Raw genomic sequence first — 264,074 nt, 5'->3', positions numbered from 1 at the left:
TCTTACAATTTATGTGTATGTTAAGTAAAGGGGGACAGTGTGTGTGTTCACAATTTTTAAGTAAACATGTATAATAATATGTCTATTATTAATTACGATTATCACATTTTACATTGAATATTCAATGTAAATTGCGATAATCGTAATTAATAATCGCAATTACAATTTCAAGGGAATAATCGGCAATTATGATTTTTGTCATAATCGTGCAGCCCTAATGGCAAATACCTCACACAGTACTGAGCCAAATGTCACGTTTGCAGCCTTCTCCATAACAGAATGTACTTCTTGATTATTGTCAACAATGCCATGCGCAATGCAAGCTGCCAGATAGGTGTCCATGACCACATCTCCAACTCGTCGGAGGTCTTTGAAGCATGTTGGCCCTGGCACGCGGTACAAAAGGATGCGGAGATAGAATAGTTCAGCAGTGTGAGGGTTGAAGGCAATCATTGGAATTCGTCCAACGGTGTCAGCCGTACGGTCATTGTGAGAACTCAGTCTTTTTTTCTGCAATTTAAATTTCTTCCGTGTGTATGTGAAGAGTTGAAACACATCTGGGTACAACCAGACAACCATATGTCGCATGTGTGGATGAAGTGACATTGCTTCAAAAAAGGCGGTCAGTGTGGTGGCAGGTGGCCCTGAGTCCAACAGGTTCTGGGCAGCCGCAGCGCCTTCATCGTTGAACATGATGACCTGTTCATCCTCTAGATGAATTGCAAGCATCTTTACTGGTGGCTGTTTCTGCTGAATGGGGAAGTCGTATATGCGCCAGTATCCCTCAAATGTAGTGATGTAACGCCCTAACTCATAACGTGTCACCTCATCACGTCATGGTATCTCACGGGTCTCATCATCAGGCACATCCAGTGTCACCATGCACTGATCAGGTCCCTTCTCCAAATATTTATACAGATATTTGACACTGGAGACAGCACACACAATTTCAACGTTAATATGCACATTGTATCGGAGCAGGATGTACGGGTTGTATGGCACAACCCATGTATTATTGACAGGTACATTGACTCCACCTCTGATGGTCTTAATGATGGGAGAACCAGGTGCTCCTTCTGTTCGTCTTCGGTACAGTGGGTAGGAGTTGTCTGAAAAGCTTGTGTTCTGTCTCAATTGTTTGGGATAGTCTTTGGTGCACTTTTTGTCTACCATGCAAGGGCTGGCACTGTTCCATTGTTCACATGGACCATGAATCATGTGTGATGTTACAATGCAATGTAGTTCCATATTTGTGTTTTTGTCAGGAATCTCTGCAGACACCACACAGTCAATATCGCTGGCAGTCCTGGGTTTGTCGCGGGCTACCATGGTCATGAGCATGTGTATATTTGAAAGATGCCTCTTTTGTGTTTCCTTCACCATCACAAATGCATCAATGTGTCCCAAGATGTCACGCTTGAGGTGGTCTGTGAGGAGTGCTTCCACCTTCATATGAAATACTCGAGCAATGATGTCTGGTCTCTGATTGGTCTGTTGACCCTCAAAAAGTGATCCTGTGATTTCAGGCCAGTTTGGGTTGCAAGTGAAGGTGAGGAAGAAGTCAGGTTTTCCTTTGATTCGTACCAAGGCCATGGCATCTTGGAACTCCTTGGCGTACCATCGGGGTGATCCGTAAATTGTGGGTGGCAGGATGGTTAGGCGTGCAGGAATGATCTCAGTGTGACTCAGGGTATCAACAATTATTGTATACTTTTCAGCCTTGATAGACTTCTGGTTGTGGCGGATCCAGTTGAGGTGGTGTGACTCAATTTTTGCCATCAGTCACATACGTATTGCTGTGTCAGTCTCCCAACACGAAGCATTAAATTGAAGTGTTGAGCAATTTCACGCACTTGAAGATGGTAACGGTAGAAGCATGTTGGTGTGATACCTGCTAGCCCAGTGTGGTATCCTTGGGAACCCTGAGGCAGAAGAAGCACGTATGACAATGGGTCATATGCTGGATGCATGGCGTCGATTGTCTGAAGCCTTCCTCCTCTGAGATGAAGAGTGACAGCCAGTTTCCCAAACTGCTGTGTAGTTGTTACTCCTGGAGCAATGACAGCCACGTCACTATTCAGTGATGGAAGATTCACAGTGCCACGATGAAGGTCATGATGTCGTGTGCGAGCTGTTAGGACAATTTTCAGTTCATTGGCATTGTCATTTTGGGTCACATACTCAAGGGCTGACTTAAACTGTTGCACGTATGGATTGGACATGTGAATGGCCTCTTGCGTCCTCAGTAAAAAATCTTCATTCAGATCACTGCTTGAGGCATGGGCTCTACGGTTTTCCAGCTCATGAGCAGGATCGTTGAAATAGATCTGAGCAAAGAGTGATGTGCGACCTTGTTCAGGAAGGGGGCCGGCAATTTAATGATAAACTTTGCCTTGTATACGCACACCTGGGTTGAAGCCAGGCATAGCTACCTCTTTAATACCAATACTTGCCATTGCCAGCACATTTTTGTATTATTTTGCTTGCTTCACAAAACTTTGATCAAGGAAAAGGTCCTTAATAGCATCTGGAGGCTGTGGTGGGATTGAGCCAGGCTTGGGATTTGTGGCGTTATATGTAAGGTTAATCTTGCCGGAGTTGCAGCAGAATCCTTTTCTCTCCTCTCTCCATACTATAGGCACCACAATGTGAGCATGTAGGACATTCAAACAGTGAGGTTTTGCTCAGCATGTGCCTATAATCACCATGAAGTTCCTCTTGGAAGAAGTCTGTATCGTCACACCGAGCAAGGTTGCGATTGTCTTTTCGTGCCTTTTCCAGACGGGCGAGACGCATCTTCTGATGGCACGTGGTATCCCTTGCTCGTCGTTCCTCTTGCTGCTGAGGGGTCTCCTCCTCTCTCAGAAGGTTGTGTCGTTGACAGTCATGCAACAAATTTGCAATAAAATTGTAAAGTTTTGAACAGATGCTGTTATGTAAAATAATAGTTGTACGGGAAACGCACCCCTGTTTAGCGCCCCAAGCTGCGCGTGCCCGCACTCATGCGCGCCTATCTCTATCAGACAGCGGTCTATCGGCCTGGGGTGCGTTTCCCGTACAACTATATAGCTCGCTGCTTAACTACCATCGTACGATGCATCGTTGGAGAAATCAACTAGCTAGTCACGACTGTTTCCCGAAACCGTATGTCGCAAAGTATCGTTCAACCACGCTGGTTTATGACGTCTCGCACGTGGTGGACTAATAACTTATTTTAATTAATCTGTTTGAGATCGAATTAACGCTAGATTTTGTCATATAAGTTACGGACATGGCATCTGAATACCATTTCAAATTTTTCTCAGTTATTTTGCTTTATTACCAGACTCAATATTTGGCTCGTTCTTACATAGTCTTCAAAAACGGTGCTTTAAATCTCTTGACAAACTAAAAGACGTAAATTACATTTGTATGTATTCTAAATAAATAACACGGGTTGTACTGAATGTCATCTTGCTTATTTTGCTCCAACCACACAAGTTCCAACCACACAAGTTTGCGATGCTGTTTGCGAACGTTCGTTGGAATGATGGTTTCGGGAAACACCAAATCGTTGAACTATGCTGATAACGACGGAACTTGCGACGATGCTTTTGGGAAACGCACCCCTGGCTAGCTGGATGCGTCATGCTAATGCCTTGTTTTGCTTTCTGTGATTACATTTTAAAACAACGGTGACAGATCCGGTGTGGTGAATTATCCGGTCACTTCGGTGTGAATAGTCCGGGCGTAGGACCCAAGCAATCCGATTGGTTCAAAGCACGTTTTATGGGTAATCGCTTTAGTGCCTGGTTACAAATCATACAAAATCACTTTATTATAGAAGACGTTTGTACTACGTTATAACGAGTCATTAATGTATTTAATGTATTTTTAATTATACTTTTCATATACTAGTATTTAACCGAAGCTATAGATTGTGAAATTAAACATTTCTCGTTGTTAGTGTTTTTTAGTTAGCTTAGATAGTAGCATAGCATACAGCTAACGTTATCCGATGATCGTGCTATGACCTTTACCTGAGCTTATACTGCCGTACCGTATTCACAGCAATTCGTATTGCAATTATAATTATGTCATTATTTTTATCGCAATAATCAGCGCAATATGTTACAGGTACACTTTTATTTATTAAAAGAGCCATAACATGTTTATTTGTGTATATTACTATTTTTCTTATTAACAGTTTAGACATTTAAATAAATTACAGAATGCTAGCTATGTTTTGTGGGTATATATATTAATTGGTTGTCAAGCCTTGACTAAAGAACAGTATAATAAAATTATAGAATCACAAATCTTAATGTAATCAAACTACTTAATTCATATAATAATCTTTTATTTGAAAGAAATACCATTTTTAAGTATGTATAGGGCATAATATGGGCATAATATGGGCAATAGGGCATAATATGCTTTTTTTTATTACAAGCATGTCATTTGTGTACTAATGCATATGATTTATAGCATAATTAATTCTTAATACAGAACATCATACAACACAATAACATTTAATGTAATAAAATTAGTGAACCAAAACGTGTATACATTTTTTATTAAATTACACAATACAATACATAATGAATTCAACTGAATTATGAGATGTAATATATTACATTTTTATTAACACAAAACTACAAGCAAAATGCACATCGTTTTAGGACATTTATAGAGCTTTTAAAAATACACAACAATACAAAGCAGCTTTAAACAGACATACTTTTGTATGTCTTTACTTTCCTAAATACTTTTGTGATAGGTCTCTGGCTATACATTGTGAAGATTTAAAAACAATTAATGTTGAGTTAGCTGTGTTAAAATATGTAATGAACTGTAAGGTTAAAGTTTTTTGAGAACTAATGAGACACAAATAGATGCAGTGTCTTTTGCTGTATGAAAAGTCAAATCTTTAGTTTGAAGTAAATTCATGTTGTATATGCAGTCAATTCTTTGTGGAACCATCCTAAGGCCTAGATGATGCAGTCAGTCAATTTCCCCTTTAGATGGTGGGGTCGTGACCTGGTAGGCGAGGAAGCTGGACTAGGTGTCATGGACTGGCTTGAGGGAACTCTGCAAAAAACACACAAACATGCTGCAACACGTCATGTGCAACTGTACATTTGCACAGTCTTTAGTGCTATGGAACATCACTCACTGTTTTTACTTTGATAGGCAAGCTACAAGGTGCAACGCAGCAGACGTAGTTAGCTCGTTGAACCTGGGATGTTGTGACATTAAAAGGCTATTTTAATGACACACTCCACAAGATAAGATATATCAGCCCAAAAGTGACTGAAACCTTCCGTTCGTCTCAGTATTATAAGGCTGATCTGTACAACAAAAGATTTTAAAAAAAAGTAATTACTTAATGAGTTAGTTTAATGAGTTAGTTCACCAAAACATAAAAATCAGCCATCAATTTCTCCCAACATATTATCAAATGATACCAGGGTGAGAAAATGATGTGTTTTTTTTTTTTTGGTGATATAAAAAATTCAAGTACATATTTGTACCAACACGATCCCATAAAATGCGTACCTCAGGAATCAATTCACACATTAAAAGGTCGATATGTTCAAGCTTTGTGTCCTCCTTTTGCTCAAACACAATGTTGTCCTCAACATGTGCTGACAAGGCTGGATGAAAGCTCTTAGGTTTTGTCATTTTCCCAGTCTTCATTTGCCACCATTTGTTCCACGTGGGTTTCAGTGAGCCTCTCACAATTCCTTGAAACAACTCCTGAAAAAAATATTTAGTATAGCAAACAATATCTAGACATTTAAAATTTTGTGTAAAGTCTTATATGTACCTGAATTTCAGTGTGGCTGACGAGATCAAATTCCTTTTTTTCTCCACCTCCTCAACTGTCCTATATTTTAAAAATCATCGATCTACTTGAATTATTAAACTTTTAAATTGATTTATATGAATGAGGACACACATTTTACACATACCTTTTATACGTCATATGCTGAACAGCATATGCTGCCATTGATGATGCGTGATATCTTTGCCACAGATCGTCTCCCTGTATCACCTCGTTTTTAATAGAGGTCCATTTGTCCCTCACCTCCATTTCTGCCATCTAATGCAATAAACACAGTTGTTAAAGTAATGTAGATAAAAATAAAATAAAATAAATAAAAGCATTTATTTAACTTACTGTACAAACCAAAACCCCACAGTTGTTAGAGTCAGCCAGCCTCCACTGTTCTGGGTACTCAGTCCATTTTCCCAAGTCCCAAGTATTTCGGAAGGCATTGCTTTTGTACAAAAGAAAAAAGAAATGAAGAAATGTACATTAGTAAATAAAGATAACAATTTAGTCATTTACAAAGCACAAAATACTGTAGTATAGCCAGGTCCATTGCAGAAATTGACTTGTAGTTGCCAGTGGGGTCGTAAACTCGAATATGATTCAGCAAACCATCCAAGACCTTTACAACATAAACAGAAACTGCTGTAACCAGAGTAACAACTGTTGAGCAAAAATGTATTTTTTTTTATCCACACATACCCACAAAATGAAGTGGTTTCCCTTTTCAGGGCTCTGTCCACCAACAATTCTTGGAATAAGGACTGTGTCATTCTCATCAAAGTCCTTTAAAATATTTTTAAGTAAATAAGTAATTAAATGTGTCCCCTGCCCCTGAAATTTATTTCATCGATTTTCATTTGCCTTCAGACAAGAAATGTGACTGTCATCCACATGTTTCTTGATAGTGAAGGATCGCCACCAGAGAACGAACGTGTGCACCTGTAAAGCAGTTCCACCATGTGCTTTACAGAGCTGTGCAATCCTTGTGTCAAGAATCTAAAAGAAATAGTAGATTTCAATAAAATGTTGTTGTATGATATAAGAAGTACATATAGGAGGTTCATGCACCAACGGCCATACAAATAAGCTTCCATTGGACGCATATAGAGGGCTCGCCTGAGTCCGTAGCACTAAGTTTCATCCCAAAATTTCTCCAATCATGCATTCATGTCTATGTCTCAGCACCCTCTTACAGAATCCAAGGTTTCGAGAATATCCGAGAAACTATTTTTTCGACCAAAAAATCTATAAGGTGTACGTACCCCTTATAGATATTTTGGGTCGAAAAATAAAGTAAGGTAAAATGGAAATAAATTAATATTCCCATTCAATGCAATGCATCTATACACTGTATCTAATGTGCACAATAATGTGTTCTTGGAGCAAAAAAGAAGTGTAATAATCTGAGTAATAATTAGCAACATTTTAATAATAATATCTAATATTTCATAGGAATATTAATGTATAACTTATTTCCATATTCACTTGTTGTGTCTCCCAGAATGCCTGATAAACATGATTTAAGTCCTGGTGTCCTATACAGTGGACATGTATGAAATCAACGTCCTGTTCTGTAAAAGAACGTTTTTGTTTTTTTATTTGAAACCCCATAACGTTTTCCTGAGATGTTGGTTCATGAAATACAATTTGAAAAGTAGTCCGATTTAAATTATAATTACAATATATTATCATATTTCCATAAGAGTGCTACATTTGATCACTAAATTAATGTCGGACATTTTTAAAGACCAAGGATAAGTTGTTGTCATGGTGAAACCTCCAAACATTTGGTATCTCTGAAAAGTCCTGAATGTGCTCTTTACAGGACAACCAGGTTGTGACATGTGACATGTATGCTGTCAGAGAAATTCACTAAAATATAATAGACAAAGTCTATTCCTGGGTCCCAGGAGGATATTAAAATATTCTTACATAGGCTATATAAAAAAATTTGACACAACCCTGTCTCTTTTTGTTAAATTTCAGTTTTATTGATCAATAATAGCCATAATAAAAGTATAAGTAGCCTAAAAGGTATAATAAGATATACAAGTCAAGCAATAAAGTAAGTAAAACGATTCAGTCAAACATAAGTCAGCAGGCTACAACGTTAAAGATAAATAGCCTAAATAATTTAATGTTATATAAAGTTATGAAACTTAACTTTGCCCTCAGCCAAAACGATTTGCCAGGGAACAAATGATAGATTAATGAGATCAAAGATAGTCCGTTAGATATAGCCTACACAAGACGAATTATATCTCATGTTTAACCTAGACTAGAGACATAAGCCAGCGGCAGACGTCAGCGGCACTAGCCGAGGTAAGGGGGGAGGTCCAGGCGGGATACATGAGCGCTGAGCGCCCAGTGATCGCTTGGATCTCACATCTCCGAAAACGTCAGATCAAAATTTTAAATAGGCGCTATCTGTATTTAAACAAACAACATATTTGAGATTGAAACAACTACATTCTCGACTGAAAAACTCTTAAAACTACATTTCATACACAATAACAGTAGTATTTTTAAATTTCGCGGTCTTTCTCCTCTGCTATTGACGCAACTTGAGATTTTAAATATTAGCTATAGAATATACACAATTTACATATACAATATACAATTTAATTTAATCTTACCTTCCATATAGCAGCGGGAGTAAGCATTCTACATAAAGCTACCACATAATAACACTAAAACAGCTCACGTTAGCTACAAGTTATCGCGAGAACAGATTTAGATCAGGCATACTAATTGGGTCCTCAGCCCGGACCCATCACTTCAGAGTGACCGGATAATTCACCACACCTGTTGGTCGGATCTGTGGAAGTTCTGAACACCATCCTTGCCATTCTTGTGCAAGATCTGTGGGCAGCTCCTCATCCCAGCCGAGGCCTCGTATCCACAATTCTTGGAAAAGGCATTTCACTCGCACAGTGAATGGGGTAAGAAAGCCTATTGGGTCGAATATACGAGCAGAGAGCTTTAGAACACTTCTTTTAGTATTCTCTCTTTTAGCTACAGCATCCAGCAATGCAGTCAGGTCAAAGACGAATTCATCTGTTTTAGTTCTCCATACCAAGCCTAGTACCTTCAGCACTGATCCATGCATTTCTGTCTCCTCTGCAGGTTCACTCATTGTTGTCTTCCATTTCTCCTTCAATGCAGCACAGTTGGTTGTCCACTTGCAAAGGTCCATGCCAGCTGCATACATAATCTCCTTTGCACCAGTAGTTATGGAGAAGGCATTTTCGACATCACTTGCACTTGAGATTAAGTCATCAACATAAAGTGATTCTTTTATTATCTTTACTACCTCAGGAAGTTGGTCTTCGTATTCCTTCAGATGCTTTCTCACTGTAGCTGCCAGGAGGAATGGGCTGGGGGACACTCCAAACACCACTCTCATCATCCGGAGCACACGCAGCTTCTCACCTGCGTCTTCATGGGGTGGTGCAGTGAGCCAGAGGAACCGCACTGCATCTCTGTCCTTCTCAGGAAGAGAAATCTGCAAGAAAGCCTTCTTGATGTCTGCGGTAAATGCAATCTCATTCAGTCTGAATTTTATTAGTATGCTGAGCAGATCTGGATTCAGGTTAGGACCAGTAAGTAGACAGTCATTTAGTGATGGAAAGCCAATGTCATGTGATGAAGCATCAAACACTACTCTGAGCTTTGTTGTTACCTTGTCTTCTCGAAGAACAGCATGATGAGGCATGTAGTACTTTACAGCGTTTGGAGATGATCCATCCTCCATCACGTCTTCGACGATGCCTTGCTCAAGGTAATCATTCACAACTTCATTATATCTGTGATACAGCACTACATCTGACTGCAACTTTCTTTTAAGCCCTTCAAATCTTTTCCTTGCGATTCTGTAGTTATCTGGGAGTTCTGGTTTGTCAGGTCGCCATGGCAGCTCAACTTCATATCGCCCGTTTTTGTACTGAGTTGTTTTTTCAAACATGTGAAGAGTCTCCTCTTCTTCAGGGCGGTCTGCCTGCTGCATGGTAATGCCAAGGGACTCTATTTCCCAGAAGGCTTTCAGACGTTCTGAGACCAGCGTGTCTTCATTAATTTGTATGTGCATGCATGCTGTGTCAGAAAGACTAGACATTGTGACTGGGCCCTGCACTGACCATCCAAAAATGCTCTCAATGGCCACAAGAGCATCTGTGATTCTTTCCACTTGGCCTGACACTATATGCCAATAATAGTCTGCACCAATCAGCATAGACAACTCTGTATCACAAGTGCTGGGGTCTGTATAGTCTGCCAACTGCAAGCCTTTTCGTTTCAACTCTGCTTGGATGTGCTCACCTGGAATCTTCATCACAGCACTGCACACTTGAGGGGTCTCGAGTGCTTCTACTTCCACCTTCTGCTCTTTATTCCAGATGCTTTGCAGAATGACTTTAACTGTGTTGCGCCTTGATGTTACTGGTGCTGCAGAGCCAAAAGTATGAAGAGTGAACGTTTCTTGCTTTGTCACAGGCAATTTTAAAGCTCTTACTGTGTTCTCACTGATGAAGCTTCTCTGACTGCCCCCATCTAGTAAGCAGCGAATGCTTTTACGTCTACCAGGTCCTTCTGCCCATGCTCTTACAGTCTGAAGAAGCACAGTGTTCTGTTTATTGGGCTGGATCTTAACAGAATGTGAAGCAAATGAAGAAACTACATCATCTTTGTAGTCAGTGTCTGAAGTGTTTGTTTCTCCTTTCTCACACACAGCACTATGATGTCTGCCTCCACACACATTACAGCACACCTTGGCTTTACAGAATCTTGCAATGTGCTTTGGCCCAAGACAAACAAAGCATCGTCCCAGTTTCATCAATTTTACCTTTCGTGCAGCAATATCAGTTCCTGGACACAGTTCTGTTTTATGTGCTGCACTGTCACAGAAAAGACAGTTCTGTATTCTTTGACTGGTGGTTTGCAGTACTGCAGCTGACGGCATGTGATGCTTTTTCTGCTTAATTTCAATTGATGTGTCTGGTCTTTTAAATGGTTTATGATAGCTCTGGCTGTCTTTGGAATTACCTGGCTTAATCAGCTGCATGGCTCTTTCTCTGCTCAGAATCTCTTTCTGTAGAAATTCCATAACTTCTGAGACCTTCCATTCATCACTGGTTCCTCTTTGGCGACTGTACTGAAGAGCAATGTCGTCTGGAATCATCTGTAGCAGAACAGGGCATAGCAGGCTGCCGTATGCCTCTGATGCAACACCCAGCGAGTCTAAGCTACGGATCTGTACTTCACATTCATTGTAAAGTTGTCTCAGAGCACTGACATCGTGTGATTTCTTTACTGGGCAGAGATTCAACAACTTGGTCATATGCGCATTAATGAGCAGATCCTTTCTTCCGAACCGGTTCTGAAGCAGATCAATCGCGTGATCGTAATTGCCGTCTGTCAACATCAGTCCCGCTATTGCCTTTGAAGCAGCGCCGGTTACATATGTCTTTAAATAATTAAACTTCTCTGTTTTGCTCAGCGCGTCGTTTCTGTGAATAGCGGTTTCAAACTGATTCCAAAAGTCTTGCCACAAGCTAATTTCGCCGCTGAACTTGCTGATAATTAACTTGGGTAACTTAACTGTTTGTCCTCGCTGCAATGGCACTGCGTCACACGGCCTGCTGTTGGTGCTTTCCCGGATTCTCTGCATCACGCGCCGCACGCGAGCTTTCGTGCTGATGACTCGCTCTCCATACTCCTCCGCATCAACAACTTCATTTTCCAAATCATCCATTTCTGTACACTCCTCTATTTCGCGATCTAACTCCAGCAGCGTTTCCTCTTTTGCAGATAACAGGGCTAACAGTTCACATAATCTGTCAACAATCGGATCATCTTTGCCAACCTCTGTTTCTATGTCTTGCAAAAGTCTCGTCGTGGAACCGCTTACAGCTCTCCGTTTTCTGTGTAGTCTTTCAAGTCGCTCCGCCATTTCGGATGTTGTCTGCAAGTTATCCCGGGTTTCGGCACCAAAGATTGTCGTGTCTTTTCTTCCTTAACAAGCAGTAATGACCACTGACGACTTGAATTAAAATAAACGAACTCTTTACTGAAGTTTGAACAGGAGTATACATATACAGCGAACACACATGGAGTCAATCTCACTTCTTTTTTTTTCTATCTGCGCGCTCTCGCCCACTATGCATTATGGGTAGACTTTTCTTAAAGCTGAACAACCTTATAAATGACTAAACTGTTTCTGTTATTATTAAAGATGATTATTAAACATTTCTATTCTAATTAATTCACAACACAGGTCACCGTTATTTATAGGTGTCATATAATGTGCACATGTAAATGTGACTTTATAGCTTTAAGGGCATTCTGTTACGTACGCACGCGGGGGCGTTGCCCTAGGAGACTGGGGCGGTTGCGGGGAGTTTTGAGTTTGAACACTTGCCTGTATGTTAGCTGCTGCACGATTGTAACAATACAAAGTATTCCTTGAACCCTGAGACTCGTGTGGACATTTGAATTATTTACATGGTGTCAGAAGCGTTTGACGGACACATTGCTTCACTGAAAAGATGGCCAAGTTTCATCCTCCGGAAAGTTTCGCTTTTGATCATCCAAATGAATGGGCAGACTGGAAGCAACGTTTCCTGCGATTTCGGCTGGCCACTAAACTGAGTAAAGAGGATGGCGAAGTGCAGGTCAGTTCGCTGATTTATGCCATGGGGCCTGAGGCTGAAAACATTTTCAAGTCTTTCACATTTGAGACGGAGGGGGATGAGAAGAAGATTGACGTTGTGTTGGGAAAATACGACGCATACTTCTATCCTAAACGCAACGTGATTCACGAGCGCGCCTGTTTTCACCAGAGATCGCAGCGGCCTGGTGAGAAAGCTGAAATGTTTATCAGAGCCCTTTATGAGCTATCAGAACACTGCGACTTTGGTGTAAATAGAGACAAACACATCCGCGACCGCATTGTTGTGGGCATTTTGGACAAGGATTTGTCACGTAAATTGCAGCTAATGGCTGATCTTACACTTGCCCAAACGATTACAACTGTTCGCCAGTCTGAGGAGGTTGCACTCCAAGTTCACCTGCAGGGGGAGTCACATGCAGCAGTACAGGAAATCCGCGGGAGAGGATTAGACAGAGGAAAGCCCAAGTGGAAACCTAAAAAGAGAGAAAATGATCAAGGATACTCAAACTGTGGAAAATGTGGAAAATTGAAACATAGAGATCCGGAAAGGTGCCCAGCCAAGAACTCCACATGCAACAAGTGTAAGAAGGTGGGTCACTGGGAAAAGAAATGTTATAGTAAATCAGTCAGAGAAGTGACAGAGACTGTTTCACAGACACCATACTTCCTGGGTGCAGTCACAAATGAAAACAGAAGTGATGAACGATGGACAATACAGTTTACAATTGGAACAACACCGGTCAAATTCAAAATTGACACAGGTGCAGATGTAAACATTATGGGAGCAGAGCTGTTCAACAAACTAGTTCCCGATAAGAAATTGGAGCCATCTAATATCACACTGTGCAGTCCAGGTGGTCAGTTGGACTGTTTAGGAAAGTTCCAAGCCAGCACAGAATATAAGGGAAAGCCATACTGTTTTCCAGTATACGTCGTCGGTGGCCGCAACGTGAACAATCTGCTAGGCAGAGCCACTGCAATGACCATGGGGCTTGTGAAACGTGTCGAGGAAGTCCACACAGCATTCGGTGAGCACGGAACACTCAAAACCGAACCTGTTAAAATCCTGTTAAGAGATAATGCTGAGCCATACACAGTGCACACTGCTCGTCGTGTCCCGTTGCCTCTACTGCAAAAAGTAAAAGAGGAATTAAAACGCATGGAGGAAAATGAGGTGATTGAGCCTGTGACTGAGCCCACTGACTGGTGTGCGCCTATGGTGCCAGTTCCAAGGAAAAATGGGAAGGTGCGCATCTGTGTTGATTTGAAGAGGTTAAACGAGGCTGTAAGGAGAGAGAGGTACGTCCTTCCAACTGCTGAGGAAATTACTGCTAAACTCAGTGGCACAACCATGTTCACGTCACTGGATGCCGCCTCCGGGTTTTGGCAGATACCTCTGCACCCTGAAAGCACCAAATTAACCACCTTCATAACACCCTTTGGGAGATATGCGTTTAAAAGACTCCCATTCGGAATCACAAGTGCTCCGGAAATCTTCCAACGCAAAATGACAGAGACCCTCAATGGCCTGGTAGGCGTGGCTATCTTCATGGATGATGTCCTCGTGTATGGAGATACTCCAGAACAGCACGACCAACGTCTCAGCAAGGTGCTGGAAAGGATCGAGTCAGCCGGCCTGAAGCTAAACAAAGAAAAATGTAAGTTTAGGCAGGACCAGCTTCACTTCTTGGGTCATGTCATTGACAAATCAGGTGTGAGGCCCGACCCTGAAAAAGTCAAGGCAATCCGCGAGCTCCCACCACCACAGAACGTGCCAGACCTAAAGCGTATTTTGGGCATGTTCAATTACTTGGGGAGATACATTCCAAATTTGTCTACTGTGTGTCAGCCACTTTATGACCTGTTAAAGTCCAAGTCAGTATGGACATGGGACCATTCTCAGCAGGAGGCATTCCAGCGGATTAAAGACATCCTGTCCACTTCTCCAGTCCTGAAGTTCTATGATGTGAACCGGCCTACTGCTGTCTCAGCTGACGCCAGCAGTTATGGCATAGGCGGAGTACTGTTGCAGCTACATGAAGGGGAATGGAAACCTGTGGCATACTGCTCACGTCGCCTGTCTGATGCCGAGACCAGATATGCACAGATTGAGAAGGAGTGTTTGGCGAGCGTCTGGGCCTGTGAGAAATTTGGAAAGTATCTGTGTGGCCTTGAGAGCTTCAAATTGGTCACCGACCACAAACCTCTGGTGCCCCTCATGAATCAGAAAGACCTGGACAACGTGCCAATACGGTGCCAAAGACTACTCATGAGACTTATGAGATTTAAACCGATGGCCGAATATGCAACAGGGAAGACCTTAACAGTGGCCGACACACTCTCACGGAGTCCACTACAGTGCCTGGAAACGGAGACTGACACTCACTCAGACGTAGCGTGCTATATAGCAGCCGTTGTAGACGCCCTGCCTGCAACCCCACGTAAGCTTGAGGCCATAAAGACAGCTACGGCAGCCGACTGTAACCTTCAACTGGTGTTGCAGTACATAAAGTCAGGGTGGCCAGATTACATAGGCCACGTCCCAGCAGCAATCAGAGAGTATTTTCCCATGAAAGCTGAATTATCTGAATGCAATGGGATCGTCATCAGAGGCAGCCGTATGGTGATTCCTGATGTGCTGAGAAATGACATCCTGAACCGAATACATGACGGACACCAAGGTTTGACAAAGTGTAGAGAGCGAGCCCATGCGTCTGTATGGTGGCCCAGCATCTCATCAGCAATCCAACAAAAGGTCCAGTCCTGTCAGGTATGCCGTGAGATGAAACCCAGCCAGCGGAAAGAACCTCTCATCTCTACCCCCCTTCCTGACCGGCCTTGGAAGAGACTTGCTATGGACCTGTGTGATCATAACAAACACACTTACCTTGTCGTGTCTGACTATTTTTCCCGGTTCCTGGAAATACTTCACCTGCCGACAACCACTGCCTCGCAGGTAATCTTGAAGTTGAAGACAGTGTTTGCAAGATTTGGCTGTCCAGATGAGGTCGTGTCTGACAATGGGCCTCAGTTTTCATGTCATGAATTTAAAGACTTTGCAAGAGAGTTTGACTTTATACACATCACTTCTAGTCCACACAACCCTCAAGGGAACGGACATGCAGAGAGAGGGGTTCAGACCGCTAAAAAAAATCTTGACGCAGAAAGACCCTCTGCTTGCCCTTATGTGCTTTCGGTCAACGCCTTGCACCACCACAGGCGTGAGCCCGGCAGAGCTACTCATGGGCCGGAAGATAAAGACAACCCTTCCAACACTGGAGGCAAATCTACAGCCCCGATGGCCTGATCTGGAAACGGTCAGGACTAAGGATGCATGAGAAAAGGGGAAACAAGCATTCTACTTTAATCAGCGCCATGGAGCTAGGCCCTTGCCTTCTTTAAAGCCAGGTGATCCCGTCCTCATGAAGCTGGATCATCAGAAAGCCTGGAGAACACCTGCCGTTGTCACGGGAGACAGCATCACACCACGCTCCTTTGTTATTGAAACACCTCAGGGAGCAACTTTGAGACGCAACCGGCGTCACTTGCAGCATATTCCTCCGGCAGCTGGAGACACTCACCCTTTAGCTCCAGATGGACTACAGCAAGGTGCTGCCACACAGCAGCCTGACCCCGCAGTCTTCGCTGACACCGCATCACCAACCCCCAGTCTCAAACCGCCAGAGACTCAGACTGGACTTGTCCATACCCGGTCTGGTAGACTGAGTAAACCCGTTGAAAGGTTGAATCTGTGAAGGTGTGGCTATTTTGTTCACCTTTGGAGCCATGCACTGTGGGGAGGGGAAAAGATGACAAAGGAAATGTTTGTTGATTTTGTGGACTGAAAAGTTTACACTCCGAAGAGAGCTTATGTTCTAATGCTCGTTTATATATGGCACAGAGTTATGTTTGATGAGTTAAGCCTACTGATACTAGTGCCTTACTGTTTAATCAAGTGCAGTACTGTTCAAATGTTCAGTTATAGGAACAGTCAGGATATCTTCGGTATCTTGTGTATCCTCAGAGAAAGAAACAAAACTTAAAAGGGGAGATGTCATATAATGTGCACATGTAAATGTGACTTTATAGCTTTAAGGGCATTCTGTTACGTACGCACGCGGGGGCGTTGCCCTAGGAGACTGGGGCGGTTGCGGGGAGTTTTGAGTTTGAACACTTGCCTGTATGTTAGCTGCTGCACGATTGTAACAATACAAAGTATTCCTTGAACCCTGAGACTCGTGTGGACATTTGAATTATTTACAATAGGAAGTGGACATAATAACCAATAAATCATAAATTTATTTCATAAATGTATTCCATACTGGTAGGACAATCTGACGAGGTATTTTGCACTGTAAAATCATCCTACCCGTTTATTTCATACTGGTAGGACAATCTGATGAGGTATTTTGCACTGTAAAATCACCCTACCATAGCCTAATAAGAATCTTCGGCAAAGTTACACTGAATTATTTTATGTATACATAAAATAATTCAGTGTAACTTTGCCGAAGATTCTTATTAGGCTATGGTAGGGTGATTTTACAGTGCAAAATACCTCATCAGATTGTTAGCTTGCTTGAGCAGCTAATACCAGCTCAAGCTGGTAGCTGGTCCAAGCTGGTCATTAGCTGGTCCATGCTGGTCCAAGCTGGTCATTAGCTGGTCCAAGCTGGTCATTAGCTGGTCATTAGCTGGTCCAAGCTGGTCATTAGCTGGTCCATGCTGGTCATTAGCTGGTCCAAGCTGGTCATTAGCTGGTCCAAGCTGGTGGGGACCTGGATGAGCTGGTGGACCAGCTTGGACCAGCTGGTGGGGACCTAGATGAGCTGGTGGACCAGCTTGGACCAGCTGGTGGGGACCTGGATGAGCTGGTGGACCAGCTTGGACCAGCTGGTGGGGACCATATGAGCTGGTGGACCAGTTTGGCTAACCTGGTGGGGACCTGGATGAGCTGGTGGAACCATTTCTGATAGCACACGTACATCTCTGTGATGTCTATTTGATGTGCGTGTTACATCTGGGACTATTTTTTAGTTAGTGTTTGCTCATCTGCAATACGTCTATGAATTGTGAGTATTTGCAGTGTGTTGTCAAACTGATGAAGTTTTCTTAATTTGCTGGTGTTTTTCTAATTTGCATGTGTTTTCTTCAGTTGCAGCGCGTTGAGCTCTCGCCACCGTACATTTAATGTAAAATATGCTTTGAGTAATTTGTGAAATTGCTATATTAAAGACAATTAAACAGTTGAATGATGAAAAATGATCATACTTCATACACAAGTAAGATGAAAATAAATACAGATCAAATGCCTAGTGAATATGCAATTTTTAATACTAAGTTAAATATGTAAACAGATATTAAAAAAATTAAACATAAAATGAATCAAATGTAAAAAATAATTACAATTCATAGGTAAGAATACAAAGCAAAGCAATACAGCGTAAATATGCCATTTTAAATATTAAGTTAAATAGGCAAACAGATATTCAAAAAATATAATTCATACATAGTTAAGACAAAAAATACAGAGTATATATGCACCTTTAAATGCTAAATACCATAGGTAAAATGCAATAAAATACTGTAGTTGAAATAAAATGCTAACATACTGTAATTATTTAAAATAATTGTTTTTGCACCTAGCTACTGTTTAGTAAAGTAGAGCGTCTTGTTTATATTTTCAATTAGATTAAATGTCCCTTTCAATAGTGTTAGGAAACATGCAGATGTATTTTTCGTTGGTGAAGTTAATGTGCAAGCATTTGTTCACTATTTCGGTTGGTGAAACTGCCTGTAACTGACCAAAATTAGAAGAGCATACTAAAATGTGAGGAAGAAAAACCCTTGATCTTCCATTCTGCAAAAGGGGCACATCAACAGGACATATTTCTTTTATCAGCACAATGCATCTCTCTGACTCTTCAATTCTCAAAGTTAAGATCTTGCTGACAATGCCAAATGTTCCATCCTTCAAGACAACTACATTGTCATTTGACCTGACTGGTTTAAGGTAATCTGTGGAGTGAATGACCTCAGTGTTCACTATTAGTCGGCAGTAAACGTTACACTCTATACCGATAGGCATGTTTTGAACAATTTGCCTCACAGCAACTTCCTCCTCAAAACTGAGTGTCAAAACTGCAGCAGAGCCAAGTAAACAGACATCACCAACTGAGTCAGAATGCTCAAGTCTGTTTGTTTCAGTCACATCTTTACAAAACTCGAGTACGCTCTCGCTGATTGTGTCTGTGCTAGCTAAAATGGGAAGAGTTTTACTCATTATAAACTTGTTAACAATTTGAAGTGGTGCTCCCCTGGCATTTTTAACAAGTCTTACAAGCTTTCCATTGCCATTTTCAAAATGAAAGGCTGAATGCGCCCAAAGAGGTCCCCAATTTTTCACACTCGCTGACAAATGATGTAGTAAGTGGACATTAATAAACACCCTGACACTTCCGAGCTTTATAATGGCAGTGCATTGTAACCATTAGTTTGAAGCTAAAAGAAAGTGCATCCATCCATCCATCATAAAAGAACTCCACACAGCTCCAGCGGTTAATAAAGGCCCTCCGAAGCAAAACGATGAGTTTGTGTAAGAAAAATATTCATATTCATATATTCATATATATATATATATGAAACATATTAAGGGTTTGGTTTGGTCAACTTATTATCCCCAAGGGGCAATTTGTTTCACAGCCAGCAGTAATCCATACAATCAATAAAAACAAGGGTGTAACGATACACGTATTCAGGGACGGATTGACAATCTGTGCGTTCTGGAAAAGTCCAGAACGGCCGTCCAACCAAGGGCCGTCGGCAGAAAAAAAAAAAAGTCTAATAAAGCAATATTAACAGCCAACAGCAGGGGCACTAATATGATCACTTATGCTACGTGTAAAAAACAACAACTGAGGAAGAAGAGTCGGCCTATTTCCACTGACATAACGTTAGTTTTATAAGGCTGCACTTTTAAATTTGCTTACATTATATTTGAATAGCAGTGGTCTCCAGCGTGGTGCCTGTGAGTTGCCTGCTAAACACATTTTATAAATAGCCCCAACTTGTCGTCGGGGTTCCAGACTTCGAATAAATGGTATAATTTTGCGACCTTTTCAACTAAACGTTTCAATTTGAATTTTTGCCAAAATTACCCAACTCTCTTTGATTATACGCTGTCATTCGCGTTTCGTATGAGAAACATCAAATGGCACACGCTTAAAAAGCGGAACAAAACTTGTTTGATCTGAGCAGTGCATTATCAGCTCGGCCTAAAAAACAGCGATCGCGGACAAAACAGCTGTGCGGGCTGATCTCGATCACGCGAACATTATTACACAGAGCTGCGCGATCCACTGAGAAGCATTTCAATTCAGCGCAGAATTCTCTCTCTATTATAAACCCACAGATGACTATGTGATTTAAGCTTGTAAAAAGCCAGATGAAACAGCGCTGATATTCTCAACATATTGACAAAAAAACAAAAACAAAAAAACAGGGGAAACATTGTTCCAAGAACAAACCATTTCACACCACAACTTATGAATTAACTTTAGTAAAACAAACTTTTTTGGCAGAAATGTGCCTGTGTTCATATTAAAAATGCTGTTATATTAATATAGTCATGTATAAATGTATTAAATGTAATGCAGTAGGCTAATGTTTTTGTTTAGAAGTTATGGCAGTTTATTTATTTATTTTTTCATTTATATTTATACTAAATGTTTGGGCTAATGTTTTTGATAACACATACAATAGGTTTATAGAAAATCAACAAAAAAATCTATAAATTTTCATAATTTTTGTCTGAACCAGAATATCAAGATATTTTATTATTTCCCATATGATGGTGAAAAGTAAAAAAGCTTCACCATGTTATGTATAATAAATATTGGAGTATAACAAATAAAAATTCCTTCTAGATTATTTTATCCCTTGAGGTAGCCCTCGCACACAAAAAGGTTGGAGACCCCTGGTATATAGTAACTATATGTTTTATAATTACAAGTTTGTGTAATTTGGGGTTACTGTAGCCAGTAACATTTCATTATTTGTATTTTATGGCATTGTACATTTTTTGTTTTTATTTGAAGGCTGAGGCTTCATTAATAAACACAACCCCAATTATCATCATTGGTTTTGAGATGTTACTTGCTGTGAATACCTTGTCTGATAGGCTACAGTATTGTGGCATAGTATCAGGACATCCTGGCTAGTGTCTGTCGCACACGGCTAGAGGCGAATGGCCGGATGATGGGCCTATTTGGGAGAAAGTCCAGGGCTGTTTTTTAGCCCCAGTCCGTCCCTGCACGTATTCATATTGAATGATTCAATAGGAGGCTTTTGGTTCAGTATGCATTACAAACCGAACGATTCGTTGGACCATTTTTCCTGCCGGTGCGACGAAAATTTTGTTATCAGTCACGCTGGCGCGACCACCACAACGTTGCCCAAAATCAATTGGTAAACGTAATGAAAGCAGCACGAAACTGTTTATTAGTTTGGACCATCAATGTCAGTGCAGAGCGAGCCGATCTTGGTCAAGCAACACTGTTACTACACAGCGCTAAGAGATCCAGTAAAGAAAGCATTTGAATTCGCCACAGAAGTAATCGCTGCGAGATCTGTTGTATCGAACCGAACGAAATTTGTGAGCTGTTACATTACATCCCTAATATATACACACATATATATATATATATATATATATATACATATATATATATATATACATATATATATATATATACATATATATATATATATATATATATATATATATATATATATATATATATATATATAGCATTATCATGAAATAAAATAACTCATATTGTCACAAACTGACAAGTCTTTGGTCGTACTAATTAAACTCATACATCATTTTTTGTTGAATAATTCATTAGGAGTCTAATAATTTTTAATTTGCCTGTACAAGTTTTTACATGTTGTGCATATGTAGTAATCTGAACTTTCAAAGTGTAAACTGTACATTTTATTTTTAGACTTTACTGTACTGTAAAAGCATCTTTAAAGACTAAAAAAGAAAGTTACTTATTTGGCTCACTTATTTGGGACTAATAATTGAATGTTTTTTTCTCTGTTGATGTATAGCTATTTAAAAAGAAAGATCACAATATTTGACCTAGATTCTAGATTGCTATAACTCCAACGTTTCTCGGATGGGAAAAAAAAAATTAAACCAGGGGAGCAAGAAGAGAAATTTGAGAGCTTATACAATTTAAAGTAATTCACAATAGAAAGATCTGACATAATTGAACAGAACATAATGTTAGTATTTGTAACCTAAAGGTGTTTGTTTAATAACTAAAATGCAAAGGAGGATGTCCACCGCTACACTGTGCAATTCAGTGGTAAGAAATAATTCAAGGTTTTTTTTTTTTTTTACATGCCTAGGTTGTGTTATTGAGAATAATTTACTTCAGTATTTAATTAGTGGAAGTTGATTTGTTGTAATTAGTAGTTATACTGGTTAAAAGCTCATTGTTATATAAAAAAATTTTTGTTGAAGCTATAATTAGGTCTCATTTGAGGAGATTGCTGTATATGAATATAAATGTAATACACATGAAAAAAATCCATCAGGATGTATGGAGAAGAGAATGAAAAAAAAGCAATGGAAATAAAAGAGAGCTTGATGAATATAATGTTTTATTGAGCAATTGCACCTTTTCAGAGACAAATGGGAGCTTGTGACAGTGAATGTGAAGATTTTCACTCTGCTGCCTCTTTGCTCTGAAAAAAAAGGTACACAAATAAAAATATCTGTACGAATATAAAATGGAACAATTTATGGTCAAATAAAAGCTTTAAAATGTAAGCATATCTGAAAAATCATTTGAGAAAAATTACCTTCCCAGCATCACGGCTCTTGACTCTGAGCTTGTTGACCTGAGACTCAGCAATGTCAGCACGCTCCTCAGCCTCCTCAAGCTCATGCTGCACCTTTCTCAACTTGGACAGGTGAGTGTTTGCTTGTTCATCCTGCAAAGTCACATCCGTTTAGATCAGGAACTTAATATGTTCACAGGGTGTTTACAGTTCTCAAATGAGATACTCACAGCTTCTTCAGCCTGTCTCTTATAAGCCTTGACCTTCAGCTGAAGCTTGTCAACCAGATCCTGCAGTCTGTTGAGGTTCTTCTTATCCTCCTCAGTCTGCAGATAATGAACAAGGATCAGACTAGAACATAATCATAATTATAGTGACCTGAATTTTATAACACTTTTTTTTTTTTGTACCTGGTAGGTGAGCTCCTTGACTCTCCTCTCATATTTGCGGACACCTTTAACAGCATCAGCTCCACGTCTCTGCTCTGCCTCAACTTCAGCCTCAAGCTCACGGACCTATAGAGAGTGGGAGATATTATTAAACTCATTTCACTCCAAAAGTTGTTTAAAGATGTTTAGAGACTTCACACTGTCCACATCAAGACTGTGAACATTAGAATACAGGCGAACATCAGAATAAAGGCAATCTTACTCTTGACTCCAGTTTCTGGAGTTGTTTCTTTCCTCCCTTCATGGCCAGATTCTCAGCCTCATCCAGACGGTGCTGCAGGTCCTTCACTGTGACCTCCAGATTCTTCTTCATCCTCTCAAGGTGAGAACTGGTGTCCTGCTCCTTCTTCAGCTCTTCTGCCATCATTGCAGCCTTTTGCATTAATACAGAAAGTCATTAGATCCACATTTTTTTAGTACACAAGTGTCTTTTGAAACATTTGGCAGCTACTGTTGCTCACATCAGTGATGGCCTTCTTAGCTTTATCCTCTGCATTTCTGGCTTCCTGTACAGTGTCATCAACTTCACTCTGGATCTGAACAAGGTCAGCCTCAAGCTTCTTCTTGGTGTTCAGAAGACTTGTGTTCTACAAAATTGAAAGCAACAGTTTGGACAATTTAAATGGTGCTCTCAATTTCCTTAATTTCATTGTAAAACAAAAAATGCCCTTACCTGAGAGTGCAGCAGCCCAACACGCTCACTGGCGTCCACCAGCTCTTGTTCAGCCACTTTGCGGCCTCTCTCTGTCTGCTCCAGAGCAGCTCTCAGCTCCTCAATCTCAGACTGCATCAGAGTGTTTCTGCGCTCCACCATGGCCACCTGCTCCTTCATGTCGTCCTGTCCTCTCTGGGCATCATCAAGGTGCAGTTGGGCATCCTGAACATAACAATAGCTTTAGAATGAGCTTTCAATGTGCTTTCTGGTGACCTTAACCTAACAAAAGTTAGATTATACAAACATATTAATACATCACAAAGTCGAACAGAAATCAAATACCTTGAGTTGTCCCTGAACGTTCCTGAGCTGTTTCTGGGCCTCAGCAGCCTGGCGATTGGCGTGACTCAGCTGAATCTCCATCTCATTAAGGTCTCCCTCCATCTTCTTCTTGATTCTCAGGGCATCATTCCTGCTTCTGACTTCAGAGTCCAGAGTGCCCTGCATGGATTCAATGACTCTCTGGCTGTTCCTCTTGATCTGCTCCATCTCCTCATCCTTCTCTGCAAGCTTCCTGTCAATCTCTCCCTTGATCTGGTTTAGCTCAAGCTGGACTCGAAGAATCTTGGACTCCTCATGCTCCAGTGTACCCTATGACAAATAAAGCAACATTTAAATATCAAAATAAATTTATTCATTAACAACATAGTGTGATGGTTCTAGCAAGAATTCCATATTGATCTTCAGATACTCACTTCGGCTTCTTCCAGGGCGGTCTGAATCTCTGACTTCTCAGTCTCCACTGTCTTCTTGGCCTTTTCCAGCTCATGGATGCTCTTACCAGTCTCACCTATCTGCTCTGTCAGATCTGAAATCTCCTCTATAGAAAGAAAAAATATGATCTGTAATCATAATCACATGTGTTTACTTTGTAAATCTCATTTAGAATTAGAACATTGAAGTCTTTTCATTCTTCGTTTCTCAGTCGGTTTCATTCTTACGCTGCAGATTCTTGTTCTCTCTCTTTAGGGTCTCCAGCTGATCCAGACTCTCCTCATAGGAGTTCTTCATCTTGAACAGTTCAGTGCTGAGTGAACGAGCCTCTTTCTGGGCACCTTCCAGCTCTGCCTGACCTTCCTCATATTTCTGCTTCCATTCTGCCAGGACCTTTGGTGGAGATATTTCAGGATCAGGTTCATTTAACTTGTAGCATGCTGAAAAAGCCCAGACTACTTTTTGAAGTTAATATCACAGAAAGACTTTTTTTTTTTTTTACCTTGTCAAAGTTCCTCTGTTTCTTGTCAAGGTTAGCAGCTAAACCATTGGCCCTCTCCACATCAATCATGAGGTCTTCCACCTCACCCTGGAGTCTCTGTTTGGTCTTCTCCAGAGATGCACATTTGGAGTTAACGGCCTCAATTTGTTCCTCTGCCTCTTGCAGACGCTGAGCCAGCTTCTTCCTGTTAAGTAATACATATTATTTTGAATTCTAATCTATAAAATAGCTGTGAAAATGTAAAATTGTATACAATAATATACATACTTGGACTCTTCAAGCTCCTCAGTGCGCTGGATGGCATCAGTTTCATATTTGGTTCTCCACTGAGCAACCTCACTGTTGGCCTTTGACATTCCCCGCTGCAGCTCAGCCTTTGCCTCTTGCTCTTCCTCAAACTGCTCACGGAGCAGGTCACAGTCATGACGGGCTGATTGCACAGCATGGGCCAGTGCGTTCTTAGCCTAGGAGACAAAGTCACATAATATTAGCTTTTCTCTACAGTAAAGTAATTGACAAGTATGTGCATGTATTGATTATGCTGTCTTACCTTAACCTCCTCTTCAATATGCCTCTTAAGCTCCTCAATTTGCTGAGTGAAAGCTTGTTTGCCTCTGGTGAGTTGAGAAACCAGAGCCTCCTTCTCCTCCAGCTGACGGCCAAACTCACCTGTTAAAATTTTCACTATGTCAGCTCTATTCAAAATAAACCATTTAATAATATGAGAAAAGCATTTGCTACACAATTAGGCTGGGGACATTGATTACATCATCATATGATGCAGTTGTGACCTAATAGTCAGAGATTCGGACTTTTAACCCAAAGGTCACAGGTTTGATTCTCAATACCAGCAGGAAATTACTGAGGTGTCCTTGAGCAAGGCACCTAACTAAGGCCTCTAGTCAATTGCTCCCTGGGCGCCGCAGTGAATGGCGGCCCACTGCTCCGTGTATGTGTGTTGCTGATGTGTTCACTACTCATAGCTCCTAATGTGCTAGCACTAACTTGGATGGGTTAAATGCAGAGGACAAATTCTGAGAACGAGTTACCATACTTGGCCTTCATGTCACTTCACTTCATTTATTTTATAAAAACATAATAAATGAGCATTGAGAATGAGGTCAAAGGATCATGTGAATATGTTACATGGAGGATGATTTACTTACACTAATTGTTTATCTGCATTTGTTAGTGGAGAAAATAAAATGCTGTATTATTTTGTTTGATATTTTTGAGATATTGTGCCATAATTTACCATTTTCAGTTTGAAGTCTTGCTCTTTGAGCACTGAGGTCATTTATCTGGCGAATGTTCTCATCATTCTTGGACTTAATTTCACTAAGTTGGTCCTCAAGTGTGCGGCACATCTTCTCAAGATTAGCCTGTAAACACAATCGATTTGATTCTTAAGAATCTTAACCACATTTGTTATATTTCCAATTTTTAAAAAACAACATTCTCAAACCTTTGCTTTGGCAACAGCCTCCATGTTGCTGGAAAGATCATCGATCTCCATTTTGAATTCACTCTTCTCTTTCTCAAGCTTCTGCTTGACACGCTGCAGGTTGTCGATTTGCTCTCCCAGCTCGGCCACACTGTCTGCCTGCTTCTTGCGGAGGGCAGCGGCAGTAGCTTCATGCTGGAGGGTGGACTCTTCAAGATCACGACGCAGCTTCTGGAATTCAGCTTCACGCTTCTTATTCATCTCAATCTGAGCAGCAGTAGCTCCTCCAGCCTCCTCAAGCCTCTCACTGATCTCCTCAAGTTCCCTGGAGAGATCAGCTCTCTGCTTCTCAACCTTGGCACGAGCAGCGCGCTCAGCCTCGATCTCTTCCTCCAGTTCCTCAATGCGAGCCTATGGTGGAAAGTAATTCATGAAATCTTATTAGTCTATATTTTACCTTTACCTTTAACAGCATTCAAAAAAAAAAAAAAAAAAAAAAAAATACCTGAAGCTCCTTGATCTTCTTTTGGAGTTGAGCACCCAAAGATTGTTCATCTTCTATCTTGCTAAGCAGCTGGCTTGTTTCAAAATCTTTCCTGGGGTTGTTCAACAATAAGTAGTTTGTAAAAAACAATAACACATCAAATAATGTTTTTAAATGTTTTTAAAAGATTTCATGCTTTAATTACTTTTTTATTTTCTCCTCAGATTGCTGCTTGTCATTCTCCAGGTCCATGATGGATTCTTGGGCTAATTTCAGGTCTCCTTCAAGCTTTCTCTTGGCTCTTTCCAGGTCCATGCGGAGCTTCTTCTCTTGTTCAAGGGAACCCTCAAGCTACAGGACAATGTTATATAAAATATATCATTTTTGATCAAAGCAAAAAAGATAGTTGATTTAATGAATTAATGACATGTTTAAATAGAAACTCACATCATCAACTTGCTGCTCAAGCTTTGTCTTGGATTTGGTCAGGGTGTTGACTTTGTCCTCCTCGGCCTGAAGATCATCCAGTGTCTGCTGATGTGCCTCTTGGAGGGCTTTCTTCTCCTTCGTAAGCTTGGCAATGCTCTCATCTTGAGCTGCCATTTCCTCAGTCAAGTTCTTAACCTGTATGATTTTTTCCAAATAAGCTTATATTTTATTTGAACTATTTTATATAGCTTATATATTAACAGAGATTAAATCTAATCTTAGACCAACTCAATCTCCAACCTTATTCTCAGTGGCATGTTTCTCCTTCTCCACTTTAGCCAAGGTGAGCTCCAGGTCATCAATGTCTTTCTTCAGCTCAGAGCACTCATCCTCCAGTTTTCTCTTCTTGGCTGTCAGTTCAGCATTGATTTCTTCCTCATCTTCCAGTCTCTCAGTTGTCTCTTTGAGTTTAGCTTCAAGCTGGATTTTGCTTTTGATCAGACCCTCACACCTCTCCTCAGCATCTGAGAGATTCTCAGATTCCTGTTAATAACAGATTGCTATATCATTGGAAACAACATTGCTCAATTTAATGGAGCCTAAATTCAATTCAAGAATACTCACAGATGCTACTTGCAGCTGCAGATCATTTTTCTCTTGCAGCAGTGCTACCATCTTCTCTTCAAGCTCCTTCTTTTTGGCTTCAGCCTTGGCAAGATCTACTTTACATTTTGCAAAGTCCTCTTTCATGTTTGCCAGCTCTTTCTCAGTTTCGGCACTCTTCAGCAGAGGCTTAATCTTGTAGTAAACCTTCATCCATGGCCAGTGTTTGACATTCATGAATGAGCGGATGTTGTATTGGATGGTGTAAATGGACTCCCTGTGAATAATTCATCATTAAATGACATAACCAGTGTCACTGTTTACCGTTTGTACAGTTACTATTGATATCACCTTTATTCATGCAATACTCACCTCCTTTCCATCATCTTTACAAACTCCCTCCTCATCAGGTAACCACGGCAGAGAGCCTGAGTCATTGTGACCAGAGTAGCCAGTTTCTCATCACGCATCTCCTCAAGAGTTCCCAGAAGACCAGCTTTGAAGAACACCTGAATTCATGTAAAACAGCCAATCAAAATATATTGATTTACCTGTATAGGTTAAATGATCATGATCACTGAATCTTTGAAAGTTGTAAAGCTGAATATTAACCTTTGTGGTTCCAAATCTGTACTCATCATGATCAACGTCGATGGATCCCAGGAGTTTCTCACTGGCCTTCTTGTTATCAATAAACTGTCCCTCTGGGATAACACTGGCATTCAGCACCTTGTATCTATGGAAGATGGGAAGATTTATCAAAATGTTTTATATCTTCAAATAAAAAGTCTGCAACAGGAAATTGTATTTTCATGTGGTGTCATTTATACCTCTGCTTGAAGTCACCGTAGAGGATTCTGCTGGGGAAGCCCTTTCTGCAGATTCTGATACCCTCTAATACACCGTTACACCTCAGCTGGTGGATAACCAGGAAGTTCTCCATGAGACCTATAACGAACAATTTACGTAATAAACTTGGTAAATTAACGTTGTTATTATTATTATTACATACATACATTAACATTAAATATTGTCTTAATGTGAGAATATCTGTAAGCCCTTTATTACTTTACCTGGAGTCTTGGATTCATTGGGAATCAGACAACGCACAAAGTGAGGGTGGGTGCTCCTTAAGTTTGTCATGAGCTTGCCCAAGTTCTCCTGTTTAATCGTGAAAAGATTTAGCATTCTTACTCACATTCTCTCAGTTGTTGATGTATTATTTTTCTGACCTATAGTCAAGAAGCTCATGTACAGTCACTGCTTTCAATTGCATAATTATTCACATTTGGTCTTTAACAAACACATACTCTGAACTGTGAAGACACGGTCTGCATGGAGCCACCCTTCTTCTTGCCTCCCTTCTTGCCGCCACCAGTCTCTATTCAGATAAAGAGACAAAATAACACATATAAAGTAATCGAATCAAAGTTTGGTTAAAATTATGTACATAATACATACCCTCAACAACAGGTGGGTAGAGAGTAGCCAGCAGTTTGACAGGAGACTTCTGGTACAGCTGCAGAACAGAATCATTCAGTGGATCCTTGTTCTTGTCCAACCAGCCAGAAATGTTGTAGTCCACAGTTCCAGCGTAGTGAACCAGGGAGAAGTGGGCTTCAGCCTTGCCTTTGGCAGGCTTTGGTTTCTGGAAAGCATTATTCTTGCCAAGATGCTGATCATATAGCTTGTTCTTGAAGGAAGTGTCTGTAGCCTTGGGGAACATGCACTCCTCTTCAAGGATGGAGAAGATACCCATGGGCTGTTTATAAAAGAATGTTGTTTAATTATTACAATTTTAAGATTTCAAGCATAGAAATTGGAAATGAATAAGTTCATAAACTAGTAAAAACCTTCTCAATGAGCTCAATGCAAGCAGCCAAGTCCATGCCGAAGTCAATGAACTCCCAAATAATGCCCTCCTTCTTGTACTCCTCTTGCTCCAGCACAAACATGTGGTGGTTGAAAAACTGTTGCAGTTTCTCATTGGTGAAGTTGATACACAGCTGTTCCATGCTGTTGAACTGGATGAAGAAACAGAACCATTTACTGACTTCTGAATATCACTCAATGTGCCATTAAAAAGAGAGAAAAGAATCATTCTTACATCAAAGATCTCAAAGCCAGCAATATCCAGCACACCAATGAAGAAGTTTCTTTGTTGTTTTGTGTCCAACATCTGGTTGATACGAATGACCATCCACAAGAACATCCTCTCATAGATAGATTTGGCCAAGGCGCTAACAGAGTTGTACACCTGTAAGTAGAATAGAGTGGATATTTTATTCTGCTTCTGCAATAATTAGCCAGAACTTTAGGTTAAACACATGGCATGCTGGAAATGTTACTATACCTGTGGCACGGTTTGGCCTTTGGTCACAAACTCATTTCCGACCTTGACTCTGGGGTAGCACAAAGCCTTCAGCATATCAGCAGAGTTCAAACCCAGAAGGTAGGCGATTTTGTCAGCCTCTGCAATTAAAAAAGTTGCCTTGAAAACTAAAACCACCCCTTTCTTTGTGAAAATAGAAATAAGGATCTCTCCATTCAAAGCAATGCATGTTATGACACACATTAGTACAATTTAGTCTCACCCTCTGTGCCATCAGGCTCAGCCTGCTCCTCACGCTGCTTCTGCTTGAACTTCATGTTACCATGATGAAGCACAGCTCCAGTGAACTTGTAGATGCCCATTTTCTCCTCATTAGTAAAGCCCAGAATGTCAATAGCACTCTGTAAATCACAGAGAAGAATAAAATCTATGATTTGCCATATTTATATAGAATATGTCAATATTCAAATAGCAATGACTCACATCAGTAGCATCCAGCTCCTCTTTATCATCAATGCTGGCCACTGTGATCTGACCCTGACTGCACATGGGGAAGTCATAGGGGTTGGTGGTGATGAGCGTCATTTCTGTAAAATACACAGCATTTATGAAAAAGCATCTTACAATATTATCTGAAACATTTAATGAAATATGTGCACCTACCAATCAGCTCAGGCTTATGGTTGGTCATCATCTGGTAGAAGATGTGGTAGCCTCTCTCATCTGGAAGCTGGAATGACACTCTAGACTTCTCCAGCAGATCTGTTGAGAGAATGTACTTGAGTCACATTCATCTGAAGAGTGACAGATAAAGACAAATGTTCAGGATGGATCAATGAAATCGTGTCCACATACATGTCTCAATGTCAGCACTAGCCAGTTTTCCAGATGTACCGAAGTGAATTCTGATGAATTTACCCTGTTTAAAACCAAATAACAAATTATTATTATTATTATTATTATTATTAATGATGATAATATTAAAACAAAATCTTTTGATAGAAAAATCCAACACAACTGACTAATTGAACTACATGTAAATAAAAAGTGGTTAACTTACAAAACGAGAGGAGTTGTCATTTCTCACAGTCTTGGCATTACCATAAGCCTCAAGCAGAGGGTTGGCAGCAATGATCTGGTCCTCAAGAGAGCCCTGTGATGTTTGAAGGGTTTTCAGTTATTTTCATTTATTTTCTATTTAATGACTAAACACTATTTATAGGCATTTCACAAATTCACATATCATGTGAGATGAGTTTAAATCACCATCATTCAAAATAAAATGTATGTAGTTTTATATCTCATACCTGCATTTTGCCAGAACTCTCTTTCTTCTTGTCGCCACCTGACACTGCAACTGTGGCAAAGTACTGGATGACACGTTTGGTGTTCACAGTCTTTCCAGCACCAGATTCTCCACTGGTTTATGAGAGAACAGAAGACAAAAGATGATAAGACATGTGGAAGTTCCACAAGTGGAAAATGTAACTGTTCTCAACAACTCTAATTGAAGGCTTGATACATACGTAATCAGGACAGACTGGTTCTCTCTGTCTGTTAATTCAAAGAAAATAATGTTTAAGCAATTGTTTTATAAAAATATGTGAATGTGAATTTCAACTTTTAAATCAGCAATTTCAGCAATTTAATTCAGATCTCCTAAATCAGATCTTACCAGTCAGCATGAACTGATATGCGTTGTCAGAGACAGAGAAGATGTGGGGTGGGGCCTCCATACGCTTTTTGCCTCTGTAGGCAGACACCACTTCTGCATCATACACTGGGAGCCATTTGTAGGGGTTCACAGTTGCGCAGAAGAGTCCAGAGTAGGTCTGAAATGAGCAGAGATGTGGTCAGATTGCAACAACACAGACAAAATTCACTTAAATGCTTTTTTATTTTGTTTCAGAACTTACATAGATCATCCATGCAGCATAACGCTCTTTGAGGTTATACAGCACAGAGGCTTCATTGAGATGGGTCATCATGGCCATGTCCTCAATCTTGTCATACTTGGGAGGGTTCATTGGGTAGACGTCATCCTCCTTTACTGTTTTCTCCTATAAATGTGATCAATCAGATAATAGATAGACAATATATAAATATATATATATATATATATATATATATATATATATATGTAGGACATTGTGCAATATGAGCATCTTTTAAAATATACCTCCTTAGTGTCAAGCAAAATAACTGTGGCTTTGCCACCCTCTTTGCTCTTGATTGTTCCCTTGAGGTACAACTCTTTTGCATCAGCCACATAGCAGGCAGACTTGGCATCAAATGGTTTGCTCTGAGCCTCGATTCTCTCTTTCTCAGGCTTACGAAGGTAAATGGCAGCCTTGCCATAAATGGCCATCTCCGCGTCCGTACTCATGGTGGCGGTTTACTTCTGGAATTTAAAGATCAGAAGAAAAAATTACTCTTATAACATTAATGTGGCTTTTTTTCCCCTATAATCCTTAGAATTACGGTTACCTACAGTCAATCCAAAAACAATATCCTTTTTTATCCTTGATTTCTGAACAGATATTTTTTTTTTTTGCTAGTCTTGTATTTACAGACATTAACATCAATTACCTTTCCAATCTTCCACAAGTACTGATGAAATCCCTGCACCCTGTAATATGAAGATATTGAAAATGAAAGCTGTGAGTAAAGATTTATTATAAACTATTAGCAACGTATATCTTCAATATTTTCATTTTAATTACGTTCAACTTGAAAATCTAAATTCCACTTAATTTCTTTGTCTGAATAGTTTTCTATGCAAAATGTCAACAGTAATATTCTACAGAAAGACATGCTATGGTTCTCTAACCTAATCTAATCACTGCATACTCCCTGCAAAGAAATGAATGACCATCTCACCACAAACGCAAACTTGGCTGGTCTTCTGAATGCAAAGGTCTCCCCTCCTGCCCCTGGTTTTTATACTGCATTTGCTGTGCCAGCAATGCAAAAGTTAAATATGGCTAATGCCAAATATGGCTATTTGAGTCAGTCTAAGTTAAGGAATCGATCTGATAAACCATTTGGTGTTTGCGAAAATGGAAACAGTAAAGGTGTAAATAAATAACTACCACTTTAGGATATATTGCCAATTTTTTTTTAGAATTCTTTAAAGAAAATTATTTTACTAACCTCTAGCAGAATATGTACCAACAGCTGTTGTGTACAAGTGTACACATTTTTGTCTTCAACTAAAACAATTTATGAAACAATACATAGGCTACATATTGTATTTAGAGATTGTACACTGAGGCCTTAAACATTTTTAAAAAAATGTATAGAACATGTTTGGCACATATGACACATGAAGCAGAGGTAATACGTTGAGTCTTTTTTTAGGCTTGCTGGACCATAAATTTTTTGGCATGTATTCAAGTTATGTGTTGCTTCATCGACATTGGTCTATGTGTGAAGATCCTTATGTATGGTGTAAAATGCTTTTTTAAATTATTATTATTAATAAAAACACTTGATTTTTCAACTATTTCAAGAGCTAAAAAGTTAAATATATTATGTATATGTATTTAACAATGGAATGCAAAACAATAAAAAAGCAAAAAACAATACAAGGTTATTAAACCACTATCAATTTTACTAGCTATTAGTATTAAACATTATTATATTAAATTATTTGCAATATTATGTGATACCAATTATGATAGATGTATTAAATTTATTAAACTAAACAGTCATTTATGTGTTTTTTTTAGCTATGTTTCTTAGATCTAATATCTTTAAGGGGCACACTTTCTATTTATGTATAATATTTTATTTATGTTTATATTGTATTGCTTTATTTGGATGGTTTGCATTCCACTGATAAGATAATTCAGCTCTCCTGGTCTGGTTTATACAAAAATTAATTTGATGAATAATAATGTATATATATTATATATAATATATATATATATATATATATATATATATATATATTATTATTTTTTTTTTATTTTTTTATTTTTTTTTTATGATCTTGACATAAGTTATTTTCTCGTGATCTTAGTTGCGATTACGAGAAAACAATAAAATTAAATAATTAATGGCCTTTTAGGCTTCTGTACCTTTGGATAGTTAAAAACACCCCAAAATTTGGAAACGCCCCCCTTTTTGTTTCGTAGAGACTTGTACTTGGGCTTTCACTACTGATGCTGAAGTATGCCAAAAACTCTCTTGTCGTGCCAGATTTCGCAGTCGGGCACAGTTGCTTTCCCCGTCTAAAGGTCATGACTCCTGACTAACGGTATGGGAAAGAACTTTATGACGACAATGCTCATTGGTTTAAGCAGTGAGTTATGAGTTATTGTTGACATCTAAAATAATATCATTTAAATTACCGATACTTTAGGTGTCTTGTTCATATTGATATAAAAGTAACAGTTTAAATTACATTCAATTTATTTGCGACAAGCACATAGAGTCACGTGATATCCGCCTTTGATCTCGTAGGTGTCTGAAGTGAGAACTGTACGTCTTGACTGCATAAAGTGACTGCCTACTCTCGTTTACGTTTAATGTTTTGTTTTGTTCACTGTCCAACCAATGGTTGATCCTTCACAGCCTGCTAGCTCTATAGTCTTTGAAGATAGGAAAGTCACACGCTTCAGTAAAGTTGAAAAGTGAGAGAGATCGATTTGCTCACCTAAACTTAAAAGGTTAGGCCATAATATTAAACCTGCCAGTTCATTCGTCTATAATATAATTTTGTTCTTGGGTTTATCTAGGCTAATTGCCTCCTCTTTTTTATTACTTTTTTTATTAGACTTACCATATACAGTAAAAGAGCTTGTGCTGACATCAACAGATGCCGTTGGTGCTTGTCCCTGTAAGGAACTATTTATGGCACCAATGGAGTTCACTGTCTGGCTACTTTGGGGGAGCTCACATGAGTGCAACTAATTTTAAAATCTTAAGTATTTTGATGATACCAAAAAATAGCCTATTAATTTGTGTGCATTTCTTACATCAATGTCTGTAATCTGAGCCTTACCAAAGTCCCTCATAATTATATTAATACATATTTTTTTTTAGTTTAATGAAGTCTAATAACTTTTAATTTAGTTTTTACATGTTGTGCATATGCAGTAATCTGAACTTTCAATGTGTAAACTGTACATTTGATAATTAGAATTACTGTACCTTAAACAGCATCTTTAAATACTTTTAAAAAGTTAACTTACTTATTTGGCTCAAATAACGTGGACTAGTAATTGAAATTTTCTCTGTTGACGTACCTAAAAATGAAGATCACAATATATTATGATTTGAGCTTAATGTTATAATTCCAATGTTTCACAGATGGAAAAGCACTTACACGGCTACTCGTTTACTGTCTCACTCAAATTAATTTATCGTCGTCTTCAAGGTATAATTACTCATAGATGTGAGATTAATTATATCTGTTGGCGTGGGGTGGGATAAATTTGAAAGATTTTGACATTATTGAACAGATGTTCGTACATGTACCGGAAAGGTGTTTGTTTTCTAACTAAAATGCAAAGAAGGATGTGTCCACTACTTTATACTGTGAAATAATTCTAAAATAATTAATAATTGTTTATTTTAATTATTTGTAATAATAAAAAATAAAATAAAAAAATAATTAATTAATTAAATAAAAAAAATTTAAAAATCACAAAAAGTTGTGTGATAAAAGGTTTTTGTTCTTGTCAATTTCGAAATGATTGAGATGGCCAATCAAATCAAAGTCTGGCCTTACTGTTCACAGAAAACGTACTCGGTTACTATCGTAACCTCGGTTCCCTGAGAGTTAGGGAACAAGTATTGTGTAGCTATAGGCAGTGGGGAAACGTCTCTGGTTACTTACGTAACCTATGTTCTCTGAATAGGGAACGAGACGCTGCGGATAGCGCAGTGGGATATTCTCTGAATGTGCCGATTGTCTGAAGCCCTATAGAATCACGCCAATTCATTGGCTGATGGCGCCCGCGCAATCTGGCTCCGCCCCGACGCTCTTACGTCGCATCATTACATATTCGCGCGCGCCATCTGCTCCTCAGATTTCTCTGCCGAAAAGAAAAACTGTCAGCAGCGCGAGGAGCTTGGCAGCTAACGCAGCATCTCGTTCCCTATTCAGAGAACATAGGTTACGTAAGTAACCAGAGACGTTCTCTTTCATAGGTTCACTCAACGCTGCGGATAGCGCAGTGGGAACAGACTACCAAACTCGCCAAGCTAGAGCGCTTTCAATGACTGGTACATAAAGAGACAACGACCAAGATGAGTTCAAACAGAAAGAACCTGGGAACCCGGGGTCATGTCAAGATCCAAATTATAGAACCTTACAAAAGTGTGCGGAGAGGACCAGCCTGCCGCAACACAAAAGTGCTCCTCTAAAAAGAGCTTGAGAAGATGCCACACTTCTGGTGGAATGTGCTCTAATGCTAAGAGGTGAAGGTAAGCCACGCACCTCGTAAGCCAACGAGATAGCTTCTGTGACCCAGTGAGAAATCCTCTGCTTTGATGCAGCAAGCCCACGGCGGCCAGCACCGAAGCAAACCAGAAGCTGGTTAGATTTTCTCCAACCGCCTGAGCGGTCTACATATATCTTAAGAGAACGAACTGGGCAGAGCAAGTTAAGCTTCCTATCTTCCTCAGAAGAAAATGGAGGAGGGTGGAAAGCGTTAAGGTTAACCACCTGCGAGCGGAAAGTTGTGGAAAGAACTTTGGGGACATACCCTGGTCTCGGCCTCAAGGAAACCTTGACCAAGCCAGGAGCAAAGTCCAAGCAAGACTCGCTAACAGAAAGAGCTTGTAAGTCTCCTACCCGCTTTAATGAGGACAAAGCCAACAAAAGAGAAACCTTGAGAGTCAGAATCCGCTCCGGAGCTGACTCCAAGGGCTCAAAGGGAGCCTTCGTCAAACCCTCTAGGACAACAGAAAGGTCCCATGAGGGAACTCTAGGGGAGCGAGCCGGTTTCAGGCGCTTAACCCCACGCATGAAGGCCGAAACTAACCTTAGTTTCCCCAGGGGAATCTCGTCCGATTCCCTATGTGCTGCAATAGCTGCGACATAAACTCTGAGAGTGGTAGCAGCTGCTCCAGAAGCAAACTTCTCCTGCAGGAATTCTAGTACTGAACCAACAGGGCAGTTAACTGGACTCCTATCATGTGCTAAGCACCATGCCTCAAAAACCTCCCATTTGGAAGAATATAGCCTCCTTGTAGAAGGGGCTCTAGCACTCGCAATGGTCTCCTGAACGTCAGTTGGGAGATCAGCACTTAATGCTAATGGCCTCTGATCGGCCAAACATACAGCTTCCACATGTCTGGGCGAGGATGCCATATCCTGCCCTGCAGCTGGGACAGCAGGTCCTCCCTGACCGGGATCTTCCAGGGGGAAGATTCCAGCAGAGGAATTAGCTCCGAAAACCATGGCTGAGACGGCCAGAACGGAGCTACCAGGAGGAGGCTGACTCCGCTCTCTCTCACTCTGGCCAAGACCGCCTGGATCAGTTTGATGGGCGGGAAGGCATAGAGTTTCTGCGTTGGCCAAGGGTGAGCGAACGCATCTATCCCTAATGGAGCCGGGGGACCAGCATTGGGACGACTCTTGAGATGCAAAGAGGTCCACTTCCGCCTCTCCGAAAACCTCCCAGATCAGGGCCACTGTCTGGCGGTTCAACATCCATTCTCCCGATCTGAGTTTCTGCCTCGACAGAAAGTCTGCTGCGAGGTTCAGAACCCCTGGAACATGAACTGCTCTCAGAGATAGGAATCTGCTCTGAGACCACAGGAGAAGGTGACGCGCATGCCTGTCCAGGGTGCGCGACCGAGAACCCCCCTGCCGGTTCACATGAGACACCACTGCCATGTTGTCTGTTCTGACAATTACATGGTGTCCCTCCAGAAGAGGGAGAAAATGATGCAGAGCCAGAAAAACAGCTCTTAACTCCAGGCAGTTTATGTGCCAAGAGAGAGTCTCGCCAGTCCAGACCCCACACGCTGGTCTGCCCTCGAAAACTGCTCCCCAGCCGGTGAGAGAGGCATCCGTCGTAATCATCTGGCGACGAAATACCGCACCCATGCTGACCCCTTTCCGAAGAAAAAGAGGGTCCCGCCAAACTGACAGGGCTCGAAAGCAACTGCGCGATACCTTCAGTAGGCGAAGGGTTGGCCCGGAGGGCCGAACCCCTGAGAGCTTCATCCACCACATGAAGGGTCTCATGTGGAGCAGGCCCAGCGGTAGCACGGAGGAGGCCGCGGCCATCAGGCCCAGCATCCTGCGGCAAGTGCCCACAGACACATGATGGCCTAGCGAAAAACGGGCCAAACATGACGTCAGACTGGAAATCCGTGCAGGAGCCAAGCGGGCCTGCATGAGAACGGAATCCATGTTCACCCCCAAGAAAACGGTGCTTTGAGCCGGAGCAAGAACACTCTTCTCCGAGTTCAACCTCAAACCGAGAGACTGGATATGACTCAGGACGATGTCTCTGTGGTGGGTCACTAGCTCCCTGGACTGGGCTAAAATGAGCCAATCGTCCAGGTAATTTAGAATACGGATGCCCTGGAGCCGCAAAGGGGCCAGAGCTGCATCCATACACTTCGTGAATGTCCTCGGGGCCAGAGCGAGGCCAAAGGGAAGGACCCTGTACTGGAACGCTCTTTCTCCAAAGGCGAACCTGAGGAACTGCCTGTGTCGCCGTACAACCTGGATGTGAAAGTAAGCATCCTTTAGGTCTACTGTCACGAACCAATCCCCTGGCCGAATCTGAGATATGATAGCTTTCAGCGTCAACATCTTGAATTTCCCTTTGTAAAGGGCGAAGTTCAGTCGGCGGAGGTCCAGTATGGGACGCAAACCGCCACCCTTCTTCGGGACCAGGAAATAACGGCTGTAAAAGCCCCGTTCGGTTAAATCTAAAGTGTGGATGTACACCATCAGAAAGGATATTCTCCAAGGCTGGATTTAGCATCAGGAAAACCATGATCGCACTTCTGCCGGCCAACGTTAACAAGTAGGTTTTCCACAGGACATTCTAAAATGCTTAACGTGAAAAAAGCTTTTAAAACGCTTAAAATGCACTTTTAGGGGCCGATCACACCTGACGTGTTTTTTTGCTGTGAGAGGCGCCTATTTTCAATTGGTTTCCTATGGCAGCGAGCGTTCTGCGCGCCTGCTGCGCCTCGCGTTTTCGAACCTGAAAAACGCGTTTTTAGAATGTATTTTATCCGCGCGCACAAAAGACTCCAACGGACACAGACAGAGTGAAAGACTGGATTTGTTCTCTCGATCAGGTAGGGTAGAAGTGATTTCAAAACTTTTCAGCCAGTTCTAATTAGATTTTTGGATGCTGTGAAGTGTGAACATGTTTAGCTAAAAAGACTGCCACTCCAGTTTAGCATTTATTGTTGTTTCTGCAGTTAAAAATACAAAGTTGAAAATTCTGACTAACTCTAGTTATTTTAATCATTTCTTTTTTTTTTTTTTTATTGATCTGTCAGGGTTATCTAATCTAACTATTTGTGGCTTGTGTTTTGAATATATGTTCCCCTGCACTTTAGGCATTTTGCACACATTTGCTCCTCATCTTGTGACTTGATTCTGATTTATTTCGTTTTGTATTTTTATTTATTAGAAAGGTATATTCTGTTCTAATTTAACTTAGTAAATTATTTGTTTATTTTTTCGGTGCATCGATGTTGTGCTGTAGCCTACTTAGAGCCTGCTCGCACAGCCGGTAATTTAGCCGATTTAATTTGATTTGCATGTGAAATATAAATCCTGTCTGCAGTGAGGCCTTTCTGGAGTTATTTATGTTATTTCTTAGTTTTATTGATGCAAAATGTATTTATACATTTTCTTCTATATCTTTGTGTGATTTTCTGTACATCGCGGCTTTGAAATGTTAAAGTCCCGCCCCCATACACACTATTCGACTATCAGTCGACTATAGGCAAGACATGACGATTCTGATTCGACTATGAAAATCCATAGTCGGGGACAGCCCTAATATATATATATATATATATATATATATATAAAATGCCCATACATCCATATTCAACCTAATATACTAATAAGACCAGACACCGTCGGGTCTTTTATGTATAAGGGATATCATAACCGGCCAGAGGCGGGTTTTATTAATGAAATGAATGTGTGCTTATGACATTGACATAATATGTAGATAAGACCGGACACCTGTCGGGTCTAAATCATACAGAAAGGACCTTTGCCTGCAGGGAAGGTACCTCCATATTATAGAATTTCACAAACGTAGAAGGCGAGGACCAGCCGGCCGCCGCACAAATATCCTGAATAGGAAACCCAGAAGACCAAGCCCAAGACATAAGGCCATACCTCTAGTCGAATGAGCTCTAGTACCAATAGGGCAAACCTGACCCACTGAGGTATATGCCAGAGAAATGGCATCTACTATCCATCTGGATAGTCTTTGCTTTGTGACAGGAGACCCCTTGGACCGACCACCAAAGCAGACAAAGAGCTGTTCTGAATGTCTAAAAGACACAGAACGCTCCAGATATATTCTCAGTGCTCTGACAGTAGATTAGCCTCCCCATCCTCCGTGGAAGGGGGAAGAGCTAATAAAGTAATAACCTGTGCTCTAAACGGTGTTGAAAGCACTTTAGGCACATAACCGTGTCTGGGTTTGAGGATGACCTTCGAGTCACTGACGCCAAACTCCAAACAGGAGGGGCTCACAGAGAGCGCCTCCAAATCTCCCACTCGCTTGATAGATGCCAGTGCCAGCAGGAGAGTAGTTTGAGATCAACCGACTGGAGCGGTTCAAATGGTGGACCCTTCAGGGCCCGAAGGACCGTGGAGAGGTCCCATGACGGCACAGATGGAGGTCTGGAGGGGTTCATCCTCCTGGCTCTTTTCAAAAACCGTACCACCAAGTCATTTCTTCCAAACGATTGGCCAGTATCGGAGCATGATAAGCTGCGATGGCTGCCACATACACTTTGAGCGTAGACGGGATCCTACCCGCGTCTAGCAGCTCCTGTAGGAAGGAGAGCACCACTGGTACCTCGCATGACATGGGTTAAACTCTTATCAGACGAACCATCTGAGGATTCAGGAACCACTCGCCTAGGGGAGTGTTGCCCCGTGACAGCATATCCGCACCCATGTTCAGGATGCCAGGGATATGTGCTGCTCTCAGAGATTTCAGATTGACTTGCGCCCAAATATGGAGGTCTCTTGCCAGGGCGTACAGGCTACCCGACCTGACACCGCCCTGGCGGTTTATGTATGACACCACGGATGTGTTGTCCGTCCGGACTAACACCTGGTGTCCCCTGATGTTTGGCAGAAACGCTTTGAGGGCCAAACACACTGCCTTCATTTCCAGGCAGTTGATATGTAAGCTCTGCTCCGTGGTCGACCAGAGGCCGGAGACAGGCTTGCCCTTGTGCAACGCTCCCCAACCTCGGTTGGATGCGTCTGTGAAAACCACTTTCCAAGTGGAAATCACCCCCAAGCTCACACCCTCGAGGTACCAGTCTTGAGCCCACCAGGGAATCAGGGTCCGTAGACAACCGTGATTCACCGTGACATACATGCTGCCTGACCGCCATGCACGGGCTGGCACACGGCTCTTGAGCCAGTGCTGCAGTTGGGCGCATACGCAGTAATCCCATACGGAGTACTGATGATGCAGCTGCCATGAGACCAAGAAGTTTCTGAAACTTTTTCAGGCGTGAGCACTCGCCTGCCTTGAAGGAGGCTGCGAGTTGTTGAATAGAGAGTGTGCGCTTTGTTGTGAGCCGCGCTCTCATAGTTATAGAGTCGATAACTGTGCCCAGAAAGATCACACTCTGGCTGGGACTCAGTTTGCTCTTGGATACATTGATTTTGAGACCCAGACATTGCAAATGGCTGAGAATCAGAGCTCTGTGTTGTAACAGTTCGGTTCTCCACTGAGCTAGAATCAGCCAATCGTCTAGATAATTCAGCACACACACCCTCGAAGCCTCAGGGGAGAAAGCGTCCATGCGTCCATGCACTAATGTACGTGGTGCTAGAGACAGGCCGAACGGCAGAACTGTGTACTGATATGCCTGCCCCTCGAAGGCGAATCTCAAGAATGGCCTGTGACGAGGGGCTATTTGAATGTGAAAGTAAGCGTCTTTCAGATCCACAGTAAAAAAACAATCCCCCGGGCGAACTTGCGTGAGGATTTGTTTGATAGTCAACATTTTGAATGGCCGTTTCATGAGAGCTTTGTTCAAATGTCTCAGATCTAAGATGGGTCTGATACCGCTGTCTTTTTTTCGTAACTAGAAAATAGCGGCTGTAAAACCCAGAGTGCTGTAGCGCGGGGGGGGACAGACTCTATCGTCCCTTTTGCTAACAGATTCTGTATTTCGGAACGAAGCACGTGACACACGCTGCTTCTCACCGAAGTCTCTACAACCGGCTGAAACTTTGGGGGTCTGCGAGCGAATTGGAGCGAGTAGCCTCGCTTTATTGTATTTATAACCCAACTCGACACACCGGGAATGGCTTGCCAGGCCAGGGCTCGTGTGGCTAGGGTTTGACACATGTTTTGGGACAGGCCGCCTAACACAGGGGGACCTGATACCCACGTATTGTGATTTGTGCACATACTGAGTGTTGGGCTGACTATACAGGCTTTCGCCTGGGGTAAAGTCAGGGAAGCAACTGGGAGGGGTCGCCTAATGAAGGGGGACCGTGAACCCGTGTGTTGTGTGCTTGAAACACACTCTTCTTGTGCTTTATTTGGGTCGCCGTGAAAACGGCGTTTGTTTGCAAAGGCGCGCACAGTGTAGCGGGCCTGTTTACAGTAATAAAATCTCCAGCCGCCCGAACTAAACAGGGAGCTATGAGAAGTGTCCTGGGCTTTTTTGAGGGTGGTCCGGCTAGAGCGAGACACGATCCCTCCCTTTTTTTCCCCCGATGCTAGGAGGTAGCCGGAGGCCTGGGATCCGACGTGCCGATGGGATGAGGGCCCTGGCGTCGAGGCAGCGGGTAGTGTTTAGCATCAGCCGCAGGGCGGGGCTGAGAGGCCTGCTTGGCTGGTTTCGCTGGCTGAGGAGAGGGCGTGGTCTTGGGCCTGCTCGAGGCTGAGCTGGAGCGCTTAGGCAGGAAGTGTCGCATTGCCTGGGACGACTTCTGTGCCTCAGTGAACCTTTCAGAAAAGCCTTTCACCACCGGGCCGAAGAGGCCGGAACTGGAGACAGGGGCATCGAGGAATGCTGAAGAAGAGCATCGAGCATCGTTCTATCCGCGTCCTTGATCTCAGTCAGCGTTAGCCAAAGATGGCGCTCGAGCACGACCAGGTTAGCCATGCTCCTCCCGATAGCTTGCGCAGTAGCCTTGGTAGCACGCAAAGCTAAGTCCGTGGCGCTCCGTGGATCGCGGAAGGACTCGTGTTCTGGACCAGCCTCGTCCATGGATTGGAGGAGTTTGGCCTGGTAGACCTGCAACACTGCCATAGTGTGCAGGGCCGAAGCAGCTTGACCGGAGGCGGTGTAGGCGCGTCCAGTGAGAGCTGAAGTGTTTTGCGGCACGGCTTGACAGGGTGCGCCGCTCTAGTTCTCCAACTAGCACCAGCCGTCCAACCGACTTCGAGGAGGCTCCTCGGCCGAGGACCGCTCAATCCCGAGGTCCGCAACGGCCTTCATGAGGATCCGCAGCATCTCCGCGTCAGAGTTAGTTCTGGTAGCTGCGGCGCTGGCGCCTGACTGAGAAGTGATGGCGGGGTCAACCGAGCCCGACCCATCTTCCTCAGAAGCAGCAATGGAGAGGCTGTCGTCGCGGTCGTCGATAGATCTGCCGAAAGAGACTAGGCCCACCGCGTGTGAGCGGGGGCGCTGATCTCCCTCGAACAGGACCGGAGACGGTGTCTGGGTAGGAGAAAGCGAAGCACGCGTGGACGTGGCCGGCGTGGGTTCGCTAACATCCATTCCCTCAGGTTGACGTTGGCTGCGGCGCTTCTTTTTCCTCGCCAAAAGTAGAGCGGGAAAAGGAATGGGCGGGAGAAGCGGCGTCGCCATCTTGCAGAGCGGCGACAGGGGAAGACGACTTCTTAGTCGAAGGCGAAATCCGCTGAAGGGCTGCACACTCTAACTGTAGGGCTGGTTTCAATGGCGAAAGGCTTGCAGAGGACTCAGAGACGTGAAGTATGTCGCTAAAGGAGATGAATCTGCTATAATGGCTGTTTCGGGGGATAATATAGGCTCGGCCCGCGCCCCCTTGGCGGGCTCTGACGTGTAATGGCGTGATGCTAGCTCATTGGCGCACACAGAGGCGCCCGCGCCATTGGATGGGCAGTTGCCTCAACACAGCCAATGAGTGAGCCAGACACTCACTGTGCTAGCTGTGCAGCTGCAAAATGCGTTTTACATTTTAGGCTTCAGAATTTTGAGGAAAAGGAGTTTGCCCACTGCGTATAGCTACGCAATACGAAGTGACCGTTCTCGAAAGTGAACGAGTGTCCAACGCAACACTTTAGTTTTAACAGTTTACGGTAAACAATTTATGGTAAAATAAAAGCTTTACATTTTAAGTATGTTTAAACATTTATTTGAGTAAGATTACCTTTCCAGCATGACGGCTCTTGACTCTGAGCTTGTTGACCTGAGACTCAGCAATGTCAGCACACTCCTCAGCCTCCTCAAGCTCATGCTGCACCTCAACTTGGACAGGTGAGTGTTTGCTTGTTCATCCTGCAAATTCACATACAATACAATTATATCAGTAACTTATTATGTTCACAGGGTTCATATTATGTTCTCAAATGAGATACTCACAGCTTCTTCAGCCTGTCTCTTGTAAGCCTTGACCTTCAGCTGAAGCTTGTCAACCAGATCCTGCAGTCTGTTGAGGTTCTTCTTATCCTCCTCAGTGTGCAGATAATGAACAAGGATCAGACTAGAACATAATCAGATTTATGTGACCTGAATTTTACTACATTCTTTTTGTACCTGGTAAGTGAGCTCCTTGACTCTCCTCTCATATTTGCGGACACCTTTAACAGCATCAGCTCCACGTCTCTGTTCTGCCTCAACTTCAGCCTCAAGCTCACGGACCTATAGTTAGTGGGAGATATTATTAAACTCATTTCACTCCAAATTTTTTTTAAAGATGTTTAGAGACTTCACACTGTCCTCATCAAGACTGTGAACATCAGAATACAGGCGGACATCTGAATAAAGGCAAACTTACTCTTGACTCCAGTTTCTGGAGTTGTTTCTTTCCTCCTTTCATGGCCAGATTCTCAGCCTCACCCAGACGGTGCTGCAGGTCCTTCACTGTGACCTCCAGATTCTTCTTCATCCTCTGAAGGTGAGAACTGGTGTCCTGCTCCTTCTTCAACTCTTCTGCCATCATTGCTGCCTTTTGCATTAATACAGAAAGTCATTAGATCCACATTTTTTTTCCAAGTACACAAGTGTCTTTTGAAACATTGTGCAGCTACTGTTGCTCACATCAGTGATGGTCTTCTTGGCTTTATCCTCTGCATTTCTGGCTTCCTGTACAGTGTCATCAACTTCACTCTGGATCTGAACAAGGTCAGCCTCAAGCTTCTTCTTGGTGTTCAGGAGACTTGTGTTCTACAAAATGGAAAGCAACAGTTTGAACATTTTGAATGATCCTCTCAATTTCCTTAAAGCGGTCATATGATGCGTTTTCATGTTTTCCTTTTTCTTTATGTGTGTTTTTTAGCTGTTTGTGCATGTATAAGATCTGCAAAGTTACAAAGCTCAAAGTCTCCTACAAAAAGATTTATTCTATATAAAAGAGAAGGCCGATCCAGACCTAGCTAAAACACCTCGATCGAATTCTCCCTCACCGACCTACGTCACTCTGTGGAAATATTTGCATAATACCGCCCAAATGCATACGCAAAGAAAGAAAGCATGGCGGTTGTCCTAGTAGTGTTGTCATCGCCATGTTGTGAGACGGTGTGTTTTTATGCGAAAGCAAAAGCAGCACTTTATTTGGCCTTCCGAAAGTGGACGCAATTAGGAATCAGTGGTTAAGATTTATTTACAACACTGTTCCAGAACAGTACAACCCAAATGTTTGTGTTTTTGCAGCGTATTTTACAGAGGACAGTTTCCTGAACCTGGGAAAATTCAAGACCGGCTGTGCACAAAGACTATTTCTAAAAACAAATGGGGAATTTCAAACTTTGCTTGGGCCATCTGGTGCTTCTAAATTAGAGCCTGCAAGTATGTTTTATTATTTGTTAAAGGGGTCATATGATGCGATTTCTTGTTTTCCTTTTTCTTTAGTGTGTTATGTAGCTGTTTGTGCATGTATAAGATCTGCAGATTTACAAAAGTCTCAAACCCAAAGAGATATTCTTTGTAAAAGTTGTGGAGTCATGTCGTGGAGACGCTGTGTTTTTTGTTGCGAAAGTTTGGCCTTCCAAAAGAGGACACAATTAGAAGACAGTGGTTAAGCTTTATTTACAACACTGTTCCAGAACAATACAACAAAAATCAGCAATTATGTCCACAATGATATAAAACTTTAGCAGTATGATATGTTCTCATCCAGTCACGCTGGCAAAGTTGATCAATCAGCTTGGTCATCTGCTTTTTCCGGATCAGATTCTGGCTCGAATTGATAACTTTAGAACCAACATTATCATCTGTCATTATTGCTTTGAAAGCTGATGTTCCAAATATGGTAAGGAGCGTGACATTTCCGTCACACGCTTAAGGTATTCAGGCCAATCAAAATGCACTCGATCGCCGGCCAATCAGAGCACACTGCACTTTTCATAACGATGAGCTTTGTAAAAATCAACGCATTTCAGAAAGGCGGGGCATAAAAGTGTAACAATAATGTACAGTATGTGTAAAATAATGACTTTTTTTAACCCACAACCGTTAACACATTGCATTAAACCAAATACACATAATAATGTTCTTTTTACAACCGTCATATGACCCCTTTAAAATATTATTTGCTACTGAATGTTTGAATGCAGAGTTTTGTGAAGTGTAGAGTAACGTATATCGTTTGTGTTTTTTACGATCAAAAGTGCAGAGATGGATTTCTGTTTGCAAACATCTCCGCTTGTGGTGAAAAGATAACAAACAGATGTATTCTGTTTCATACTGGCCGCTCAAGCAGAGCTTAAGCAGCACGAGCCCATTGTGCTTTCAAACTGGTAGCATTTGTCATGTGCAGGTGAACCGCTGCTTGAGTACATTTGAGTATCAGGTTCCGATAAATTAGCTTGGTCATCTGCATTTTCAGAACCCGACTCTGGCTCGAACTGATATGGTAAAACTGATGACATTATTAACTGTCTTTATAATTGCTTTGGAAGCTAAAGCTTGCAATTATGGTAAGGGACGTAAACATTTCCGACACACACTTGAGGTCTTCAGCCAATCACTAAGCACTGGGTCAGCTGGTCAATCAGAGCTAACTACGCTTTTCAGAAGGAGGGGCTTTGTAGAAATCGACACGTTTTAGAAAGAAGGGGCATAGAGGAGCTACAATAATGTACAGTATGTGAAAAATAATATATCTTTTTAACATTAAAGCATGTTAGCATATATACACCCAATACACAAAATAATCATCTTTGAAATTAGCATCATTTGACCCCTTTCATTTCATTGTAAAACCTAAATGCCCTTACCTGAGAGTGCAGCAGCCCAACACGCTCACTGGTGTCCACCAGCTCTTGTTCAGCCACTTTGCGGCCTCTCTCTGACTGCTCCAGAGCAGCTCTCAGCTCCTCAATCTCAGACTGCATCAGAGTGTTTCTGCGCTCCACCATGGCCACCTGATCCTTCATGTCTTCCTGTCCTCTCTGGGCATCATCAAGGTGCAGTTGGGCATCCTGAACATAACAATAGCTTTAGAATACCTTTCAATGTGCTTTCTGGTGACCTTAACCTAACAAAAGTTAGATTATACAAACATATTAATACATCCCAAAGTCGAACAGAAGTCAAATACCTTGAGTTGTCCCTGAACGTTCCTGAGCTGTTTCTGGGCCTCAGCAGCCTGGCAATTGGCGTGGCTCAGCTGAATCTCCATCTCATTAAGGTCTCCCTCCATCTTCTTCTTGATTCTCAGGGCATCATTCCTGCTCCTGACTTCGGAGTCCAGAGTGCCCTGCATGAATTCAATGACTCTCTGGCTGTTCCTCTTGATCTGCTCCATCTCCTCATCCTTCTCTGCAAGCTTCCTGTCAATCTCTCCCTTGATCTGGTTTAGCTCAAGCTGGACACGAAGAATCTTGGACTCCTCATGCTCCAGTGTACCCTATGACAAATAAAGCAACATTTAAATATCAAAATAAAATTATTCATTAACAACACAGTATGATGGTTCTTGCAAGAATTCCATATTGATCTTCAGATACTCACTTCAGCCTCTTCCAGGGCGGTCTGAATCTCTGCCTTCTCAGTCTCCACTGTCTTCTTGGCCTTTTCCAGCTCATGGATACTCTTACCAGTCTCACCTATCTCACCTATGATTACAGATATTATTAGAAAAAATAATATCTGTAATCATAATCACATGTTTACTTTTTAAAGCTAATTTAGAATTAGAACATTGAAGTATTTTCTAATTTAACGGTTTAATTCTTACGCTGCAGATTCTAGTTCTTCATCTTGAACAGTTCTGTACTGAGTGAACGAGCCTCTTTCTGGGCACCTTCCAGCTCTGCCTGACCTTCCTCATATTTCTGCTTCCATTCTGCCAGGACCTTTGGTGGAGATATTTTAGGATCGGTTTGTTTATAACATGTTTAACAAAGCCCATTCCAGCAATATTTTACTAAGAGAATATCATATAATGACTCAGATAGTTTACCTTGTCAAAGTTCCTCTGTTTCTTGTCAAGGTTAGCAGCCAGACCATTGGCTCTCTCCACATCAATCATGAGGTCCTCCACCTCACCCTGGAGTCTCTGTCTGGTCTTTTCCAGAGATGCACATTTGGAGTTCACCGCCTCAATTTGTTCCTCTGCCTCTTGCAGACGCTGAGCCAGCTTCTTCCTGTTAAGTAATACACATTATTTTGAATTCCAATCTATAAAATAGCTGTGAAAATTGGAAATATTATACAATAATATACATACTTGGACTCTTCAAGCTCCTCAGTGCGCTGGATGGCATCAGTTTCATATTTGGTTCTCCACTGAGCAACCTCACTGTTGGCCTTTGACATTCCCCGCTGCAGCTCAGCCTTTGCCTCCTGCTCTTCCTCAAACTGCTCACGGAGCAGGTCGCAGTCATGACGGGCTGATTGCACAGCTTGGGCCAGTGCGTTCTTAGCCTAGGAGACAAAGTCACATAATATTAGATTGTCTCTGCAGTAAAGTAATTGACAAGTATGTGCATGTATTAATTAAGCTGTATTACCTTAACCTCCTCTTCAATCTGCCTCTTTAGCTCCTCAATTTGCTGAGTGAAAGCTTGTTTGCCTCTGGTGAGCTGAGAAACCAGAGCCTCCTTTTCCTCCAACTGACGGCCAAACTCACCTATTGAGATTTACATTTACAAAAACATTTGTAAGATGTAATAATGGTGAGGAAAATGGTTTATATTGATATTAATGGAGGGAAGAAGAACTGTTTTTATGACAGTAGTGCTAATTCTTTACAGTTGATAAACTAATTGGAGAGGGTTTTAGTGCACTATCATTCTAGTTTATGTTTGACTGTATCACACTAAACCACAACATGCTTAAAATCTTCTCAGAAAAGTTGCATATCCAACATTATCTCTTTAATGTGTGCCAATGCCAGTGTGTAAACAATTTTGCCACTATAGGTTTGTGTTTATATAAGTTATTTGTTAGTGGAGGAAATTATATACATATTTATATTTTAGAGATATTGTGCCACTTGTTACCATTCTCAGTTTGAAGTCTTGCTCTTTGAGCACTGAGGTCATTTATCTGGCGAAGGTTCTCGTCATTCTTGGACTTAATTTCACTAAGTTGGTCCTCAAGTGTGCGGCACATCTTCTCAAGATTAGCCTGTAAACACATTTGACTCGTCTCGAAGAATCTTAACCACATGTGATATATTTCCTTAAAAATATTTTAGAAACAGTTCTTAAACCTTTGCTTTGGCAACAGCCTCCATGTTGCTGGAAAGATCATCAATCTCCATTTTGTATTCACTCTTCTCTTTCTCAAGCTTCTGCTTGACACGCTGCAGGTTGTCGATTTGCTCTCCCAGCTCGGACACACTGTCTGCCTGCTTCTTGCGGAGGGCAGCGGCAGTAGCTTCATGCTGGAGGGTGGACTCTTCAAGATCACGACGCAGCTTCTGGAATTCAGCTTCACGCTTCTTATTTATCTCGATCTGAGCAGCAGTGGCTCCTCCAGCCTCTTCAAGCCTCTCACTGATCTCCTCAAGTTCCCTGGAGAGATCAGCTCTCTGCTTCTCAACCTTGGCACGAGCAGCGCGCTCAGCCTCGATCTCTTCCTCCAGTTACTCAATGCGAGCCTATTGTGGAAAAATCGTTAATTCGATTCTTAGTGATCTGATCATAATGATCGTAATGTTTGAAAAAAATCTCAAAATACCTGAAGCTCCTTGATCTTCTTCCGGAGTTGAGCACCCAGAGATTGTTCATCTTCTATCTTGCTGAACAGCTGACTTGTTTCAAAGTCTTTTCTGTGTGTAAAATGAGAAAACAATGAATGATCGAAAATACAACGAAATACATGAAAACCATAATTTTTTTATAAGAATTTGCAAAGAATTCCTACTTCTTCAGCTTCTCCTCAGATTGCTGCTTGTCATTCTCTAGGTCCATGATGGACTCTTGAGCTAATTTCAGGTCTCCTTCAAGCTTTCTCTTGGCTCTTTCCGAGTCCATGCAGAGCTTCTTCTCTTGTTCAAGGGAACCCTCAAATTACAGGACAATGATATATCAAATATGTTGACAGCAGAAAACACAGTTAATTAATAACATGTTTGCATAATCAACTCACATCATCAACTTGCAGCTCAAGCTTTGTCTTGGATTTGGTCAGGGTGTTGACTTTGTCCTCCTCGGCCTGAAGATCATCCAGTGTCTGCTGATGTGACTCTTGGAGGGCTTTCTTCTCCTTCGTAAGCTTGGCAATGCTCTCATCCTGAGCTGCCATTTCCTCAGTCAAGTCCTTGACCTGTGTGATTTTTTTATTTATTTTTTTTATATATTTTTTTTCAGATAAACTTATATTTTACAATTTATATTCTATATCAACATATATAAGACAGAGATTAAGTCTAATCTTAAACCAACTCAATCTCTAACCTTATTCTCAGTGGCATGTTTCTCCTTCTCCACTTTAGCCAAGGTGAGCTCCAGGTCATCAATGTCTTTCTTTAGCTCAGAGCACTCATCCTCCAGTTTCCTCTTCTTGGCTGTCAGTTCAGCATTGATTTCTTCCTCATCCTCCAGTCTCTCAGTTGTCTCTTTGAGTTTAGCTTCAAGCTGGATTTAGCTTTTGATCAGACCCTCACACCTCTCCTCAGCATCTGAGAGATTCTCAGATTCCTGTTAATAACAGGTTGCTATATCATTGGAAACAACATTGCTCAATTGAATTTGGCTCCATTAAATTAAATCAATTAAAAAATACTCACAGATGCTACTTGCAGCTGCAGATCATTTTTCTCTTGCAGCAGTGCTACCATCTTCTCTTCAAGCTCCTTCTTTTTGGCTTCAGCCTTGGCAAGATCTTCTTTGCATTTTATAAAGTCCTCTTTCATGGTTGCCAGCTCCTTCTCAGTCTCGGCACTCTTCAGCAGAGGCTTATAAAGCTTCATCCATGGCCAGTGTTTGACATTCATGAATGAGCGGATGTTGTATTGGAGGGTGTAAATGGCATCCCTTATGAAACATTTTGGATATTCAAAATGCAGAATTATTGGTAAATGGACTTGTTTTTAAACCAGTCAATAAAAATATTTCCTTCAATTTATGGGTCAAAAATATTTGTATAGAGTATTTTTTAAATACATGTAAAAGCCTATTTGAGAAGATGGGCTTGCATAGACAGAAAAATGTTTTTATTGATAACCCATTAACACTGTAAATTAATGTGTTTTATGAATCATTGTTGTGCAATTTCCAACTGAAAAAGCTTTATATTAACTGAAATAGTTAAAGGGTTAGTTCACCCAAAAATGAAAATTATACACACCATACACAAACAATTAACACACCATGCACACCATGAAATATATTTTTTAATTGACTTGATAACGGGTTAAGGTAAACAACCTTTTTTTTTTTACTGTGTATTTGTATTTGATTTAACTATTTCACTACCTGCATGAATGGGCTGTCCTGACTTATTGATTAATTTATTAATTAAATGTTCTATTTATTGTGTATTGACATGATTAAAATCTTGCATTAAGGCCTGTTTCTATTTCATAATTCCACCTGTAATAGCAGTATTGAGTCTAATTAGTCGTTACTGCTTGAATCACCTAAAGAAGAAACATGAACTGGTTAACTGGAGTTTACTGGAAGTTTACTTTTCTTTTCTGCAATACAATAAGTAGGCCTAACTTTATCGAGGTAAAAGTTTCCCCGCTGTCACCAGACGTAGGTCTAGGAGTGGAGAGAAGAGTGACAAAATCACGGTAGGACTGTGCAAACAAAGTAGGCTATCTGTCTAGCATTGCCATGATGTCAGTGTATTGATTCATTGTCCCTTCATAGTTTGTAAGAGACATTTCAGGTTGGATGTATTTAATAAACTGAGCGAAGCCTATTCATCTGTTAATTATGAAACGCGACTTGGCCATTGTAATTAAGGCTACAGCACATCTTGTACAACTTAACCCTTGTGTTATGTTGCGGGTCAATTTGACCCGTTTAGATTTTCTAGTTGTTGGAAATACTGGTTAACCTATGTTTTTTTTTCTTGATATTTTGTGACTTTTTCTCATTTATCATCATGAACATGCATGCAAAGTTTCAACATGCTGGTGTTTTTTGACATATACAAACAAAATTACTGTTCCTTTCGTGATGTTCGCGGGTCAATTTGACCCGCATATTTTAACGCTCTAAGGCAACTGTACGGACCCAAAATAATAACATTTCTTGGTTATATTTTGTTATTTTATTTTTTTACTACCTTATGAAGCTAAAAATTTTAGTTTTCCACACTTATTTCAATGCAGAAAAATATTTTGTCAGCCACAGATGGTAAAAATTACCTATCATTTATTTTTTCAAGCTACCTGAAATAACATTAAACTTTTTTTTTTTTTTTTATATTTTGTGACTTTTTCTCATTTATCATCATGAACATGCATGCAAAGTTTCAACATGCTGGTGTTTTTTGACATATACAAACAAAATAAATGTTCCTTTCGTGATGTTCGCGGGTCAATTTGACCCGCATATTTTAACGCTCTAAGGCAACTGTACGAACCCAAAATAATAACATTTATTGGTTATATTTTGTTATTTTATTTTTTTACTACATTATGAAGCTAAAAAAATAGGTTTTCCACACTTATTTCAATACAGAAAAATATGTTGTCAGCCACAGATGGTAAAAATTACCTATCATTTATTTTTTCAAGCTACCTGAAATAATATTAAACTTTTTTTTTTCTTGATATTTTGTGACTTTTTCTCATTTATCATCATGAACGCATGCAAAGTTTCAACATACTGGTGGGGTTTTTTTGACAAATACAAACAAAATTACTATTACGTTTGTGATGTCCATCATAGGCCTTCAAAAGCAACTGTACAGACACAAAATAAAAACATTTATTTTATGTAGCCTATGTCAGGGCATCAACTCCAGTTCTAAAGTGTAAGTGTATCTAAAAGTGCTCTAACCCAAACCAAACACATTTGAAAAAGCTAAATCATGGTGTTCAGAATTAATTGCAAATTACAAATGAAAATTTTTGATAGAAGACACAGATAGTAAAATAAGCTCTCATTTATATATTCAAGATATCTGAAATATCTTGAGACTTCGACATAGACAGCAGGAAAAATGAGCTCAGATTAATTGATTAATTGTTCAGTTATGATGTTCTAAGCAAAAAAAATAAAATAAAAAAAGTAAAAAAAATGTATATGCAAATATATATAAATATAACGTATATTCAAATTTTAAATAGTTTTAAAAAATGGTTAAAAAACATTTTCATTAAATCATATCTTCAGATATATATTTTTGGGAATATTTGACAAATGCTGATATTAAAAGTTTACAGTTTGAACCTGAATCTTTGTTGTTTTTCATAGTGTGATTTTTGAGGAATTGTATTGAATCCAATGCGGGTCAATTTGACCCGGACCATAAGGGGAGTGCACAGAATTCCAACATAACACGAGGGTTAAACCCTTGGTAGCTAGGTAACGATAAACAAACTGAAAGACCGCAATTCCTGATTTCGCTTTCGTTCACTAAACAAAGACTATGGAAATTAAACATCACTTTTCCATCAAAACGCTAGCTAGTTCTGTGCCTGCCTGTGTGCGGAATTTTCATTTTTTAAATCACAGAGTTTGAGAACATTCCTCACCTCCTCGCCATCATGTTCACAAACTCCCTCCTCACCAGGTAACCACGGCAGAGAGCCTGAGTCAATGTGACCAAAGCAGCCAGTTTCGGTGCGGTAAAGTAGGTTTTATGTTGGACATTCCTTAGCCAAGCAAATTAAGGGACTGTCTCAAAACTACACACACACACACACACACACACACACACACACACAAATAAGCATTCCAAGGTGTGAAACCATGCAAAGCATACTAATAAAATGTAAAGATGTGAATTAAGTGGAAAACCTCATTTTTGTCAAATAGGCCTAGATAGTTTTAAGCTGTGAATGGGATATCACTATGGGTAGCCTACATGGTTATTACATTGTACTCCAAAATTTAATTTGACCTGATAGAAACAGGTGATGTCACACCACATGGAATGTATTCACTAACCCTTGGAACACACCATACACGACTTGAATTTGGAAAATGTCATTTTGTCTATTTTTAATGATTTTTTGAAATACACAAATCTATTTAACTTCCTGTTCATGTGACCTGATGATGTCACACCACCTGGGATTTATTCACCAACCCTTGGAACACACCATACATGACTTGGATTTAGAGAATGTAATTTCGTCTATTTTTAATGAATTTTTGAAATACACAAACTGTCTATTTTTAATGGATTTTTGAAATATGCAAATCTATATAACTTCCTGGTCATGTGACCTGATGATGTCACACCACCTGGGATTTATTCACCAACCCTTGGAACACACCATACACGACTTGGATTTGGAAAATGTCATTTTGTCTATTTTTAATGAATTTTTGAAATACACAAACTGTCTATTTTTAATGGATTTTTGAAATATGCAAATCTATATAACTTCCTGGTCATGTGACCTGATGATGTCACACCACCTGGGATTTATTCACCAACCCTTGGAACACACCATACACGACTTGGATTTGGAAAATGTCATTTTGTCTATTTTTAATGAATTTTTGAAATACGCAAATCTAGATAACTTCCTGGTCATGCGCCCTGATGATGTCACACCACCTGGGATTTATTCACCAACCCTTGGAACATTTTTACAGGTTTTCTAAAGATTTATATTTTTTATTTTTCTAATTGATATTAAAAGAGGAATTTGACAAAGCTGTGAAATTAGTCCATTATTAATTTGGTTGATTTCACAAGTAATGACCATTCACATTAAGAAATACATGTTTTGTCATATTTTCATAGAGGAAAAGGAAATTAAGTGCACACAGTTAGCTCATGACATCCCTTTATTGAAGACAACATACAGAAGTTAAACAATCAAGAGTTTTATTTAATTTTCGTCTGTTTATGGTCTAACTTATGGTCTTGGGATTTTGTAATATCACCGTTATGTAGTATAACAGTGAAATAAGTAGTTACATGTCTTATAACTGTAAAACCAAATGCTATATTTCAAAAGGCCACCAGAGTTTTTACTAAAATGCAATTTTGATGTTAATAACATACCAATTACACTTGTACACTCATAAATAGGTTTTACTTTGTACAATAATAATTTCTTCCTCCACAAGGATTAATGCACAATTTGGAATAGTAAATAAATCAAGGTTAGAAACAAAAACTTTTTTTAATGACAATTGGTTTGAGAATTTTGGTTGTGGAAATTGATTAAAGATGATGGTATCTTTAGTTTTATAGAACTTACAAATATTTAGCCAATATTTAATTGTAGGCAATTCCCAGAGAACTTTTGAGGCTTATTGGATTAGAGACACTTGAAGTGCTACTTCCCAATTTAGGCTGAATAATAAAAGAAATTTAAGTTATGGATGTAATAATTGCTTATGCTCCATTGTCTAAACAAAATATATTCTTGATGTTACAAATACATTGAACTTTCTGTTCAAGAAACATGTTTTAGATTGGAGTAAATTATAGATGACACCTCATAGATATTCTATAACGAACAAAGTTAATGAGTTTTCATATAAGATAAATAACACTGAGTAGGCCTACACTCATTAGACACTTGTGCTTTAAAGTATTTTATGCCCATGAGACACTCATATTGAAGCTGATATTGTTTTGAAGAAAGTGATATTAAAATGTTTTACAATTGATATAGATAAATATTTATATGTGATTTCATAACTATTATGGCTTATTACTAGGCCTATAACCAAAGTGGATTGAAAAATAAATATTTTTAAACAATTTAAAATTGACATTAACATATATTTGGAAACTATTTATAAAAGTAAAACTTTAAAATCAATACAAACCATGCAACTGTTTAGGATAATTATGTATTTAATGTATTGAAAAAAAAATCCATTGCCACTATACATTGTTTTGATGTTTTCTAAAAAAGAGAAAAAAAGGTATTTGATACATCAAACAAACAAATAAAATAAATGAATATATAAATAGAAGGACATCTCTATTCATATTAGATGTGATGTGATCTATCATTTTGATATCACAATGTTTATTTATAATGCTTCATTCTCTTTCTCTAAAGTAATGACTAATTTTTATTTTATTTATTTTGATTAAAAAAAAATATATATATATATATAACAACAAAAAGTGTTAATGACAGCAAGCAATTTAAAAATTGTGTCAGGAAAAACAACAACAAAAAACAATCTAATAAGCCTAAAATTAAATTTCACAAAAAAAACTGAGATTTAATGGAAAAATTTTGTCTTGGTCAAAGGAGCAACTCAAAATGATGGGCCATGTCATATTTACCATACAAGCTAACTGTTTACCTGTTGTTCGTCCCTTTTTAGTGAGTCCTGCACAACACACAGAACCATTCCGTTTCAGAACTATTGCACGGTAGCTGTAGGCCTACACATAAAATGTGAAACCACCTACAACACCTGTCACATTGAATCTGCAAGAGAGCAAAGTCATGATCTTAAACTTCACTGTTTTCCCAAATACACTTGTATGTGAGACAAATACAAAAGTTTTTGTTTCTAACCTTGATTTATTTACTATTCCAAATTGTGCATTAATCCTTGTGGAGGAAGAAATTATTATTGTACAAAGTAAAACCTATTTATGAGTGTACAAGTGTAATTGGTATGTTATTAACATCAAAATTGCATTTTAGTAAAAACTCTGGTGCCTTTTGAAATATAGCATTTGGTTTTACAGTTATAAGTCTCATTCACAGTTCCATGCTGGTGGAACACTCTCCCCACCCTCATCCGGAATGCTGAATCCTTGACAACATTCAAAAAACAGCTGAAAACCCATCTCTTCCATGAGCACCTAAACTCATAAAAAAAAAATAAAAAAAAACCTTTCCCTTAAAATCCCACTTATCATGCTTATGCTACTCTGAATAATGCCTGAACTTCGTATTCTGAACACTTCTTGCGTTGTTGTTGTCTTTTGCCTCTTCATGATGACTCGCTTAATTTAGTCCTGATTTGTAAGTCGCTTTGGATAAAAGCGTCTGCTAAATGACTAAATGTAAATGTAAATGTAAGACATGTAACTACTTATTTCACTGTTGTACTACATAACGGTGATATTACAAAATCCCAAGACCATAAGTTCACATTTCTTAAAGAGACTGTGTGTAGGAATTTCTCCCATCTAGTGGTGAAATTGTATTTTGCATTCAAACAAATAATGCTCTCCAGCGCCTTGCTTTTTCAAATGCGCGTTGCATCTATGGTAGCCGTTATGTACTAAAAAGCTTTGACAGGATGTCTTATAATAGCACTTCGAGTTTTTCATCCAGTGAACAGGTTTGTTATTTAAAACAAACTGAAACTTGAAACAACGAATAAAAGAATGTTACAGTATGAATTACTGACTGTGAAAAACATTAACTATGGTAATTAGTAGTAATGCCTTCTTTACTCGTTATATTTTTTGAAGTACGTGCATTGTTAGATATCATCATCATCAGAGCCTTCTCTAAGGTTACTTGCTCTGCTATTCATCAAAGAGCCTGTTTAACTTTTAACTATAAATGTTCTACTGTCTATATAATAAAGTACACAACCAAGCAATGAAAAAAAAGCTTGTAATTAAGACTGTAACATTGACTTAACTGTCGAGAAGAAAGCAGGCAACTTCAGGGTCTCTTTTGAAAGCTTTCTCCTGCATTAGCTATCCCGACATTAACCCTTGTTTTTGTAATCTCCGGTCACGTTTCCTTTTACGGTCTATTTTGGACTTTTTCGACAACGAGGACTTTTTCCTGTGACTCAGCAGATGAATGAATGAACGGTGTATAAATAACCGTGCAGTGCATCCTTTTAAACTTGCCGGGGCAGTGACAAGCGTCTCTCACTGCTCTGCTCCTCCGCTTCTGCTGGCTTCAGTCACGTGACGCTGGCTCTGAACGAAAACGCGTTGTGGAAACGCGTTGGCCTAGTACCTTTTGTCCCTCTCTGCTATTATAGTTTTTCAAGATGGCGGAACTAAGTTACATGGAAGCATAGACAGTAGCATGGAAGCCTCCGTGGACCTACCCGTCCCATGTATATAAAGATAATAAATTCTTCGTTTACGAGGATTAGTCTGATCATTGGCATAGGTATTTGTACACCATTGAGGGCATATTTATTAATACAAATATTGATTTTTAGATAATAAAATACCTAAAAAGCTACACATAATCCCTTTAATATTTAAAGAAACAGACGAAAATTAAATAAAACTCTTGTGCTCACAATGTACCTGTGATTGTGTGGATCGTTTTGGAAATGGAACTTAAATACTTCAATGGATCTAGTGGTGATGACACTTGTATGTGAGACATGATTTATTTATTTATTTATTTATTTATTTATTTATTTATTTATTTATTTATTTATTTATTTACATTTTTATTTTTTGTACCTTTTGCATCGCTGTTGATTACTTGTATTATTTTATTTTATTTGTTCTTTGTTAATGTAAAAAAAAAGGGGGGGGGGGGGGTTAAACCGTATTCTACTTGAATGTAATATGCTCTATGATCCCAAATAAAAATATTAAAAAATAAATAAAAAAACTCTTGATTGTTTAACTTCTGTATGTTTTCTTCAATAAAGGGATGTCATGAGCTAACTGTGTGCACTTAATTTCCTTTTCCTCTATGAAAATATGACAAAACATGTATTTCTTAATGTGAATGGTCATTACTTGTGAAATCAACCAAATTAATAATGGACTAATTTCACAGCTTTGTCAAATTCCTCTTTTAATATCAATTAGAAAAATAAAAAAATAGAAAACTTTAGAAAACCTGTAAAAATGTTCCAAGGGTTGGTGAATAAATCCCAGGTGGTGTGACATCATCAGGGCACATGACCAGGAAGTTATATAGATTTGCATATTTCAAAAATTCATTAAAAATAGACGAAATGACATTTTCTAAATCCAAGACGTGTACGGTGTGTTCCAAGGGTTGGTGAATAAATCCCAGGTGGTGTGACATCATCAGGTCACATGACCAGGAAGTTATATAGATTTGCGTATTTAAAAAATTGATTAAAAATAGACGAAATGACATTTTCTAAATCAAAGTCATGTATGGTGTGTTCTAAGGGTTGGTGAATACATTCCAAGTGGTGTGACATCATCAGGTCACATGACCAGGAAGTTATATAGATTATTATTATTATTTTTAATCATAAGAAATGTAATAAAACATTTTTTCACCAATCTAAGTTGTGTATTATATGCTGCATGTGTGTATAAATACATTGTAGGTCATTTGAGGTATTTACATAAAACAACCACAAAGTTAAATAGATGTATTTCATTTAAAACATTCAGTTTAATTCCATAAGTATAACAGATATATAAATCATATACAAGTTAAAATTTTCTTTATCTATTTTTAATCTATTTACTAACATCAACTACATATGTAAAAGGATCACGTTTTTAGTGTTTTTGTGGAATAATGCACATACTTAACCAACTTTGTTGTCGATTTGGCACTTTTGAGACACTCCCTAACTTGAAGTGCCCAAGTGGGGATTGTTATGAGGACTTTTTCACTTCCAATTCTTAAAACAATTACATCATCAAATAATATTAAAATTCACCTTTGACATTATGCTTTACAATGTGACCTAGACGAGATATAGCATCATCCACGACTATTAAGCCATTACATATCAAATAATGCTGCAGAAAAGATCGAATGTCTAACGAATGTCCAACATAAAACCTACTTTACCGCACCGCCAGTTTCTCATCACGCATCTCCTCAAGAGTACCCAGAAGACCAGCTTTGAAGAACACCTGAATTAATGTAAAACAGTTTATTAAAATTTATTGATTTATCTGAATAAGCTAAATGACCATGATCACTGAATCTTTGAACGCTGTAAAGCTGAATATTAACCTTTATGGTTCCAAATCTGTACTCGTCATGATTAACGTCAATGGATCCCAGGAGTTTCTCACTGGCCTTCTTGTTATCCATAAACTGTCCCTCTGGGATAACACTGGCATTCAGCACCTTGTATCTATGGAAGATGGGAAGATTTATCAAAATGCTTCTAATAAATAGTCTGCAACAGGAAATTGTATTTTCATGATGTGTCATTTATACCTGAAGTCACCGTAGAGGATTCTGCTGGGGAAGCCCTTTCTGCAGATTCTGATACCCTCTAATACACCGTTACACCTCAGCTGGTGGATAACCAGGAAGTTCTCCTTGAGACATATCATTTACATCATGAGCTTGGTAAATTAACATTAGCATTATTAAATACATTAACATTAAATATTGTGTTAATATGAGAATATCTGTTAGTCCTTTATTACTTTACCTGGAGTCTTGGACTCATTGGGAATCAGACAACGCACAAAGTGAGGGTGGGTGCTCCTCAAGTTTGTCATAAGCTTGCCAAAGTTTTCCTGTTTAATCATGAAAAGATTTAGCATTCTCACTCACATTCTCTCAGTTGTTGATTTATCTGATGTAGACTCAAGCAAGGTGATGTACAGTCACTGCTTCTGAAGTCCTTTCAATTGCATCATTATTCACATTTGCTCTCTAACAAACACATACTCTGAACTGTGAAGACACGGTCTGCATGGAGCCACCCTTCTTCTTGCCTCCCTTCTTGCCGCCACCAGTCTCTATTCAGATAAAGAGACAAAATAACACATATAAAGTAATAACAAGAAAAGGGTGCAAATCTGAATCAAAGTTTGGTTAAAATGATGTACATAATCATGTTAACACTTCAGTTTTTTTACCCTCAACAACAGGTGGGTAGAGAGTAGCCAGCAGTTTGACAGAAGACTTCTGGTACAGCTGAACAACAGACTCATTTAGTGGATCCTTGTTCTTGTCCAGCCAGCCAGAAATGTTGTAGTCCACAGTTCCAGCGTAGTGAACCAGGGAGAAGTGGGCTTCAGTCTTGCCTTTGGCAGGCTTTGGTTTCTGGAAAGCTTGGTTCTTGCCAAGATGCTGATCATACAGCTTGTTCTTGAAGGAAGTGTCTGTAGCCTTGGGGAACATGCACTCCTCTTCAAGTATGGAGAAGATACCCATGGGCTGTTTATAAAAGAATGTTGTTTCATTACTAAAAATGTAAGATTTTGAGAATGGACCATGGAAATGAATAAATTCAAAAAACGGTAAAAACCTTCTCAATGAGCTCAATGCAAGCAGCCAAGTCCATGCCGAAGTCAATGAACTCCCAAATAATGCCCTCCTTCTTGTACTCCTCTTGCTCCAGCACAAACATGTGGTGGTTGAAAAACTGTTGCAGTTTCTCATTGGTGAAGTTGATACACAGCTGCTCCATGCTGTTGAACTGGAGGAAAAAATAACAGAATAACATTTACTGACTTCTGAAAATGATTCAATTTACCATAAAAAGAGATCAAAGAATCATTCTTACATCAAAGATCTCAAAGCCAGCAATATCCAGCACACCAATGAAGAAGTTTCTTTGTTGTTTTGTGTCCAACATCTGGTTGATACGAATGACCATCCACAAGAACATCCTCTTGTAGATGCTTGTAGATGCTCATCTTTTCCTCATTACTAAAGCCCAGAATGTCAATAGCACTGTCAATAGTCATTTATACAGAATATGTCAGTATTCAAACAGCAATGACTCACATCAATAGCATCCAGCTCCTCTTCATCAATGCTGGCCACTGTAATCTGACCTTGACTGCACATGGGGAAGTCATAGGGGTTGGTGGTGATGAGCGTCATTTCTGTAAAATACACAGCATTTATGAAAAAGCATCTTACAATATTATCTGAAACATTTAATGAAATATGTGCACCTACCAATCAGCTCAGGCTTATGGTTGGTCATCATCTGGTAGAAGATGTGGTAGCCTCTCTCATCTGGAAGCTGGAATGACACTCTAGACTTCTCCAGCAGATCTGTTGAGAGAATGTACTTGAGTCACATTCATCTGAAGAGTGACAGATAAAGACAAATGTTCAGGATGGATCAATGAAATCGTGTCCACATACATGTCTCAATGTCAGCACTAGCCACTTTTCCAGATGTACCGAAATGAATTCTGATGAATTTACCCTGTTTAAAACAAAATAACAAATTATTATTATTATTATTATTATCATTATTAATGATGATAATAATAAAACAAAAATTCTTTATATAAAATTCCAAACCAACTGACTAATTGAACTACATGTAAATAAGAAGTAGTGAACTTACAAAACGAGAGGAGTTGTCATCAGATCTTACCAGTCAGCATGAACTGATATGCGTTGTCAGAGACAGAGAAGATGTGGGGTGGGGCCTCCATACGCTTTTTGCCTCTGTAGGCAGACACCACTTCTGCATCATACACTGGGAGCCACTTGTAGGGGTTCACAGTTGCGCAGAAGAGTCCAGAGTAGGTCTGAAATGAGCAGAGACATGGTCAGATTGCAACAGCACAGACAAAAATAACTTAAATGCTTTTGTTTGTTGTTTCAGAACTTACGTAGATCATCCATGCAGCAAAATAACAGTGGCTTTGCCACCGTCTTTGCTCTTGATTGTTTCCTTGAGGTACAACTCTTTGTCATCAGCCACATAGCAGGCAGACTTGGCATCAAATGGTTTGTTCTGAGCCTCAATTCTCTCTTTCTCAGGCTTACGGAGGTAAATGGCAGCCTTGCCATAAATGGCCATCTCCGCGTCCGTACTCATGGTGGCGGTTTACTTCTGAAATTTAAAGATTGTCACAACCATAGGTAAACAGGGTAAATTTACAGGCATTTGATCAATAATTTTCTACTGTAAGTAAAATCAAGGACATTGTAAAGCAGGGTCCCTCAAATCCAGTACTGAAGGGCCACTGCCCTGTACAGTTTAGCTCCAACCTTAATCAAAGACTTATGAGCAAGCTAATCAAGGTCTTCAGAATTACTAGAAAATTACAGGCAGTTTTGATCAGGGTTTGAACTAAGCAGGGCAGTGGCCCCCCAGGTCCAGATTTGAGGAACCCTTTAGTAAAACATGGATATTGATAATATAAAACGTGTGTGTGTTTCTACACAGGGCCAGAGCACTAATGCTTTTTTCAGTCTGCTCATTTTTCCCATTAAATGTCCAGTTTAATTTAGCATCTTTAGTTTAACTTACCACACTACTACAAGTTCTGATGAATGGCTGAAACTGTAATACACACAGGAATATATTATACATTTAAATCATGCTTTTTCATTTCTAAAAACTACATTATAAAAATATTAGCAACTTATGTTTTTAAATGAATTACTTTACAAACAGTTGAAAAATAATTTAAAGTTTTGTCTCACCACAAGCAAACTTGACTGGTCTTCCGAACGCAAAGGTCTCCAGTTCCACCCATGCTCTTTACACTGTCCTTGCTTTGCAAGCAATGCAGAATTTAAATATGGCTAACACCAAATATGGCTAAAATTTGAGTCAGGAAATTGATCAGATGGACCATTTGGCGCTATCCATAGTTGGGAATAGAATAAATAACTGGAAATAACACTTAAGGATAGCTTGTTAAAAAGAGTTTAACCTCAGTACTTTGCTTAAATATACAAGATACAAAATTTATGAAATTCACATTTGAAATTAAAGTTGTGAGCAGATTTTTTATTACATTAAACATGACATGAAACAGAGGCAACACTTGGAATAATTTGTAATTCCTCTTCATGTATCTCAGTGTATTGTTTGGCAAGACTTGTCCACATAAGATAATATTCCTTTTAGTAAAAAAAAAAAGCAAAATGCTTGTCATAAAGACCATTACTGCTAACCAACCTCAATGATTTCAGCTAATGGTTTATAGCAGATAAGTGAATAGAGTTTTGGTTAGTTAAATTCCTATAAATGTAACTATTAGAATGAGGTTATTTGCTATGATTTGGTCTTTTTATTAAACTGTTATTGGAATTAACAAATCAGTGTGTCTGGATTTATATATTTCTCCTTTATGTTTTCTATTGACTTATTCAGTGTCAGTGCTGTAATCTGAATAACTGAGCATTTACTGTACCTATGTTTATATTTATTTTACATTTTATTGCTTTGCTTGATGAGTTTGCATTCCATGGACAGGCACTCTCAAGTATCAGATTTATTGCTGTGCCTTATATGTAAAAAAAAAAAAAAAAGACCTGTATGTAGGACTGCAATGTTAGAAGAACTATGACTGTTCTTGGCTCCAGTACAATTGCATGACTGTCTTTTTTGATGTTTTTAGTTTTAATTTAAAATAATTATATACACATAACCTTTAAGACCGTCAGATAAAAAGGTCAAACAATGGACAAGATTGATAAAGTCTTATATTCACATTTATTTATTTGTATAGCGCTTTTCGCAATAGGCCTACATATCGTTTCAACTTTACAGCTATACATGCAGTGCATAACAACTATTAGCTTTACAGAAAATGCATGAGTCCACATTACACATGATATGCTCTTGTCCTAACAGTGACAGATGTCTTTAATGCTTGCAAAGTCTCCATGTCATATTCCAAATGCTTATGCTGCATCATCAAATAAGAGTACCTGATACTGTTAGCTTATATATTTCATTGGACTAGTTTGCCATAGATTGGCAATTCATAGGCAATTCATTTCTTTCAGACCAAAATAATAAGATGTATCACTGACAGAGCACATGAGGATGTGGTGTTTGTGTCATCATTATAATAATTACCTTCATCATCATCATCATTATCATCTTTGCTAGTAAGCAGTGATTTGAACCCCTCTCACACATACTATTCATGAATCATGACCATACATGATTTCAAAGATCATATTTTATTCTCACAGCTAATACACATACATTCTTATTTTATTGCATATTCTTTCTGTCAAGACATTACCATCCTTACTCTTTGAGATATTTTGTTTTATTACACATGTGTATTTGGAAATATGGACAACATCAGGTTAGGTAAGATGTGGTTAGTACATCAAGTATTAGACAGATATTTGTTTAATGCTTCACAATTACAATTGCTCAGAGATGTTTGCATCAATACAAACACAATTCTGCCATGTGTGCTGATCTATATTGTTGTGTAAAATAATTTAAACTAACATACTTCTGCAGAGTTTAAAAACAAAACAAAACAAAAATAACACCTTACAAAGAACATGACCAAGTGGACTGTCTGGACCATGTCTTTGGTTTCATCATTAAAATTTGTTTTGTTTTTATAATATAATATATAGGTTTTAATTATGTTTGCGCTGTAGTCTCCTGTTAACATATCCAGTGCCTCTGGAAACTGTATCAGACTGACATGGTGAAATTCTCAACAATAAGTTCAAGGGAATTCTGTTCAAAAGAGATACCAAATTTGAGCTACACGATTAAGTTTTGTTTTTGACTTTGACACTTTTTTAATGCTAATGTAGCTATAAAGTAAAATAATATGCAGCTCAAAATCAATTACATCAAGTTCATAAACTATTTGTTAAGCTGTATACATATCTATCAAGTGTTATAAATACCATGAAGCATACTATAGTAAACAGCACAACATAAACAATAGTGAGTGAGTGAGTGAGTAAATAAATAAATCAAGAAAAATTACAACAAAAGAAATTTGCTGAATTGCAAAGTTTATTGATTTCAGTTTCAGAGATGTGTACATGGTATGTTAGGTTTTTCACTCAGCTGCCTCTTTGCCCTTGAAAAAACAGAGAGTGAACAAATACATGATTAGAATAAAAGATAATACATGTTAAGTTTGAAAATACATGCATTAGAAAAATAAATTACCTTTCCAGCATCACGGCTCTTGGCTCTGAGCTTGTTGACCTGAGACTCAGAAATGTCAGCACGCTCCTCAGCCTCCTCAAGCTCATGCTGCACCTTCCTCAACTTGGACAGGTGAGTGTTTGCTTGTTCATCCTGCAAAGTCACATACAATTATATCAGTAACTTAATATGTTCACAGGGTGTTTATATTTCTTAAATGAGATACTCACAGCTTCTTCAGCCTGTCTCTTGTAAGCCTTGACCTTCAGCTGTAGCTTGTCAACCAGATCCTGCAGTCTGTTGAGGTTCTTCTTATCCTCCTCAGTCTGCAGATAATGAACATGGATCAGACTAGAACATAATCATATTATAGTGACCTGAATTTTACTACATATTTGTTGTACCTGGTAGGTGAGCTCCTTGACTCTCCTCTCATATTTGCGGACACCTTTAACAGCATCAGCTCCACGTCTCTGTTCTGCCTCAACTTCAGCCTCAAGCTCACGGACCTATAGTTAGTGGGAGACATAATGAAAATTATTTCAGTCAATGAAAACATGTATGTAAGTATTAAAGCATTACACAATTTATACCTTTCAGATCATAACTATTAACATCAGAATAAAGGCAATCTTACTCTTGACTCCAGTTTCTGGAGTTGTTTCTTTCCTCCCTTCATGGCCAGATTCTCAGCCTCATCCAGACGGTGCTGCAGGTCCTTCACTGTGACCTCTAGATTCTTCTTCATCCTCTCAAGGTGTGAACTGGTGTCCTGCTCCTTCTTCAGCTCTTCTGCCATCATTGCAGCCTTTTGCATTAATACAGAAAGTCATTAGATCCACATTCTTTTCAAGTACACAAGTGTCTTTTGAAACATTTGGCAGCTACTGTTGCTCACATCAGTGATGGCCTTCTTGGCTTTATCCTCTGCATTTCTGGCTTCCTGTACAGTGTCATCAACTTCACTCTGGATCTGAACAAGGTCAGCCTCAAGCTTCTTCTTGGTGTTCAGAAGACTTGTGTTCTACAAAATGGAAAGCAAAAGTTTGAACATTTTAAATGATGCTCTCAATTTCCTTAATTTCATTGTAAAACCAAAATGCCATTACCTGAGAGTGCAGCAGCCCAACACGCTCACTGGCGTCCACCAGCTCTTGTTCAGCCACTTTGCGGCCTCTCTCTGTCTGCTCCAGAGCAGCTCTCAGCTCCTCAATCTCAGACTGCATCAAAGTGTTTCTGCGCTCCACCATGGCCACCTGCTCCTTCATGTCTTCCTGTCCTCTCTGGGCATCATCAAGGTGCAGTTGGGCATCCTGAACATAACAATAGCTTTCAATGTGCTTTCAATGTGCTTTCTGGTGACCTGAACCTAACAAAAGTTAGATTATACAAACATATTAATACATTCCAAAGTCGAACAGAAGTCCAATACCTTGAGTTGTCCCTGAACGTTCCTGAGCTGTTTCTGGGCCTCAGCAGCCTGGCGATTGGCGTGACTCAGCTGAATCTCCATCTCATTAAGGTCTCCCTCCATCTTCTTCTTGACTCTCAGGGCATCATTCCTGCTCCTGACTTCAGAGTCCAGAGTGCCCTGCATGGATTCAATGACTCTCTGGCTGTTCCTCTTGATCTGCTCCATCTCCTCATCCTTCTCTGCAAGCTTCCTGTCAATCTCTCCCTTGATCTGGTTTAGCTCAAGCTGGACTCGAAGAATCTTGGACTCCTCATGCTCCAGTGTACCCTATGACAAATAAAGCAACATTTAAATATCAGAATGAAAATATTCAGTAACAAAACAGTATGATGGTTCTAGCAAGATTTCCATATTGATCTTCAGATACTCACTTCAGCCTCTTCCAGGGCGGTCTGAATCTCTGCCTTCTCAGTCTCCACTGACTTCTTGGCCTTTTCCAGCTCATGGATGCTCTTACCAGTCTCACCTATCTGCTCTGTCAGATCTGAAATCTCCTCTATAGAAAGATAAAACATTATCTGTAATCATAATCACATTTGTTTACTTTTTAAAGCTCATTTAGAATTAGAACATTGAAGTCTTTTCTAATTTAACGGTTTCAATAAAACAAAATCTCTTTATAAAAAAATCCAAACCAACTGACTAATTGAACTACATGTAAATAAGAAGTAGTGAACTTACAAAACGTGAGGAGTTGTCATTTCTCACAGTCTTGGCATTACCATAAGCCTCAAGCAGAGGGTTGGCAGCAATGATCTGGTCCTCAAGAGAGCCCTGTGATGTTTGAAGGGTTTTCAGTTATTTTCATTTATTTTCTATTTAATGACTAAACACTATTTATAGGCATTTCACAAATTCACATATCATGTGAGATAAGTGTAAATCACCATCATTCAAAATAATATGTATGTAGTTTTATATCTCATACCTGCATTTTGCCAGGAGTGGGATCTTTCTTCTTTTCACCACCTGACACTGCAACTGTGGCAAAGTACTGGATGACACGTTTGGTGTTCACAGTCTTTCCAGCACCAGATTCTCCACTGGTTTATGAGAGATCAGAAGACAGAAGATGATAAGACGTGGAAGTTCCACAAGAGGAAAATGTAACTGTTCTCAACAACTTTAATTGAAGGTTTGATACATACGTAATCAGGACAGACTGGTTCTCTCTGTCTATTAATTCAAAGGGTAATAATGTTTTAGCAATTGTTTTATAAAAAACTATGAATGTGAATTTCAACTGAAATTTTATTCAGATCTCCTAAATCAGATCTTACCAGTCAGCATGAACTGATATGCGTTGTCAGAGACAGAGAAGATGTGGGGTGGGGCCTCCATACGCTTTTTGCCTCTGTAGGCAGACACCACTTCTGCATCATACACTGGGAGCCACTTGTAGGGGTTCACAGTTGCGCAGAAGAGTCCAGAGTAGGTCTGAAATGAGCAGAGATGTGGTCAGATTGCAACAACAGACCAAATTAACTTAAATGTTTTTTTATGTTGTTTCAGAATTTACGTAGATCATCCATGCAGCATAACGCTCTTTGAGGTTATACAGCACAGAGATGGGTCATCATGGCCATGTCCTCAATCTTGTCATACTTGGGAGGGTTCATTGGGTAGACGTCACCCTCCTTTACTGTTCTCTCCTATAAATTTGATCAATCAGATAATAGATAGACAAAAAAAATATGTAGGACATTGTGCAATATGAGCATCTTTTAAAATGTACCTCCTTAGTGTCAAGCAAAATAACTGTGGCTTTGCCACCGTCTTTGCTCTTGATTGTTCCCTTGAGGTACAACTCTTTGTCATCAGCCACATAGCAGGCAGTCTTGGCATCAAATGGTTTGTTCTGAGCCTCAATTGTCTCTTTCTCAGGCTTACGGAGGTAAATGGCAGCCTTGCCATAAATGGCCATCTCTGCGTCCGTACTCATGGTGGCGGCTTACTGCAGTGAACAGAAGGTAACTTTATTTAATTTACATGAAATCATCACTATACATCATTCACTTTATATCACTTTAAGTTTAAATTACACAATTGTCATCATCCATACACCAAGTGTAATAATATTAAAAAAGATATTTATGACATTTCAATTGCACTACTACATGACAAAAATTAATTAATTAAATAAATTAACTATCCATGGCTTGCAAATGAGAAATGTTGAATTATTACCAAGATAAATATGGATGAACTTTACCTTTTTCTCTTCCCACTGGTGAAGTTTTTCCAGCAGCCCTGTAATAGATTTAAAATTCACGTGACCTTTCTGTTCTACATTTTCCTCTAATTTAAGTATCAAACATCTTGAATGCAAACATCCAGAATATTCAATAGTCACCCTTTTCTCTAATCATCAACTATAGTAAGTGTATTTGTAACAACTAATTTCAAACAGTAATGCTTGAAGAAAGTAGAGTTCTCACCACAATCACAAACTCTGCTGTCTCCTCAACAGTCCTCAGGGCTTGTCCATGTACCGCCTTATATTGGATTTGTTCTGCTAGCCAAGCAGAAGTTAAATATGGATAACTAATATCTAACATGACACAAATGGGAGTCAATGAGTTAATCAGGTGAAACATTTGCCACTGATTCTGAAGATGGAAATAACTGTACTGGTTAATATTTTTTTCCAGAACGTAAATATATGTTTGTATTTCTTTTTTTCTTCTCATTATTATTTTTTGTCTTAGAGAAAAAATTTGATACATCTGATACTTTTGTTTGATACATCAATTGCATTGATATAACTGATAAGTTATGATGACATTCAACACTACATTGAAGATGCATGTAATTTTAACAGATGTATTATGATACATCAGTGACTCTGAAACCAATACTGGATTAGTCACACATGTACCCGTTAATGTCAAGGAGAATTATGTTGAGCTGCTTGGCTTTGTCATCACTATGCAGCAGCAGCATCCCTACTGGATAATGGATTTTTCTGACTTCAAGAGAAGTATTTGTAATTAGAAAACCTCTTAAGAAATTATAGAAATAGGTATGGGCATTTTATGTTCAGGACTAGTCTCAATGTGAATTCTGTTGTGATCTTTTTAAATGAGAGAGAGACCTAGAGATGTTGACAGTGATATGGCAATGGTAGTGTCAAACGTGGGGTTGTTGTTTTTGTTGGCCAGAGAAAATGTTGGAAAATGTTAGACTTAAAGGGGTGGTATAATGCCCCTTTTTACAAGATGTAACATAAGTATGGAAGTAAAATAATGACAAATGTTTTTGAAACAAAAAAGTTTGTTGAATGGCACTACTCGAAAAAATATGCTTTGCATTAACCCTGCTTGCATTTTAATGCATTGTATTTTCAGGGCTTGCATTTTTATGGGCTGAAATTCAACATGGTTGTATATTTAAGCTGTGGATATTTCAATTCAAAACATTTCACACACGTTTTCATTATTAAAAATTCAATAATCCATAATAACCTTTCTGATTTCACTTCCAAAATGTTAATTCTGATTAAAAATACAACCTATAATATTCGACCGGCAATTTTCGTTCCATTTTATTTCACTTTACAAATTCGCTTCCACAAATTCAGTGGTTCAAATTCGACAGAAAATTCAACATTTGGCATCCGGGAACGGCAGGAATATCAGTAGATTGCCGATTGATGATCTCCATAGCTGTTAGTCGGCCTCACCAGCAGGGGTTGCAAGCGGCTGTTGACGAAGAAAACTATAGCAACGGGTGAGAGACTTATTATCATGGCGATGAATTGTGATGATTATCATATGGAAAAGCTGATAAAGACACAAAGCTGTGTTTACACTTAAGTCTTCACTGTTACTTTGTGTAACATGTAAGTTTTGCACAGCTTTCTCTGTCGTGACCGAGATTATGTTATTCCCCGATGCTGATGTACAGATCAAACGTTAAATCTGAGGTAGTAACGTTAGACATATTTCTCTCGGTTGTTTAGTTTTCTTAACTTTATATTGCAGCACTGTGCTGCAGAACTGGGGATTCCCTCAATATGTCACTCTCCAGGATTCCCCTGCGGTCTCAGGACACTCAAAGTAACTCAATGGACAAAATACAGTGATATAAAAGACCAAACTCCCACCTTATAGGGGATGTAGCTGCTAACGTTAGGCTATATTAATAGGCTGCAAGCAAGCAGATGGACTAGAATATGAACGTAACGCGCAAAGTTTCACGCTAAGCGTTTCCCAGTGATATACTGGCATATATTCGCCTGACACTGGATAGTCGCACATTTAGGGACCATCTCGAAAGTTACATATGACATTGGTACACACGTTTCTAACTTCAATAGCATTTGAAGAGAATGACTTACAATCATAAAACCAACTGTAAAGTGTTCATGTAGGTGCCAGACATGATGCACACTTTTTGATTTTTGATATTTAATAAAATAAACTGTCAAATCATGTGTAGGCCTACATATTGCTATTTTTTCAGTACCACATGAGCTCATATTTATTGTAATATCAACTATCTAAAAAGTGTGCATCATGACACCTACATGAACACTTTACAGTTGGTTACCCTTTAAATGCAAATGAGCTTCTGCTCCCGGCACAGAGGACGGAGCTTCAAGAGGTCAGAAACTGTTCTGCCTTTTATGTTTAAACTGGAGTCGGACAATGATGAAGAGACTCAAGAAGAAGTCAACATGTAGAATGCAACAGCAAAAAGTGAAAAAACGGATGCGACAGCTTGAGCAGACTCACAAATGTGCTCTACTACAACAACTCTTCCTCTTCTCAACATGGACTGCATTTGTTGTAGTCCTTTAAAAAACTATTTCTTTAAAAGCTAATATCTTCCTTTGCTTAGAACTTTGAGCGTTGTAACTTTGCAGATGTTGTTTATGCTCAAACAGCAACATTACACAAAAACTAAAGTTAGAAAAGTGAAATCATATTCAACCACCCCTTTAACGTTCAAACATCAGAAGCCTCTGTCAAACTGGAAGCATGTTACATTCATCAACAATTTATCAGTATAACTATACAATGTACTCTATGTACCCCCCCCCCCCCCCCCCCCCCCCCACTATATTAGTTGATATATTGTTATATAATGGAAAAATACATTAAGTTTGTCTAAAGTGTCAACAATCATGCTTCACGTGATATATTAGATATTAACAATATTGCAATATCACCTCAAACATTCAATCAAAAACATCATTCACTCAAGAACAGACATCAATACTAGCATAACATTTGCCACAGCAGGGCAAATTTTTTACAGCAGGGCAAATGAGTGTAGTACTGAGCCTGCACATTCTTAGCATGCATGGCTTTTAGTAGGTTAGGCAAGTGAGTAAAAGAGATACAAGCCAAGATAGACAATCAAATTAAAAGGCAACCAAAATGGAAGTTTTACAGCATTACATTGCACATTCTGTAAAGTAAAACTGTTTTAATTACTTCCAATGGTGATCATGAAAAAATATATTTAATTGCAATTATTTGAATTTCTGCCCTGAAACCATCAGTCTCCTCATACTTTATATGTTATTAACAATCTTTGGAAAGGACAAGATTCATTTTCCAAGACCAACATTCAAGATCTTTTTTTTTTTTTTTTTTAACAAGCTTCATCAATACATCAGAAAACGCTAAATGTGAATAACAGATGTATTCCTGAGCAAACCTGTTCCTTTATGCTCACACATTTATGTTGTGCAACATTGAAATGTGAAGATGTTGACAAATGAAACATTTATTGAGCTGTAAATCTTCATTTGCTCATTACACGTTCATTCCACAGACAGTGGCGAGTGGCCACTGTGGAGCTCGATGACCTTCTCACTATTTCAACACCATCCTTCCTCCTGAATAGCTTAAGGCTTGTAATGTAATTGGAGATTCCCTGTGCTGTATTTTTGGCATGTCCACCATGTGTGCACTCAGTAAGTTAAATGACGGTGCCAAGTGGCAGGTCCACTTGCCGAGGTGTTGTATGGTGTATATTTACAGGCTTAGTTCCAACCCACAATTTAATCTGGCATGCACTAACAACAGTCATCATAAGCATTTTAATAGACTCAGACTCTGTATAAACTGATGGCACATTCATTGGTCTTAATTGACTTACTGATGCAAGAAATAGATAAATAAGTTTTTAATAGCTGTTTACACTGATTGATTTTTAACATATATTGACATTTGATTTTGTCAAATCTATTTGCGCACATACTGATCCTTTGACAACTTGTATGAATGACTTGTTTGTGCCTTAAGCAACTAATTAAATTCTGCCAGATATGGATATAGATAAATTATGTGTGTTCTTTGCACACTTGCACACTATATACAGGTCAGAGTCTAATACAACCTAATGAACATTAAAGTCTTTAGTTAACTCTTTGGAATCATTTCAAAATAAAATTCATAGTCAGAAATCAAGAAACTCAGGAAAACACATCGTATGGTAAACGTTTCCAATGGAGCTCTTGTGAAGATTTATAGCATGGGGTAGATGCTTGATTGTCTGTCAGCAACATACATCTTATATTTTAAAGTATTTAGTCATTTTATGGATGCTGAATTGGCACTCCATTCTATAAGTAACAGAGGACACATCCTCTGGCCAACTCATGTTAGAGAAATATTTGAATCATACAAAGATAATAGAACAAAATACTGACAATACCAAAATACATTTGGGAACATGTTGCTGTTTTTACCATGAAGTGTAACTGAGACATGTCACTTGATTACTGCTCCTGACCAATGTAATGAAAGCTATGGAACACATCCAAAAATAGTCAAGGTACAACTGTAGAGGTAAGAAGAAACCTCTCTCCGTACTTTTGATAGTCTCCAAGAAGGACCAAAGAAGGAAGGCTTTGGGTTTCACAGCTGCCACGACCTGCTGCACAGTGTGCTTGTGGGAAGTTCAGTACACAGAATCTGGTGTGAACTCTATGACTTTAACCTCTTCCACTCTAACGTTACGTGCCCGTGGGCGGGGCGGGGCGGGGCGGGGCCTAGAGCTACTTCATTATATTTAAACTTAATTTTTTAAGGTTTCTGGAGATACTATCACCCCATATATGGTATCATTTTAAATCTTAAAATCTCATCCTTACACAGAACATAATGACATTTGTGTATATGGAACACAAAGAATTAATATAAAGCTTAAAAATACAATCGTCACAAAATCGCTCCTCCCCCAAATAGCAATGCAGAAATATAAATATTATTTTTTTCACAAAACAGAAAAGTCATAAATCAAAAGAAAGCTCTCATTCTCAGGAATGTGACTGTGTAGTTTGTTTTATTGTTTTAACATCATAGTTCAAATTATCTTCAAAAGAATCGCGCAGTGAAATATGATTTCTGTGAAAAAACAAAGACAAACGTCTCATTTCTACATCGATTACAGGTGCTCTAAGCTAAAATCAGCCACAAACTCTATATCATCGTTTACCTTAGGATGTTTTCTTTCGAATGAGCCCATGTGTACTTTTCTGTAAGCTCGTCTTGGTAAATAATAAAGCGGATGTCCAGAACACAAAACGCGCTCGACCGGAGAAACACATGATCTACACATCATCATCAAAACGTGCAAGCGTCCTCTAATCATGACCATGATATACATATCAGGCACGTGTTAAAAGCTGAGGATGTCAGCTTTCCAATCACATGTCAATCATGTATCTAGTCCAGTCAGATGCTGAAACAGCCGACGAATCAGTGGAGCAGATGGGCGGGATCACGACGTTGTTGGTGAGAGGCGCTTCAGTGCTGACAAGTGATTGGCAGTGACAGAGACGAGTGAGGGAAGAATTGAGGGTATATTTGAAGAGTTCAGATGCAAAAGCCTCTAAGTGCCATCTGAAATTTTCTTCTAGAATGATACTTTTTATCAACCCTGGATATTTAAGTTCAGTAATTTCACTTAAATGGCAGTGAAGATTACCTATTAATTGTCATTTAATTGAAATTACTGAACTTAAATATCCGAGGTTGATAAAAAATTATCATTCTAGAAGAAAATTTCAGATGGCACTTAGAGACTTTTGCATCTGAACTCTTCATTTGTATTTTGTGAGCGTTTTAGATTTTAAAATGGCATCTGGAGAGGGAAAAGCAGCAAAAAAGGTGTTATCTTACGTTGAATGATATTAGAAGAGCTTGAACGAGAAAGTGACGATGCATCATGCAGCGACTAGTAATGACTCTGAAGTAATTTAGAGGCGCTGGATTTGACGGGTAAGTTCATTTATTACTGCATTTATAATGCTGATAAGTATTTTAGAATTTTTATTTTGAAATTGAAAAGTACAGCAACTGAGCCAACTAATTGTTTCTTGACAGAATATGTAGAAACTTGATTTAGCATTTATGTTTTATTAGCAAACATGAGTTGCATATTCAGTATTTGAATAAAATCAGACTTGAATAAAATTAAGTAATTTGCCTAATTTTGATGCATATATATATATATATATATATATATATATATATATATATATATATATATATATATATATATGTGTGTGTATTTATGTATGTATAACCATGCAAACAACCAGTTTGTGTGTAATAAAAACAATTTACTTTGTGTTACAGCCGAGACACATCTGAGAGATGGGCCTGAGACCCCCACACCCACCCTCATATTTCTATTTATGTTTTCAATTTGTACAAGTGGTCTGTTTTAATAGTAGTCTGCCATTTTGAATATTGTGTTTAAAGATTAAACCTGAATGAAAATGAAGAAAATCTATCAATAATCAAGTAAAGTACTTTAGCATATATTAAAAGTAGGATTTTTGGGGTAATGTCCTTTGTAAAAACTTATGTAGGACCTTTGTAGGACACATATAGGCGCTAAAATGACACTTTGCCTCCCTTCGGTTACATTTGAATAACTCTAGCTCAGAATTTGATAAAGAAAAAGTATTTTTTTGGGGGGGGGGATACTGGCACCTAGTGGAATCAAACAATATAATCAGCAGGTCTCCAGAGCAAACAGTACCTGAATCACAGACTTTCAAAGACAGGATTCTGGGGAAAAAATAAATAAAAATGGCCTATTTTTTGTTTATCATAATATTTTAAACACATACAATGCTTTTTATTAAGTTTTGCAATCTGATTTAGTACATTTGAAGGGTTTTCTATACAATGACACCAGTTTTTTTAATTTCCTACACTGTATGTGTGTAGGGTGAATATTTAAACTTGGGTGTGTTAAATTCAGGTGGAATTCCAAAATATGCCTTGGAGTGGAAGAGGTTAAATAGCACCATCTATAGGATGTGACATGAAGCTCTACTCGGCTGCATGATGCTGAGAGTTAGTTATCCTAACCTAATTATTGATTAGAGATCACCATTTCAGTGTCCTCCTCTTGTTAAATATATTTACATGATTGTATTGTTTATTGTTACACATTTAGTGTAACAAACAGATTGTCCTGGCATTATATGACACCAGCCTCAGTATGAAACCCTTTTCAAACATTTTTATTCCAGCCTGAAAAAGAGTGAACTGGTCTGATCTATCTTTAGTCTGTCAGTACTTACTGGTAATAGGATTGATGATCTTAGAAGAATTAATATGAAGCACAAATTATGTATTGCATAATGGTCAAATAATTTAAACCAAAGTAACTTATCTATTTAGCCAGTTACACATGTTTGTCATTTGGTAATGGTTCAAAATATGATAAATATTATCTTGCAACACCAGTATTTACAAATGCTTGGTTAACCATCAAAAACAAAAGGTTAGGAAAACACATTCAATACTTTTATTGGGCATATGAACCAGTAACTAAGTTACTACTTTGCAGGCAACTGCTTGTCCATCATGTGAATAGGGATGACAATCTCTCCAGGAAGACTGGTGTTAGAGCCAGGTAATGGGACCTCAACTGAGAGAATACCATCTGGAGACAGCATGGACTTGATCAGTTTTAGGTCTAAGTCAGCTGGAAGCCTAATGAATTACACAAGGAAAATGAAACCAGCCATGAGTAATGATGGAGTAACACCCTACATTATGTAAAGCTGAATTATGTGATGCAAAAATACAGTATTAAAAACAGCATAATTTCCGGTTAGGTTCAGCTTGGAGAAATCATTTTTGTAATTATTTTCATTTTAAAATACAGTATGAGGTAGCTTGAGAACACAAATCAACAAGAAAATAAATAAAACAAAAGCTCCCTTACTTGTATTTTCTTGTAAAGCTTCTTGAGATCAATCTGTGATTATCATGCCTTTCCTCGTGATTACCTATGAATGAAAACAGATATTAAAGAACATGCCTATGCCATCTGAATGAAATGTGATTTGCAGAATGTGGTTGTTGTATGTGTATTTTTAGTACACTCTATAAAAATTATTCTGTGGCTTAGTAAATATTACAGTAATATTTAACTTTATTAACTTAATAAAATCTCTGAATTATCGTTTTCTTGATTGTGTGAGTTAAACATACCAAAATAATTGACAAAAAAAAATTCAACAGTTCATTTTATCTAAAATGTACAGTTATACTTAATTTTTTTTCAGTAAAAGGATTTAGTATTTGACTAACCAATTATTTATTTATAATAGGCTACACTTAATATTTGTGAAATTTCTATCAAAATATTTGAGAATGGAGAATTAAACTGATCTGTTTCAAGAAACAAAAATATTACTTTATTCAAATAAATATTATTCATATATTTAATACACTCTTAATAAATTGAGTAAGTTTACTCAATTAAAACAATGCACCCCTCCGGCTCCCACCCTCTGACGTGATGACAACTCAACGGTTGAGTGAGCGCGGGCTGTTTGAATTCTCTCTTCAGTCCAGAACAGTTCTTCTCTTCTCAGCGTCACATAATTGGTGCATTTCCTCTGTGAAATTCAGATTTGTGTATGTTTTATTTTATCATTTTATTTAATGCAAAACAACATACAGAGGCATAATGTGACACCTAAACGAGCCTGTCTTTTCGCGTGATTGAAACTCCTTGCATAAAGCACACCACTTTATTCCTAATGATAATGAATAATTAATTTGGATGATAAAATGTCCTCAGAACTGTGCACTGTTTGTTTATTGGCAGGTTATGGAGTCAGTCGCTCACAGTATCTTTCGGCTTTGAGTTAAACGCAGGACGGCGGTCTCACTGGCAGAGCACGAGAACCAGCGCTGATCCGGTGGAAATTGGATAACAGACTGATTGATTACACTTGAATTAGGCTACCTGAATGTTTAAATGTTTAATTTTTACTTCTAAAATGTTTGTTAAATTAGTTTAAATGTAGGCAATATTGTATGTTAAAACTGTAAAATATGCTGTATTGCATACTCATGGACAATAAAGGCCAATGTCAGGTATAGCCTACTGGTGGTTGTATGGAATACTATTTTACAAAGGTTTAAAGGAAATAAAAAGAAATGTTAACATTACTCATTAATAAAAACAGTTAATATTACTCATACATATTGGTTTTTAAATGTTAAATTAGTTCTACTCAATTTTATTTGTTACCAGTGTACCAGATGCAGTTACTCAGATTTACTTAATTTTTTTTACTTACATTTACTCAATTTCATTGATTTCACAGCTTTAAAATTCTCAATTTTTTAGTGTAAAAATGTTTCACCAAAAAAATTGAGTAAATCATAGTTCAACGTTTTAGCATGTAACAAATATGCAGTGCATTATAAATAGACCAAAGACAGACATATCAAGGTCATCATACCCATTATCTCCAAATATCCCTCCTTGGTTTTGATGCTTATCTCCTCTGGAGAAAATGGACTGACATCTAGACAGACTTTCCAGTTTTGCTGTCCTTTCATTTGTTCACACACAGATTCAGAATCCCGTCCTTCACGTCCAAGACATGATTTAGGAGGAATCTCCATGCACAAAGAGCTGAAGAGAGGTAAACGCATAGATCCTGGCCAGGTCGATGTCCCTAATCTTTTCCTGGCTGAATCTATCCAGCTAACCTCATCAGACTCAAGGAAACAGGGGAGGTCGGTGTTTTGGTTGAAAAGGTTTTGTGTTCCCTCCTGAAGAGGGTCCCAGCAACCATTACGGTGAAACAAAGGACGAGGCATCTTTAAACTTAATTTCTAAACACTTTGAATATCTTACTCTGATATAGCAAAAGTAAATCTGATATGCAGCCTTGCGAAAAGCTACAGAAAGTTGTCACACACTTCTTTTATACTGTTCTTGTCTAGTAAACATTCATCCCAAATTATCCAGTTCCAAAAGTCAACAAAGAGGCTTGGCAAATCTTTCACCTCTGTTACAATCTGACATACACAGAATGATGCCATCCTGTCTGTATTAATAGAACAAAAGGGGTAATGGCAAATTCTTGGCACATGACAATGGGCACACTGGCAATAGTGTTGTTTCATTAATGGCCTCTGTAGTCTGGTCACATCTAAGTGCTTTCTCTTTTACCATGGTAACGAACACTGTTGTACAATAGTATGTACTTACACAGTCTTTATCAAAGCTCTAGAGAATTCCTGTCAGTCCTGTAAACAACATTTAGAGTTAGATATTCTATTATACATTAAATAACACTGATAATTGCTCAGATTCTCCTTCCTGATGCTAAATTAAGCAAGAAGCTAAACTATTACTTTAAATGTTTTAACACAGGGGAAAAACAAAAACAAAGCCAGATATTCATTCACTTTTTTTAATGAAAAATCATTAGAATTAAGCATATTTACTTCGTCATAAATGCTCAGGATAATTGCATAGAGAAAAATCATTTACACAAACATGATCATCTTTTATTCTCTCTCCTTCTCCATTACACTCTACAGAAGAACCCTACTTCAACTACTTCACTGTGCATCTTATTTCATGAGTGACTTGAAATTGAAATGGGCTGATCTGCGTTCAGTTAGAAAGGCACAGAAAGTGAGGCTACATCAGATATACAGTGGGAATGCAAACAGAATACAAGAAAAAGGTTTTCATGAGCACATTTCTTTTCAATGTAGTAGAATGCTGATAGCAACTCTACAGTGCGTGTGTTTCTCTGGCTCAGCAGTACTGGATCAGTGGGAGTGTACTGAAATAAATATATGAACAGCTAATTATTTCAGTGCATTTATGTTAATAAAACAAAGCCTTGCAATGCATTGACATAACATGCCACTTGAAATCTCTAAGAAATGTGATTATGTATAACCAAACATTAAGAAATATTTATAGTTGCATACCAGCAGTGCTAAAGTTTCTCAGGCAAAAGGATTTCCCCCAAATGGGTCCCCAAAAGCATCTGCAAGGGCAGCAGTCTGAGTGGCTGGAGTGCTCTGTGAAAAAAAAAAAAAAAAAGCCAATGAAACACATTTTTATGTATGTATGTATGTATGTATGTATGTATGTATGTATGTATGTATGTATGTATGTATGTATATGTATATGTATATGTATATTATATATATATATATATATATATATATAAATTTTTAATCAACAAATTTGCAATTCCAAAAACACAGTATAAAAACCATGGTCAGTGTTTAACATTATAATCTTTAAAAAAAAAAAAAAAAAAACTGCACATACTGTATTCATAGGTGGTGCTCCAAAAGGGTCAGTTCCAAAAGTGTCATCAAAAAGGTTTGAGCCTGCAGGGACTAGATTAGGAGTGAAGGCAGCATCCAAAAGCCCTGCAGCTGGGACCGGGGTCAGACCAGCAACAGTTGCAGGGGACTGCTGGGGAGCAAGTTTGGAAGTCCCTGGACACAAGATTGGGAACTAATGATCAAAACTAGCAAAATCGCTGTGCGGCATGTCTTAAAATCACAAGCAGCAGCTAATAATTAAATGTGTACCATTTGAGTTAACGGAGATTTGGTTTATGTCAAAGTCATCATGATCTGCCACCTCCTGAGCCAGGCCAACCTTACTGGAAAAGTACTGGTCAAATGAGCCATTGGTGTTTGGACCAGGTTCTTGTTCTGCTTTCTGGGGCTTAACCATCTGGAAATTTTTGAACATGTCTTTTCCAGTCTTCTTCTCTTTCTCCCCAAGGGGGTCCAAAGCTGTAAAGGCACTTTTGACCACTTGGGGTTCTTCTTTCACCGGAGGACGTGGTGGAGGGCGAGGAGGAACAACTGCACCCTGCTGCATACCCATTATTGAATTAGGAGGCATCATGGGAGCAAATTGGTTTGCTTGGAAAGGACTGGCCGCAGGACCAGCGGTGGGCCAGGCCCCAACAGGTGCTGCGGTTGCCGGTTGACCCCAGGCTTGTGAGGCAGCTGATGGGCCAAAAGGCAAAGCTCCTTGCTGCCCCCATGCAGGTGCAGGCAGGCCTCCAAAAGCAGATGGTTGAGGAAAAGGATTTGGTTGCCCTGGAACCGTTACTTGAGGAAAACCACTCTGAGGAGGAAACATTGTGGGTGTTTGACCCCATGGAGATGGAGCTGTCCCAGGAGTTTGAGTAACAGAAGTAGGGCCCAGAGACAATGAACCTACAGAAAAAAGAAAAGAAAAAAAAATTAAATCTCAATCATGCTCCTACTGTGTATTTACACTATAAATGCAGATTTAGTTTTAACAAAACCATTGTCTCCACAATATCACACTTGATAGTTTTCCCCTCACACAGTATAAATAGGTCTTCATACAGAGAGAGAGAGAGAGAGAAAAAAAAAAATCCTTTAGTTATTCTAGTGAAGCATGCATTATACCAAGAGCATTGATGGTGGAGGAAGGTGTGGTGTTGAATAAGTCCACTGGAATAGATGAATTCTGATTCGAGGACTGAGACTCCTGGGTTGGTGGAGCAAAGAGTTCAGCTCCAAACATGTCATTTCCAGGTGACTGTGGAAGAACAATGTTTAAAATAATTTTTAGTACTCTGCAATTAAGCAAAATTACAGTGCTAAAAAAAAAAAATAAAAAAAAAAAAAAAAAAAGGGATGATATGTGGAATAATGCTGCCACTGAGAAAGAGCCCAATTTTATCACCAACGTTTTGTCATTGAAAAAAAAAAAAAAAATGTGTGTTTGTGTGTGGGGGGGGGGGGGGGGTGCAGCTAAGTTTGATACACATACACAGTATATCTGTAGATGGTTTACGTGAACAAATTTTTCCCCTTCACAATTAAACTAAGGTACAAAGCATGCAGTTAGTCATAGTACTGCTTTCAGGGATTCTCATGACATTGTTGTGTACACCCACAATTGAATTAGGTTTGAAAAAAACAACAACTTTAAAATGAACCATTTTGTATGGATGCATCTAGCTTCTACAGTTGAGTAGAGAAAAAGGACCAGTCTATTAGCATAAAACTTGGTAGCTTTCCTTATCAGCAAAAAGTAGATAAATCAGTTTAAGACACACACAGTACATGGACAACAATGCCATGTCCCTCAACACAAGTTAATAATGTGACAGTTTCCATCCAATTTTTCCAACGTGCAATAAATAAATAAATAAATAAAAAATTCCCCCTAAACCATAAATCCAACTATCGATGTGAGTGAGTTGTACGAGACAGACTACAAGGACTTTTTAAAATCAATCATTTAAACATCCATTCTTTCTCAAGCATCAATGCATTTAGACAATGTGAACATCTTTACATTTAAGTACAAGATGCATACTTTTTTAAAATATTGATTACGTTTAAATGATATTTATGCGATACAGCACAGTCCTTATAGTTTCTCTCAATGGTATGTGAAGTAATAGAGACAGAGAGCTTTGTAGGGGGTTTCTCTTGCCACATGTTCACCTTCCATCTCCTCCGCATGCATCCAGACCTCAAACTTTGGGGTGGGGGGCAAAGGACCATCAAGCCTCCATTTTGAACAGAAGGTGGCGTGATGGTTTGAAACAATGCCACTGATTTACTTGATTCATTACACAAGAGAGGACCTGATTTGGATACCCCATTTAAAATAGATGGGTTTTTCATTGAGGTACTCAAAAAAGGATTCTGGCTAAAGAGGGAATTGCAGTCACTGTTCAGTTCGCTTAAAGGAAGCTGCTTTAATTGTGCATTTTGACTTTCATGGGACAACTGGGCCCTGGAGAGTCCATTAAACTGCTGACTGTGTGAAGAGCAGTCTTTATTCAGGCTTTGCTGCAAGTCTGGCCCATTTAAGAGGAAACTAGAAAGATCTGACTTGTAACTGGAAGAAAACATGGAATCTGATTGTGTGAAATCATTCACGGGAGAAAAGGGATCATCACTGAAGGGATCAGAACTAGGAGTTGGGAAAAGATCTGATGTGAATGAAACCGGTTTGTCATCTGATTTATTGCAGAGAGGAGATGGGTAGCAGATGAAAGGATTTTCTTGATTGCCAATCACAACAGCAAAGTCAAGCAGCAGAACACTCTTAGGCTGGTTTTAGAAAAAAAAAAAGAAAAAAAAAGGAAACATACTGAAAGAAAAATAGTAAGGTAGTTATAGCATCATATAACATGAAAGTTTCCATAGGAGGCATCTTAACCACCAGTTATTGAAGTGCTCTTTTCCCATTTTATGGGTTTGGGTGCCATCTACTGGCCAATGGGACTTTCCCAAAAGCATTTTTAGCAGTGAAAAAGTATTTGGTCATGAAAAAGCAAATGCTTGAGACCCTTAAATGAGAAAAGAGGGATGATGGATGACTGTGGTAGACGTTAACAGAAGATACTGGCAAAGACTTTAGTATGTTTAGAACTAAAAAGGAAAGAAAATTATGTCTAGGGAAGAAATAAAAGACAAGAAATCTAGACACATGTATCGAGGCAAACTCTTTGCTCATTCTAAAGTATGGGTATATTTCTAAAATGAATTATTTAATAAACCACTTAAAACATGTCAACAGCAGATCGACTGCAAAATGTATACTGTATGGTCATTACCGTAGGAGAGTGAATGTCAGGTGGAGTGGACATATTGCCAAAAAGGTCCATCTGTTCTACAGTCTGAGAATAACACAAAACACGGCACCTCTAGGTTATTTTCTGAGGATTCCAAGGTCCATTTGGTCACATCTAATTTGTATGAAATTGCCATTTTGTATGAAGTTGCAAGCACTTACTTTTATAGCATTTTGTTGGCCATCCAGGGTGAGTAAAACATCACCACCATTCTGATGACAAAACATTAAAGGGTTAGTTCACCCAAAAATGAAAATTCTGTCATTAATTACTCACCCTCATGTCGTTCCAAACCCGTAAGACCTTCGTTCATCTTCAAGACACAAATTAAGATATTTGATGAAATCTGAGAGCTTTCTGTCCCTTCATTGACAGCAAAATCATTGCTACTTTCAAGGCCCAGAAAGGTCGTAAAAACATCGTTAAAATAGTCCATGTAACTACAGTGGTTCAACCTTATTAAGCGACGAGAATACTTTGTGTGCAAAATAATCCTTATTTTAACTCCTACTCTGTTGACGTAGTGTAAACAGTGCAGCACTTCTGGGTTCTACGTCAGAATGTAGGCTCACTATTGGCTGGCGCTGGCCACGTGTGTGATGCTGACCAGCGTCGGCCAATAATGAGCCAACGATCTGACGAGAAGAAATGAGATTGTTGAATAATGTAGTTATGTTTTTACTACCTTTCTGGGTAGAGAAAAGGTAGTTTTCTTTAGAGAAGGTAGTTAGTCTGAAAGTTTCTGTTACGTTGCTGTCGATGGAGGGACAGAAAGCTCTTAGATTTCATCAAAAATATCTTCATTAAGTGTTTCAAAGATGAACGAAGGTCTTACGGGTTTGGAACGTCATGAGGGCGAGTAATTAATGACAGAATTATCATTTTTGGGTGAACTAACCCTTTAAGACATGGATGAAAGATTACATTAAAATAAAATATTGCCCAAAAATGGTTTACACCCACCTCAATCACAGTGCCATTTCCTTCACCCTGCAAAGTAGTAAAGTTTCAGTCAAAAAAAAAAAAAAAAAAAAAAAAAAGGATTCTAACAATAGGAACCCTGGTTAAAAATGTTTATGAAGACAACATGTTTTTTCAAAACCTTTCACAGTTTGTCTTGATTTGTCAAAAGTCTTGAGTACTCAAAATAGCTTAGCTTACCAACATACAAATCTCTAGACAAGCCTACAATCTTCCTGCATGAAATATGTACAGTAATACCAAACTCATTCCTCATTTTAAACTCTAAATAAAGTTTAACTAATAAATTCCTTTTAAAGTAAATTATAGTCACATCACCTTCAGTGCAGCCTCCTGCTCTTTCTTCTTCATATTGAAGATTAGTTGAAACAGATCCTTCAAATCAATAACCAGAGACTCAGCCTGTAAGAGAGGAATCGACAACAGAAGAATACATGAGTGCTCTGCTTACACTGTGGAAAACATTCCATCCACATTGTAATTTTTTTTTTTTATTGTGTCTTTTGTAAGTGACACCAAAAAGAATGGCAAATTAATAACTCTTTACTCTTAACATTGCTCAGACAAACCCACAACATACATTAATTTTATATATATTTATAAAAAAAGTATACATTTATAATATATACATTTTATAATGAATTGTGTTTGAAGAACGAACACTGACCTGCTGAGATGTTTTAACAGCAAAAAACTGGTGCTGTCCCTCTGCCCCGCAAACGTATCCAAAGGCCCGGTTATCAGTGACATCACGAGCAATGAAAGAGATCTTATTCACCACATGTTCATGCTCAATCACCTGAGTGAGAGAGAGTGAGAGATATGAAAGAGCATGCTATAAAGTCATTGGAGATTTTTATGACATGACAAGGCAGTAATTAATTTCACAAATCAACTTAAGTATCTACAAAACTACTCACCCCAGTTCTCTCATCAACAATTTTGATTCCTGTTAGAGAGATGTTCACCCATATTCTTTGCTTGTGCTTGCCTTGAGAACGAGCAGCTATTGCCATGCCCTGTACATAAACAAAAGCAAAGTACAGTTCCTTCCAATAATAACTGCACCATTAACAGAATATAATAATATTCTGTCGTCACACTGTGCACACCCAATCCTGCTACTATTAAATATCATCAGATTAAAAGAAAGCCATTAAAAATACACTGTAAGATCTAAAGGACTTAATCTCATATAACAACAGAAATAAAGCCATCTTGAATATACACCTTTAGTTTCATCATGGAATCCTGGCACATTTTATCCCCTCTTGCTTCTGGGACATCATCCACGCCAATAAGCTTGGCTTTATATCTCACTCCATCACCCTGAAACCTGGCGAGCAGGAACTCGTCTGTCTTCTCTGGGACTGTGGAGGAACAGGATAAGCACACATACACATACACATACACATACACATACACATACACATACACATACACATACACATACACATACACATACACATACACATACACATACACATACACATACACATACACATACACATACACATACACATACACATACACATACACATACACATACACATACACATACACATGTTGTAGGCAACAACCGCATTTAAACTTTTTTTTTTTTAAATAAGAGGCGGCCAGACTGTACTTTTTCTCCTTTCCCTCCAGAATGAAGTTCTGGTCACGGGTGCAGTGGGTGTTGTTGCAGATGTTGGCTCAGTGGTTGATGCTGGTTCTGCTGGTACCACAGTAATTGGCTCAGCATCAGGTGGTTGCGACATGATGGGTGCTTCGTTACAGAAGAATGGAAGCGAAAGATGGGACAAAACCAGGCCGAGAGACAAAAAACAAGAGGACAGACGGAGGTAGGATATTCAGCAAGCACACATTCTCAGCACTGCGCCTGGACCAAAAAAAAAAAAAAAAAAAGAAAAGAGAAAGGATTAACAAATGAAATTGATCGTTGAAAACATTGAAATATGATGTGGCCAGTATTTATTTTATTCATGATGCATTTGCTTAGTTTTCATATTTAACAAGAACCATGTGTCTACATCTACAAGCAACTAAATCGTTTTAATTCAGAAGGCATCACATACACATCAAGAAACTTAAACCTCTGCCAACTAATTTAACTTAGGCCATAGATTCTGTTAGTGACAAAGGCAGAGGAAGGAGAGGAAACGGCATAAGCAAAAAAACACTTCCTGCTTCGTAGGCAAAAAATAAAATAAAAAGCCAAATCAGTTTTCCCATTCCTGAAATACAGGATTTATACAGGAAAACAAATACACAAAGTAATCCCTCACTTCATTTCTATGCCTAATCTACACATTAACAAATTCCCTGATTTAAACATAGGACCAATAAAAGTAGCCTACTTTCAAATCAACAAACCAAAATACGTCACCTTTAGAAACAAAATGGATAATGAAGTAAACATCATGAACTAATTTCAGAGACTAAAGGAAAGGCTGCTCATCTCAACCATAAGATACAGAGTCACACCACTCATACAAGATCCCCCAACATATGGATAAACATCTCCACAGATATCGATCAGTTAAACTGAAACGGTGTCATTCAACGAAGGAAGATAAAATGGTCTGAAAGACATACCTTATGAGCAGCCAATAATGTTTAGCTGCGTATTTTTCAGCAGAAAGAGGAAAAAGCAAGAGAGCAAAGGTGGGCAGACCAAAGGTTGAGCAATTAAATCCTGTTAATCCTTTTCCAGCAGCTCATCAGCCCTAAAAACATGTCTCCAATCCCATGATTCTCAGTATTACCCAAATGTTCTCATTTCAGCACTGGTTTTGGGGCAGAATTATTTTCCCCGGTTTACATTTGAGAAGAAAATCTGTCTGATGCACTCAGATTATCTGTTCCTTATCTTACATGAATATGTCATGACCAATATTTAGCGCAAGCTTATGAGTTTACATAATCATAATGCAGCAGGAGCCCAAAGCAGTGACAAGATGACAAACTAGACCAGAAAATATATCAGGGTCCATTCCAATTATGTCCACACAGATGAAAGAAAATTGCCATCATGAAAGCATTAAGGTTTTATAACTAACCCAAAGTGTTATTAGGTCATGACCATGAGCATCTTTTTAACCTTTTAACAGCAGCAAAAATATAATATATAATATAATATAATAAAAAAAATAACCACTATCATGCCTTAGGGATGAAATACACATTTATGTACACACACTATAAATGAGAATGCAGAAAAAGTAAATTGGCAAATAGAGTACATTTCAAGAGTAATATGACAAAACTCTTAACTGGTAGAGGAGTATTGTTTTATGACACTAAACAGCTGACAGAGGCAGAGATATGAACAGTTTATCAGCTGAGTTTTGATTATCTGGAGCGGAAAACAGTGGCAGAATGGCTGTAAGATAATTCTCATTACTGCTTATCCAGGGTCATACAGTGCAAAATAGCCTGTAATACAGCAACCATAAAAGAGTGGTAAACGAAATGAAGATTATTGTGCAAGATGACACACAATCATGAGTGTTTTCTGCTTTACAAGCACCCAAGTAGGTAATCTGCATGCTGTCTCAGACAAGCACATAATAAAATGGTGATAAAAAGTGCACACTTTTTTTTTTGCTGTGAAAGTGCATGTATAAAAGTTACTTTTAAACATGGGTTATGAAGGGCAACAGAATTCTGCCAGAATAAACAGAACTTTCTTCTGCCAGCCAATTTGTAGATTTAGTTTAGTTTCCCAATTAAAGTCATAAATGTCATTGATAAGTCAAGAGAATTTGGACACATTTTTCCATCTGAATGCCCAGATGCTTCAGAAATTCTGTGATAGCCTGAATAACTGAGAATATTCAGAGACACAATCTTGTGACCATCTACACATTAACTCAGATGAGCCAGATAAGACACAAGATGGAGGACCACACAAGCTCAGAAAATGAGGTCTCTGAATTCTAATTATTTTTTATTTTTTTTGACTGTTATGAGAACTTGTGAGGTCCATATATCTGAGACTGGAATATTCTTCGGTTTAAACCAGAACACATTTAAATTCCTATAAATTTCTTGTTTATACTCAAATGAGGACTGGTCTCATGGCCCTGGCTGTTCAGTAACTTAAATGAACCCAAAAGTCACAACAGTTAAGTTTAATTAAAACAGAGGATTCAGCAACAGTTCAAGGTGTTCATAAACAGAGGCAAAATTCCACCTCAGCAGTATCACAAGCATGCAAGTTACCCATTAGCCAATGCACAACATATCCAATACATTAATAGCCTAATAGCTGATTAGCACGTAATGTAAAAAAAAAAAAAAAAAAAAGGCAAATGACACCTATGAACTTGGGAAGGCAATTTATAACATGATTGTAATTTTTCCTGGTTGTGACATTCTGTAATCAAAGCACATCTTTTTCAATACCTGAGAAAATGTATGTTAGGCTTACTAGGCTACACTAATATGTATTATAATAATTATTATTTCTATAATTTAGCCTACGTAGTAGACTACTAAAATGTAGCACATAATTGTGTGTGTGTAAAAAAAAAATATATATATATATATATATATATATATATATATATATATATATATATATATGTGATTTCTTTTCCTTTTTAAAGAATTCACTTGTTAAAAATATAAAAAGTTGACGCTCTTAAATGACACGTGGTCAAATTCAAAAATCACCTGAAATCACGTCGTCACTTCATTTAAAAAAATAAATAAATAAATAAATAAATAAATAAATAAATAAATAAATATTCTCATTGAAATGTTTCCTTTATAATGCCATCAAGTAAAATACCAACACATTCTGAAATGACAGTCAACTATCAAAACGCCACAGGTAACACTAGAGGATGCCGCGCAAGAGCCTTTGTAACTTACCGCAATGATGCATTCTTGAACTCCACACCTGAAAAACTGAGAACAAACTCAAATTAATGCTGATGAGCGCCGTGGACAGTTTGAATGAGTGTAAAACCCAAACCACTCTTACTCTCCAGACAGGCGGTCCTCCTCCTCCTCAAACTGCTCGCTCACTACCGTGTGCCACACTGGCGGAGACTTGAGCGCCTCCCACAGGTACCGCGCACCTTGTCTTGACCTTTATAACAATGCTAATACCATTGATTGATTAACCTTGAATTTAACACTCTTTTTAAATTAATGAGGTAATCTCTCCTGAAAGATTTATTAAAATGACAGTTTATATAGGCCTGCATTTAGCCTTCATAGAATTGTGCAGATTTCCTTTGCATTGAACCATGGAACATTATGAAAGCCAGTAAAAAAAATGAAGCTCTCTGTTCGTTCATCCTTCCTTCCTCACTACCCTTCCTCTACGGACACTGCTGACATACAGTATAAGAGCTTGCCAAACGGAGAAAGGGTTTAAAAGAGATGAGAAAACTAACAAAGGTCAATGCAGTCTCTTTTTTTTTTTTAAGGAATTGTGTAGACTACAAAACTACACAAATGAAATGGCTATCAGTTATCAGCAACACTGATGGACTGATGATGGACTTGATGGACAATCGATGGACTTTCAGCTCAATGTGCCATATATTAACAACCAAGGCATTTATTTTTCTGTTTTATTACTGATATGTGAATCTTTTAAATGGGAATAATGATTATTTAGGGCATATCACTCACACATTTGAGCATCGGTGTGACTGATGTCATCATTCAGGAATCATTGGCATGTTTGATTTGTCATTTGAGATGTTCTTTGTTTTCTATAAAACTTATTTGGCTGGCAATATCAGTTGTAAGAGTTGTACACAAGAGTTAGTTTATGGTATGTGTCAAAGACTTCACTTACTCAGCTTCCTGCATGGAAGAACAGAAGGCTGCTTTTCCATACAGATTTTAGTTTTTGCATTGTGTAGGGATAAGAACTGAGAAATTACCAAAATCTATTCACTAAATTATGACAGCTGTCTGAATGTAAAGTTTGCCTCAGAATTAAGTGCCATGCTTTCCTACAAGCTATTTGCATATGAAGTCTTAAACCAAAATGATAATTCTGATCATTTTAAATGATTATAATAATAATAATGTATTTATTTATGTTTGTTTTAGTGTAGTTTTTAAGGTTGCGAACTTCTAGATGTTCCATTAGCCATTCCATTCTAGAGATCATCTCCTAGATGTGCAGAAGAACTGAGTGAAGTCTGAAGTTTTTGAATTGCAATTGGACTAATCTTCCAGTAATAGTGCCCCAAAAACAGGAAACGAGGAGAGGAGTGCAGTTCATGTCCGATCCACCTTCCTGAGTGAGCCGAGGGGAAGCGTCTGAAACATTAAAAAGTGGTGTTCTCAGCACATAGCTGTGGTGCAGGACAGGATCTATGTTCACTTTGACTGGCCAAAGTTCCTCTTTGACCCTGCACAAAGACACCATCGGAGCTGTATTGTTTTGTGACATGGTTGAATTTGATGAGTGGAGAAGGCAGCTGACTTAGCACAGATGAAGAGCAGGTTGCTGATAGGTCACTTTAAAAAATAGGAGTATACACTTATAAAAAAATACACGTGTTTATTATACACCATGACCGTGCACCATCAATTAATTTATATGAATAGACATATAGATTCCCCCTTCCATGTAAAGCGCTTTGAGTGCCTAGAAAAGCACTATATAAATGTAACTTATTATTATTATTATGAAAGAATTCAAATACAAGTAATAATAATTGATCTCATCACACGCAGATCCTTATGGGATTGTGCATTAAAGGGATAGTTCACCCAAAAATTTAAATAACCCCATGATTTACTCACCTTCAAGTCATCTTAGGTGTATATGACATTCTTCTTTCAGACAAATACAATCTGAGCTATATTAAAAAATGTCCTGGCTCTTCCAAGCTTTATAATGGCAGTGAATGGCTATTTCTGTTTTGAATAGTGAATCTATCCATCAAAAAAATGCTCCACACGGCTCCGGGGGGTGAATAAAGGCCTTCTGAAGCAAAGCGATGAAAAATATTCATATTTAACACGTTACAAAGTAAAATTCTTCCAGCCAAACGGCCATACGCAGTCTACTTACGCCTAAAGCGCAACTTACGACGTCAGAAGTAGCGTAGTGCGTCAAGGCGTAGCGTAAATATCAGCAGTACGTCGCATTACTCGCATAAATTGTGCTTGGACTTTAGTCAAATCCGTATGTTTGTTTGGCCGGAAGTTAGTTATTTTACTTTATAAAGTTTTAAATATGGATATTTTTCTCACACAAACACATTGCTTCGCTTCCGAAGGTCTTTATTAACCCCCCCGGAGCCGTGTGTAGCACTTTTTATGATGGATAGATGCACATTTATGGACTTCACTGCTATTATAAAGCTTGGAGAGCTTAAGAGCCAGGACATTTTTTAATATAACTCCGTAGGATGTACGGATGTTAATATACACCTAGGATGACTTGAGGGTGAGTAAATCATGGGCTAATTTTCATTTTTGGGTGAACTATCCCTTTAAGATTTTTTTTTTTAAAACAACCACAGAAACAAACACCATTCTCTAAAGCATGTAATCAGTAAAAACCTCTGGACTTCTGATATGTCAATAGAATTTGTTTGAGATTTCAACATGTTTGTGAAATCAAGGCTCTCGTGGTCAGAAAAACTTAGTTTAACTAAACGAACTAACTAAAAGAAAAACTTAGTTTAACTAAAGTGAGAAAACAGGAATCACTTAACTGGTTTTGTTTTATAGAATTTGTTGTATTTTCTAAAATAAATACAATATGAAATATATAAAAGAAAAAAATGAAATAGAATGTTCTCAAAGACTGGGTAACATTAAAATATTTTATTTGGAAATGTATTTGCACACTCCTCATCTGTATAAAAATACTCTTACTGTTGTTTAATATTATATAGAATGCTAAAGCATTTAAAAGAAGAAATATTCTATACGAAAATATAGATTCTGTGACATACAAAAATTCAGGTAAAAGAAGGCAAAAACAGCTTGAAATACATTAGTCGGATAGTTTAACATTAGACAGTTGCGGTAAATGCTGTGGCGTCACATGATTTAAGATATCTGGGAAAGCACAGTGACACACATTTCCAAACCTCTTCAACTCTAAAAAGCTTAATTATTAACATTAAATCCATGCTTAAATACAAGTGTACACATTTCAACACACAATCAAAGGACTGTCCAAAGCTTCACCATGAAGGCTTTAGCTGCTTTATGTGTAACGATATGCCTTTTTTATCAGGCTAATGGAAAGAGCATAACGGACCACATGTAAGTATGCACAATTTCATCAAAATTGGAGTGGATGCTACACTGTTAGATGTGGAAAAGTTTGTACCTTTCTGTTTATTTTTTTGTGTAAAACCAAAGTTATGCGCTAGAATGGAGTTGGAATTGTAAGTTATTATTATAACAGTGATGATTATTTGTCTTTCTCAAAGGCGGGGGCCCAGACGGGAGGTGCGGGAAATTAATGATCCTGCATCAATCGACTGCAAAATGAGTGCCTGGTCCCTGTGGACATCCTGTGACCCGTGCACTAATACCACGGTGCGGGAGTATCTCTTCTTCTCTGTCACTTTCTCTATAAATAATGTTGTTCAAATTGTCATCTGAAATCATTCTGAATTAACAATGTTTTGAAGAAATGTGTAGCCTTCACATGTGCTTGTGTAACACAGCATCGCTCTAGGAGCATTGAGGTCTTTGGGCAGTTTAAAGGCTCTAGGTGCATATACCCAATTGGAGAGCGGAGACCCTGTAAACCTTCTACCAAATGTCAGGTGGACCCTCCACCCGTCTGCAAAAGCTCTCAATGGCAGTGCGCTTCAGGTCAGTTTTTTTTTTTTTTCGGTATTTTGTTTTTTGGGCGGTAGGTGGTTAGCTGTAGGGTAAATTGCTAAGCAATATTCAGCATTAAGTATATTACTTTACCCTCAGGGATATGTATAAACAAAAATCTCAAGTGTAATGGGGATAACGACTGTGGAGAGACAGATACGTCTGATGAAGACGAGTGTGACGTCATCAGGACACCTTGCGGCAGGACAGCTGTATTTGAGTCTGACATAGCCATCCAAGCTGGATACGGGTCAGAGCCTGTTGTAACTTACACAAATGTTGATAATGTACACACCTATTCAAAAGTCAGTCACATTTTATTTTAAAAGAAATTAATACTTTTATTCAGCAATAATGCATTACATTGATCAAAATGACCGGAAAGACATTTGTAATGTTACAAAAGATTTCTATTTCAAATAAGTGCTGTACTTTATCATTTTCATCAAAGTATCCTAAAAAAAAAAGAATAATACAAAATGTTTCTTGAGCACCAACTCAGCACATTAGAATGATGAAATATCTCGGCGATTCTCTCAGATCGTGTCTTTGATCATTCACACTGCGTGATTGTCACTCACGTGAACGAGCACCGGTTTGCCTATGATTTCGGGCATTTGTCGGCAATCTCACAAAACCTGTCGGCGAACGAAAATCGGGCCTAAAATCGTTCAGTGTGAACTCGGCATTAGTAAGCATAGTCAGTTATGTCTTAAGTAAACATAAACAGTTGAGAAAGACAACAGTATTTTGTATCCGTGCATTAGTCTTAAAATGACAGCAGCATAATAAACTAGGCTACTGTTAGACCTACCGGAAAAGAGTGAAAAGCACTGATTATTTCATTTGAATCTTAGTTCTATTGTATTTATTTATTTATTTATTTGTGCAATTGCTTGTTTGATTATTTGTTCTTTTTTGATTAATGACTGTTAGCTTGTATTTAATAATGTTCGAAATTTATATTAGTAGTTTTAGCAGTGGTATCAAAATTGGAATCGAGAATTGTGAAATTTCACCTTTTTAATTACAATACAATGATACATGGGTCAAAAACAACTAAATCTATATTATTTATTTATAACTTTTTTGTGGTGGTGGGGCCAGTGAAAATGATTCACTGAATCGAATCGAAAATCAAGAATCTAATCGAATTGAGATCTTGCAAATCAGAATCGAATCGAATCGGGACATCTGTATTGATACACAGTTGAACATTGTCATATTCATTATGCTAAAACTACTTTGAGAGTTTAAAATATTTTCCGATAGGAAACAATTATTTTAAATATTTTACAACATAACTACCTCAAACTTTTGAGTGGTAGTTTATGTAATTAACATTACCAAGATTAATATATGCTGTTAAAGTACATTGTGCTATTTCATGGGTTTTGCATTAACTAATGTCAGCCCTGTCATTCTGTAGGCAATTATTAAAAAATCAAATTATGATTATAAAATAGAATAAAATAACCGACAACACAAATATTGCAATTATTACTACGCTTTATAATACACAACTACTGTACATATTCTAAAGATGTTTAATTCTTCTCTCAACAGAATAAATATTCTGGGATCTGGACCTCGAATGAATCCCTTTAATAACAGATTATACAATGGCCAATGTAACCGGATCAGAGATCCATCTACATTGGAATATATGAGACTACCCTGGAATGTTGGAGTTCTCAACTATCAGGTGGGTCTCTCAGTTTACTGTATGCATGATGTCAACTGTTGTTTTACAAAGGTTTTGAGTATTTATTGAGAGCAAAACTGAAAGAAAAAAACTCTCCTAAAAATGACTTCCAAGACAAACAAACCGACAAGTAAAAGCACTAAACTTCTGACAGACACACGTCTAAAAAATACTATTTTTAGTCTTGACCCATGTCTCTTTATCTTCAGACAAAAGTGGAAGAGAGCAGCTCCAAAGAGATGTACGAGGACATTCACTCGTTAATAAAAGAGATAACTAGAGAATCATCCAGTTCTGTTGAAGTGGGCTTAAGCTTTAAGTTTTCACCTACTGAGGCCTCCAGTAGTGATGCTGGCAGTGCTGGTGAGGGTGGAGATGTTGCCAGCACTGGTGAGGCTGGTGAGGCTGGTGAAGCTGCTAGTCCCAGTGAGGATGGTCCTGGTGTGGGCGGTGATGCTGAAGGTCCTGGTGATGGCGGTGAAGCCGAAAGTCCTGGTGATGGCGGTGATGCTACCATGCCTGGTGGGGGCCAAAATGCTGGTCCTGGCAGTTCAGTAGGAATTGACACTAAGCAAGAAAAAAAAAATATCATCAAACAGCTTTCAGAAATCACAACAACCAAGGTGAGTGAGATTCAGGTTTATTCGTTTTATTGCTTTCTTGAGCAACTATTTCTTACCCATTTGAACTTTATTTATTGTAATTCACATCTTCAGGCTCATAAACCACCATGTTCATGGAACAGACTGAAATTCAAAACTGAACAAAAACAAAAAATAGACATTGTTTGTTTATGTAGAGTATGAAAATTAATAATAAAGACTACCTTCTCAAATCTGCAACATCTGTGTTGCTTCTACTACTAGCACGTGTTCTCTTTCAGAGAAAGACCTTCATGAGAGTGAAAGGCAGAGTGGAGCTGGCCACCTACAGGATGAGACAGCGAGGGCTGGAGGTATCCTCAACGTTCTTGGATGATGTGGATGCCCTGCCACTTACATATGAGAAGGGACAGTATTTTGCCTTCTTGGAGGACTATGGAACACACTTCACCAAGAACGGAAAGTCCGGTGGAGAATATGAGCTTGTTTACATAATGAATGAGGATATCCTCAAACTAAAAGGTGAGTTTAAAATCACATTTCAAAGTTTTTTGTAAAGCCTGGAGACCTTGGGGCAACATCACAACATGTTATTGCAATTCCAAAAGATATTCAAAGATACTGTAGATTAGGGTTGTGCCGATAGACGATAGTATCGTGTATCGACGATAGACAGAGATATCGCCGATGGCAGATGCCTTTGACGATATCAATACGATAATTGGCTCGTTTTCCTATTAATGTATTAAATCATTATTATTATTATGAAGCTAGTATAGTTACAATTATTTGCCTTGCCTAAATTCATAACGACATCTCACCACATAACCACACTTGCGACATCACATAACCACACATGCAACGTCACCGACGCGCGCGTATGAGGACTCCTCAAAGAAAATATTTTTAAAACAGAAAAAAATTACATCCCACAACGAAATTGAATTGCAAGGTGATCCATTCACAAATTGCCAAGAGTGCTTGTTTTAACAGACGCATCATTCTTATACAGAGCCAAGATGAAGACGCGGCATCGTTGTTCGTCAGTATTTTGTTTCCATAGCACATTAACAAAATATTTAATGACAGTAAAAACACTAAAAACAGTACAATTACAAAATATTAATTATAATAATAATATCAATAAAATTATATAGGCCGCCTAGGCCTAATAAAGTCTTTAGTAGCCTAGGCTACACGAAGCATCTGTGAAACTCTGCCTGTGAAAATCACAAGCAACTTCAAACTTGTTTAACAAGAAATATTCTTCTATTTTTTTCACTGTCAATAATGTAAGTCCACAAGAGAAATATTAAGCCAGTAAATTAAGATGCTGTAGCCTACCGTTATATCCACCGTCGTCTCTGAGAGAACGCGCAGTTAATGCAGTGAAAGCGCAGTCCGTTTCTGCTTTCGTTTTCAGGGAATGAGCGCGTTTACATGCACGTTATTAACTCGATTATGCTGAATAAACTGACAATGCATGTGGTCATGTAAACGGATTAACCCATTTTCCTTTATCAGAGTCAAGTCATAAGTAAGTACCGATCGACTTTTAGATTTTTGCCTCTGATTTCTCCCGGCATTTAAAACCCGCGTTATTTCGGTTTATTGAAGTGCGGTGCGCATAAGTGAAGTGCATCCAGACAGAGAGAGCACTGGTAGGAGGACATATCGCAGACTCCGACTCTTTCTTGACCCAATAAATTAAAACGTGTTCTCATGATCTCGTGCAGAAGCAGCCTACAGAGGTAACGGCATGAGGGGATCATGTGTGTCCGTAAATTTCCCGCTGACATGTTGAAATATACAAGAATGGTCAGATACAAGAATGATTAGGATCTTTTTTTTTACCTCACTAATACCAGGAAACAACCTGATTTAGCCTATTAATAAACACTCCACCTTTGCTAGCAAAATAGAAAAAGATTCTCATTTAAAACGAAGTAATAAAACAAGCAAATTGATGAGTAAATAAGCAAGTTAATAATCAAATAAGTAAGCCCCGCCCCCCTCACGATAATATCGTGTATCGCCGATCTCACAGGCTGACGATAGGACGATATGAAAATGGAGCATATCGCGCAACCCTACTGTAGATGACATTTAAATGACACTCGTTATGCGTTAATGGGAAGGATACTTTTTCAGGCTGAAAGCCCCATTAAAGGATTATGATGACTTGACTTTATTTGATGGTTCAACTATATCTAACTACAGAGGTCACTGAATCCATGGTCAAGGACTGTTTCGAGGTTGGAATTAGAGCCAACTTTCAGCTTTCCCAATTAGGAGAGGGAGGAGGACAAATTAAACCAGTAAACAAGTGTGATACTCTAACAGACAAACCCACAGGTGTGTATGTGTGTATACGTTCGTTTTCATAGTAAGATATTAAAGGAATAGTTCACTCAAAATGAACACAAAAAAGAAGATATTTTGTCCATACAATAAAAGTCAGTTGGGTCGAGAGTTGTTTTGTACAACCAAAAACAGCTCTTCAAAATATCTTCTTTTGTTACATGGAGGACAGGACATGAGGGTGAATAAATGATGACATAATTTTCATTTATGGGTGAACTTTCCCTTTAAATTCAACAGTATGCCTTCTGATAAAAATATAACTTGCTTACAACCATGTTCACCAGATGACAAGGACAAGAGGGGGGTTATTGATAAGGTGCTGATCGTAGTGAGAGGGGGCAGTCCAGCCTCAGCAGTAGCCATGAAGTCTCAACTCACTAAAGATGGCATTCTAGACTATAGTCAATATGTGGAATGGGCAAAGACCGTCTCTGCTCTACCTGCTCTCATTCACAGTGACGTGAGACACTTCACCTTCACTTTACAATTGCCAGTGCATGCGTGGTAACTACTGTAATTGGATCACAATTTGTTTTCATTGTTCCGGCAGCCTGAACCCATCTACAACGCAATCCCTTTGGACTTTCCTGATGCTCAGCCGAGGCGGGACAATCTCAGAAGAGCCCTCGATGATTACGTGGCCGAGTACAGCGTGTGTAAGTGCCAGCCGTGCCAGAATGGTGGCACTGTGATCCAGATAGACGGGGAGTGTAAATGCATGTGCTCACCAGGGACTGAAGGTGTCGCGTGTCAGATCGTTGACATGGAAATGGTGAAAGGTGCGTGTTTCTCTGCGTGCAACGGACTGTAAAACTTCCATACACTTAATTTCTGTTCCTTTGAGTTGAGCGTTCCGTCTGTCTCTGTTCACTCATTTCTAGGAAAGTCTTTTGAACACCTGGGGAACTGGGGCTGCTGGACTTCCTGGTCCAGCTGTTCCGGAGGGCGTCGCAAACGGACCCGGACCTGCAATACTCGAGGTGTACCAACCGGAATCTGCAGAGGAGATACAACCAGTGAAGACTACTGTTAAAAAGTCACAAATAATCACGGAATATTAAAAATGCTGTGTACAAAATAAGAAAATAAACTGGTTCGATTACATGTACTTTTAGATATTATGAAGAGCGTTTTATGGCATTGACAACACTGCCGGCTTGTGGTCAAAATAGGTAGTGCATCCCAAATAGTTTGCGTTGCATGATTACATGAACAGCAAGTTTTTCCCCATCACCCATCACTGTCCTATCATCACGGAGGTAATGGCATCACAAATTGATCCCATGGTACATCTGAAAATAATTTACCAATGTAGTTAAAAAATACCAGTAAGGTTTAGAAAAAGAAAATCTAAAATTCAAAAAAAAATTCCGTGGACAAGACTTATGCACCCTAGATCACCTTGTTGCCAACCAGACATTAAATAATTTAAGGATTTGACTAGAATCCGCTAATAAACATTTTTATGAATTACCATCCCCATTTTCTATTTATTTTGTTATTTTTGAATGATTTGCCTACATTATATTTTAGTTTAATGCTCATATCAGCATCATGCTGAAACAGAAACAAAAATAGATCAAAAATATGTTTTATTTTAATATATAGTTTATATATACAATCAAACTAAAACATGTTTTTGATCTATTTTTGTTTCTGATCCAGCATGATTATGCTGACATATAGCATTTTTTACAAGAACTAGTGTTTTGGGCCACAGAAAGAAGGAATGAATGTATGAGGAATAGATGTGATGTTGAGGTAGATGGCTCACTTTTCACTCTTCTTGGGCCTCTAGAGGTCAGGTTAATAGAGTAGCACTCTTAACTCTCTATTGAGCCTCTGAGAAGCTCCTTTCAGCTTCAATACCCTTCAAGAGTTAACTTGTGGCAGCAATGGCTTTGGACTGAGACCCCATCTAAAAACAACACTCCAAACCAAGAACAAACCAAAAAATGAGTGCACACAGGGGCAATTACAAAGAAATAAAGCAATAGTAAAATTCCAAGACATTTATTTTTTAAGTATTCTAACACAATGAATAATATCGAGCCATTTTTTCTTAGAAAATAAGGCCTATCTCAAAGCAATGAACTGAAAGGTGCACCTCCTGCTCCACCCCCAAAGAAAAAAAAAATGAAACGTCCCAGTGCAGTCCGATTCTGACTTCCATGAGGTCATGGCATCCATTGAAGTTTCTAAGAGCCGTGTCACGCCACATTACCTTTCCCATCTGTCTCAGCAGCGTGAAAATTAAGTTATGCCCCATGTCAGCACAGTTTTGTTTCTCTTCTCTCACTCTTTTCACTGCTCTTCGTCCGCTTGATGGAAGAAAAACTGGACGTAGAAATGCAATCAAGTAATATGCGCTCATGCAGTCCAGCTCACTATTGCAGACTAAAGTATGCTGATGCGTGGAGGGGGTCCTCAGTTTGTCCATGTAGGGTCATTCAGAAAAAGGTCCTTTACTGCCTGCCCTTCCCCCAAATTCCTTCTTTTAAGAACCCCTTAAAAAACCAACCCCCTCTTCCCATCCACTGACAACTGAACCTCACCCCTCTCCCGCATTCCCCGTTCCATTTTTTTCTTTCTTTTTTTTTCATGTTTGGTATATGCCCCAGTCAACAGATAAAATGTGCTATGGGAAAAGTTTCCACAAAGAGAAACTGCTCCTTGTCTAATTGCTTATGTAAAATCATGATATAGATTAACTGGTTTCAGTTGAAAGGAAAGTTGTGAATTTTTATTGCATGCTGAATCTGACATCAAAGCAAATTCCAGCTATTCACACAACACAAGACCTTTTAAGAATTTGAACGAAATTGGTAACATTTTCTTTCACTTCTCTTACACTCAAATCAGTGGACACAACTGGATTATGCAGTGTTGTCAGTTTTAAAAGTGGACTGTTCTCAAGAAAAACTGAATGTGACAGGTTCAACGCCGCATGTCTGATCTGAGAAACGGCTCCCCATTTACTAAGTCCCAGTGGGGCCCTTCACCTGGCGAGGATGAATAGTCAGTTCACCTCAACTTGTTACTTCTAACTGAGAGAAAACAACAAGCAGAAAAGTTTAGTTAGTCAGTGTTTTGAAATACTTTCAACATGAAACCTGAAGAAAAGAATTGCTAAATATCTGGTAAAGAGAGAGAGAGAGAGAGAGAGAGAGAGAGAGAGAGAGAGAGAGAGAGAGAGAGAGAGAGAGAGAGAGAGAGAGAGAGAGAGAGAGAGAGAAAATAACAACACTTAAAGGGGAAATTACATTTTCAGCCTTTCTAAAATATTTTAAAATATTACAGGCTATTAATTGAAAATTTCGTAGCATTTCGAGATTAAAGTCAAAATATTTCGAGATTAAAAAATGTTCAGACAATAGAGTATAAAATCAAAATACAGTCTTCCGTAGAAGGTTTTTATTTATTTATTTATTTTTTTTGTAAAGAAATGCGCTCGTGAAGTTGAACTGCCTCGGACATGGATCTAAACAAAATAGTAGCTTTTTACTTTTATCTGGGCTTTCAACAAAAGGAAATTCTACAGGTGCTAATCTAACAATGGCATTACCATTTGTTTTAGGACGTTACAAAATATACTGCGCCGGGATAGACTTTACTGGCGTGGCGAAAACACTTTTCAGACTGGAGGGAGTTATCCAGCTTTATGAGGAAATCGCGGGATCCGGCCAAATGATTGGATACAGAATGATGCACTACTTAAAATGTATCCAGAAAGGATTTACGGTGAAGAGGGAGACAGTACGGTTACTGTTGTTCTCGACCCAGATGGTGTTGCCTATTGACGAGCACGAAGACACGTAGATAGGCTTCGAGTCAAACGTGCCACATAAAGTTTGGACCAGGATTGTGGTAGGCTACCTACTCCGGCGGAGTCTTCGTGCTCGTCTAGGCGTCCTAAAACAACTGCTAATGCCATGTTGTTAGATTAGCACCTGTAGAATTTCCTTTTGTTAGAAGCCCAGATAAAAGTAAAAGGCTGCTATTATATTTAGATATATGGCAGAAGCAGTACTTCACGAGCGCATTTCTTGACAAAAATAAATAAATAAATAAGAACTTATACGGAAGACTGTATTCTCGTAATTTTGACTTTATTCTCAAAATAGGCTATTTCGACTTTTTTTCTGACAAGGTTTTACATCACAAAAATATGAAATCCCAATTTTTTTTCTAAACAAAAATATTAAATTTCTTAGCAAAAATACTGTTTATTTATGCAAAATATTTTCTCTCCCCAAAATAATATATTTACAATTTAACTTTTTCTAGTAGGCTACAATGGATTGCTAACATTTTTATTTGCAAATAAAGTGTAGAAAACTATTAAATAATATAAGGTGTGTCCGAATTTGCATACTTGTGCACTATTCTATGCCATTAGTATAAATAGTGTGAGTTGTGCATTCACACTGAAAATTCCAAACAGAAAAAAGTGCACTTTAAATACCCAGATGATAGCCTACACTCAATTAACTGAAAAAACGAAGTGTGGAATGTTGGACACTTCATGTAGGCTACTCAGCTGTTGCAGCTTTAATTACATTGCGTAGCAGGAGGAGCAAGACACTGATGTTGAATCAATGACAAAATAACCGTAACATTCATAAACAGGGTTGAGTGTGCATAGTGTATCATTTGGGACACAGTTTTTAAAAAAGTAACCTCCACTTCTTCATTTAAGCCAGATTAACATAATTTACATTGTACTATCTCCTCCTTCTGCTCTCTCAAGAATGTTCAATCTGCTCTTTCTAGAGGTGTCAGCTAGAAGACAGAATGAAGTGCCTGGTCATTGTGTGCTGCCTCTATTGTGTGTTTAGTATTAGCATGACAGAAGTGCCACTCGACTTCTCCTTCACTCATTAATTCTGAGGAGCCTTGTCCCACATCTGCCTTGAAATGAAGCGTCACTATACCATCTTGGATCTCTAGAAGTCTTATAACATAAGCATAAACATTCACCATTTTCCCAATGATTCATTTCTGTGAGAGTCTGATATTTTAAGTGTTGGGGAAGGGCAAATTCTATTATATATTATGGGATAATACATTTCTGCTCTTTTGTATTTGGAATGCTAACAATATCAAGCTGTACTGTTATATTATACTTCACAGAACAAAAAGGCATTTGGAATCCAAGGGGGGATTTGTACTATAAGTGCTACTCACACTGAGAAGCAAACTCTTTTAAGCAATGACAAGCCCACTTAAACACACACACAGTAGCAGACTGAGTGCGTTTGTGATGGCTACTTGAAGCTTCATTCACTCGAACACCGCTTTTTTACTTGTCAGCCTGAGTGAAGACTTTAAATAAACACTCAAGCTTTGAACAAATAAGCCAGTCGAGGCCTTCCTTGGTTCATGTTCAACTCTGATCCCGTTTAAAGACAACCTAATTTGTTTCCTCAGATGTTGAGAGTCTCTGGGAACTTAGACTAACTCCCTCTGTAAACATTTATGTTTACAAGGTCAAGTGCAAGAATAGACAGAGCCAAAATGTTTTACTAACAGATTACTTTGGTAACAATTATACACTGGAGTGGGTATCAGGTGGAAATTTAAGCTTGATGACAGCCTAAGAACAATATTGCCTTAATTGAAAAAGCAAGCGTTTTATGACAAGCTTTGCACTATTCTTATTTAAGAGTACATAAAAAAGTCTACAACATGAATTATGTACAATTTAATTATGATCAATCTGCTCACAGACTTGCTCAAATCTCTAAAAAATAAAATCTAGACATGTGATGTTTAATGCTCATTTTACTAGCATATATTCTAAATGGTAAGTTAAAATTTCATCTGCTCTGTACAGTAGAAAGTAAAAACATACTTTACTTGTCCATATCTGCATGATGGGCATGAAGACTGTCAGTAGAGAGCTGTTGCAAAACTGATAAATAAAACAATCATTAATATCTAGTTGCAGACATGAACTGTTATTAAACTATATTTAAGTTAAATACATGTGCAATTATTTTACAGTTATTTAAGCTGTTTTAACAAAAATATACAGCACTTGTTTTGGTTTGTATAGTGAAATAACCAGACACAAAAAAAAGGTCAAATGGTTTTATAATAATTTGGAGCCCATCTTTATGAACATTATAAACAGTATTACATGGTATTATTTATCAACATTATTCACACAATTATATGATACAAAAACATATACATTTACAATAATCAAGTTGTTTGTCTACAATTTACACTAACCAAAATGTCATACAAAAATAAACTTTCAGTATTTTTTTTTTTATCTCTTTGAATATAAGTTTCCACAATAGTTCATAATAACTTAATATATAGGAGCACATATTTCCAACATATTTTCTTGACATCAAAAACAACTTTTCATGGTGTGCAGATGTTGGTAGCTCACCTAGGTTTTGGAACAACCTTTAACTATGGGATTCTGGCTCTGCGACTCAACTCAACTCAGCTTTATTATAGCACCACTAAAAACAACAACAGTTGACCAATGTGCTGTAGCCTACAATATATTCTTCCACCATTTTCTGCCTGGTCTATTCTCTCGTGTAGGCTACCTGTACAATATAAGCACCTAACCAAATGCAAATATAGAGTCAAATACAATGTGCGAATGAATCGATTACTTTCACAGGGTCTACTTTTCTGCCAGTATAGGCAAAACCGTTTTCGAAATGAGACTCGTCTCGTGCAACACAAATGTCTTGGGGTGCCAACGCACAAAAGACATTTGAACAAAACACAATTGGTCTAGTCATGTTTTTGTATGTAAACCAACAATAAAGAGATAAGTTATAGGCTACTTGTTTCAGTGAGGGGAACCCCCCTTGGATTTCCACCGGGGATGCGATTTCATTTAGTTAGCTGGGCCCCAATTCGTGTGTCCTGGCGCGAGGCCTGGAGCGGAAAAAAAGCGACTTTGCGAGGGTTTTGATAACATGTAGCTTTACTTCTGCGGACACTGAAAGGTTGAAAACTGTTACACTGTTACAAAAACATGACTTATCTTAATATAAAAAGTGTTAAAATGGTAAACACCACAATTGAAAACTTTTGTGCTCTTAAATCCCAGGCATCACTCTCTTCGTCCTCGTAATCCGTCTCGTAGTCGTCCTCCAAGTCGTCCTCGGTATCTGAAAATCCACTACCGCCATATCTGTCGGCAAAGCAGAAGCTTTTCATGCTGACTTTGACATACTCGCATATGGCCCTTTCTGTGCCGTCGCACACGCAAGTGTCCAGAAGCTGGGCTTTAGGAATTGAGCGCATGTTCGTGATGACCCGCCGGCAATCGTCCGAGCAGCGCTCTCCTCCGAACAGTTTCCTGCAGTGATACAGATAGTCCCTCATGGCGGTACTGCACTCGGGATCCATCTCGCACTGCTTACGGGCTTCGGTGCACCCCATGTGGCTGGTTCTGGGCATACAGGGCTCGATGGCTCGCTTGGTCATCTTGCATAATGTGTCCGAGGAGCATTCGCAGTCCTCCAGTGCCGGGCCGTTCACAGTCAGGTTGAGCTGAATGATGGAAGAAATGCAGTGGCTAGGACATTTCTTCCTATTCCCGTTTATCACCGGACCGCACGCGTGTAGATACTGAGTATACGCGTAGTGGCACTCCGGTTCTCCTTGGCACTTCATGATGGCCTGCCAGCATATCAAACGCTGGTTGTGTGCCGGTGAGGCGGTGGATAAACGACTAAAACATATCAACGCACAGCCGATGGACAAAATCAATATCTGCAGCCGTAGAGTGACTGCATGGTTGTCAGACTGTGCCATTCCTTGATGTGCCCACATGCAACAGCTTAAAAGTTAACTTATTGGGTCAGGGGTTTCCATTTGTTGGTCCATAATCCATACTGTTTCTCTGTTCTTACCAGAGATTGAGACGAACAACTCGCCTTGTTCCATGCCCGCCGTCGTCAAGCCGCGTTTTGTTGACCACTTTAGTTAAGTGTGCTCATATTTGTTCCTTCACTATCCACAGAAACATGCATCGAAATGTATCCGTGGACACAACTCCAAATGGTTGGAACGAATCACGTTTGCTCACTGCCGCGAGAGCAAAACGCGCAGCAACATTTTGATGCGCGTCGACTCGTTTTCTCGCTGCTCTTGATTGCAGTAATCCAGCGATAAATCAACGCTTTATAAATTACATCGAAACATCCCAAAAGCGATCTCACACTGCACCTTGTTCAAATAACAAATCTGGAAAAAGTTCAACTCTCTATGAGAAGTCTTGGAAGTATCTGTTCAGTTACCCAGACCCAGACGTAGCCAATGCTTGCAGCACACTATTGGTCCGATCAGTTGTTGTGATTTCTGACGTCATTTGAGGGTGGAGGTCAGAACTTGATGAAGGTCGAGAATGTGGAGAGGGTGCGGGTCGTAATTTGACTTGATAAAGCATCAGTCCCTGACACAGTGCTACAATATTTTGGCTGTCAATGTGCATTGCACATCTCATCCGATGCTTCTGCCCAACCCTCAGCACCCAAACAGCACTTTCAGTTCTAATTGTGCAATTATTATTTTAACTTGTAGCCACTTATTTAGCTCGACAGACCTCAGCATGTCTTAAGAAGTGTTTTAATATATATATAGTCCTATCCATAAAGTAGCATATTAACCTATACTCTAGAGAAAAAAAGGAAAGGGACCACTTTTGAATATAAGGTTAATACTACAAAACACCATTTATCATTTAATACCATTAAATAAAATACAGCCAATATGTTATTTTGTTTGATTTCAAATAGAATAACCTTATAATACTTTGGTTTCTCTGGGAAATATCTTGATCCATTACTTTCATTTCTCACAAAGAAGGAAATTGACATTTTCCAGGTAAAATGATCAGGTCAAGTTTGTTTTGAATGTCCATTATTTAAGAACACATCAAACCAAAGATTCTAAAGGAAATAACAGAGACTTTGTAGACAGGTTTGCAGATGGTTTAATTTTACATTGGTTTATGACTCTTCAAGTCTCATATGTTTATACACAATCCATAATGAATTTAACAGGCAGCATTTTGCTGACAGTTGTTTATTTTGCTATAAGGAGAATTACCATTACAAACACTTGTAGACAGTTCAAGGTGTTTTCTGTGACAACTTCTTCTGAACAGTCCATTTGGTCTGCAATAACGGTCAGGATTACATGAACAATCCTTTGATCCTTTCTGGTCGGTTTGGAGCAAAATAGCAGCTGTTACAAGTTACAACTTTTTTTCTTCTGTTCTCACACCAAAACTTCCCCATCCTCCACAGCATTTAAGCCCTGGCTTGAAAATGTTCAACATCCAAATAGTAGCAGGTTTGGATTTTGAGAAGTTTAATGAGATATGTTATATACTAAATTGACTTCCTAGCTCAGGAACACATTCATGTAAAAAAAAAAAAAAAAAACCTCCTGTGCTTTCCATCTCTAAATGACTGATTATGATCATCACTTGGCCTAGATCTGCAGAAAGAGAAGGAGCAGCTTTTGGAGAACAGAGCGGACTGTGTTATCCATGCTACATTGACCCTATCACACTTCTGCACTCAAACCACAAAGCTTGGGCAGCTGGCCAAAAATGCCCCCTATCCCTATACCCCCACCTTTCAGCATTTTCTCCTTTTCCCAATTAGAGAGATTAGATGGCCTATTTGGGAGGAAAGGAGCAAACAGTCTCATGCAAATTCTCTGACATTCCACTGTAAAACTGTAATACAGAACATCCATTTCTCACAAGCATGTTTCTGTCGAAGTGAAGAAATGAACTGACTAGATGACATAGCTATACCGTGAGATTCACAATGTTGTTTTGAATGGTAATGAGAAAAGTGCTGTATCTAATATTATGTATTTATTCAGATGGATATATTTTAAATAATAAATAATCACATCACACTAAAATCCCAAAACTACAACACAACAAGCAATGAAACTGCTTTCCCAACACAGTGAGAAAACAGAATATGAGCCCTGTACATTTCATTCGCACACAGAGAACTCAGAGCAACTCCAGAATTCAAGGCTTCACTCCTCACAAAGGATGAAATTGTTCGATCTGGTGAGACTATTACTGCAAGATGTTGGCATTTCCTTTTCTTATAGAGAGAACTGCTGTGAAATGTATTCAGAATCTCTCTGAGGAGTCGGTTGTTCCCTCTTGCCAAGCTGTCAGACCTGTTTATCATTATTTGCTGTAAAGTAGCCCAGACTTTGCGATCAAGGGAAAAACTAAAAAAGAACTTTCAGTGGAAAAACCTGGATCAGAGATTTGTCTAATTATTTGTCTAATTTGAGTTCTAGAAAAGTTCTATCTCTTTTAATACACGCATGCTGCTGGAATCCAGTGTGAATCATGTCAGTGTTGGACGCAGACCAGGAATGAAGCGAGCCAAATTTTCTCTCTTCTGAGGCATGAACGGACAGATCTGTCCTTCTTAACTTTAACCAGTTCCGTACTTTTACAGATATAAACTACATTGTAAAAAAAAAAAAAAAGTTTAAAATAAAACAAAGATTACTGGAGTATATGCAGGAAAACTATCTTGTTTTTTCTACTTCAAAATGTCATGTTTAATTCAATGTGTTACTCATTCATTCATTCATTCATTCACTAATTCTTCAATAATTTATGAATACTGTATCTTATATTTGTTTTAAGCTTGCCTGGGCTGCTTAATGTTTTCTGTTTTGTTGTAATGGTTTTGTTGAAAATTTCAATAATGAATAAATAAATAAAAATAACACTCTATTTCCTTTTTCCTGTTTTGCACTGTTGCCCACAGTGACAATAAGTCATAACAACTCTAGAATAGGAATGCTAAGGTTTTTTTTTTTGGAAAGAAGATAAATGGCTTTCTCAGCACTCCAGAAGTCTCAGTCTTCACGTCTCCACCACTGTCACAAATGATTACACACACTCAAGCCTCATTGCCAAAAACATATTCATCAGGACCTCCCTCGTCAAGAAGCTCTCAGAGGCACAGCGATTGCACACTATGATATTAGTTTGTTGCCAAAAACGGCCCGGCTCCACCAGTCCTTTTCTTTCTGATTTAATGGAAACAGCTGTTCTCTGTCTCTCTGTTACTTTCATTGGTCTATGTTTTTTTAACCGTCTGCTTTCTTTTTCATAACTCAAGCAAATGTTTCTGAATGACCTGATGCAGCCATTTCCTGGGCTTTTTTTTTGTTTGTTTGTTTTTTTGGGAAGACTAAAACTAAAGCGTTTTATATACCATCTGTTCAACTGAGCACATACTTGTATGTGGAGTTTGGTCATATTTAAACAGTACGGTCATAGTTACAAAGCATCTGTGAAATGAATAGAACAGAACTGAGGGCTGTTGACACAGTGGTAAAGCTAATATCTTAATCAGAATTTCAAATCATTAAAAATGTGCCAAATTTTTTATCACATGACAACTTTGAAACAATCATCTCTAGATGTTTGGTTGTGTGCTGCCCACAATATGGTTTATAACAGAACTAAATAGAAGGCCCTAAACATGCTAAATATATTTTTTCACCCGCTCATTTGTATTGAGATGGGCATTATACTGAATCAAATTGACTACAGACTCTTTTCAATCAAAACTATGCACTTGACTATAGGCTGCTATACTCACATGCCTTTACAAGAATAGCAACAAGCTTTTTTTTTTACATTGAAAATTGTAATCTCCAAACTGTTATACATCTATGGGGTGGTGGCACAGACTAGTCGACTAGTTGACTTTAATGCTCTGCCATGATGCTTTGAGCTTGAAGTTGAGTAGTTGGTGATCATGGCCGCAACAGGATAATAAATCTTTTTAAGTCTACTTTCACGCTCCATTTCCAACAGTTAAAACGACAAATAAATGCATACTCACTCAGAGAGCGCTCCACAAGATTTGTTTGATTATACCATCTGGATGCTCAAAATTGATCGGGAGAATGCACGTTTTAAATAGTTGATTGTACATGTACATGTAAACTAACGCTGCATTACGCACACTCAAACAGTAACTCGCACATCACGTGCAGGTCGTGCGCACACAGAAACATTCAGTAGCCTAGTGCAGAAATGTATTGTCAACACTGATCTGTGATATATCTATAAAATAGATTAGAAACTGAAAAGTTCTAGCATATATTTCTTAGTAACTAAAACTCACTGGTTCACTATAATTAGAGAGACGCTGCCAGGTAGAATTAATTCACACACAATCACTCTCTCAATGCATTCAAAGTCTTTATTGGCTACTTTATATGTAGGCTATCAGATTTAGAAAGAGCAGAAGTCTGTGAGAAATATAATGACCAAAAGACAAAAGAACTGATAAAAATAAGCTCTTATGTAGGAGCAATAGCCTTGTGGGCAGCGCTGTGTCATATGCCATTGTGCACAAGGCAACCCGCGTGCGAGTCTCAGCTCCAGTTTAAGGCTTATTTGTTCATTAATGACGTCATCAGCGACTTGTCGACATCGATTTAAAAAATCTGAAGTCGTTCATCTCCTAATCGGCAATGCTCTTGGGTGTAGCCTACGTCAAATCCTCACATATTGATTGTTTTACAAGTTACACTAAGTTACTTATTAATGATATTTCAGTTTGTCAGAACACACAGCAGTTTCAACATTAAATTCGGCATGAAATGGAAATTGCAACTGATATTTCTTCTTTGTTGCGACGTATCAGAGTGAAGCAGCTCATCAACCAAGACAGAATGCAGAACGGGACTTGATTTTGTCCAGTAATTGATTGGAAGGTGACATCGTAAACTAAATGTATGAGTGAGAGGTTTCTGGAGGGGAGGGATTGAAACTTGTCTGGCCATTGGACAACCTTATCGCCCTGCCCTCATGTGAGTGTAGGCTACATGACATCAGAGCAGATACATAGTCGCATTGTTAATGTTAATGTTTTTGATTAAAAGGGCATATGTTTAAACTACTAATAATAATAGTAATAATAATGTGTGGATAAATCATTCACAGTAAACTGATAAATAAAAAAAATTATAATCTATTGTGATTTTATGGTGACTTTAAAAAGAAACGGGTGAATTACTTATTGCTGTTGTGAAATCTAAAGCATTACTCTATCAATATTCATCTGTCATATTGAGTGCCATAAAAAAAAAAAAAGAAGAAGCTATTTCAGCTAGCTGTTGTGTCAGGTAATGCTAATATTGGCTATACATAACCTTTCTGCAATGTGTTAACCATTTTTCATCAAAGAACACAGATGAAATTTGTTCCATGTGACATCATGTCCCAAGACGGTTCGACCAATTAAGCTTCATGTTTGATGATTAAAAGAAAAATCATGGTGGTCCTGAGCAGAGCTTTTATTCTCTCATTGTAGATCATTTTACATTCTTGTACAATTTATAATCTTATACTGTAACATATTTTGGGAAACTGACATGCAGCTGTTTGGTCACTATAGTTACAAATCAACATCAAGTTTTGGTTTTCACCTTCTCATCAAGTACACTCACTATAGTAACTATTACAACACTGAATACAAGTGTAAACATTTTATATCATGAACTGCATTGATGATTAAGTGCATATCACATGTGCACCAATGCCAAAGTAAAGCAGTTAACATCAGTAGCGAGTGTAATGACACCAGCTCTGTCCCTCTCATTAGGCCCATGTTTTTGTTGATTTGTTTAGGGAGGGGATATGAGATGTAAATAAGGCCTCTGTTGCCTATTGTATCCTGTATCTGTCCCTCTCCCTTCCCTCCCCCTTCTAATTATCATCTCGGCTGGAAAGTTCCCACAAGGCCTGAATGTTTTTTTACCATAAGCCAATCAAGTGGCATGAAGGCAGGGCAGTGTGAATGATCCATTGTCTGTCCATGGAGCGCTGGAGAGAGGGGAGGAGAGTGGAATTGTTTGGGTCTTGAGTTCACCACTATCAACAGATGACACAGTGAGTTTCTGAATAAGTAAAAGAGTATAGACAAAACTCAGAGATTTTTTATGTAACCTTTATTGCATCTGTGTTAGTTCTTGGTCCGATCATTACAAAATTGCAAGGGAATGGACAACGATTTCAGAGAACTGAATAATGTTCAGACTAACCCTAACCCTAATATATATCCATATCTATCTATCTATCTATCTATCTATAGAACAATTTTGGAATTCGCTGTAACTTGCTAAAAACCTATATATATATATATATAGGTTTTTAGCAAGTTACAGCGAATTCCAAAATTGTTCTACCACCTGTATCCTCTATGGCCTTTGTCCTTTGTTTCATGTTGACATCAGCATACCATGGTTAAATGAATGTCATCACTAGCAGTAATAAATCGATGTATATGTCTACAGACATAAGTTTTCCTCACATTGACTTAAATTCCCATATGCCCACTTGGGTTGTGCATTTGGAATTAAGTCTCACACACACAGTTAGACAAGCTGATGTAAACCATTTTGAGGAGCCCCTTAAACTCTCAGAAAAAAAATACCTTTAGGGGTACAACATTTTGTCAATGGGGCAGAACCCTATAGAGACCACTTTCATATTCACCCCTAAAAGGGTGATACACTCTTAAAAATGAAGGTTCTTTATTGGTATCAATGGTCATGAAGAACATTTAATATTCATGGTAATTGTCCATTGCACAAAAGATTCTTTATAGTGGAATAAAGTTATTCCGATTTTTAAAGGTATAGGCTACACTATGTTTTTTTGGTTCAAAATGTATAACGAGCGAGTACATCATGAATCCATCTTCCAAATTGTATTTTTGTATTATCGTAAATAACTAAGGTACGCCTATAATAAGTGCTTTACCTGCATGACTCGTCATATACATGAACAGAGACAAGTAGCTCCGAATTCATTGTTCTTCCGCAAGACGCATGCTTTTGCTAGAGCACCAAAAGTTACATAGAAGTAAAATGGTTCATTTATGAACTTTTAGGAACTGTTTTTACTGCAAAAAAACTAATATTGACTATGTATTGCTACTCTAAGATACTTATATGCACATTCGTATCGTTACTGAAATACAATAACATAAAATTATCCAAGATGACAGGGCGGCATGGGCACTGGGACATTACTTTTGAATTTGAGGAAAAAATTAAATGTATAGATAGGACTGGAATGATAAAGAGAATGAGATTGAGAAATTATGTAAGTCGAATTTGCATTGCCTGCATGAGCACTGCAGCATAACATCTCAGAGCACATAAACTGACAACTATATTGCAGTTCCATATAGAACATATTATGTATTTTAATCATTACAATGATTGCTCCAGCCGAACACAGTAGGCCTACTGAGATGAGTGCACTAAAAGTGGGAATGTCCTGTCTGATGACATGCACACACTGAGGGGAGGAGAATAGAGAATATGGCTGAGGGCCTAACCACAATATCTAAATATTGACTGTACAACTTGTAATCATGTTTGGTCTGCGGACAGGGTGAAAATAAACACCAGTGTGTGTGGTGTTCTCTCATCCCATAATAGAAACAGTGCAGACATGCCTTTTCAATATGTTTAGAGCACTCATAATTGAACATGCTTAAATCATTAAAAGGATTAGAAGAAACGTATCTCATCAAGACTTGTATCAAGACAATATGCTGTGCTTGCCAATGATATTTGCGATTTTAAGCATATGGAGGTCATCAGAGTGGTCCTTTGCATTGTAATTGCTTGTGGTTTCAAAGCATACTGATATAAAAAAATGTATGTGGGTGGTCTAAGGAATGGGATTTTACTGTCTTAGTGTAAAGACAGTAAAATGTTTTATGTTGTTTTATGTTCTATGCTGCTAAGCATTTCAAATTCATCTTCATTGTTACATTTTCATAATTCACCGTTTGGGGTGGGTAACAGCTTTCCCTGATCCTTCCAGTACTGGAATGTCATCGAGCAAACACTTAGACAAAAGAAAAAAAAAAAGAACATAAATTTGACTAAATATCAGCATTCAAGCAACATTTCCCACCAATACTGTTCTTAAAGCATAAGGAACATTTCTGAAATAATAAGAATTCATAATAATTCAGTTTATTATTTACTTAAACTGTATAAAATATCAATACACAGCTAAGTTCACAACTTTAAGAATTTTGTACTGTGCCATTAAATGTTAGTATTCAAAATTATGATAACACTTTATAATAAGGTCTCATTGTTAACATTAGTTAATGTATTAACTAACATGAACTTGATCAATACATTTGTTACAGTATTAGTCTTTGTTAATGTTAGTTAATACAAATACAGCTCATTGTTTGTTCACTGTGCATTAACTAATGTTAACAAATACATTTTTTTTATTTTAATTTAACATTAACTAAGATTGACAAATGCTGAAGTATTGTTGATTCTAGTTTATGTTAACTAAAGTTTAAATAATGAAACCTGATATTGTAGTGTTACCAAAATTACTTTCAGCTATAGTTCATGTCTGAGTCCCTCTTTGCAGCAATAATAACAATGGATATAACCAATCTTTGACTAAATAACTACTATGAGAGAAAGCAGTTCTCAAGGGAAGTGGATAATAAAATGGAGTTTAATTCGATCCTTCATAAACCATTTTTTCAAGCATTTTTTCTGTTTGTTCATAAGGACAGAAAAGGTATTTTGTATGGCCAAATGAATGAGTAATTGGGACTGCTTGTGTAAACTGTGATGTGATTGAAAGTTTTGGGATTACGCCATATTAATGCTTAGCCCAAACAGCCTATGAATTCTGCACTGAGATTGAGAGGGAGAGACAGGTAATAAGAGAGATGCCATGTTATTCTTCTGCCTTTAACTCCTTCCGTTGACCTTTGGAGGGGCTAAAGGGAGGAGCGCGAGGGGGAGCTTGTGGGAAGAAAAAGAAGGCGAAGAAAGGAAGAAGACGGGAATATAAATTAGCTGAGAGACAATTGAGCAAGAAGAGGGAAAACTGAGATCAGACCGAGTGTACGCAAGAGCGTCGAACTGTGGGAACGACACTTACATTTACACAAGCTCTAAATTATTTCGTTATACACTTCTACATTGAGTCAAGGGACAGTCACCCAAAAAGGAAAATTCTTCATTCACTTACTCTCACATAGTTTAAAAAAATAAATAATTAACTCTTATTGCCACACGATGTCCTCGCTGCAGCCTGTAGTGCAATGACGTACTGCATAAATCCAATACAGTTCCCCCCCTCCTAAACTAGTTTAAGGCTAGGGTGTAGGGATGTAGCATGTAGGCGAACAACACTGAATAAACATCTTTGGAATCGACTGCGGGGCGGAGTTTGCAATAAACAGGTTTGGGAAATAAAAAGCACGTGTCCACTACGTATTAGATGATTTAGATAATGATTTGTCAGTCTTTTACCACATTATATGTGTTGCAGCATCGCCCTCTAGTGTGCAAACAGATTAAAAGCATGTTTGAGAAAGGCTCCTGTAATTCTGGTTATAACTTATAATACGATTGTTACTTGCATTGTGGTTCAGCGACCTGGAGGTTCTGTTGACGCAGAGCTGGATTCAATTGATACATCACACGCAAGAAAGCATAACTAGATGTTCCACATCAGGAAAAACAGTAAACATCAGGAGTCAAAAGAAAGTCAACTTCTATCATTAGCTACTGTCATTTATTTGTAAGACAGCATGTTATTTTGTTATACAAACAACAGACCTGAATTCTGCTAATGATGGATGGATGCCATTACAGTCTGTGAAGTTAGCATTACAGTGAAGTAACACATGACCAGTGCATACAGACGTTGTAACTCTCCAATGACATTTTCGGATAATCACATTTTTACCCAGTATCTTTCCACTGAAATGTGTGAGCAACATGGTGAGAAAACATTAAACTATCAACCCCCCACCCCCAAAAAAACGTATTCATTTGTTTTGATGGTTTGGGAAAATAAAAAGTTTCATTGTTCTAATGTTCCAGTAGGATATACAGAACTACAGAAGCAGATATATAAAGTGACAAAAGCTGGTTAGCCCTGGATTATGCTAAAAATAAGATCAGTCTTTAAAAATAAAGATTAAAAATGAACATTCAATGAGATTCACAAGAAACATTTTTTGTGCAATCTAGTCTGGCTAAATAGTGGTAAGACTAATTCTTACAGTGTCAATTACATTAGGTTAAAAAAATAAGCATAAAACATTTTTCTCTCATTGAGGGAGGATTGTAACATTGGTTTTCAGAATGTGACACTGTAAATGCAAAGGGTTAAGTGTTAAAATAAATGCACGACTAATTAACTGAATGAAAAATAAAACCAAGGGTCAGTAACAGCAAGAAGCCACCTCTGAATGACCTTCATATGAAACCCATTTCAGACTGCATTTTATCAGAGGATTTTCAAAAACACAGATGTTTGGGGTGCAAGCCAGCGCCTACAGACGCAGAGGTCTGCAAATTCGAATTCTTCAAAAGGAAATCGTAGATTTAAGGCAACATTTCTCTATCTACAGGAAAACTCCTGATGTTGTAAATAAAGCAAATTTGTTGAAAAGGTAGCACTCAAAACAAAAAAAACCACTTCATTGTCGATCTTGGTGATTGTGCTAGAAGAAAAACAAGCCAGCTCTACTGCTCATGCTTGGTGTGAAGCGATCTGTGCTCAGATGGTGCTGTAGCATTTCACTACCTCTCACTGGTGTGAAAGCAAAAGGAGCTGAAATCTGAATGTCAGTAGGAACTCTCTTAAATCTTCAACAAACAAAAGCCTTGGATTGTTCACATCATGGAGAGAAGCTATGGTCTGTACTACAAATCTTCAGATGTCTCCTTTTCTATAAATTGCAACGAGTAGAATGCGTGGTTTGAAAGTGAATAAGAAAGAGTGAAGCAAGAGTAAATTCCTAATCTGAATGGAAACAAATGCAAAGAGGGGAGAAAACACTTTGGTCCATGCATTATCTAACTTGGTTGGCTATCATTTCTTTTTTCAAAGTGAGAGCACCCTTTTTTCTTCTTTTTGTTGTGTTCATAAAAGTTTTGCCTGATTTCAGAGCACAGGGCTAGTATTCGCCACCTCTGTGTTTCTAGCCGTTCTCTCTCCAAAGAACCAGATGAATGCTATGGTCGGGCATGCTGGTGGCGAACACCAGGCCCGAATCGTTCTTGCCGTCCAGTCCGTTGAGCCAGGAGGTGACGCCCGGTAAGAAACTAGAGCCACGTTTGGATTTGCGGTAGGCTGGCAGTGGCCAACGGCCCACGGTGACCTCAGTCCTCAAGTCCATAACATAGAGGTGGTGGTTATCAAAAAGCAGAGCGAAGATATCACCGAAACCAAGCAGAGAGAGGCTGGAGGGTTCCTGCTGTGGTTTGATGACTCTGTAAATATGAAAAAAATCAGTAAATAATAAACACAAGCTGCCTTTTATTAAAACGACATTTATCTTTTTTTTTTTTTTTTCATAAAGCAACATTGCACAAATGCAACTTATATAACCTAGAAATAGTGCATTAGGGCTGTCAAAATGGCTACTAATAAATAATATTACTAATATTCGAATTATATTCAAATTTAAAAGGCTTAATTTCAGTTAGGTGAAAAATAATGTTTTGGCCTGTCTCTTAAAGGCCACAACTGGGCACAATGAGCAAAATATGAATGCACTGTATTCAATTGTTTATTCAAAGCAATTAAATAAGATGACTATCTGCAACAAAAAAAAAAGTGCATAACATTTAAACTAGGGCGGCACGACATACCCCTGGTTTACAGACAAGGCTTAAGCTAGTCCCAGACTAGAATGCATGTTTGAGCTGGTTTAACTGAAAGCAACTTACACTGGCATATCTTAAAATATATCAGTGCCGTTGTTTTGTCTCAAGATGCACACCAGTGATGTTCTTTTCTAAGGCACGTTTATAAAAGCTAATTAAATGTCCTAATTGAACTAGAGCCTAATCCTGGCTTAATCTAAGCGATTTCTGTGAAATCAAGCCATATAGTTTTAGCATCGATATGTGCGTATCATTTTATCATTTGCATGTGTTTTTGGTTATGTCAGTTTAAAAATTCAAGAGATTTGAAACCATTCAAGCACAAGACGACGTGAAAGAGAACTCACTTCGAACACAGAATTCAGTTCTGCATTTGTGCTTGAACGGACACAAACGTACAATTACGTTTGTTACGCCTGTTTCATTGAGTGTCCTCGTAAACACAGTCGCTTATGTCTTAAGAGACTGTAAACAACTAAAACAGATGTGTATCAGTATATTGGATCCGTGCATTTGATCTTAAAGTTACAGTAGCCTAATATTCCTGCTGCTGTCTGTCATTAGTGTTAATCAAACAACAAAATACAAAGAGAAAATCACTTTTGCAGCTTTAACAAAGATTAATTATATTTAATTTATACAGTGAAGACAATGCGGTTTTGATTATTCAATTTCTGTGCCAGAATGCTGTTTGACAAGAATAAATAAAAAATAAAAAAAAACATTACAGTTCCCTTTCTAATATAAAAATATTCAAACTTAAAGGGATAGTTCACCCAAAAGTGAAAAGTTGACGGTAGCCATTGACTTCCATAGTAGGAATAAAAAATACTATGGATGTCAATGTCTACCGTCAACTGTATGAATACCAATATTATTTAAAATAATCTTCTTTTATGTTCAACAGAAAAAAGAAACTCATACAGGTTTGGAACAAAATGAGGGTGAGAAAATGATGGCAAAATTTTCATTTGTTTGGTGAACTATACCTTTAAAAGGACATTTGATTCAACAGGGTTATTAGCAGCTTGGTTAAACAATTGAGGGGCTGAAATGAATGTACCTGATGACATCAAAACTTGCAAAGTCCCACTGATATATCCCCAGGTCTGAACTACAGACAATGTACCGGCCGTCGAACTGTAATCGTGGCTGCAAGCAGACACTGCGGTCTTCTGAAACGGATAGGGTCTTTAAGCACTTACAGTTGATCTCACACCCTATAGGCCACACCTATGGAGAAAGAGAGGCAGAAACAGATAAATACTGCACATATGAAGTCAGAATATCACATAACTTTATCAATGCAAAATATTGGCTCAACTGCAAGTTCTTTTTGTGTGCTTTTTTTTGTACAGTTAAGGTTACAAACTCTCTTTCCACATCCCTATACTCATGTTTTGAATGTGATTCATTAGAAGAAGAAAAAAGAGAAAACACAAAAACAAAGTTCAAGATTAAATTTACTGATAGTATATATTTTTTTTATTACTAATGACAGGCCTAAATGCAACAATAGAATAATTTGACTGCAACTTTACATTTAAAAACAACTTTACATTTAAAATAACTTTTCATTTAAAAATCACAATCTAATTGTTTTAGACATGAAACTTCACACTGAACAGCAATTTGAATTAATAGAGCTTGAAAAATGCTTGCACAAGTGATTTACATTACCTTTATTTCATACTTATCAACACTCAGTAGTATGTAGTCACCAGGACTGTGCATCATGGACTCCACTTGGCTTTTTTGAAGGTGCACCTAAACCAGAGCAGATGTACAGAGTATAAACTAAAATGCTTCCTACCACAATGAGATCTGGTAAAAATAAGTCTTTACCTTAGTGACCCACTCTGTGTGTCCAGTAAGAGTGTTGACACAGGTTCCTGCAGACAGGGACCAGACTTTTACAGTGAAGTCTGCTGAGCCGCTGACCAGGGTGTCCAACTCATCGTTGTAGTCTATGCTGAATACTGCAACAACAGTAAAACTATTTTTTTATGCATATGCAATGTCTTGCTGCCATGACATTCCCATTAAGGTCAGCAGTGACAAAACCGAAATCATAAGCAAAATCTTTAATCGCTGATCTTCTTTGTGCTATTAGCCAACAAAGCTTGACACCAACCTGCCCCAGTATGTCCTCGGAATTGCTGGATTTTGGCACCAGTGCTCCATTCCCAGCATGCAATGGTGTTGTCAAAAGATCCTGTTACCAGTTTCTGCTCATCAAATTTGACAGTGGCACAAGTGTGGGTCTGAATGCCATAGACGCACTGACCTGTGCGAACATCCCATAGTTTGGCTGACAGGTCATCGGAACCTAAGTGGAAGGACGTCTACAATTAGCGAGCCACTAAACGTGATCTTCATTTAAAACAAGCAATAACTCCATGCTTCACCACCAGTAAACCACCACCCATTCATATTTAAATTCAAAATAAATGAATTTGATTTCGTGGATTCAAAGAACAGTGTTGGTTTAGTGCGATACAGCAAATATGGCTAGGTAAAAATAAAATTACAGCCTTATTGAGTTCAATCTATGAAAAGACTTAAACCAACCATTTAATGCACTTCAGATTAACATGTCCTATCATTTTTACTGACCCTAGGTTTTAACAAGAATCCATAAGAAGCACAATAACTCATTCTCTCCCACACTGGAAATTGAAAACTGAACTTACGAAAGGGAAAATTAGCACTTAAAGGACAAGTTCGGTATTTTACACTTAAAGCCCTATTTACAGATCGTTTCTGATGAAATAGAACGGTTAAGATTAAAATTTTGACACATGCTGCTGTCCCGAGAATTTTAGGTTTATTTCGCTTTCCCCAAAACCTCCAGAATGGGTGTATAGGTGCACTGGAACAATCCTTCCTAAAACGCATTAAACTTTCGTTTACAAAGAGATGAAACTCACCGAGTGGTCAGGGGTGTTCACTGATATGCTCATACAAAAATCGCTGCAAAATAGGCTTTCCAACAGGTTTTATCGTAGTTTTTGTCCAACTCCATTGACTTGTATTGAAAGAGCTGTGTGAGGTACGGTATTACTCCGCCGCTTCTTCTTCTGCTTCTTCTGTGTATTCAATGAAATGCCAGTGGTTTACTTGCAATTGGCAAAGGTGCATTATCGCCACCAACTGGGCTGGAGTGTCTATTATTCAAGCTCTCAACGGAAGAATCTACGGGTGTGAGACGTTTGGAAAAATCGATCCACAGTTTTACAACGAATGGTAAAACACCTGTTGGAAAGCATATTTTGCAGCGATTTTTGTATGAGCATATCAGTGAACACCCCTGACCACTCGGTGAGTTTCATCTCTTTGTAAACGAAAGTTTAATGCGTTTTAGGAAGGATATGTTCGAGTGCACCTATACACCCATTCTGTAGGTGGGGGGGAAAGCGAAATAAACCTAAAATTCTCGGGACAGCAGCATGTGTCCAAATTTTAATCTTAACCGTTCTATTTCATCAGAAACGATCTGTAAACAGGGCTTTAAGTGTAAAATACCGAACTTGTCCTTTAAATGTCGCAATGTAACAGAAGTAGCAATCTTTTCTACTAGAGGTCGACCGATTGATCGGTCGGCCGATTGATCGGCCGATTTTTTGCATTTTTAACATAATCGGCATCGGCCAATATCCAAGTGTATCAAGCCGATTATTAGGCAGGCGCATCTGTGGGCAGCCTAGTGTTGTTGTTGTGGAACACGCGTTCGACGCACGCTGCGCCCAGAGTCATTCTCCAGCAGAGTGAGCAGACCTCATCCAGTGCTTAAGGAAGGAGCTAAGTTCCTTGGAGAAAACTCCTTTATATTTAATTAAAAACTTTTGATATGTTACTGCCAACTTAGAGAAAAAACATGAATAGGCGAATTTGAAATTGATAGCGTAGTTGAGGTTGCATTAGCACAGCAGAAGGGTTGCGATCATGTCACAAAATAAGTAAGCAAGAATTTACAGACAGTGAATCTGAGACTTTTATTTGTTCTGTTGTGTGTCTTATATTTGAGAGGGTTGTCACTCAATGCAGAGAAGTAAGTAATAAAAAAAAGAGACCAACTATATGCTAGTGAAGGACTGGCTTTGCTTTGCTAGGGTTGGGTAGCTACAGACAGACCCAGTGCTAATACGGCACTGGTGCCTTAACGACCGTTATTTACCGGACCGAATATCAACGCGCATTTCTGTGCTTCATATCAGTGCTACTGTTATGCCTGTGCTTCTCTTGGATGCTCTGAAAACGGACGTTAGAATAACAGAAATATCGCTTCGCTGCACTTGACACTAGTCAGCAGTTAACTTTAACATTCCGTTAGCTAGTAGCTGGATTAAACACGGTTAAAATGCTGGCCAAACAGTAGTGTAATGTGTGACTGTATTTCACTGTAGACTAGGGGTGGAACGGTACATGTATTCGTATTGAACCGAAATGGTACAGGCGTCACGGTTCGGTGTATAAATTTCCACGGAGAATACACGCTATAAAAATAAATAAAACTCGCGTGCAAAGTAATGCGGAACTACTGTTAGATACGCGGGTTCTTTAGGGACACCTAATCTGTAGCTCCGCTTTAGCTCCGGCTGCGATGTAAAGATTGCAATGCGTTGTGTGTGTGTGTGTGTGTGTGTGAGAGAGAGAGAGGCGCGGGCGCGATCGAGATCGAAAAGTCGCGTGAGTTTAAAGTCGCAAAGTGTTTACTTATATTTGTGTGCAAACGCGCGTGTGTGTGTGTGTGTGTGGGGCGCGATCGAACAGTGGAAACATAAAAACATACTCCGTCATTTTGTTTATCAGGACATCATTCAAACTGCAAAGTGTTTAAGTTACTGTTAATTCAAATGTTAAGGAAAACAAATATATTAATCTGAAATGTAGCAAATTAATTTTCAATTCATTCAGGTACAATTACCAAACATATCTCAAGGTCTTTTTGTCTTTTGTACAAGTGCAGATTGGTAAAGTGTTCAATAAATGTTTTTGTTGAGAAATCTTGTCTATCTTAAGAAATTATTTGTGTTACATTTTATCTTTCAAATAGAGGTTAAAAACAAGCACATAATCGGCCAAATATCGGCCAAAATAAATCGGCAGCATTTATCGGCCATCGGCCGACCCGGATTTCAAAAGATCGGCATCGGCATCGGCCTGAAAAAAACCATATCGGTCGACCTCTATTTTCTACGTTTTTTTAATGGATTACAGAAACATAAATTGTGGAGTGGCTACTTGCTTCGATCTATCGGTTGTTGATTTGACAGACAGATCTGAATGCAAACTTGAGGATGAATTTTAAAAAGGGATGGGGTCTAAATGATTGGAGAAGTCTGGTAAACATTACACCAGAGGGAAGTCAAATTGACAAGTTGATGACAAAAAATTTGACACAAATTTTTTTTTTATCAATAAGATGCATTTATAAATTACATGAATTTAGGGTGAATTTCCATGCGGACTAGATCTCCTTTTGACCACATGATCAGGGAAAACAACCTCTATAAAGGTAACGCACCTGTGCAGAGAAGCCCATCCCGGTAGTAGAGAGCATATACCCGAGCACTGTGTCCAATCAGAGAGCTCGTCTCAAACGCATCCTCCTCATTCAGCTGCTTCATGCGCAGTTTGGCCTTCAGATAAACACCCTTCCAGTGCCCCGCATCCTGGATGGACTCATCGATGCGCCAGCCGAGGTCTCGACACACGCTCTGCCACACTTCTGTACAGGTATTGATGACCTTATTCCACTGCTTGCACACCAGACAGCAGGTGAGCAGGGTCTGGGGGTCCAGCCAACGGAGCAGGTAAAAAGCCAGCTCTAATGGCAACAGACGCAGGAAATCCCGCTTCAGCAGCGCTTCCAGCCCGTTGGACAGGTGTCGCAGCTGGGCAGCGCCGCTCAGTGAGATGAGGTGGTCCAGCGATTGGTTGCGCTGCTGGTCGCTTAGCGCCAGGAAGGAGGTGGAAACCGACTCCAGCCACCTCTCGAAAGCCGCCTTCTCCATGGGCACATGAGGGCGTCTACCTGTTGACAGATAACAGCAGGTTAACATATTTTAGAAACATACTTTTTGCATTGCATATAACAAACAATGATATGCAATTAAGCAGTGCCTTTTATATACAGAGTAAAAACAAGACTATAACAACTATCAAGAGAAATGAAAGAAAAAACACCTTCAGATTACATAATGGAGGTCTATCAGAGAAAACAAACACTATCCACTCTGAAGCAATCTTTGAATAATGTAAATGTCATCAACATTGCTTCGAAGCATATAAAACATGATGTTGAAGGTACTCATTTATTTGAAGAACAAACCATGACGGTGTTGTTTCGAAGTCTGTGTTCCTCCTATGCTTCCTATGGACTGTCAACCCCTAAACCTAACCCTACCAGTAACCTAAGGGGAAACGGGGAACAGATATAACGGTAAAACAAGACTGAGAAAAAAGATGAGATCTCCATGATTACTTGACTGTCATGTTAACAGAATCTGACAGGCTGTCATGTAATTGGAATGCAGCTTTCTGGATTCCAAAAACATTTGACAAAAAGTCGCTAGCTAGCAGGCCAGAGACTTTATTAAACACACACACATACCGGTATTATACACATTTTTGTTGACCAACTCAATCTCAATAACATGGCCAGCAGATATTCAAAGATAATACATCTTATAAACACAAGCTTAACGGTGAATATAAAATAGAGTAGGGCAGAAATAATCACCATTTCCAGTAGAATCAGTCTGTGGAGAGCGCTAGCTAGCCGCGCTAACAGTTAGCTAACAGGTGTCAACACAAATCGATATCGCTCTACAAAAGAGAAACTTTTCGTTTTTGCGGTTGTCACAGTCTGGCCTAACATTTATTTTTAGCGACGAACAAAGAAAAAACGAAACTCCAAGCTAGCTGACATCAAACAAATCTCTAGAGTCCTGAGCTAGCATTATAACATACAATACAGTGTGAATCTAACGGAAACGCTTTGACTTTAAATTTATTCGATCTCTGTTCGTTCACATTTCAACGGCTGTGTTATTCCGGAACGTAATATCATACGTTAATTTAATGCACATTATTGTTGTTGTTTTTTTCTGTTTGTGGAGTTAGCTGGATAGGCTAAGATAGGAAGCCTCCGTTAGCAATGAGGAATTACAGCGACAGGAAGTTGCAGGATGAGCAATTTGACACGAGCGGGAGGAAGTCGGGAGGAGTGTCCGCCTGTCACTTTTTCAAACCATGACTCTGAATGAGTTTGCATTCCTGTGTTCATACTGTGTGCAAAAATTATGTGAGTCATATGCAAAAGCATCATATGATGCTGTAGCTAAAATATCTTAACCGGGTTAAAGTCACACAGATGGTGTTTGTGGCCGGTCATTCACCGCGTGGTAAACAGGGGGCACACTATGCCAACAAACAAACCATAGCAACAAACAGAAATTTAGTGTACGTCTAATATTACTATTTTTAGCAAACTCAAATTACTCTTTGTAATTCGTATATTATATACATTACATATAGCTACTCGTCGTATATTATTATAGACTAGGCTACCATTCAAAAGTTCGGGGTCAGTTTTTAAATGTGTTTAAATGTGTTCTCTTATCTGACATAATAGGCTACAATAAAACAGCAATATTGTGAACTGTTTTCTATTTTAATATATGTAAAATATAACTTCATTTTGTGATGGCAAGGCTGAATTTTCAGCATCATTACTCCGTCTCCAGTGTCAAATGATCCTTCAGAACTCATTCTAATATGCCGGAAAAAAAAAATAAGAAAAAAACGTCCACCTTCAGTCTTGTGTAAGACTGGGCTAGGCAATTTTTGTTGTGTTCATTTCTATTTCCTGTTGCTTTGTAGGCTCTTTTATTGTATATGACACTGTAAACAGCCCAATAACCCTTTTATTTTTAAATGTATACGTGGGACATATGGTAGCATCGCAATCAAGTGTCAAAATTCAGGGAGGAGTTTTAGTAGAATGGCTGTGCATCTGTTGAAGAGATAGTGTCTCTGCTGCATGTAAACACAAAACAGTCCCACCCTGCCACACTGATACCTACCAACTGCTGTTAACAACATGTCCACCGAGGCATGACATGACAGAAGTGAGGTGACCCTACATTCCAAGGCCTGAGGGTATATCTGAGCCCAAGCAGCCCGTTAAAATTAAATGTGCTGTCAGGTGAGGTAGATCCCAGATAGCAAATGACATTTGGCCCAGTTGTGGCCCACATCTCCCACATTCTTCTGGCCCATTTACCGCATGGAATGACGGCGATGACTCGACCTGATGTGTGGCTGGCAATAGCATACATATCCGGGCCTCATCTGGGCCAACTATGGCACATATGGCTCAGTTCTGGCAGCGGCAAAGGTCATATGGGCCGTATCTGGCCCACACACAGCAAGCCACAACTCACACTAAAACCGTCTTGATGTGTGTGGGCCAGATACGGCCCATATGACCTTTGCCGCTGCCAGAACTGAGTCATATGTGCCATAGTTGCCATAGTTGGCCCAGATGAGGCCCGGATATGTATGCTATCTGGGATATCTGGTATAATCAGTCAGCAAAGTTCTCATATGGGCAAGAGGAGCTTTGACTGGGAGTAGTGTTTGCACTGAGTAATGATAATGATATTTAGTAATATTAACAAGGATGTATTTAATGGAATCCTGGTTAACCATATACGTTTGACCATGTGTTAATAATGGGATCATTGTTTTGTAACATAGCAGATAGAATATAACAGTACAGAAGTCAGGCCAAATATGAAAAGGCCTAATATAGTTTCTCTTTTCTAGTGCCTTTCGTTTTCTGAACCAGCTTCCATTAATCATGGGACTGATATTTTCCATGATTAACATCTGGTTGGTTTATGATTATTGAGCAATGCCAAGTGTTCCATTTGTGAAATGCAAGCAGTGAGGTTCTGTCTGCCAACTTGAGCCTTTCCATCTCCATTTTTGGTCCTTTTAGTCTGGAATCTTTTCATACTGCATGTCTATTACAGCAGTTTTGATTGGATGGTGGAGTGAGGGATAAATTGAAGTCTTTTTGACAGAACAATAATAGAGACATTGGAGTTGAAAATGAGTTAAAGATAAACAAAGACTGTCATTTTAAAACATGACGTTGTTGTGATTATTATCTAACATGCAATTTAGGTGAAATAACTTCCTGTAGAGCAAGATATTTTCTTAAAAATATTTATTTAAAGAGACCCCATTAACATTAGATTTCATTAACATTACTCTATAACCATAATATTTCATCTACTGCAGTGTCTGTGTGACATTACAACAAACTCATCGGTGCATTTTGTAAGTGGAGAGCAGACAGACCTTGTAACATTTCCAGATGACCATATTAGAAAGATGAAATGTTAAGCTTTAAAAAAAATACATGAGGGTTGTTTATTTCATTGTTCATTTCAACATTACCTGAAATCTAAATATAGCAACACTGTACAGACCTCTGAAAACTGTGTATGTGCATGTGTAGTGCTGCTGAATGCTATATATGCTATTGTACAACATAAATCTCATCCTTTCAAACAAGCTAAGCTGTCTGAAAAGAGCAGGTTTGCCTGTGTTGAATGCATCGCATGTATGCCCACACCATCACATATGCAATACTGTAGAAAAGTTGCATTCTACATCACAAGGTGTACAGTGAGACTGCCTGTGGGTCAAGCATGGCAGTAGATACAGGTTTAATATAATACATCATGGCTGTCAGAATTTCATAAGGCTGTCAGAGTTTCATAAGGACTAATGATCAGATTTTGTTTATTGTTGAAGTTTGCTGATTTACATAGACAGGTCTTATAAATAAATACAAATGAAAGCATGTGATTCAATGCCAGTGCTGGCTGAAGTTCTGTGGAGCGTTCTTCATGTAGTAGTGAAGGCTAGACTAAAATCCAGCTAGGTCCACCCTATCACTTATGACAAACACCACAGCAATATATAAGGAATTCATTCATTGGTGTTAAGGATATTTGAGTTATACATTTAATAACACTGATGTGGACACCCTCAAAGTCACTCTCCATATGAGTGTCTCTTTTTCTTTACAAAAAGGGCACTGAACCCATCAGACCTCATAGGTTCTTTTACTGTACATCATTCTTCCCAAATGAGTTCTGGAAGGGTTCACATTGTCTTGAGCGGCTTTTGGTCTGATCCTCTCTCAAGAGCAGCACCCACAATGCACCTTCGGGTTGGCAGGCCAAAGAGCTTGGTGATAGGTCAGCTTTCCTCCACAGTGCCAGCAGAATGATATAAATGTATTGTATTGATTATCTAGATAGGAATGAAAGACAGAAACTTTACATTTACACAGAGTGGGTAAATGATTTATAAATTGCAATAATTACCATTAATTTAATTAGTGCTTTCAAGTTGTTGCAATGGTCAAAGGCCTTGATGTCGTTCCATCAAAATATGAAAAAAGGCAGAGAGTCTATAAGGCTTAATATTCTACAGTACAAATTTTCCCTTTGCTAAGTATATTTGTTTCAGTTTGCACTGAAGAGTAAGAACTTTAAAGATGAGTGCCAATGTTGTTATTTTCAGCTAAAACTACATCTATTAGAAATCATTTTCAGTATTTTAAATAAAGCTGAAATAAAATAAAATAAGTATAGAATGAAAAAATTAAACTGAAAAACAACTAAAACTAAGATATAAATGAATTAAAGCGGTGTATAAATATAAAAAAAATGAAAAAGCACATGAAAATTGCTTAAACTAAAATTTTTATTAAAACTGAAAATATAAAAATAAAAGCTAATTAAAACATTAATAAATACTATAGTAAAATATAGCTGCAAACAGCAATTATCGGGGCCAAGCGCAAAGAAAATGATAAGACATGCCAACATGGCTGGGAGTGTCAGACCAACTTGCAACATTGAGCAATTAAAGACATTTAAAGATGATTTTAGGCAAAATGGATGAAAAATCATACATATAGTAACTAATAATTTGATTGAATGATTTATCACTATCCCTTTCGCTGTTACGAAATTTAAGTGATGTGGTCAGAGTGAGGTGACAATGACACATACAAAGTTTGGTGTCAATATGTCAATGCATTGCAGAGATAAAGCCTGAGTAGTGGTGCCGAAGACACATGCCGAGTTTCATAATGGTACACCAATGCATTCGTAAAGTGTAGCATTTAATATCATGATATTATATTGTAATTAAAGGCAATTTCCTTGATTTGTTCTATTACAGTTCCACTGTTTTTGTGTGTCCTCAGAGTGAGCCCATACATAAGTGTGTGAAATTTGGTGAACATATCTCATTTCGTTTAGGAGTTATAGATATTTATATGTATGAACACATACAAAATTACACACAACTGACTTTCATTGGATTTATTTACCACTTACTATCAAAATTTTGACATTTGGGCATTGGTGTATAGCAAGCGACCTATGTTTCCAAATTTCCTACGGTGGTTTCGTCTCGATCGGTCTAATAGTTTCGAAGATATTCGCAAAAGTTTTTTTAAGCACTAAATCACAACGTTGTACTAACCATAATGCAAAACCTAGCATGTTTGGTATCGTTGGACTCGGTTAGGATTCAGGAATGTAAGGAGATGACTCCCGTGAAAATAAGTCAATTACATCCAAAGTTATAAGCATTATATTTTTTTACCACTAGGTGGTGCTGGTCCGAAACTTCTCAAACTCTTTCAGAGCATCGTGTCGATGACCCATACCAAGTTTTGTAACGATACATTCATGGGTTCATAAAATATAGCATTTTAGTACAAAATTCAAAATGGGCAATATGGGACAATTTGATATCATTCGATTCGGCATATATCGTGTTATAAACAAAAATATACATTTTTCGTATCGCCGGACCAGTAGGTGGCACTGCTTGTGATGACATGTAAGTTTGTAAGTTTCTGTGATGTAAGTTTGGTCTGAATACAATAAAGCGTTGCGGAGACACAGCCTTACGTCTGTTTTTGCAAGCGCTATGTAAATTTTGTTTGTGCGGTATTCGAGAACGGTTTCACAAATCATCTTGAATTCCATAACTTTTTGTCGGCATGGTCTGAAAATTATCTGGTTCAATTTGAGTGAAAATTGTAGGTTTTTCGGAAAATTCTAAATGGCTGGAAAATGTTCATGCCAGAAAATGATGTCATAGGATGTAATTGAAACGGCTTGAGCTAGGGAATCAGAGGGGGAAAGAGTTTTGTTTCTAGCCCTTACAGTTACAAAATTATTAGCATAAACATGAGTGCAACTTTGGGCAGTTGGTGGCGCTAGAGGATTGAGTTGGAGACTCCAAATTTGCTATGGTGACAGTTCAGACTGTCCTCTATTAGTGTGCCAAATTTCATAACTTTCCCGCAAGCGGTTCTGTGGGCTGCCATAGACTTCCAAAGCGGAAGAAGAAGAAGAAACGGAAGAAGAAGAAGAAGAAGAATGCCAACGATTTCAATAGGTGCACTTTCAGTGCTTGGCCCCTAATAAATAATATTAAAATAACACTGTGTTCATTTATGAACTTCATTGTAGTCAGCCGGCTGGTACATTGCTGTTGTAAGCATTTGGGAAAATGTGAAATGGGACTCACTGAACGCCACTTTGAGATGGGCCTACACCAGGCCGTCATAAAGGGAGAGTGCCTGTACAATAGAGGGGTCCCCCTTGGAGCCCTCCTGAAACTCCTGCAGAGTCAGCATCCCATCTGCATTCTGTTGACAAAAGAAAGACAGTTAGTCTTAAGTCACATCATTGTTTTCAACCACAAATACTAGGTATTAAATGCTTACAGTTGGTGGCAGAACATATGCAGGGAATCAGGTAGAGACATTTTTTAAATAATGTATTCAAATCTCTTTTTTCTCTCAAGAGCTCCGTGTTCTTTCAAAGGTTCTTTTATCGAAGCTTCCCAAGAGCATCTAGAGCTTCAATTTTGCGTCTTTCATGTGGTGTGCCTTCTGTGTTTCTAGTGCCTGACAAAGGACCGCTCTCCTGACAATCACAGCAAAAATAAGCCATTGTATTGAACCTATAGCTATGAATACAATGACTGAAAATGATCATAGAGTGCAATTCACTATAAATGCAGTACATTTTCCATGTTTACTTTTTAAAATAGACAACTATTTTTACAAGTAATGTTGTACATGGGAGAAATAAGTAAGTGGAAGACAATAATATACAGCATTAACCTTATCCATCATAGCAAAGATGCGGTCGACTCTTTTCTCTGGTGTGTTTTCCTCCTCAGGTAACTCCACTGTGTTCCCCTGCAAGACATAAACAAGATGTGAACTCCTAGGACACCTGGCCTTTCACAGCAGGATAAGAAACAACCTCAGTCAGAAACATGTTACCCATTCATCTCTTTATGTCAAGTCAATTCAAGTCAAGTATATTTGTATAGCGCTTTTCACAATACAGATTGTATCAAAGCAGCTTCACAGTATTAAATTAAAATAATACAACAAGGTTTGTTTCTAGTGGAATTTATTGATTGATAAAATCAAATTAAATATCCCCAGAATATCCCCAACTGAGCAAGCCAAAGGCAACAGTGGCAAGGAACCGAAAAACTCCATCAAGTGACCTAATGGTGTCCTAAAACTCCATCAGGTGACCCAATGGAGAAAAAAAAAAAACCTTGGGAGAACCCAGGCTCAGTCGGGGGCCAGTTCTCCTCTGGCGTTTATTAACTAGAGGCCGGATTGTAATTTGAACTGTAAAATTAAAAATATTATATGAATGCCTGGCTGAAGAGATGCGTCTTTAATCTAGTTTTAAACTGGGAGAGCGAGTCTGAGCAACGAACACTATCAGGAAGACTATTCCAGAGTTTTGGAGCTAAATGTGAAAATGCTCTCCCTCCTTTGGTGGATCTGGATATCCTAGGTATGACCAAAAGCCTTGAATTTAGTGATCTTAAAGTGCGCGATGGATTATAGTGCGATAGAAGATCCGTTAAATAGACTGGAGCTAGGCCGTTTAGGGCTTTATAAGTCAGTAGCAATACCTTGTAATTAATACGGAACTTTATAGGTAACCAATGCAGTGATGATAAAATCAGTGTTATATGATCATATTTTCTTGATCTAGTAAGAACTCTAGCGGCGGCATTTTGGACTAACTGTAGCTTGTTTATTGAGGATGCAGGACAACCAGCTAATAAAGCATTAAAGTAATCTAGTCTCGAGGTCATGAATGCATGAACTAACTTATGTGGAAAATAATGAGAACTCTACAGTATATTTGTTTATATAGATATATAAAAACTTTAATAACACAGCAATAAATATAAGCTAACTGCATGTATTAGATCGAGTTGAAGGGGGGAAAAAACAATTATGTCAATGTCCAAAAATGGAATTTTACAATAAGGTTCAATAACATTATTTTATGTATTTGATATAATTAACAAGATTTTTTTATTTACTAATGGTAATTTATAAAAATACTTAATAAATGTTTTAAAAGTACTGTTAATTATTAGTTCATCTGAAAAACCATATTGTTGTAGCATGTATATTCTGTTATGTTCTGTTTTGCCTGAGTTCCCAGTTATCATTAGTTTCCCTGGTTGTTAATTAGTTCCCACACCCGTTCTGTTTTACATTGATTACTCTCCCTGTGTATTTAAGCGCTCAGATCTTTCAGTTCATTTTATATATACTATATACTGTATGTATAATATATATATGCATACATACAGTATATAAACATAAACAAAATGTGAGGACCTCATTTCAGAACACCACTGCACCCTACTGATATATACATTCAATTGATAGAAAATTTACTTTCAAAAAACCAAATCTACTGAAAATATCTCATCTTCATATGTCCTCATAGAAATGAATGGTAACTGTAATAACTGGGATTCGTTTTACAGCACAGGTGATTGGGCCTCTTTGCCAATTGTATATGATCAGAACAACATGAAAACATCTTGTGTGATCAAAAAAGCACACAATGCTATTAAGCTTCCTGGAAGCTAAGTATTTGCAAAGGTAGTCATTGCAGTCTCTTTATCAATCAGATGCTCATAATCGATTTTTAGAGTTTAGGCTTTACAATAAACACCATGTTGGCCTTCCAAGAAAGCACTTTCATTTACTCAGTTGAAATAGAAAGTTACGGTTCAGTGAGAAGCATATGACTCACCACCATCTGGTAAATGGCATCTACGATGTTCAGCATCTCATCTCGGGTTATGTAGCCATCATTATCAAGATCGTAAAGTTTAAAGGCCCCTGTGATAGCAATAACAATCAAGCAGATTAAGAAAACTCTCTCTCTCTAGCTGCCACATCTTCAAAAGAGCTGAGAACAACAGTGTAGCTTCTCATTAGTAAACTAATGTTAGACTTTTCTATTGATTATTCAACATGATCATCTTTTCATTAGACAAGATGATAAATTAAAATGGAGCGGGAGACTTGTTCAGATCTAGTAGTGCATTCAGTGTGGGTAAGAGCCGTCTTAATATAAGACACTGAAATGTTACTCAGTCTTCAGCCAGTCTTCTGCAGATAAATAAACACATCTCTGGTGCAGAAACAAGAAAGCATTGAGGTTCTGATGACATTATGAGATTTATAAAGAAAAGCTGGTCTTACATCTGAGTTTTTCATCCAGTGTCCCTCTAGATGTGACAGACAGAGCTTGAATAAACTCTGAGAACTCAATCCGTCCATCCTGTAGATACACAACAGAAAGACAGCATGGTAGCTGATAGGTGAAATGTAAAAAGGAGCCTAAAAGGCTGAAAAAAGGTTTGATTTTATACAGCTTTGTTACAGACTCACACCTCAGATGAAAGAGATACCAAAGATGACAAACAACTGCAGAGTGACACAGCAAAAAACTGCAGTTAAATACAGAAGCAGCAGGGAAGGCTGTTACGTTACCTGTGTTCAGTACTAGCTTACAAAAGGTTATACATATTGGAAATGTTATTTTGACAGTGATTCTGAAGTGTGTCTAAAGATTGTAGCACACAGTCCCACTGAGAATATAGAAACATCTGAGAATACTCTACAGGGGCATTGTCTGTCTGTCTGTCTGTTTCTCTGTCTGTCACACTTTGTTTAATGTGTGTAATATTCTCTATAAAGCTCCCAAATGCATCATCATTTTGTTCAGACTCAGACAGCAAATTGTTCTACCACAAAAAAATACTCAATTCTGCAAATCTGTTGAAGCTGCATTTCTGCAACTAAAATGGAAATGCATAAATGTCCCTGTCGCTGAGTAAATGAAAGTGAATGGAGTGTTTACACACTTTATTTTGCTGTTCAGTTAAACATCTCTTCAGGGAGAGATTCTAGTGGCGATAATTTTCGCCACTAGACTCAGTAAAGACGATAACAAATCAAAACAGTGCATATCAAAACATTTATTGTTAAACTGCAACTTTAAAAAGCCCCAGTAGGCTAATATAACAGTGCTTTTCTTTTATTGATGTTTCCTTTTTTCAGCCTTGTGTTACCTTGTTCTCGTCAAAGACGTTGAAGACAAAGGTGGCAAACTTGGTGGGGTCGCCGAAGGGGAAGAATTGCTTGTAGATCTTCTGAAAGCCAGCGGCGTCCAACTGACCACTGGGGCAGTCTTTAATAAAACCCTTATACCTGCCAAACGGACAGGAAAAATGAATCAGGATAGGAAGAGTGGGGAGGAAGGAAAAGAGAAAGAAGAAAATGAAACCCTAAGACAAAACACAGACATCTCCCCCCTGTGAAGATAAAACTGATAGCAGTGTTACAGAGTGCTAGAAGTGTTACAGAACATGTGGTCAGGGCATTTCAAGACAAATTGTACCTCTGTCACTCTATCCTGTAATTTTCAGAAACAACACTTTCAGCGCAGTTTATTTTCTGTACGCTAATTGAGCCCTGAAAAATCCGAGGACTATCATTAGGGGTAATTTCCGAGCAATTTGGGGCAAAGGGTGAAACTGTTGCCCAGGATATTACAGTGCATGTCAGTCTTCAATTGCAAATTAATTTCCAGGAACATCAGTTTGGATTCCGCATTTTAGGAAATATTTGATATAATACTTAACAAGTAAAATGCAAACACTTTTTAAAAACACGTATTCACAGAAAATGTTCTTTTCATTGCATGCCAATTTAAGTCATTGAACAAAATGGCCCTCACAATCATTATAAAAATCTCCAGCATATGTTGCGGTTAAAACACTTCATTAGCTACTTGTTCATTACCTCCTCAGAGGGGCTTTCAAAGTGACATTTTTTGGCGCTCTTCCCCTTAAGACAACGGGGAGTGTGAGTGTTAAACCACCTCGACGATTGGCTCATCTTAGCCCAATCGGAGGAACTGTTGATAACTCACAGAGCCTGGCTCCTCAACCACCTAGAATGCCTGGGTCTCAGGATAAATTTTTCCAAGAGCACGCTATCTCCCAGCCAGAATATTTCCTTCCTGGGTATAGAGATAGATTCGGCACACATGAAAGTGCGCCTCACTCCAGCGCGCGCGCTTTTTATTCGATGCCTGGCGACATCTTTCAGAGTGGGCACTCGTGCTCCCCTCAAGAGATTTCAGAAGATGCTGGGTCATGGCTTCAGAATCACCAGTACTCCAACTAGGACTGCTACGAATGCGTCCGCTTCAGCACTGGCTAAAACCATGGGTTCCAGCTCATGCGTGGCAATCTGGACACTTTCAAATCAGAGTGAGTCACGGCAGCATCAAAGCCCTGACTCCCTAGAAAGCGACCGACTGGTATCGGTCTGGCGTGAGGTTGGGTGTGGTTTCAGGGAGAAAAGTAATCTCGACAGATGCCTCCAGCTCCGGCTGGGGGGCCCTTTACGAAGGCAGGCCCGTCTCTGGTCTTTGGTCAAGCCTAGAGAAACGTCTACACATAAACTGTCTAGAGATGAAGGCGGTGGCTTTAGCCTTGAAAGCCTTTCTCCCATACTTAATAGACCACCATGTCCTGGTCCGGACGGACAACAGGGCAGTGGTGTCGTATATAAACCGCCAGGGTGGTCTCAGGTCAAACAACCTGCACATCATGGCAGAGAATCTCATTCTCTGGGCCCAGCACAACCTGCGCTCACTGAGGGCGGCGCATGTGCCAGGCGTTCTGAACCAGGGTGCGGATATGCTATCCAGAAACAATGTTCCCCCAGGGGAATGGTCTCTTCAGCTGATGTGGGTGTAGGGTTTGAGGGCGAACCAAACACAAATGAATCTTCCAGGTGATTTGTTCAAACATAATTCCTCACAAAACTCAACACTCCAGACCCCAAATCACCAATCCAGAACCATAAAATCCAGGCTCCAGCCAGTCTAAGCTAACCAACGAAAAACCCCAGCTAAGAACTTTATGGCCATGCAAGCAACTAAAGGACAAGACTGATTGGTTCAGAGATGGCACAGCTCAGTGCCCGATCAAGATAACAGCAAAGGTTGCTTGATCCCACGACAGATATACAAAACAGACCTCCTTCTTCTTAAGGACCTCTGAATGACCCAAGGGTGTGAAATCTCTTAAAACCAAAGGGACTGAGACTTTATCTATAAAAATACATAAAATCATCCCAAAACAATTCTTGATGGACTTATAATCAAACATCGTTCAACTACATAATTCTATATTGTGTCTACAACCTATATGCGTGTCTAATATGCTTAGATCCCATATAAGTCATGTAATTGTTATAACTATTAGATGTTTGAATGAAAGTGTCTTGTTTCCTATCAGAACGATCGTATGTTCTTAATTCAAAAGATGGCTTGATTGAAATCTGTGTAAAATGTTTCGTATTCTTATAATAGTAATGATGTCTAAACTGTGGCCTCTTTTCTCTCTGCTAGAGCTGTAGAGTAAGGGGATCACAGATAACGCATGATTTATGATGAGAGGTGAAGAAAATGCCCCCTCTCAAATAAAGACAGTGTCTAATTGGTCAGAACTCATCCAGGAGGCTGGACAAACATTTGAGTTTAAAATCTTAGGACCCGAACAAAGCTTTGGGGAAGAAGAGAAATAGACAAGTAGATTCGAAACCCATCATGGAGAAGCCATGACGGAGTAACCAGGCAGACCAGTAACTATGTAGACGAGCAGACGAAAGAACCCAAATCAAGATCAGAAGAACATGGGTTAAACAGCTTCATTCAAGCCATCTAACTACTCTCGTCTCAAATTTCTTTCTTTTCTTAGTTTTCTTTTCTTTTCCGCTGTAAGTCTCGGTTCTAAGTTAAGTTTTGCGACAAAGTTTCGGTCCACGATTCGACCGCAAAGCCTGCTTCCCACTTCAAAGACTTTCCATCCATCCGCCAGCACACCACGTGATTGGCCGCCCCAGACCTCTATCCAGGCACAAGGAAACGCCAGCCAACGAACCTGGGAAACCCCTTTTTACAACGACAAAAGGGAATTCCCAAAAGGAACGCAAAAACAAGCAAGTAGCCTCCAGACTTTTAAGCTGAACTGGTGCATTGATATATATTTAATAACCCGCCTAAGAAACGATAGAAGGGTTAAATTAATGATTGATGGTTCGTTCAGGTCAGGTCTTATAAGTGCATATAGAAACTTGGGATTTCATCATCTCACTCTTAAAACTCATTCTTTCCTCACTCTCTTTCTTTCTGCAACTCGTATGAATGTGTGTGCGTGTGTTTGTGTTAGATATTAGTTTTATGTGTTAGAATAATCAATAAAGTCTTGTTTGTATTTTAAAGAGAAGTGTTACTTGTGTTATGTGTCTGTGCCCTGATTGGTTCTCGCGTCAAAGCCACCTCGCCATAGGTTCGTGCAGTTGCCGCAGCACAGCCAATGGCCGCTCTCGCGCTCAGTTGTGCTCGCTGTGCAGCTGCACTGCGTTTTAAAAAGTTTGCTTCAATATTCTCGAGAAAAGGAGGTTTTCCCATAGCGTAAGCTAGTCTTACGCAATACTCGTTCCCTCATTTCAGGGAACTGAGGTTACGTTAGTAACCAAGTAGTTTGGTATCGTTTAAATTCCGATTCAAATTTTAAACAATTCGGATTCTTATCGATTCCTAATTTCGATTCCAATAAGGTAAAAAAACAACAACTTGGGTATCATTCACATTTATTCTTATTGCAAAACATTTAATTGTAGCTGAAGACCATGAACAAAATTCAGCAGGCTAAAGAACACTTACACAAGGAACTTTTGCCTATATGGTTTAGGTAACTAGCCTAATATAAATTTCAAGCATTATTAAAGACAAGTAAATACCCAGTAATTAAAAAAGAATAACAAATAAATTTTTTGAATTTTTTAAAGATTTTCAGGTACAGAAACAATTGTAAAATAACACTGTAATTTATAAATTAAATATACATTACAAGTATATATAGTTACAAAAGTTATTCAGTCAAAAAGAGTTAGTTGATTTTCTCTGTCTTTTGTTGTTTGATTAGCGTTATTATAGAGACGGCAGCAGGAATATTAGGTTGCTGTCACTTTAAGAGCTGCATGGATCCAATGTACTGACTGTTACACATGCGTTTTCTTTGTCAACTGTTTTACGTTCTGTTCACACGAGAATATTTTGACATATTTTGTGTGTATTTGTCCATTCAAGTGCAAAAAGACGCGGAAGAAAACTCAGTATCGCGCACTATACAAAAGCGGTTTTACACTATACTATACTTCTTGCGCTTGAATGGTATAAAATCACTTTTTCTGTGTTCGCGGTTTGGATGTGTCGATAAGATAAGAGGAATCAAAATTTTTATTTTATAACAAGTATCCAATTCCTGAGTTTAAGTATCCGATTCCAGATTTGGCATCCATTTTCAATTCCCAAACCTAATTAACTCACATTTTTCCTGAATATTCCTCCCTAGATTCAAATATCTACTTTTAATTTAATCGGAAAGACACAAAATCACCAATGCAGCTATAATCCACAAAACTCTCCATGTGACAGCAACTGCCTAGTTTTGATTATCAAAAGCACAATTCAGCCACTTAAACAGAATGCTTAAGAATCTGTAAAAAGTTTAACTTTAATCTGCTGTACAGTACATGTATTGCTAAACAAGGGAACAGAAAAATTGTGTGTCTGAAATTGTCTTTGTAAGGCTTCATCTACTGATCCTCTGAGGACTCAATACAGATAGCTCAAAGGCAAGTCTACTTCTGGTATCAACAAACATACTTCTATATCATCAGAGAAATGGAAGTAGAAAGTGATGCGCACCTTGAGCTGTGTGTGTGTGTGTGTGTGCATTTGTTTGTGTGCATGTCTAGGCTTGCTGCTTTGCGATCTGATCAGCACTAGACTGAGCTCCAAGGCGCTCTGCTTTCAACACAAGACCATAGTGCCTGTCTTTAACAGAGCTGTCCCCAGTGAAATGCCAGTGTATAAAGTACAGTGCAGTACATCATCTGTGAGTATAAGAATCAGACAAGAAGTAAAGGTAGGTTGTCTATTGGCTTGCTCTAACAGACAAACACAAAAATACAAGGCTTTTTGAACAGTCACAGAAGATTGGCCCACCTTTGTAAATGTCATCAAAACTATTTTCCAATACTCTACGTACCGTTGACTGCCTTTATATGGATTGTTAGTCTCACTTCTTTGTTCCACGATTTTAGTTCTCTTTTCACTCTCTCTCTTCATCCTTCTCTCTTTCCCTACTGGGCACCCTGCCTAGAGTCAACCGTTTCCCATCTGCCATGAGAGGCATAGAGCAGCCATATGGATGTTGGCATGTGAAGTTAAGAATTTACTCTGAAAAGGCACTGAATATCTACAATGATGTGGTACTTGACAACATCCCCTTCCTTGGTGGCAGACATTTTCAAGATGAGCCAGTCAGCGTAGTAAAGAGAGGTACAGATATTGTTTGCTGTCAGAAAGTGCCCCATGGGTCATTGATGTGTGCCGTTTATTTTCCCCAATCTATTAACATTTTGACAAAATTACACTTGCAATTCATATATGGCAAATTAGGTATGAATAAGGTCAATAAGTCTTATAAAATATAAGATAAGTGACCTTTTAATGACCAGGCATGTGGTGCAAATCCCCCAAAACAATGACATCTATGAATAAATAATTAATAAATACAAATAAATAAATAAATTAATCATTAATACATGGAAAGCAAATTCACATTAAGGTGAAATTAAAATACTTATTATACTTATAAAAATACTTATAAAATAAAATAAAAATCAATTTCTTTATCATGGACACTTATTTGTCATTAAACCCCATAACAAGAAAAGTAAGCAGTCTGTCCAAAGAAACCACAACACATGAATTCATATTAATCTACTAAAGCAGATGCTCTCTACAGTATTTTCTGCCCATGTCAGAACTATGCACTCAGTATAGATGAGAAAACAATACCGTGCACTATTGGTAATGGAGGAGGATGGAAAGTTACATTCTTTAAACATTTGGATAATAACATCTTTGTTGAGATTTGAAATGATTGATTGATTTCCTGTTTATCTCTCAGTTGAACTCATGATGAGGACAGGTGCGAGAGAGGAATGTTTACAGAAAGAGGACATAAAGAGCACACTTACCACTGCTGAACTTCCTTCTCCGTGACTGCAAAACAAGACAGAGTACAGAAGTAAGATTTTGTTCAAACTACAGAAACTAGATGAAAGTGTGTGAAAACTTTCCATGCTAGTCTAGACTGGTTTGTGCTGGGTAATGCTGGTTTGGTGCGGGTCTAGGTGATGGACCAATGTCACCACTAAGGGTTGAATGGATAATTCAATTTGAAATGAGGTAAGTAACAGAATGCTGAATTAGAATTAGAATTTAAGTTGAATTTAAGGAAGTTGGAAAAAAATTACTTTAGATTAAATAAATGTGTAGAACTGTGATAAGTCTTATTTTTTAACAAGAACAAGAACGTTTGTCAAGACAAACTTTGAATGGTTTGGCAAATCCTAATTTTGAAAGTTAAAAAAAAAAAGGTGTGAAGGTTGAGGTGTGAATCCTTTAATAATTCATAAATAACTCCCGGAGTGAATTATTTAACCAGCATTTATTGGCATGGGGCATGGAATTATACAAGCTTGATTCTGGCAGACGAGATCTGCAACGCTGCTGCCGCTGAGAAAATACAAGAATTTGTTCAGCTTAGTTAAAATAACATAGATAAAAGACATGCTGCTGAAAGAATATAAAAAAAAACATAGCAGATCTCTACAGGTGGTGCTGGGGAAGAGGAGGGTTTAAACAGAAGTTTTCATAATCGCACAGCAGGGCGATCGCAGGCTATGGTGCAAAATATATAGTTACGTGGCTCAAAAAGTACATGTGGTTGGCTAATGCCACAGCTTTAAAAGAACCAACCAGGTTAGAGTTTCATGACTGAACTATGTATATACTAATGTTCAAAAGTTTGGGGTATGCATGATTTTTTAAATGTTTTTAAAATAAATCTTTTATGCTCACCAAGGCATTTATTTGATCAAAAATACAGTAAAAATAGTAGTATTGAGAAATATTATTACAATTTAAAATAACTTTTCTATCTTAATATATTTTATTCCTGTGATAGCAATGCGGATTTGGTGTTTAAGAAACATATCTTATCATTATCAATGTAAAAAAAAAAAATAAAAATAAATCTGTTGTGCAGCTTAACATTTTTATGAAACCGGTCATACTCTTTTTTGGGATTCTTTAATAAATAGAGAGTTCAAAGAACAGCATTTGAAATAGAAATCATTTGTAATGTAAATGTCTTAAATGTCACTTTTGATCAATTTAATGCATCCTTGCTGAATAAAAGTATTCATTTCTTTAAAGACAAACAGACAGATCATGGAATGAGTGAATTATTGGCATTGCATTTCTAGTAGATAACATATTGCTGCGGAGTAGCTGAATGGAGACAGGGAAACGTGGAGACCTGACAAGAGAACTGCTATATCTGTCTCTCACAGCTTAGAGGCAGACTGCCATGCCAACACAACTAACATCAGGCCTGTCACTACACTGTCACTACATTTGACAGCCCCTGAGCCATCGCACAGAGAGCTTTTTCACAAAGATTGATTCGTCATGCATACGCAATAAGCAGACATACACTTCAAGATCCACTGCTACAGTAAGTAGACCAATAAATGAAATGTAAAATATAGTTAACTTATACATTATATTTATTCGTTTAGCACTTTTATCAGGTGAATTTAGAGGCCATTTAAACATTGTTGCATTCCATCTGAACTTGTTTGTACACACGTGCTAGACTAGACGGGTGTGTTTGGCATTTGCATCTCGCTGTATCTAAAGCAACTTGCGTAATAAGCACATAGTTCTTTTGTTTAAAACTTTGAACAACGTGCTTCGAGATGCCCCAGTAAGATGATACACTAGAGGATGATGCAACACTTTTGCATTTACTGACCTAATATAATATCAATATGTCATTGGCTCAGATGGTCATTGCAGTTTGTGTTAGTTTACTGTTTACATCTTAATACTCTTGAGTACTGTGTGCAACTGTCTACACACACACACACACACACACACACACACACACACACACACACACACACACACACACACACACACACACACACACACACACACACACACACACACCTCATTGTCTGGGGCAGGAGTGTAGTCATTACCAAGATTAGTGATGTGCATCAATGTAGAGTGAAAGGTTGAGGTGGCGAAAAAAAAATAAAAAAAATAATTATGAAGATATTTACGATTGGATCAGCATTTCTTTGTTTATGGATGAGGAGAAAGAGAATTGTTGAAAAAGGTATATGACACAACCAGGCCTTGAGGAGTGAGAGCACTAGCTGAAATATTATAATACATGTATAAAGGAATGAAATATTTACACTACTAAAGGATAAATGTAACCAGTGGGTATGACAGGGAGAGGAGAGGGCAGAGGGCACTTGGTAACACAGGTGTGTCTCATCAGCGCTCATGACCCAACATGACTCCATCCAATACATCCAATGCATCTGCTACAACAAAGAACAACAGAGAGAGAGAGAAAACAGAAGAAAAACATCCTTCTCCATCAAAAATGTAATTAATAAGATACTCAATATAAGATACTCTGCAACCTCACAAACCATAATAACCCAGCCCATAACAAACGACAAAACATCTCATCTAATCTGCCCGTCACGCTGAAGGGCAATTCTACCCCCCTCACTGTCAGCTATCATGGGCCATGGCAGCAAATTAAGACCACTAAAGAGCAAGACAAGAGTAAAAGACAGAGACAGGCAAAGAATAATGAACAATCCGGTGCCTTGGGAGCCAATGCACTGTCAGAGCCATTTATAGGTCTCATATGTCAACTCAAATGTTTGCCAGACACACCAGTAATGTAAGGTACTGACTCAGAGGTGTTTTATTGTTCATATATACCTTGAGAGGAGCCATAACCGAAATACATTTTCAAAACACCAGTCCCAATTCTGAACATAAACTGTATAATTCTGCTAACATGGACTATTACGGATGGTAAAGCAGCATGCATCTTTTTGTTTTTTGCTTACTGATATTTCCTTTTCATTTAATACCGTCAAATAAATGAATTCTTTTATTCAGCAAGGATGCATTTTATTTGTTCAAAAGTGACAGTAGAGACTTTTATAACTATTTCAAATAAATGTATTTTTTTCCTTTAGTAACGGCTGCTAAAAATTAAGCTTTGCCAACACATCAGCGCTTTTTAAAATTACACTTTATTTTAAGGTGGCACAGTTACACGTTACTATATGTACTTAAAATAGTAATAACAGTAAATTATGCATAGTTACAAGTAGCTAACTAACCCTAACCAAACCCTAACTCTGTAACATTTACATGTAGTTAATTAGTATTACTCAGTACTTACATGAGTAAGTACAATGCGCAAAGTGTAACCTTTAAAACATTGAAATGGAAAACAGTTATTTTAAATTGTAATATTTCACAATATTACTGTTTTTACTGTATTTTTATCAAATAAATGCAGCCTTGGTGAGCATAAGAGACTTCTTTCAAAAACAATAGAAAATCTACTGTAACTCTACAGCCAGAATACCACTGGATTCAATCAGTTCATTTATTTTCATAATTTGTTGCTCACATCTGCTCTTAGTAAATGGTTCTTTTGTTGTAAAATAATTTTTGTTATACATATTTTGTTATAAGAATCAAGAGATTGTGAGTATGTTTACCAATTACCACAGCCTTCGTCCAATGCATCTAGTTTAGTTTAGGTCTCCTTTTGGTGGTAGTCAGGATCTCCAACCCATTAAATTTGGAGTGGCACAGTTACACATAGTCACGCTGGCTGTTACATCTGCAACATCCTCCTCATTAGTTGAGGCTCAAGGCTGAGAAATCTTCACTAATTTCCTCTTTAAATTCCTACCTTCTCACTTCTGACATACAGCCCCAGATACACCATAAAGCAAATTAATTAATGACTTTTTAAAATGAATAAATTTTTTTCCCACTCCTATGGAAAAGCAGAAACACAAAACAACAACAATTCAGTCCTAACATGATCGTACAGCTTCTGGTCATGGGCATTTTTTCCACTCTCCTATGCCATGGAAGTTCTTAGAAGATGACTGCTCCACCTGCAGTCACTTGTAAAAAAAATAAACAGAAAATGCCCAACCTTTGCTACAGCTTTCAAACTGCTACAAGCCCACCAAAGAGACCCAATCAGTACCAGGTCAAAGTAAAACAGGCCAACAAAATCCCAAGCTGCAAAAGATCATGAACACAATACCTTCAAAACAGGCTGCCATAAAACAACAGCAGCATTCCTCTCCTCGATGCAGCACCAACAATAATTATGACACCGGTTCCTAACAAAAGAGTGCACGAGGAATAAGGGGTTAAGGCTGCCTGTGTGGGCCACATTCTGTGAAGCAGACTCTAGGTAAATCTCCCTCCACATAACGCCTGCTGTATTGCCTCTCCTGGGCCACCCACTGTTATATTTGATTAAGCCTATTTGTGGACATAAACTCAATGTGAAGGCAGGGAAGGAGACTGACCGGCATCACCACTGCTGGGTTATCCTGTCGGTCTCTTTCTGGATCTTCAGATGCCTTCTCTTCACGCACAAATATACACATGTACACAATGTACAGAGGACACAGCATGGGGCAACGAAGGAATCATCTGACATATATGTGCCTCTAAAAGGCCAGGTTCACACCAACACAAATGTTTGGCATGAAAATATGGTCACATTTTTGCACTTGATTTGTCTGTTCAGGTCAATGTGTAAAAAAACAGAAGATTGGCTGAATGCAAATGTACTCCCTGACAATAGGTGGAGCTTATCCACCTTATTTTTTAGGGAAGCATGGGAGCAGCCATTTGTAATTTTAATGTGTCTGGATTCCAGTGTCATTCGCTTCCAGTTATTTTTAGCTGTAACTGCTTGATATTGCAAACTTTAATGTATTGTCTTAATTATACTGCACTTTGATATATTCTTCTCATTATTTCCCTAGAAGTCTCGCACATTCACAGAAAACAAATTACTTCCACATTGAAAAATAGATAGAAAAGCAGAAATACCCTGGTTACTCCTCTAATACACCAATTGCTGTGCAACTTTCATTTTTGACACCCGATTTTGGAAGGAAGTTTAAGGAAGTCAAAAAGTATTTACATGTTCTCAAACAGCAGTTCAGAATATTGTATTCTCTATGGTGTTTATTAAACAACACCAAATAAAAGAGTTCAGAGACTGTTGGATTTTTGTCTGGATATTTCCTCTTCTAATCACTGTCACTTAGTACAATAGTCCGTCCATGAGTGCCACCAAGTCATATTTTTATGTAACTGCAGCAGCTCTGGCATGTAATAAAAGCAGAAATCTTATTGGTTGGTCAGTTTTCTTCACAGAACGATGGAAAAGCGACTAGGACCCTTTTCTGTCATACCGTCAGCTTGCGAACAGAATTACCTTTCCAACTAAAATGTTTATTGCACTGAATTTTCACACTAAATATTTGTCTTATTGTGAAAAGGCCTTAAAGGTGCCATGTGTAAAAATTGAGGTAAAAATATCCAAAAAATGAGCTACACGCATCAAAAGAATGAGAAGAAATAAGGGCGATGATGTCATTAAAAAAATGACAAGTTATAGTGCTGCAGAGATATCAACCTGAATTAGCAATAGCATTACTAGCCACGGCCCGACAGGTGTTGTAATACCAGTTTCGGCCATGGGAGGCGGTATGCGAGCAACATAACCACCACCAGCCCAACTGCAATACACGAATAACTCGCACGGCTTGTGGACGTACTTGAACCTGATGTCAATCGTGTGGAAAATACAGCCCACTACTACATTTCAGTTCAGGGAAGAGAGCGGAAGAATGGCTGAAGCCCTTGGCAAGAGACCCTTACCACCACCACACCCACCCGCTGCAGGGATAAAACGCGCTCGGAATCGGAAATAAAATCTGATAAAAAAAGGAACAGAACCAGAGTAAACATTGGCACTGCTTTCCATCGCTGGAGACAACTAATGGCCATGAAAGAAATGAGGTTCGACTCCGAACTTGCAACATTTCTGTTTATTATAACAACCTATATTATGTTTATTAAATGGCTTTCCTGAGGTAAATCTGACATAATTGTTCTCCAGCTATGTTATTGACCTCTTCACGCTGATAAAAAACACTGATTGGTAGATATTATGTATGAGGAATACATTTCGGTAAGTTGTAGCCTACTGTATCTTTCAACAGTGTTCGTGTTTTTTACTATTAGCTACTAGAGATGATCGGTTCACGTGCGCTAGGGATCTGTCACGTAACATTTACAAGCGCCAAAACGGTATTTATTGTTTGAATTGCGTAATAAAATTGACAGAATCTGAGAGCTGAAATTTTTTTTATATCATAACTAACCTGCTCTATCTAGTCTGTCGGTCTCCATGTCCTCTTTGCTTCGGGATTTTGCGAGAAAATTGATGTGTGTCGTGAGAGCATGTGAAAAGTGTCAATTGCGTGTGTCTCACGGTGAATGCGTGATAGTTGGCAGCTCTGGTTACGTTGGTCAACATCAGCGAATGCTGTCTGTCAAATTAATGTAATTCAAACTAACGATAAAAATGTAATATGAACAAAACGAATATGAACATATTCACTGGTAAAGGTGAAGGGGAGTAGCTTGAAGATGTCATATTCATAGAGTAGACACACTTTCTGGAGGTATACTGCCCCCATCTGGTATGGAATGTGGAGTATGAATTGATTTTTTTTTACACATGGCACCTTTAATGCTAAAAACATAATGGGACAATGTGCAGCCTATCTGTGAAAAGTACTCTGAATCAGTGGCTCATAGAAGTCAATTTATGTAGTCCAATGGAAAGAGCAGGTGGAAGTAATCTGGAGTCTAGCAAGGAGGGTAAATCTATCATCCCATTTCTTATCCTTATCATCCCATTTACTTATCGCTCCGGAAGATGTACTAGCACTCTTTAAAATGGAACAATGGATTCAGCTCATTGTCATGGTGACTGTAGAAAATGAAATGAAAAAAAAAGAATGTGTGTGAAATAATGACACACACAAACAATCAGAGTAAAACATATTACACAGAGCTTGTGGATGTGTTAAGCGAAACAGGCAGCTGTCGGTCCGCTAATAGATAAGTGAATCAATCAAGAGAACCCAAAGGTTACATTTCTGGATGAGAGAAGCTGAACATATAGCTGATGTGAAACCAGTGGTAAACACACAAAGATTGAGAGGTGAGTGGAATAGACAGTGTAGACACTATAGGCAAAGAGAACAAGAAGAGACAAGCTGCAACCAGGCTGAAAGAGAAAAGACGAGAGAGGACTGCAGTGGAGGAAAACTGAAAAACAATGTGAGAAGAGAAGGAGAGAGAGAAGAGAGAGGATACAAGACTAATGGTTGATTATAGCTTGCTTGTTTGTTTTTGTGCATGTACATAAAGCTGTTACTGCAAAGCAAATATTGAAATGCTTCATGCACACTTAATACTCAGATAACTGGTATTCTGTCATGACAACTCTTGGAGAGATTGGCATGATAATAAGCATGGATATGGCAATGTTAATGTATTTGGTCTTGGCGGAAAAGATCTGCTACGCTGCTGCTGCTGCAGAGCACGTACCGAGACTTGCTACTCACTGCCAATACATTCACAGACATTGCTGTGAGCATTTAAGACATGCTGCTGCTGCACATGTAACATACATGAAATAACCCTCCAGCAAAGCATGAGATAAGACATGAGAAAAGTGCACAGTTGCTCAGGTTAATGGAAAAAATAGACAATACAACCATATAGGGTAAGTGTACCCATTAAGCCCACCAAAATCGAAGTTTAGGTTTTTTTCATAGATATTGACATAGTTTATAAGAAAAATCATTTGTTAAAATGCAAGATTAATCTCTCATTTGAAATTGTATTAATTAGTTGATGTACATTTTATAATATACAATTGAGATAATTTAGGAATAAAGTCAGAAGTCTAGCATGGGCTTAATTGGTACTTTGGCACCATTTAACCCTGCATGTGTTCCAAATAAGCCCACATCATCATTGATTCACAAAATATATATATATATAAAAAAAAGTTTTTAAAGAAGTAAAACATCAATATATTTATTCAGTGACAATTTATTGTTAATTATTCAGAGACAATTTATTCAGTTAAAAAAAATTCTGTAAGGCTAATGGTTTGACCTAGAGATTAGCTTTGAACGCAAGCTAATAAAACTCATCTTTTCATTTAAAGGAAAATGATATAAAATGATAAAGTACTATTTGTTCATACACACTCATCATACTCTTATTTGACGTAATATCAGTGTAGTTACCAAAGAAATGGCTGAAAATTGCAGAAATGTGTTGATTTCTGAAGGGTCCCGAAACACCGAAGTTTTGGGGTGACTTTGTGTGAGTCCCCTGAGACAGCATGCACATGCACGTTGCTAACTCAACATTGCCAAATGTGATTGGTATGCAATAGAAAATGCTAGGGAAGTAACAAATCACTGGATTGGTTAAAATAATAAGCAGCATAAAATATTATTAGGGCCCGAGCACCGATGGTGAGAGGACCCTATTGTTTTTGCTCCGTTTATTCTTCTTCTTCTTCTTCTTCTTCTTCTCCAAAGTGAATCGCTTTTTAGAGGGCCTAAACATGCTCGAAAACTCATGAAACTTTGCACACGCTTCAGAAGTGGTGAAGATTTACGTGTGATATGGTTTTCAGAATTGGGGGGGGGGCAAATTCGTTTGCCCCCACATTTTGCCCCGGCTCCTGGTTTCACGTACAGGTATGCAATTTGGTACATACATGTAATGACCCAATACCTACAGAAAAGTCTCTTGGAGCATAGCCCTAAACACAACAGGAAGTGAGCTATTTTGAACTTCCTCCTAGATTTTGGGCATTTTTCGTAATTTCCTGATGTTGTACTTTAACGAACTCCTCCTACAGATTTGATCTGATCGTCTTCAAATTTGGTGAGTGTAATCTTAAGGCCGTTGTGACGTTAAATTGCGAAGATCTAGAGTTTTCGTCGAAGGGTGTGCCCTCGGCGGCCTGACAAATGTTCACCCAATTTCGGCCTTCTGGTGATATATGCATGATCAGATAAGTTCAATATTAATGTTGCTTGCAGTTCCGATGTTGCTAGGCAACCACAGACAGCCTGCAGTAACTCAGGCATACAATTTCCAATCTGTCCCAAACTTCACATGTTTGATAAGAGTCCTGTCCTGAACACATGACCATGCTCATATTTGGTTATAGCAATAGCGCCACCTGCTGGTAGCAGGAAGTGTGGCAAATACAAAACATGCTCGAAAAATCATGAAACTTTGCACACGCTTCAGAAGTGGTGAAAATTTACGTGTGATATGGTTTTCAGAATTGGGGGGGGGGCAAATTCGGTAAATTATTGCCCCCACATTTTGCCCCGGCTCCTGGTTTCACGTACAGGTATGAAATTTGGTACATACATGTATTGACCCAATACCTACAGAAAAGTCTCTTGGAGCATAGCCCTAAACACAACAGGAAGTGAGCTATTTTGAACTTCCTCCTAGATTTTGGGCATTTTTCGTAATTTCCTGATGTTGTACTTTAACGAACTCCTCCTACAGTTTTGATCTGATCCTCTTCAAATTTGGTGAGTGTAATCTTAAGGCCGTTGTGACGTTAAATTGCGAAGATCTAGAGTTTTCGTCAAAGGGTGTGCCCTCGGCGGCCTGACAAATGTTCACCCAATTTCGGCCTTCTGGTGATATATGCATGATCAGATAAGTTCAATATTAATGTTGCTTGCAGTTCCGATGTTGCTAGGCAACCACAGACAGCCTGCAGTAACTCAGGCATACAATTTCCAATCTGTCCCAAACTTCACATGTTTGATAAGAGTCCTGTCCTGAACACATGACCATGCTCATATTTGGTTATAGCAATAGCGCCACCTGCTGGTAGCAGGAAGTGTGGCAAATACAAAACATGCTCGAAAAATCATGAAACTTTGCACACGCTTCAGAAGTGGTGAAAATTTACGTGTGATATGGTTTTCAGAATTGGGGGGGGGGCAAATTCGGTAAATTATTGCCCCCACATTTTGCCCCGGCTCCTGGTTTCACGTACAGGTATGAAATTTGGTACATACATGTATTGACCCAATACCTACAGAAAAGTCTCTTGGAGCATAGCCCTAAACACAACAGGAAGTGAGCTATTTTGAACTTCCTCCTAGATTTTGGGCATTTTTCGTAATTTCCTGATGTTGTACTTTAACGAACTCCTCCTACAGTTTTGATCTGATCCTCTTCAAATTTGGTGAGTGTAATCTTAAGGCCTTTCCTAAAGGCGCCGGGTGGCGGCGGCAGGTGTGCGAGGGCCCTTTTCATCGCTGCTTGCAGCTTTAATTTTCTCTGTTTTTTATTTGACTTCAGAGTTGAAAGTGGGCTTAAAGGGTACATGGGCTTAATGGGTACACTTACCCGTAAGTATGCACACGCTGCTGAGTGAGAAAACAAGCTGCTGCTTAGGCAGATATGCATATGTTCATATGAACATAGACAAAGTCACAATGTAGCAAGTCATGACAGCTCTTTTCTTTTGTGTGTTGTGACATAAATGCAAGTGAACAGAATATCTAAAAAGAAAAATGGTTCTATCCATCAGTTTTTGATTAGATGGAGGAGGCAGATCTAAATGCAAGCTTGCAGTCGATTTTGAGAAAGGGACGAGATAAAGTAAATGATTGGAGAAGTCCAGCATACATCAGAGAACAGAGAATTCTGCAGATTCACCGTAAAAATCGAGTCATGAAAAAAAAAAAAACATATGTATGGATGAATCCTTAACAATAACTTCAAAAACATGCATTTAGAAAACAGATCCAATTCCATTTCATACTGAGTTTAAAAAACATTTTATTGCATATTCCTGGGATTACTCATTGGAAGCTTTTACCATCTAATCAATTCCAAAATCAAGTCCCACCCTATATCCTGTTGTATTAATAAATGCGTCATCTTGTAGACATCAATTCACATTGAATTGACTTTGATTATAGGTCATCCTGTTCAGCGGCTCATTATAAAAGTCTGGCAGAGGCACAGAGGGGGAGCTGCCCATGAACAGTGGAAAACTGGAAAAAGACCACAAAGAGAAGTGTAACTCCAACCCAGATCTTCCACAGCACACTTTGAATTCCGTGATGTGATAGTAGGGTGACATCCATAAAATCAAAGTCTTTAAAACATTCGTACTGATTTTTCAAAATTTCGCAAACAGTGACCACACTAGCCCACAGAACAGAAAGTTTTCTCATTGAAAGCCTGTTAGATTTGTGCACTGCTCCCACACTGATCTAACCCTGCAGCGAAGGAGCAGGAAATGATTTCCTGACAGCCCTGCTTTACCAACCTCTGAAGATGCTCATTAAACATGGTTCACTGCCGCTGGGAATGTACTTAAATTCCATAAAAGTGAACCAAGATAGGCTACCTGTACCAAGTGGATCTTTGACAATTTCCTAGGAAACTAAAAATGTTAAACGGTAGGCCTAGAGAGTCATTCATTTCTTTAGCACCACTGTTTCATACTAACTGCTAATAATGACTGGTATTGCTGTATTAAGAGGGAAAATAGGTTTGTTACAATTAATAACATGCATAATTCATCAACTTAGGTTAAACTTAGATACTTCCCTCCAAAGTGAAAATGTTGTCATAGTTTACTCACCCTAAATCTGTATGATTTTCTTTCTTCTGCTGAACACAAAAGAAGATATTTTGTTTGTAGCCAAATTAACTGACTTCATTGACCGAACGCTACCATTCTATTGACCAAAAAACAAAAATCTCAAAATATATTTTATGTTCCACAGAAGATAATATGGAATGACATGTGAGTAAATGATAACATTTTCATTTTTGAGTGAACTATCCCTTTAAGCCAAGTAAATTAAGAACAAATATGGATATGGGGACACTATAGGGGAATCTGTTTTAATAAATTATAATATACATAATAAAATATATATCGATCTACTACACTTTCCAGTAACAATGCAAAGCATGCAGCTATGAAATTTGTATCGAGCCAGGAGGTCAGTCTGTGACATTTAGATAATCTCTACTGGTCAAATGTCTTTGCACTATGGGAATTCACCAGACTTGAACTTTTTGCGGTCACAGATAAAAATCCATCAAGCTTCATTGACTTCCATTCATAAACATTTAAGTTCAAGGCTGAATGGCTGAACTTAAAGATTAAAACCATCGAAGCTAAAGGTTTGCAAGAAAGTGGAATGGATGGTATATTTTGACATCTGAAATGTATTATTTGTGGCAAACAAAAAACATGTGACCTTGCGCGACAAAATATCCTGTTCACTCAGTAGTGTGACGAGACTAAACAAAACCTCTACACATGTGCTTGTGTTTCCGCTCTTCTCTGTTCGTATGTGTATGAATGCAAATGAATTGAACACAAGGTCTAGTGTAACTGTGACTTTACACTAAAACAAAACAAAAACAGTTTTTGGTAATCCAGTCATGTAGACTTATTATGTCATAATTGCCATCGCTGTTATACCTTCCCCTCTAAAATTTGCTTCACCTATTTCACACTATGATTAATATGCAGCATTAGCGAGGTCTAAAAGCCTCATCTCATTTCAGTAATCTAAATCAAGTCAAAGACAGTTGATGTGATAATGACAATGCTAATACGTTTTCTCCACCTCAGGAAAGGATTGATGCAATGCAATTATTAGTTAGCCCCACACCTTATTGACTCGACGTGAGAGTTGCTGCCAGCTGTTCATGTAGGCACCTTATCTTCTCACAACAGAGATGCAAGCCAGTCAAAACATGCTTAATGATTATATGATTAGTGGTGACAGAGGAAAATCAATGACCCCAGAGATGAAACGATGATCCCGGTCGTTTTGTAGAGACATGAACATAATAGCTCATAAGTAGGCAGGTAGGACATACATGCACACAAAACACACACACACACACACACACACACACACACACACACACACACACACACACAAGCACAATCAATAGCGCAGTATCAGAATACAGCTTAGTTATATTAAGCTTATACTTCAGCCAAATGCAACTTCATCAGATCCACCAATACCTAGGCTATATTTTTTAAACAGATGGTTTCAAAGTAAATACAAAAACAGGGTAGTTTCCACTTAAAATTAGAGATGGAAAAAAGGCAGAGTAAAAAGTAGAAATAACATGCAATTAACCAGCACAAAATGGCACTAGACCATGAAAGAAAGGACTAAATAGCAGTACTCACAGTAGGTCTTTCTGCACAGCTCTTCCACTACCTCAGGCTTTAGTTTACTGTTGGATTTGCCCATCTCTCCAGCTGGTCACAACGGTTTATCCCCACTCCCTAATTCACTCCCCCCAATCCCACCTTCCACTTACATTTAAAGAGAGAAAGAAAGAAGAAGGAGAGAGAGAGAGAGGGGGGAGCAAAAGGAGAGCAAAAGTCCTTTTGAATCGTGCCTTTCCTCCAGACCGCAGCAGTGTAGAAAAGAAGAGGAGGAAGGACAAGTAATTGAGAGGAGCAAATTACACAGAAGCTATGTGACTACAGCATGCAATGCCTATTGCCTAGAGTTGTCTCTCCTCACTCGGAGAGAATGAAAGAGAGAGAGAAACAGAGAGGGCTTTAATCTGTCAACCGGCGACCCTCCCTTTCCTCCAGTCCTCCTGCCAGTGTCTGCGGTTTCCTCGAGCCCTGGGGAGAGGCACTCTTCAGTTGGGTGATCGCTGCTGTCTGGCTCGGTCCACCTGGAAGAGGAATCGATTCACTAACTGAGTCAGACATGCAGACGCATTTGTTGGCTCTCTCTCTGTGTGTGTGGGAGGGTGCGGGCGTGTGTTGTCACCACGCTGTGTGTTGATGCTGTTGTCCTTGACAACAGAAGCCACTCCCCTAATGCTCTCGGTCCTGCTGAATGAAAAAATCCCTGTGACATAGACTTTTTTCTTTTCTTTTTTTTTTCTCTTTCATATTTAGTTTCTTTAAAAGGCTCTTACTAAAATCTAAAACTTTAGATTTGACCACTGTATTTGATATTATTATTTAATATAAAAAGGCAGACACATATTTTAGCAAATATATAACTTATTTTTAGCATACATTTACCCAAAATTGTAAGAATCATCTTAAATTGGTTACATTTAAAACAATTACATTTTATCAGTTAAAAAGTATGAGCATGGTTTAAATGGCTAGCTGTGGAACAACAGTTATAGTTGAAATGTATGAGATTTACATATTTAATTCTGATGATAAGTATGTAAAACACATTGGGGGTTTTATTACATAAATCTCTTTTTACATCATTTATGTTTAACTGGCAAATATGAGAAATATATATTAATTTGCTTTTGTTAAAATGGTGTAATCCAAATGGATGGAAATTTTAAACATTAGGTTAAACATCTAAACATTATATACATTATATATTTATCATTTTCCAATTATGTAGGCCTATATATATCAAAGGCAAAGGCTAAAACATCTAAGGATTGAATATAAATGTACATTCATAAGAATAATCCCAAAATAGGATTACAGTTGAGATTATAGTGCAGCTGTTCAGAGTAAAGGCTCATACTCTGTCATATTGTGACGAAGCCACGGCTATAATCTGCTGGCCCAGGTTAAGTCCAGGCCAATTCACTCCTCATGGAAGGTTTAGTTTGTGCAGTGCTGTAAAGCGTCAGAAAGAGAGAAAGGTGAGTGTTTGAAACAGAAGACGAGGACGCTGAGTCAGCTTCATGCTGCTCCATAAACACCCAGCGGCCTTTGCCAACAGCATCACCTGCTAGAACACTTCCTGAACCATAGTAGACATTTGTGCCATCATGTCTAGTTGAATAACTATCTTGTAGATTTTAAAAGTATGTTGTAGACAATTCAATTTGTATTTGTCCTGTAGCAAAAAAAAAAAAAAAATTCTTAGCAATGGTGACTGGTTATTGTTACCTTGTCATTTAGAATAAAACTAACAAAAAAAAAAAAAAAAACCCTGATACAACATATTTGTTGTGCACCATGGTAGTTTCATACACTTTAGATTACAATGTAAATACCATGAGATATGGATATGGTAATCATTCAGCTCCACAGTACATATCAAAGAACCACATTATTACCATTAGATACCATGGTGCCAGCAGTACCTTTTATAAAAGCATCTACACTTTCTCTACTTCAACTCAGAGCCTCATGCTATGAAATACACTAAGAAGAACAGACTCTGGTCTCTGTGACATATTGTGATTAATTTAGTTGCATCAGAGCATGAATATAGCAAAGGTCTAAATCAGGACCGTTCTGGAATAAAAAACAAACAAAATATTTTGGAAGGTGGGAGAGGCATATAAATAGCATCTAAGCAAAGAGGAGGAAGGAATCGATTTGCAGATTGGGGTATTGCACAGCAGGAGAACAGACTGGAAAGTAGCCAGGTGTTTGAAAGGCACTTTTGAGCAGCATATTTTGTAAACGTCAGGTAGAATTTTTGTTTTCTTTTTTAACTAAAAAAATGACATGTTGTGCCAAGCATTTGGCTTGGCAAGCACTACTTGAAAAATGATGCAGTAATAGGCCTATGCTATATTTGGTAACATTTATGCAATCTACCGGTACCTCAAAAGAGACTTTTATGTTAGATGCTTTACTTTTAACAAGAGGTTACGGGAGCCTTTTTCTAGTGAAGTTTCTCTGGCCCAGAATACAAATGGCTCAGTAGAGTATAATTTGATCAAAGTGTCCGCACCACTGACAATGAGACCACAGACCACCTATGCACACAGAGGATATGCAATTTAATGTCGTGAAAGTTATTTAGGACTGCTTTTCTTCTTAGTCATTGTACATATTCAATACAAACAGCCAGATAATACTGGTGGCAGGTGTTTCATCTCAGATCATTTTCAGTGAACTTGCCACTTTTCAGACTTTGCCAATGTGATTTTGCCAGTCTGACAATGCTTTTACCAGCTAAATAATAATAATTAATAAATAATTAATATTAAGTAACTTACATTTTAGACACACTTTGCTCCGCCAATGAAAATATGCGACACATAGTGGTGTTTGAACAAATCGCTTGAGTGAATGATTCAATGCATCTTGAATGATAGTGCACTTCTTGCTTTGTTTGTAAAGCAAATGTAAATGTTTATAAAGAAACGGTTGATTGAATGATTAATCGACTCATTTCACTGATAGTTACTTTGTGCCAGAGGGCGTAATGATGTAGCCTAAAGAAAGTATCACATGAAGGCCGCTCAGCCTATCAAATTCGAGGTCCGCAAGGAACGATATTTACAATTTAATTATAAATATACAATACGATATACGTTGATATACGATATTTACAATTTTATCTTTTTTTTTTAATGTTCCTTTTTATATTTAAAAGAACTAGATGCATTTTGACAATATAAATGTCAGAGTTTGCCACTTACACTTAAATTGTGATTGTGTAACTCAACTCAGTGTTCATCGCTTCTTCCAAGACACTGGATTTTCAACAACCCTCAAACCATTCCTTATGCTATTGCACATACAGCTTTAGCCAAACAGCTAATCTTTAACACCCTGGGCACATACTAATATTGTCAACTGCCATCTAATCCAGCTTCTGTTCACTCTCTTTTACACCAAGTGCGACATAATGAACATCTATTAGCTAGCTTAAGCAAATACTTACTAAAACTTCCTTTTAACCATGCAGTCTGGTTATAAATAGCCCATCCAAGTGACATAAAATTCTCTAATCAAGACTGACACAAAAAACTGATGAACGAAGTAATCAAGTAGCACAGAATCGCAGTTCTTCTGGTAACTGATTATTACGGATTCCAAATAAGGAATGAAATTTGCAAGAATAAATTCATCCAATGCATGTCAGCGTCTCACTACATCTCTTCCCAACTGCATTACTGAAGCTTGCATCTGTCCTCATTATTATTATTATTAAGGGATAATGGATAGGAAATTAATTTAAAACATTTCTCATGCTTTATTTTCTAATCAGGCAGAAGGGAAATAGAATTAGCCTTTGCAATTCTCCCATCCTTAGCAGCCAAAGATTTTTGTATTTTTTTTCTGACATTTTGTCAATATCAGATGCTCTTAATGGCACTTGAGCAGAAGTGAGTACAGGACTCGAGACTTGTGAATTAATTATAAGTGAGCCGTTTGCATCAGTGCTGTCGAATGTTTACTGTGTCCCAGCATGATAAGACACTGCTTTAGCATTGGTCTTATTTGCTATGATCGTTTCTGGTAAACATGAAAAGGTGTGGAAAATGTTGTCCTTCTGTATGTTTAAAAACAAAACCAAAATCATTAAAAACGCTGATAAGAATTTGAGGGTTGATTTCTGATGGGTTCTTTATCATATAGATCGACATGCAACTTCACATGATTTATAGAAACACTTTTAACCAAATATAAAAGACAAATGCAAATGAAACCATTGCACAATTTAATACTGAAACACAATTTCATAAAGCTTGCTCAAAGATATCCAAAAATAAGCAAAGTATTAAACATCAAAATAAAATCCTCCATTGCATTACTAATAAACGCAAATTACAAGATCCCTGAAATCATTTTAATCCACGTTTGATACATTTGAAACACGTTTCTGGACACCCTGGATCTATTTCATGAAAGTCCATCATCATCCATACAATAACCCACAAATACTGAGAAAATACTAAGCAGCTGTCATCAAATCCTGACTAAGCTTGAGAACTGTACAGTTAATTCTTTGCAACATTAATCTGGGTTACGTATGTTTTAAGGGCCTGGATATTTACATAAAAATGATTCATTCTGAGAACTCAGAGCAGGAAATAATCATTTAAATAATCGTTGAAAGAGACGTCACAGGCACTGCAGTTTTCTACAGATTTCCAGTGACCTCACATACGCGTTCACTCGACTGGAGTGTACCTGTTAAAGTGCCACAGCGTGTCTGAGATCAAGCAATGCGTAGGAAGGTCATTAATAAATAAACTAAAAAAAAACACAATATCATCAAGGTAAAATGAAAATAATGCACAGCACCTAGCATTTCAATTAAAACGTACAGTGGCTGAGGGAATCACGGGCTGCGTACTGTGAATTCTGTGCATACTGTCTGTGCAACATTTACAGAGATAGACATATATGTGGATATGGAATGTGATGTCTTCACATGTGATCATGGGAGATGGTCCACTGGGAATTCTGGACATAAAGCTGTTAAGCTTTTTAAGAATGTCTCACATGTCAGTAGCTGGCCACAAAGTCCAGAGGCACACAGAACCGACAGAGAGTTGTATCTCCCATCATGCCATGCTCTCCCTCTCCTCTGATGGTCCGTTTGACAGTTTCTTCACCTTCTTAACGCCCTCTCCCATGGCTGTTGAGGTAGTTACCCTGAAATGAAAGAAAAAGAGCATCATTAACAACAAAAACAAGCTCTATTGTGTAGCATTATGCACTCTGAAACACAACAACAGGGATGATTTGTCATTTGAAGCCAAACACGCTTAAATACATTCATGTTTCTACATTAGATTTGGTTTCGCACTTCTTGTGAATATCAGTGTGTGGACAGAATCTGGATCAGTAATAGCTAAATAAAAACAGGTCCTTAAATAATTTCAGACTGTCCCAATTTTCTGAGGAAAGCCCTTCAGCGATCTCGCATGCATACAACTGATGTTTAATTCATAAAACAAAACAATCCTTCTCTTAATCTTTGTTTTCTACGGTGACCACGAGGGGACTTGTTTGGTTCACTTAGTTTTGTCGTGGCCAGGACATATAAACTTACATTATGTAATACATTAATATAATAATTTCTTGATTCCGCACTTTTTCTTAATAAAAATAAAATATTATCCATTTCTGAAAATTGCAGGTTGTTTATGCATTTAACTTGTGGCCAAGAGAAATAGATGTCCTTCACTCAACAGGTAGAAGTTGTGGCCACTAGAAAAATATATCGTTCACTCAACATACGATCTTGAGGCCACAACATATCACATTCCCAAGAGTTAATATGTCGTGGCCACGATAAAACTAAATCAACCGAACATGTCCCCTTCTGTTCACCGTAGTTTTCTAAGAAGATTGCAACAAATGTGCAACTAAAATGAGCATTTACATTTGGCATGAAGTTTAGTGTCTATTGTTCTTTCTGAATCTTCTCCCACTGAGCCACAAATGTTTGAATCACCTAAACCAATTAATCTTATTTATATACAAGCATTTCCAATAAAATGTGACCAAGCATGACTGGGCAAGCATTCTGTATTAGATTCGAATGTGGACAGAATGTTCAGAGCAAAAACTGAGACCAAGTGAGAGCAACACACGCATAAACTCTCTTGCTTTCATTCTCTGAGCACAGATTGGACTGCATATGGCCACACTAGTATCAGCATACTGTGCACGGCTCAGACGCACCACACATCTACTGTTGTTGAAGCAACCAGATTTACCCATTTGAGGTCCATTTTTATTATATTTTATTATATTAATGGAGAAGAATTAATGAGTGCAATATACTATTTCAAATTGAGTGCCAACATGGCACTGAATGTTGAGATAACTTTTTCAGCAATTTAAATGCAATACATAACTACCGCTCAAAACAGGATCCCAGCACGGATCAACTTTCACCACACAGCTAGAGACCACAGCACCAGTCATTGTCTCTCCTCAGCAGCAACCTCAGACTACTGAGACACAAATCCTAAAATAAAAACTAATTAACTAAAAATGAACAGGTGCCCTAAACAGCTAGAATGCTATGAGATCAGTTTCATTTTATGGCACTTTGTGTTTAACAATGTACCTTTGATTCTAGAAGAGAAGGCCCAATTTATAGCACATTAATAGTTAAAGCTGATTTGATGTAATACTTTACAAAAGAGGGCAACTGTCTGTGACCATCCACTTTTTCAGTGCCATTAAAGTGAAATACAATCCCATTAAGGATAGTTGATAAAAAAAAAGAGAGATTTATTTACTGTCACTGATTTTTCACATTTAAAAATATACTTTACAGTAGTGAATTTGAATATTTTGCGATAGATTTAAAGTTTTTTTTGTCTTTTATTCAGCAAGGATGTATTAAATTGATCAAAAGTGACAGTAAAGACATTTATAATGCTACAAAAGATTTCTATTTCAAATAATTGCTGCTCTGTTGATATTTCTATTTAAAGAATCCTGAAAAAATAAATGTATCACAGTTTCCACAAATATATTAAGTAGGTGGGCGATCCCTTCAGGATTCATGGGTACTATAGCTCTTCACCTGGAATTTGGCTATTATAAAAATGTTTTAAAAGGAAGTTGAAATAACCATGACAAATTATTGTCCCTAAACGAAAATTATTTTTCAATGGAGAAAATAAATGGAAAATTGTTAAACTGTTGCACTCTATTAAAAAAGATAAAAATGGAGATACTTTTTTTTTTCAATTAAATAATAATAATAAAAGCAGAAAGGGCAGTGTGGACCTAAACTCTGAATGCTCATGAGAGCAATGCCCTCTATTTTTGTGGTTACCGTCATCCATCTTTTCTGTGTTCTTTGCAAGACTCAATGAGGACAGCTGAATCAGGCCGCACCCCAAGTCACCCAAAAAAAGTTTTGGGAAAATAGGCCACAAAAAAAAAGAAGAAATAACACAGAGTAAAGCAAAATGTCCTGTGTATGGCAGGCTGTCGGGGGGAGAAGGAGAAGAAGAAGAAGAGGGGGAAAGTGCAAGCAAGGAACAAGGACATACGGAGTCACAGGGCTATTTTGGGAAGTGCCGGGGTGGGGGGGGGGATAGAGCACACGCCGCCTGAGGGGATGCTCAATGCGGGGTGAATGGGAGATGGGAGATGGGAACTTGGGGAAAGGAGGGGAGGATGGGGGTTGTCATGGAACAGAACAAGACTTGGACATCAGGTAGTGGAGAGAAACGCAATCCACAGAGACCTTAGCGAGAAAATCACGAGGATGGAGAAAAAAAAACCCCCGGCAAAGCCAGTAGAAATGAAGCAAGAGAAAGAAATGAAAACAAAGAATCGTCTGACCTGATGAGGCCGACTGGAGTAAGTACATGGCATGGCTTTAAAATTAGCAGGAAATGACCAGCATGAAAGTTTGGGAGTGCGTATGTAAATAAACAGGGTATGACAGGTGCATTCAGCTAGGGCATGTAATGAGGATGGCTACCAGGTCCTCCAATCAGAAGGAACCCCTCTGGGCTTCTTCTATCTAGAGCCATGACAGGTGGCTGGATCATTGTAAGTCTGTCCGTGTGACCAGGTCGCAGCTGGTAATGGAGCGCAACAGGGTCATGGTATGTAGAAGAGCTGCGCATACACATGTTCTTGTAATTGTAAAAAACAAAAATGAGAGTAATGAGCTTTTAGGGATAGTTCACCTGAAAATTTTAATTGTCATCATTTACACATTGTCAAGTTGTTCCAAACCTGTATGAATTTCTTTCTTCTGCTGAAAACAAAAGAAGATATTTTGAAGAATTTGGGTAACCAAATAGTTGATGGGCCCCATTGACTTCTATAATATGGGGGAAAAAAGTAAATGGGGCCCATCAACTGTTTGGTTACCCATATTCTTCAAAAGATCTTCTTTTGTGTTTTTTTTTTGTCTTATATCATCTCTTGTGTGTGGTTATGGTCCTCCGACACCACTTTCTCTCTGCTGTGAGTGAGTCATACCATCTTGAGGAATCAAATTGCCCTTGATCTTTTGAAATAAAAGAATGACGCACTATGAAAATATATCATGAAAGACAGTGAATGTTTAGCGTTCATTGTGTCTGTAACTTGACATCCACCTTATTTTTCAAAGCGGAAATAAGCTATTTTCTGTGCAAGACTTCTGATTCATTAGTCTCTATATGTAAATGAATAGAAGAATATTGCCAAGAAGAACATTGGCAATGCCTGCTCTTACATTAAAAATAAAGTGGATATTCACCAGTAGCTATGTATTTAAGTATGATTTCTTACACATCATCCATCTCCATGTCTTCTTCCTCCACAGACAGCAGTAGGTAGGGGTTGTAGGAGGCCGGTCGGAACTTGTGTCCGGTTAAAAAGAAGAAGGTCAAAGTGGCCAGCTCATCCAGCAACTATGAATTAGGAATAAAATACACTTATAAAACTTGAAAAAGCAATAAAACTTTGAATGGTTGCATGTATGTATTTGTGGATTTTTTTTTTTTCAACTGTTAACCCAATATTATACCTTTTTTTCATGCATTTGATCAAATCTGAGATTCAAATGGTTCTAAATAAGTATTTGTAACCCAACAGTGTTATCTTATAGAATCTAAGCAACAGACATAAAACTTAAAGTCACTGAAGTCAGCTCAAAACATTATCTGAGATAGTGACCTTGTATATGTAGGGTGACCACTCAAAATTGGGAGCTTTGTCCTGCGTCCTGCAAGACGTAAGCACTGTCCCATGTTTCAATTATATCTGTATCTGTATCTGTATATTCTATTTTTTTTCTTCCCTAAAATTACAAAACCACAATAAGAAATATAATACCAAAAAAAGCAATTGCCGTTTTAAAATCCATTTGCGCAGCCCTCATGTTCTAGGTAGAGCGGGAAAATAACCAACCAACGTATTCATAGAGAGGGTTTTTCTCTGCTGATGACGACTGTGTGGACGGAGCAAAGGAACTAATGTGGACCTCATACAGGACTTATTCTAGACAAGTACTGGACAACATCCTGATTAAACATGCCAGATCCAACAAAAGACACAAGTTCAAGATGCACTAAATCCAGTAAAATGCATTTATTCTTTGCACAGTCTAATAAAGGAAAATACGTTTGCCACTACTTAAGGAAATTTATTTTATATAATGTGAGTTTTTCGAACTACTACTAGGCTAGCCTGTTATTCAGTTATAATAATAATAATAATAATATCAAATTCTGTGTGAAGGGATCAATAGGGAAGTTTATGTTTAATGTGAACAAGTCTTTAGTGCACTTTTACTATACTGATGTTTGAGGAAGCTGCCGTCACTCACCTGGTAGAGCCACTTCCATTGGTAAGGGACAATGACCTTGATGAGACTGGCAATGATGCGGGTGAAATAAATATAGCATACAATCTGTGACAGAGAAAGAGAGAGTGAGAAGAGAATAAAGAGAGAGAGGACAGAGATACACTTATCTAAAAGATTTCTAGTCTGATTTTGATGAGATAAAAAAAGAATGCCAAAATAAAGACACTTATTTAAGGTTTTGGACTAATTAGGTCACTAATCGAATGAGAAAATGTGCCATTGATCATGTGAACTCCTCACGGTCAGATGTTCTTGTTTCCATTGAAGCACTGAACAATATAAGCGTCTTTTCTGTCCTTACAAATTAATGAATTAAATGTAAAAAATGCCAAATAGAATACTTTTGGCTCAGACTGGCTGGAGACAAATCCAGACAAAAATAAAAAGGTGAAAAATCTATGTATAAAAATAGTGAATGCAATGTATTCATACACAGACCTTCATAAATAAATGCAATTATAGAGACAAAGACTGTTAAAATAAAGCAAAACTAATAAGTCTAACAAGTCTCGTGCCATAACAGACAGTCAGTCCCGCACCGAACTGAGCACCAGGTACATGTCCTTTTAAAAGCACTGTGTCTGAATGCAAGTGAGAATGACTGTGAGGTGAATACATACCATCACATAGTAGTGCCTAAAAAGTTTCAGTTGAGCCAGATTGATGGCAGCTACAAAGGGAACGAGAAAGCCAAACATTACGATTAAAACAGAGTGAGAGAGGGGATGAGCTTTCCTTTTAACTTGCATGCTTCAATTACTGTGGTTCTCACTCCTACTGTGAAAATTGTCAAAATCAGAAGGCAATTTAAGTTTACATCTTTGTGCCCTGTGAGGGAAAGGCAGAAGATGAAAGCAGGAAAAAATATGATAGGCAGCAATGAAACAATGATTATTTGAGAGGGAAAAAAAAGAAAAAAAAGAGTATTGATTGTGTGAAGAGATTTTTTTTTTTTCAATATAGGATTATACGAAGTTATAATCCACCAAGCAAACTACAGTTGTGCTACAGTATATGTATCTCACATTGTACTTAAATATTGCCACTTATGAGAGGAGTCATATTTCTGCAGTGGCAAAAATTGGGACACAGACATTGGGGCTAAGGGAATAACCTGCTTCATTTTGTGCTGATCTCCCTCACACACACACCTGCTCTTGTTCATTCAGCCTTAAATATTGGTGGAAAAAAAGTAACTGTAAGCATGTTAGATTGTTGGAAACAGGCATCCTCAGGGATAACCGAAATAGCATAATTCAGCAAACATCTCTATCGCAGAAGCTAAAGGCACAGCAGGACGTTGTCATCGAGACCCACACACCTCTCTTCATTAAGCACTTTTTTTTAGCAGTAGGTTAAGAGTTTTATATGTAAGATTTAAAGAAATTAACTGATTATTTGTGCATATTTTAATAAATAAGAACCCTTAAAGACCTTTAAGCAAAACATACACACACACACACACACACAAAAAAAAAAAAAACAGTTAATAGATACAAGGACTTGTGATAGTGCCAAAGCTTTGCTAGTAAAAAGCATGCATTTTTCCATGTACGTTAGCCTACTAGTTAAAACACATACAATTAGATTATTGTAGATCTGACTAAATGCATGGTGTGTATAAGCTTTACAAATACAACTTGGAGAAGAAGAAAAAAAAAGTCAGTCAATCGGAAAGGACAGGCTGAAAGCTATGACGAATTTCTGTAGATATGCATAACCACAGATATATAAACCTATAAAGTGTTAGCCTCATAGCATAATTGCCTAAGTCGTTTTTTTTTATATATTACATAGGCAATTATGCTATGAGGCTAACGGTATGTTATGCTATATGTGTGTGGATGTGACTAAAATTACATTTTGGTGAAACATTTAAAGTATTAAGTTTAATAAGGTCTAGATGCATTACTATAAAAAATGTTGGGGTCTGTAAGATTTGTAATGTTTTTGAAAGAAGTCTCTAATGCTCAACAAGGACGTATTTAATCAAATACAGTAAAAACAGTAATAGTGTGAAATATTTCAGTTTAAATTTTTAAAAAATATATATTTTACATATATTGCACTGGATGTAACGGTGCTCAAGAAACAAATTATTATTATTATCAATGTTGAAATCAGTCGAGTTGCTGGATATTTCTGTCAACAAAAAAAAACCTTACTAACCCTGATTTCTGAACAGTGTAACAGAAAAAATGATTTTCTTCAACATATATGAAATACAGGAGGATACTGAATAATATTAATAAACAATTATTAATTGTATTTTACAATAAAGCTCAATGAAATAAAAAACAAACAGTAATGAGGTTATGGAATTTACATTGATCCTATCTCTATCATAGGATAATAAATCAATAAAACCATAAATCTCTATCCATTCCCTGGATTTGTGGGTTAGATAAAGTCATAGCACAGTCTGGTTTCTCTGAGCTATGACATTTACAAGCTGCCTAGCATCTGCTGTCACAACAGGCAACAATGCACAGTGACAGAGCACATGCCAGAGAGAGCATCTCTACCAGGATCCGTTTTTCCACCCTAAAACTATCAAGCCACAATGGAGACATAGCCTACTATGTGTGTTGTTTGATGTTAGTAACACAGCTTGCAGAAGAGATGAATCAGGGATGACGCATGTACTGTTTGTTCAAGGGAATGGGAAACTAACAACTGACCAAACATTGATGACCATTGTGGTCAGTGTTTATAATGATGATTGAATCCATTAGAGTTTTCAGCTTAGGGTCAATTCATCTGATTTATCATACCACCACAAAACCAACACCACCAATAATAATTGCTCATAATAAGCAAATCATTGGAATGGATTTTTAACAAAAAAATTCACGAGATACACTACCGTTCAAAAGTTTGAGGTTGGTAAGATTTTTTTTATGTTTTTGAAAGAAATCTCTTGTGCTCACCAAATATGCATTTATTTGATCAAAAATACAGTAAAAACAAATAATATTGCTGAAAGTATTAATGTCTTAAAACAACTCTTAATAATCCATAGACTACCACTGTTAGTAAGAGCATTTATACTATTTTGGTTAACATATGTCTAGAGCAGCATGCCTAGAACTGCAGCACTCTGGAAGACAGCACTATTCAGTTTCATGCAGTAAAGACCAAGTCTTTTAAATAGCATGTAGAGAACAGCCAAATGTGAAGGAGTACAGCTCAATCAACCAAGCAAAGCATTTGGAAAGATTAAAAATACCCACTTTCCACAATATTTCTTTTAAAATGGCTTCAACATTGTGACAGGGCTGACGTCTTTTACAAGTGGTCATAAAAAAATTACACTCCAAATAGTAGATGTGATGATCATCATACTTCACTGAACTGTTGACCACAAAGTGCTCTGACAATGTTACTTCGACATACCTTTGCCATCTGTTGCTGATGCCTCTTGTAAATGTCTTATGGACCTACCAAACAAAAACAATTGCTTTCAGACTAACTAGACTAAAGATAAAAAGCCAAAACAGCCTGCCATTTACTTATATAAGACAGACATCAGACTTTGGTCTATTAGTCTACAAATGATATCATTTATGGTACAGAAAATTAAATCTGGGCCACATCAAAAGGACAAACCGGAAGAGCACTTACCAGACGACTGGGAAGAGAATAGCCCCGCAGCACAGGAGATCTACTAGAAACAGGATCTCCATCCACAGGCCATATTCGCTGGAGCCCTCCTCTGTGGACTCAATAATGATGTATGCCACATTGGCCAGAACCTGAAATCACAATTATAACTAAGTATCATAGGACAGCAGTAGTTTAGCTTAAAATCCCATTAACAACCTTGTATTTAAAAAAATAATGTGCTGACATCTTCAATGTTGTGCAACAGTGTACTATTAACGTCTTGGAAAATATGTTTTAGTGTTTCGTGACCTCTAAATTGTTTAAAAAACTGGGGATTTTACATGCATATTCATACACAACACTAGTAGAAACTACTATGAGGACGGACGCTATTTTCAAGTGGGGGGAACCAATACCTGCAGGGGAATGACGATCATGAAAATCTTTTTGTCTTTATCTGAGAGGATATGCTTGACAAAGGCCCAGCCAGTTCCTATTAATGCTATTGTGATGAACAATAGCGCCCCCTTCAGCCTGCACAAAGTAAAACATTCAGAGAAGTCAAACATTTAGACTCTTAGACACTCTTTACAGTTATCAAGACAACAGCACAGTGGTTTTCATTCAAAATACAAGTTCACTACCCACCTAAAACAACCTAAGGAACTTTTTAAAAGGCTGGAATACACTAAACAACTATTGTATTCTCCGATTCCCAGTTTGCTGAAAGTCAGAGCTAGTCTGCAGATTTTGTGTTCAGAATGACTTGAAAGTCTGGTAGTGTGTGATCTTCAGTCGTTTATGATGTACGATGCCCAGTTTTCCCCTGTAACCATTTTCAAAGTCAGCAAGTGTATGATTTAAATGGCTGTGTAGTGTGTTACAGGCTTAAAGGTATAGCGGAGGATTTTCTTTTTCCGGGTGGATCATCAAGACTATTGGTCCTCCTAAGTGTCAATCATTCTGGTGATATGTTTACGTAAGGCCGTCGTATGTGCTCCTCCCTAGGTAGTTTTCGCTTTCTGCGCATGTGCACTTTCAGGTGTATATGTGTGGTGAGCTACGGTTTCAGCCATTCCTTTGAAAATGGCTGAGGGTCGTAAGAGAAAAAAAGTCTACGAGGTGTATGAGAAGAAGAGAAAGGCCGCAGAAGATAGAAACAAGACCAGAGTGTTTTTGGGAGATTCATTCACACGATGGCGTGCGCTCAAAACACAGGTTGGGCTTCCCACTGATGCCTCAGTCACGAAGTTTCTACTCGACAGGTAAAGTTTGGCATGCTATTTGGGGAAATCCATTTAAAATCACTGCTAATAAAAGTTAATGTAAGCTATGATTAGCGATGCTAGCCCTGGCACAAGTCACGAACCGTGCAGACACGGTAAACATCTCAATTTGCTCTCTCGTGCACACGTTTAATAGGCGTTCCCTCTCGGGAGCAGGTAGAGTGTTGCGCATGTGCATTTTTTCAAAAAGTGGAGAGGGCGGTTCTTTTCTAAAATTCGGGAAAATCCTCCGCTATACCTTTAAGAGCAAAAACATTACATAAATATCTATCTTTTTTTCTTTCTTATATGACCCTATTCACCCTATTCCTGTATTATCCAGTTTATGTTGGTGAACTTACAGGTGAGTTATGTAATAGACCACAGCCCAGCCTTCAATAGGAAAGCCCTGATTGGAAATGTAGTAGTAGTCAATCTGTAAAAAAAGGAATATAAATGTTAAAACAAAGGCAATGTAATGCTGCTGTTTTGTCTTGGGTATCTAGCGTAAAATGGAATTGCATTTCAAATGCACTTTCCCTAAATTGCAAGGTTGTGGTGGAACTATCATGGTTTGATCATTTATTGCGTATGATTTAGATAATGTTTTTGACATTTTATGATATTTACATCAAATATAAGCATTTCCTTCAAAGGTTCCCATATAAACAAAGAGGAAAAAAAACTCACTGCATGGAAAATAAGGGAAAGTGACTTTGTAAATGGAAGAGCAGCCATCAGCCAATGAATCTTGTAAACATCAGCACTAATAAAAAAAAAAAGAGAATTACACAGTGATCCCTTAATATGCTCTACTATTTTTTACAGAAGACAATCTGAAATATGATTTGCTGCTCTCTACTGGTCATTTCTTGTAAAATGTATGAAACTGTTGAATAGAAAATTTACATAAGGTCTGTTATTGTAGCACTTACCTATGAGTACGCAAAACATGAACCCACAGTGTGCCGATGAGGAAGAAGAACATGGACATACAGATGTAAAGCTTAGGTAAAGGAATCTCTCCTGCTGAGAGGAAGCTTTCTGGATTCTTCTCTTTGATGTTGATCTGAAATTATATTTATTGCCTGAGTATATGAACTGCATGACTTCATAATATTTATAGACACTGTATTTTAGAACTCACAAACACTCACATCAATGTTGAAAGGCAGCATGTCTGACGCAGAGCTGTCCTGGTTTTTTGGCATGGAGTAGCAGTTGTAGAAATAAAAGTTATAAAGGCCTTGCTGCTCATCCGTTGTGATGTTGAAGTAAAACTAAAACAAGAGCAGGAGAGTCAGTGGGATGCACAAAATATTTTAAAAAGTAAACCTAAAAATGGACAGATATTACTTCAGCTCAGAACTAATCTCAAGAGCTCTCAGCAATACCCTTTCATGTATATCCTACCTCAAAGGAGTAGATTTTATCTTTGCTCTGAAGAGGATATGTATCTTCTGCCTTGCTCTGTGTGAGTAATACAATCAAAATCATTTAATGCAGAATTAACATATTTTTAAGACAATACGCAGTCCTAAAACATTTATACAAATGTTTAGGCAGATCTCACCTCAACATCTCGCCTGGATTTAGAACCCACTGCAAATAAATAGGAGAGATATAAACACAAAACAATAATTGAAAGGTAGACTGATACAAAAATATAGGAATGCGTACCAAACATTAAAATTTCCTTAATTAAAAGGCTTTCATTTACAATACAAAGAAGATGAGAACAGACAAACACTATTGTTCAAAAGTTTGCATATTTTTACAAGCTGCCAGCCATCTGCGATCACAACAGGCAACAATGCACTGTGGTATAAAACTTGTAAATAAAATAATTTCATATATACAATTTAATAACATATAGTTTTATATATGCATGGGGTGTTCGTCAACTGAAGGCATGCTGGAGTTTCCAGTGTTGACAGCTCCATAAAATAGCCTACTGGAAGCACTGGAGTTTTGCTGTACTATACAAAAAATATGAAAAATACAACACACAAATAGTACATTATAAACAAATAAAGCAATTGATGTCATAAATTCACAAGCCTGATTTTTGTTTTAATTCTCAGAATCTATCATAGATGTTGTTGTTTTTTTAAATCACAAACATGATGCTTAGCTTACCTAATAATTTATAATTTAATTAATAAACAATTCAATAATAAAATAATTGTATATAGCCTACAGTTTATTATTTATAATGTAATTTTATTTTAAACGAATGAGGAAAATAAAGCGAGTTGAAATAAAATAAGGATGCTCTAAAATCTCATCTGTTGATGGCTCTGTTGCTGTAGAGTAGACCATTTAAAGATGTTAAATAGCTACACAAATAATATGTTTAGATTCCAACTGCATCTGTCTCTGAACAAAAATCAGCAGTGATTTGATTTTTTTGTTGTTGTTATTTTCAAAGATTATTAGCTAAATTCTCTCATTATAAAGCGAATGCTATTGCGCTCTTATTTAAATATATGTGTATGTATATATATATGAAGAGTTCAGATGCAAAAGCCTCTAAGTGCCATATGAAATTTTCTTCTAGAATGATAATTTTTATAAAGCTTGTATATTTCAGTTAAGTAATTTCACTTAAATGACAATTAATAGGTCATTTGCAATGCCATTTAAGTGAAATTATTGAACTTAAATATACGAGCAGGATAAAAATGATCATTCTAGAAGAAAATTTCAGATGGCACTTAGAGGCTTTTGCATCTGAACTCTTCATATATATATATATATATATATATATATACACACATTTGCCAAGAACGAACCGAAATGAAAACAAATAATTTTTAATCAATGTATTTGACAGCCTACACCCATCCACTCCCCATCTCAGGGCAGTACTGCCTCACATACTAAAATCAGGGCGCGGGTGAGGGGGCACAGTGACCGGAGAGGCTGGGCTAGGAAGTCTCTTATTGTATCCTCACCAAGACTGCTTTTGTTGATCAAAAATACAGTAATATTTAGAAATATTATTTCAATTTAAAATAACAAATTTCTATTTGAATACATTGTAATCTAATGTAATTTATTACTGTGATGGAATTTTAGCATCACAGGAATTTTAGCATTCATTCCTCCAGTCTTCAGTGTCCCATGATCCTTCAGAAATCATTCTAATGTGATGATTTGGTGCTCAAATATTTTACTCATTATTATTATGAACGTTTAAAGTAGTTGCTCCGCTTGTTTTCTGTAAACTGAAGAATTCTTTAATAAACAAAGTTCAAAAGAACATAATTTATTTGAAATAGAAATCATTTGTATTATTAAAAATGTTTTTACTGTGGCTTTTGATCAAAAAAAAAAAAAAAAAAAGAAAAAAAAAAAAGGTTTTAAACCTGACTCCAAACTTTCGAACAGTAGTGTACCACGTGTTATGATTTATAGTCCAAGATAAAAAGAAAAGACTTACTCTTAGACTGAGATCCATCATCTGGCCCATTGTCGTGGAGACCTTTCTCCTTTTCAGCTTGCAGGTCCTCTGCAATGCTTTTGGGCAACACAGGTATGATGTTGGGAAAAACACCAGCCTCCGCTGAAGTCTTCTTCCTCACTCTGAGGATATCGCAAGTCATGGCAGAACATTCAAAAAACTAGATAATACTTCCAAATTCATTCTAATTGTAATGAATAAAAAAAAGTTACAAAGTACAAAAATAAAACTCACAGGTTATTTTTGAAGTCCAGCAATAGAAGTACCCCAGCAAAATTACTACTTGGATCCTTTTTCAGAGGACAATAATCCAGACCCTCATCCTGCGTGTTCATAAGAGAGAATATCAACTATCTGAATCAGTTTGACCGAAAGATCATAAAAAGAATGCCTGAATGTAATATTAACTATAATCTAATATTATATTAGCCCTATATGAATCATAATGTACTTCTATATAAAATCCTTAACTGACAAGACTGTCAAGTTACAGCAATTTATGCATATTTACAAACAATAACAAATCTACAGACAGTCATCATACAACTCTGATAACAACTATACAGCAGCAGCACAGAAATACAGACATTCAAAGACAGATACTGACCAGATATGTGGAGAAGCCATTATTGTTTGCACGATCTAGGCTAAAACCAATCTGCAAAATAATATATGACAAAGATATTTTATTTCTCTATGTGACAGATGATTTCTATTTTCTGAAATGATGCCTTGCATAAGGTGAGATTAAAAAGTTCCATTAATAATGTGCGAGACATTTTCATACTGTGTTATTTTATCATATTATTAAAGTGCACTGTATGAATCTGAAAGCCGGTCATTTGTCAGACAGCAGAGCGAGTCTGACCGTGGAGCTGTCAATGTTGTCCATATTTCCATCAGTGAAGCTGAGGCTGTTCATGCTTATACTCATGTAACCATCTTTATATAAGCCGAATGTGTTCAGATGAACCCGCTGACGGATGTCGTCCTAAAACAGAACAAGAGTGTTTAGTGGCGCACGGGCATTTAGCTGCTGAGATCCTTTTGAATTATTTGTTAATGGTTTTTGCATTGTCACAACAAAACGATTATGATTGATAAATCTTAATATGATTCACACTTAAGACAGCATCTGTTGGAATTAAACAACAGTGATGACAATACAGTGACTGTACGAATATCTTATAAAAACATTGGAAGCACATCACTCACATACCTTAAGTATGAGATGATGGAGTCGACACTGACTTTCTATGATAAGAGCTGTAATAATCGTATTAATAACTGTAAACATACATCTCTTCCTAGACGCCATTTTTAAAACAGCTTTTTCTTCTTCTTCTTCTTCTGTTGTTTAAATGGCGGTTGGCAAACCAACTAAAAGGCGCATTGTACGCCACCTACTGGATTGGAGTATGGAGCACTACTTGGTTGAAAACACTTGGTAGAGGAAATAATAATAATAATAATAATAATAATAATACCTCATGTATTATATAATTTGTTCCTTCTCCTAATATTTCCTGAAGTGAATAATTGCTTACACCCCTATCCTTTAGTGTATCCTATTTCTCTATTGTATGCTGTACATTCTAGTAATATATGATTTACTGTTTCTGGATATTTATCGCAATTACCAGTTTCATGTTTACCTATTTTATATAAACTTTGATTTAGTGTTGTATGCCCAATACGTAATCTTGTCATTATCACATCCTTTTTTTTTTTTTGGAACTGAGGAAGAACTTCTTTTTTTTTTTTTTTTTTTTTAATCAAACTTTATTGACAAAGTTCCATTTACAAAACAAAGTGGCATGAAGTTTCAGTAGTAGCCTAGTCCTTGAAACAGAACGGTGCAACAAATAAAAGACAATACAAAAATAGTGCATCTTTTAACAATCATAAGGAACATTGTAAGAAAACATTCTAAGGAAACATTTTAGGGGCTAGGGCTTGTTCAGCAAATCATATTTATCAATTAAATTATGAAGTTTGATTGCATATTTGCATTTCATTCTCTTTAAAGCTTTAGTAAAAGAAATAAACTCATTGTGAAAAACAGAAAACTTAGGATTAATCGACCTGTATTTACATTTATGTATGTAAAATTTACTAAGAATCAGGACATTGTTAATCAAAAAATCTAAATCATTGTTTTGTAAGATAATACCATAAATAATATCATTCTGAGTAAAGGGATCTAGGGGGATATTAGAATGGAGCCAGTCATGAATGTCAGTCCACAAAGCACCTATGAAAGGGCATTGGAAGAATAAGTGTTCTGTGGTTTCTATATCTTTACAAAAAACACAACTATTTGTGTCAAAGCCAAATCTCAGATGTAGAAATTCATTTGAAGGATATATACCATTTAGAATTTTAAAATGCATTTCTTTAGATTTTGGAGAGATGGGGAATTTAAGATATTTGGTTCTTAAGGAGAGGAACTGAGGAAGAACTGGTGACGGAAATGTTTGATCCTCGGCTGACAAATCAGAGGAAAGGGGCGTTTCATTCCCGCCCACATGTAGAAATCGAATATTCAAGCTGTTTATTTATTTTTCTACCTCTACGAAGAACGAAAAATCAAGCTGATTTTTTTTGGAAAAAAAAAAAAAAAAAAAACGAAAAAGGAACTATTTTCTATTTTTTCTACTTTCAGGTATTACATAAAAAAACGACTGAACGACTTGGAGAGAGAACGCAGGACGCGTTTCTATTGGTCTGTTTCCATTGGAATGCCAGGGCTTGTTCTGTCTGACTCTTATTTTTTACGGTCTATGGTCTGACTGTGCCAGAGCTGTCAAGAGGCAAAAAGACGAGAGGCGAATTAATACCATTCAGGTATGTTTGCGGAAAACTTTCACTCTTATCGCCAGTTTTAGCTCAGGTTTGACAAAACATAAGTTACATGCGGCGTGAATGAATTGGGCAATTGTCGTAAAATGACAGAATTTTGCCGTAAAGCGCTCCATGACAATATGCTGGAAGTCTGTTTTACACAGTCAGTCAGTCAGTCTTTTCTGTCAGTATATGTACTGACGATAGTGAGAGAGAGCATCACTTAAGGTGCTTACATTTTTAGGTAAGCCACGCGATCTTACACAATGGAATATGTTCTTAAATGTAGATCTCGAAAAGTTGTAGGGGATGCATGAGAAATGCCACGTAACGTTAGATGGTGGATGACTGAAAGCTGCCATTGACTGACCTGCCTCGATTTACAACAAACCCACCCTTTTGATCTCATTATAAAAAGTTCCGGTGGAATTGAATAGTATTTCTGATGCCGATTGCTCAAAAACCACAACAAAGGTTAACATTCGTTACTGCACTTATTTGCTTCTCTGATTCCAGCACAAAGATGAGCATTCACACTCTCCTGGTTCTGTACGGGAGTCAGACGGGAACAGCGCAGGACACGGCAGAGCGGATCGGCCGTCAGGCGCAGAGGAGGCGGATGAGATTCAGAGTCGAAGCCCTGGACACTTACAATGTGGTCAGTGCACGTCTGCAGTCAGACATGTGAAGCTTCGCATTGAGTTGGGGTTATAAGTTAATTAGTTCATATGATCTCTTTGCTTTATGTTGTCACGTCTCCCCTCATTAGGCCAACCTGATCTCAGAGTCTCTGGTAGTGTTTGTCTGCTCCACCACAGGACAGGGGGACCCTCCAGACAATATGAAGGTCAGTCGGTATACATAATAGAATTTAGTCTATAAACTCTAATGCATTACATATAGTTAAATGTTAAATATTTGAATGTTTTCTTCATATAGAAATTCTGGAGATTCCTGTTCAGGAAGTCATTGCCTGCTGATTCTCTTTGTCGACTTGACTGTGCTGTGCTGGGCCTTGGAGACTCCTCGTATCCAAAGTAAGATGACAGATGTTCTGCTTACAAAGCCTTCATTATGCTTTCATATGTATTGTTTTTCTTCACTGCATATTTTAAATGAATTTGAAAGGGTAATTTTTTTTTTTAAGAAATGAGGACATGTATGTTTTCAGGCTGCATATTATGATTGATGATACAACACACAGACCTTTTCGGTCCATTTTCTAGGTTCAACTTTGTTGCGAAGAAGCTCTATAAGCGTTTGCTTCAGCTTGGTGCTAATATGCTGCAGCCTGTTGGACTGGCTGATGATCAACATGATCTGGGGTGAGCAGAGGTCCTCACACACAAATATAAGTTATATAATAAATGTTATATATGTTTTTGTACAGCTATATACAAAAACAGTCCGTATGCTGCTTGATATTATTGTAATCATAGGCACATTGGCTTGTAGTGCGAATAGTTTTACCGTTTACTACACTTATTGTTGTTTTATATTCGCAAATAGCTTACCTTCACATTGCAAAATAAGGTGAATACAGTGTTTGTGAAGTTCGCATTCTGTACACCTGATATTTCCTTTATTACTCCTCAGGCCTGATGGTGTGATTGACCCCTGGTTGCTTTCGTTCTGGCAGAAAACCCTGTCTGTCTACCCTCCTCCTGCTGGCCTCGCTCCAATCCGTGAGGAAGAAAAGTATGTATTTCACATAATCTAACACTCATAGCTTCCAAACTCTTTGATTACTTAATTGAAATATTTAAGTTAATATATTTAAAGTAAAATGTTCTGATTTTTCAGACTTCCACCCCGATACGTTTTCCACTTCCTAGATGAAGTCCCAGATAGGCAGATTGAGCATCTCCAGACACCTGATAATAAGTCCCTTCCCACCTCGCTGCAGCCTTTTCCAGCTCGAGTCGTGTTCAATCAGAGAGTGACTCATCCCTCACACTTCCAGGATGTCAGGCATATCGAGTTTGACATCACAGGCTCCAACATCCAGTGAGCAGTGCGAAACATTTCAAATAAAACATCGAGATGTTATCACAATATGATATTAAAAGATTGTGTCTATCTCTGACAGGTACAATGCAGGGGACGTTGTAATGATGAGACCCTGTAATGCTGCAGAGGATGTGGAGCAGTTCTGCCAACTATTGAAGCTTGACCCGGAGCGCTACTTTACACTAACTTCCACTGACAGCAGCACAGGTGATACTTAAAACATCTCCATTTGTGTTCCACATAAGAAAAGCCTTACCTTTTAAAGTTTGAAAAAGTCTGTGTTCCCCTCCTCTCTGTAGCAGCAGTCCCCGCGCGTCTTCCTCAGCCCTGCTCCGTTCGCTTTCTGGTGGAACAGTTCCTGGACATTTCTGCTGTTCCACGTCGTTCCTTCTTTGAGGTGTTGGCCACTTTTGCCACTAATGAGCTGGAGTGTGAAAAACTTGTGGAGTTTAGCTCTGCTCAGGGTCAGGATTCTCTTCACTCCTACTGCAACCGACCCCGCCGAACAGCCCTGGAGGTCAGAGGTCACGTTGACTGTTGATGTGAAATGATACAGCTATTTTATGATGTCTGCAGACTCATTTTGTACACTGTCTTCTGTTGTCATTAGGAGTATGCGAGAACTGTGTGCTTGTTTAAATATTTTGTGGCCTGCAAAGTTTTTTATGTGGTTGTTAAAATCTGTAACTAGTGAACAAGTAGTGTTGTCACTTTCTAATGTTAACAAAAAGGAAGTGAAATATCTACTGCATTTGTAAGCTAGTACAAGTGAGATTTGAACAGGTTTTGTGATCTCTGGGCAGATGTTATTTAACCTTTATACTCTTGTTGATCAGGTACTGACAGACTTCCCTCACACCACAGCTGAGTTAAGCATTGACTACTTGTTGGATCTTTTTCCAGAAATCCAGCCTCGCTCCTTCTCCATTGCCTCTTCTCTCTTGGTAAGTCATTTTTAATGTATTTATTTATATAAATATTTTTGGGAATTTAAAAAAAAAAAAAAATTCAGCAAGGATGCATTAAATTGATCAAAAGTAACAATAAAAAACATTTAAAGGGTTAGTTCACCCAAAATTGAAAATTCTGTCAGTAATTACTCACCCTCATGTCATTCCAAACCCGTAAGACTTTCGTTCATCTTCGGAACACAAATGAAGATATTTTTGATGAAATCACTGACACTTTGACGCTTCAAAAAGTTCATGAAGAGATCGTAAAACTAATCCATATGAATTGACCGGTTTAGTCCAAATTGTCTGAAGAGACTCGATCACTTTATACGATGAACAGATTGAATTTAAGCTTTTACTCACATATAAACATTGATCAGAGAACATAAACTGAAGCTCAACCGAACCTGCTTGATGTGTGAGAACAAACCTCTTGCTGAAGCTCAAAGTGCTGCGTAACACAAGAGAATGAACCTCATTGGTTCTTGCACATCATGCGAACATGCTTGAGCTTGTTTACCACAACTGATGTGTGAGTTGATGAATGTTTATATGTGAATAAAAGCATAAATTCAATCTGTTAAGCATATAAAGAGATCGTCTCTTCAGAAATTTTGGACTAAACCTCTCAATTAAAATGGATTAGTTTTACAATCTCTTTTTGAGGCGTCAAAATGTCAGTTTATGGGGGCACAGAAAGCTCTTAGATTTCATCAGAAAGATTTTTTTTTTGTGCTCCGAAGATGAACAAATGTCTTACGGGTTTGGAACGACATGAGGGTGAGTAATTCATGACAGAATTTTCATTTTTGGGTGAACTATCTCTATAATGTAACAAAAGATTTCTATTTCAAATAAATAGAAAAAACTTTCTATTCATCAAAGAATCCTCAAAAATGTATCATGGTTTCCACTAAAATATTAAGCAGCACTGTTTGATAATAATAAGAAATGTTTCTTGAGCACCAAATCAGCATATTAGAATTAAAAATCTTACCGACCCCAAACTTTTGACCGGTATTGTAAATGTATAATATTTATATAAATATTTGTTTCTGATTCCACAGCAACACCCTGACCGAATCCAGATCTTGCTTGCTGTGGTGAAATATAAAACCCTGCTTTTAAAGCCACGTAAAGGCCTCTGCTCTTCCTGGCTGGCATCTCTGGAGCCCTCGAAAGGTTGGTCTGATCGACCTAAAAGAATTAACAAGTAAAGTCAAAAACTGCCAATAATGCAGTCAGACAAATAATGAAATCTGTACGAATAAATCGTGTCCAAAACACTGTTTAGGAGATGTTTACGTACCGCTGTGGGTGAAGAAGGGGAGTTTGAGATTCCCTCACGACTCAGACTCCCCTGTGATAATGGTGGGACCAGGGACTGGTGTGGCTCCCTTCAGATCTGCCATACAGGAGAGGGCTGCTCTTGGGAAGATGGGTGAGTTTGTTGGATTTGGTAGTTATTCAGAAGTGAAAAAGATAAAAAGTGATGGTCAAACATGTATTTTGCTAATAAAATTTATTGTGATTTATTGTCAAGATAATTTTTCTGATTATATCTTTATAAAATGTGTACTTTATGGCCTAGAACACTCATAATTTGATAAGTAGTGACCGAATGTGGGCCATGACGCATAATGCTGTTGGTAAGTCTCAAGAGTGCTTAGTCATAATACATTCTAACTAAAGTCTCATCTCCTGTTTCAGCTAATGTGCTATTTTTTGGCTGTCGCTCTGAATCAAAAGACTTCTACTGTCGATCAGAATGGGAGGAGAAGGTGCAGAGGGGCCACTTGATCCTTGTCACAGCCTTCTCCAGAGATCAGGTCAGATGAGTGTTATTTAGCTCTTACCATAGGAGCACTGCACAGGTGTGTCTAAATAAGAGAGGGGAAGACCCAGGAACACTTAAAAAAATAAGGTGTGTTCGACTTCATGCGGCGCTGCACAGACCGATCAACTTCTGACTTAAAGCAGTGAATGCCATTAATATATTTTGTCAGACTTGAGACAGCGTCACGGTGATGCAAGGCATCAACATACCGCGAGAGCAGCGGCTACACAAGCTCAAATGACGACACTGTTCAACGATCTCTCACCGATCGGTCTGCACAGCGCTGCATGAAGTCGTACACACCTATTGTCTTTTGTCATACAGTCAGTAGTATGCAGGTTATAGTAATGTGACTTTTGAAATCAAATGTGTTCCATACTGCATGTTTTTACTGTAAAAGAAGGCACATCAATCTATGTTAATGTAATTTTTTGTAATTAAGGACATTTATAATTGAAACATTATAATTACAGTGTTCATTTGATTGTTTTTGCAATAACTGTTGCCTGGAAATATTTTCTTTTATAGGCTGTGGGATATAATTAGGTAAATTTGAATATGATTCATTTACAGGAGGATAAAATCTACGTTCAGCATCGCGTAAAGGAACAAAGCAAACTTTTATGGGATCTGATAGCAAAGAAGAATGCATTCTTTTACATAGCAGGGTAAGTCTTTTTTAACATCAAGTTAAGACATTCAACAAAATAGTGTTGAACATTTACATTTTTATGGCATGTTATACCCCATACTGTATGTATGGTTGGTTATAGAGCAATATTACAGCGTATATGAGGAGCAGGACAGAAATGAGCTACCCTTTTCCATTTTCATCCAGAAATGCCAAGCAGATGCCCACAAGTGTATGTGACGCGCTGAAAGAAGTATTCCAGAAAGAGGGTGGGATTTCTGAAAACCAGGCACACGAGATGCTGGATGCCATGGAGAAAACTGGACGCTTTCAAAGTGAAACCTGGTCCTGATCTCTCCATTAAATCCATAGCCTTAATAAACAAAAAACAGCCTCAAGTGTGAAAAGTGAGTTGAACTGAGATTAAATGTTGTTATATAGTGCTTTGATTCCAAACCTCAGTTGTGGTCCAACCACTTTCTTCTCCAAACAAGTTCCCCACTGCCTTTGACAATGTAACTGGGACTTATAAGCTTAGCTGAAGTTACAAACACCACACACTACCAGACCATGAATTTGATTTGATGTTAGCTGTAATCTAGGCTGGTGTTACTGCTTTCATTTTTATTGTATGGATTTGACTTATTGAAGGACAAAGTAATAAAGACTTGGAAAATGTGTTAATAGTCGGAAATACTTCTATTCTTTTAATTTCTTAAAATAAATCATGACTGAAATATAAGAACTGATTCTTTGTTTAATTTTACATTGAAGCATCAAAACGACTTCAACAATTTGCATTTCAGCAATGCAAAATCCAACTCACACTGGTATTTTCTACATTAGTGATTCTCAACCGGGGGCTAAAAAATACAAACATCTAAATGTTAACATATTTTCCTGTGGCGCTGTATGCTTTTCCTGTGTGCTTTTGTAATTGTTAGGTTTTAACTATTGTTGTTATTGAAGAACATAAAATGCAGAACATAACTTCTGGAATCACAAAATGAATTGTGGTTATTTCAATATATTAAATTTACCGACCACGTTAATTAAATATATAAATAAAAATCAATAAAAATGTTTTAACTATTACAGCATATAGACAATAAATATCTTAGCAGTGATGGGGGAAGGTGATTATGGTATTTGAGTCAAAAAGGCTAAGACCACTGTTACACACAATAACAGTGTCATTCAAGGACTACTTCAAAATATTCGTTTATTCAACGCAAAATACAACATATGGTTCAGTTGAGAGTTTTCTGTCAACAGCTGTAAATTCACACATACTAAAATGGAACATTCAAATTCTCATAAGTTATTAAAAGGTTTTACACACGCCGTTCCCAGTGCCATAAACTCTGATTAAATAGTCTTAAAGGGATAGTTCGCTCCATTCACGCACCATCATGTGTTTCCAAACCTGTATGAATGTATAACACAAAATACAACATTTTGACAACATTCCCAAAACAGTTTTAGGGACCATTGACCTCCAATGTATGACAAAAAAAGTTACATAAATATATATTATGTTCATCAGAAGAGTGTCAGTCATACAGGTGAGTAAATGATGACAATTTTTGTTTTGGTGTGAACTATCCCTTTAAGTATTTAGTACACCCACTGAGTCCTAGCTGTCATATTACAAGCTCTGGAAGTAAAATCCCAAGCTCCCAATATCACCTGCAAGTCTTGTGCCTTTTTCAAAAAATGGTGATCACACTGACAGTAACACGTAGCTTCTTGTGTAGCTAACATTGATCCTAATTTCCTTTCACGTCATTGGCTTCAGAACAAACACATAAAAACATGCTTGTGCAATGCTTGCAGCTATCTGAGTGCTAGAGTGTGGACCTGATAAATCTCCTCAGGGAAGTTCTGCTGTTGCTCCTCACAGATGATGCTGAGTCCAGCCTTGGCTACTAGGTGACGTAGTAGATTCAGGTCCCGACACACACTGCTGTCTACATCATCAGGTATTATACCCTCAAACGCAACATTATCCTTCACCACAATCAGGCCATTCGGACGCAGACCGCTCTGGCAACGCCTCAGGAATTCCACCAGGTGGTCGTCGGTTAAGTGACCTACAGATACATGGAGCAATTGGGCTTTATTGTGTTTGCAAAACATAATGGAAGACTCATCTGGTTATATTAACTGTTTCCATTTTATAAAATTGTTCTTATGATAGATGGTGTAGCCAAATAAATCCATTTACCAATCACCCACTGAATCCATATGACATCATAACGTTCTGGCTGAGGCTGAAAATCTTGCAGGCCACAGCAGAAGTAGTTCTCCACCCGCTTGCCCTCCTCACCCAGGTATGTACGAGCTTTATCCAGGAACTCCTGCGTCACGTCTACTAGGTCCACTGTACGGAAGAGCGGCAGAAGCAGCCGCTTGGTGATACGGCCAATTCCAGCACCACAGTCCAGAGAACAGCCTGTCCCAGTCTTACCCTGGCCTTCCTTTGAGTAAAAGGAAACCAGACGATAGTGTGTTTCTCATGGACTTTCATTTAAGGTTGATGGAGCTTAGTAACTGTGGGCAAGATTACTGTCTTGCTCCATTTTCCTAGCAGTGAACTAAAATTTGGAGTTGTAGAATGTCAAAGATTTACACTAACAACTTACCCTACTATTTCTTTATGTTTTTGAAATAACTCTCTTATGTTAACCAAGGTTGCTTTGATGGCAATGAAAATGACCTATTTATTGTCATTTAAGTGAAATTACTGAACTTAAATATACAAGCTTGATAAAAATGATCATTCTAGAAGAAAATTTCAGATGGCACTTAGAGACTTTTGCATCTGAACTCTTCATATATATATATATATATATATATATATATATATATATATATATATATATATATATATATATATTTCTGACCCTAAACTTCTGAACAGTAGTGTGTTAAAATGTAGAATTACTCACCCCAAGGAATTTTTGAAGAAACTTTTTGGAGCCATTAATGTCAATGCTGGAAATGCTGCCATAACCTCCCAGCATTCCGTCCACAGTGGGCGGGACATCCTTCCAGTAATGTTCTGCCTTCGAGTAAAAGGTTGTCTGGTCTTCTATCAAGCAGTCTTCCATCTTTGTGCAACTCCTGACCACAGAGATCAAAAGAAAGTAGTTTTACCAGTCAGAGTTCTTCTTCAGCATTTTATATTGAACTTTCATCTTATGAATTTGTATAGATGTATATATTCAATTAGAAGTTTACAAGTACACAATTAAAAGTAAATATTTAAATCAATTTCATAGCAATTATAGTTTCTGTGTAAAATCATATGCTGCATGAAAATCACAGTCTTACTGCTTCAGATGAAGCTTCTGTGCAGTGTAAAATTGCATTAGTATCTAAATGCATAAGTGAATTGGTTGCAATTGCCATTCTTATAAAACTGTTATACTCCATTGCTATTTGTCAAGTTTTTTGTATAGTGCTTTTCACAATACAGAAAATATTTATTGATGCCCCAATGAGAAAGGCGAATGTGACAAGGGGAAAACCTTGGGCAGAACCACTCATACGGCAAGGTACATTTTACAATAAATATACACAAATGTCAAATATTATTCATAGTAAGTAAGTAAACCTAGTCATGCATTCACTGTCAGTAAGACAATGTTTGAGTTGTTAGTTTATGAAATTATTATAATTATAAAGAGCCAATTCTTTAGCCTGTAATGAGACCCAGGGGTGCCACTAGCAATTTTGGGCCTATGAAAGAATATGAGGTAACTTGGACCCCCTATTACATTACAACTAGTACTGTTACTACTAATAAAATTGATCTCTGGGGGCCCCAAATGTGCGTGGGCCCACAGAATAGCCTAACTTCTCCCCCTTAGCAGAGCCCCTGATGAGACCTAACGTGCTGAAGCTGTCAGATTTAGACACCTGAATCCAAATGTGTCTCTGCTGTCTGAACTCAGCTGTCAGGAAGCATCACTTCACCGTAGACTGACAGACAAATGACTGGTCAAATAAGATATAATCTCCTAACAAAAATGGAAGCATTAATAAATACATACAGAGGACCCACAGAACATACCAAGACCTACTAAATATTTGTAGTCTAAAGACTAAAAAAATGGCATATTTACGAAGTAATAAATGGTAATTGAAGAAAAAAGCAGTGTTACTGTTACAGTCTCATTACTTACTAGGTTTACTTGGACAAAAAAAGATCATACATGTGGCCCTGCTATCGTGCTGTCGTCAAACGTGTCTTTTCCTTTTGCTATATTTAGGGGTGACAAATAGTTACACGTGTTGACACACGACCAGCTCTAAATCACAGGTATGTACTTATTCATGCTTCCAACAGGTCTTTCTGAGCTGTTTCTGTCTTAACAGTAATTCAGACAGTAAACACTACCGTACCTTTGCTTTCGTGCCCTCGCTGCCGCTGACTGTCGTTTCTTACAATCGGTCATGTCACTACTGAACAACTGTAGTAGAACTGCCCCATGAAAGCTTTCCTAGCTCCCCTGGCTTCCCAAAGCAGAAATGCTGAACACCGTACGTCATTTCCTTATTTTGACCAACGTGTTTCCCCTCAGCGAATTGTTTTTCATTTGTCTCCATCTTGTGGCCGCATGTAAACTTGCGTACATGACTAAGAAACTGTCATTTCTTCAATTAAATGTGTTTCATTATTATTTTATATTGTCACAAATGTAATAGTGTTTTAAGAAATGGTGTTTTTACACAAGGTTAAGGATGCATAGAGTAGTTCTCACCCTTTTTGACTCAAAGGCCATTCCTAAATTTAAGGTAGGCTAAGATATTTCCTCCAGTATTTCTGCTAAAATTATGCTAAATCTGCTTGTTTTTAATCTTATATATATATAAACTGAAACTAGGAGGGAAAAACAGAAACAATAGTTACAGTATGTAGGCTAAAAGTCTGTGTGACCATATACCTGCATATATGGGCCATTCTACAGAATTGGTGCAAACTGCTGTCCCTCATCCAAAAAACACATCTGAAAAGCATTTAATTATTAAAATCTTAGATGTTTACTAAGATCCTTCAATTATCTATTGAAACCCACAATAATATTTAAGATATCAGTAAGCTTTATATATATAAAATCATCATTTATGGGCTACTTTCAATTAGGAGGTGGCTGTCCCAAACCCTAACCCCTAAATTTCAACTTGTGAAAATTATATTGAAAAATGTTTTGCAAATTTTTCCATTCTTGTTTAATTGTTTTTTTTTTTTAATCATGAAACTTTATCTAAAAAAAACGTGTCCTGCATTTTCATATCACTACCAAAACAGTGAATGTTGTAGTCCATTGGCTGAGACTGATTTTAACCACACCCCTACATTTTTTATCAGGAAATATTCCTGTGTCCCTCTCTCTCATGTGCTATGGTGAGTAGATTGATCCCATCATTTTGAGGTAAATGTGTTCTAAAGTCTAAAAAAATCTGTGTGTAACTTTAAGGAATGTCACTACCAAACTCATTTTTTCTGCTATTGAGAAAACTTTTTTGGATGTTATTCCATAATATTTAGTTGTTATATGTGTTCAACTGTTCTGACCAGTGATTGCTAACCATGTTCTGATTAGCATCTTCGAGCTAGGCTCAAAAGTATCAAAAATTGTCCCTACCAAAACAGTCACAACCGAAACATTTTCTTGAAGTTTCGGTTGTGACATTATTGTTTTGGTAGTGACAAAAGGTAACACATAATCCTTTATTTGGAGGAATAAACTACATTTTAGTACAGTTATGCAAATAATTACTACTGTAGTATGTTTTAGTAGTGTTTTAGTATGCAAGATTCTGTTAAAATTCTGTAATGTGATGAGGTTACAATTACTTAAGGTTGCAGTCCATGATACTAGCTTAGGTGTAAGGTTGTTGTCAGTAATGTTAATTTCTATGATTAACTTGACAGGGAGAATGACATAAAACACCAACATGCCTAAAAAAAAAAGGAAAAACTACAACAGAGAGACAGAGAGAATACAAACAAAGGTTGAGGGAAGACCCAGTGAAGTACGAGGAATACTTAAGGAAAGAAAAAGAAAGAAATAAGAAACGAAGGGAAGAAGGAAAGTTGAAGAGTATCAGTGAATTATCTGACAGGGAGCAAAGACATGTCAGAAAAGCATAAGGAGGAAAAGACAGAAAAGACACAGGATGATGGTGAAAAGACAAAAAGAGGTGGAGACATTTTGCAGGGCTTCCACACCACCTAGCACTTCCAGTGATGGTGATCAGACACCAGTACACACACACACACACACACACACACACACACACACACACACACACACACATACACACACACAGTTCAGTGGTTCTGGAGATTTATCTGAATGAGGAAAATTATTCTGAAATTAATGTTTAATGTAAACACAGACACACACACACAGTTCAGTGGTTCTGGAAATTTATCTGAATGACTCAAACAAAATGTTGAAAATGTGAAAATAAAACAAAGTGGTTCTGAGTCTACATTGAAAATTGTTTTGTTTTTTTAGGAAGAAAAATCTATGAGCATACCTCTTCTCACTTGTACCTCAAGACCCAAAGTATAGAATAGCTCTAGGTGTTCTTATAAGATATTTACTGTCAGATGTGTGTCTGCTATATGTACTGACTGCATATGTGCATCATAGTTATTTATTTATATTAACATAAAATGTGGACAGTCTGATTCAGCCATGGCAAACTAAGTATTGTGGTCACTACCAAAACATTACTGTCACTACCAAAAATGTGCAGTCACTACCGTAACATGGGATGTTTTGTCAAAAATAAAGTATATTAAATTATCAACTAAGATGTTATGATAGTGTTTGGTTCAATGCATATTCAAACTAATGAATCCTTAACTTTGAAATCAGTACGATAAACTTTATGCCTTCTACAAAGAAAGATTGGGTTCAAAATACAACAAATCTCATAAATTACACTTAAAATATTATTAAAATTATTATCTTTATTGATTTAACCTGTAAAAATATTTTTTAAAAATAGAAAAAATATATATGTATAAGGTAGATGTAAACAAAATCTTAATAGGTCATTATAAGCCTTCCTAATAAATTATTTAATATTGTGTTTCGGTAGTGACAAATTTGGGGAGAAGGAAAATATTCCAGCATTTTCTGAAAATACAATATGAGGATTAACTGCACAATTACTAGAAAAGCGTACCTTGGATATTATACAATTTGCAGACATGCAAAATTTGTAAAAAATAAATAAATAAATAAATAAAAAATTCAAGATGTTTACAACTCTGACTTTGCACCTATTCTGTAGAATGGCCCATATATGAAAATGAAAGGGTTATACAATTATTTTCATTTCTAGAGACCTAAAGCAGCATTCTAGAAAAAAGGTAGAGGTATACACTTTAAAGGTATACACTTTAAGTAACGGTAAAGGACTACACTTAAAGCAGTTTTTTGCCCTAGACACTAAAAGCACAACTTTCTTATATTTTAGGCATGTTTGCATCCCTTCTTTGACACCAGAGCAATGAGAGTTAGTAGGTGCTTCTTTTCCTAGGGTTGGTCTTTAAGTAGGTATTTTATTTTCACTATTCATCACATTTTCATCTTAATATTGTATTTGGTTTACTCTTATAAACATCCTTTCACTCTCATTTCCCATGTCCTTCTAATAAATGTTTATCTGAACTGTAAGTTCATCCTAACGATCTTGTATTTATTTTGTATTCTGTCCAGCCTCTTGTTTTCCACTGTTGCTGTTTCTTTCTTCTCATCCCGTCTCTTATTTTCACTCCCCTTATTACATGACAGCATGCTTTCTGTCTCGACTATTTATGCTCGTCTCTCCTCCCCCACAAGCCCAACGTTTCACTGCTCTCCTCTTCACTCCCCTGGGCAACTCCTCTCTTTCTCTTTCTCTTTCTCCCTCCCGGCTCTGTCTGCTCATCCTTTTTCTGTCTCTCGTTCTCAGCCGAGCTGGCAGGGTATACATATGATGACTCAGTACACTGCCTGTCTGCATCGGACAGCCTGAAGTCAGTCGATATTTAATCTGATCTGCTCTCTTTCACCCTATCTTCTTCTGTCTACTCCCTCTCTGGCTCCTGACACCTTTTACATTCTCATTAGAATTACAAAGAGGCTGGAGAAATGGAGCGGAAATCAACACTTTTGAAATGTCCTGAGTCAGCAGAGCTGGCCGGCACTTCTCCTTACCTGTCTCCGCCTATGGGTTCTGTCTCTCTCTCTCTGTGTGTGTGTGTGTGTGTGTGTGCCCTCCTCACGTTTCTCCTTTTAGATTAACCTCTTTTCCACGGCTAAATATGTTTCACAGTATAGTCACCTAGTTTTGACTCATTCCAGACTTTTTTGAAGAGTTTAAATATTAATAATCAAATGTCAAAATAAATTTTTTAATGTATCAGTGTTATTTTAGTCATATTTATTTATTTTATAGTATTTGTTGATATTTGAATTAGCCTTTATTTGAATATTTTCAGTTAAATTTTATTTGACGTTTTAGTAATGTTGTTATTTATTGTTTCTATTAATTTATGTATTTTTTATTTTATTTCTAGTATTTCTATATTTATTGTTATTTAAATTTTAGTTTTAATCATTTTAGTACTTCATCTCATTTATTTTTGTTGTTTGCCAATTTAATATTTGTACTTTATTTTATAGAGATATTTGATGCTGTCTTGTAACTAAATCAAACTGCTACACACTGGCTATGGCTATCAGTTATACACAACATTGACAACAGTACTAGAATCTAGTCAATACTAATAGTAGTTGTTGATTAAAACAGCAATGTAAGTATTTAGAAAAGAAACATCTATCCTTTTGTAATCTCCTCCTGGATGTGGATGGATTTTCAGCAGAGGAGGGTGGTTGAAGGGAAAGGTGAGGAGATGTGTCTTGCATAGGGTGGAGGTCACAAAGTAGTTCTTATCTCATTCTATTCACATGTAGACCTTGACTCAAGACACAAGGACTTCAATCAATCAATAAATCTACTGTACTTACACATATTAGAGCGAACTCCGACTTGTGCATTCAAGGAGTTCAGTTCATTCATGCAAAAAAGGACATAGGCATCCCTGGAAAAAAGAAATGGACAGTATAAGGGCAATCACAGTAATAAACACAGTATGTAATGAATTGAACTCAAAGTGAGTGTTAAGCTTACTACTGTTTGAACATTGTTACATGTATAAGCTACCAAAAAATTTACATGATACATCTTGTGCTACTTGATAAGCAGATGAACCAAACAATGTCTCCTACAGAAGTTTCCTTTAAGGTAGGGAAGGCAAGTTAGCTCCCTTCAGAGTGTCTCCAAAGCCACACCTTCTTCAAAACACAAAGACACGCACGAGAGACGCCGTTAAATTACCACGTCTCAAAGCACAAAACATTACAATAATAATGAATTTAAACAACTTACAGAGTACTGACTTGCACCACCTGACTGCTGCACATTGATTTCGGCGTTGATAGTTTTGCCAGAGAAAAGCATTAAACGTGAACAGCTCCAGGAGGAACGTCACGGTTGCCGTCTCTAAATCACGGTTAAGCCATGGCGTGAACTTGTTGTTTTGGTTTAGGAGGAACCGTAAAAGGCAGCTGCTGTTTGTTTGCAGCGCTCAGTGACTGTCTGTCTACAACTCTGCATAGCTTTATGGAACGCGCTGATAACGTGTGTGATGTCTGCGCGAGCAGGTGCGCCGTGCTATGGAAATACATATTATGTAGACAGGCAGGTATAGGACACCGTATATCATTGCATTCGGACCGAACATTGTTTGGTCCTGATACTGATACAGAAGATATATGTACATTTATTAATATTTAGACCACTTCTATTATTGATTGCTATTAGGATGTGAAGAGAGTTTCAACCAGAATAACAAAAAGTGTTCATGAAAAAAATTGCCTGCCCTACCTTTAAAGTCTGCTTAGGTCATTTGTAGGACAATCTTGGTTTGTGTAGGACAATTATTGTGATTACAATTCATATGAATACAAAAGTGGCACAAAATAATGAAATATTCTTAAGTTGTTATTACAATAATAAGTAGCTGACTGTACAAATGTGTATGATAACTGTAATATTAACATTCCCCTGAATAAGTTAATAAGTCAAAACACTTGCGCATTAATTCCAGTAGCCACGTGATGGCACTGTTGTACTGTATGCAAGCTCAGTGGGACAGCTTGAGGTTAAATCATTCCCTCATTCACTCAGAGTCACCAGAGAATCTGTAGTTCTCTCAAGCAATAAACACAATGCCCCATAGTGGTCAGAGCTCAGATCACAGTGGGTGACAACAGCTAACAGTGGAATTTCAGATATGTGTTGCCCTATTTCCCCTACTACCCTGAAGTAAATGTTTTATTGAAGACAACCGTAGAGTTGTACAAAATTAAAATGAATGTAATTGTTCAAATATTAACACTTAATTTAAAGAAGATATTCTGTAGGTACCCTTGGAAATTGTCCTCAAGATATTGGAATTATGACTGAGTGAGAATGCTACTGATCTAGACGGACTCATGCTAAACCCGACAGTTAAAATAGCATATAACTTTAATATGAAATAAAATAACATATCTATATAACTTTATAATGCACAGCTGTATAGCTTAAAGCCATTTTATTCAGCAAATGGCTATTTGTATGTAATTATATATAAATTTACAAAGATTTGCTATAATAATTAACTATAATGCGTATGTGTTCATAGCGCGTACGATAGCATTGTTAACATGATACAAGGTTGTGAGCGGATATGTGTCTGTTTGTTGAATTTGTCCGTTTATGTACTTAATTACAGATAAATATGAGACAGACAGTTACATTCCTGTCTGCCATTTGCTACACATTCATATGGTTGTGCTTGTGCATATGTGTAAACAAATGTTTGTGTTTTTACACACAGAAGGGTCAGGAGGTTGTATGCCTTATTCAAGCGGCACCATATGGCCTGAATGTCTGTCAGAGCCAAAAGGCAAAAACAAACAACTAACTAACTTAATGTTAACAAAAAGTTCAAAATCACTAACAGTGTTTAGAAACGAATGACATTTTACCTCAAAATAAATCAGAAGCACGTTTTAGCCAAACAAACATTGCAAAAGACTTCGAAGGGTGTGTGTGTATGTGTGTTTGTGACACATGTGGTTCTTTGATGTTTGGGATTACAGTCGGATTACATCATGGTAGTTTGGATGGGAGCACCTGTATTATGATACACAGATGAAAAGAGGGGCTGGACTGAGGTCTCTCCTGAAAAAAGAAGAAAACAATAAGACAAGCTTGTTTTCAGACATACCCCTGAAGAGTGTAAAGTTTATGCAAATCTGTGTATGTATAGGCGTGAATGTGTGTTTGTACCTTTAAATTAGTACTGAATGTCCATGTACGATTTCAGTATAATGTTTGTTTGGAAGTAACCATCAGGAGGTAGCTATTATATACACAGCTATCTGGAATACTTGATTCTGATCATTCATGGCATATATTATATCAAATATTTCTGAATTCATGTCTAATGTTCATATAACTTAAAAACTAACTAACTAAAACAGAAATAAAATACAGCTAAAAGATTATACAATTAAAATATAAAAATAACAGCTAAATCAAAATCTTAATAAATAGTACAATAATATATATAGTACTTAAATAACACTAAAACAAATTTTATTTTTAAACATTATATTAATAATAATAATAATATAAAAAATATAGTATATTAATAATATAGGTTTGATGAGGGAATGCATGAACTAAACAGACAGATGAATAAAAGCAGTGTTATTTTAGTATTATTTATATACTATTAGTATTTATCAGTATTTGTGTAATTTTATATATAGGTGCATCATTATAGTAAAATGCAGCAGTATATCAGCAGCAAACTTCAAGCAGTCAACACCAGGCTCTTAATCGAAGCCAGAGCTCTGCAGTGCGTCGAGCTGAATGCGTAATGACTGAATTACAATCAGGTTTGGGTGAGAGCAGGATTAGTTCTGTCTTTGAAGGTCCGAGGTCTGATGTGGTTTCTTGTTTCACAGTGCAGCAGTGCCTTGCATATTGAGAACAGAGGCTGTGCGAGTGTGAGTGTGTGTGTGTGTGTGTGTGTGTGTGTGTGTGCTGGAATGTTACATGTGCGTTTATGGAACAAAACAGGATAGAATGTTACACAACCCACGCCTTTAAGTCCATGCTATGCTTGCCATGCTAACTTCCTTCTCCTCTTTCTGCCTTTTCTCCACTGATTTTTCCTCTGTCTCTGTTTTCCCCCATGTGAGCCTCTGACACCCCCATCACCGCCAACAACTCTCTCTGTGTATATATTTCTGAGATCAGCCGTGGCTGGGTAGATTGAAGTGGACAGCGGTGCAGAGCACACGCTCACTACTGCCTCCCCTGACCTAGAAACAGAGAGAGAGAGAAAACTGAAAGGTTACTGAGAGGATAAAAGTGTCTTGTGTGGGTGGCTTTACTTAGCTACGATATGGGGACAAACCCCTACAAGTGAGCTAAATCTGACAAAAGCTTCCATTTGGGGACATTTTAAGATTCATAACTATAATCATAGATAAGGGCTAGTATTGAACTCACATGGGAAAGATGAGTGTAATGAATATAATGTTCTGAACTTAAGACAAAATATGTGACCCTGGATCAAAATTATCGATTTTTCAAGTAAAGATCATGTTCCATGAAGATATTTTGTAAATTTCCGACCGTAAATATATGAAACATTTATTTTTGTGAGTGAATGCAGCAAAATCGCGAACATAAATGGAGAACTTTAAAGGCGATTTTCTCAATGTTTAGATTTTTTTGCACCTTCAGATTCCAGATTTTCTCGGCCAAATACTGTCCTATCCTAACAAACCATACATCAATGGAAAGCTTTTTTATTCAGCTTTCATGTGATGGATAAATCTCAATTTCTAAAAATTGACCCATGTGACTGGTTTTGTGGTCCAGCGTCACATATATCATGAAAGATGTAGGCCTACTTTGTAAGATGTGAATTATCCAGGTTATAAGTTACTAAACTAGTTAGTTGAACAGGAGCTCCACACCTGGTCTGGAAGAGAATTTACACTCCTAATCCTCTGCGAGACTACGTCTGCCTGGCACATAGTTAAAAATGCATAAGCCATTTTCTTATTAATATTTCACACAAGTAAGCTCCCTATCACCAGTGCAGCTGTAACCATGCAAGCAGTACAGAGAGAAGGGAAGTGAGAGACTAAAAGAATATAAAAGAGAGAAGAAGAAAGGGAGGATGGAACCCTGTTTTCCAGTGTAACCAGACTATTGTTATTAAACCATTTCTATGTAGAATCATGTCAAGCAAGCAAGACTATGTATACATAAGAACGTTTTGGGGTATTTAAAGCTCAAATGTTTAATGAAACGGTTTAACATAAATTGTGAATTGAGCTTCTCACTTATGCAACAATATGAGTACGTATCAAGTAAATGACCAACTCTTGTGACAGCACAGCAGAAGTGGTTTTTTTTTTTTTTTCATAACCAAGTATATTTTCTCTTTGCATTGAAGTGAATCAGTTTCAATAACCACTGCAAGCCTATAGTGTAGAGTAACACCATCTAGTGGTAGTATGGCCAAACTGTATTTAGGAAAAATAAAAGACATCGACCCCACCATTAAAAAGGACTTACTTTTATGATTGTGATTGGTAAGATTGTTTTTTTACGTTTTGAAAGAAGAATCTTTTGCTCACCAAGGCTGCATTTATTTGATAAAAATTACAGTAAAAACAGCAATAACTGTAATTTATTCCCTTGATGGTAAAGCTGAATTTTCAGCATCATTACTCCAGTCTTCAGTGTTACATCCTTCAGAAATCATTCTAATATGATCTGATTTGTTGTTTAAAAAACATCAGAAAACACCAAACTTTTGAATGGTGGTGTATATATCCACAAGTAAACAGGCTACTGTATGAAGCAGCATAATCAAAGCATAATTAAACGCTTAAAGCATTAACCACTGACATTTCATCTCGGTCATTCTGCATTTCTTCAGCAAACTGTATTTTAGTGATACAAGCCATACAAACAACTATTTTGTGAGCCAGTGTCTGACCGTCCCCACTCACCTAGGAAAGACATGTGTTCATAGTGCTAATTTTTTATTAAAATCATGATCAATTTCTCTACAACCAAGTAGGCTTGGTAACGCCTATGGGAAAAAGGTGTGACAATTCTTTAAAAATGTTAATGTGACCTGGTTTCAACTGCTAGACACATTAAAATGATCTTCAATGTCCTCCTAACCATCTCTGGTATAGTTTGTGTTTCTCCGTGGCTGTTTCTTTGCCATTGCAAGTTGATTTGCTGATACTTTCATTCTAGAATGTATGCAAGTGAAGTGTTTTGCTGTCACTGTATAAACCTGAATTTTCTGTCAGCCATCAAAGGTGAAAAAAGCATTGCAGATCATATTTGGACAGCGTCACACAAGAGTGATATGTGGAATTACATTTCATTGTTTATGTTGTCATATTTTGTTTTAGAAATGATTGAATGAAATTGTCTTTAATTGTAAGTTCACATGTAAATGGAAGGAACAAGATTGAAGAAACTGATGGCCTTGGTACAAAAGATAATGTGTTGAAAATGACACAAGTAACAGTTGTGCTCATGGATAGTTTGTTTTATTTTGCATTGCAAAAGCACCTTTACAATCATATTTGCAAAGACACACACAAGAACAATTACACAAAGAAAGGACAACAAACAATTTAACTTGTAAACTCATTTTGAGTCGGACATGAAGAAATTGCTCAGTGAGTAAATCAACAACCATTTTGACTGATTCAGTGAGAGATTATTAGACTGAATTAAACTAATAACTCATGGGAACAAACTGGCTGCAGTGTTTGTTGCCGTGGGCAAGCAGTAATAACACAATATAAGGACATGTTGTCTCTTTATTGTCTTATTTATTTCATAACACCCAGGATTTCTTTGAAATCACTTTCAGTTCAGACCAGGAGTGTCTCTAGACTTTCATCAGGACTGAAAAAAAAAAAAGTCCCCATTTTTTTATAGGCCACTCTTTTTTAAAATACTGTTATGGATGTATACATAAATTGTCTTTACTTGCAGTATAGAGTCTTTTACAGTCTGCATGCACAATAACGAGCTGCTTCATCGATAACAAGCGATGGAAGACAATTGCATGTTCTGTTTTTTCAACATTGTAGGTTAATATCCACGCCATCCAGTGCTCTTTTTGTTTTCTGTCTTATAAATAAATCCAGTTATGGTTGTGAGAAACCACTGCAGACGCTTCAGTGTGCGAGTGAACGTTCTGAAGGAATCAAACTGAATTGGAAACTATTTCAGAACCCATTCGTTCAAAAGAGTGATTCTAGTTCCGATTCGAAACAGCTGATAAGAAAACACATGATTGCGGAAATATTATTAGGGAAAAAAAAAATTCTCAGGAGGGTATTTGGTCAAATTCATTGTCAAACAAGCATTTATCATTACTAATATTTAACTGGGGCACAGAAGTAAGGCCCAGTAAAAAGGGTCTACTTGCATTTTTATTTATTTATTTATTTAATAGATTCAAGTTTGAAGAAACAGATTTTTGATTTGTTATAAATATATGGATATGAATTATCTTTGCCTGCAATACTGTCATTCACAAGCTGCACATGCAAAGAAGATTTGCTTCATTGCTGGCAAGTTATTTTCCAGATAAAATATATATATATTTTTTTCATGGAAATCTGCTCACCATACTTGCATGAGACGATTCATAATGATGGAAATAATTATAACGCACAATCACACACGCATTCAAACAGCATGCAAGGCTGCAGCCAGTAGCAGTGACATGTCTTGAGATCCTGTTGCAGAACTCAGGCCTGTGTGTCTAAGTATGTGTGTGTTTGTGTGCGTGCGTGCAGAGGATCGATCCAGCCATCGCTAGCACCAGGGCCCTGAGAGACATGAGGCGGGTAGAGCGAGAGGGGGATGGATGAAGAGAGAGAGAGAGAGAGCAGCAATAGCAGCAGCACAGCTATTCAAGCTAACTCGTTATGTCCAGGGCTTATTGGAAAACAGTCCGACTGAGGCTCGCCACTGAAATTAGTTATTGATCTTGCCTTCCCATCCCCAACCTGCCTCTCTCTTGCCCTCCTCCTCCCCCTCCGCTTTGGGACCGCAAAAGCCTCTTCTGCTGATTCCTACTCTTTTTCATTTGTTCCCCTCTTCCTCATTCGTTCCCCGGCTCTCTCTTTCAGCAGACACCCTTTTTCGTTCCATACACACATTCGTGTTTTACGTTTTCGGTCCTTTGTTGCCTAGAACCAGCCTTCCGTGGTTTTGATCAGTTCTCTCTTTCTCGTCAGTGGCTCTCTGATTGGTTAACCCTCTGCCGATGTCTCTCTCTCTCTTCTTATACCATAACTTCTCCTATCTCTTTGCCTACCTATCATTCTTTGTAATTCTGTTTTCTTTCCCATCCACTGCCTTCCGTCAACCTTGTCGTGCTATCGTTCTCCCTTGTTGTTCTTTTCTCATCCACGAGTGACTTTCTTTTCCATTGCTCTCTTTTTATTTCTCGTCTTCGCCTCCTTTCTCTCAGCTGCATCAATTCTGCAGTCAGTGGCACTCACTAGTTATAATTTAAAGGAAAGAGAGCGAGAAAGAGAGAGAGAAATGGAGAGAGACAGAGCTGAGGGATAAATGCAGATGTAATTGGTGCAGTGAGGGGAAAGGAAATTAAGAATGTGTCATAATGGTTACGCCATAATCCTAGAAAATAGACATATTTACACACAAAACAAAATATGCATTCACATATTAGCACACACAACAACTACAAGCAGAACCACATGATGCCATTGTGACTAATGTATGATCAAGAATGATGTGTAGCTAAAAAATATGATTATTGCAATTGCAATGCAGCAAAAAATAATGTTAAACCTAAAGGTGAGTTTAAGTTTTAGTCAAGATTTTGGTTCTGTGTAAATGAGATGCTGTTGTCATGACACTCAGTGTGTGCATTGTGTTCCGTCAGCTGTATATACTGTACGCATTAATATGTAAAGAAACAGTGCCAAAGTGGCTATAAATCATCAAACAGATGCAAGCAAGGAAGACCAATTATAATTCTGTATGCAGAATTGCAGATACAGTATTGTTCACATTTTTGCAGTATAATCAACATATGCACGTCTACATAATCTACATATGCAAATATTACAATGATCGTCATTGGATATTTTCAAACTTGAATCTCAAATTTTCTAAAAGTATAACATTGACAAAAAACACAAATCTAAGGCTATCATCTACAAAACAAAGCTTAAATAGAGTCTGTACGAGTGCTATTCAATCTTCTGACCTTCCTCCTGAGCAGTGCCTGGATTTATCCGCTGCAGTTAATGTAATTTCTTTGTGTCTCCTGAGTTATGGAATCATATTATCAGCATATTGAGGTGCATAGCAAAGTATGCCAGATAAAAACATGTTAAAGAGCAGTCAACTCATCTTTAAATTGTACACAAGTTATACAACACATTCTGACTTGTGTCTAACATACCATTAATACAAGTTTAAGACAGTTTGTTCATTAATGAAAACTATAGAGTCTACAGAGTCTAAAAAATAAAAAATCCCAGTGCTAAATGTAAAATCTCTGTGATGTACAGCAAATTTGTCAATGTACCCAAAGACTCAACAAATCATAAAAGATTGGCTTGGATTGATGATCTTCAAATGGAAGTTACAGAAAGTGAATGGAAAAAAATTGCATTCAAGCGCAAACATTATCAATCAATTCCAATATAATTGGATAATGACTTTATTGAAAAGTTGAATAAATTTAATCAAAATATTCTGGATATCTGTGGAAAATGTAAAACTCATAAGGGAACACTATTTGGCAATGTGAGCACTACAGTCCTTTTGGAAAGAAGTAGTGTAATATCTAAAAGGATTAGTAAAGAAATCGGTTTGCCCCAAAATCTGTGGTCTGCATCTGCCTTATCTTTGAAAATACACGAACAGAAGTTTGTAAACCTGTGTTTATTGCAAAGGAAACGCCTGATTGCCATACACTGGAAAAGTATTTATGGTTCATCTTTATCATTCTGGATCAAATAATTGTTTTCTTGTATAGCAATAGAAAGAATTACTCAATCCAACAAAACACACATTTTTACAATATCTGGGACTCCTTCCTTCATTTTCTAGAACAGAATGGACCAACTCTTGAGTAATACCAAAAATGTGATCATGCCAAAGTGTTACATTCACACACATTATATTTACATGTGCAGGTTCACACGCGAAAAAATAAAAAAATAAAAAAGTCTAAATCACATAAAACAGCTTTAGAGAAAGTTCTGTGGCACTATATTGTTGCTCTGGAGCTTTATTGTCTTCTGTTTCTGTTTCTCTTTTTAATTTTCTTTCCTTTAGTAGGGACAAAGAGAGGCCCCCACATTACTTAATTTCATTCTTTCGGTCACATGAGCATTAACATGTGGAGAGAACATCGAACTGACATTCTTAAGGTAGCTTTACCAGGTCAGGGTAAAGTTTCTGACTCAAGTTCCCAGGCTGCATTGCTTTCTCATTTCAAGTAGACGCCACCAGGAAGGCAGCTTGAAAAGAACTTGGCCTCTGATTGGGCCATTAATTGAAGTGTCAATGATTTGTGCTCAAATTACAATTGGACAACAACAATGAACTGACATGTACACTTAAGTGATTCAGTCAGGGAACGAGGAAGATTCTGTGCTTGGCAACAATGTTGTTGGCTCATTTATCATGCTGCTGCCATTTGGCTACCAATACCACAGTTCTCTGGGAAAACAGTTGTCTGGTCATGTTTGTCAGGGTTCATATTTAGGCTGCACAAATGAAAGGAAAATTTTACATCTAAGAAATAGATTTAACTTCTAATTCTCTTCTTCCTGTTTAATTGTGACCCCTAAACCGTTTTCAGGGTTATCATTATTTAGAACTTATTTTTTCGTTTTCAGTTTATTTATTTCACCCTATGGCTTTTAATTTGTTTTATTTTAGTTGCAAGGGTTTTGTTTCAATTAGTGTTTCGTTTTATTCCATTAACAAAAATGTTTTCATTTAGTTTTTGCTAACACTGACAGCTTTACAATTTTACCAAGAAACTACTGAAGCAGAAGTTACATTTTGTAGTCAAACAGGAAGCAGTAACCTCAGCTCAATTAACCCACAGCCCTCCCGCTCTTAGCGCTCCGTACGCTCTTGCTCTCTTCTGATCTCACTAGGCTGGGAAACAGAGCTCCAGGAGGAGAAAACTAAGGAACGGGAATAGTAAAGGGGGTTGGTGGAGAACACGGGAACAAAGCAGGAATTTAAATGGAGCCCATCATCCTCCCCCTCCTCCATTCGAACCCCCTCTGCACCCCCTGCCCAAATGCCTCCCAGCCCCCGCCTTTTCATGCGCCTGTCAGGGCTCTGCAGCGCGGGGGTAGCTGTACAGCTTGGCTTCAGGGGGAGTGTGGTACGATAAGGGTCTTCATGCCGTGCATGGTTGTGGGATGTGGCAGGGAGGGTGTATTAGGGTCATCGCGAGAGCAAGATTGTGAGGTGAAAGGAATGTTTACTTTATTGGGATCCCCCACTTGCTCTCCCAAATGGAAAAAAAGTGCTTCCTGGAACCTACCACATATCACCTGGCTCTGGTTTAGCCTCTTTTTGTGTATGTATGTGTGTGTGTGTGTGTGTGTGTGTGTGCTAGGTGTAAAGTCCATTAGACCTCTAAATTCTAGTATGGTAGTCCAATAACCCACGTTCCAGAGAGGGGAGCTGGTCTCATGGCTAACCAAGAGTAAAGATTAACCGTAACACATGCAACTCTATAAAACAAATGGCTTGTGAGCACCTCCTGGAGGAATTACCTCTCTGTTTTATGAGAGAAATGGTATTTGTCCTTCTCAACAGATGAGATGATTGGTGATCTATGGAAACGAGAGCTCTTCACTCTCTTCCATGTGAGAAATGACCTCCAGAATTCAATAAAAGACAGGGTTTTCTACAATACAGGAATAGCAGCCATTCATAGTGCAAATATATCAATGGTGAAATCAATTTGCTGGTCTTGATGTGTGATTTTGTACTGTGCTTACGAACCTTTGCGGTTTTTAGAATGTTAAATGGACAGTTCACCCAAAAACGAAAAACATTTACTCATCCTCGTGTCAATCAAACATGTATGACTTTCTTTCTTCTGTGGAACATAAAGATATTTTAAAGAATGTTGGTTACCTAATAGATTTCGTCCCCATTGACTTCCATTATATTTTTGACCATACAATGGAAGTCAATGGGAAATGTGATTTTGGGAAATCAGAATCTTTTTCAAGAAATATACATATAATGTCATATCTCCAACTGAGCTGGAGTCACCATAAGGATCATCTTCTGTTCTTCATGTCACCTATTGTTCTGAGATTAACCTTTCTCCTTCCACATAATATTGATGCAATCTGAAAATGTGAGCCAGGAAAACAGTCATCTCCTTCCATGAGTTCTCTCCTCCACCCACCATTTCCCCTTATTGCACAGAAACAGACAGGAAGTGCGTCATAACTAAAGGAAGTACTTCCAGGAAACGGAGCAAAAGCACAAAATAAAGAGGGCGGATATGAATATGATGAAGAAATGGCAATCCTTTCTTTTGCTTATTTGATCAAAATATGCATTAAATAAATAAAATTAGAATAAAAATATTTTGGTCTAACTGAGTCTGAAAATTCTTAAATAGCGGAAACTCACTTCTAAAAATCAAAGTAGTGCTATGACAAATAGGTTAAGGCTGTTGAAATCTCAGCTGTGCAGTTGTGGCAATTAGCCTGTGGTGGTGCTCTAGTTCCTATCCACGGTCATGTGATTAGCGTAGTAGCAACCATTAACCATCAGGTGGCACTGTTAGTTAGGGCACTTCCCAGTATTCTTGACCCAGCACTTGCAAGCTACTCAGTGCTGCTAGCACAGGAAGAGATGAAGTGGACTATTTGGCCCAAAAAAAGTACATGGGGCTGAGTTCAATGACTGGAAATCACAGAGGAGATAGGGCAGGGAGCGGAGGTGAGTCAACCTCATCTGCCTCAGCAGGACTCTTGAGCCTACTCATGCTTTTATCAGCAAGCAGATCAGCAATACATTCACCGCCTCACTTTGTTGACGAAAAATCAAAGTTGTTCCCGTTTACACACTAACAATAAAATTACACAGGTTTGGGAACGAGGACAAGTGGTTCAATTCAACCTAAATTAATATGGTTTAAACGAACAACTTATAAAATGTAAAGGGCCTTTTAACGGTTCCAAAAAGTTTCAAAGTCGCTATATATATTTGAAGCTACTTAACTACTAAAACCGCAACAGGGTTAAAGGAATTTTTTTTTTTTTTGCCAGCTCAACCTGCAACAATGTTCTTCTACCACACTTTCCATGTGCTTTTGCATGGAGGCATAAAGAAGAGCTGGATGGTTGTGTACTGTAGGCAAAACTGTCTCTGTCAAAGTTATAGGTTTAATGTGAGCTTTAAACCCTTTTCAGCTCCAGAGCAGTGCAGCTCTTGTTTACCGGGAAGAGAATGACGTAGGACATTACATAAGATTGAGTCTGCCTTTCACAAAAAGTGGTATGGAACAATCTTTAAAACCAGTTCGTTGAATGTTAACTAGGCTACACCACACCAAGAAACAATATCACCTTCTGTGTTGGGTGTGTGGCGTGCTAAATAGGTTGAATGACTCTTCAGGGTGTGGCAAGGCAGGTTTGTGTTTGTTCACATGTTTTGTGTACTGGCTGCAGGTAATTTAATCCAAAATGTTACTTTTTGATTTAGTAATCTCATTTTAATTATAATTAACTAACTGTTAATTAACTAATGAATTAACTCTTTGACAGTGCTCTTTTTTTTAACACTGTATGTGGCAAGATTGTGGTTGTACACAGATCTCATCGTTCATTTCTTTGGTGTTTTTGCCCCCAGAATGTCGTGGCCAAACTACGGATCATTTTGATTGGCTGTTTTATGAGCAGTGTTTATTTAAGATTGCCCTGCCCAATTTAAATAAGACATTTGCCCTTACAGTCAGAGTGAATTTGACAGTACTGAGTTTGGGAAGTCAGGTGTATCTTACACCAAAAGAATGAAAAAAAGTTGCTTATCAGCATGGAAAAAAATACAGCACTATATATAAGGCTCTAGGGCTCAGAAGAACCATGATCACAGCCATAATGTCTGAATGGAGACTGTTTGGAAAAGTTGTACATTTTACACCGTCTACACTGGATCTTGATATAATTTTCCACATTTATAGGCTACAAATTTAAAATGATTTGTGTACCTCCAACTCTACCCAATTTCATTTTGAGCTATTAAATTTAACAAAAAGTTTAAAAAGAAGAAATATGAAATATGAAATGATTGAACAAATACATAAAACATTGGCTGAACAATGATGAAAAAGGCCATAATATCCAAATAGAGAATGTTTGGAATTGTTGTTGTATCGTGTCATGCCATTCCAAAACAGTTTGAGGCTGTCTACACTGGACACAACAAAGTGACCATTGTAAATCCATTTGTCCATCATGTCAGAAGCAGCGCAGGTAAGCGGAGTACGTCAGAAATAGAACGCGGCTTGAGTTTACTGATGGGGATTGTTGCATCATGCCACATGTAGACAGTATCACTTATTATAATGGGTTCTATTGACTTTTGTGTCGCATTGCGCCGCTTACATCCAGTTTAGACACGCCGTTACAAGGAGGATCTATCTTAGCCTACAAAAAAGTTGTAGAAATTTGCCAGAAATTTTGTGCTGCAGTCGTGCAGTTTGATATTAATAAGATCCACATGGATACCGTTTGAGAAGCATCAATCGTAAAGGACTATAAAAACCATACAGTTTGCAGTTGGCTTTAAACACAATATGTGTTTATTAAAGAAAATTATGGAGATGATTTTGTTGAGGAGATGACTTGTTCTTCGGATGAGACGTTAAACCGAGGTCCTGACTCTCTGTGGTCATTAAAAATCCAAGGATGCCCTTCGGGAAAAAAAGTAGGGGTTTAACCTGGTCAAATGTGTCCATCGTGGCCTTCTAATCATCCCCATATACTGATTGGCTTCATCACTCTGTCTCTCCTCCACCAGTAAGTTGGTGTGGTGGGCGTTCTTGCACAATGACTGCCGTCGCATCATCCAGGTGGATGCTGTACACTGGTGGTGGTTGAGGAGATTCCCCCTTCCATATGTAAAGCGCTTTGAGTACCTAGAAAAGCGCTATGTAAATGTAACAAATTATTATTATTAATTTTGAACTTCTTCAAAATTATTTTTATACCAACCTCCAACTCTATATACTTGATCTATATCTATCGTTATACTACAACAGCAACAAAGTAAGGAAAAAAGGTTGAACGAATACATAAAAAATTGGCTAAAGATGAAAAAATGTGTGTGCATTTTAATAAACTTCACAGTTGTGTCAAATGTTATACACTGCCCCATTTTGTTCAATGTTCGAAACTACTTCAGTATTAGTAAATGTGAAAAGTAATGCTGCAACCCTCCTTGCCTACTCAGACATTATATTTTATTTTTACATTTAGGAATTCTATTTCTATTACTTAGATTTAGGTGAAAGTTTAGAGTAAGTGCTATATCAAATTAAACAAGAGGACCTGATTTAGAAAATACCAGTTCTCTTATTTAACATCCATTAACCTGATTGCAAGTCAAATTGTAACACTGAAGTGGAATGTTGATTTTTGTACATCAAAATAGTTTTTTTTTGTCCTATGCATCCATATTATTTACAAACAGAGACTATCTGGAAGATGCTGCTCATGTATCATAGAGATTTCATTCTTGCCTAATTTCTAAGTGGTTAAACTGACGTTAAACCGAGGTTAAACCGAGGTCCTGACTCTCTGTGGTCATTAAAAATCCCAGGATTTTTTGGAAAAAAAGTAGGGGTTTAACCTGGCCAAATTTGCCCATTGGCCTCTGTCCATCATGGCCTCCTAATCATCACCATATATACTGATTGGCTTCATCACTCTATCTCTCCTCCACCAGTAAGCTGGTGTGTGGTGGGCGTTCTGGCGCAATATGACTGCCGTCGCAGCAAGCAAGTCAAGCAAGTCAACCTATGTTACAACAGTCTCCAGTCTCCCTGAAGAACTTATGACATTAAGTATAAGCAAAACAGAAAATCAGACACTTTTTCAAAGCGCTATAGCTAATGTGACTCACTAAAGTAAAACTGTCCTCTCTCCCCCTCCCTTCTCCCTTCTGTTGAGTCAAACTGTAACATTTACTTCTCCATCTCAACTGCTTTGCCGTTTCTCTCTCTTTCGCCCTCCCTCTCTCTGATTGGAGATTAAATGGGCATCCTGCCAGTTTTTCATATTTCCTGGCAGCAAAGGGGCCAGCCAACTTCCTGGAGGGGAGGGGCTTACTGAAAGGTTACATTTGCACAATGTGCCTATGGAAAAACACAGAGCGGGGAGAGAACACAAGAGAGGGAGAAAGAGAGAGGGGAGGGGCAGCAGGGGAACAGAGAAAGGGAGGGGGAGCTTGAGAGAGCGTTAGGCAGCTTGGGCTAAACTAAACGACTCTACCATTCTGCTGTGCTCGGGTAATGGAAAAAGCCCTCCAGGGGAATATTCAGCATGCAAGAGTATCGAGTTGCTCTCCATCATTACAATGCTGCCTAACACCCCCCCACCCCCACTCCCCTTTCGGTCCCTCCCCCGCAATGGCCCCCTCCTCTTCCTAAAGCTTCATTTTTCCCTCCTTTTTCTCCCATCCATGCGTCTGTGAAATGAAAAGGCTTTCTGGGAGGCTAGCTGAGGGCCATGGGAGGTTGTCTAAGCCTGGCCTATCTGAAGTCGATGTATAGGTGTTCATGTGCATGTATGTGTTTGTGTGAGAGGCAGGAGCTGGTTGATTGGTTATGGGAATGGAGCTGTAGTTGTATTGGTTTATGTGTTGTAGATACATAATGGAAACAAACATCCTTGTCATTATCTTTTCATAGAAAGACAGAGAGAAACCGATGGAGATAGGAAGTGTTTGCTGTAAAGTCATTTAGTGAGTTAAATGCCTCAGTTAGGCATAGAGGCCCGTTCACACCAAGACAAATGTTTGGTGTAATAACATTTTTAATTTGAATGAACAGCTGTTAATGCATCTGTTCAGACTGAATTTTTTAAAGGAAAGGTTTTCAAATCTCGGTACCATCGCACTGCGAAGAAAACTGACCAACCCAATGAGATTTGCGCTTTTGGCCACATGACCAGAGCTGCTGCTGTTACATAAAACTATGGCATGGTGGCACTCACAAACAGACTATTTTGCTAAGCGATAGTGAATAGCAGAGGAAGAATCCGGAACATCTATGTTGTCTCTGTACTCTTGTATTCAGTGTTATTTGATAAACACTATTGAGATTACAAAAACCTGGCTGTTTGAGAACATTTAAATACTGTTTGACTTCCTTTCTTCGCAGTGACAAAAACGGAAAGTTGTGCAATACTTTCCTTGTGTACCACTGTTTTTCAGAATTTCCACCTACAGTCAGAGAGAGAATTTGCATTGGCAGTTTTTTTTGAACAGCATGTGAAAATCTGACCATTTTTCATGGCGAAAATTCTTGTTGTAAACAGGCCTAAAATCTATACCTCATATATTGAATAATTTACTCACCCTCATGTTGTTCCAAACCTATATGACGTTTCTTTTTCCTGTTGTGGAACACAAGAGTAGATATAAAAAAAAATGTGTCCAGACAATGAAAGCAAATGGGGTCCAATGTTGTTTGGAATCAATTATCTTTTTTTATTGTATGAAAATATGCTATTTTTATTCAAACCTTTTGGATGGACAAATTCCAATCTAAAGTCTACACATATTTCTGCTAATTTATTTATTTTTCTTATTCTTTTTTTATCATTTGCAGACTGCCACGCCATATTTTGAATTATTTTTGTTCTGTGCTGGTCTATAATTTAGAAATAACTATTTTATGATGAATATGATATGAAGAAAAAGAAAACTAAATTGTGATTGGTCGCTTTACATGTTGTTCAGACTGTTTAAGTATGTGGTTCTCAGGCCACAGATAGAAACTTAGACTTAGAGCAAAGGAAAAACAAATTTCACAGAGAAAAAACGAGAAATTAGTATTGAACAAGTATTTACAGAAAAGGAATTTCCAAAAAGATTTGAGACTTGACTCAAATAATCATGACAAAAGACTTGACTTACCCTCTACATTAGAGGCTCTCTTGGCCAGAATGAGACTTATTTGTGGATATGCTCTGATATTTGCATGTCCTTCTACGTAATCGGCATCTGTGACAAAATAGACCAGCACTAATGATGGTAGTGATGACATTTAGAAAGCCAGGCACACTGCACACTACCACACCCTTCCCACTCCTACTCACTCAGTATTTCAAGCGCAAAAACACTGCTAAATTCTGGCAGGACTGGCAAACTACTTGCACAACCAAAAATAAACTGTATACTCATGGGGGCCTGAAGTGTCAGTGCAAACAATTTAAATTTAAAATTGAATGGATAGTCTTTTTGAACAATACTCTGTTCTGCCCAGGTTTTGAAATCCCTATAAAGAGAGAGATGGAAAGAGTTTGAACGAGAAGCAGAGGAAAAGCTAAATTATTGTCCCCCAAATCCTTTTCATGTCTGTTTGAGCTTTACAGCCACACACTGAGAGGTTACTACAGTTTAGCACAGCACAGGCAAGGCATGCATCGTCCACAAGACTCCTGTACACTCTCATACAATCTTTTCCCCCAGTAAACTTCATTTTCTCAGTGTCCCTTACTCATTCTTTCACACAAACACTCTCTCTCACACACACACACACACGGTTTATGGGGACTTTCCATAGACATAACTTATACATACAGCTTTTGCACGAATCTGAACTTTTAAAGTTATTGTCTGAATTTCCAGCATCATTACTCCAGTCTTCAGCAGAACAAGATCTTTCAGAAATCATTCTAATATGCTGTTTCGCTGCTCAAGAAACATTTCCTATTATTATCAATGATGAAAACATTTGTGCTGCTTAAAATGATTGTGGAAACAGTGATTCTTCTTTGGGGGGATTTTTTGATTCATGGAAAGTTTAAAAGAACAGCATTTATTTGAAATAGAAATCTTTTGTAACAGTATAAATGCCTTTACTCACTTTTGATCATTTTAATAAGTCCTTGCTGAATTAATTATTTTAATTATATTTACTTTTAAAAAAAAATATTTATATATATATAAAAAACATTTTTTTTTTTATTTTTTTTTTTAACTGAGCCCAAACTTTTGAGTGAGCCCATCATTTCCCTAAAACCATTCCTGAACAATGTGTGCGGTGTGCATTATCCTTCTGAAAGAGGCCACCGCCCTAGGGAACACCATTGTCATGTCAAGGGTTGTACCTAGTCTGCAAAACAGTTTAGGTAGGTGGCATGCGTCAAATTTACATCCACATGAATGGCAGGACCCAGCAGAACATTGCCCAGAGCATCACACTCCCTCCACTGGCTTGTCATCATCCCACAGTGCATCCTGGTGACATCACTTCCCCAGGTGACCTTTTTCCAATGCTCCACGCTCGTTAGAGGTGCCACAGTGAGGACATTTTCACACCAGTAAATAAACTTGCGACAACTACGGTATTACTGGTAACTCCACGGGGTAGGGGGATATTGTATATAATCACATCATGTGAGGGTACGTGGGGTATTGAAATCGCTTTATGTACGCAAGCTTTTCACTTTCACCTGCGAATTTGCGATCATACTCCGTGTATATGGAGCGACGGTACTGACCTCACATTTTACAAGATAAGGTATCAGTCGATGACGCTCAGGATCAGGTGTGCTTCAGATCCTCCGCCGTCGTCTTGCCAGTCATCTCTCCTAACTCTCGTCACATGATAAGTGAAATCTTACTCCTGCTGCGACTGCTCATGCTGTATGAAGCAGAGCAGAGGCTTTCATTTTAAAATTATTATGTCCAATGTCAAGCTGAACTAAAAGGTTTTTATTTTGATAAAACAGCAAAACGACAGTGGGCAAGTAATGCAATCGGTGTATGGCCGAACACCGTGTAACACTGACTACCGCAGCAAGCGCTTGTGTGCCCATTGTAGGCACTTTCGACGGTGGACAGGGTCATCATAGGCACTCTGATTGGTCCGTGGCCACACACACTGTGTGTCGTGGCACATTCCTCTCATAATGTAATAATCATTAAAATTTTGTGTGACTTGTGCCACAGTAGACCTTCTGCTGGCTTGGACCAGACGAGATAGTCTTCGTTGCCCTTGTGAATCGATGAGCCTTGGGCACCCAAATCCCTGTCGCAGGTTTGTGGTTTGTCCCTCCTCAGACCACTGTTGGTAAATTCTCACCACTGCTGACCAGGAGCCACACACAAGCCTTGTCGTTTCAGAGATACTCTGACCCAGTCACATCAAAGTAGCTCACATCTTTATTCCTGCCCATTACTTCTGCATCCAACACGCTGATTATGAGATCTGATTGTTTGCTGACCATCTAATCTACCCACACCTTAATACATGGCCTTGTTAGGAGATGATCAATGATATCACTTCACCTGTGACTGGTCATAATGTTTTGTCTCATCAGTGTAAAAGCACCATTTCTGGTACACAAAGTAAAAGCTTGAAAACAATGTTAAGAGTAAATTAAATCGAGACATGAATAATAGCTTTTTCATTAACAAAATTAAGTATCTTGATTGTCTTTGGTTTGTTTTGGTTTTGGTTTGTTTTGCAAGGTATTCATACATAAAATGTAACAATTGGAACTCAAAAGAGGGTCATATGCTAATTGATGAGGGTTTCCATGACAAATGCAAAGACGCAGCACAGAGCTACACAAAATAATGCTGTAGATGTGTAGACTAATCATGGACCATTGTTCTCAGACACCAACTTTATCAGAGCGAAAACAAATCTGGTTTGAGGTCAGTAAGCCAGGAGAACTCATTTGATCACCTCCATAGACCGCATGAGAACTGAAGCTGAACGAAACACGTCCATCGAATGCAGCTCTCGTACTGTAAATCATCCACCCACTGCAATCAGGCTCTGACATCCTTTATTTCACCGGAGGGATCCAGGCCGTTTGTAACTCGTTTTAATCCCATTGCATTCTCTCTCTATCCCCCTCCCCCCTCCTCTTATGCTCATTGTGCGTGTCTGTTTCCCATACCAGACAGTGTCTAGACCGAAGCAATTACAGACAGCGCTTGAGCGCCTTGCCGCGGCCTGATGTTTGAGGGCCCTGGGACTGTCCTGGCAGCGGACAGTAAGAAGAGGGGAGGGAGGAGGTTTACTGGAAGGCCTTATCATCCAAACATTTCATTTGCTCAAATGGTTGGAAGAACACCTCTTATTGTTCATCTCACCTCTTAATGCTCATCTTCTACTTGGAAAATCAGGACACTCTTATGGAGTCCGGGAGAAATGAGGATGAAGAGGTGAAAGATATAAAGGCTTCACTGAACCGGCTCTCCTTGGCCGGGCCTACATCTTCAGGTTTGTGCTAGAGGCTGAAAAGAGAAGTTTCACATGATGGAATTGGAAATTCCCTGCTGTACGGAGATGGAGGAGGGCTTTTGAATCTAAATATGAAGCTGTGAGATTGAGAAAAGTAACATAAATATTTAATCATGAGCATCTCATTATGGGGCATCTACGATTTTTATGCATTATGGAGCTTCGGAAAGATCACCTCTTAATTACAGATACAAAAGAAAATTTGAAGATCACTCAATTTATACATTTCTCAAGGTTAATGTGTATCTCTTCCTAGATTGACAGAGCAAAATGATATTTTTGCTCTTATAAAGTCAAAATTGAGCAAAATTTTGTAAATAGAATATTATCTATTATCTAACATTCAATGCAGTTAATCCATGTCATACTAAAGAAAATCACTGAGAATGCCCAAGTGATCAACCATGGCTATACAGCCTGCATCAAGTCTAAGTTTTCACCCAATGTTTTCAAGTTTTCGGATGATTTTGAGAGATTGAGAGCTCAGCACCAACATAAAGATATATCATTCCTCACTAGAGATGGGAATTAAAGGAATGTAACAATTCTGCTTCCAATTGAAATTTTTGTTCCTTGATAGTTCTGTTAACGATTGTATGAGTACTTTTGTGAAAGAAAGAACAGACAATCTATGGAAAACAATTCTAATTGTCTAATCATAATAAGCCTGTTGTGAATTTATGAGATAATTTCAGATTTAAACAGAACATTAACAAATCAGAACTTAATTGTATAAAATGTTCTAGGAGAAAAAGAGTTCCCATTTATTGTAGCAACTGTGCTGATAGCCATGAAAATGGGTTTGATGCTTATATTTTTATTATATTCGTTTTCTGCGTTTGTGGATGAATGTAAACCAGAACTGTTAAATGTACAGTTCATCCTAAATAAAAAAATGCATCACTCTAATGTCATTCCAAACCTGTATGATATTAAATCTTCTGTGGAACATACAAGAAAATATTTTGAAAGATGTTTGTGATCAGCGTTTGTCCCTATGATGAAAGTCTGATGCTGTTTGGTCTAGTTGCTTTGGACTTTCATTATGTTCAAAAGACACTGAGACATTCTTCAAAATATCTTCGTATTCCACAGAAGAAAGTCAAGCTTGAACCACACGAGGGTGAGTAAATGATAACAGAATTTTCATTCTTGGGTAAAGAATAAAACTATTCTTTAAAAATAAGAATTGGTTCTGTACAAAAATGATCTGTCTTGGTCCTTTAAACATACAAAATATCCTTGTGTCAGTAATGAAAGAAATATGTCACAGACAGTTTATCAGACATACCTCCATACTATTTATCACCCTCATTTATGTAGTCTGCCTTACCCACAATTCTCTCTGGTTGTAAAAACTCTTTCTTTCTTCCTCTTTCCGTCTGGCCTTACTGTAGCTCCCTTTCTCGTCCACCTCTATTTTCAGTCTTCTCACCTGCACTTGTCTTACCCTCTCTCTCTCTACCACTATCTCTCATTTCTCTCTTATTTGTGTCTCTCTCTACCCATCCTTCTCTCTTTCCACTCTCTCTCTTTCGTTCTATCTCAACCCAAAACCCCTGCAGTGGTGTACTCCCACCCACTCGCACCGACACTGACACACAGAGGCGGCTGTGTGTGTGTGTGTGTGTGTGTGGACAGCATTGCTCTCCCATCGCCTTAGACAGGGTGACTTCAGCGGGAAAGAATGCTCTCTCCTTCTGCTCTCTGTATGACTTCCTCCTTTTCCCAGAGCCTCTGCCCTCCACTCCACACAGCACAGCACAGAGAGCACGCGAGCAAACACACACACATTGGGTTTCCATGTTTTATAGGGACTTTCCATAGACGTAATGGTTTTTATACTGTACAAACTGTCTATTCTGTCCCCTAACACTAACTCTACCCCCTAAACCCCCATCACACAAAACTTTCTGCATTTTTACATTTTCAAAAAAAAAAAAACTATTTATAAGCTTGTTTCCTCATGGGGACCTCAATTTAGGTCCCCATAGTGACACGAGTCCCCATGAGTGAGTGTGCATTCAAGTTGAAGTCCTGACCGGGATAGAAAAATAAGCACACACACATAGTGAGATGAAAACGGGAAAGACACACATACAAATATTGAAAGCACAAATGAACTTATGCACAAACTACATTGCTACAGTAGATTGAGTTTAAGTAGGCTACACTGTAAACAAATAAAATTAAACTGCTGTCAAATCAACTTAGATAATTAATATGGTTCAGATAACAATATTTTGAGTTTCTGGTGATTAAACCAATCTCCTTTTTTGTATTAACTAATTTTTTTATTTCAAATGGCAACCAGGTTACTCACTTCTTTAAGTTAAATCAACAATAATTTACTATTTAAATGACTAGTTATTTAAGAATTTATTTTCAGGCAGATAATTGCATGTTTGCCAAACTACCACATGTAGTTGTATGTAGATATAGATGTATTTATGTTGGTCACCACGAAATGTCACATAAAACCAGATGAAATGTGACTGGTGCTTTAACATGACATTAGACACACCTTCATATCTGAATGGACAGTTCTTGGACAGAATAAACTAAAGTATGCTGCAGATTTAAAGGGTTAGTTCACCCAAAAATGAAAATTCTGTCAGTAGTTACTCACCCTCATGTTGTTCCAACCCCTGTAGTCACTTGGACTATTTTAACAATGTCTTTACTAACTTTTCTGGGTTGGCAGATATCAATTACCTAGCAGCCTATGAAGGAGTGAGCCAGCTCTCATATTTCATCAAAAATATCTTAATTTGTTTTCCGAAGATGAACGAAAGTCTTACGGGGTTGGAACAACTTGAGGGTGAGTAATTACTGACAGAATTTTCATTTTTGGGTGAACTAACCCTTTAAGCTAATACAACTAACAGTATTTTTTTAGTAAGCCTGGTGCAAAAGTCTTGAGCAAGAATATCTCCTAGTACTTAAAAAAATAAACTCAAGTATATTTTTGGATAGATTTGGATAAATTATTTTGCCCATACCCTTAACACTTTACACTAAATATAACACAATTTTTTTTTAGAACTTACACCCTTGCTTGATGGTAGAGATTATTTTGAAGCTATTAACTTATTCGATACAAATCTTTTATAAAAAGAGTAAACGTATAATAACAATGAAATAAATAAATAAATTGAATGGATATACAAGATGTGGTGGAATCCAAACATGTCTAATAGTCATATCAATGTCTGTCGTGTCGTGTCGCTGACTCTGCACACTGTCCTTCAAGCATCTTTTCATTCAACACAATCATTACGGGATGATGGCTGTGCCCTTGGTGAGACCATTTTTCTGCGTGCAGTCAAGGTACTTTGTTTGACCTGCCTTTTCTCCTCCAAAACCCATTCTGATGCACCGGCAGCAATTAAAGACACGGGCCCGGAGGCCGGCACAGGCGGTCATTAAAGACGATCAATGATGGACCCAGTGGTGTCCAAAAAGGAAAAGGTCTGACACCTGCCCCATATATCTTTCTCCGATGTGATGGAGAATAATAGCCATTGCATCTTGTTTGCACACTGAGTGTAGCTGTTGTGTGATATACATTATCGTATAAAAGTTTGGGGTTGGTACGTTTTTGTATGTTTTTGAAAGATGCCTCTGCTCACCAAGGCTGCATTTATTTGATCAAAAATATATTAAAAACAGTAATATTGATAATTATTATTTACAATTTAAAATAAAACTTTTTTCTATTTTAATATATTTAAAAAATATTTTCTGAATTTCCAGCATCATTACTCCAGTCTTCAGTGTCACATGATCCTTCAGAAATCAGTGCCGATTTGGTGCTCAAGAAACATTTATTCTTATTATCAGTGTTGAAAACAGTTGTGCTTTTTGTGCAACTGATGCATATAAAAAATAACAAAAATACTGACCACAAATTTTAGTATTGACACAATCAAAATGCATCAAAGATACTCCGTGTATTCAGGTTAATTGCTAATTTGTCATTTATGTGTGTTTGTTTTTAATAGCTGTCGGTTCATAACCTTTACAAGAAGTTGGTGTGCCCTTGGACAGTGTGATTTGTTTAAATGTTTAGGTTTGTTGTTGATCTAGCAACATTCCAGATAAACAGCCTTTTTTTTTTTTTTTAACAGCAGGTTTTGGATTATGGCATTACAAAAAGGATTGTGGTTGCAGATTAGAGTATCTGGATCTCTGCAGTGTATATATGCATGTTTTACTCCATAGTTTTTTTTATCCTCACGTTCCAACTGTGTGTGCATGTGGGGAACTGTTAGTGGCAACAGGGGTTATGGGTACCCTTCTGATTCAGATCCACCAATATGAGGAATTTTTAACCCCACAGACAGCAGAGAATATAGAGATGGGAAATATAGCTTTCATCCTACCAGTCATGTCTTTAATGATAATCAACAGAACATCAGGACATATTGGAAATGTAAATTCTTCCTTTGTAGTTATTTTCTCAGATTTGTCATTGTAGTTAAAAAGAAACCTGAAAAAAATGTATCACGGTTTCAACAAAAATATAAAGTTGGACAACAGATTTTCAACTGTGATTATAAGAAATGTGGTTTGAGCACTAAATCAGAATTTTAGAATGATTTCTGAAGTAATATAATAATATCATGTCCGCTGAAGATTCAGCTTTTCCATCAACAGAAATAAATTAGATTTTAAAGCATATTAAAATTAATATATTAATATGTAATGAAATGTATTTCACAATATATGTGTTTTACTGTATTTGTCATCAAATAAATGCAGCCTTGGTGACCATAAGAGACTTCTTTAAAAACATAAAAAAGCCCTAATTTACCTAGCCCAAATTTTGAACAGCCATCTATTTATTTATTTTTTTCTTGAATTGATGCGGTTTAGCTGAAATAGAATTATCATAGATTTGAACTTTCTTTGTCATGTGAGTCAGGTTTGTCTTCTCATTATAGTAAGTATAAAATAAGATCAAATAGAACCACAGTGTGATATGTCACAAGGGAGATGACTAGCTAAAAATGACAGCAGACTCAGACATTCTGCAATACAACGAAAGACAACAAACAGTACAAGTATAAAAGAACAGAAAATAACAAATGCATATAAATGTAATGCAGTACAGAGGAGGGATTCCCAAGATATTTTTCAGCTGATATCACTCTGACTGAAATGAATTACATGAAGCACCTCCTAAGATTTAAGAGATGATCTAATCTAACCTTTCACTACATGGGCTATTGTACTGTTTCTCATAGAAAAAGGCCAGTATTTTTATCCCTTGTATTTTCATCATTTAAATTGGCAGAAAAGAAAAAATTATTATCAATCAAGATAGTTTTATCTATTCAAACTATAATAAAATGTTGAAATTGTCTTGTAGTATCACTGTCCATCATGAACTGTAAAATATATAAGCATGTCAAAATGAACAATGTGGACAGGCATTTTCTAAAGCCCTGTTTACACTATTGTTTTTTGTTTTAAAACGCATAACTTTTTGAATTTTCGACCCTGGAAAACTGAGACTTTTGGAAACGCTACAGACTCCGTTTTAGTTCGGAAACTCCAGGGTTGTGTTTCAGTGTAGACAGACCAAAACGGAGACTTTTGGAAAAGAAGGCATCTGCCTACATTCGCTCCCTGATTGGGTCTTCTGGATCATTGCGTATCCTTCCCTGATTCGTCAAGCTCCTATCATATGACCATTATGCTTCTGGAATACAACAATAACAGGCTAGCCTCGACAACTGTATAAACAATAACTTGGACAAGGAACTGCAAGCTTTGCTGAATTTGTTGTCCTTTTTAGCAGCTATTGTGCAGTTAAACCCTGCATTGTATAATACTGCAGCTGCCTACAAGGCAACAAGCTATTATTAGAGCAATCGGCAACGGTTTACACTTGTACGCGCATGCCCAGTGTGCATGAATGGTCATGTGACATGCGTTTTAGGTCTTGTAGTGTTTCGTCGGAGATCTTTTCTGAAATACAGTGGAATTGCCAGTATGGACGAGGAGCGTTTTCATGTTAAACCGCCGTTTTAAAACCAAAACGCACTAGTGTGGACATAACCTTAATTATGGTCTTCTATCAAAAATTACTGGTCAGTCATTCATTTACATATTTCAAATGACTCAGAATCTACAAGTGAGTTGGGGATGGAAAACCCAGAGTGGAGTGAAAGCAGTTTTCGGCATTTGTCTCAGATTTAGTTTTGCCAAATTGTTTAAGTCAAATCAGTTATAGGTCTTTTTGCTTATCCAAGAAATCTGCTCTTTATGTGAACTTCAACTGCTTCAGCTGCAGCTTGCTCTCCTTAATATATAATGGCCAGGTTAAGATCGACCCAATTAGCTTCATGACAAAACTTAATAGCAGCTATTAAGCACCTGAATCTCAAAAAAGAGAAAACTGAACTGAACAGAAGTGAATCTGTGAGAATCCAGAATTGACCCTGTTTCACACCAGTAATGGTGATGCTTTGATCTTAACCCAGTCTGGACAGCAGTCTCTCAGGTGACCACTTATTGTCTCATTAGACGAGACACACCAGTGTTCTATTATACTTCCTCTCGTCATGCTTTCTTCAATTCTTTCAAATCTATTTTCTCTCTCTCTTTCCTCTTCTATCCCTTTCTTTATTTTCCTTTTTTTATACAGGAGGCCATTTACTTCTCTTTTTCTCAGTCTATTCCTCTCTATTTCAATATATCTGTCACACAGTCACCACACCACACGTGTGGCAATGAAAAGAGAAGAACTATATGGGCTGCAAATACATGTATTTATTGCACATAAAATAAACAAGAAAAAGCAAAGAGGTAAAAAAAAGATCAAATAGAAAAGTGTGTGTTTTTGTGAATCATTCCACTTTTATTATGTCAATTTCTGTGTGTGTGTGTGCCTTTTCGCTTTGCTATCTTTCTGTTTTCCTTTGATTGAATTCAGTCTGAGCCCAACATTTGGAACCACTTCTGGTCCGGGGCGTTTCACTCTGAAACACTCCTTTTCTCTCCAGAACAGGCTGTTCTCTCTCACTCCATTTCCCTCCCTCGCTACTCTCTGTCTCTCACATCCACACAAGCACACAGCGCTCTGTTTATGTTGCCCACACAACAGCCTCACTAAACTAGATTGCATGTTTGTTTCTAGTGCAGTCAGTACAGAGAAGTGAGAAGCAGGAGGTTTACAGCGATGTGACTCTGCTGTGCAGTGAGGGTTCACTGTGTTCATGTTTGCTCCATCAGGCCTCGGCACACTGTGGGTGATGAAATGAACAGGGGGGAAAGCAGATGCTTGGGTCTGGAATGTCTTCCGCAGCCTGAAACAATTTTAGGGTGGAGAGGAACGAACGGCCTGAGAGGGCGAACGAGGAGGAATGCGTGATATATGCTGAATGTATACGTTCAGTAAAGCCTATATGTTTGTGTTGCAAGATTAAACATAGATGTTTTGCTCAAGTGTTATTTTAGTATTAATTTACAGTATTTTCGTATTATTTTATTATTATATTTATATTTATTATAATTTTTTTGATCTTTAAATTATTTTTGTTTTAATTTGAGCTATATAAATAAAAATTTAGCTATTTAATACCCAAATTACATGTTGTCTTGGCATATGCTTCAATATTTATCAATATCTTTATTTTATTATCAAAAATGGTTTTAATAGTTTTAGTTAACAATAACAACACAAAAGAATAATTCACCTAAAATGGGAATTCAGTCCGCACACATGCCCGCATTAAAGGTTGTATCAGTGATTTCAGGCCCAACATTTTTTTATCACATTCATCTAATCTTTCCTAACGATCCGCTAGCTGCCCGCCCCATAAGCATGCCGTCAAAAAAACACGTCTCTGTAGGCAGCCTAGGCTCTGAGATCTGCACACAAAAACAATTGGTTTCACCAACCACTCAAAACAAATAGTGTTCCAACCAATCACCGACAGGGGGAGGGTGTTGTGAGGTTTTGTGCTCGTGCACGGCTGCACGCGAAGTCGGAGCTGAAGAAGAAGCTGGCTCAAAACCTCACAACACCCTCCCCCTGTCGGTGATTGGTTGGAACACTATTTGTTTTGGTTTTGAGTGGTTGGTGAAACCAATTGTTTTTGTGTGCAGATCTCAGAGCCTAGGCTGCCTACAGAGACGCAGTTTTTTTGACGGCATGCTTATGGGGCGGGCAGCTAGCGGATCGTTAGGAAAGATTAGATGAATGTGATAAAAAAATGTTGGGCCTGAAATCACTGATACAACCTTTAAGTGCAATTACAATGAATGGGGACTGGAGTTTTCAAGCTTAAAAACCCCCGCAAAAGAACCATGAAAGTTATTCATACAAGTCTGTGCTCTACAAGTCTCTAAAGCCATACGATAGCTTTGTGTGAGTAACAGACAGAAATGCAAGTCATTATTCAATGAAAATCTTGCTCTTGCTTCGCTTGATGCCTTCATGAGAGAAGTAGCAATGCCCAATTTGTGAACAAATCGTTTTGGGTTGAACACATCTTTTGAATGATTCAGTAATTCCTTTTTACATTTACATTTGAATGAATTCAAAACAGATCAGAATGTTTACATTAATGTTTACACAATGTTTACACACCCCACATTAATTGTAATTGCATGAAAAAAAATGACCAGTAAATTCTTCAAAATATCTTCTTTTGTGTTCCACAGAATAAATAGGCATACAGGTTTAAAGCAACATAAGAGTGAGTAAATGATGAAAGTATTTTCATTTTTAGGTGAACTGCCCCTTTAAAAGTAACTAGATGAAATCTGTGTGTGCAGAGTAGTGGGCATAAAGCTTTATAAAAAAAAAAAAGCAGCTCCATCTAAAGTAAAACTGAAATTAAACTGGGTAAGCTAAATTCTCAATGACATTAAGCATAGTGCAATTGTGTCAGCTTCATCAGCGATTAAAACTACAATCGCCTGCTTCGTTTACTTATTTATTAATTTTTAATGCCGGCCACAAAGCGAGATACTAGCTTAGCATACACCCAACACCTCCGCCCGCTTCGCCTGTCGCTTTTGAAATAACAACCCTTTTTCTGCTACACTCAATCACCCACACACATACACACACACCACCGAATCTCTCTCTTTCCCCAGCTTGCCTGCTTTCCCTCTCTCCCTATTTCTTTCTCTCTCTTCCATCCACCCCCCTCCCCGTTCAGCTTCTATAATTCAAATCCTGTCAGCCCTGTTCCAGACTGCTGGCGCCAGCCTCTCTCTCCAGGAAAAAAAAAAAGAGAGAGGGGAAAAAAAAAGCAAAGGAAGAAAAAAAGCTCTTTGAGGGACAAAGCCGACAGAGCCACACACACACACACACACACTCTCTCTCTCTCTTTCTCTCTCTCTCTCTCTCTCACACACACACACACACACACACACACACACAAACTCTCTCTCTTACACACACACACACACACACACACACACACACATGCTCGCACACACGCACGCACACACACAGGTCAAAAAGCAGAATGAAGTTTTTTCTTTTTTTTTTTTTTAAAGAGGCAGCTGTGGGTGGACTTTTCAGGACCCAATATTTTTCCTCTTTTTCACTCCCTTCCTTTTCGCTTTTTTTCTCTTTTGTTTTAATCTTTCTCTCTCACTCTATTCCCCTCCATTGCTCACACTCTTTGATCTTTCCACTGCCTTAACTGGTCAATGCTATAAAATCCCACTCTGTGATATTTTCTTAGCTAGTTTTATTGACCTTTTAAAATGAGTTACAACATGAACTTAAGCGAATGTTTTAAACCTGGACTAAACTTCCATTTTTCCATCCACATTTAATATTGTCTAAAGGGCCACTCACACAGAATGTTTTTTTGTGTGTGTGTGTGTGGTCAAAAACGCGAGATGAGAGGCAATGGAGCGGAAAAAAGTTGAACTTATTTTAACTTTTAACCGCGGTTTTAGAACACTGCGTCATTCGTGAGATGCTACAAAAGACGTGAGATGCTGCAAAAGACGTGAGATGATGCAAAAGAAGTGAGATGCGAGCGCAACAGTCAAACACGTCCGTCTACCGTGTTTAGATAAACACAGTAGTTAAAAACAGTAGAAAAGTAGTGCTTTGGAATGGGAAAAAAAACGTGTTCTATGTGTACGACCCATAGTTCAGACTTTGGCAGATTTTATGGAGAGACAGAAAGGTCCAAAAGTCAAACGCAGGGCCTGCCATAGCTTGTCAGCAGTTAAACTGGGCTAAATATAGCCCACGGGACCAAATCCATCTATTTCAGGTCTTAATGAGCAGTCTAGTCATGTGACGCAAACTGGCAGAAATGACAAGCCCATCATCCACGACTCGTCCACTGACTCAAGTGTTCCCTCACTCCTCATCAGATTCTTCCACAATCCCTCACTCGCTCACACTTGCATGAACTCTGACTGTGCGTGACACAAACACACCCTTGTTTACTTTAAAAGACAGAGTATCCCAAAACCTTCTAGTGACTCAAACTGTCCTTGATAACATCCACTGGACATGAAATGCAAACTTGAGGTTGGAAATGCGTGTTGTTCATTCTTTCTGGGACAATAAGTGACTTTGACTACCACTTCTTCTCTTTTTTTTATTTATCTGTCCCCACACAGACTGATGCTGAGCACTGCAGCCGCTTCAGTGGGACAAGACGACCCCTATGTGTCCCTGCTCAGAGACAGAGCTCCCATGAGACACGAGAGTGGATGAATACTTTCTCCTTGCCCCAGCCCACCCCCGTTTTCTCTCTATTGCCTGAACGGAGTCTGAGGCTACCACACTCGCTGGCTGCAACGGTAATTGGAACATAATGGAACATTTTTGCCGACTGAACTGAACCCTTTGCCCCTATCACCTTCTGAACCACTCGCAAAATAAGCCCACATTCCATGGCCTACTGCACTCGTACACACACCTCTCAGTGCTGATTGACCACTTTGTTCAGGCATCATACAAGCACAACTCACGCACTCTACCTTCATACACACCAAATATGAGACACACACACACACACACACACACACACACACACACGCATGCTTATCAGACTTTGTTTCTTAACTTTTTCCAAGAGATTCTAAGAAAGATCACTATATATATATATATATGTATAAACAGGGCTTGACATTAACACCCGCCAACCCGCCAAATGCGGGTGGATTTTGCTCGTGGCGGGTAACAGTCATTCCAACTAGCCACTTTGGCGGGTTGAATAATTGTAGTCTTTTCAAAAGGCATCTGAAATAAGTGTGACACTACGACACTACAACTCCCATGAGTATTAGGGCTGTCAGCGTCAACGAATATTCTAAATTCCAATATATATATTCGAATAGTTTTAAAAAACTGAATTTCGAAGGTGAAAAAAATGAATATTCGAATGTGGAAAAACGCCCGCGGTAGCAGAGGCGCGGCTGTCTGCTTTGCGAGTGGGCGCGCTGCCTGAAGGGTCAGGGACAGGTAACAGGAAGAAGCGTTAACGTTAAACAGAAACATTACTATAGTGTAGCCTACTGTACTGACTGAATAGCTATGGCATGAATAAGGTAGGTTAGATACAGCAGTTTCATGCACTGCAGGCTTCCACTGGTTTGATTATTTACCGTTTCATGTCAAGGAAAAGTTCCATGTTTACCACAGCACAGCTCGCTCGGAGCGTTCGATGTCGGTTCAATATACTGTAAAACTTAAATTAATGTTAATAATATTTGTTTCAATCACTGAATGAAGCCTGCTATATCACGACCTTAAATTGCTTGCACAAAACTCTTGATCAGCACTCAACATTTGCTTTGTTGTTGTTCATTTAAGCCTTTATGCGCAGAGAGCGCCTCATTCACGCCGCAAGACCTCCAGACGCACGCAAACGCGTCTTTACATTGACTTAACATTGAAATCACTCGCGCCAGACGCTCTATTCGCGTTTGGTGTGAACGCAGCGTGAGGGTGAGGGCGCGAGAGAGAAAGAGTGCCTGCGAGTGCTAGTGAGCGAGAGTGAGGTCTGCGGTCTTGGCCATTAGTTGATTTACTTGTTTATGTGTAGTATACGTTAATGTCAAATATGTTATGTTATTTATAACTTAAATAAACTACCTATACAAGTAGTTATGTCTCTTTGTTATTTTGTATTACAGTGGTTTTACATTTAAAAGGGTTGTAAATCTAGTTCAAGTAAATTTTAGCACGCCATAGTCAACTCAGGTAATTTCACAACAACAAAAATGTGGCTAGTAAAAATGCTGTGTGGCTAGTAACTTTGGAAAACCACTAGCCACATTGGCTAGTGAGCAAAAAAGTTAATGTCAAGCCCTATATATATATATATATATATATATATATATATATATATATATATATATATATACACACACACATACATACATACATACACACACGCACACACAAACAAATACGTGTTAGGGGTGTCAAAAATAACGTGTTCATTTCTGCAATTAATATTCTCTGTTTAACATTATAAAAATGTATATAAATATATTTAACGCAATTAATGTTGCATCTGTTTTTTTTATTAAATTCTTTATGATTGTGTCATACTGCACAAGATACACAACTATTGCTGTTTTTAAAATATTATTAATGAATTGTCATAAAAAGCCACTAAGAGTTGAAGTTGTACATATGAATATGGAAGTGAGTGTATCATGACCTCTCCAAGCGTCCCACCAACCAGCAGCTAAGCCAGAGGTGACAGGAGACCAAGCCTCATCTGGCCCCACCCCTGCCCTCAATGTCAATTACCCATCATACTTAGATTACCCTTTCACTGCCGGCTCATTCTGATATCCTACCACTCCCATCTCAAACCAAGGAACAGGGGTCCAAACTCAGCAGCCAAAATTGAGCCGGCCCTCACTGTTGTCCCCCATTAGAGTCACTTCATTTGTAAATTGGCTTTTGCATGTAGTGTATCCCAGCTGAGCATCCCCCTGCCCATCTCCCTAAAGGACCCAGTCTCAGACTGGTCACTACAGCACTCAGTCAATCAGAGAACCCACCAGGGACACCAAATCGCCTCTTTCTGTCTGTCTGTCTTTGTTTTGTTTGTTCTTTTTGCCTCATGGCACAAACAGACACACAGAAGGGCTTCAGCATTTCTCTGTGTTTTGACTCAAAGAGACCACTACAGTGTCCTGCATTTTGCCAAATCAGTTAGGCTTTTTCATATCTTTTGATCTAATGAACAAAATAAGCTCACACAATTTACATATGAACACGACCAGAGATGATGGAAAAACATACGGGGAGCAGCAGCTTTTGTTTCTGCTCTGCAAGACCACGCCGAACGTGGCTGTGACTACGTGTTAGAAATCACAAATGGGGAGAGAACATTGTGCTTGGTACATTTTTTGTCTTCAAACCAAACTTGGGTCTTCAGCCGATAAAGTTTAAATCCCGTCTTGCTAACAAGCACAATGGTGTTCAACATTGATAATAATAAGAAATGTTTCTTGAGCACTGAAGGATCATGTGACAACGAAGACTGGAGTAATGATGCTGAAAACTAAGCGATGCCATCACAGGAATACATTAAATTTTAAAATATATGTTAAAATAGAAAATAGTTATTTTAAATTGCAATAATATTTCACAATATTACTGTATTTTTAAATCACATAAATGTAACCTTGGTCATTTTTTTAGAATCTCACCGACTGCAAATTTCTGAACAGTAGTGTATATTATATCTCAAGCGTGCCACACAAGCCCTGAAAAGTGAAGCCAAAACGTCTCGATCGCCCCCCGGTGACTGGTCCTAGTATAGGTCATAAGCCCCGCCTCCCTGTGTTATTCAACACAGACCAACTAAACAATTAAATTACACTTCAAATATCTTTTTTCCAATGGTGGTTTCTTTCATTTGCTGTCGTTTTTATCACACTGATGTAAGGTCAAGTGTCTGTTTCAAAAATAAGTTGGTTTTTAGTTAGTTATAAAAACGGTGGTGTAACGTCATGATTGACAGCTGTGATTGACAGGTTCTCTGAGCGAAGTAGTCACTGAAGCACCAACAGACATTTTTTTCGGGATCTTCGGAGGACTGAGGAGATGGTATTTACTTTATTTTAACAAGCCTCTTGTCGTACTGCAATCCATTTTTAAAAAAGTGCACTCAGGGAGAGAGCATTCTGCGAGAGTGAGGGCGGAGCGTTGATTTTGCGGCTTTACTTCCTGCTCACTACTGCGCAGGTCTGGTCCCGAGATCGCTACTGCGCAGACTCAAGTTCCAAGATGTCAGCGCCATATCGGGACACTGGCTGCCTCAGTTCTCACCAATGGAAGAGAGCGAAGGGGCGTCGTCCATCTTTTTTTACAGTCTATGATTGATATATATATATATATATATACATATATATGTGTGTGTGTGTGTGTGTGTGTGTGTGTGTGTGTGTGTGTGTGTGTGTGTGTGTGTGGAAATACTCTTACACTTTAGACGCTGTCTATATGTTCAGATATCAAAACTAAAATCTAATCTACAAGTACCAGAAAAATACACAAACATCTCTTTTAAACAGCCTATTTACGGCCTCCTTTTCATTGTAGTATTTATTAAGTTGCAAGTTGCAACTACAAGTAAGATGGAAGTCATTGGAAGTTAAATCTTTCATTGGCCTTAGAAGTAGCTCATCCAATCAAATTTTTGTTTACTATTTTTAGTTTTTTACTAATTTTTAGTTTAGTAACTGTAGTTTACACAATACACTGAATTACTGGTGCTATTATTAAGCTTTCAACATTGCTATTATTATATAACAGGGTCATGGGTCTTCCCTATGATTACTAAAGTTGTGCTCAAACTATTCTTTCATAACATGACACATTACTTGCAGTTGTGTTAATTTCTGAGTGGTACTAAAAAGAGTTAATTTTATGAATATCTCTCTCTCTCTCTCACACACACACACACACACACACAAAGGGTCTCTTTGTTGACAAGAACCATGTTAGAATATCTCTTTCAATCAAACGGTTCACCTGCAGCTATCATACTTGTTTATGGACAAATTCAAACACACCACATTGATTGTCCATCAAGTCCTTCAGCCTTGGACAGTCTGGTTCCAGCTGAAGCCCTTAATAACCGAGAAGGCCAAACATGCGGGTCCATTGGCTGCAGCCGTACCCACCAGCCCCCTCCCACAGCCCCCTGGACTAACCCACAGGCCTCTCTGTCTGCTGCTGAGCTTTGGAAACAGCTGTGCAGTCATAACAGAGTGTGTGCCCAGACTCAACTCATGTTTTTTGTTGCTTCAAAGGCAATCTGATACACCATCCCCTGAAACAAGCAGACACAGTCACACGCACATGCTTGCCCACATACATATTCAGTGTGCACAAACAGTGCTAAGATGAAATGTTCAGGATACCACTCTTCTATCTTGCTAAAATCTAAAATCACATAATTAAGAGAAATTCACTTTATTCTAGAATTATTAAAAGTTTAAAGTGCATAACAAACTGTAGAACATTGTAAAAATGTGCCTTTACCTACATTTTTGACTGCACAAATGTACTTATACATACAATTCAGTGCAGTTTACTTCAGTGTAGCTGAAATAAACACTGTGGTAACAAGAACTTTTATTACTTTTCACACAGATTATAGATTAATGAATACTTATTTTCAAGCAGTTCCTTGTACAATATATGACCTCAAAACACATAGTGCGTGATTTGTAAACTAATACAGTTGGACATTTAGCATCACAAAATCAACTTCATATGTATTTTGAACATACGTATTTTTCTGACGAAGTAAACTTGGTCAGTAGATCACCTGGTACAGCACTGCACTTGCGATGAGGAGCGCTTGGATACGAGTCCCATGAAACATGAGTCACAGTAAAAGAGCTCAAAGACTTGTAGAAAGCAAGCTGAAATAGCATGGTTGCTTCAGCAAAAAACACTATTAAAAACACTTGTTGCAAAACATGCAACAAGCAACAAAATATTTTGCAGAAATGAACCTGTGTTGAGCTGGAACAAGACACATACAAAGCTAGCATAAGAAAAATCTAACTTTGCATCAAGCTAATAAAAACATCAAATTTAGAGACATAGATTTTAGGCTATGTTATGTGCTTGTGACTTTTTTTAAATTAGAAGAAAATGGAATGAAATTGGTGAGATTACTTTGTAGAGTGAATTGTAAGTGCACTTTAAAGGGTTGATTTATGCCTTTTACAGGCTTACAGGACTTCCAGAAGCTCACAATAATTTTCAATGTTTAATTGGTTTCCGTTGGCTCGAGTTCATTAACTGCAGGTAACTCATATTAGATAAGCTGGTGTGAGTTTCAAAGCCTTGACAGTTTCATTTAAATAAAGCCACCACTGACAATGAGAAATGATACCAAAAATCTGACGTTCCCCTCTGAGGGAAGGCACCCTGCTGTCTTTCTCTGTCTTTCTCTTTTTGTATGTTAGTGTGCTGAGAGAACAAGTACATTAACTTTCTGTGCATTTTACATTATGAGTAAATATGACAATTTTTTTAATTGTCAATTTACTATAGAGCCACTTACAAAGAAAAACTACACCTAGGGGGCAGTATTTTCACTTACTACCTCATTGGGACTGAATAACATTTTGTTACTTCAAGCAACTGAAGTATGGCTTTGGCTTAATTTGACAATTTTACCTAATGCAAAACAAACGTGTCTTTAAACTAATTTCTTTTATGCTATTTTTAATTTCTATCGCTACATATTAGCAGAATTTATAACTAGGGAGGAAATAACGAAAACATTTAGCTGGTATCCAGACAGTGATCTTGAATTGCTAGGAATGGGAGAAACCGCAACCCGCAATATGGCAACCTCTTGTAATATTTTCTAAATAAAATAGTCAATCAATATTTAAATGTGAGTTTGGCAACAGTTATTTCCCCTTTCAAATAGATTGCAGTTGGTCTTGCGTACCCAAAATAGCTGTTCACTTATCGGCACTTCAAACATGGCCGCCGAGTCAACTGACCTTCTTTGAAAGGGACTTTGATTAAAACTAGTTATATGATCATCAGTGTATCAATAACGTCACCTTCTACAATGAATTCACCTAATTCACAATGAAGCAGCTTTCTCAATTGAGGTCTAAAATTTAGGACACACTTCTTTTGTCTAACGGATGCATTAAACATGTGCAAACGCACTGAAATGTCAGCGTTAATCTCTAATGAACAACCCAAAGACAAACCGCTAGTTTAAACAAAGCGCTTGTAGAAGCAGCATGCTAGGCTTTCTTTTGCCCGCTCCTTCCCTCCCTCCCTCCCCCAGCAAGTCGAACACGTAGGAAGAGAAAGGGAGAGATAGAGCGAAATACTGAGAACGCAGGCACACAAAGGCAGGCGCTAGCTTTCCATCGCTGGCTTACTAATCGGCTCCTTTGTTGTGCTCGATGCATGCCTGTCCCTGTCACATGACCGCGTTTCCATGGCTACCGAGGTCTGAGTAATCATTTGCGCAATGACCTTTATTCCCTTGAGGGAAGAGGAGGGGGAGGTTAGAATGAAAGCAGAGCCAGCAAAAGCAGGGAGAGGGGGAGGGAGGAAGGGAGGGTGGAGAACTGGTGAGCAGCGGAGCGAGGCAGTGGGGACCTAGACAAGAAAAAGAGGAGAAGGAAAAAAGCAAACTGATTTTCTCTTAGCAGTACTGAGAAGAATCCGTTGGGTTTGGTTAGATAACGAACAGAGCGCGCAAAAACAGGCTGAGAGGGAGAGGAGGGAACGAGGGATGCAGCGGCGCTAGAAGAGATAGCTAGAGATAGAGATGGGCCAACTGTGGGAAAAGAGGAATGAGCATTGCGCGCAAGCCGCTTGAATGAAAGAACCTTATAAACCCAAAGGCAGACTCTCTATGGTCTGACGATTCCCACGTTGAAGAAAAACATGCTGGCAGCAAAAGCTATTGCAGATCTGATGCCAAACCAGCGCTGGATACGGCTTGAGCTTAAGACTAATAGTCTACCAATGACTGCACAAACTCGGTCTCGATAATCACTTCTGAAATCTCCCACACATGAACGTTATGCCTCAGAGATGAATAATGATAATAGTGGAATACATGCTAAGTGGTTCCTGCTGATGAGCACCTTTGTTTACATCTACTCCCCAGTTATGTTGTAGCCGTCACACAGAATGAGCCCGGCACAGACGACACATGCTGACAGTCTAAGCTCAGTCATGTTTGGGTCACTGAGTTTCTCATTTACGCTCTTTTTCGCTTAGTTGTTTCTACTTTGCCCTTTTCTGATGAGTATTATGCTAATGCTTTTGTGAGGAAATTCAGTTTGCAGCTCTCTTCGCATACACTCACAGATTCAAGAGGACCTCCTATTGTTTCTCTGTAGTTTTCATATGTATACAGTATGGAGGGTTCATAGAAGTGTTTATTTATTCCTAAGAGATCCCAGTTTTGCTTTGAGTGATCATTCCTTATAATTGAAGTTTCAATAACCTGAATGCTGCAACAATTCAAACTCCTTCCTTTAGGGGGCAGTAAGTCTACTTTTCTGACAGCTTTCTTAATGGCTTTTTGGGCCAGTGGAAAAGAGATACTATGATGTTGTAGTATTTTTTTTTTTGTGTGAAAATGCTGCCATGAGGTCTGTAGTGTCACTCTGATGTAATAAAGCTTTGCTATCAATTTGTATTTTGCTTTTACTTTTTACTAGATTTGAAGCCCAACACAGTTTAACACTGAAAATGCGAGTTTTCTTAAATTTATCTTCAAAAATAACTAAAAGAAGTAAAAAGTGAAAGATTATCAAATGACAACTCAATTGACAAACTACAATTGTTATTGTAAATCAAATTTTGCTCTAAGACACAATATAATTCCCTTTGTTTAATACAACTAGGGTTTTACTCTTAAAGAGTTCACACAGAAATGAAAAATATGTTGTCATAATTTACTTATGGCGTGACCCCACTGACTTTCATTGTATGGACAATACAAATTATTCAAATTATCTTTTGTGTTCTGCAGAAGAAAGTCATACAGTTTTGAAGTGACACAATGGTTAGTAAATGATGGTTTTCATTTTTGAGTAAACTATCCCTTTAAGGCAGTCAGTCAGTCATAAGTTAGTTTATCTTTCTAAAAATTTATGGAAATAGTTGTTGTTGTTGTTGTTGTTACTGCTGTTTTTTCCAGAACAGGATATGAAGGCACTTTGTTGTCCCCTGTAGAGTTTTGACTGCTGATAGTAAGCAGACCATTGTGCCGTTCAGCCTTCGGCAAGGACATATTTTCTAAGATTATAGAAACATAAGGATTCACCATGCAGACCTCAAGAGAATGAATAGCACCTTCCTTGAACACCAATCAGACACACTATGGACACACCAAAACATATATACTCTTTCTTACACACACTCTTTCTTTCTTGCTCTCTATCATGCTCCTTGACAAACACATGCTAATTTTCTCCAAACACACAAGCATCCACTCTCTTCCATACAATCACACAGACAGACAGACAGACAGACAGACACACACACCTCTACACACAGACTCTGCCTATCTAAAAAGACACACTAGCCAGCTGGGACACGCAGTAAAATAGAGAGAGAGAGAGAGAAAGAGAGAGAGAGAGAGAGAGAAGGAGGGGAGAATATTGGGCAGGAAGTAGCACGGTTGGGTGTTTGATGGGGTCGGCAAGACCGTTAATCACAGAAATGGTTCTGTTAGCCATGACAGCTGAATCCACTGCAAAGCACACAGGACGACGCTGGCACACACATGACGTCATCCTTCCTTCCAGATCCCCTGGATTAATATTCCAATAATAGGAGAGAAGGGCTGGCTGAAGGTTGAGACGACATCCCTCCATGCATTACTCACCGTTTCACCACATGACCTGGGCAACCCAGCACTCACATGGCTCGGAGTGCAACACATTGACGGGCTTTTCATTTCCAGTATACAATATCTAATATAGACTCTACTGAAGTGTTATTTGTAGTGGTAAGATGCATCTTTATAGCTATCAGTATTGATTAGTAGCTTTTTCAGTGCATAGTACATTCCGTTATGACTTATATACAGCTACTAATTCACCAGGGAAGCGTGATTAACAATTTTTCCTAGTTATAACCACACCTGCTCATATATTCACAAAGGTCTGAATAAGGAACCATTCATTTACATTGTTGAGGGTAAGCTCACCTGAAGGCCACCCCTCCTCCATCACATTTGCTGTGTTTCCCCCGTCCATGCTGCTCCTGCAGCTGTCGACCCCCTCTGACCTCTTGGTCCAATCAATAGCTCTCCTCTCAGGCCTTCTGCTGGAAGGTAATTGCTAGTCTAAGTTACCTCACCTAGACACAAGACAAACAGGAGAGATGAGTATTTTAAAGAAGTACAAGTACTTTAGTGAACATTTTTTAGATATATTATGAAGTGTATAGTATATTACAAATTAATATAATACTGCATATATTCTACTTTATAGATGTTTTTACTTTTACTAATACTTGTAATCAGGAAAGAAAGTAATGACATTAGTAGTGCTACAAAAAATGTAAATTTCAAATAAATGTTATTTTGAACTATATTCAAAGAATCCTAAAACAAAAATTATTACAGTTTCCACAAAAATATTAAGTAGCACAACTGTTTTCAACTTTGATAATGACAGTGGTGGACAAAAAGTACACATATCAAGTACTTGAGTACAAAAGTACAGATACCATAATAAAATATTTCTCCAGTAAAGTATAAAAGCACAGACACATAATAAGAACTGATCTGCAAAAAAAAAAACATTTTATTTTATTACCAAAACTTGTCAAACTTGTAACTACTACTGACAATTACTGATAATTTAATTACAAAAGGACAAAATATACCATAACTAGTATATAAAAAATTTAGGAAAAACAAAATGTGTGTAAATGTGTGTTGACAAATATAAACATACAGTATAGAAACAGATAGGGTAAAATGTGTTAAATTTTAAGAAAAGTTTTTACATCATTTGAAACTGCTATGGCAGCAAAAGGTACATGGGCATTAATTTGCGTATTTTAAAGTTAAGTTTAGTTTTTACCTAAAACCTACACCATTCAGATGGTATTACACAAATATGGAAATGTCCACTTTTAAGCATTTTATACAATGGGGTTAAACAGCTCACCCTTTAAGTAAAAAAAAAAAAAAAAAAAAAACACCTGACAGTCATGACCCAAATATGATTTCCATTTACAATAATAAATTGTCAAATTCTGCATCGGTCGTGAGCGCACTTGAGATCCTAAAAGATCTCCTGTTCTTGGCTCATTTTGAGTCAGACTAGTGAATTCAGTGAATTGTTCACTGGAGACTTGCTCTGACCAGATAATTTAAATCCCTGTGTTACTGACTTCGAGAGCAGATTCAATCGGACCGGTCCAAGTCACGAATGAATCATTCAATGCGATTTGCAAAACGATTTAACAGGGTCATTGGAAAGAATTTGCTCATTCACGAATCAGACGCCGCTATCGCTTCTCGGAGCGGGTGACAATTTCTTCGGTTCAAAATAATGAGGAACGGCATGTTTTTATGAAATGTATGTAGTTAAGTAAAAATTACAATATTATGCTTTGGAATGTAGTGAAGTAAAAGTTTACTCAGATAAAGTACAGACACTTGAAAAATGCTTTGTTACCGTTCACCACTGGATAAACATAATGGTTTCTGAAGGATCATGTGACACTGAAGACTGGATTAAAGAAGTAATCACAGGAATAGCAGTTATTTTAAATTTGAATAATATTGCACAATATTGCTGTTTATTCTGTTTTTATATCAAATAAATGCAGCCTAAACACACACACACATATATACGCATACACTCACATATCTGTCTGCTGGACCAGTTGCTCTTTGACACCAGACAAGATGACAGGCATAAAAAAAACACAATATCCTTGACTCAGGGGATCCACTTTGAAGGCCTATGGGGAGCTGAGGAAACTTAATTGATTATGTGGTTTTGTGTTCATGAGAGAAAAAAAAAGAGAAATTTGTATGTAAAGAGAGAGACAGAACTTATTCTGTGCCCTATGCTTTTTGGTTTAAAAACAGAGCCTCCATTGTGTCACTACAGCCTCTGGCAAGAGTTGGAGCTCAAGTCTAAGACTGACAATGAAAGGGCCTTAGAACCGTATGAAGTTCAAGCTGTAGCTCTGTGTATGTGTTCGTGCCTCCGCGTGTGCGGGGGGTGGGTGGTGGTGGGGCTAGTTCAGACACCAGTGCTACATGATTCACTCCACAAGACATCTGGCAAAACTGAGCAATTTGGCTGTGTATGCCTGGTTTCCCAGCAACTCGCTCCTGAGTCCCAGCTCAAGAAGCCACAGCTAAAGGAGGAGGTGAAGGAGGCTATTGGTTTTTCTCCAGGAAGGTCACAGAGTGGAACTGGTCCTGTGATAGAAAGAAACACTTATTATTATCTAAATTTAATAGAGGTTGAGGCTGTATCTGAAAATATCAAGCCAATCGTATTATATGTATTTTCTTTTGAGATAAATCACTAGCATACAAAACTAACCGAATATCACTGACAACAAATGCTGGTTACCAGCCGTGCTGGTCTTTCCACCAGACGTCCTGTTCCTTTCTTGCTTGTGGTATTGTTGGATATCAGCAAACATCTGTGTTTGAACATGATGTTGCAAACAAGCGGTCAGTGTTTTGTAAAGTTCAGACAACCAACAGTAACAAACATTTTGTTTTACAAGTGGTCTACGTGGATGCATGAAGAGTGCAGGTGTGATCGTTACGAGAATGATTGGCAGGATTAGATTAACATGCTCCTTTCAAACTCCAAACTCATGCCATTAAAGGTAACCGTTTGCCTTGTGATGATCAAACATAATAATACACTTGTTAAAAAGTATCTGGTCCCTAAGATTATTGTAAAATAAATGAATACTGTTATTCAGCAAGGACGCAATAAACTGATCAAAAGTGACATTATGACATTTATAAGGTTTTAAAAGATTTCTATTTTAAGTGCTGTTCTCTATTCATCAAAAAGTGTCATAGTTTCCACAAAAAAATATTAAGCAGCACAACCGGTTTGAACATTGATGATAATAAGAATTGTTTCATGAGCAGCAAATCAGATCATATTAGAATGATTTCTGAAGGACAGTGAAGACTGGAGTAATGATGCTGAAAATTCAGCTTTGCCATTACAGGAATAAATGACATTTTAAATATTTCACAATACTACAGTTTTTACTGTATTTTCAGTCAAATAAATGCAGCCTGATTGAGCATAAGAGACTTTAAAATGGAGACAAATAAAATGGAGGCCAAAAGTCTGAGATCACTATTCAAATTGTTCTGTTCTAAAGAGTATCGCGTGCTTTAATGGAAGCGAGAACATCGGACCGTAAAAAGTCATATGATACACTACATGTAAATTTGATATCTAGAATCTCAAATATTTATTAATTTAACATCAAATAAAATTAGTTTCTTAAGTTTTCTAAATCTGACGTTTCTTTATTTCCACTTTTAAACTAGATTCTTTCAATGTGGTCACAGACTTTTGCAAATACCTGTGTAAAAAAAGTCTGCATTATCAAACTTATCTGTAAACTGAAACTGACACTGAAAGAGATTTGAACTCCACAAGACAGACAGAGAAAGAAAAGGGAAATGAAGGGAAAGGGGTTTAAAGAAAGAAATGGTCACCATCAGTCCATCCATCTGCCAAGCTAAATCTGGTACCTCCCTCTGTCCATTTTTTGACCACAGCTGTTTAATCCCCCCTTTCCAATCGCTTGCACACGCACACACAATGAGACCCCCCGTGTAGTCACCACCCAACGCTGTCTCAGTGAGATAAAGCAGTCATTGACAGCCACGTGTCTCAGTGTTGAAGCCTGTGTGCAGGGCAAGTGTCCAGACAGCTGACCAGACATGAGTCTTCCAAACCAGCCAGCAGACACACATACATGCAGCTCAGTGGGACATGATGAACCAAGATTAGTATTGGATTTTCAGGCACACACTCGTATACACTCATATACACATAGACTGGTGCCCAATCTAGACCCGCTATGCGCATTCGCATTCCCATTGAAGAAGGTGGTTCTGATAGACAATCTGTATCTATTTTTGTGACACTTTGTTAATGTTTGAACAGATCACAATAAAAAAAATTAAAAAAAGAAAGATAAATGTTTTTTTTGTTTGTGGCTAGGTTATATACTCTGACATCGTCCATCTCTCTCCCTCACACACACACAGGCCCCACAAATATTGACACCTTTGGTAAATATGAGCAAAACTGACTTTTTTTTTCTTTTCTTTTTTAAATAGATGTATATACCTCCCTTGGCCAAGATAACAGCTCTGGAGTGTGTACTATAAGGTTGATGAACATATGCCAAGAGATCTGAGACCATGCTTCCATACAGAATCTCTCCAGATCCTTCAGATTCAGAGGTCCATGCTTGTGGACTCTTTTCTTCAGCTCATCCCACAGGTTTTTTATGGGGTTTGAGTCAGGGGACTGCTATATCCCTGGAAAACCTTAATTCCATCATCATGAACTGTTCTGTTGTTTATTTTCTGTTTTGGATAATTGTCATGCTGGAAGATTCAACCACGGCCCAGTTTAAGCTTCCTGACAGGGTCAGTCAGGTGTTGATATAATATCTGCTGGTACTTGGAATTTGTGATACCGTGTTATCCTAACAAGTTGTCCAGGGTCTTTGGATGAAAATTAGCCCCACAACATTAGAGATCCACCACATTACTTCACAGTGGGGATGAGGTACTTTTCTACATGGCTATGTTTCTGTCTATGCCAAACCAACTCTGGTGTTTTTCCAAAAAGCTTTATTTTGTTCTCATCTGACCATAAAGTTCCAGTAACGCCTGGCAAACTGTAGGTGCATGAGATTGCTGTTTGATGTCACCAAAGGATTTTATATTGCAACATACCCAAACAAGTTGTGGTTTTATAGGTGAGGTCTGATCATAGTTTTGGAGACTATTTGACTCCAACACCCAACTAGCATCTGCAAGTCTACAACTCGATCTTTAGAGTTTGTTTGAAAGAGAACATTTCTCAATTTGCACACAATTTGCACGCAATTGTGCGTGTGGGGCCAATACACGTCCTCTTCCAGGTAGATTGTTACCATCTTCAGTTGATTTAAACTTGACTATTACCCAGATAGTGGAAATGAGTATTCCAACAATTAATCTATTATCTATTATAAGTATAATTAAACTATTATAACTGTTCCTGATTATTAAGGTGAACTTAAACACATACGCATAAGAACAGGAATATACTTTAGTCAGAGTTTTACTCGTTAGAATTTGTAGGGGTGCCAAAGATTTTACTCCTAATCAATGCTTAAAACAGTTGTGCTGCTTAATATTTTTATGGAAACTATGATTTTTTTTTTTCAGGATTCTTTGAAATTTCTTTGAAAAACACATACATATACATTATTTATATATATATATATATATATATATTATATATATATATATATATATATATATATATTACACACACACACACACACACACATACATACATACATACATACATACAGGGCTTGACATTAACTTTTTTGCTCACTAGCCAATGTGGCTAGTGGTTTTCCAAAGTTACTAGCCACACAGCATTTTTACTAGCCACATTTTTGTTGTTGTGAAATTACCTGATAAAAGTTGACTATGGTGTGCTAAAATTTACTTGAACTAGATTTACAACCCTTTTAAATGTAAAACCACTGTACACACCCAAATCAAGACTACATAAATGTATAACAATACAGGTCATTATCATTAGCTCTGATAAGGTTGTGTGTAAAGCTCTTTTTTTTTTTATATAAATCCATGTATTATGTATTATATGTCGCCACATAGCTCCACCGACATACGACGTAACTCCAGCAGGGCAGCTAGCTGTCTCTTCGTTTCTGTGTTGTCGGTCACTAGCGCGCAAGCTCAAGGCAACACTGTGTGCATGTAATACTTATTAGGGCTGTCAAAATAGCTCAAAAATGAAGTTAGAATATTCCCTCTAAAAAAAAAAACATATAGCCTTCGAACTATTCGAACATCTGGTTGCGCATTTTGTCAATGATGCGCATTACGTCAATAACAGGACAAATTAATACAAAGAGACATAACTACTTGTATAGGTAGTTCGTTTATTTAAGTTTAAACATATTTGAGAACGTATTACCTACACAAAAACAAGTAAAATCAACTAATGGCCAAGACCGCAGACCTCACTCTCGCTCGCTCGCTCACTCGCACTCGCAGGCACTCTTTCTCTCTCGCGCCCTCACCCTCACGCTGCGTTCACACCAAACGCGAATAGAGCGTCTGGCGCGAGTGATTTCAATGTTAAGTCAATGTAAAGATGCGTTTACGCGCGTCTGGAGGTCTTGCGGCGCGAATGAGGCGCTCTCTGCGCATAACGGTTTAAATGAACAACAACAAAGCGAATGTTGAGTGCTGATCAAGAGTTTTGTGCAAGCAATTTAAGGTCGCGACCCTTATATAGCAGGCTTCATTCAGTGATTGAAACAAATATTATTAACATTAATTGAAGTTTTACAGTATATAGAACTGACATTGAACGCTCCGAGCGAGCTGTGCTGTGGTAAACATGGAACTTTTCCTATACATGAAACGGTAAATAATCAAACCAGTGGAAGCCTGCAGTGCATGAAACTGCTGTATCTAACCTACCTTATTCATGCAATATCTATTCAGTCAGTACAGTAGGCTACACTGTTTCTGTTTAACGTTAACGCTTCTTCCTGTTACCTGTCCCTGACCCCTCAGGCAGCGCGCCCACTCGCAAAGCAGACAGCCGTGCCTCTGCTACCGCGGGCGTTTTTCCACATTCGAATATTCATTTTCACCTTCGAAATTCTGTTTTTTAAAACTATTCGAATATATATTCGAATTTAGAATATTCGTTGACGCTGACAGCCCTAATACTCATGGGAGGTGTAGTGTCGTAGTGTCACACTTATTTCAGATGCCTTTTGAAAAGACTACAATTATTCAACCCGCCAAAGTGGCTAGTTGGAGTGACTATGGCTGCGTTCACACTGCAGGACTTAATGCTCAATTCCGATTTTTTGAAAAAATCAGATTTTTTTGCAAGGCCGTTCACATTTCCAATTAAATGCGACCTTTTGTGATCTCCTGTGTGAACGTGAAATGACCCAGAAGTGACCCGCATGCACAAAAGAGTACTCAACGGTCGACAACAACGTCACTTGTTGTTTGCGGAAGTAGCTAAACTTCAACTAACTGTGATTCACACAAACACACACACACACACACACACACACACACGAGCACGCGCAGCGACCGTTACACAATAGCCAGACAGCAGCCGCTGACCTAATATCAGCACAAATAAGTTAACATAAAGTTAGTCTACTCTTATTCACATTGGATATATAATGATGGTGGCCGTGGGCTTTTTTTTTTTTTTTTTTAATTAACGGGCTCGTCAAGGTCGACGCATTCGGAAGATTTACCTCAGCCCGACGAATATGCAGTCCGTTTTCAAACCGACAACTACTTCAACGCAGATTTATGACGTTTGTCGCGTATCAAAGACGTGCAGGTCGGATACATGCGACCTGGCCGTTCAGACTGAAGTCGCATTTCAAAAGATCGGATACGTATCGGATTTGGGACCACATACCCAAGTGGCCTGGGTCGCATTTGAAAAGATCCGATCTGTGTCGTTCAGACTGTCGTGAAAAGATCAGATACAGGTCGCAAAGGGGCAAAAAAAAAATCGGAATTGGGTCGTTTCAGCCTGCAGTGTGAACGTAGCCTATGTTACCCGCCACGAGCAAAATCCACCCACATTTGGCGGGTGTTAAAGGAGAACTCCGGTCAATTTTAACATTGAGCTAATTTTTTTGTACATTTGGAGTGCTGTCAGTACAGAGAACAACGACAAAAATCGGTGTTGCCTACACCGTGTTATCCTCTTTTTAAAATTTGCACCCTGTTGACTTCAATGGGGCAAGTTTTAAACCTGCTTTTAGGCTCTTAACCCCCTGAGGTCGGCGGTATCGCCGGCGATACCAGCTCGCTTTTTTTTTATCAGTGTAAAAGAAACTCATAAATACTCTGTTGACTTTGATTTTCCATAGGAGTTTCATACATCAATCGATTCTACTAAATAGTGTGTAATTTTTTTTTGCCATTACTATGTTTATAAGCAACTGAAAAAAGCACAAATGTCAGGGCATGTCAGAACATCTCAAGGACCCCAAAAACACCTCAGACCCCAGAGGGTTAACATCCTTGATGTGTCATTACAAGTGCACAGGTCATGTGAGTGATTCCTTCGGAGTGAACGCGGGTGAATCTGACTGCAGTAGATGTGAAAGATATTAATAAAAATTATGTTTATTCAGCCAGCGCACATACCTGTATTTACATCCTGTTTTCGGTCGAAGTCCACAGTAGTCGATTGTCGAGTTCACGCGCATAGGTTTAGTACCTATGATCGTGCGTGAACTCGACAATCGATGTAAATACACCATGTGTATGTATATATATATATATATATATATATATATATATATACACACACTCACCTAAAGGATTATTAGGAACACCATACTAATACTGTGTTTGACCCCCTTTCGCCTTCAGAACTGCCTTAATTCTACGTGGCATTGATTCAATAAGGTGCTGAAAGCATTCTTTAGAAATGTTGGCCCATATTGATAGGATAGCATCTTGCAGTTGATGGAGATTTGTGGGATGCACATCCAGGGCACGAAGCTCCCGTTCCACCACATCCCAAAGATGCTCTATTGGGTTGAGATCTGGTGACTGTGGGGGCCATTTTAGTACAGTGAACTCATTGTCATGTTCAAGAAACCAATTTGAAATGATTCGAGCTTTGTGACATGGTGCATTATCCTGCTGGAAGTAGCCATCAGAGGATGGGTACATGGTGGTCATAAAGGGATGGACATGGTCAGAAACAATGCTCAGGTAGGCCGTGACATTTAAACGATGCCCAATTGGCACTAAGGGGCCTAAAGTGTGCCAAGAAAACATCCCCCACACCATTACACCACCACCACCAGCCTGCACAGTGGTAACAAGGCATGATGGATCCATGTTCTCATTCTGTTTACGGCAAATTCTGACTCTACCATCTGAATGTCTCAACAGAAATCAAGACTCATCAGACCAGGCAACATTTTTCCAGTCTTCAACTGTCCAATTTTGGTGAGCTCGTGCAAATTGTAGCCTCTTTTTCCTATTTGTAGTGGAGATGAGTGGTACCCGGTGGGGTCTTCTGCTGTTGTAGCCCATCCGCCTCAAGGTTGTGCGTGTTGTGGCTTCACAAATGCTTTGCTGCATACCTCGGTTGTAACGAGTGGTTATTTCAGTCAAAGTTGCTCTTCTATCAGCTTGAATCAGTCGGCCCATTCTCCTCTGACCTCTAGCATCAACAAGGCATTTTCGCCCACAGGACTGCCGCATACTGGATGTTTTTCCCTTTTCACACCATTCTTTGTAAACCCTACAAATGGTTGTGCGTGAAAATCCCAGTAACTGAGCAGATTGTGAAATACTCAGACCGGCCCGTCTGGCACCAACAACCATGCCACTCTCAAAATTGCTTAAATCACCTTTCTTTCCCATTCTGACATTCAGTTTGGAGTTCAGGAAATTGTCTTGACCAGGACCACACCCCTAAATGCATTGAAGCAACTGCCATGTGATTGGTTGATTAGATAATTGCATTAATGAGAAATTGAACAGGTGTTCCTAATAATCCTTTAGGTGAGTGTGTATATATATATATATATATATATATATATATATATATATATATATTATATATATATATATATATATATATATATATATATATTTATATTATATATATATATTTTTTTTATGTTAAAGTCTTTACTGTCACTTTTGAAAAAAAAGTACAAATAAAAAGATTAATTATTTTTTTCTTAAAATATCTTACTGACCCCAAACTTTTGAAAGGTAGTGCATAGTTAAAAAAAAACATCAATCGTTAGTCAAACAACTTTAAGCAGATGTCCAATGACATATGCATGACTGGTGCCAATCAAGTACAGACATGACCATTTACAAAACAAAATGTAAAAGTACTATGGCCAAAATTAGGTCTAATGGACAGCAGTTCACCTAAGATTGTCAAAATTTAGAGCCGTTTCATTAGCATTTTTTTTTTATCTTTTTTTTATTTTATTTTGTATAGTACCTATGGCCAAATAATGTCATTAGCACATAGGTCAAAGGTGAACCAATGTACCATAGTATATTTCAGAAAGCAAAAACTCTCCTTCCCTCTCTTCCCTCTTGGTTGCACTGTGTACTCGCTCTTCTCTTTCTTTCTCTGGAACGTTCCACCCTCCCTCCCTCTCTCTGTCTCCTCTACATTCACTCCTCTTCCTCTCCTCTGTTTTCTCCAGGGTCATTGCAATTACTCCTCACTCCTTCTCTCTCTCTCTCTCTGTTTGGCACTTCTTTTTTATTCTCCTATCGTATACATGTTTGAGATATACTAAAACATATCTCTTATTAAGTCTACATCTTTCACCTCCCATACTCTAAATCTTTTTGGTCTGTTCTCGTCTCATTTCTGCTCACCTTGTCTCATTTACTCTCCTCTTAAATTGCAACTTCTATTCTAGTCTCTTCTCTCCTCTTCTCTGCACTTAAACTACTATAATTCTCGCTTTTCCCTCGCCCATACTTTTCCTCCAATTATTTACCCTGCACCCCGTCCCTCGTTTCATCCGTTCTCTCTCTCTCTCTCTCTCTCTCTGGTACGGGGAGGAGAGCGCTGCTGCAGGACTGCAGGGCTCAGCAAAGCCACATTCTATTTTCTGCCACTTCCTCTTCCTCTTCCAACCGTTTCTATGGTTACAGCAGGAGCCCACAGAGGCCGCTCCCTCCTCAGTCATGGAAGAGGAGCCAGGGTTATCACTCTCCTTTCTTAAGAATTCTATTTCTTTTTCACTCTTATCTCTCACTCTCTCTATATTTATATCACTCCGTCCATCCATTTCTTGGTGTCTTCTCTAGTTACATTGCACTCTCTCGCTCTCCGTGTCCTTTGTGACTCCTCTCCCTCGCTCTCTTTTCTCTCCCGAACGTCCTCTATCCGTAAGACTTTCTCCCATCCATTTCATTGATTTCATCCGCTCTTCTCCTTCACTCAATTTCCAATTTCAAAGTAAAAGTTCAAAGTATTTTATACATGCAATATTACCAAAGCATCAATATACAAAGAAAAACAGTGAGAGAAGACACGGTAACTGTCCTTTCACCTCTAGTTTTTTTGTTTCTGTCAGCTGTTTGAGGCCAACATACATCGGAAAGATGCTTTTTCAAGGGCGAGAAGGAAAAAACGTGACCTCTATTGTGTTACTGAGACACACCAAACAAACCACCTGCTGAGTTACACTCACAAACATGGAGCGTGGTGACATTTCTTGGCGTTGACAGGGAGAGGCAACCAACACCGCTTGCAATGGATTTCAACAGGCATGACGTTCAATCTAAAACGGGGCCTTGTGCAACAAGCCGCATGAGTCACTGGGCAAAGGTCAATGACAATGAAAAGGCATCAAATTCTTCTCCATCTTTGCAGCCATTAATGTGCATAATAATTGCTTCATGTCTTCTCATGAGGGTCTCTTGCTCAATAGCGCCAGCTCCCTGAAGTAGTCCTATTTGAGCCAGATTGTAAGATGCTGTGTGGTTTCTTTCTTCTTGTACTTCATGTACTTAATTTGTTGGTGCTTCATTCTGTGTTGGGGTGGTGGGAAGTACTCCAGGTAGATCTCTTCTGTAACTGACAAGGTCCCCAAACAATATAGCGCTCATGCTATATGATCTTGCATTGATTTTACAGCTAAAAGCAAGCAGATATATTGGATAGGTATGATACTGAGTATTTTTCAAGGATATTTCAACTTCTTTGAAAAAACTTCACATAGTTCAGTGGGTCATATTTACCCAGGCAAATCAACTGTTTGTGTCATTTTTTTTGTTGTTGTTGTAATTGACTCTTACAAAATCACAGGAAATAATTCTCAAAGGAAGTTATTTTGATCTTAATCAAAGGTCCATCAGTCAACTTGAACAAACCTATTTGGACTACAGCTGCTCATTTTGATATTGAGCATGACATTGTAAATCAAAGGCCACACGACGAAGCTCACAGGGAGGTGGGGTCGTGCCACTGGCTGCCCATTCACTCGATAACATTGTTTTTTTTAAGTACCGACGGTCATATTGTGTCACTCAGAGTCTTAATGATGTTATGAAACACCCCCACGTCAGGTGCTATTTATTGATGGTTCTCTTGAACTCATCACTTCATGAGTTAAAGGGATAGTACACCCAGAAATGTACTTACCTAATGTCATTTCAAATCTATATTCATTTCTTTTTTCAAAAAACAAGATTTTGTTTTGGACTCTTATTAACTTTAATTACAAGTACAAAAACAGTTCTCATCTAAAACATCTTTTGTGGACATAATAAATGATATGGGGGTGAGTTAACAATGGCAGAATTTTCATTTTTGGGCAAACTATTCTCTTTAATCTCTTTTAAAAATGTGTTTAAGATACATGACCATCCAGTGAGTCTGTGTTTGAACAGGAGAAGAAAAGTTAGTCTCACTCAGAGCAGTCAAGACCTGTTTTGGTTATATATTCACTCACAGTGCCAAACCAGTGACTGTGTGTTTCTGTTTGTCTAAGGTGGACACCTCCGTCAAACTCTTTCTCTCTTTTTTGCTCATGTAATATTTAATGACCATACAAAGGTGACTCTGTGCTAGTTTTTCCTCTTATCTACTCATTGGTTCTAATAAATATGCACACCTCCAATATATTTTATTTTCTCTTTTTAAATGACACGGTAATGTATGTTACCAATTAAAAATAAATTATTAGAAAGATATATGGGTCAGATATATGGGACATATCTGACCCATTTTTCTATTTAAGTAGTTGTATATCCTGCATAGTATACAATTACCATAATTACATGTTTTGTAGTTTTATTATTTTTTAATAGTCTCATAAATATCTTTGTTTTGCTTTTCTTCTTCACTCTCTTCTTTGGGTTTAATCTTCCATGTGCTTCATCTCCCCTCGTCATCCTGTTCATCTGTGCTGTTTTGAGGACACTCAGCTCAAGGTTGTATTTCATGTTACGGAATGAGCTCTTTTGTCTCGTCTGTAGGTCTGGTGTTTATGAGGAAAAGGTAAGGACTCCTAAATCAGTTTGTTTGCTGGTTTTACTAGTGGGAAAAATTACACAAAATAGTCCTCTACACTACCATTACTACTTCTAAAAAATACAGCACAGTGAGCACACTGTCAGATACAAATACTGCATCGCGATCTGAGAGGAGAATGATGTCTATAAAGGGCTAATTGTGAAACTTCTAATGGTCCATTTTTTTAAAATGCAATTTTTATATGAGAAAAATAGAAAATAGTGAAAATATGATACACACACACACACACACACGCGCATACGCACACACACACACACACACACACACAATCATTCAAGTGTAAGATTTAATTGGGTGAGTTTTTGAAAGAAGTCTCTTCTGCTCACCAAGGCTGAATTGTTTTAATCAAAAATACAGTAAAACAGTAATATTGTGAAATATAACTTTAAAATGTTGCTTTGATGGAAACACCATTTTTCCAGTCTTCAGTGATCATTCTTCATGATCCTTCAGAAATAATTATAATAAGCTGATTTGGAAATATTATCATCAATGTTGAAAACAGTTGTGCTGCTTAACCCTCATGTGGTGTTCAAAACCCTATAACACCTATGGTGTTCCCAGTCAAAAATGACAGGCCCATAAAAAAAAGCTTATAAATCACTCATTATACCATATTTTCACCCAATCTTGGATTCAATCTTTTTGTCAACTTGTTCTCTTTCAATTAGGACTGGTTTTATATTTCTGTTTGCATCTGATTAATCATGGGCCTCATTTATCTGAGAGTAGGCATCTCATTTTTTGAGTAAAAAACAAATAATTTATGAGTAAATTTGGAAATATGAAAAAAAAATGAAAAAAATGGCTACTGTTGATCACACTAGTCTACTCTAATATTTAACCAGGAATTTTGTTTTGAAACTTTTGTTTTGTAAAAAATATGGCACATAGTCACACTTGTGGTGTTCCCGGTCAAAAATGACCGACCTATAAAAAATAGCTTATAAATCACGCATTATACCATATTTTCACCCAATCTTGGATTCAATCTTTTTGTCCACTTGTTCTCTTTCAATTAGGACTGGTTTTATATTTATATTTGCATCTGATTATTCATAGGCCTCATTTATTTGATAGTAGGCATTTTTCTCAATATTGCCAAAATTATTCACAAATAATGCTTTTTTCACTCAAAAACTGAGGTGCATAAGCTCGGATAAATGACTCCTACAATTAAACTGTTTGAAAATTGAATACAAAACCAGTCCTAATTGAAAGGAAACAAGTTGATAAAAAGATTGAATCCAATTTTTGGGGATAATATAGCATAACGAGGGATTTATAAGCTATTTTGTGTAGGCCTGTCATTTTTGACCGGGAACATCATAAGTGTAACAAGGTGAAAAAAAAAAAAAAAAAAAAAAAATTTTGGACAAGTTGTTATAGTCTCTGTGAACAAAGTCACTAAGTTTCAGTTCAATGCGATAACATTAACTAGTATTTTCAGGAAAAAGAAAATCTTCTCCAGTCAAAAATGACATGAACACCACATGAGGGTTAATACAATTGATGATGTTTTGATTTTTTCAGGATTTAAAAAAAAAATCATGTTGATCTTACTGGCCCCAAACTTTTGAACAGTATACACTCTCAGAAAAAAAAGGTACAAAAGCTGTAACTGGGGCGGTCCCCTTTCAAAAGATACATAAGTGCATATAGATGCATATTAGTACCTCAAAGGTGCATATTGGTACCAAAAGTGTACATATTAGTACATAAATGGTACACCTTAAAACCTTTTTAAAAGGGTACCGGTCCCAGTGACAGCTTTTGTACCATTTTTTCTGAGAGTACATAGTACTGTTGACTAAACTGAAGACAAAATATATATATATAAAATAAACTACTCGCACACATGCTCAACCAACTCTAATCACCTCTGCAATTAAAAACCCAAAGTAAACACACTCAATATGATTGATATTGGATGAATCATTACATGTGCTAGTAGGTTCTCCATCTGCCTGTCATCAGGTAGATAGTTAACAAGTGGTAAAAATTCAGCGCTTTTGTAACTCTCAGTTGACTCATGAAAGATAATGGCCAGTGCATGTGTAGAATTCTTACATGAGTGATCAAGAGCCCGTGGGTAACAGCTTAAGATCTGCAGGCAGCTCATGTACTTTACAGCATCTGCGTTCATGAACACAATCAAAGAGGAGCTAGTCACCACAGAGATACCCACTGCCAAAGTCTTAAGGATTTGACACTGCACTATAAATTGGTAATTGGTGTATAGAGACCATCCAGGATATACTTAGAACTAGGGTTGGGCGATATAACGGTAGACACAATTAACTGGTAGAGATTTTGGACTATTGTCTCTATCGCTCATGTGACATTAGTGTGCTGCGCGGTCACAAACGATTATCATTTGCATGAGTTTTTAAGCATTGCAGTTTAAGAACAGGTGATTTTAAACCGTTGAAGAGCAATCAGCAGCGAAAGAGAACTAATTTAAGACTGTCAGCACTAGGGATGGGACGATTACCGGTTTCACTATAAACCACGATAAAATGTACTGACGGTTAGTATTATGGTTTAAAATTGAATTATCATTAAAACCGTGTTTGATTATCGCGATTTTAATAACTCACTGTAAATCATGTCCAGGCGCAGCGCGCAATGTTTTTTTTTTTTTTTTTTGATAAGGAATGGCGGAAGGCAGATTAATGGTTTAAATCTCACCCGTTTATAAATTAATTTTGTACAGCGTACAAAACAATCGTCCAGACAAGATGATCACAAAAATATTATGTGTGCGCTGTGTTATAATGCGTTATTATTGACGATGATCATTTTAAGGAAGGAAATGCCAAAGAATATAATCTTGCTTAAAAAAGTGCATAGAGCTGCTTGTTTTATTTGTTGTTTTTTCAAATATAAAACTTGTTGGAATGTTTTCAGTGTGAGCATCAGTTATTTTTGAACACTTTCATCTCGTTTTAACAAAACCGTGATAATATTGATAATCACGATAATTTTGGTCACTATTAGCGTGATATGAAATTTTCATACCGTCCCATCCCTAGTCAGCACTGTCTGAGAGATGCGCGACATGAAGCTGCTCTTTATAAAGCATGAGAACTGAACTGCTTTTTGCCGCCTAATTGGGCTTAAATCATTAAATATACATATCTACGTGTCAAAGTAACCATGTCTTTGCAAGTAAACACAGTAATTTGTCTTAAGTGAACATAAACAGTTAAGAAAGAAAATGCACAAGTATATTGGATCAGTGCAGTCGGTCTTAAAGTGACAGCATCCAAATTGACCTGCTGTTCATATTAATGCTAATCGAACAACAAAAAAGACTGAATCCCTTCTTGACTGAATCCCTTTTGTAACTTTAATCAGAATAAATGTATATTTAATTCACACAGTAAAAACTATGCATTGTTTTTTTTATTCTTTTGATTACTTTATACATTTTATATAGTATTAGGGGCTTTCGCACCGGAGGAACCTTTTCATAGTTCCTAGAACTATTGGCGGAAGTATCCGGATTTTGGCGTGTTCGCACCGCAGGAACTAGGAACCATTTTAGTTCTAGGAACTACTTTTGGAGGAACCAATTTAGCTCCTACTTCAGAGTAGGGTCTAAACCATCACTATAGGAACCACCTGTGACGTTAGTGTACGCTGATTGGCCAAACGCATGCGAAACACCAGTACCCGCCATTTTTAAAAAGGCTGTGTAAACACACAGATTATATGTTTACTCCACAAACTATCTCTACGAACATGGAAACCAGTGATAGATTGGCCTCTTAACTTTTATGCTAAGGAGAAAATCCACCGCAAGTTTGAGGGGACCAAGCGAAACATGATTATGTATTTCTGCTCAGCTAGAACCACTGGACATCAACCACACGGCACACGCTAATAACTTTTCATTACCGTCTACTTTCTATGTATAACAGTTCTATCTAATGACGTATTAGACAGGACTATTAGACAGATCGTACACTAATAAACCCAAAGAATGCGAGCACTGTGTGCTCAGGCTCTGGCTGGCATTCTCAGCGCCGTCAAAATAAAAGTTAGAACAAGCAGCGTGGCTTACGTCACTTCAGAGTTCCTTCTGGCGGTGCGAATGCAACCAGGAAAACGTTTCTAGGGGAACCTTTAGTTCTCGGGGAACTACCCTGGTGGCTAGTTCCTAGAACTACCCGGTGTGAAAGCCCCTATTTATGGTGCTTGAAGTTTTCAGGTCTTTTTGTGTCCTTGTTCTATTGGAGCTTGTTTTCTTTGCTCTTTCTTTATCACTGTTTACACATCAGTAAGCTTGAGAGTCTTTTAGGCTAGTATTAGCTTTTTTTTAATGATATTGAGATACTGCTGAATTTGTAAGTCGCTTTGGACTAAAGCGTCTGCTAAATGACTAAATGTAAAATGTAATATTGAAAACGGCTTCAAAAATGTTGATATCATAAAAACCTTATTTAAAGCAAAAATAACTATATTGTGATATATATCGTTATTATGAAATAAAATTACTCATATTGTGATATAAGATTTTGGTTAATCGCCCACCCCTACTTAGAACCTAACATGCAAAACAAGACATTTACACCAAAACACAACAAGGTAGTTTGTCCTCCACAAAAACTCCCTAAACAAGAAACTCCTCCTACAAGAGAAAACGTGGAGAGAGAATGCTAAAAGGACGCAATGTAGGTGTCAGGTGTGTCCTCCTCCCCCTCTCATCCTGCTCAGACCCGGTGTGTGTTTGTTCAGCTGGGTCCCAAACACAACCAGCCGTCTGCTGCTTGCTGAGGAGAACCAGGGGAGGGGAGGACCGGGCAGGAACAAAAGGCAAGCGTGGCTGGAAAGGAGAGCCTCTCGCCGGGCACAAAGAGATACTTGGGGTGGGGGTGGGGGTGGGTGGGCGGTTGTTGTTGGGGGTGTTGTTACCGGAGAGGTGGCAGCTGAAGGGGACGAGGGAGAATGAATGAATATGAATGAGAGAGGACGGCTGTCCTTCCACAGGACCCCCATGACCCACCGAGGGGAACAGACCCTCTTCTTCTCTGTCTCTGTCTCCCTCTCGTACTCTTTGGCTGAGTGAATTGGCAGCAGGTGGGGGCACGAGAGCACATACACATATGCATTCGAACACACACAAACACACAAACACATTCAGAGAGGCTGTCTGGCACTTGTAGCCACTGTCTCCAATCGAGGCCACACGCTACAGTGAGTCAAGCCGGTAATGACGATTAGACATACGTGTGTGCGAGCGTGTATGCTGTGCGTGAGAGTGTAGGGGGGTGGGCACTTGCGGTTCGAAAAACCAATGCTTTCTATCTAATTTATGAGGTGAGGGGTGTGGGGAGAGTGAGAGAGGGAGAGACAGCGAGAGAGAGTCTGACATAGGAGGGTCTGACAGTGGTTCCTCCGTCCAGGATTTCTGGATCGATTCTGAAGACATATAATCATTGATTCGTTGATGGTCTATGAAAGATGCGGGTGTGTGACAAGGATCCTCATAGCCTCACCTCCAAACAAAGACTTGAACATGAATTGTAAAGCTCATAGAAAAAAAAAACCTCAACCTTCTTCATTTGGACCTGCATGAGATTTTCTACCAACTAAATCTTCTGAGTATGAAATCTGACAGACAGACACAATGGGGTCTAAAAATTTGAGACTACTACTGAAAATGATTTTATTATATTTTATTTAATAACTTCAGCATAAAAAAAAATGAGTGAAACAAGTTCAATTTTAGCTTTTTTTGTAATACACACGTCTCACACATAATAATTTTATATTCTATATTTCTATTTATATAAATAATTATGTTGTTATGTTATTTAATCTGACCTAAAAGAGTTAATACTAAGACCTCAGAGTTAATGTAAAACAAAGCATTTGAAGAAATATGTTGCATGGCTTTGTATTTTGGCGTGAATGTATTTGTTGTTCAAACTATTATTTGTTTGCCCTAAACCTATTATTGCTATACTAATGCTTGAACACTGGGACAGAGAGAGAGAGTGTGTCAGTTGAACAAGAAAAGAATGAAAGGATGGGGAACAGAGGGATAATAAGGCTGCTGGTGCCACAAACACTTACACCTTTTCTTCCTCACACACTCAAACACACACACACACACACACACACACACACACGCATGACTGACTTATGTGTGGAAGCCTTCGCATGTCTGTATGAGAGGCAGACACCATGTAAAATGGGCTTCAGTCCATGTAAAACATGCAGCTTCAGGGAAAGGGAGAACTAGGCAGAGAGAGAGAACTGAAGACACTTTACTGCTTCTCTCCACCACTATATCTGTCTTTCTCCCTTACACACACACTGGCCAGAAGGCTAATTACTCTGCCTACTGTCTATGTTCAACAACAAGACAGCAGCAGACACAGACCTGATCCAGCCAAAGGCCACACACACACACACACACACACACATCAACACACACACAAGCACAGGCCCATCATCCACTAAGAGTTCTGCTCACCACTGCAGAAAATAAGACAAGCGGGGGAGATACTGAGCTCATGCTAATAAGTGTTCAAAATTCATATCTATTGGACAAATTGCACCAACAAAGAATTTGACTTGCTCCAAAGGACACAGTTAACATGCCATATCAAGTATATACACTACTGTTAACATTTTTGGAGTCAGTAAGATTTATTTATTTATTTATTTATTTATTTATTTGTTTGTTTGTTTATTTTTTAAAGAAATTAATAGTTTTATTCAGCAGCACAACTTTTCATCTTAGAATGATTTCTGAAGGATCGTGTGACACTGACAACTGGAGTAATGGCAGCTGAAAATTCAGCTTTGCATCACAGGAATCGTTTTTTTTATTATTATTATTATTTCATTTGCCTTTGCGATCATAAGAGACTTCTTTCAAAAACATTTTAAAAAATCTTACCAACTCCAAACTTTGAATGGTAGAGTAACATTACACACAATATTCAAAACATACACAGAATGTATGACCTCTTCTACCTCATTGCTTAAGTCTATCATGTATGTACTGAATGTTGTTTTGTATCATTTTGTGAGTATATATTGTCAAAGCTGTTGCTATATTTTGGATTTTAGCTGGCTACCTGAATTAACAAATCAGAAGCAAGGACAGAAACCATAAAAGGACAAATATAATAAATTGAATAGAGTGAGTCTAGCAGCAATAAATGAAGAATAAGTGAGTAAAACAAGTGCAAAAAAGCATGGACAGATGCATCCAATGAGTTCTGTCTGAGTTTTGTTCACCATAGAAAAGAAAAAAGCAAGTAATAAACTGGAGGCACACAAAAAGGAAACGGAAAGATAATGTAGTAACACAGGATAAGTCATATGGCGCTTTTCCACTGCATGGTACGGTACGGCTCGTTTCGGTACGGCACGCTTTGGCGCTTTTCCACTGCATGGTACGGTACGGTACGGCTCGCTTCGGCTCGCTTTAAATGGTACCACCTCTGTTGAGGTTCCAAGCGTACCGTACCGATACTAAAATGTGACGTGAAAACACTGCAGATTTCTGATTGGTCAGACAGAATCATCACTACCAGCGTCATTGTATTTACGACACTAAACCCGCTAGATTTAAATAGCCAGTAGACAAAACAAAAAAAGTATTTGCTTAAAAAAAAAAAAAAAAAAAAAGAAGAGTATAAACTTCAAAAAAAGAAATGGCTGAATCGTGGTCAGTGGACGAGGTGCAGACGTTCCTCTCTTTGGTTGCCGAGGAGTGGATGGGGAAACACGGAATGAAAAATTTGCATTTAATATGATGATGCCATGGCAGTAGAGACGGCAACTATTAACGATCAGTCCCACCCACTTTAAAGCGGTACTAACTGCAGTGGAAAAGCAAACGAGCTAAAGCGAGCCGAGCCGTGCCGTACCGAGTCGAGTCGTACCACGCAGTGGAAAAGCGAAGCGAGCCGAACCGTTCCGCGCCGAGTCGAACCGTACCGAGCCGTACCATGCAGTGGAAAAGCGCCAATAGTAGATGCTTCATTAGAACAAAAGACAATGAGGGGTCTTTCTCAATTAGAAAGGCATTGTGGGTATGCAAGAAGGGTGGAGCAATACTGAATTTTTATTTTTTATCTTTTCCAGAATCCAGTTTATTTTTCAGTTATTCAAAAACATCACTGTAACATGAAAGTAATACAGGACCTGTTCACTCAAATACGAACATTTTCTCATCATCTACTTGGCATTTTGTCCTAAACCTGTACAAAATAAGAGTGTTTTAAGAATGTTTTTTTGGAAGTCAGTGGGGTCCAAAACAACATGACATACCACTGTATGGACAAAATACACACAGAGAGAAGAAAGCAAGTCACAGATAAAAGCAAGTCATGCATGTTTTGAGTGACATAATTTTCATTTTTGGGTGAACTATGCAATTAAATTTGAGAGGGAGGCAGAGGAACAACAACAACAGAAGTCTTGGTAAATGCATGTCAATAGTCTTAACTGCAAAGTCATCAATTCGGTGTGGATGCACACAGTAAAGCTTATATTTGAGAAGCCCTCCTGTGCACACATTCACAAACACACCCAATGCTTCCCTCTCGTCTCCACATATAAACACACATGCACCCTGCACACAAACACGCTGAGAAATTGTATGGCCCCGAGCCCTCATTTGCATGGATTTGCATGAGATGCCGTATGGGGATTATTTATTCATAAGCTATCGCTGCATGCAGATTTCAAACAGACCGAGCAGTTCGCTGTCCTTCACCCTGACAGTACGAGAATACAGTGTTTGCTTCTGGACAGTCCATGGTTTGCGTCAGTTCAAAATGAGTTCACTTCAATCCCATCCAAGACATGCAATTCACAATATGCAAGATCAGGAAATCTATTTAAATGAGCATTGAAAACAAAGGACCATATATTTACACAAAGGACCTCATTGTTACTATTTTAAGCCATATTTTCAAAACAATCTTTATTTCATTTTTTCAGTTGGTTTTGAAATATATAATATTGTTGTACACAAGGAGAGTCATGATTTGACATGAACTGACTCTGGCATGTTTAATAAAAATGTAAAAATAACAGAGACTGCTTCTTTCTGCTTTTGCTTCTAATATTGCATTTAAATGGTATGCCTAACAAAGGAGCGAGGACGAGGAGTATGTTCATAACCATCAATCACAACCATGTTTGTAAGAAGGTATAAAGTACAAAGCCATGTTTTTAAGAACTTCACACCTTCCAACATTTGTCCTTTCCATCCTCCCTCCTGACTTTTTCCACTGTGTGTGTTGGGGACCTTGACTAAGTTGAGGTGTATAATTAAGGGTAACACTTTCCAATAAGGTTTCATTAGTTAACTACATTAGTTAACATGAAATAATAATAAACTGCACTTCTACAGCGTTTATTATTCTTTGTTAACATTAATTTCTACATTTACTAATCCATTATTAAAATCAAAAGTTGTATTTGTTAACATTAGTTAATGCACTGTGAACTAACATGAACAAACAATGAAAAGCTGTATTTTTATTAACTAACATTAACAAAGATTAACAAATGTATTGGTCATGGTTAGTTCATGATAGTTAATACATTAACTAATGTTAACAAATGAAACCTTGATGTAAAGTGTTACCGAATTAAGTATATATAATAATCCTTACCAATATTGTTTTAAATGAAAATATACACAGTTCACAAGTTTGGGGCAGTACGATTTTTAAATGATTTCTAAAGAAGTCTCTTAGGGTGCTTTCACATCTGTAGTTCGGTTCATTTGGTCCGGACCATGGGCGAAAAATTATACTTTGTAGCATTTTTCAGCCGTTTTGGTTCCTTTTCACACCACACTGATTGCTTTGGTCCGAATCAGTTGAAGAAACGAACGAAAATGCAGACACGTGACAACATCCAACACTCGCTGGCCAGATGCGTCTTGAACATATTTCCATAACTGCACTTCGATTGGACAGAATTAACGTGCAAACTGTCAACAAACATTAGTCCTCATCCCATAATGCATAGCGTAGCTGACTACGGCAGCTAGTTTAGTCCAAAAATGCGCAGTTCTTTGGCAGTTGGGTTTGTTCGAGGTGGGATCACGTTCTCACCACAAACGAACCGCTCCAGAGCAGCAATTTTCAGTAGCCATTACTCGTCTTTAGTGTCATTGTTCCTTCAGAAATGATTCTCATATGCTGATTTGCTGCTCAAGGGACAGTCCTTATTATTATCAGTATTGAAAACAGTTGTGCTGCTTAATAATTTTGTTAAAACAATTGTGCATTTTTTTCAGGATTCTTTGATGTTTCTAAAGTTTAAAAACAGCATTTATATGAATTATATGATTTATGATTAACAAAATGTAAAAGTACTGTATATTCTGTCAGTTTTGGTCAACTGAATGCATTCTTGCCACATAAAAATATTCATTTCTTTCAACAACAACAACAACAACAAAAAACATCTTGCTGATCCCAAAACCTCTGTGTGCATTAAAAGGATCATACATTAACTCCTAAAAGGCTAAATAATTTTTTACCAGTGTCATTTAGTCATTTATCCAAATAGGTGGAGCTCTGGCAGCAAAGCAAATGAAGCCAAAGCGAATATTAAAAAACTTTTAAATTATATTATGGTGCACACTCATTTTTTTGTTTTTTTTAAGGATTTCTTGTTAATAATAATCCAAACCAAGCAAATAATCAATCTGCCTGGGACACATTCAAGTAAAAAATTCACCAAAAAAAGTCCTGAGTAGGCCCTAAAACCATTTAAGGATAACTAAATTCCCAGACAAGTTTTTTCCCCTGAGCAACTGGGGCTTTCCCACTCTGACCTTTGTCATAATGGGCTTTCCCACACAAAGCTTGCATGCTAGTATGCTACTGAAATACTAACACTAGCACAAGCTACCGGTTTCAATTCTGCATTATTATAGCTGCACAGCCGTTTGCTTCTCTATTGCAATACTCTTTAAGGGTTTAAAAAAAAATTATTGCCATGTATTAAACCTGCTCTACATTCGAGAGGTCCTCAAAAGATATTTCACTCAGATGTTAACACCAGTCAGAATAACACCTCCAAAGACAATACACTAATTTTAAAAGGTACAACTGTTGAAAGTGCTTTAAGAACTGTAAAACATGACCTCATTCAGCACTACAGAGAACTGTTTGGAGCAGCATGAATTTGAGATTTGAGAGTCAGAACACGAGACGGAAATACAGAGCATTAGGAGAAAGAAAGAGAAAGGGTGTAGATGAGAGTTGAAGCTGAAGCAGACCCAGTCAGTCCATATAAGGCCAGTCTGAAGGAGGAGAGCAGCCTCAGGAACGTAAGCAAGTGTTTAAGACCTCTGCACCGTAAAACATTTTCCTCTGTTCCCTAACAACTCGTTGATAATGCAGAGCAAAAGATGATACCTTTTTAGGCCCAAAATAACCACGTCCAACATTTTGCAGTAATGTTTAATAGTCAAGAGTTGTGTCGGAAAACAAAAGACTACAGAAAACATTGCTATGTGTTTGGCTGCTTGCTAGAGCGATCTGAGTGTTTTAGCGATTTGCTATGTGGTCGCTAAACAGTTCTGAGTGTTTTTAAAGGATTGTGATGTGATTGCTAAGGAGTTCTGAGAGTTTTTAGTGTATTGTTATGTGATTGCTGAGGTGTTATGGTGGTTGCTAGGGTGTTGCTAGTTGGGTGCTAGTGGTTCTGGGAGTTTCCTTACTAGCTCAAGCTAAATAATGATTACTGGATCTTCATATGCCTCGGATCATTCCTTAAAAAAAAAGAAGCATATACAATTCCTGCCTATTCTATTGTCCATACAAGACAAAAATCATTAAGTTTGAATGCTGAGAAAAGTAATAGCACATTTCTTATCAACAAACCACATGATTTGAGTCTTCATTTGCGTAGCAACAACAGCATGAGACGAGTTGCAGTGGCCACTCGTGTTAAGCCTGCCTCAAAGCAAGCTCACGCACGTCTTTAGCGGGAATGCTAGTGATGGGACCTGAAAGAAGCACATGAAAGACTTGCCAGTCTTCTTAAAAATGAGTATAATTTCCCATCAGTTCTGCGTCCCCTGTACTTCTAAGTAAATACATGCACATACGCTCACCAAGACGCACAGTGGAAATCTGCATCTCAAACATATTTGATGGATTTACAATGCAGTCCAATAGGCTCCCTCGTTCCTGTAAAGGAAATGTGCAAATACTCGCATCCAGATACACACACATGGCAGCTATACAATTTAAATCAGCCTTCTCAGAAATTAGAGTGCGTTTCCTCTCTGAAGCAGAGCCTCTTTTTATTTCAGTATTAAAAAACAAATTCCAACCTGCTGTAAAGACTCCCCTCCTTCTCTCTCCCCCAATAATCCCCCCACCCTTCAGTCTCTCTTCCTCTCTCCATCATCATCTCTCTCTCTCTAGCTTTCTCTCCACAGTATTTGCATAATTTCTCTGCCGTATTCTGATGTATGCGTGTGAATAATAAAGCTCATGGGCGCGGCGTGCCAGGCTGCCACTGTTCATTACGACCGCGCACAGCAAAGCTAGGCTCCGCAGGGCCCTCATTAGCTATTCCACTCAGAATAAAGGCTCACTCTCTCTCTCTCGCCCTAATACGCTCGCTCGCTCACTCACTCGCACCCGCAACTCTCTCTTTTACTCTTTCGCTCTCTCTCACACACACTTTTTTTTTTTTTTTCTGTCAGTCACTTTTTTCTCTATTTCGTATTTTAGTCTTTCCCACAAACTGGAGTCTGTATCTAAGTTTAGTATATTTAACTATAACTATTTAGCAGAATTTATAAATGTATATTTTATTAACTATACAGGAATTTCCAACTTCCATACGATACCTTTAAAAAATATTGATATTTGATACCATTTTCGATACCACAGGGAAAACTGCCATACATGCTGCCTGCCATACAGATAATTTGTTAATGTTATTACTGTATATCATAATTTTTGGATAATTTGGGTTGTAACAGCTAATACTCAGAACAGAGAATTGTTGAACTAAATTTACAAAAAAAAGCCAAGTAAACAATCAGTAATAAAATAAGAACAAATAAACTGCAAATGATAGCACAAATAAATACAATAGAATAAAAATACAAATTAAATGGCTGAAACATGGCTTTAAGTTATTCAGGTGGGTCTAACAGTAGTATTCAGGTAAGAAATACTACAGAAATTAAAGTAATGAAATGTAAAATAACACTGGATAGTCTTCACTGTAAAAAAAAAATATATATATATTCCAGATTAATGCTTAAAATTAAAGTTACAAAAGTTATTCAGTCAGGAGCAGTGAGTGATTTTCTCTTTGTCTTCTGTTCTCTGATTAACATGATAGACAGCAGCAGTCTCCATGGGCTTTGGGCTTTATTCGTGCCCAGGAGAGGTGTGCCACGCCTGGGATGCACTTTTCAGAGAATCAACCCCCTCTGGAGGTTTCATGTTTTTCAGAGCTCTATCACGGCGGATACTGAATTCACTGCCCAGCCAGAGTGCACCCTCTCCGGCTTGGGTCACTGCCTTGAAGGCCCTGGAGGTTTGAACCCAGGTTTATTAGGCTTTAAGAGCTCATACACGGATCCAATATACTGTTACATAACATGCGTTTTCTCTCAACTATTTGTTTCAAAACTGACTGTATTTACCTCAATACTTGACAAGATGGACATTTTGACATAATTTTGTATGTATTTTACAATTTAAGTGCAATAAGCCATGAAAAAAAAAGTAAATTTGGTAAATCGAGAGATGTTTGAGAGGCGGCATTATGTGAGCATCAATTATATAGATGCGCTTTTGGTGTGAGTGCGAAACATGCGGGAATGAGTAAAATTATGCGCAATACAAGCACTATTCAACCGGGTCCGGAGCGAATGAGACGAGTGAGTGAAAAGGAGGCGGGTGTGTGTCAAACTGTAAACTCGCCCATCGGAGAGAAGAGAGCAAGAACGCTGTATCGATACTGCAGAAAAGGAGCAATGGAACTGTTTCAGATATTTCAGTATTGATACATATTGAAATATCAAAATTTTTGACTACACTACCATTTATCACTTCACAATAAAGTTGTAGAGGGTAACATTAGTTAAAGGCATAGTTCGTCCCAAAATGAAAATTCTGGGAATCACCCTCATGTCATTTCAAACCTGTATGATTTTTGTATTCTTTGGAAGAACAAAAGAACATATTTTGGGGAGAAAAAGTGTGTTTGTAATTTGTTGTTTTAGACCCAAAACAGTTGAAACACTGCTCAAAACATATATTTTTGCGCACCACACATTTGGAACGACATGACAGAATAAATAATAACAGAATTTTCAGATTTCGATGAACTATTACTTTAATGCATTATGGATTAACAATAGGATATTTATAGCAAAATTAATAAATGCTGATAAAATGTACAGTCACTGTGAATAAAAGCATCTGACAAAAACAAATGCATCAAGCTACATACAACTGGTTCAAACGGGGGAAAAAATGGATTTGAATTATGTTATAATGGTTCAATATAATTCAAGTTATAACTCTCTTATTAGTCAAAATCAGAGTTTTGTAACTTTAGCTTTAAAGTTAAAGACACCTCCAGGCCTGTAGATGGTGCTGTATTTGATTCAGAACATTCCCCTCCATTTCTTTCTAACTCTGTGGTCATAGTTATAATGACCGTGTTAAGAGTCTTGCCCTCATCTGACCTTCATTGCCTTCAGAGTGAGACAACCCACTGTATAATCCTCCCACCGCTCCAGTGTGCCACTTGACTACACACGCCCTTCCGCTCATACAGACTCACACAATAAGCACCCAAAGACACACTCTCTCTCTCTTCCTTCTCTATTTCAACCTTCCTCATTAACCACTGTTCTAGCTAATTAACACATCCAGAGAGCCATTAACATCTCCTCCCTGCACAGGGAGACGGAAAGGAGTGAGAGGGGAAGTCCCCAGAACACTGAAGGGCACACACACACACAGACACACGGTCCAGGTTCACCAGACAATGGAAGGACTGGATATTGTCCACTCTATGAACTAAAATGTTGCTGAAACGAACTAGATATTTGTTATCCAATCAAACTGTTTGTTGTATTTTTGTTAAGGCAAAAAATTGCATCCACAGTTTAAACAACTGTGTCTCTGGGCTTTGTAAAGCAATACTTTGTATCTGTCCACTGTTTTTTTGTTTGTTTTCCTGATAATTTCATCTATAGTCAGCTTTGGTGGTAGCGTGACTGATTAAGTTTTGGAGTGGTAGAACACAAACATGCAGATTTGATTCTGTTAAGAGGCGACCCATAATCTGAGTTCCAATGACGCTCTAACACCATTGTGACCTTAAATGAAGCACATTACCTTAATTAATGCATTGTAAATTGCTTGAATAGCTAATTTAAGTACATTTTACAATAGCAAATCTTATATATAACAAGGAAAAGGTGTAACATTTTACAATTGGTTAGTTCAGTAATAGGAATTCTGAACAAAAAATATGAACAATATTTCTTACAGCATTTATTAATCTTGGTTAATGTAAATTTCCGCATTCTAATAAACTAGCTGTGAATTGTAGTTCAGTTGTATAAATTAACATGAATGTATTATGAATAAACATGGTTTAACAATAAACAAAGGCATATTTATAAATTAACATTAACCTAAATTAATGTTGTAATAAATGTTGATCGTGACACCTACAGTCATGCATTTACTCATGTTAACAAATTTAACCTTATTGTAAAGTGTTAATGAAACATAGAATGCAGAAGACACTGTTTAGATCATTCAAGATTAATTAAATTAAAAAATTAATTATTCTATATGCAACATTTATTGCAGTTACCGATGTTATCATAGCATAGAATAATAAAAATAAAAATCGCATGTAAATTATAGTGGTTCTGTTTTCTTCTATTTTTTAATATGTGACATTGTGATAAAAAATCCTATTCATAATAGTTCTACTATATCAGATCTACTATGTTTTGATATGTCAGAACAGATAGATAGTCATAAAATAAAGTTTGTATTTATCTGCTCATTGTTGAATGCAACATTTAAAGAACGCTCAGTCCTGGAAATGCAGTTACACGAAAATAAAATAAATGATACTACAGGGCTCGAAATTAACTTTTTTACTTGGTAGCACTGGTGCTCCCAACTTCAAAAAGTTAGGAGCACCAGCAAAAATTTAGGAGCACCCACCAAAAAAAAATACAGCTGTTCATTGTTCATTAATGTTACTTCACAGTGCATTAACTATGTAAAAAAAAAAAACAATAATGTATAGGCTATTAATAGCCCAAATGTTGAAATTAACATTAACAATGGTTAACAAATTAACAAAGTGCAGTTTTTTTAATAGTACAACTGTGTTAACTAGAATTTAATAAGTGGAACATTATTGTAAAGTGTTACCGATTTGTTATACACCGATTCAGACGTCTCGTGAGTGTGTTGGACAGATCAGTTGTTTTAACCATTCATTAAAGTGAATCGGTTCAAATGAGTCATTAGTTTGCGAATCGGAGTGTCATTAGTGGAAGTGTAGCATACGGCAAGCGTTGTGTGATTATCCCGGTAGTTTATTTTTTAGCACAATTCACACTCCACGGTAATTTAGAGAAAAAAAAATCTCCGAATGCTCCACGTGAAACTTCGGTCTTCCGCCCTTTTTCTATCGTGTCAAATGATTTTGATTAATATGCGCGAGGGAGAGAGAGCAAGACAGCGCTCGTGTTGTTTGAAGACGTGAGAGTGCGCGCGCGCGGCCGGGGCTTTCTCTCGTCAAGCGCAGCAGTCACTCACGCACCGATCAAAAGGCTTTGGCGGCCGCCAAAAAAAATCAATGCAGGAAAAACCCCGGGATTGGTTATATAACGTTGGATAGAATGACGGTCCGGCCATCGCGTATCAGCGCACATAAGGTACACACTGTGAAGTAATTTGCAAACGTTTTTTAGAGAAATGAAAACAGGTCGCAGCACAACCATTATTTGCACTCGCACAAATGCTCCCAAATATATTTTTAGGTCGCACAGATTAAATTTCAGGAGCATATGCGACCAAAATGGTCGCAATTTCGAGCCTTGTACTAGTCCTCCACCCTTGTTCATTCCCATTGTAACTACTGCCTTCCCTCTTGCCTCTGTGTGTGTGCGCGCGTGTGTGTGTGTGTGTCTCTGGTTTTGGTAGCCTGTGCGTGCACACCCTCCAGTGACAGATGGCGTCAAAGGATCATGGCTCTCATTGTCCTCTGATGGCTATTTGTGTGTGTGTGGAGGACAGCCGTTACTGAAGGAAGAGACTGGAGCTGCTCCGTACACCACTGAGGCCCCCTAGACAGTGGAGGAATCATGAAACACCTGAGAGAAGGGCTTCTCATCGACCCACCCCCTCTACTTTAAGTAACCAGTGTGCTATAGCAACATCTCTTCAGTATTTTAGTGATGGGAATGGTTTTCAAGCAAGCACAGATCATTGTGGCATACAACAGTGTCTCTCTCAATAACAAAGAACTAATTTTGTTCCTAATGTTTCTGTTTTGTTTTAAGTTACAAGAAAGAACATTTAGGAATCATAATTTATAAAAATGTAAAACAATAATACTAGTCAACTGGCCGGTTACTAAATTTTTGAGTACTTGCATTTGGTATCAGAGATAATTTTATACCCTGGTAAAATGAATATTGCAGCTAAAGAGATATAACACATTTTTATTCCAATATAAATTAACTATTAAAAAGTGTGGGGTCAGTAAGAATTTTTTGTTTTGTTTTGACAAAAAACCTTATGCTCACTAAAGCTTTATTTAAATACAGTAAAATCAGTAAAAAATGCAACTTATTCCTTCATTTCAAGGGGCCATTCCTCCAGTCTTCAGTGTCACCTGAACTTACAGAAATCATTCTAATATGCTGATTTGCCGCTCAGGAAACATTTCTGATTATTATCATCAATGCTGAAAGCAGTTGTGCTGCTTAACATATGTGGAATCAGTAATACATTTTTTGATGAATAGAAAACTTAAAAGATCAAGAATAAAAAAAAAAATTTTTTTAATTGTTTTAACAATCTTCACTGTGACTTCTGATCAATTGAATACACCCTTGCGGAATAAACATATTAATTTCTAAAATTAATAAATAAAATCTCACTGACCCCAAACTTCTGAGGCCACGTACACACTGTTTTGTTTCTGGAGTGACAACCGCATTTAAATGAGGGAGTGAGTCTAAAATATTGTTGCATGCGTGTACGGAACTCTCCCCAAACTGGGACGACTGACACAGTGGTAACCATAGCAACATTCTGGCGTGAAACACTCAACATTGTTCAGCAATTTTAACTAAAGCATAGTCGGAGGCATCGTGTTTCGCCTATGCTTGGAAAGTTAATTGGAGTTAATTCGCTTGAAGAATGCAGTTGTCAATCCCGTAAATTACTGAACTGTGTGTGTATAGAACAGGATTAAGCACTAAAAGGTGAACTGACTACTGATTTTAGCTACAGTGTGTACGTTTAACAAAAAAGAAAAACATTACATTATAACATACTAAATTACATAAATGCAGACACTTCCAGCTATGCAAGCACAATTTTGTAATGAAATGTGTAAGACTGCAATTCACAGCACTGCCATAAGTGGTGCTATAGTGTGAATTAGCAAAACAGTCTTATTTTACAGTCTTGTACACTCTATATTTCAACTGCTGTCAAGGCTTAGTAACTGTCTGAAAATCTTGCTAAGCAAAGTCAAAATCAATACATTCAATATATTTACAGCAACTTATTTGAATGTCAAGATCTGGTTAAATGATCATTTGAAGAGAACTCTATATCGAGTGCTGAGGTTTGTACAGCCAGACCAACACAGTAAATAAGAGTGCTGTGATCAGGGTTTTTGGGGCCGATCACAGATTACGATCACTAGAAGCAGTATTGGCCGATACCAATCACCGATACCGCTCATCGAAAAAAATACTACTACATGATAAATAGGAGGCTTCCAATAGACCAACTGGTGTTATTTAGCTATTCTTAACAATAAAATGTTTTTTGATTAACATTTTGATTAAAAAAGACAAAAGCTGGTACTGTATATTAGGCTGCTGTTACTTTAAGACCTAATGCACGGATCCAATATACTGTTAAACGTGACTTATTTCCCAACTGTTTATGTTCACCTAAGACAAAACCTACAATGTTTAAGCGAATACTCACCAAGCTGGCATTTTGTCATATTTCTGTGTGTATTTGACCAATTAGGCAAGAACCCAAAGTTCACTTTGCTTCTCCGTGTTCCACTC

General features: G+C 38.1%; 10 protein-coding genes, 1 long non-coding RNA gene and 1 pseudogene across 20 annotated transcripts; 2 read left to right on the top strand and 10 right to left on the bottom strand.

Moving 5' to 3' along the window:
• Window positions 1–22,151: 22,151 nt before the first annotated feature.
• Window positions 22,152–32,928, bottom strand: LOC311294051 (myosin heavy chain, fast skeletal muscle-like). Its single transcript, XM_084414699.1, has 41 exons — window positions 32,893–32,928; window positions 32,602–32,641; window positions 32,192–32,413; window positions 31,929–32,072; window positions 31,688–31,844; window positions 31,539–31,566; window positions 31,320–31,431; window positions 31,073–31,165; window positions 30,868–30,931; window positions 30,676–30,774; window positions 30,496–30,599; window positions 30,275–30,413; window positions 30,034–30,152; window positions 29,788–29,937; window positions 29,534–29,704; window positions 29,142–29,442; window positions 28,991–29,061; window positions 28,754–28,841; window positions 28,511–28,628; window positions 28,293–28,416; window positions 28,053–28,189; window positions 27,702–27,957; window positions 27,378–27,620; window positions 27,096–27,272; window positions 26,854–26,999; window positions 26,670–26,760; window positions 26,186–26,575; window positions 25,976–26,102; window positions 25,271–25,389; window positions 24,988–25,184; window positions 24,721–24,904; window positions 24,446–24,611; window positions 24,200–24,324; window positions 23,787–24,095; window positions 23,463–23,666; window positions 23,251–23,376; window positions 22,992–23,162; window positions 22,751–22,855; window positions 22,571–22,666; window positions 22,362–22,493; window positions 22,152–22,244 (listed from the first exon to the last, which is right to left on the bottom strand). Exons 3-41 carry the CDS (start codon window positions 32,396–32,398, stop codon window positions 22,224–22,226), a joined length of 5,811 nt encoding a protein of 1,936 aa, XP_084270825.1. The 5' UTR covers window positions 32,399–32,413; window positions 32,602–32,641; window positions 32,893–32,928; the 3' UTR covers window positions 22,152–22,223.
• A 15,103-nt stretch (window positions 32,929–48,031) lies between these two features.
• On the bottom strand, window positions 48,032–70,735 carry LOC311293755 (annotated as a pseudogene). The gene is made up of 43 exons (XR_014630287.1): window positions 70,650–70,735; window positions 70,424–70,461; window positions 69,947–70,165; window positions 69,731–69,863; window positions 69,492–69,648; window positions 69,360–69,387; window positions 69,140–69,254; window positions 68,893–68,985; window positions 68,583–68,729; window positions 68,170–68,478; window positions 67,847–68,050; window positions 67,636–67,761; window positions 67,375–67,545; window positions 67,142–67,246; window positions 66,968–67,063; window positions 66,759–66,890; window positions 66,650–66,666; window positions 63,204–63,228; window positions 62,996–63,059; window positions 62,804–62,902; window positions 62,614–62,727; window positions 62,403–62,530; window positions 62,145–62,315; window positions 61,739–62,053; window positions 61,562–61,615; window positions 61,315–61,407; window positions 61,100–61,203; window positions 60,890–61,013; window positions 60,727–60,786; window positions 54,539–54,615; window positions 51,614–51,860; window positions 51,282–51,524; window positions 50,974–51,150; window positions 50,749–50,888; window positions 50,563–50,653; window positions 50,093–50,482; window positions 49,881–50,007; window positions 49,389–49,507; window positions 49,106–49,302; window positions 48,839–49,022; window positions 48,614–48,731; window positions 48,388–48,525; window positions 48,032–48,283 (listed from the first exon to the last, which is right to left on the bottom strand). The product of XR_014630287.1 is annotated as an uncharacterized misc_RNA (transcript).
• A 6,090-nt stretch (window positions 70,736–76,825) lies between these two features.
• On the bottom strand, window positions 76,826–80,372 carry hspb15 (heat shock protein, alpha-crystallin-related, b15). Its single transcript, XM_084415017.1, has 3 exons — window positions 79,952–80,372; window positions 78,418–78,481; window positions 76,826–78,182 (listed from the first exon to the last, which is right to left on the bottom strand). Exons 1-3 carry the CDS (start codon window positions 80,313–80,315, stop codon window positions 78,026–78,028), a joined length of 585 nt encoding a protein of 194 aa, XP_084271143.1. The 5' UTR covers window positions 80,316–80,372; the 3' UTR covers window positions 76,826–78,025.
• Window positions 80,373–80,881: 509 nt separating this feature from the next.
• Window positions 80,882–91,223, bottom strand: dab2 (DAB adaptor protein 2). 3 transcript variants are annotated; one of them, XM_084414685.1, is made up of 16 exons: window positions 91,089–91,223; window positions 90,977–91,012; window positions 87,723–87,977; window positions 87,326–87,465; window positions 87,016–87,114; window positions 86,763–86,894; window positions 86,414–86,497; window positions 86,078–86,104; window positions 85,276–85,326; window positions 85,097–85,159; window positions 83,976–84,590; window positions 82,926–83,058; window positions 82,065–82,706; window positions 81,796–81,968; window positions 81,447–81,539; window positions 80,882–81,295 (listed from the first exon to the last, which is right to left on the bottom strand). In XM_084414685.1, the coding sequence occupies exons 3-15, from the start codon at window positions 87,853–87,855 to the stop codon at window positions 81,465–81,467; spliced, it is 2,367 nt and encodes a 788-aa protein (XP_084270811.1). In that variant the 5' UTR covers window positions 87,856–87,977; window positions 90,977–91,012; window positions 91,089–91,223; the 3' UTR covers window positions 80,882–81,295; window positions 81,447–81,464. The 3 variants fall into 3 exon arrangements, with proteins under 3 accessions (XP_084270811.1, XP_084270813.1, XP_084270812.1); XM_084414687.1 differs by lacking the exon at window positions 83,976–84,590 and having other exon boundaries at window positions 80,903–81,295; window positions 91,089–91,214; XM_084414686.1 differs by lacking the exon at window positions 83,976–84,590 and having other exon boundaries at window positions 80,903–81,295; window positions 90,977–91,114.
• Window positions 91,224–94,128: 2,905 nt separating this feature from the next.
• On the top strand, window positions 94,129–101,076 carry c9 (complement component 9). Its single transcript, XM_084414710.1, has 11 exons — window positions 94,129–94,357; window positions 94,528–94,636; window positions 94,768–94,918; window positions 95,027–95,177; window positions 96,494–96,632; window positions 96,842–97,255; window positions 97,516–97,756; window positions 99,455–99,589; window positions 99,883–100,058; window positions 100,149–100,377; window positions 100,480–101,076. Exons 1-11 carry the CDS (start codon window positions 94,281–94,283, stop codon window positions 100,629–100,631), a joined length of 1,974 nt encoding a protein of 657 aa, XP_084270836.1. The 5' UTR covers window positions 94,129–94,280; the 3' UTR covers window positions 100,632–101,076.
• A 4,607-nt stretch (window positions 101,077–105,683) lies between these two features.
• Window positions 105,684–108,014, bottom strand: gas1b (growth arrest-specific 1b). The gene has a single exon (XM_084413934.1). The coding sequence runs from the start codon at window positions 107,408–107,410 to the stop codon at window positions 106,613–106,615; it is 798 nt and encodes a 265-aa protein (XP_084270060.1). The 5' UTR covers window positions 107,411–108,014; the 3' UTR covers window positions 105,684–106,612.
• A 9,202-nt stretch (window positions 108,015–117,216) lies between these two features.
• Window positions 117,217–126,606, bottom strand: fbxw2 (F-box and WD repeat domain containing 2). The gene is made up of 7 exons (XM_084414711.1): window positions 126,087–126,606; window positions 124,869–125,378; window positions 121,476–121,670; window positions 121,187–121,320; window positions 121,022–121,108; window positions 120,405–120,574; window positions 117,217–118,945 (listed from the first exon to the last, which is right to left on the bottom strand). The coding sequence occupies exons 2-7, from the start codon at window positions 125,356–125,358 to the stop codon at window positions 118,654–118,656; spliced, it is 1,368 nt and encodes a 455-aa protein (XP_084270837.1). The 5' UTR covers window positions 125,359–125,378; window positions 126,087–126,606; the 3' UTR covers window positions 117,217–118,653.
• A 2,164-nt stretch (window positions 126,607–128,770) lies between these two features.
• On the bottom strand, window positions 128,771–155,786 carry ncs1a (neuronal calcium sensor 1a). Its single transcript, XM_084414714.1, has 9 exons — window positions 155,559–155,786; window positions 155,216–155,435; window positions 141,939–141,963; window positions 135,881–136,019; window positions 135,009–135,087; window positions 134,554–134,642; window positions 132,585–132,662; window positions 131,984–132,104; window positions 128,771–129,679 (listed from the first exon to the last, which is right to left on the bottom strand). Exons 2-8 carry the CDS (start codon window positions 155,277–155,279, stop codon window positions 132,006–132,008), a joined length of 573 nt encoding a protein of 190 aa, XP_084270840.1. The 5' UTR covers window positions 155,280–155,435; window positions 155,559–155,786; the 3' UTR covers window positions 128,771–129,679; window positions 131,984–132,005.
• A 3,543-nt stretch (window positions 155,787–159,329) lies between these two features.
• On the bottom strand, window positions 159,330–174,771 carry gpr107 (G protein-coupled receptor 107; the record flags this gene model as incomplete). Of its 2 annotated transcripts, XM_084415107.1 has the most annotated exons (18): window positions 174,619–174,771; window positions 174,268–174,390; window positions 174,007–174,057; window positions 173,634–173,722; window positions 173,379–173,521; window positions 171,507–171,535; window positions 171,347–171,403; window positions 171,091–171,213; window positions 170,869–171,002; window positions 170,624–170,699; window positions 170,296–170,369; window positions 169,085–169,202; window positions 168,687–168,817; window positions 168,459–168,502; window positions 165,683–165,732; window positions 165,024–165,107; window positions 163,985–164,106; window positions 159,330–160,378 (listed from the first exon to the last, which is right to left on the bottom strand). In XM_084415107.1, the coding sequence occupies exons 1-18, from the start codon at window positions 174,715–174,717 to the stop codon at window positions 160,288–160,290; spliced, it is 1,638 nt and encodes a 545-aa protein (XP_084271233.1). In that variant the 5' UTR covers window positions 174,718–174,771. The 2 variants fall into 2 exon arrangements, with proteins under 2 accessions (XP_084271233.1, XP_084271234.1); XM_084415108.1 differs by lacking the exon at window positions 159,330–160,378 and having other exon boundaries at window positions 163,981–164,106.
• Window positions 174,772–175,927: 1,156 nt separating this feature from the next.
• On the top strand, window positions 175,928–182,358 carry ndor1 (NADPH dependent diflavin oxidoreductase 1). 6 transcript variants are annotated; one of them, XM_084414372.1, is made up of 15 exons: window positions 175,928–176,246; window positions 176,760–176,901; window positions 177,013–177,090; window positions 177,183–177,280; window positions 177,470–177,568; window positions 177,840–177,941; window positions 178,047–178,250; window positions 178,333–178,460; window positions 178,556–178,770; window positions 179,090–179,197; window positions 180,274–180,388; window positions 180,501–180,647; window positions 180,917–181,035; window positions 181,617–181,711; window positions 181,882–182,358. In XM_084414372.1, exons 2-15 carry the CDS (start codon window positions 176,767–176,769, stop codon window positions 182,024–182,026), a joined length of 1,788 nt encoding a protein of 595 aa, XP_084270498.1. In that variant the 5' UTR covers window positions 175,928–176,246; window positions 176,760–176,766; the 3' UTR covers window positions 182,027–182,358. The 6 variants fall into 6 exon arrangements, with proteins under 6 accessions (XP_084270498.1, XP_084270496.1, XP_084270494.1 ...); XM_084414370.1 differs by having other exon boundaries at window positions 178,553–178,770; XM_084414368.1 differs by having other exon boundaries at window positions 176,102–176,246; window positions 178,529–178,770.
• A 948-nt stretch (window positions 182,359–183,306) lies between these two features.
• ntmt1 (N-terminal Xaa-Pro-Lys N-methyltransferase 1) lies at window positions 183,307–186,224 on the bottom strand. Its single transcript, XM_084414373.1, has 4 exons — window positions 186,085–186,224; window positions 184,626–184,800; window positions 183,902–184,154; window positions 183,307–183,767 (listed from the first exon to the last, which is right to left on the bottom strand). The coding sequence occupies exons 1-4, from the start codon at window positions 186,135–186,137 to the stop codon at window positions 183,511–183,513; spliced, it is 738 nt and encodes a 245-aa protein (XP_084270499.1). The 5' UTR covers window positions 186,138–186,224; the 3' UTR covers window positions 183,307–183,510.
• Window positions 186,225–204,118: 17,894 nt separating this feature from the next.
• LOC311293796 lies at window positions 204,119–208,166 on the bottom strand. Its single transcript, XR_014627960.1, has 3 exons — window positions 208,045–208,166; window positions 207,484–207,521; window positions 204,119–205,053 (listed from the first exon to the last, which is right to left on the bottom strand). It is a non-coding gene; the product is annotated as an uncharacterized lncRNA (long non-coding RNA).
• Between the last annotated feature and the right edge of the window lie 55,908 nt (window positions 208,167–264,074).

This window comes from Rutilus rutilus (genome assembly GCF_951802725.1).
Source record: "Rutilus rutilus genome assembly, chromosome: 7".
Classification (NCBI taxonomy): Eukaryota; Metazoa; Chordata; class Actinopteri; order Cypriniformes; family Leuciscidae; genus Rutilus; species Rutilus rutilus.
This window is presented reverse-complemented; position numbering and strand designations above follow the sequence as displayed.

Bases quoted from the DNA above. Each gene is read 5' to 3' on its own strand.
- LOC311294051 (XM_084414699.1), bottom strand. From the start codon at position 32,398: ATGAGTACGGACGCGGAGATGGCCATTTATGGCAAGGCTGCCATTTAC. The intron at 29,705-29,787 runs GTAAGAATGATT...TTCTTCATCCAG, and splicing joins CTGGCTTTGAGATCTTTGAT to TTCAACAGCATGGAACAGCT. The intron at 22,494-22,570 runs GTGAGTATCTCA...GTGACTTTGCAG, and splicing joins AGAGACAGGCTGAAGAAGCT to GATGAACAAGCAAACACTCA.
- hspb15 (XM_084415017.1), bottom strand. From the start codon at position 80,315: ATGCCTCGTCCTTTGTTTCACCGTAATGGTTGCTGGGACCCTCTTCAG. The intron at 78,482-79,951 runs GTATGATGACCT...TTTCATTCATAG, and splicing joins GGGATATTTGGAGATAATGG to GTAATCACGAGGAAAGGCAT. The intron at 78,183-78,417 runs GTAAGGGAGCTT...GTAATTCATTAG, and splicing joins AGCTTTACAAGAAAATACAA to GCTTCCAGCTGACTTAGACC.
- dab2 (XM_084414685.1), bottom strand. From the start codon at position 87,855: ATGTCGCAACCACCTGATGCTGAGCCAATTACTGTGGTACCAGCAGAA. The intron at 87,115-87,325 runs GTGTATATTCAA...GTTTATGTACAG, and splicing joins ATTCCATGATGAAACTAAAG to GGCATGGCAATAGCTGCTCG. The intron at 86,105-86,413 runs GTGATGTGACTA...ACTACTTTGCAG, and splicing joins AGCAGGAGGCTGCACTGAAG to GGTGAAGGAAATGGCACTGT.
- c9 (XM_084414710.1), top strand. From the start codon at position 94,281: ATGAAGGCTTTAGCTGCTTTATGTGTAACGATATGCCTTTTTTATCAG. The intron at 94,919-95,026 runs GTCAGTTTTTTT...CTTTACCCTCAG, and splicing joins TCAATGGCAGTGCGCTTCAG to GGATATGTATAAACAAAAAT. The intron at 95,178-96,493 runs GTCAGAGCCTGT...TTCTCTCAACAG, and splicing joins GCCATCCAAGCTGGATACGG to AATAAATATTCTGGGATCTG.
- gas1b (XM_084413934.1), bottom strand. From the start codon at position 107,410: ATGTGGGCACATCAAGGAATGGCACAGTCTGACAACCATGCAGTCACT.
- fbxw2 (XM_084414711.1), bottom strand. From the start codon at position 125,358: ATGGAGAAGGCGGCTTTCGAGAGGTGGCTGGAGTCGGTTTCCACCTCC. The intron at 121,671-124,868 runs GTGCGTTACCTT...CCTTCCACTTAG, and splicing joins GGATGGGCTTCTCTGCACAG to GTTCCGATGACCTGTCAGCC. The intron at 121,321-121,475 runs GTTGGTGTCAAG...CTGTTGTTGCAG, and splicing joins CCGAGGACATACTGGGGCAG to TATTCAGCATAGACTACAAC.
- ncs1a (XM_084414714.1), bottom strand. From the start codon at position 155,279: ATGGGCAAATCCAACAGTAAACTAAAGCCTGAGGTAGTGGAAGAGCTG. The intron at 136,020-141,938 runs GTAAGTGTGCTC...TCCGTTTGGCAG, and splicing joins GAGAAGGAAGTTCAGCAGTG to GTATAAGGGTTTTATTAAAG. The intron at 132,105-132,584 runs GTTAATGCTGTA...TTTTGTCAACAG, and splicing joins TCTTTGCTATGATGGATAAG to AATGCAGATGGGATGCTGAC.
- ndor1 (XM_084414368.1), top strand. From the start codon at position 176,767: ATGAGCATTCACACTCTCCTGGTTCTGTACGGGAGTCAGACGGGAACA. The intron at 177,569-177,839 runs GTGAGCAGAGGT...ATTACTCCTCAG, and splicing joins GATGATCAACATGATCTGGG to GCCTGATGGTGTGATTGACC. The intron at 180,389-180,500 runs GTTGGTCTGATC...AACACTGTTTAG, and splicing joins ATCTCTGGAGCCCTCGAAAG to GAGATGTTTACGTACCGCTG.
- ntmt1 (XM_084414373.1), bottom strand. From the start codon at position 186,137: ATGACCGATTGTAAGAAACGACAGTCAGCGGCAGCGAGGGCACGAAAG. The intron at 184,155-184,625 runs GTGAGTAATTCT...TTTTACTCAAAG, and splicing joins TTCTTCAAAAATTCCTTGGG to GAAGGCCAGGGTAAGACTGG. The intron at 183,768-183,901 runs GTAAATGGATTT...ATGTATCTGTAG, and splicing joins ATGGATTCAGTGGGTGATTG to GTCACTTAACCGACGACCAC.